We start from the raw sequence: 269218 nt of genomic DNA, 5'->3' as shown, positions 1-269218 counted from the left end.
TGCAATATAGCAGAAGTGATAGGATATATCTACAGGTGGTGCTAGTGCTAAAGAACACGCCTGCCCCAGCAGGAGACATAAGAGACAAGGGTTTGATATCTGGATCAGGAAGATCCCATGGAGAAGGGAATGGCAACCCCCTCCAGTATTCTTGCCTGAAAACTCCCATGGACAGAGAAGCCTGTTGGGCTACAGTCCAGGAGGCTCACAAAGAGTGGGACATGACGGAGCAACTGAGCACACACGTGCAATACATAAACAGTATCTCCCATGTTGATACAAGAGACATAAACCACCTTGAGCACACAGAGGATAATAAAATATGGCAGAATATGAAGAAGTGATGGATTTTCATTACGTATTGCCTTTGTTCTTCATTGTTGTTCAGTCACTCATGTCCAACTCCTTGTGACCCCATGGACCGCAGCACACCAGGCTTCCCTTCTCCTTCAATATCTCCCGGAGTTTGCTCAAACTCATGTCCATTGAGTCAGTGATGCCATCCAGCCATCTTATTCTCTGTTGTCCCCTTCTCCTCCTGCCCTCAATCTTTCCCAGCATCAGGGTCTTTTCCAATGAGCCAGCTCTTTGCATGGGTGGCCAAAATATTAGAGCTTCAGCTTCAACATCAGTCCTTCCAATGAATATTCAGGGTTGATTTCCTTTAGGATTGACTGGTTTGATCTCCTTGAAGTCCAAGGGACTCTCAAGAGTCTTCTCCAACACCACAATTCGAAAGCATCAGTTCTTCGGTGCTCAGCTTTCTTTATGGTCCAACTCTCACATCCACACATGACTACTGGAACAACCATAGATTTGATTATAGAGACCTTTGTTGGCAAAGCAACATCTCTGCTGCTTAGTATGCTGTCTACGTTGGTCATAGTTTTTCTTCCAAGAAGCAAGCATCTTTTGATTTTATGGCTGCAGTCACCATCTGCAGTGATCTTGGAGCCCAAGCAAAGTATGTCACTGTTTCCATTGTTTCCCCATCTATTTTCTGTGAAGGGATGGGACCAGACGCCATGACCTAATTTTTTTGAATGTTGAGTTTTAAGCCAGCTTTTTCACTGTCCTCTTTCACCTTCATCAAGAAGCTCTTTAGTAGTTCCTCTTCACTTTCTGCCATAAGGGTAGTGTCATCTGCATATCTAAGGTTACTGATATTTCTCCCAACAATCTTGATTCCAGCTTGTGCTTTATCCAGCCTGGCATTTCACATGATGTACTCTGCATGTAAGTTAAATAAGCACAGTGACAATATACAGCTTTGAAGTACTCCTTTCCCAATTTGGAACCAGTCCATTGTTCCATGTCCAGTTCTAACTGTTGCTTCTTGACCTGCATACAGATTTCTCAGGAGGCAGGTAAGGTGGTCTCATATTCCCATCACGTTAAGAATTTTCCACAGTTTGTTATGGTCCACACAGTCAAAAGGCTTTAGCATAATCAATGAAGTTGAAGTAGATGTTTTTCTGGAGTTTCCTTGTTTTTTCTATGATCCCACTGATATTGGCAATTTGATCTCTAGTTCCTTTGCCTTTTCTAAAGCCAGCTTGTACATCTGTAAGTTTTTCATATAATTTATTTAATTGTAAGTTTACATAATTTATTTTTTAATAAATAATGACTGTATTTAACAAGTGAGTCATAAGATTCCTTCAGGTTTACCATCACCTCTTGCAGGTGTCAACCAAGAAACCCAGGAGTTGCAAATAAGTAAAGCGTTATCTGGAGGTGGAGGTCCTAGAAAATGCAATACTGGAGACACAGATTCAGGTAAAACCAAGAGTTCAAAGGAAGAGAAGGAGTCAGGGGTGTATAAAGGCAAAAGCCACAAGGTTGTTAAAGTTTTCTGGCAAAAATCATGATGGACTTCGATGCAAGAAGGAGATATTTTTCCTTAAAGGATAGGATGTCTGCATCATTTAGGGTAAGGGTCCAATAAGCATCTTGAGTTTCTGGGACATTGGGCAGATGCTCTGGATGCTCAAGTTAAGACAGTAAGTGGTTAAAATGTCAGATTCCATCCACAATCACTTCCTTGGTGGCCTTGAGGCTTTGTTTCAGAGCACCTCTAGCAGTGCCTACTGTGTTTGATTTTCCTTCCACATAGGATGGCTCCACTCTTCCCTCTCCAGCCCCAGTCCTCACTCAACAGGACCCCTTTCAGCCTGGCCCTCCTCTGGGGTTCCCCATAAAGGCAAGGTTGTATTGAACTTCAAGGTTCATGAACTTTCCACATCAGAATCACCTGGTGAGCATGGCCACATTCTGGACCAGTTGAATACAGTTTTCTGGGGCTGGTGCTTAGAAGTCTGCACTTGAGCAAGCTCACCCCACCCCCATCCTCTCAGGGGAACTTTGGTGCATAATAGGATTAGAGGAATACTGTCCGGTTAAGGAGACTAGTGCTGAGGTTTGACAGACAGCATTCTAATCCCAGGTCTGCTTATTCCTAGAAGCTGCTCCATGACTTCACCCTAAAATAAGGGACACAGCATTCCCTGAACTCATAATAATGCAAGCAGAGGGAAGCAGAGTCAAAGAGATAAGATGCTATGCTGCTGGCTTGGAAGATGGAGGAAAAGGCCACCAAACCAAGGAATGCTGGCAGGCACTAGAAGATGGAAAAGGAACTAAGCCTTTTTCTCCCCCAGCTTCCATGATGAATAAATAAGAATTTATCTCCATGTAAACTCACTTCATTTTCTGTAAAAGATCTCAACAACCACACTGTTCTCTTTCTGACACAGAATGCACTTGGATGCCCCATGGGTGGGCATGAATCAGGAGGGCAGCAGGTTTCAGGTCCCCACACTCATCCTCATGCAGCTCAACAGCGCCCAGACCAGACAGTGCCTCAGGGAAGGGCCTCTGGGCCAGCAGAGACTGCAGTGAGCTCAGCTTCTCATCCACAGAGCTGAGCTCCATGTTTATAGCCATCCTCCATAGCTCAGAGGTTAAAGCATCTGCCTGCAATGCAGGAGAGCTGGGTTTGATCCCTGGGTTGGGAAGATCCCCTGGAGAAGGAAATGGAAACCCACTCCATTATTCTTGCCTGGAAAGTCACATGGACAGAGGAGCCTGGAGGGCTATACTCCAGGAGTACAAAGAGTCAGACACAACTGAGTAACTTCACTTCACTCCCCTGCCTCCCAGCTGGTGGGTACAAGAGGAGTGCTCAGTAAAGAAGCCTTCTGAGCTCCTTCCCTCCCTGCTAGGACAGCCTCCAGTCATGGTCAGTGGCCAGTACTCTCACTGGCCTGGCAGCACCATTCAGTCATCGTGCTTCAGAATCCTTGCTCCTTCCTGTGAACTCCCAACACACTGCAGGGCTTTCCTGGCAAGCCCTGGAGAAATTCTCTGATCAAATGCTGCTTGACTTTCTCTTCATCCACACCATGAAGCCTGTGTCCCTGACTTGACCAGGGCTGCAGCTGGTCTCATGGGTCTCCCATTTTTCCCATTTCTCATTTCTTTCATTATTGGGTTGTGTGCAAACCAAGCATCAGTCACCAAAATATTCATGCCACTTTTACTTGTCACTGTGTAATTAATAAAATAAAACAAAACTGAGTAAACTGATAAATACAAGAGTAGAAAAAAGTTGAATGCCTTGGAAGCACTTGAATTTTAAAAATGGAATTAGGTATGAATAAGAAAACAGTGAAGAACTGAGGAAAAGATAAAAAATATCAAAAGATACTGCTTTTAGATTTGTTCAAAAATCTGACACTAAAACTATAATGGTAGAAAACACATTATGGGAAGGAGTTCTCATCCCAACAACCAAAACCAACAGGTGAATAACTGGACACTTATGTTTTAAGCTCAAATAAGTTAAAGTGTGCTTTCTTTTTTTTTAAATGACTCTCCTCTTTAACTGATTCTTTCATTAAATACCCACTGCATATTCCAGTTGTATCACCTTAGTGGGTGGATGTACTATGCAGACAGGTAACAGCCAGGGCACTCTGAACCCACCACGTGAATCAGCAAGATAAAACTCCTGTTAACAGATATCACAGCCTAAAACCTAATAACCAGCTCAAATTAAATATAATCCAAAGGGTTTATCAGTGTTGTTGTACAGATCTATGCACAGGCACTAAGTTGCTTCAGTCCTGTCTGACTCTTGGAGATCTTATGGACTGTAGCCTGCCAGGCTCCTCTATCCATGGAATTCTCCAGGCAAGAATACTGGAGTGGGTTGCCATGCCCTTCTCCAGGGGATCTTCCAGACCAGAGATCAAGCTCTTGTCTCTTGCATCTCCTGCTTTGGCAGATACCACCTGGGAAGCGTTCTACAGCTCTAGTGCTCAGTCGCTTCAGTCGTGTCAGACTCTTTACAGCCCCATGCACTGCAGCCCATCTGGCTCCTCTGTCCATAGGATTCTCCAGGCAAGAATGCTGGAGTGAGTTGCCATGTCTTTCTCCAGGGGATCTTCCTGACTCAGGGATCGAACCTGCATCTCATATGTCTCCTGCATTGGCAGGTGGATTCTTTACAACTGACCCACCGGGGAAGCCCCTTCTACAGCTCTACCTATACCAGTTTCTCTGTATCCCAGTGGCCACCCCAGTATTTTTTATTTTCCAGCAGCACAACTCAACACAAACATATTATGAGTCATATATGTAATTTTGAACTTGTTAGTAGCCATATTTCTTAAAAAGGAAAGAGGGGAAATTAATTTTAATAATAATTTTAACCCAACATATTCCAAATACTATCATTTCAACTTGAAAATAGCATAAATTATTAATGAATTTTTTTATTCTAAGTCTTCAAAATCGCTTGTGTAATTCACATTATAGCACCTCAGCACAATTTAGACTACCCATATTTCCTGAGCTCACAGCTCACAAGTGGCTGGTGACAGCTATGTTGGACAGGTGAGCTATCCTGCTGCTCTTATATTCCTATCTTCTAAAATTATTCCTTCTGCTTTATCTTCCCAGATAATGCCTTAGCACAGGCTCTGGTTATTCCTTGCCTGGACTATGGCAACATCCTCCCCTGAAGATTATTCCTCTCATCAGCTATTAACCTCAGTTTCTAATCTTGCTGCCAAAACCACCCTTTTTCCTCACTCACCTGGATTATGCCATCCACCATCCTGTCCTGTCCATCACCCAGTGGATCAATGCCAAAGCTGTGATCCTCTTCCTCAGAGAATTTCCTTAGGAGCTCACTTTTTGAGCCTCCTCCTGCTTCTTTCACTAGCACATTTTCTCTCTCAAATTCCTGCACCATCACCCTTCAAACCACAACACATTTATGTCTACTCTCCTTTCCCCTGTGCTGTCCCTTTCTCCTCCCTAGTCCAGCCTCAATCCACTAACCTACGCCTGCCCTCACTTCCCCACCAAGCACTCTTCCTCTCTCCTGAAATTGTAGCTGTCTGCTATCCTTGCAAAGAGAGAGCAACTCTCTTCTCTCATCTAGAAAGCACTGAAATTCTCACTTTTTACATTCCCCATTAGTTATCATCCAAACACCTCAACTTTCTCACAGCGCATCCTCTCTCCCACGTGAATTCTCCTCTGTGGGTTCTGCCCCTCACCCAGACTGAACATACCCTGGCCTTGCCTGGGCTTCCTCAGGCCCGCACTTGGGAGCACTGTCCTGCTCCCTCTTCACATGCTCCATCTGGGTGACCTTATCCTTGCTCATGGTATCAATTATCACCTTTCCGTTTGTCACTCCTAAGGTTGAGTCCTTTACCCATTCCCTCCCACTGAGAGATAGAGACTGGCCTGGCTTGTGCATTTGCCTCCATAGCCCAGCACAGAGAGAGCCATGGCCAATGGGACAAAACACGGTTGCAGGCAGTGGATAAACTGCTAACTTGCTTCCAGCTGCCTTCTATTTTTGGCACTGAGACTAATACCTGGGTTTTTAATGCTCTGATTGCTCAGTGAATTCCTGGGCTCTTTCATTCTTCTACAGGTTCCCTTCTTTGGTTTGACACAACCAGTTTCCTCTTCACTCATCAACCACATGCACGAAGTTGCTTGCATGTAACAAGACATTTGCCAGTGATCTCATTTCATCTGTCTAATTCTTCAATGTAGTTCCTATCTCCACCAACATTGTTGTTGTTCATGTGGTCAGTTTAAGTCAACCGCATCACACATATAATATGCAGAAGAGAAAGGTGGATTTTTCTATGATGTTCTTACCTTTGGAAACCAAATTACTGAAATTAAAATCAAATTGTCATTTTCCATCATGTAAACTTCTCAAAGAATGATTGGTTTTCCCTTCAACTGCTGGAAGCCAATCAACATGAATAATTCATGACAACTTCATACACAAGACACCAACTTTATGGAGTTCAGGAATATTAAACATTATGTAGATCATGAAACTGAAACTCCTCATTACAAACAATAAACATGCCTTATCTACTACATAATATTTCTTGTACCTTTTTAAATCTCAAATGTCCAAGAAAGAAAGTTGTTCACCTCTTAGTTTTACCACCCCATGGACTGTAGCCCACAAGACTCATCTGTTCATGGAATTTTCCAGGCAAGAATACAGGAGTGGGCAGCCATTCCCTTCTCCAGGGGATCTTCCTGACACAGGGATCGAATCTGGATCTCCTGCATCACAGGTGGAGTCTTTACCTTCTGAACCACAAGGGAAACACCTTTATAGAACATACGAAATGTCAAAGTGAAACAGTCTCTTCTATGTGGAAGCTTCCCATTTTCCTGTAAACTCAAAATTATTAATATAAGTAAATATATGTTGCACTCACACATATAAGTTAAGGTGTCTTCTGCCTTGGCCAACATTTGGAAGCTTCTGCTTCTAGAGGGACTGACCAAGGTGCTAATGAGATTGAAATTGAGGCTGACTGATGACTCTGGTACAGAGAGGAAAACAAGAAAGTCACCAAGCAAATTTCTCACTTGTTACCAGGACTGTACCTTTAATTTCAAAGAAGCTTTGCGGATGACAACAAACCCACTGAAGGAATGACTTACATCATCCTGTGGGTGGGTGAGCAGTCAGTCACATCATTATTTGTGAAAGAAAAAAGCATAGCACATTCATCAAGTGGATGCTCAAACACTATTCATAGACATCTATGACTTTAACATGGTACAGTTGCAGTCATTGTTATTGTGCACCTCAGTGTGGATTGATTAGTCTATGAAGTTAAGTCAGACTTCTCCTACACCCCATACATAGGACTTGGGTTGGCCTTTTTGTTGAAAAGTAACTCATAGGTTGAGTCTTGCTCCAAGTTAAAGAAGAAAACGGTTTGGCTTGTTCCTCTCTCAGTTGCATGATTTACTCCACGACTCTGCATCCAGAGAGGAAGAGGGCAGATTAATACACTAGGAGATGAGAGGTCAGGAAGTCTGGAGTAGTGGCTGCCCAGAAGGCTCTGCTGGCCAATCATGCCTTCTTATGAGTGCCTTAGTAGACTGTCCCCTTTAGGGGAAATCCCATGGAGAAAGGAAATGAGTGTAGCTGAGAACCTAGGTGGGATCTGTGTAAGAGAGAAAGATTGGGGTGGGAGGAGAGAAACAGTGAGAGAGAGAGGAGGGCAAGGGGGAGAATGAAAAAATAAGAGGAAGAGGGGACAAAAACAAGAAACAGTAAGGCAGTTGAAAATCTGGTAATTTCTCTATTCAAGGGTCTTAGAAGTTTAATAAACTTTATCTACTTTGTGATAAATGTGGGAAATTTAGAAGATTAATCCTAAATCAAACTGAAGAATCTCTTCATATATCTTATTTGAGATACACAGTTGCAAAACAACAACAACAAATAAAATCTGTAACATTTACAAAGTGTTTCCCCTGCATTTTCTAACTTGCTAATTCTCACAATGACCTCATTTCATTATCAACATTTTAGCGAACAGTCACCTAAATTTATGGAGGATAAATTCCAAAGCAAGGGGACACTGGGTCAAACAGAATTATTATAACTCAAAGATATATTTTACAGTTACTCCTTCATTTATTCTTTTGGATCTGAATTATTATATTTTAGAAAAACATACTATAAATCTAGAGGCTTAATATGTTACTGGAGCTAAGAATGAATTTTCTTTCTGCCTACTCCTTTCCATCCATGAAGAAATTGTTCCTCAGTCTTTGTCAATGATAAATTGTGATATGTCTTTAATAACTATAAAATGTGGTAATGGTGTTCACTACCACCACCTTTAACTTAAAATGATATACTCTGCTATTTTAAACAGCATTCCAAAAATACACTAAAAAAGATAACAAAAACATAAAATATTATGCTAGACTCTAGTAGCTAGAGGAATGCTTTGCTCTATAGGTCTTAATTTTTCCGCTAATTTTTTACATCCATTAAGTTTGAGAATGACGTTACTAAAAAAAAAAAGATCAAATGCCACATTCTCATCAGACAAGTATCATAAAAGATGACTGGTTTTCTCTTTAGCTATGAGAAGTTGACCATATTCAGTTCAGTCTCTCACTCATGTCCGGCTCTTTGCAGCCCCATGGATTGCAGCATGCCAGGCCTCCCAGTCCATCACCAACTCCTGGAGTTTACTCACATTCATGTCCATTGAGTTGGTGATGCCATCCAGCATCTCATCCTCTGTCATCCCCTTCTCTTGCCTTCAATCTTTCCAAGCATCAGGGTCTTTTCAAGTAAGTCAGTTCTTCGCATGTGGTGGCCAAACTACTGGAGTTTCAGCTTCAGCATCAGTCCTTCCAATGAATATTCAGGACTGATTTCCTTTAGGATGGACTGGTTGGATCTCCTTGCAGTCCAAGGGACTCTCAAGAGTCTTCTCCAACATTACAGTTAAGAAGCATCTCTGCACAACAAAGGAAAATATAAGCAAGGTGAAAAGACAGCCTTCTGAATGGGAGAAAATAATAGCAAATGAAGCAACTGACAAACAACTAATCTCAAAAATATACAAGCAACTTATGCAGCTCAATTCCAGAAAAATAAACGACCCAATCAAAAAATGGGCCAAAGAACTAAATAGACATTTCTCCAAAGAAGACATATGGATGGCTAACAAACACATGAAAAGATGCTCAACATTACTCATTATTAGAGAAATGCAAATCAAAACCATAATGAGGTATCACCTCACACCAGTCAGAATGTCTGCAACCCAAAAATCTGCAAGCAATAAATGCTGGAGAGGGTGTGGAGAAAAGGGAACCCTCCTACACTGTTGGTGGGAATGCAAACTAGTACAGCCAATTTGGAGAACAGTGTGGAGATTCCTTAAAAAATTGCAAATAGAACTACCTTATGACCCAGCAATCCCACTGCTGGGCATACACACCGAGGAAACCAGAATTGAAAGAGACACATGTACCCCAGTGTTCATTGCAGCACCGTTTATAATAGCCAGGACATGGAAACAACCTAGATGTCCATCAGAAAATGAATGGATAAGAAAGCTGTGGTACATATACACAATGGAGTATTACTCAGCCATTAAAAAGAATACATTTGAATCAGTTCTGATGATATGGATGAAATTGGAGCCATTTATACAGAGAGAAGTAAGCCAGAAAGAAAAACACCAATACAGTATACTAACACATATATATGGAATTTAGAAAGATGGCAATGACGACCCTGTATGCAAGACAGCAAAAAAGACACAGATGTGCATAACGGACTTTTGGACTCAGAGGGAGAGGGAGAGGGAGAGGGTGGGATGATTTGGGAGAATGGCATTGTAACATGTATACTATCATGTAAGAATCGAATCACCAGTCTATGTCCGATGCAGGATACAGCATGCTTGGGGCGGGTCACGGTGATGACCCAGAGAGATGTTGTGGGCAGGGAGGTGGGAGGGGGGTTCATGTTTGGGAACGCATGTACACCCGTGGTGGATTCATGTCAATGTATGGCAAAACCAATACAGTATTGTAAAGTAAAATAAAGTAAAAATTAAAATTAAAAAAAATAAAATAAAACAAAATAAAATAAAAAGAAGCATCAATTCTTTGGTGCTCAGCTTTCTTTATAGTCCAACTCTCACATCCATACATGACTACTGGAAAAACCATAGATTGACTAAACAAACTTTTGTTGGCAAAGTAATGTCTCTGCTTTTGAATATGCTGTCTAGGTTAGTAATAACTTTTCTTCTAAGGAGTAAGCACCCTTTAATTTCATGGCTGCAGTCACCATCTGCAGTGATTTTGGAGCCCCCAAAAAATAAAGTTTGACACTGTTTCCACTGTTTCCCCATCTACTTCCCATGAAGTGATGGGACCAGAAGCCATGATCTTTGTTTTCTCAATGTTGAGTTTTAAGTCAGCTTTTTCACTCTCCTCTTTCACTTTCATCAAGAGGCTTTTTAGTTCCTCTTCACTTTCTGCCATAAGGGTGGTGTCCTCTGCATATCTGAGGTTACTGATGTTTCTCCCAGCAGTCTTGATTCCATCTTGTGCTTCATCCAACCCAGTGTTTCTCATGATGTACTCTGCATATAGGTTAAATAAGCAGAGTGACAATATACAGCCTTGACATACTCCTTTCCCAATTTGGAACCATTCCATCATTCCATATCCAGTTCTAACTGTTGCTTCTTGACCTGCATACAGATTTCTCAAGAGGCAGGTCAGGAGGTCTGGTATTTCCATCTCTTTAAGAGTTTTCCAGAGTTTGTTGTGATCCACATCGCCAAAGGCCTTGGCATAGTCAGTAAAGCAGAAATAGATGTTTTCCTGGAACTCTCTTGCTTTTTCAATGATCCAATGGATGCTGGCAATTTGATCTCTGGTTCCTCTGCCTTTTTAAAATCTAGCTTGAATATCTGGAAGTTCTTGGTTCACATATTGCTGAAGCCTGGCTTGGAGAATTTTGAGCATTACTTTGCAAGCATGTGAGATGGGTGCAATTGTGTGGTAGTTTGACCATTCCTTGGCATTGCCTTTCTTTGGGATGGAATGAAAACTGAACTTTTCCAGTCCTGTGGCCACTGCTGAGTTTTCCAAACTTGCTGGCATATTGAGTGCAGCACTTATAAGTTGGCCATCTTATAAATTTTTGAATATTTTAAATTAATCAGTCTTGTAAATAAATAAGATCTTTATGGTGTGAGCTAAGTTGCTCAGAAATCAAAAATGCACAGATGTGGACAGCACATCCCTCCTGTGTCTTCACTCCCCCATCACCTCTCCCTCCCCTCTCTCCTTTCCTTCCCCTATCTTCTCCCTACCGTCTCCTCTCCTAGATCTTCCAGGCACCCCTATTACCACTTGTCAGGCTTTGGGCTCATTTCTCCTTTCACACTCAGCAAAAGTTGATGTTTTTTTACTTGAGTTGTTTCTTTGCCCTTGAGAAGGTGAGTGTCTTGATGGCAGGCTAAAATCTAATCCATAAAGAAGATGATAAATATTTACTGAAAAGTGAGACATATCCTAACATTTTAAATTAATTCCACAAAAACTTTATGTCTTTTAGATTTTAAAGATTTCAGGGAAATAACCAATTTACCTGTAAAAGAAGAATATCATTTCTAGTAGTCTCAATATATAAAATCTTTGAACTAAACACTGAACTAATTGTTGGCTTTAATCTTTCATCATTTTATTGCATTTTACAAATAAGAAGACTAAGGTTTGCTGCTGACAAGTGCTCAGTCGTGTCCGACTCTTTGTGACTCAGGGACTGTAGCCCACCAGGCTCCTTTGTCCATGGAATTTTCCAGGCAAGAATACTGGAGTGGGTTGCCATTTCCTTCTCCAAAGGTGTAGAGAGCATAAATAATTAGTACAAGTTTTTATGTATAGGAAGTGATAAAAGCAAGATGGTAAAGAAACATGGCTTTATTTCCATGCAGTACTGTAGGGCTTTAAATTCATTTATTCACTGGACAAAATTTTATTTAGAACCATGTGCTTGGTAGTTACTTGGTGGAATGTGGTCAGTGAAGAATACAAAACTGATTAACACAGAGCTCGTAGGAGCTATTTTTTATCTCCTTCTGTTGTTCAGGCTGCCTCCCAGTCTCTGCTATTTAGTTAACTATTTAACGTCTACCCCTGGATGTCTATGACTGGCCCAGGCTCAGCTGGGCAGCCAATGGGCTCTGGGCAACCTTGGTGGAATGTGGTCAGTGAAGAATACAAAACTGATTAACACAGAGCTCATAGAAGCTATTTTTTATCTCCTTATGTTGTTCAGGCTGCCTCCCAGTCTCTGCTATTTAGTTAACCATTTAACATCTACCCCTGGATGTCTATGACTGGCCCAGGCTCAGCTGGGCAGCCAATGGGCTCTGGGCAACAGCACCAAATAAATGGTACCTTGAACTGATGGGATTACATAGGAGAGGAAAGAGGGAATCAGTGACGGTAACAGGTGCTCTGATGAAACATGACTGCACATCCCTTGATTATCTTTCCACTCAACTGACTTCTAGTTACTGGCTTCAGGGACGGGCAAGCTCCTTTGCCTAAAACACCTCCCAAGCACAAACGAGGTTTTTCTCTCTGACCTTCACCTACTGCTTCCATCCTTCTCACACTGGATGGCAGTGTAATCCACAGTCTCACCACCAGATCTTAGCACAAGGCCTCCTGATTTGGATGACTCATCCCCTCCTGCCCTGCCTCCCCCCTCTTCCTGGGTAACTTGCCATCATTCATTCAGGCCTCAGGCAAACATTACTTTCTATGGAAACCTTCTCTAACAGCCTTCATCAGGCAAGAAAGATCCTGCTACTCTGTGTCCCCAATGTTCCCTGTGCCTCTCTTCCTTTTCAGAGCTCTTTCATAATTATTAAAACGTGTTTAATCAACCTTAATCTTCCTTTTACTATACATTTTATGAAGACAGGAATCACTCTCTCATGTCTCCTAGAGTATCCTAGTGCCTAGCAGAGTTTGATATATAATTAAAACTAAGTAAAAATTTCCTGAAAGAATATATAAATTCTTAAACATCAAGCTCTGTGTCTTAGTTGATTACAGATACCACCAGTGAAGTTAAGCCTTATCAATTCAAAATCAACTTGCTCAAAATCTATGTTCACTAAGCTGTAACACATTACCACAGGAAGCAGCTCATGGTTATAAATGTATGCAGATCCAAGAGGAATAGTGTTCTGAGCTTGAGAAAGGATCCCTTTCTCACTATTACCTCAGTCAGTCTGTGTAGAAATACACCTGAAACCAAAGGGAATCTGGAATGTAGTCCACTGACTAGAAGGTCCTGAGTAGGTGAACTGATCAGTTCCCCCTTTGTTGCAACTTAAATACACTGAATTAAAAGCAGCAAAAGTAAATAGAAAGGAAGGGAAAGAAGAAAGGAGGGAGGGAGGGAAGGTAAAAATAAAGTGGAATAGAATGAACACAATTTAAGAAGACTATTCACTTTTGTCAGCGTAATCATCTGGGGGAATAGCCACCTAGACCATTTAGTTCCAGACTTATTTTATGCCTTCAATTCAGCATAGAAGGAACATCACTTTCATTTTTGCAGTGTTATAAGAGATCCTGAAAAATAAAACATGATTTCTTTGGACTAAAATAAGAAAAACTGACAAAATGGCTGAAAAACATTATTGCAACATAAAATTTCCAATCAAATTGAAGAAATATCAGGAATTTCTTGGAAGTTCAGTGGTTAGATATCCTTGCTTCCATTGCAGGGGACTCAGGTTCAATCCCTGGTCAGAGAACAAAGATCTCATGTGCTGCACAGCAAGAACAAAGCAGTGGGAAAAGGAAGTAAAAAAGAGTTGAAGACAAATTTTTCAGGGTTTTATTTTTAATAAATCTGCTTAGTTATAGTATTGTGAACTAATAATTATTTTTACTTTAAATGTGCACTTTATACTTACATCTATTTAATTTAGTGAGTATATCTACCCACCACTTTACAGAAAAAAAAAAAAAAAAAAGCTCAGTTGGTGTGTCTATGGGAAAACAGAACTTGCAATGAAAAGGATAAGTATTGGTTCCAAACTTTTCATTTCCTTGATGATGCATTTGAGAAACATTGGTCAGTTAATTTAGAAAATCAAATCTCAGTTGCTTTGTTTAATTTGCAACTTTTTGTTGGTCTTGTTTCTGTTTCGTATTGGGTACTTTGCTATTTTAAAAAAGCTTTTTTTTTTTTTTTTTTTTTAGCTAACTGTGCAAGGTAGAACCATTCAACTTCAGCTTCTTCAGCATTACTGGTTGGGGCATAGACTTGGATTACCGTGATATTGAATGGTTTGCCTTGGAAATGAACAGAGATCATTCTGTTGTTTATGATATTGCATCCAAGCACTGCATTTTGGACTCTTTTGTTGACCATAATGGCTACTCCATTTCGTCTAAGGGATCTCTGCCCGCAGTAGTAGATATAATGGTCATCTGAGTTAAATTCACCCATTCCAGTCCATTTTAGTATGCTGATTCCTAGAATGTCGATGTTCATTCTTGCCATCTCTTGCCATCTGAATGCAGAGTTCCAAAGAATAGCAAGAAGAGATAAGAAAGCCTTCTTCAGTGATCAATGCAAAGAAATAGAGGAAAACAACAGAATAGGAAGGACTAGAGATCTCTTCAACACAATTAGAGATACCAAGGGAACATTTCATGCAAAGATGGGCTTGATAAAGGACAGAAATGGTATGGACCTAACAGAAGCAGAAGATATTAAGAAGAGGTGGCAAGAATACACAGAAGAACTGTAAAAAAAAGATCTTAGCGACCCAGAAAATCACAATGATGTGATCACTCATCTAAAGCCAGACATCTTGGAATGTGAAGTCAAGTGGACCTTAGAAAGCATCACTACGAACAAAGCTAGTGGAGGTGATGGAATTCCAGTTGAGCTATTTCGAATCCTGAAAGATGATGCTGTGAAAGTGCTGCACTCAATATGCCAGCAAATGTGGAAAACTCAGCATGGCCACAGGACTGGAAAAGTCAGTTTTCATTCCAATCCTAAAGAAAGACAATGCCAATGAATGCTCAAACTACCACACGATTGCACTCATCTCACACGCTAGTAAAGTGATGCTCAAAATTCTCCAAGCCAGGCTTCAGCAATATGGAAACTGTGAACTTCCTGATGTTCAAGCTGGTTTTAGAAAAGGCAGAGGAACCAGAGATCAAATTGCCAACATCTGCTGGATCATGGAAAAAGCAAGAGAGTTCCAGAAAAACATCGATTTCTGCTTTATTGACTATGCCAAAGCCTTTGACTGTGTGGATCACAATAAACTATGGAAAATTCTGAAAGAGATGGGAATACCAGACCATCTGACCTGCCTCTTGAGAAATCTGTATGCAGACCAGGAAGCAACAGCTAGAACTGGACATGGAATAACAGACTGGTTCCAAATAGAAAAAGGAGTATGTCAAGGCTGTGTATTGTCACCCTGCTTATTTAACTTATATGCAAAGTACATCATGAGAAATGCTGGACTGGAAGAAACACAGGCTGGAATCAAGATTGCTGGGAGAAATAGCAATCACCTCAGATATGCAGATGACACCATTCTTATGGCAGAAAGTGAAGAGGAGCTAAAAAGCCTCTTGATGAAAGTGAAAGAGGAGAGCGAAAAAGTTGGCTTAAAGCTCAACATTCAGAAAACGAAGATCATAGCATCCGGTCCCATCACTTCAGGGGAAATAGATGGAGAAACAATAGAAACAGTGTCAGACTTTATTTTGGGGGGCTCCAAAATCACTGCAGATGGTGACTGCAGCCATAAATTAAAAGACACTTACTCCTTGTAAGAAAAGTTATGACCAACCTAGATAGCATATTCAAAAGCAGAGACATTACTTTGCCGACTAAGGTCCGTCTAGTCAAGGCTATCGTTTTTCCAGTGGTCATGTATGGATGTGAGAGTTGGACTGTGAAGAAGGCTGAGCACTGAAGAATTGATGCTTTTGAACTGTGGTGTTGGAGAAGACCCTTGAGAGTCCCTTGGACTGCAAGGAGATCCATCCAGTCCATTCTGAAGGAGATCAACCCTGGGATTTCTTTGGAAGGAACGATGCTAAAGCTGAAGCTCCAGTACTTTGGCCACCTCATGCGAAGAGTTGACTCATTAGAAAAGACTCTGATGCTGGGAGGGATTGGGGGCAGGAGGAGAAGGGGACGACAGAGGATGAGATGGCTGTATAGCATCACTGACTCGATGGACGTGAGTCTGAGTGAACTCTGGGAGATGGTGTAGGACAGGGAGGCCTGGCATGCTGCAATTCATGGGGTCACAAAGAGTCGAACACGACTGAGTGACTGAACTGAACTGAATAGTGTGTAAATTAGATAGCTTGTGAGAAGTTCCTGTATAGTACAGGAAGCCGAGATTGGCACTCTGTGATGATCTAGAGGGGTATAATATGGGGAGGGGAAGGAGGCTCACGAGGAAGAGGGTATATGTATAATTATGGCTGACTTGTTTTCTTGTATGCAGAAACCAACACAACATTGTAAAACAATTTTCCTCCAATTAAAAACAATAAAGGAAGAGATATTTAATTTTTTTCATCGAATTTTCCAACCAGAAGATTGCAGACTTTAATATAGCCCTTTTTGTTAAATATTTCATTATTGACCTGTTACAGTATCTTTTCCTATACAAATGGAGATTATCATAGTGCCAACTTTAAATATGTTAGCACATAACTTCTAATTCTCATAGAGAATAGTGTGTCAGAACTTAGACCTTTGATTATTCTTTTAAGGAGACAACATAGTACATATGACTTCTGTCATATAACACTGCAACCAAGTGCGATATTTCTGCAAAGCCTATAGTATTTACCTTAAGTGGGATGGGATCAACCCTGGAATTTCTTTGGAAAGAATGATGCTAAAGCTGAAACTCCAGTACCTTGGCCACCTCATGAAAAGAGTTGACTCATTGGAAAAGACTTAGATGCTGGGAGGGATTGGAGACAGGAGGAGAAGGGGACGACAGAGGCTGAGATGGCTGGATGGCATCATGGACTCGATGGACATGAGTCTGAGTGAACTCTGGGAGTTGGTGAATGACAGGGAGGCCTGGGGTGCTGCGATCCATGGGGTCGCAAAGAGTCAGACAGGACTGAGTGACTGAACTGAACTGAACTGTGCAAGGTAAGCAATAATAGTCTCATTTTATACACAAAGAAACAAAGACTCAGTTAAGCAACCACCCAAGGTCACACAGACAGACCGCACAATAAACTGGCTCCAAACCAGGGAACACTGCAGTTCTTATGCCCTTTCCTCAGACTGCAGGGCTTCAAGCAAAATACTGTCACCAGTTGGAAAGGGAGCTACTTGAATTGCTCTTGGAATCGGATGGTCCCAGTTCCAAGCCCTGTTTCATGTCTATCATTACATAAAGGAAATTCAAGTCTAGAAAAGGTGACTAAATTAAATTACTTTTAAGGTCACTGAAGGACACCGAAACATTCTGAAATTTCATCTGGAAAAGTTCTGCTTCTTCTAAGTAAGTATTCAAGCTAACAGGAGGTTAAAAAGGAGAATATCTTCTCTCTGTGTTACAGTCTTAAAGTCTTAAAAGGAGAATTCAGTGAGTTTTTTTTTAGAAGGAAACAAGATTCTTACCTCTTGGCCTCTATTTAGAAGAAATAGAAAAAGAAAGAAAATAATAATGTCTTAGTTGTTTCTTACTGCATTGTAATGTTCCCCCCCCCACAAAAGAATTTGGAGTTCTAACCACCAGGATCTGTGAATGTGACCTTAGTCGGAAATAGGGTATTTGAAGAAGATCAGGTTAAGATGAGGTTATTAGGGTAAGGCTCTAGTCCAGTGGCTTCCCTGGTGGCTCAGATGGTAAAGAATCTGTCTGCAATGCAGGAGACCTGGATTTGATTCCTAGGAAGATCCTCTGGAAAAGGGAATGGTTACTCACTCCAGTACTCTTGCCTGGAGAATTCCATGGACAGAGGAGCCTGGTGGGCTACAGTCCATGGGGTCCCAAGCAGTTAGACAGAACTGAGCCACACTATCACTTTCACTTTTGCTTTCACTTTCCTAATCCAATAGGATTAGTATCCTTATAAGAAGGGGAAATTTAGACAAAAAGATAGATGTGAACACACACACAGAACACTGTGTGAATGTGAAAGCATAGATCTGAGGATGCATCTATCAATATACATCACAGAACACCAGAGACTGGAATACCCCCACAACCTGGGAGACAGGAGTGAAACAGTCTTTCCCTCAGAATGTTGCTCATGGAACAGACTTCAGAAGAAATCAACTTTGGCAATACCTTATCTCAGCTTCTAGCCTCTTGAACTGTGCAACACAGCTTAGGAATGTGTATCTATCTGACAGTGTTGTCTACGTCTTTCAGTGGGAAAACTAAAGATTCTGTGATTGTCATATGACTGATTCACTGTTTAAATTGTTAGCAGTTCTCTTGGCCTAACTGCTATTTTTGTCATATATGTCTGTATCTTTTCAATCATAATTCTTTTTTTAAATTTAAATTTATTTATTTTAATTGGAGGCTAATTATTATACAATATTGTATTGGATTTGGGAGAATTGCAATCATTCATTCTTGCGCTATACTTTTGTGGCTTGAGGGATCCCCCTGGGAGACTAAAGCCTTTCTCTGCAAACAAGAAACAGGGAACAAAGAAGGGCTTTTGTACATGGGAGGGCCCCTCAGGGTCCTGGTTGATTTCATTAGTGCATAGAAAGATAATTTATTTCTGTATATTTTTCTTGTACTCTGCATCCTAGATAAACCCATTTTATTATTATTAAAGGGTTTCGCTGATGGCTTAGATGGTAAAGAAGCGGTGTGCAATGCAGGAGACCCATTTTTGATCCCTGGGTTAAGAAGATCCCCTGGAGAAGGGAGTGGTTACCCACTCTAGTATTCTTGCCTGGAGAATTCCATGGATAGAGGATCCTGGCAGACTACAGTCCATGGGATCATTATTCTGATTACTTTCATTATTCTGATTGACTAATAGTTATAATTATTAGTTATAATTAATTAGTTATCCTAACTAGTTTTAGTTGAGGACTTTTTAAAGTAAAAGATTATGCCATCTGCAAATGATGGTATATTTACATCTTCTTTTCCAATCTAGATAACTTTTTTTTTTTCTTTCTCAATTAGCCTATCCAGAGCCTCCATTACTATGACAAATAGAAATGACAAGAGCAGACATCCTTGTTCTGTTTCTGATCTTACAGGGAAAGCCATCAGTATTTCATTATTAATACGCTAGCTGTGGTAGATGTTTGGTAGGGTTTGTGTTGATGCCCTTTATCAGGTTGAGGTATTTCTCTTCTAGTGCCAGTTTGTTGAGTGTTTTCATCATGATACTGCTTGATTTTTGTAGAATAACTTTTCCTCCACCCATTGAGATGGTTTTTATTCTTTTATTCTATTAACATGATGTTTATTGGCTTGGGAGTGTTAAACTAACCTTTATATTTCTGGGATGTGCCAAGTGGCTGTCTGAGAAGGCCTTACAAGTAGCTGAGAAAAGAGAAGCTAAAGGCAAAAGATAAAAGTAAAGATATACCCATCTGAATGCAGAGTTCCAAAGAATAGCAAGAAGAGATAAGAAAGCCTTCCTCAGGGATCAGTGCAAAGAAATTATGGAAAACAATAGAATGGGAAAGACTAGAGATCTCTTCAAGAAATCAGAGATACCAAGTGAACATTTCATGCAAAGATGGGCTCAATAAAGGACAGAAATGGTATGGACCTAACAGAGGTAGAAGATATTAAGAAAAGGTGGCAAGAATACACAGAAGAACTATACAAAAAAAAAAAAAGATCTTCACAATCCAGATAACCATGATGGTGTGATCACTCACCTAGAGCCAGACATCCTGGAGTCTGAAGTCAAGTGGGCCTTAGGAAATATCACTACAAACAAAGCTAATGGAGGTGATGAAACTCCAGCTGAGCTATTTCAAATCCTAAAATATGATGCTGTTAAAGTGTTGCAGTCAATATGCCAGCAAGTTTGGAAAACTCAGCAGTGGCCATAGGACTAGAATAGGTCAGTTTTCAGTCCAAGCCCAAAGAAAAGCAATGCCAAAGAATGCTCAAACTACTGCACAATTGCACTCATCTCACACTCTAGCAAAGTAATGCTCAAAATTCTTCAGGCCAGGCTTCAACAGAATGTGAACCAAGAACTTCCACATGTTCAAGCTGTATTTAGAAAAGGCAGAGAAACCAGAGATCAAATTACCAATATCCATTGGATCATGGAAAAAGCAAGAGAGTTCCAGAAAAACATCTAATTCTGCTTTATTGACTACACCAAACCCTTTGACAGTTGTGGAGCAACTGTGGAAAAATCTGAAAGAGATGGGAATACCAGACCACCTGACCTGCCTCTTGTGAAATCTGTATGCAGGTCAAGAAGCAACAGTTAGAACCAGATGTAGAACAACAGACTGGTTCCAAACTGGGAAAGCAAGATGCCAAGACTGTATATTGTCACCCTGCTTATTCAACTTATCTGTAGAGTACATCATGTGAAATGCTGGGCTGGATGAAACACAAGCTGGAATCAAGATTGCTGGGAGGAAAATCAATAACCTCAGATATGCAGATGACATAACCCTTATGGTAGAAACCAAAGTGGAACTGAAGACCCTCTTGATGAAAGTGAAAGAGGAGAGTGAAAAAGCTAGCTTAAAACTCAATATTCAAAAAAAAAAAAAAAAAGATCATGGCATCTGGTCTCATCACTTCATGGTAAATAGATGGGGAAACAATGGAGACATTGAGAGACTTTATTTTGGGGGGCTCCAAAATCACTGCAGATGGTGACTGCAGCCATAAAATCAAAAGATGCTTGCTCCTTGAAAGAAAAGCTATGACCAACCCAGATACCATATTAAAAAGCAGAGACATTACTTTGCCAACAGAGGTCCATCTCATCAAATTTATGGTTTTTCCAGTAGTCATGTTTGGATGTGAGAGTTGGAACATAAAGAAAGCTGAGCACCAAATAATTGATGCTTTCGAACTGTGGTGTTGGAGAAGACACTTGAGAGGCCCTTGGACTGCCAGAATATCCAACCAGTCCATCCTAAAGGAAATCAATCCTGAATATTCATTGGAAGGACTGATGCTGAAGCTGAAACTTCAATACTTTGGCCACTTGATGTGAAGAACTGAGTCACTGGAAAAGATTGAAGGTGGGAAGAGAGGGGACGACAGAGGATAAGATTGTTGGATGGAATTACCGACTTGATGGACATGAGTTTGAGCAAGCTCCTGAAGTTGGTGATGAACAAGGAAGCCTAACATGCTGTAGTCTTTGGTGTCACAAAGAGTTCGACATGACTGAGAGACTGAACTGAACTGAACTGGTATTTCTGGGAGAAATCCTCTTCAGTTCAGTTCAGTTGCTCAGTTGTGTCCAACTCTTTGTGACACCATGGACTGCAGCACACCAGGCCTCCCTGTCCATCACCAACTCCTAGAGTTTACTCAAACTCATATCCTTTGAGTCGGTGATGCCTTCTAACCACCTCATCCTTTGTCGTCCCCTTCTCCTCCTGCCCTCAATCTTTCCCAGCATCAGGGTCTTTTCCAATAAGTCAGTTCTTTACATCAGGTGGCCAAAGTATTGGAGTTACAGCTTCAACATCAGTCCTTCCAATGAACACCCAGGACTGATTTCCTTTAGGATGGACTGGTTGAATCTCCTTGCAGTCCAAGGGATTCTCAAGAGTCTTCTCCAACACCACAGTTCAAAAGCATCAATTCTTTGGCACTCAGCTTTCTTTATAGTCCAACTCTCACATCCATACATGACTACTGGAAAAGCCATAGCCTTGACTGGAGAGACATTTGTTGGCAAAGTAATGTCTCTGCTTTTGAATATGCTGTCTAGGTTGGTCCTCACTTTTCTTCCAAGGAGTAAGCGTCTTTTAATTTCATGGCTGCAGTCACCATCTGCAGTGATTTTGGAGCCCCCAAAAATAAAGTCAGCCACTGTTTCCACTGTTTCCCCATCTACTTCCCATGAAGTGATGGGACCCAATGCCATGATTTTAGTTTTCTGAATGTTGAGCTTTAAGCCAACTTTTTCACTCTCCTCTTTCACTTTCATCAAAAGGTTCTTTAGTTCTTCTTCACTTTCTGCCATAAGGGTGGTGTCATTTTGTTCAACAATGACTAAATATTCATCCACTTAATATTTACATTGAAATCAGTTTTCTTCTAAGCACTTTTGTCAATCTATTCTGGTTTCAGTGAAAATAGTCATATTTTCATTTTATTTCGCTTTCCTAGTACCCCCAGACACTGTGTAGGAACTGAGAAGGCTATTGTGAGTAAAATAACCACTACAACAGTCACTGAGGGAAACTTTACCGACAAGCAAATTGGCCTTTGCAATGCAATATGCTTAGTGGCATGGTAGGGAAAGAACAGTGTCGAGTACATCAGAAAAGTACCCATATCAGACTTGGAAAGAAGAGATCAGAAAATGATCATCAGAAATGCCTGATCTGAGACAGAATGCATGGGAATTAGACAGGTGAAGAGGACCAAAGTTCTGGGATATGAAAGACTGTTCTAGGCATCAAGAAGAGAAAATGAAAGTGCCAAGAGGCAAGAGAGCATAAGGTTCTTTGCAGGGCTGAGCAGCTTGGTATGGGCCTGATTGGAATGGTACAAGTAGGATCAATTGAGATTAAACCCTGTAACCATATAAAAATGATTATAACAATAAGTTAAAATATATCCATTAGAATCATGGGCAGAGCTGGAAGTATCATTGGAAACAACCCTGTTCAAATTTTCCCTCATCTCAGGAATTTCTTCTGTGAAATACTGATTAATGATCCTATAGCTGCTGCCTTGGAGAAGGAAATGACAACCCACTGCAGTATTCTTGCCTGGAGAATCCCATGGACAGAGGAACCTGGTGGGCTGCTGTCCATAGGATTGCACAGAGTCGGACACAACTGAAGTGACTTAGCATGCATGCATGATTGGAGAAGGAAATGGCAACCCACTCCAGTGTTCTTGCCTGGAGAATCCCAGGGATGGAGGAGCCTGGTGGGCTACTGTCTATGGGGTAACACAGAGTCGAACACAACTGAAGTGACTTAGCAGCAGCAGCAGCTGCTGCCTAAACTGTCAAGGAAGAAGCAAGCAACAAACTCTGATGGCTATAAAGTACTTTCAAAGTTTGAGCTATTAAAAAAGAATTCAATAACTTTATTTCTTAGTAAAGTTCTTCTCTCTGAAGCAATAAAGAATGCCTCAGCCTCTTCTACAGAGAAATTTGTATTTAGTCCTTTTGTAATCAATCAGTGCTTTCTAAAAGAACTTCTGTAATGATGAACATATTCTATAATTTATGCTGTCAACTGCATCAGTAGCTATATGTAGCCGGTCACTTTCATACTTGATAAAGCAGCTCTAGACTAGGTCTCTACATTCACTCACACTATTTTGGTGTCATTATTGCTGGGTCTTAAGCCCTTCCTGGTTATCATTTTGAATCAAAATGTACCATAGTAATCATCCAGGTGCTGTCAACCAAGCAGTCAATGAGATGACTGATTATTCTCTCTGAAGTTTGGGCTGGCCAATAATTCAGTTTCAGATTTTCTTAACATTGGAGTAGGTTAGTGCTTGTACTCTACTAAAACTCTGTAAGTTCTTCAGATATATATTGCTATTTATCTAAGTCTGTAACTCTAAGCTTCCATTTGAACAGCTGAACTTAAAAGCAAAAAAATTATTGGTTCTTGAGTCTGTCATGTAAAACAAAGTGTTAGCTTTCCTTTTTGCCTTTGTCTTGATCAATAATTTGATAAGTTTGCCTTCAATGGTATTATCCAAATGAACGATATATGAGTTTAACAGGAAAAGACCACTGCAAAGTTTCCTGTCACAGCACAGAAACTTTCACTAATCAAGATAATTTGTATTTTGTTGTTAAACCAGGTAAAAATCTAACTACGTGTGCATGCTAAGTCGCTTCAGTTGTGTCCAACTCTTTGCAACCCTATGGACTGTAGCCTGTCAGGCTCCTCTGTCCACAAGATTCTCCAGGCAAAAACATTGTAGTGGGTTACCATGCCCTTCTCCAGGGGATATTCTGGACCCAGGGATCAAACCTGCATCTCCTGTGGCTCCTGCATTGCAGGCAGATTGTTTATTGCTGAGCTACCAGGGAAGCCCATAAGAATCTAACTATATTCCTGGTCAAAAGTGATAATGAGCTAGTTAGGTTCTTGATCTGGGTAGTGACTGCATGAATGTGATCACTTATCAAGCTGTGGGTTTTTGTTTGCATGATGTATTTCAGTTAAAACCCTCTAACACAGTATTGAAAAATAGTGACAACAGCATTGCAATCTCTGTTCACAACAGAACTCTGTTCACAAAGGCTTTATGTCACAGGCTTCTTCCCCTAGCTCCCCACAGACATCCCTCAAAGGGAGCAGATTATTCTCTGGAGAAATTGAATAGAAATTGAACTGGAGAGGCCTCATGTGAGGTGGGCATACAGCTGAGAACAGAGGCATTTTGCTGAACTCAGGGATTCTAAGTCCCTTTTCCATAGCTGATCCTCAGAAGGATGACATTGGGGCATATTCTTCCCAATGCAGAGATTAGGAGACTCTTCTGTGGAGAAACTGAATTCAACCTAAAGAAAGAGACAAAGTCTGAAAAAACAGAGTGCTGCCTGATCATCTAAAGTGGTTTTAGAATCATGTTTGCAAATCCTTCCCCTTTTCAGAAATGTAACTCATTTGAAGCTGGTAATTTCATAGTTCATTTAAAGCTATTACACACTTGATGAAATATCTCCTCATCTATATTGGGATTCAATTCCCTTTCAGCAGGGCTATTTGATTCATTTCCCACCTTGTACATGGATTTACCTTGATGAAGAAGGGCAAGCATTGAGTGGTTCTGAAGCCCCCTAGGTATTAATGGTGTTCCACCTATTCCTCAGGAGTAGCCCCTGCCTTATTCTCATGGCTTCCTCTTTACCTTTTTCTATTACTAGCAGATGAGTTATTTTCTAGCAAGAGAAAGCTCAGAGACTCTTCATGGAATACAAGAAGTCTTGCTCAAATCTGCCGAAAGATGAAACAAAGTTTTATATTTTTCTTTTTTTTAAGTTATTTTAATTGGAGGCTAATTTTTACAGTATTGTGGTGGTTTTTGCCACACATTGACAGAATCAGCCATGGGTGCACATGTGTACCCCCAACCTGAACCCCCCCTCACCTTCTTCCCCACCCCATCCCAAGTGCCCTGCTTCATGCATTGAATTTGCACTGATCATCTATTTTACATATGGTTATATACATGTTTCAATGCTATTCTCTCAAATCATCCAACCCTCACCTTCTCTCACATAGTGAGAGAAAGTCTATTCTTTACCTCTGTGTCTCTTTCCTGTTTCACGTTGTTATTGTCTTTCTAAATTCCATATATATGCATTAGTATACTATACTGGTGTTTCTCTTTCTGACTTACTTCACTTTGTGTAATAGGCTCCAGTTTCATTGACCTCATTAGAACTGACTCAAATGCATTCTTTCTTAAGCTGAGTAATATTCCATTGTGTATATGTACCATAACTTGCTTATCCATTCGTCTGCTGACAGACATCTAGGTTGCTTTTATGTCCTAGCTATTATAAGCAGTGCTGCAATGAATATTGGGGTATATATATCTCTTTCAATTTTGGTTTCCTTGGTGTGTATGGCCTGCAGTGGGATTGCTAGGTTGTATGGCAGTTCTATTTCCAATTTTTAAAGGAATTTCCACACTGTTCTCCATAGTGGCTGAACTAGTTTGCATTCCAACCAACAGTGGAAGAGGGTTCCCTATTCTCCACATCCTCTCCAGTATCTATTGTTTATAGACTTTTTAAAAATAATTTATTATTTTATTGAAGAATATTTGCTTTACAGAATTTTGCTGTTTTCTGTCAAACCTCAGCATGAATCAGCCATAAGTATACATATATACCCTCCCTTTTGAACCTCCCTCCCATCTCCCTCCCCATCCCATCCCCCTAGGTTGATACAGAGCCCCTGTTTGAGTTTCCTGAGCCATACAGCAAATTCCTGTTGGCTATCTATTTTACATATGGTAATGTAAGTTCCCATGTTACTCTTTCCTTACATCTCAACCTCTCTTCCCTTCTCCCCATGTCCATAAGTCTATTCTCTATGTCTGTTTCTCCGTTGCTGCCCTGTACATAAATTCTTTAGTATCATTTTTCTAGATTCCGTATATGTGTGTTAGAATACGGTATCTATCTTTCTCTTTGTGACTCACTTCACTCTGTATGATAGGTTTTAGTATTGTTTGTAGACTTTTTGATGGCATCTATTCTGACCTGTGTGAGATGGTGCTTCATTGCATTTCTCTGAAAATGAGTGATGCTGAGCATCTTTTCATGTATTTGTTAGCCATCTGTATGTCTTCTTTGGAGAAATGTCTGTTTAGTTCTTTAGCCCACTTTTTTATTGGGTCATTTATTTTTCTGGTATTGAGCTGCATGAGCTGCTTGTATGTTTTGGAGATTAATTATTTCTCAGTTGTTTCATTTGCTATTATTTTCTCCCATTCTGAAGGCTGCCTTTTCACCTGGCTTATAGTTTCCTTTGTTGTGCAAAAGCTTTTAAGTTTAATTAGGTCCCATTTGTTTATTTTTGTTTTTATTTCCATTACTCTGAGAGATGGGTCATAGAGGATCTTGCTGTGATTTATCTCAGAGAGTGCTCTGTTTCCCTCTAAGAGTTTTAGAGCTTCTGGTCTTATACTTAGATCTTTAATCCACTTTAAGTTTAATCCATTCTTGTGTATGGTGTTAGTGTTCTAGTTTCATTTTTTTACACATGGTTGATCAGTTTTCCCAGCAACACTTGTTAAAGAGGTTGTCTTTTCTCCCTTGTGTATTTTTGCCTCCTTTGTCAAAGATGAGGTGTCCATAGGTGCATGGATTTATCTCTGGGCTTTCTATTTTGTTCCATTGATTTATATTTCTGTCCTTGTGCCAGTTCCATACTGTCTTGATGACTGTAGCTTTGTAGTATAGTCTGAAGTCAGCAAAGTTGATTCTTACAGTTCCATTCTTCTTTCTCACAATTGTTTTGGCTATTCGAGGTTTTTTGTCTTTCACATATAAATTGTGAAATTATTTGTTTCAGTTCTGTGGAAAATACCATTGATAGCTTGATAGGGATTGCATTGAATCTATCGATTGCTTTGGGTAGTATACTAATTTTCACTATATCGATTCTCCCAACCCACAAACATGGCATATTTCTCCATCTATTTGTGTCATATCTGATTATTTCACCAGTGTTGTATAGTTTTCATCTTTTGTTTCTTTAGATAAATCTTATTCCTAAGTATTTTATTCTTTTCATTGCAATGGTGAATGGGATTGTTTCCTTAATATGTTTTTTTTTTTATTGCTAGTGTATAGGAATGCAAGGGACTTTTGTATATTAATTTTATATCCTGCAACTTTACTATATCCATCAATTAGCTCTAGTAATTTTCTGGTGGGGTCTTTAGGGTTTTCTATGCAGAGGATCATGTCATCTGCAAACAGTGAGAGTTTACTTCTTCTTTTCCAATTTGGGTTCCTTTTATGTATTTTTCTTCTCTGACTGTTGTGGCCAAAACTTCCAAAACTATGTTGAAGAGTAGTGGTGAGAGTGGGCATCCTTGCCTTATTCCTGACTTTAGGGGAAATTCTTTCAATTTTTTGCCTTTGAGGATAATGTATGCTGTGGGTATGTCATATATGGCTTTTGTTACATTGAGGTATGTTACTTCTTTGCCTGCTTTCTGGAACTTTTATCACAAATGGGTGTTGGATTTTGTCAAAGACTTTCTGCATCTATTGAGATAAACATATGCTTTTTAGCTTTCAATTTTTTAATATGGTGTATCACATTGATTGATTTGTGAATAATGAAGAATCCTTCAAACCCTGGAATAAAGCCCTCTTGGTAATGATGAATGATCTTTTTAATGTTGTTGGACTCTGTTTGCTAGAATTTTGTTGAGGATCTATGCATCAATGTTCATTAGTGATATTGGCCTGTAATTTTCTTTTTTTGTGGCATCTCTGTTTGATGGACATGAGTTTGAGTGAACTCCGATGAGTTGGTGATGGACAGGGAGGCCTGGCATGCTGCAATTCATGGGGTCACAAAGAGTCAGACACGACTGATCGACTGAACTGAAATGAACTGAACCGAACTGTTTGATTTTGGTAATAAGGTGATGGTGGCCACTTAGAATGAGTTTGAGAGTTGACCATCCTCTGCAATTTTCAGGAAGAGCTTGAGTAGGATAGGTGTTAGCTCCTCTCTAAATTTTTGGTAGAATTCACCTATGAAGCCATCTGGTCCCAGGCTTTTGTTTCTTGAAATATTTTTTATTACAGCTTCAATTTCTGTGCTTGTGATGGGTCTGTTAGGATTTTATGTTGCTTCCTGGTTCAATATTGGAAAGTTATACTTTTCTATGAATTTGTCCATTTCTTCCAAGTTGTCCATTTTATTGGCATATAATTGCTCACAGTAGTCTCTTATGATCTTTTGTATTACTGTGTTGACTGTTGTGATTTACCATTTTCATTACTAATTTTATTGATGTTATTCTTCTCACTTTTTTTCTTGATGAGTCTGGCTAATGGTTTGTCTATTTTAGATATCTTCTCAGAGAACCAGCTTTTAGTTTTGTTGATCTTTGCTATAGTCTCCTCCATTTCTTTTTCACTTGTTTCTGCTCTGATTTTTATGGTTTCTTTCCTTCTACTAACTTTGGGGTTCTTCTGTTATTATTTTTCTAGTTGCTTTAATGTAAAGTTGGGTTGTTTATTTGATGTTTCTCGAGGTAGGCTCATATTGCTATGAACCTCTCTCATAGCACTGCTTTTATTGAATCCCATACATTTTGGGTTGTTGTTGCTTTAATTTTCATTTGTTTCTATGCATATTTTGATTTCCTTTTTAATTTCTTCCATGATCTGTTGGTTATCCAGAAGTTTGTTGTTTAGCTTCCATATGTTTATATTTTTAATAGTTTTTTCTCCTGTTCAGTTCAGCCGCTCAGTTGTGTACAACGTCTTGTGACCTCATGGACTGCAGCACGCCAGGCCTCCCTGTCCAACTCCAGGAACTTGCTCAAACTCATGGCCATCGAGTCAGTGATGCCATCCAATTATCTCATCCTCTGTCGTCCCCTTCTCTTCCTGCCTTCAATCTTTTCCAGTGAGTCAGTTCCTCACATCAGGTGGCCAAAGTATTGGAGTTTCAACTTCAACATCAGTCCTTCCAATGAATATCAGGACTGCTTTCCTTTAGGATGGACTGGTTGGATCTCCTTGCAGTCCAAGGGACTCTCAAGAGTCTTCTCCAACACCACAGTTCAAAAGCATCAATTCTTCAGTGCTCAGCTTTCTTGACGGTCCAACCCTCACATCCATACATGACTACTTAAAAAACCATAGATTTGACTAGATGGACCTTTGTTGGCAAAGTAATGTTTCTGCTTTTTAATACGCTGTCTAGGTTGGTTATAGCTTTTCTTCCAAGGAGCAAGCATCTTTTAATTTAATGGCTGCAGTGATTTTGGACATCTAATCTTACCATATTTTGATCAAAAAGATGCTTGAAATAATTTCAATTTTTAGAAATTTACCAAGGCTAGGTATGGCCCAGGATGTGATCTGTCCTAGAAAATGCTCTGTGTGCACTTGAGAAAAAAGGTGAAATCTACTGTTTTGGGGTGAGATGTGCATAGATATCAATCAACTCTAACTGGTCCATTGTATCATTTAAAGCTTGTGTTTCCTCACTAATTTTCTGTTTGGTTGAGCTATCGGTGGGAGTAGGGTATTAAAGTCCCTCACTATTGCATTACTATTAGTTTCCCCTTTGATACTTGTTAGCATTTGCCTTCCATATTGCAGTGCTCCTATGCTGGGTGCATATATATATTTATAAATGTTATATCTTCTTCTTGGATTGATACCCTGGGCATTATGTAGTGTCCTTATCATGGTCTTTATTTCTAAGTCTATTTTATCTGATATGAGTATTGCTACTCCTGCTTTTGTTTGGTCTCCATTTTCATGAAATATCTTTTTCCAGCCCCTCACTTTCAGTCTATACGTGTCCCTAGGTTCGAGGTAGTCTCTTGTAGACAGCATATATAGGGGTCTTGTTTTTGTATCCATTTGGCCAGTCTTTGTCTTTTGGTTGGAGCCTTTAATCCATTTACATTTAAGGTAACTATTGATAAGTATGATCCTGTTACCATTTACTTTGTTGTTTGGGGTTCATTTTTATAAACCTTTTCTGTGTTTCTGTGTATAGAGAAGATCCTTTAGCATTTGCTGAAGAGCTGGTTTGGTGGTGCTGAGTTCTCTCAGCTTTTGCTTATCTGTAAAGCTTTTGATTTCTCCTCCATATCTAAATGAGATCCTTGCTGGGCAGAGTAATCTTGGTTTTAATTTTTCTCTTTCATCACTTTAAGTATATCCTGCCATTCCCTTCTGGCCTGAACAATATCTATTGAAAGATCAGCTGTTATCTTTATGGGGATCCCCTTGTGTGTTATTTGTTGCTTTTCCCTTGCTGCTTTTAATATTTGCTCTTTGTGTTTGATCTTTGTTAGTTTGATTAATATGTGTCTTGGGGTGTTTCACCTTGGGTTTCTCCTGTTTGAGACTCTCTGGGTTTCTTGGACTTGGGTGGCTATTTCCTTCCCCATTTTAGGGAAGCTTTTTACTATTATCTCTTCAAGTATTTTCTCGTGCCCTTTCTTATTGTTTTCTTTTACTGGGACTCCTATGATTCAAATGTTGGGGCATTTCACATTGTCCCTGAGGTCTCTGAGGTTGTCCTCATTTCTTCTAATTCTTTTTTTCTTTTATCCTCTCTGCTTCATTTATTTCCACCATTCTATCTTCCACCTCACTTATCCTCTTTTCTGCCTCAGTTATTCTACTGTTGGTTCCTTCCAGAGTGCTTTTAATCTCAGTTAATGCATTGTTCATTATTGATTGACTCTTCTTTATTTCTTCTAGGTCCTTGTTAAACATGTCTGGCATCTTCTGAATCTTTGTCTCTAGTCTGTTTATCTGTAACTCCATTTTGTTTTCAAGATTTTGGATCATCTTTACCCATCATTGTTCTGAATACTTTTTCAGGTAGACTCCCTATCTGCTCCTCTTTTGTTTGGTTTGGTGGGTTTTATCACATTCCTTCACATGCTGAATATTTCTCAGCCTTTTCTTAGATTGCTGTGTTTGGGGTTCCCTTTCTGCAGGCTGGAACTTCGTGGTTCCTCTTAATTGTGGAGTCTGCTCCCTGTGGGTGGGGTTGGACCAGTGGCTTGTCACAGATTCTTGGTTGTGGGAACTTGTGTCTGTGTTCTGCTGGGTGGAGCTGGATCTTGTCTCTCTGGAGTGCAATGAAGCATCCAGTAGCAAGTTTTGGGGGGATCCATGTGTTTGGCATAGCTTTGGGCAGTCCATCTTTTAATGTTCATGATTGTGTTCCTGTTTTGCTGGATAATTAGTTTGGTGTGTTTTTCATGGGGACTTGTTGGCTCCTGTTTGGAGCTTGATTTCAGTGTAGGTATGGAGACTTTTGGGTGAGCTCTTGTCTATTAATGTTCCCTGGAGTCAGGAGTTCTCTGATGTTCTAAAGTTCTGGAGTTAAGCCTCCTGCCTCTGGCTCAGTCCTTCTCTTACAGTAGACTCAAGACTTTTCCATCCATACAGCACAGAATATAAGACCACTATGTTAATGGTGAAACAATTCTCCACAGCCAGTAACACACAGAGATATTTACAGAATTATATAGAGAAGAGGGAGGAAGGAGATAGAGGTGACCAGGAGGAAAAAAGGGGGAATCAAAAGAGGGGAGAGCAATCTAGCCAGTGATCAAATCCTTAAGGGCTCTCCACAGCCTGGAACACTCAGAGAAATTCATAGAGTTATACAGAGAAGAGAAGAGGGAGGAAGGAGATAGAGGTGACCTGGAGGAGAAAGGGGTGAGTCAAAAGGGGAGATAGCAATCAAGACAGTAATCAAATCCCTAAGTGAAAATAGATACTGAAGATTAGGTTCTTAAGGTACAAAATTGATAACAAATCTCAAAAAGCAAAGATTAAAAACCTAGACTAGAGGTTAGACTCTCAAAAATACAATATAAAAATACAAAACAAAATCAATCACAAAAATTTAAAAAAATATATGGAATTTGTTTTAAAAAACAGGGTTTTTTTTTGAAAGGTAATAGTAGGTTATAAGAATGAAAGTTAGAGGAGTAATAAAGAACTAAAATTTTTTTAAAAACTAAAAAGTGATAATAGTAAAAATATATCTAGGAATTTCTCTGGAGCTGTGGTGGGCAGTGTGGGGTTGGTTCAGTGCCAGACAGTCCTTTGTTCTGGCTTGTACTTGTTCTCAAGTTCTATAGGTGTCCATCAAATGCACAGTCTCAGCATTAACTGCAGGGTTTTAGTCTGTTGCATCTGTCACTTCCAGAGTGGTTCCCCCTTCTTTGCTTATCTTGGCTTCCTCTGTTTGCAAGTCTCTTCAGTGTCTAATTTCTTCCCCGATACGAGGGAGCAAGCATGGCCACTTATTTAGGTTCAGTTGTTCAGTTGTGTTGTGGGGAGGGAGGGACACTGCAGACAAATACTGCTGGCACCTGTGGGGAGTGCTCACAGTGGATGGACCACACTGGGTTTGCCACAGCCCAAGGCAGCATGTACTTCCCAGGTCCACACTGCTCAGGCTCCAGCCTGCTCTGCAAGGGCACTGTCCCAAGTGGACTCTGTGTCTTGTGCACTTACCAGCTCTAAGCTGCTCAGGTTCTCAGGTGCTCTGCAAGGGCACAGACCCCGATGGGCTGTGCATTTTGTGCTCTTCCAAGGTGCAAGCAACTCAGCGACTGGGTGGTTGTTGAGCAAGTGGTTTGTGCATCATATACACCTCCCCGTCCCAGCTGCTCAGTTCCCAGATGCACCACGAGAGCACAGTCCCAGGTGTGCCGTGTGTCTCCTCTGGGGAGCTGATCTCATACTGTGACACTCCTGGCAGATGTGAACCGACTAGCATCCAGGAAGATGTGGTTAGCAACTGGCAGCCTGCTCAGAGTTTGGTGGAAGATGCAGTCTCTGGTGCCAAGATTGCAGTAGCCTCTTGCTTTCTGGCTCGGGCTGTCACACGCCTGCCTTTCTGCCTCCGGGGAGGGAGGACCCTCCCTCTATGGCAGCCAGCTTGCTCTCTTTGGGTATTTGCTCACTCCTTTGTTCTGTGAATGTGCCAGGGGTCACTGTGCAGCATGACAGCCTTTCTCACAAAGGTCTTTTTTTTTCTGTCTCTGTGGCGATCCCACAGTTTGGGTTGCTATCTCACATTAGCTTCCTCAGATAGTCCTCAGGGCATTCAGGCCCAGTCCTTAAGCTAAGGACCAATGATGCTACCTGTGCCTCCCTGCCCAGCCCCCACTTGCTGGTGGTGGATGCGAGCATCTGTGTCACTTCTCTGACTTCACTAGTGGTTATGGTTAGGTGCATATTCTGTGGGTTTTTGTTTTTTTTTTTTTCCCCTCCCAGTTATGTTGCCCTCTGAGATTTCCAAACTCCCCACAGATACGCCTGTAAGAGGATTTCCTACTGTGTGAAAACTTCTCCTCCTTCACAGCTCCCTTCCCTGGATGGGTGTCCATCCTTAAATCTTTTGTCTCCGTTTTCATCTTTTATATTTTGTCCCACCTCCTTTTGAAGAGATTGGGCTGTCTTTCTGGGTACCTGGTGTCCTCTGCCAGTGTTCAGAAGTCATTTTGTGGAAGTTGCTCAACATTCAACTCATCTTTTGATAAATTTGTGGGGGAGAAAGTGGTCTCCCCATCCTATTCCTCTGCCATCTTGGGACCACCCCCCTACATTTTTCTTGTTCAGTTCAGTCACTCAGTCGTGTCCGACTCTTTGCGACCCCATAAATTGCAGCATGCCAGGCCTCCCTGTCCATCATCAACTTCTGGAGTTCACTCAAACTCATGTCCATCAAGTTGGTGATGCCATTCAGACATCTCATCCTCTGTCGTCCCCTTCTCCTCCTGCCCACAATCCCTCCCAGCATCAGAGTCTTTTCCAGTGTGTCAACTCTTTGCATGAGTTGGCCAAAGTACTGGAGTTTCAGCTTTAGCATCATTCCTTCCAAAGAACACCCAGGGCTGATCTCCTTTAGAATGGACTTGGATCTCCTTGCAGTCCAAGGGACTCTCAAGAGTCTTCTCCAACACCACAGTTCAAAAGCATCAATTCTTTGGCACTCAGCTTTCTTCACAGTCCAACTCTCATCCATACACGACTATTGGAAACAGCATAGCCTTGACATTTGTTGGCAAAGTAATGTCTCTGCTTTTGAATATGCTATCTAGGTTGGTCATAACTTTTCTTCCAAGGAGTAAGTGTCTTTTAATTCCATGGCTGCAATCACCATCTGCAGTGATTTTGGAGCCCCCCACCAAATAAAGTCTGACACTGTTTCCACTGTTTCCCCTGTTTCCCCTCTATTCCTATGAAGTGATAGGACCAGATACCATGATCTTAGTTAGGTAGGGTTTTTTGTCAAGTTAAATACACACACATATGCCCTCTAATCTGTAACTTGTTCCCTAAAAGAGCACATCAAACTGCATACTCCATGAGAATTTGTACCAGTGATATCAAACTTTAGGATCCTGAAGAATTAGCACAAAGACTTCAGCTGGCCCAAGCAGTCCCACACCTAGCTCTGGTTTTGTTATGCACTTCAAACATCCCTCACTCCCCTCCTGCACCCCCACTACTGGCTCTTATTACTTAAAACACTCTGAATTGTTTAAATGGCAATATAATTGGCAAATCCTATATTAAGTTCCTATTACAATAGTCTCCCCCTTTTTTAATTAATAAAACATTTCTTGATCTCCTATCATGTACAAGGTGTCATGCCAGGTGTATAGAGGATATGGGAGGAAAGATGGAGAATAGCAAGGTTCCAGCTCTGCAGTCACTCATGACCTGCATGACTTTGACCTTATTAATAACCCTCACTGAACCTCTTAAAGGCTCAGAAAGAGATTAGCAGGAACAATGTTACAGGAGAATGAAAGTACACAGAAATCTTTGGATTAAAAGAGGTAGCAACCCAAGGCAGAATGTGCTGAGGCATGAGAGACAGAGGTTAGAGATCCAGAATGGGGAGGCGGGAGAAGGGTGGGAGGCTGCCATTCTCTGAAGCAGCACAAGACCTCAGTGAGGGAGTCAGGGCTGGTGGGAGGGGGCTGGAGCTGGTTCAACTAGAAAACGTGGCGGGAACTTATAACACAATAGCTAACATTTATTGCACACAGCAACATGTACTTCACATGAAACATTTTAATCAATTCTCACAAACTGCCTATGAAACGTTATCATCCTCATTTCAGGATGAGGAAATTGATGTAGAGTAGCAGGAGAGGGAAGGTTTTCCAGGAAGTGGACCAGTTACTTGGAGCAAAGGGACAAGGCCACGGCTCAGTCCTGCCTGGTGCTGGGTTCATTCTCCTGTGAGCAAGTCTACTGGGAAGATAGCCTAGGCTCTGAGCCTCTAATTGCACAGTGAGCTCCACCCTTCCCGAGGTTTATTTTTTCAATAGTTTGAAAGTAGCATTTTGTATAGTGGGTTCTACCCTCTTACATCCTCTTCCTTTCAACATGTGGAGCACAACAGTACTCAGTGTGTCCTAAGACGTTTTACCACAGTCCTCTGGTGATTTTATGGGAGAACGTCAGCATTTGACAATCACTTGCCACAGCATCTATTTGACCAAAGGCACAGCTCACTCTTCTGATAATTAGCTGGAAGATTTTGATCTTTTCAAATAATAGATTGGGATTAAATCCTCAGAGACAAATATACAGCCTTCTGTGCATTCATGCATGAAGACTTTGAACAGAGTCTTTCTCCAACTTGGGAAATTTAAAAGCCCTAGGCTTTATGTGAGAGTTTAGTTAGAAGTTGAGATAGGAATTTAAGTATTGCAGATCCAAGCTTTTCCAAAGGTTAAAATGTCTTTAGCCAGATTATATAGAAAAGAGTAAAATACTAATTGCATGCATGCTCAGTCACTTCAGTGTTGTCTGACTCTTTGCAACCCTATGGACTGTAGCCCACCAGGCTCCTCTGCCCATGGGATTCTCCAGGCAAGAATACTGGAGTGGGTTGCCCTGTACTCCTCCAGGGGATCTTCCCTACCCAGGAATTAAACCTGGGTTTCCTATGTTGGAGGCAGACTCTTTATTACTGACCTAGCAGGGAAGCTCAAAATATTAATTAATTATAACATTAGAGATATTAACTCTAAGCATATCCTACACCCTCATTTTAATTATATTAATTTTAAGCTTTCAAATTACTACTTCAGCAAAATTAAAAATAGATAATCTAAGAAACAAAGAATCCCTTGTTTTCTAGAGATCTATATATTGTTTTTGAACTCTAGTCTTCATATTCGGAGAAGGCAATGGCACCCACTCCAGGACTCTTGCCTGGAAAATCCCATGGATGGAGAAGCCTGGTGGGCTGCAGTCCATGGGATAGCTAAGGGTTGGACATGACTGAACGACTTCACTTTCACTTTTCACTTTCATGCATTGGAGAAGGAAATGGCAACCCACTCCAGTGTTCTTGCCTGGAGAATCCCAGGGACGGGGGAGCCTGGTGGGCTGCCGTCTATGGGGTCGCACAGAGTCGGACACGACTGAAGTGACTTGGCAGTCTTCATATTTATTTGTTTCTATCCCACTGTCAAGTGCTAAAAAAATATAGCTTAATTCAGGTAATCTTAAAAGAAGTCTGGTCAGTAAATCATATAAAAATTCATTTGTACTGAAGTGCCTATTAATGAGTCTTTGTTTCTGGATGGCTACTGGCTTAGAACTTTTTCTTTCCTTTCAAAGCATCTGTCTTCTCAAAAAAATTGTGCATAAGGGGGAAATTCTGAGAAGCATTTTCTGAGATTTTCTAGAAGATGCAAGTCTGCAGTGTGGGCATATGGTGGCCACAATCATGGTTTCTAAAGTCGAAAGTCTGGCCCCATACATCCGGATTAACTTCACCTCTGAGACAATTCGTTCACATATAAATAGAAAAAAAAAAAGGCATCTACATTCCAGAGCAATAAGTGAGATCAACCACAATTCACAGTAAAAGTTATCTAGTATAAAAAGAGAATTAGAACATAACAAGTTGTTCAAAAGTATTTAGCACCATTTTCAACAGTAGGTGTCACTCTACTCTTAGTTCAGACCCCTGTGTTCCAAGAGTACTAGGGAATGAAAGTAGATGATAAAAGAATTCCCTTAGATACCTTACAACTAAACAGCATAGTTTGAGGTACAGCCTCAAAATTGTTGTTTGAGAGTTAAGAACAAACTTATTAAACACACACACACACACACGTTGGGGGAGGGTTGGAAAGTGACCCCCCAGGTCTGTAGGCATCCACCATGCTACTGAGGAGGAGTGGATAAATAGCTCCAGAAAGCATGAAGAGGCTGAGCCAAAGCAGAAAAGATGCCCTGTCTGGTGGTGAAAGTAAAGTCTGATGAAAACAAAAAGTAAAGTCCAATGCTGTAAAAAAAGATTATTCCATAGGAACCTGGAATGTTAGGGCCATGATTGAAGGTAAACTGGACGTGATCAAGCAGATGACAAGAGTGAACATCGACATTTTAGGAATCAGTGAACTAAAATGGATGGGAATGGGCTAATTTAATTCAGATGAACATTATATTTACTACTGTTGGCAAGAATCCCTTAAAAGGGATGAAGTAGCTCTCATAGTTAAAAAAAGTCTGAAATGCATTACTTGGGTACAGTCTCAAAAACGACAGCATGATCTTGGTTCATTTCCAAGGCAAACCATTCAAATATCATAGTAATCCAAGTCTATGCCCCAACAACTAATGCCAAAGAAGCTGAAGTCAAACAGTTCTATGAAGACCTACAAGGCCTTCTAGTACTAACACCAAAAGATGTTCTTTTCATCATAGGCAATTGAAATGCAAAAGTAGAGTCAAGGGATACCTGGAGTAACAGGCAAGTTTGGCCTTGGAGTACAAAATGAAGCAGGGCAAAGACTAACAGGAGTTTTGCCCAGAGAACACACAGGTCATAGAAACACCCTCTTCAAACAACACAAGAGATGACTCTACACATGGGCATCACCAGACGGGCCAATATTGAAATCAGATTGATTATATTCTTTGCAGCTGAAGATGGAAATGTTCTATACAGTGGGCAAAAACAAGACCTGTTGCTGACTGTGGCTCAGATCACAAACTCTTTATTGCAAAATTCAGACTTAAAGAACATATGGAAATCCACTAGGCCATTCAGGTATGACCTACATCAAATCCTATGATTATACAGTGGAAGTGACAAAAAGATTCAAGGGATTAGATCTGAGACTGCCTGAAGAACTATGCATGGAGGTTAGTAATACTGTACAGGAGGTGGTGACCAGAACCATCCCAAGAAAGAGAAATGCAAGAAAACAAAATGGTTGTCTGAGTAAGCATTACAAATAGCTGGGAAAAGATGTGAAAGGCAAAGGAGAAAGGGAAAGATAGACCCAACTGAATGCAGAGTTCCAGAGAATACCAAGAAGAGATAAGAAAGCCTTCTTAAGTGAACAAAGAAACAGAAGAAAACAATAGAATGGGAAAGATGAGAGATCTCAAGAAAATTTGAGATACCAAGGGAATATTTCATGCAAAGATGGGCATGATAAAGGCAGAAATGCTAAGGACCTAACAGAAGCAGAAGAGATTAAGAAGAGGTGGCAAGAATACACCAAAGTGTACAAAAAAGGTCTTAATGATCCAGATAACTGCTATTGTGTGGTTACAAATCTAGAGCTGGACATCCTGGAATGTGAAGTCAAGTGGGCATTACTACCAACAAAGCTAGTGTGGGTGACTGAATTCCAGCTGAGCTATTTCAAATCCTAAGATGTTGCTCTTAAAGTGTTGCACTCAATATGTCAGTAAATCTGGAAAACTCAGCAGTGGCCACAGGACTGGAAAACGTCAGTTTTCATTACAGTCTCAAAGGGCAATGCCAAAGATTGTTCAAACTACCATACAATTGTACTCATTTCACATTCAAGGAAGATAAAGCTCAAAATCCTTCAAGCTAGGCTTCAACAGCACATGGAACAAAAACTTCCAGATGTACAAACTGGCTTTAGAAAAGGTGGAAGAACCAGAGATCAAATTGTCAACAACTGTTGGATCATAGAAAAAGCAAGAGAATTCCAGAAAAACGTCTACTTCCGTTTCATTGACTATGCCAAAGCCTTTCTGTGGATCACAACAAACCATGGAAAATTCTTCAAGATATGGGAATACCAGACCACCTGACCTGCCTCCTGAGAAATCTGTAGGCATGTCAAGAAGCAACAGAACTGGACATGGAACAACCAACTGGTTCAAAGTTGGGAAAGGAGTACATTAGGTTGTATATTGCTACTCTACTTATTGTTTAACTTACACGCAGAGTACATCATGTGCAATGCCAGGCTGGATGAATCACAAGCTAGCATCAAGATTTCTGGGAGAAATATCAACAACCTCAGATATGTAGATAATACCAATTCAATGGCAGAAAGTGAAGAGAAACTAAAGAGCCTCCTTATGAAGATGAAAGAGCTGAGTGAAAAGGCTGGCTTAAAACTCAACATTCAAAAAACTAAGAGTACGACATCGAGTCCCACAACTTCACGGTAAATACAAAGGGAAACAATGGAAACAGTGACACTTTTATTTTCCTGGGTTTCAAAGTCACTTTGGACAGTGACTGTAGTCATGAAATTAAAAGACGCTTGTTCTTTGGTAGAAAAGTTATGATACACCAAGACAGCATATTAGAAAGCAGAGACATTACTTTGTGGGCAAAGGTCCATCTAGTCAAGGCTATGGTGTTTCCAGTAGTTATGTATGGGTGTGAGTTGAACCATAAAGAAGGCTGAGTGCTAAAGAAATGATGCTTTCGAACTGTGGTGTTGAAGACTCTTGTGAGTCTCTTGAACAGCAAGGGGGTCAAACTAGTCAACCCTAAAAGAAACCAACCCTGAATATTCATCAGAAGGACTGATGCTGAAGCTCCAATACTTTGGCCACCTGATGTGAAGAGCCGACTCATTGGAAAAGACCTTGATGCTGGAAAAGACTGAAGGCGGGAGAAAGGAACAACAGAGGATGAGATGGTTGGATGGCATCATTTATTCAATGGACATGATTTGAGCAAACTCCATGAGATAATGAAGGGCAGGGAAGCCTGGCATGCTGCAGTCCATGGTGTTAGAGTGGGACACGACGTAGCAACCAAACAACAGCCAGAGTCTCAGCTGCAACTTTCTCAGCCCTTATTTAAACCTCTTTAACTGTATATAAAACCAAAAAAACGGTGCATGTGTGCTCAGTCATGTGACTCTTTGCGACCCCACGGACTGTAACCCATCTCACTATTCTGTCCATGGGATTTCCCAGGCAAGAGTACTGGAATGCGCTGCCATTTCCTTTTCCTGGGGATGTCTCCAACCCAGGGATTGAACCCATGTCTCCTGCACTGGCAGGTGGATTTTTTTTCCACTGGGCTACCTACTTGAAATTAAGTCTGCCCTATAAAGTTTGTCTCTATTCTTCCATCTGTATTTTTTCTAAGTGGAGTAAAGAGCTGATTCAATATCCACCATTTTATTAGGTCAACAGAATTCCCCACAATAGCCTGATAAATACATGTTGAAACTGTCAAAAAGTTTAAGAAATGAAGCATTTAAAAAGATAAAACTATTCCTTTTGTTACGAAACAATAACTTAGTGATTTTTATACTTTTCCTGATAAGAATAAATAAAAGGTGACAAACGATGTTTTAAATTGGAAATGGAATAATCAAACAAAATCACATTTATTTCAATAGCTCCAAGTGCAAATACAGCAAGCCAGTACACAGTTTCAGGACACTGCTTTAAGTACAAAGAAAACTTGATATACAAAAATGAAAGGGTAAATAGCAGAAATAAAGCTCAATTTTTTAAAAACGTTCAAGTAACTTGAAAACCTTTAGACTAAAATAGTCTTACATCAATTCATAAATGCCTTAATTTATAGATAACAGTGGTACATTGTAATCAAAAAGGACTTCCCAAAGAGTCACTTCAAACTGGTCAGCTCCAGATAAGAAGAAATTCCTGGCACTGGCTATTCTGGATTCGGCACTCACTCATACTGTACAGACTGGTATAGTCCAATCCATGGCATTTGATTTTTATGCAAATTCCAAAAAGGTATTTAAAGTTCAACAGGAGGCCAACACCACTACCAAGAGTTCCTGAAATGGCCACTATATATTTAAAAGGTTTAAAGACCAATTTTGGCTTCACGCCTATGGTACAATGTTGGGGGAAGACTTCAATTAATACTCCTTCCATTACTTAAATCCTTTTTGTAAGTTAGCAAAATGGCCCTTAAAACTTTCTCAGGAAAACTATTTAAATATATGAAAGCTCCCACTAGGAAATTAATTAAAAGTTGTTACTATTCTTTAAAATCACTTAGTGGCCAAGTCATATGTATATTTCTGCTCCCCAGAAGCAATGTTAGCTACTAGCTTCAATTCAGGAAATGCATATTTTCCGGAAGGTTTATATGAGATGCTTATTCAGTCTTTTTCTCAACTTTCTTCATCTTTTCATTGTAGGCATTAAATTGAGAGTCTGTTCCAAAAATTCTGTCCCACCATGTAAATGTTGAAGCATAGTTTCCAATGAAGTTCATGTGGTGGAAATCGTGATGCCGAGAACCAGCATAAAAAGGAATGAGATTCAAAGGGTTGAGAGGAATGTCATAACCACTGAAATGAAAATGATAAAGATTATTAAGGAAGTAAATACACCATCAATAATCAACTTGTTCATTGACCATAATATGCTTGTTAACCATTCAAATAACATTCCACTGTACTTAAGTCACTTATTTCTGACATGTTTATAAAAGTTCACAGCAAATGGTACATACTCTAGAAACCACTTTCAGTAATTAAAGAAAAACTTATTATAGAATTTAATATTAATATTACAATCAGGAGATGAAGGAAGGATTATAGTAATGAATTCTTAGACACAGATTTTCATGAATTTTTTCTGTTTTAGAGGAATTTGCCTACCAAAGTTTGTAACACCCATAATACTACGTATGTCTTTTAGGAAAAGTTATACAAAATTAGTACCAAGCATTACAAAGGTTAAATCTGAGGATTACTGTTTTGCAACTTCTTTATTTCTAACTACAAGTCTAAAATCTGGTATCTACAATTATACCAGTCTGAACCACCCCAATCCTTCCCTCCCTTGAGCAGGCTGAGAAGGAAGGAAATAGAAAGGAGCAATGGAAAGAAAGAAAGAAGGATACATCATCTACCACTTCTCTGCCTAAGATTAGAAGCATTAACTTTGCTATTTTAATGATTCAGAAATAATTTCTAGAATTTCATATTCTGCTTTCACAGATGAAATAAAAGCTCCCCCCAAAATTAAAAAAATATATAATCATGTTTAAATAATCAATTAGGGAATTGTATTAGGCATTTGAAAAGGAATTAGATAGAAATAATTTACCAAAAAATGCCTTCTAATCAATACAAAGGAAGCATGTGAAACATGCACATAATATTTGTCAGTGGTGGGCAGAAATGTACAGAAGTGTTCTATTTGATGAAGGCTGGATGTTTCAGTTTTTTTTTCAAGTAAAGGTTAGCTTTAGGGTCATTACAGAAGAATAAAATAATTGCTGGCCTGAATTATACTATTTAACCAATTTTTTTATTAAAACCACAAATATATTTCTTTCAACAGTGTTTCAGGAACATTAAACTTGCTTTTCAAGCAAGGCATGAAATCCAAAAGCCAGAAAAAAAATAAAACTGATAGATTTTACTATATAAAAATTTAAAACTTCAGTACTGCAAAAGAACCATCAAGAATTAAAACTGAAATGACAGATGGGAGAGAAAATATTTACAACATATATAACAAAGTTACCGACTTTGTAATTTCATGTAACAACCATGAAATTAAATGATGCTTGCTCCTTGGAAGAAAAGCTATGACAAACCTAGACAGCATATTAAAAAGCAGAGACATTACTCTGCCAACTAAGGTCCACCTAGTCAAAGCTATGATTTTTCCAGTAATCATGTATGGATATGAGTGTTGGACCGTAAAGAAAGCTGAGCGCTGAAGAACTGATGCTTTTGAACTGAGGTGTTAGAGAAGACTCTTGAGAATCCCTTAGACTACAAGGAGATCAAACCAGTCAATCCTAAAAGAAATCAGTCCTGAATATTCAATGGAAGGACTGATGCTGAAGCTCCAATACTTTGGCCACCTGATTCAAGAACCGACTCCATAGAAAAGACCCTGATGCTGGGAAAGATTGAAGGTAGGAGGAGAAGGGGATGACAGAGGATGAGATGGTTAGATGGCATGATGGACATGAGTTTGAGCAAGCTCCGGGAGTTGGTGATGGACAGGGAAGCCTGGCGTGCTGCAGTCCATGGGGTTGCAAAGAGTCAGACATGACTGAGAGACCAAACTGAACTGAACTGAACAAAGCTTACACATGAACCAAAATGTTATAAGTCTCCGTGGTGGCTCAGGCAGTAAAGAATCTGCCTGCAATGCAGGAGAGACCTGGGTTAAATCTCTGTGTTGAGAAGATTCCCTGGAAAAGGGAATGGCTACCCACTCCATCCCTCAGTATTCTTGCCTGGAGAATTTCATGGACCAAGGAGACTGATGGGCTACACAGCATGGGGTCACAAAGACTAGGACACAACAGAGTTACTAACACGTTCACTTTTTCATAATAGGTTATAAAACACATAACCTAACAAAAAGTAGGCAACTGATATAAAATGCTAATTCAAAGAAAAAAATAACTGTTGTCAACAAGCATACAGGCGTGCACCCTCACCAGTCCCTGGGGAATGCAGATCACAACCCTGAAGGTTCTCTGCTCTCCTAATAATCAAGATTAATGAAATTGTCATGTCCAGGCTGGAAAAGGTATCAGAAGCAGGGAAAGCATTCTTGCCGGCTCCTGCCGGGCATGTAAAGAGGGGCCCTTGGGAGGGCAGTTTTGCAGCACTTCCAAAATTTCGTTTCGTTTTTCCAAATAATACATGAATATATTCTCATCATAAAAATGACAACAGTTATAGACAAGAATGCAAAAAATAAGTCTAATATTTGAACTTTTCCCTAAGGATTATATTCTCCTGTTTTCTTAAAAACAGTAACATTAACAAGGTTTAACTTATCCTACTATTAGTCTACTTAGAAAAGATAATCTATGACAATGACTATGAGTGTGTAAAATGGGTGAAAGTGGTCAAAGGTATGAACTTCCAATTGTAAGATGACTAAGCCTTGGGCATGTAATGAATAGCATAGAGGCTGAAGTCAACAGTCCTGTGAATTTGAAAGTTGCAAAGAGAGTAAATCTTAAAAGTTCTCATTACACAGACAAAAAAAATTGTAACAATGTATAAAGATGGATCAGCTATATATCAAACCATTACACTGTATACCTAAAACACAATATGTCAATTACATCTCAATTTAAAAAAATACGAAAGATAATCTATGACCATGAAGAAAGGATATTTTATGATACCTTCTACCTGAATAGAAACCAAACCTTACCTATGGACATCAATAGTCTCTATCAAACGAACAGTCACCCAGGCCCAAAGAAGAATAACATGATCACATAAAAGCATGATTCCAATGAAAAATCCAGTTCCAAGAATTATGGTTTCCAGAGGATGTGCATATTCAGCTTCCATTCCAAATGGAGCCTAAAATAAATAAGAATTGCTTAATATATTGTGATGGTTAATTTTATGTATGAACTTATCTAGGCCATGGTGTCCAGTTGCTTGGTCAACCAGTCCAGATTTGGTGTGAAGGTCTATTTTAGATGTAATCAATATTTGATATTTAAATCGGTAAAGAGGATCTTCTATAATGCAGGTGGGCTTCATTCAATCAGCTAAGGGCTTTAAAAGCAAAGACTGAGGCTTCCCAAGGAAAGAAGGAACAATCAAGACTACAGTACAGAAAACCTGTGTGCTTTCCAGCCTGTTGCCCATAGGAATTCAGATTCAGGCCTGCAACATCAAGTTTCTCCTGCATTTCCAGTAAGATGCCCTATAGATTTCAGGTTTGCCAGCCCCCCACAACTGCATGAGCCAGTTCCTTAAAATAAATCTGTGTGTATGTATCTCCTACTGATTCTTGGAAGAACCCTGACTAATATATACATGAATTTTATTTATTTTCTTTAATATTCTTTTTTTTCCCATTTCTTACATGATAGTATACATTCTCCCAAATCATCCCACCCTCTCCCTTTCCCACAGAGTCCAAAAGTCTGTTCTTTACATCTGTGTCTCTTTTGCTGTCTGGCATACAGGGTTATCATTACCATCTTTCTAAATTTATTTGTGCATGTCATTTTATAAAACTATATCCCTTCTATATGTTATAATAGTCATCCCTCAGTATTCTAAAGGGATTCAAGGACCCCCATGGACACCAAACTTTAATAAAAAGGCAGTATTTGGCAGTATTTGCACATAACCTATGCACATCCTCCCATATACATCATCTACAGATTACTTACAAGACCTAATACAATATAAATGCTATGTAATTGTGTAATTGTTGTGAACACAATTTAAATGTTATATAAATAGTTGCTCATTCAAGGCAAATTCAAGTTTTGCCTTTAGGAACTTTCTGAAACTTTTTCCCCAAATATTTTCAATGAGGGTGTCCAGAGGATGTGCATATTCATTCAGTTGGTTGAATTCATGGATTCAGAACCCATGGATATTACGGGTGAACTGTATATCTAGTCATACCTATATAAACATTAACAGTAATTCTCAATAAAGATATCTCTCTGTTTTTACCAAATATTAAAAGGCTTAGGGATGTCCTTAATATGATCTATTTTAATGGTCTGAGATAAAGGCATCAAAACAACTGGCTTGAATTCTACATGTGATTTAGGCACCTGAATTTGTTCTGCCAAGAAAGGGATATTTGATTTATCATATCAGGTAATCAGGATCAATGCAGAACATACTAATGACACAAATCTGACAAAGCTAACTACAAAGCACTTCTGATAAAAAAAAAAAAAAAATCCCTGTTTTGTGGGAAGAAGTTAGCAATCAGGTGGAAAAGCATTAAAGCTAAGTTGAAAAGTGTTTTAAAAACTTAATGATTCAAAGTTTGTTGTTTTGGGGTCTCACTTAAATGATCATAACAGCATTAGAGCCTCCTTCGAACTGCCAGGTACCCAGCTGTGTGAATACAGTGCTCTGAATCAAAATACAAAAATGGATATTTTTCTTTCAGGCCTCAATTTACCACGAAATTAGGATACTAGAAAAAATCTGTAGAACTAGCTTTGTGTTCATGTTTATGTGTGTGTGTATTCTAAACAATTATGCCAAAGGAAAATGAAATAAAGACATCACTGAATTTTTTTTAAGTTCAGATTCTTTAAAAAAATAACATTTTTGCCTCAAAGAGTAAAAAATATATTAAAGATAATAATTCTAACATACCTGAAACTCATGATGAATTTTATGAATATATTTATATATTTTTTTGTGATGTAAAAGCCTATGTAAGAAATAGTGCCAAGTATCCTCGATCACTGCACAGCCAAAACATCTTGCCAAAAGCATGTACCTTTAAGATGAAAATACCGTAATGAGGATAAAATAACTTACTAAAACAATCTAGACTTTTACCTAGGATCACTGCTGGACACTGCATAAAATCAAATACTATCTTGATTTAACTGGTTATATTGATCAAAAAATTATCAAAACAATACATACAGATACAAGCTAGATATATGATACCACCTGAAGAAGGGTTAAAGAGGCTGACCACCATACCAATTCTAATTAAATTAAAAAAATAATAAGTTATAAAATCAGAGCTAAGAAACAAAACTCAAAATTTCTAGGCAAAGAGCAACACTGATAAAGGACTTACTACTCTTAACAGTAAAATCACTTTCTTCTGCCAAAGAGAAGCATGTAAGTGCAATGGGCAAAAATATTTTATTTATATAGGAACAAATACACAAATTCTCTTATATGTTGCATATACAGTAATAGGATAAGCACATATCTATATATTGTACATCTATTCAGGTTTACTCAGAACAAAAAGCTAGAATACAAAAATTATTTGAACATAAATACTTATGCTCAGATTATATATATATATATATGTGTGTGTCTATATGGACAACATTTTTATAAACTTTACACTCATTTTTTTCATTTTAGACTTAAAATATATTTTTTCTTGGTATAAGCCTCTGTACCCTATACATAATCGTATAACTTCTGTTATAAGAAACTTCTAATGTAAGAAACTCACTCTCCAATAAAGATATTAAAATATAGAAACACATAAAAATGGGAACATTTTAAGTTTCTACTATAGTTTTCTATATTTTATTTACTTCCAAGTTAAGAACATTAACCAAATGAAGAAAGAACGTAATACTAAAGATATTTTAATTGAATGATAAACCATAATTGAGTATAAAAATCAAATCTTTATCTACATACCATCTTGGCATTGTTTCCCAATCATAGGGAATACTGAAATACTCTGTAAAATAATAAGTTCCACAAATCAACGGAAGCTGGATACAAAAGTGATTAAAGAGAAGCACTTTAAAACATTTCCATTGGTTTTCCCATGTTTCTGGTTTATCCTATGGAGAAAAAAATTAAAACATTTAGTATTAGCCTCTGCTATCAGAAGTTTCACCTGAAAACTAAAAGTAAATTTTTAGCTTTTTCTCTAATGTCTATATGGAACCTGAAATTTGTTATTTAATTAATCCTATGTTATGTAGATTCTGTATTATAATTGCTAAGTTACAGTAACTAAGGCCCAGGAACTGTAACACTCACCTCCAACATTCTAAATTCTTGACAACTATTATCACTACTATAAACAGATGAAGAAATTGTCAAAACTCAGGTTCAGGCATAATGGTCCAAATGATCTTTAAGCAACACTACAGAGCAAACCAAAGCAACACTACAGAATAAGTAAGTCCTGTTTTTGCTGCCCACGGATCATTTACTTTTATCAGGAATTCCAGAGATGAAGACATGTGTCATGCTACAATCACAGCTGAGTTCTCCCGATTGCTGAGGGAGCTATACACACAGCACTGAAAGCCTTACTATACAGGCAGGCAACACCATTCAGTGGTTTTCACTCCCAGAAATCAGTGCATTTTTCTTCATACACATTGACAGAATTAGAAACTCTGAGCTGAAAGAACTCCAGAAACAAATAAATGTGTCCCATGGTTCCCAAAGAATGGAGAGCTACTGGCCACAGATGAAGTTCACAGATTAAAATCAAATGAGCAAATGATCAATGCGGAGAAATGTTCACAAAACCCCATCAGGATTATCAACTTGCTCAGCAAGCCATAAAGAAAAGTGAATATGTATTCAATTCAAAGGGCTGTACTTAGTTAAGAAGTGCTTTTGGTTTTACAAAAAAATAGTAAATAATAAATAGTTTTTGCTCTTTTAAATGCCCTTACCCCTAAATTCAGAAATCTGCAATGGAAACCACTGACCTCAGCAGAGGCCCAGAGGTCAACCATCTTGCCCAGGAACACATAGGCAGTTATTAGCAGAACTTGGGACTAACTAAAATAAAATCTAGGGTTCCAGTATTGTTCCTGAAATTCTTTAGAAGAGCTTCCTTCCCTGACAAAAAAGGAAGAGTTCAACTGGTAATCAGTCAGAGTTGGTTCTAACCTCAGGGTCTCTGTGAAGCTCACATCTCAGTCTCAACAATAAAATGAAGGAATTAGGCAAGATCACTTTATAATTGTCTATTTCTGCTCTGAGCATGATCTGACCTTGCTCCTCTGAACTTCCAGTCTGTGACTGGAGACAAAATAAATGAAAGATTCTGGCTTGGGTGGGAAAAGCCACTCTTTTCTCCAAAGAACTATGTTTAACTAACTAGTGATATCTTGGCTAGAATCTAACACTGATGTAGCTGTAGAAATTAACAGAAAAAGAAATCAGTTATAACTTAAAAAAAAATCACGATTTACTATTTATGAGGGTCACAGATTTCAGAAAGAATGTTTTTAATGTATAAATCTTTGAGGAAAATTCCTAGAGAATTATTAAGATGTATGACATAAAGAAAAAAAAAAAAAATCCTGCAAGGTCTATTTCTTTACTTTCACAGAAGTGAGTATCACCCTTCCCCCTAGCAAGCATGTACATTAACTGTCTATTCTATTTCAAAGCAGAATTTTTGGTGTTGCTCCATCAGTGTCAGTGTTTCAGGGTATCTGCCTTCAAAATGCACAAATCTGTAATTAACTTATACTGACTTATTGGCTTGTTTTTAAATCCCTTTATATTGTGAAAACTTGTATTGATTAATCTTCAGTTAATTTTATTATCAAAAAATCTCAAAGCAGGGACTTTAATGGTTGTGAAACTCAAGAAACACATGCTAAGCACAGACTTGAAGGCTTTCGATCTCTGTTTATAAGTAGCTAGTTGTAAACTAGATTATTGCTTGTCCTTTCTTTTGTCACATTTTTCTCTGGAGTCTTCATAAAATCTTAACTGAAACAGGCTTTTCACTCTGAAAAAGTTACCACCTCTGACCAGTGAGTCAACTGTAGAGGGCAGAAGGCAGAGAGGGATAGTTTGGCCTGGACAGTCATACAACCAACCAATCAGCCCCATAAATAATGCAGTGGGTGACCCACTGCACTCAGAATTCCAAACATACATGAGAACTTAAGACACTCAAACACAATTCTGCCTTTCAAAGCAGGCCTTTTTATAAAAAGCATTTTGGAAATATTGTGTCCTTTATTTACAGTAACAGGATACTCTCCTTTAGGCCACAGCCCTTTTAATTCCTTCTCCCTTTACTCTTTGTTCTTCCCTCCTTTGACCTGGAGTCCACAAGCAGCTGGCCCCATGCAGTATCCCCAAAAATGATCAATGTTAATAGTTGCTTAAAGTGAGACTCACCAGGAGAGGCTACAAAGTGAAGAGACTGATTACAGAGGATGTGTGCTGACTGCCACCAGACATGAACTCAATGAGTGCAACCTTTAGATGAACATTCCCAAAAGGCCTACTTTACATCAAGACTGTGTGCCCGAGTCTGAGTTTGGCATGACTTTTTGAAAAAAGCTAATAGTAAGCATTAGAAACTATTATAGGTTTACTAAGTGTTGATAAATTCTTTCTTTCTTTAACAATATGGTACAGACTCCTTCCTGAGAACTGTGTCAAACTCTTTAGTTACAAGAGTTCATTATTTTCCCTATGATTAAACCTGAGAAGATGTACCATGTACGCAAGCTCTCAAGAAACACTTAGTGTACTGAAGCAAATACTGAGAAGTTAGGAACATCATCATTTTTTGGAAGATGACATGAATGCTGCAGAAAAACCATGCTATATTTAGAATAAAAACAAAATTTTAACACTCTTGATCAAAGTCTTAGCATATTAACAACACTGAAGAGTTGAGACATTAAGGATTGTAGTAAATTGCAAAATAATATTCATGAAGGAATAAGATTCCCTTCTAGCTAATTCAAAAATTACAATTTATATATGATAAAACTTCTCCATAAAGTGAGTACAAAGGGAGCATATCTCAACATAATAAAGGCCACAGATGATAAGTCCACAGCTAACACAGTCAACGGTGAGAACCTGAAAACATTTCCTCTAAGATCAGGAATAAGATAAGGATGCCCACTTTTATTCAACATAGTATTGGAAGTCTTAGACACAACAATAGGACAAGAAAAAGAAACAAAAGGAATCCAAATTGGAAAGGAAGAAGTAAAACTGTCACTGTCTGCAGATGACATGAAAAATCCTAAAAACACCACCAGAAAACTACTAGAGTTTACCAATGAATTTGGTAAAGTTGTTGGATACAAAATTAATATATAAAGCTCGATCAATAGATTTTTATACACTAACAATGAAATTAAGGAAACAATCCCATTTACCATTTCAGCAAAAAGAATACCATACCTAGTAATAAACCTACCTAAAGAGATAAATGATCTGTACTCAAAAAACTCTTAAGACACAGATGAAAGAAACACAAATGGATAACACAAACGGAAAGATACATCATGTTCTTAGATTGGAAGAACTGTTCTATTGAATTGAATTATTATTAAAATGACCACACTACCCAAGGTAATCTGTAGAGTCAATACAATCCCTATCAAAATACCACTGGCATTTTTTTTAGAACTGGAACAAATAATTTTAGTATTTGTATGGGAACACCATAAAACTCATAGAAGACAACACATCACAATAATACCTTTTTAGATCTGTCTCCTAGAGCAAAGGAAACAAAAGCAAAAACGAGCAAATGGGACCTAAACTTTAAAGTATGTTTCTCATAGCAAAGGAAACTCCTGACACCACAGGCAACTACTGAACAGGACAAAATATTTGCAAGTTATTTAATTTGCAAGACTGATTAGGGATTAATATCTAAAACATATGATTAGGGCTCATATAATTTGATATAAAAATGAGCATAAGACTTGAACAGACATTTTCCCAAAGACATACAGATGGTCAATACACACATGAAAAAATACTCAACATCACAAATCATTAAGGAAATGCAAATAAAAATCCCAATGAGATATCACCTCACACCTGTCAGAATGGCTATTATCAAAAAAGACTACAAATACAAATGTTGGTGAGGATGTGAAGAAAAGGGAACCTCGGTACACAGTTGGCACAAATGTAAACTGGTGCAGACACTGTGGAGAGTATGGAGGTTCCTCAAAAGACTAAAAATAGAATTATCTTATGACCCATTAATTCCACTCCTGGGTATATAACTGAAAAAAAACAAAAAAAACTAATTAGAAAAGATACAAGCACACCATACATTCACACCAGCATTCTTTACAATGGCCAAGATATGGAAGCAATCTAAGTGTCCATCAACAGATGAATGGTGGAAGAAGACGGGGTATATACACACAATAGACTACTCAGCCATTACAAAGAAGGAAATTTTGCCAGGGCAACAACGTGGATAGACCTGGAAGGTATTATACTAAGTGAAATAAGTCAGAGAAAGACAAATATGTATGTTATCACTTAGATGTGAGAAAAAAACCCGAACGAATGAATAAAACAAGACATAGATTCAGATATAGAGAACAAACTAGAGGTTATTACAACCAGCAGGGAGTAAGACGGAAGCAGTGAGATAGAGGTAGGAGATTAAAAAAAAAAGAAGTACAAACTACTACATATAAAATAGTTAAGTAACAAGGCTCTTACTTCCTTGTTACTTCCCTGTTACTTGTTATTTCCCTTGTTAGCTTCCCCAGTGGCTCAGATGGTAAAGGATCCACCTGTAATATGGAAGACCTGGGTTTGATCCCTGGGTTGGGAGGATCCCCTGAAAGAGGGCATGGCAACCCATCCCAGTATTCTTGCCTGGAGAATACTCATGGACAGAGGAGCCTCAAAGGCTACAGTCCATGGGGTTGCAAAGAGTTGTACACGAGTGAGTGACTAAGCACAGCAAAACAAGGATAGCATAGGGAATATAGCCAGTATTTCCTAATAATGTAAGGTGGAGCATAATGTACAAAAATTCCGAATCACAGTGCTGTGATTCAGCATTGAAACTAACATCTGAAACTAATTTATTGTATATCAACTATCACTCAATAAAAAATTTTTTTAATTAAAACTTATAAACTCAAATTAGATAAACATCACATCTATTGAAGGCACAATTCAACAAATTCTTTCTGAAACCTTATCAGTAATGATCTAGGGTTGTGCTGTGTAATATGGTAGCAACTAGAAATGTGGCTACTGAACATTTTAAATACACTTAGTCTTAACTAAGATGAGCTGAAATTAGTGTAAAATATACGCTAAACTTTGAACACTTATTGTAAGAATAAGAACACAATATATCCCATTAAATACTTTTTAATTTTGATTACCTACTGAAATATAATTGAGATTTACTGGATTAAACTAAATACATTGTGAACATTATTCCCCCCCTTTTGTTATTTTTAATATATTCTAGTAGGAAATTATGTATGTGGCTTCATTACATGTCTGTTGGACAGCCCTGATGTACAGTCTATTTTCAGTTACAAATTATATTTCCTTTAAAAATATTCAACAAGACTAATGATAATACTCCAGTGCAAGTCCATTATACTCACCTTTTGAATTTTGTACTTTTTCATGTAAGGTATAAATTGAAACAAAAATCCAGGTAAACAGAACAAGAAATAAAGGACCTCATGAACGATGAGAGATCCCCACGTTGCAATCTGGAACTTTGTATAATTATTCAACATATAGTTCCAAGCATTTTTAAATGGTTCCTGCAGAGGATTCTCAGGCAAAAGTGAATCTACATATTCCACAGCCAAGGATGCTGAACTAAAGATGCTGATACTTTCATTTGTTGCCATTTTTCAAATCTTTGCAGACAGCCTTATTATTCTGTAAATATAAATAAATAAGTAAATAAGCTAGCTAAACAACAAAATTATGAGATAACAGGTTTTAAAATGCTTCTGATTAATTTTTAAATTGCTAAAGGAGTGCCAGTCTCTCAGGTCCTAAACCCATGATTAAAAACACCAGTCTACAGGATGTCATCACCACCTCCATTTGTAGATAGGATTTAAAAGCCACATGTTAACGTTCAAAAGAAACATCTAAAAAATAGTGGATAAGAAATTTCAAGCCATCTTTAAGGAGACTTATCAGTGTGGTCTCCCAGGAAAAACTTGTAATTTCAAAGAGCAATAGCTGGGTTTAAAAGTATCACTTAAGAACCTATTTAGAAAAAGTCTGCCAAATATGACTACATAAATACTAAATATTTATAATTGGGAATAAAAAGACAACAATAAAGTCAAAGATCAAACAACAAACTGGAAAAAATATTTCCAAGAATTATGACAAAGGGCTACAATGAGTGCTTTAGAAAAAGCCTAAAAACCCAATAGAAAAATGACAGACTATTCACAGAAAAATAAATACAAATACTAAGCAAATAAACAGCTCAGTTTGACTCAAATAGGAAATGCATCCTAAAACAAAAACTTAGTTTCACAGAGCGCCTAACAGTAACACTTTGGGGAAACCGGCATCACTGTACATTGTTGATGGGAGGATTAGTTCATTCTTTAAGGAAAAAAACCACAGTATTTATTACAATTCAAAACGAATACACCTTTTGAGCCAGCAATTTTCTCACTTAAGTACACAAAGATGAGCACATTAAGACTGAAGGAAGCATTGCTCACAATAGCAAAAACAAAGAAAAATACAGCAAGATGTTAGGGCCATCAACAAGAAATGAATTAAATAAATTCTATCAGGTCCTTCCAAAGACTGAGGAGGAAGATCTACATATTCTACATAGAAAGACATCTAAGTGAAATAGCAAGTTGCAGAATGTATAGGAAGAGCCTTACCTATGTTTTTGTGAAAAGGTTATGTCTTTATCTATGCACTTTACACATATATACATAGGAGAAACACACAAATAGAAAATGCCTATGCATACATGGTAAGGAGGGGTTATGAAGAGGAGAAAAAATTTACTTTCCATTTTATACCTCTTATAATTTTAATTTTTTCATGAGTATGTTCACTTATAAATAAGCTTAATAGGTCACCAAATCAAAAAACAGAAACTTATAAAGAATGTCACTTTCCTAAAAATGTTCACTGATGTCCCTCATTTATAAATTATGATGGGCCACTCTAAAAAAAAATATTAAACCTCAAAAGCATTCTTAATATTGTTTAAAATGCTCCTTTGTCTTAGAGCACCACCCCATAACCCACTCAACTATGGCCAACCCTTCAATAACACAGCTTTGAACTGTGCAGGCAGGTCCACTTAGACTTAGTTTTTTTTCAAAGAACAAATTGGAAAAACTTGGGGAGATTTGTGACAATTTGAAAAAACTCACAGATGAACTGCATAGCCTAGAAATATAAAAAAATAAAATAAAGTTAGGTATGTCTTGAATGCATAATACATGAAACTGTGAAAGCGTTAGTCTCTCAGTCGTGTCTGACTCTTTGTGACCCCATGGACTGTAGCGTGCCAGGCTCCTCTGTCCATGGAATTCTCTAAGCAAGAACCCTGGAGTGGGCAATTATTCCCTTCTCTAGGGGATCTTCCCAACCCAGGGATCAAACCTGGGTCTCCTCCATTGCGGGCAGATTCCAAATCTAATAATGTTGAATCAACACCACTTTACTAGCTGTGCGACCTTGAGCAAGTTAAGTAACTTCTCTAAGCCTCAGTTTTATTATTTGCAAAATATAAATAATAACAATAACTAGATGATGAGAATCTTTTCATGATGTACATGTATATCAAACCACAATGTACATTTTGCTAACAGAACCTCAATAAAGCTGAAAAAATAAGGAATAACAATATAGTTCTTCTAAAGAGTCCAAGAAATGATACATGTGAAGTACTTATGTTGAGGTGACACATAAGCTAAAAGAAGCTAACAATTATTAAGCGCTTTATATACACCAGTAACTTCTAACAGTGTCACATGCTCTCTCTATATTATAGACTTTACTCCTTACCATAGCTTCAAGGTAGGCACTTTTATTATTTTCATTTTACAGATAAAAACTGAGGTTTAGAAAGATTAATTTTCCCAAATTACAAAAACACTAAGTGGAGGAGTCTGTGCTCTCATCCATTATATCATACTGTGATCCTAAATAATAAAGCACACAATAAATGGTATAGTAAGAGGAATAATTCTCAAAGTTCACCCAAGCCTCCTGAAAGAGTATTCCATATAGGCTGTCTTCATTTTCAGATTTCACATCCATTCTCTAGCAATTAAAATCAGTTTTGTATTCTAATCAATGCACTAAATTTACTCTTAATAAAATCACTGTTTCCCAGCTGCCAGATCCAACAAAAATATTTCGGAGTTTATTTTATCTGGCCCTTATGGAAAATTTGATACTTCTCACCTTGATATACCCGCCTTTCTCGCTTCTTGGGATTCACACGTATTCACTCTGATTTAACATGTGGTACTATTTGCAGCCACTGTGCTTCCTGCTGTTCTCACCCTTGATAAATAAATATGATTTATTCAAATCACAAAATCTAGGGAGGAATACAAAGAAGTAACAACACTGTCACAACATCTGTGATAAGAACAATAAAAGGTTGGAAATATAAAACACAGAGGCCCAGGGAACAGATACTAGCAAAAGAAGCATGTAAACTCAAACCTGGAGTGTGGAGGGGAGGCAGTTAAATCTAATTTAACTAGATTAAAAGAGAGTAAAGTGGCCGGGATGGGGTCGATGGGTGGTTTTGAGCAGAAGAAATAACAGTTCTAGAGACTCAACCAGGAGCTAAGAAAGGATACGGCATTTTCCCATTTCGTATGTCTGTGGTACAGCTTTTGAGAAAGGCTCAAGAATTGAGGCTGAACAGTGTCCCAGAGATGCTTGATTTACTCCTTCCAACTATTCTACAGTGTCAGGAGTGATCATATCTGTTCCCTGTTGTGAGAATATCCTGATATCTTCTCTCTCTCTCTAAAACCCCAGGTTCTGATTATCCAAAGTATACTGGCCATCTCCAATTTAGGCAGTCTGGAGGCGTGGCAAAGTCAACATGTCCCCAAATTCGGCCACTACTCCTTGCAACCCTTCCCACATACTCCCTCCCTACCTACTTAACTTGGTGAACTGATGCCACTATCTACTTAGTCATCTAGGACAGAATTTTCCAGATCTCTATCTCTGCTGCCTGGATTAAGTCTTCAAACACTTCCCAATTTAGAAACAACTGGTTTAATTAACATTCAGGAGTTTACTCTCTAGATTTAAGGGAGGGAAAAGGATACACTACTGCCAACTGAACAAAAGCAAAAAATAGGTATTAAGGAAGAGAGGAGAGGGGAAATAACGAGTGAATTTTCTCTTTTTCATCCTTGCACAATTGGATTGACTTGAGGTCTGCTACAGACTCAGAAAAAAAAGAAATGTAGTTGTCTGTGGATCCCCCCCTAGAAACTTTGAAGTTTCCCTGTCTCTGAGACCTGCCAGCAGTGCCTGTTGGCCTTTGCCCGGCCCGGACGCCGGGCACCTCCAAGTGTGCCCTTCGTAAACCCTCCCTCTAAAACACGACGCCAGCATTCATGCAAACAGCAGACAGAGTTCAGCCCTTCTGCAGACCTTTAAAGTTTCAGGGAGCGCCTCCCCACAGATGAAACACCTGGGCCTCTGCTCTCCTATACTCTCAGCTTTTCGCCCCCACACTCCGTACTGATACACCAAGGTCTCTGACTGTCCTCCGCTTCGGGCCTCTCTGGCCACGAAACAGCATCTCTTGCCGGTATAGCCCTCTGCCCAGTTGCTATTCACCCTTTAGAACCCTTCCAGGACGCCCTTCCCACCCGCGCGCCCCGCCGCGCATACAAACAGATCTTGCTTCTTCCTTTTGTAGAACTCTGGTCACTCTGTCACTCTGTGCTGTGACCACTGCCTGGTTCCGACATTAAGAGATTTCACTCGTTTTCACCAATACCTGCCGCCAGGCCGTCCGTCCCGGCCTCTGTACGCGGGAGCCAACCGAGGACCCTCCACCCCAGTCCCTCACCTTGCGCGCCACCCAGTCTGCAGCCGCCGCCTCCAGAGGTGCGCTAGGCGCTACCACTCGAGAGTCGACGGGCTCCTCCGGCGTTATTGGCTTGCGTGGGCTCCGCCCCGCCTTCTGAGAGCCGTGATTGGCCTACGGAGCTGCCGGCATCGTGTGACTCGAGCGAACGCGGCACTGGAAGCGCGGCCATTGGCTGCTCAGATGGAGTGAGGATCGTGAGAGCTAGGCGTCAGGCCAGTAGCTGGTCCGCCAGCCAGCCTAGGCTGACGCGAGGCCTTGAGACGTCGCCTAGCAACCTCAGCCCCGCCCAGCACCCGAGCCCCATCCAAGAGCATGCGCACTCGGGGAGTTTGCAGGCGCGCCGGCCCTGAAATCTTTACTATGCGCTGTATTCACTGGCGCCGCTTTAACTCTGTTGCGCCTGAAGTTTAGACCTCTTTCTCGTCCCAGCCCCAGCGTCTTTTGATAACAGCTGTATGTACGCGGGAAATGGGGAACTCCAAATGCAGCGCGATTCCTGTTTGAGGACGGGAAGCCAAGAGTCGGAGGTTTAGAAGAGACGAGGCACAGCAGTTGGTTTTGCTGCCAGGGTCGGCCGCCTCCCGCCCCTACGGGGATGCAGAGGTGTGCACGGATGGGGGTAATCCACGAAATTAAGCTTTCGCTTAAGAGAGCCTTTTAAAATTTGCACAAGGGCACTACTCGCTCTCGTTGAAGGCACTTTCTATGCAGGACTGTGCTAAGGGGACGCTGTCGCTTCTCATGGCTGTGATCAGACTGATTCTCGTGCCTAACAGGCCAGGTGCCATCTGCTTTAGGAAATCCCTCAACCCATTCATCTAACTATCCCATGTATTTGACACCCACGTCCTTTGTAAAGTATCATGACAGAAAAGTCATATCAAATGGATAGAAATGGGATCTGTCCCTTGAGTGCTCAGAGCTCTGTCTTCAGGAGGCCTGTTGTATCCTGGGGTAGATGCTGTGTTGCACAGCCTAGGTCTCTTCAGGACTGAAACAGGCCGTCAGTAACCAAGAATGGGTAAAGCCATTTTCCCATGAAGCGTTTTTCTTCCCAGGCAGGGGAAGTATAACGGCCCAGACTCGCAACCCAATTTAGGATTTCTTTGATTGGCCCGCTTAGCTCCAGACCCCCACCACCCGCTGTCCCATTGACTGAGGTTGTGGGTGTGACTGGGATGCTGCCTACTTTTCCCTCTGCCTAAACATGCTGCACTCTGTTAAGGGAGGATTAAGAGCATATGCCATGGGGTCAGACCTACCAAGCTTTGCCACTCATTAGCAGTGTGCTCTTAGATAATTTACTTCTCAAAATTTTAACCAGTACTTATTAAAGTGGGTATTATAATAGTTTTTTATGACAATACATGTGACTTGTATGTAAGCCCTTTGCACAGTATCTGGAATACAGGAAGTGCTCAGTAATACTAAGTCAGTTATTATCCCTGACTTAGAGTCCTGCTTACTAAAGATATATTATTTTTAATATTAGAGAAGATGCAATTATGTGAAAGGGTCAAATGATTATTTTAAATCTTGGAGATTTAGAACTGAAAGGAAACAGATAAAACTCCAAAAAACAAAACAGAACAGAAATATGCTCATCTCAGTTCCTTCCAGTGAAGAAATGGGTGGCTTCTTCAAACAGGAGGTTAGCTCAAACAGGGGCTCTGTATCAACCTAGAGGGGTGAGATGAGGAGGGAGATGGGAGGGAGGTCCAAAAGGGAGGGGATATATGTATAACTATGGCTGATTGATGTTAAGGTTTGAAAGAAAGCAACAAAATTCTGTAAGGCAATTATCCTTCAGTGAAAAAATAAATTAAAAAAAAAAAGAAATGGGTGGTTTAGAGAACTTCAACAACAGTGGTAATTTATTGAAACACATCCCTTTGCTGACAAAGTTCCATATAGTCAAAGCTTTGGTTTTCCCAGCAGTCATGTACAGATGTCAGACATGGACCATAAAGAAGGTTGAGTGTGGAAGAATTGATGCTTTCGAATTGTGGTGTTGGGGAAGACTCTTGAGAGTCCCTTGGACTGTAAGGAGATCAAACCAATCAATCCTAAAGGAAACTGCCAGGGTCCAGCCCCTGCAGTATCCAGGGGAACCTGAAGGAAAAAAGGCATCGGCGGATGATTTAGAGAGAAATAAGGAAAGAATATTGTAGATAAGAAAATAGAGGAGAGAAAGAGGCTGATAGTTCTTGGTTTACATAGAAAGCCGATAAAACTTTGAGACAGGAAGTTCACCCTGTTCACGGAGGCCACAGGTGCCTTCCCGGTCTCCCGAGGGAGTGAAGACACAGAACATCTTCCGGTTCAGGTCTTAGAAACCCAGGCAGATAAGTGAACGTAGGGAGCCTTTATGCTTCAAGGGATCAGCCTGAAAAAGAAAGTAAGAGAGAAAAAAAGAGAAAAAGGAAAAACACGGGGTGACCAAGCTTCTTCAAGCGAGGCCCAATAGCTTTATTATTAACAGGTACTTTTATACCTTGTCTTATACATAGAGGGAAATGAAAGATGCAAAGTCATATAGAGTCAGCCCAAACATTACATCTGTTTTGTCTTTATGGAAACCAGGATTTTTCTGCAAACCTTTCCCATAAACAATATTGTGTACATTTTCTTCTGGCCTTGGAGGCCTGTGAACATTTTATGACCCTCTTTTGATAAAGGCTGCTCAACCAGAAAACTTATTTTCCCTTGAAATGTTTTTTTCTTATATTTCTAATCTATGTCAACCTCAAAAAGTATTAAACAAAGTTACATTCTCACGAAGCAAAGGTGCAGTGAGTTACAAGAAAGAACCAATTAGCTCAAAAGTCTGATGTGGTTAATTTCAAGGCAACACTTGTTTTTTTCACTTTTCAACTATCTTAACTAATGCACTCCCAGGTGCACAGTGGATAAGAGATATGGGAACTTAGCAACAAGCATTGGCCCAATAATGAAATCCTACATTAGCACTAGTCTAATAACTTTTAACTCTTTAAAAGGCTCTATGTTTTAGGCTTTCCATGCCTCTCACAGTTGGGAGGATGTAAATAATCACATGCGTAGCTGCAAGAGTCTGGATATACCTGCCAAGCAAGTTAAAATCCTAACAGAGGGGGTTTGATTTGAAATATTTCTCTCATGTCCAGGAGCTTATTAGCTATAGCCCTAAGTTGATTTTCTCCAGAGAAAGGTGGTCAGGAACAGACCCCTGTTAATGTCAGAGGAGTTGGTGAAAGTCATGAAATAGTAAAACAGACAGATTCTGATTTTGGGGTAGATGCTCGAGAAAGCCTAGGGAGCCCGTTGAGTTCTGAAGCCTTGCTTAACAGTTCTCTTCCACATGACATTGTCATGGGTGGGATCTCCCGTGGTGGCTCCTGGCAGGAAAGCAACCCTGAATATTCATTGGAAGGGCTGATGCTGAAGCTCAACTTTGGCCACTTGATGTGAAGAGCTGACTCATTGGAAAAGACTGATGCTGGGAAAGATTGAAAGCAGAAGGGGACGACAAAGGATGAGATGGTTGGATGGCATCACTGACTCAATGGACATGCTGCTGCTGCTGCTATGTCGCTTCAGTCATGTCTGACTCTGTGCGACCCGAGACGGTAGCCCACCAGGCTCCCCTATCCCTGGGATTCTCCAGGTAAGAACACTGGAGTGGATGAGTTTGAGCTAATTCCAAGAGATAGTGGTGGAGGAGTGCTGATACAGAAAAGCCTGGTGTGCTGCAGTCCAGGGGTCTCAAAGAGTCAGATACAATTTAACTACTAAACAACAACATTGAGGGTCTTTGGTATTTCAAGCACACTATACATCATTTCTTTCAAACTCCACAATAACCTTGTAAGTGATACACTTTCGTTGTTTTTTGTTGTTGTTGTTATTATTAAGTTGTGTCCACTTCTTTGGATCACGGAGAAAGCAAGGGAATTCCAGAAAAACATCTGCTTCACTGTCTACACTAAAACTTTTGACTGTGTGGATCACAATAAACTGGAAAATTCTTAAAAGAGATAGGAGTACCAGTCCACCTTACCCGTCTCCTGAGAAACCTATATGCGGATTAAGAGGCAATAGTTAGAACCGGACATGGAACAGACTGGTTCAAAACTGGGAAAGGAGTACAACATGGTTGTATATTATCACTCTGCTTATTTAACTTATATGCAGAATCCACCATGCGAAATGCCAAGTTGGATGAATCACAATCTGGAATCAAGACTGCTGGAAGAAATATCAACCACCTCAAGATATGCAGATGATACCACTCTTATGGCAGAAAGTGAAGAAGAACTACAGAGCCTCTTGAGGGTGAAAGAGGACAGTGAAGAAGCTGGTCTGAAACTCAACATTAAAAAAAAAAAAAAACGAAGATACAGATACTTATGTTGCCATTTTAGAGAACACAAACTAAGAGTCAGAGGTTAAGAAATGTGTTTAAACTTACAATTAGCAACTGACAGAAAAGTTAATTGCTCAGCTGTTGGGACTCTTTTGTGACCCCACAGACTGCAGCCCGCCAGGCTCCTCTGTCCATGGAATTTTCCAGGTAAGAACACTGGAGTGGGTTGCCATTCCTTCTGTAGGGGATCTTCCCCACCCAGGGACTGAATCCAGGTCTCCTGCATTGCAGGCAGTTTCTTTACTGCTTGAGCCACCAGAAGAACCAGTAACTGAGAGAAGGGGATGCAAACTCAGAGCCATCTGGTTCCTATGCCCGTAAGCCCTGCAACACTTACACTGCTTTTTTTCCCTTTAGAATTGTGAAGCCAGAATTCGAATGCCAGAAACTTGATTCAGAGTGTGATTCCACAGTCCCATCTACCCTTCTCTCCGAAATCAGACACAGTCAGCCATATAAGCCAGTAGGAGGGAATCTGTTCAACAAACTGAAACAAGAGGCAGGCTAATCCATTATATCACTATGTACTACGCTAACTCATCAACAGCTGAGACGATAAATACATGGGTCCTCATGCTATCTATAGGGATGGTAATAAAAACAAGGAATCATATAGCAGAGTTAATGGGAAGGGAAGTGAAAGTATACACATCATTTACCTAAACCCAAATCATCACTGCTTTTAGTCACGAAGGTGCAGAGTCAAGTGGAGCAAGGAGCAGAGTTGCTTTAAAATATATTTTCATGGAACTAGCCTTGAACTCTGCTCGTACGTCGTGGTTCCTCTGGCAGGATAAGACTTCTGACCTCTTTTCTGGACAAAATCGAACAAGCCAGGAACACATTTATAAGCTTGAAGAGAAGAAAACAAGATGTTTCAAACTGGAGAGATAAAGACTGGCATGGAGGGGAGGGGAATAAATTCAAATCCTTTGAAATCAAGAGTTATGAATCTAGTTACTGAACCTTGGCAAAATGTTTTATGGTATAGTGGCGGCCGGGAGGAGCTACCCAGCATCCAAGGCCAGTGGCGGCCGGGAGGAGACACCGGACGTCCGAGGTCAGGGGCTGCCTGAGGTCAGGGGCTGCCTGAGGTCAGGGGCTGCCGAGAGAAGCCACCTCACCCCCAAGGCCGGGGCAGTGACCCTGAGGAGCCACCGCGAGCCTGAGGCCAGGGGCGGCAGCTGGGAGGAGCCACCCACGCCCGAGGCCAGGGCCGGTGGCCAGGAGGAGCAACCAGAGGAACAGTGGCTGAGCAGGCACAGGAGGGCCTAGAGGAGCTATCCCATGTTGAAGATCAGGAACGGCGGTGGTAAGGAGATACCCCTCATACAAGGTAAGGAGCAGCGGCTATGCTTTGCTGGAGCAGCCATGGAGAGATACACCACACCCAAGGTAAGAGAAACCCAAGTAAGATGGTAGGTGTTGCAAGAGGGCATCAGAGGGCAGACACACTGAAACCATACTCACAGAAAACTAGTCAATCTAATCACACTAGGACCACAGCCTTGTCTAACTCAATGAAACCAAGCTATGCCTGCGGGGCAACTCAAGACGGGTGGGTCATGGTGGAGAGGTCTGACAGAATGTGGTCCACTAGAGAAGGGAATGGCAAGCCACTTCAGTATTCTTGCCTTGAGAACCCCATGAACAGTATGAAAAGATAAAATGATAGGATACCGAAAGAGGAACCCCCCAGGTCATTAGGTGCCCATTATGCTACTGGAGATAAGTGGAGAAATAACTCCAGAAAGAATGAAGGGATGGAGCCAAAGCAAAAACAATACCCAGTTGTGGATGTGGCTGGTGATAGAAGCAAGATCCAATGCTGTTGAAAGGTCAGGGCAAGGCCAGGACGAAAGGTCAGGGCAAGGTCAGGATGAAAGGTCAGGGAAAGGTCAGGCGTGCTGAGGCATGCCCGGGCATGTTGGGACATGCCCTGGCAGAGGGCGCTGCAGACACACCCCAGAGACAGGCCGGCAACCAGGCCGACCAATCAGGAGCCGACACGAAGCCCTTGAACACCAATCACTGCTGAGCCTGCGTTTTCTTCCTTATATAGGAGCCCCGGCCTGGGCTATAAAACCCCTTCCCCACCCCTCACACCTCGCAGACTCCACAGACTCCCTTTACCCCGCTAACTCCCTTTGCTTCGCAGACCGCCCCCTCGCTTCCCTGCTTACCCGCCCCCGGGAGTTCTGCCTGAGAGCGACCGCCCAATAAAAGGCCCTGTTCAACGGTCCATAGGGGTGGTTCTTTCTTCCCTCGGCGTTTCTTACAGCTGTAAAGGGCAATATTACATAGGAACCTGGAATGTCAGCTCCATGAATCAAGGCAAATTGGAAGTGGTCAAACAAGAGATGGCAAGAGTGAATGTCGACATTCCAGGAATCAGCAAACTAAAATGGACTGGAATGGGTGAATTTAACTCAGATGACCATTATATCTACTACTGCGGGCAGGAATCCTTCAAAAGAAATGGAGTAGCCATCATAGTCAACAAAAGAGTCCGAAATGCAGTACTTGGATGCAATCTCAGAAACGACAGAATGATCTCTGTTCGTTTCCAAGGCAAAACATTCAATATCACAGTTATTCAAGTCTATGCCCCAACCAGTAACGCTGAAGAAGCTGAGGTTGAACGGTTTTATGAAGACCTACAAGACCTTTTAGAACAGACACCCTAAAAAGATGTACTTTTCCTTATAGGGGAATGGAATGCAAAAGTAGGAAGTCAAGAAACACCTGGAGTAACAGGCAAATTTGGCCTTGGAATGCAGAATGAAGCAGGGCAAAGACTAATAGAGTTTCGCCAAGAAAATGCACTGGTCATAGCAAACACTCTCTTCCAACAACACAAGAGAAGACTCTACACATGGACATCACCAGCTGGTCAACACTGAAAGCAGATTGATTATATTCTTTGCAGCCAAAGATGGAGAAGCCCTATACAGTCAACAAAAACAAGACCAGGAGCTGACTGTGGCTCAGATCACGAACTCCTTATTACCAAATTCAGACTCAAATTGAAGAAAATAGGGAAAACCTCTAGACCATTCAGGTATGACCTAAATCAAATCCCTTATGATTATACAGTGGAACTGAGAAATAGATTTAAGGGACTAGATCTGATAGATAGAGTGCCTGATGAACTATGGAATGAGGTTCATGACATTGTACAGGAGACAGGGATCAAGACCATCCCCATGGAAAAGAAATGCAAAAAAGCAAAATGGCTGTCTGGGGAGGCCTTACAAATAGCTGTGAAAAGAGAGGCAAAAGGCAAAGGAGAAAAGGAAAGATATAAGCATCTGAATGCAGAGTTCCAGAGAATAGCAAGAAAAGACAAGAAAGTCTTCTTCAGTGATCAATGCAAAGAAATAGAGGAAAACAACAGAATGGGAAAGACTAGAGATCTCTTTAAGAAAAATAGAGATACCAAAGGAACATTTCATGAAAAGATGGGCTCAATAAAGGACAAAAATGGTCTGGATCTAACAGAAGCAGAAGATATTAAGAAAAGGTGGCAAGAATACACAGAACTGTACAAAAAAGATCTTCACGACCCAGATAATCATGATCATGTGATCACTAATCTAGAGCCAGACATCTTGGAATGTGAAGTCAAGTGGGCCTTAGAAAGCATCACTATGAACAAAGCTAGTGGAGGTGATGGAATTCCAGTTGAGCTGTTTCAAATCCTGAAAGATGATGCTGTGAAAGTGCTGCACTCAATATGCCAGCAAGTTTGGAAAACTCAGCAGTGGCCACAGGACTGGAAAAGGTCAGTTTTCATTCCAATTCCAAAGAAAGGCAATGCAAAAGAATGCTCAAACTACTGCACAATTGCACTCATCTCACATGCTAGTACAGTAATGCTCAAAATTCTCCAAGCCAGGCTTCAGCAATACGTGAACCGTGGACTCCCTGATGTTCAAGCTGGGTTTAGAAAAGGCAGAGGAACCAGAGATCAAATTGCCAACATCTGCTGGATCATGGAAAAAGCAAGAGAGTTCCAGAAAAACATCTATTTCTGCTTTATTGACTATGCCAAAGCCTTTGACTGTGTGGATCACAATAAACTGTGGAAAATTCTGAAAGAGATGGGAATACCAGGCCACCTGACCTCCCTCTTGAGAAATCTGTATGCAGGCCAGGAAGCAAGTTAGAACTGGACATGGAACAACAGACTGGTTCCAAATAGAAAAAGGAGTATGTCAAGGCTGTATATTGTCACCCTGCTTATTTAACTTATATGCAGAGTACATCATGAGAAACGCTGGACTGGAAGAAACACAAGCTGGAATCAAGATTGCCGGGAGAAATAGCAATAACCTCAGATATGCAGATGACACCATCCTTATGGCAGAAAGTGAAGAGGAGCTAAAAAGCCTCTTGATGAAAGTCAAAGAGGAGAGCGAAATAGTTGACTTAAAGCTCAACATTCAGAAAACGAAGATCATGGCATCTGGTCCCATCACTTCATGGAAAATAGATGGGGAAACAGTAGAAACAGTGTCAGACTTTATTTTGGGGGGCTCCAAAATCACTGCAGATGGTGACTGCAGCCATGAAATTAGAAGACGCTTACTCCTTGGAAGAAAAGTTATGACCAACCTAGATAGCATATTCAAAAGCAGAGACATTACTTTGCCGACTAGGGTCCGTCTAGTCAAGGCTATGGTTTTTCCCGTGGTCATGTATGGATGTGAGAGTTGGACTGTGAAGAAGGCTGAGCGCTGAAGAATTGATGCTTTTGAACTGTGGTGTTGGAGAAGACTCTTGAGAGTCCCTTGGAATGCAAGGAGATCCAACCAATCCATTCTGAAGGAGATCAACCCTGGGATTTCTTTGCAAGGAATGATGCTAAAGCTGAAGCTCCAGTACTTTGGCCACCTCATGCGAAGAGTTGACTTATTGGAAGTTTCTGATGCTGGGAGGGATTGAGGGCAGGAGGAGAAGGGGACGACCGAGGATGAGATGGCTGGATGGCGTCACGGACTCGATGGATGTGAGTCTGAGTGAACTCCGGGAGATGCTGATGGACAGGGAGGCCTGGTGTGCTGCGATTCATGGGGTCACAAAGAGTCGGACACGACTGAGCAACTGAACTGAACTGAACTGAACTGACTGAACTGTAGAGCTTATTAAATCTTTAGAGGAGAAAAGATAAAGAGATATCTGACATGCTAAGTATTTAGAACTTTGTCACTTAGTAGATTATATTTTAATAAAAGCTTTAAAAATTTTTAGATAAATCGTTAATTGACTAATTCATGGAATATTAGTGTTTGGAAGTGATCAGGAGAGATAATGACTCTTTTTTGGTGCCACTTTCTGAAATCGTTAACAGTGTTCCAAGTTCATTAGATCCTCAACATGTTTGTTGACTATGGACGTGCTTGGAGCAACACTAATGCATAAATTTATTTTCATAAGGTGAGCACAGGCTTTTGCTTTTCCTAATTATTTAAATTTCACTTACAATGGAAAATTCAACTAAGCTGGTAATAAAGGTGGTTCTATGTTTAAATGTGACTCTATTAACTAAACAGAACTTTCATCACAGGTATAGTTCTCTCCTCTTATTGACTATTCTGGCAAAAGCTCAGGCTTACTACCTTCTAAATCCCTGAGGAACAGCCATCATATCCCATGACCCCATCCCATCTCTTCCTCCTGTGTTCAGCCCCTCAGGTATCCACCCCACTTCCCTATGTCCATTTCCTCAATCCCTTCTATTCGGTATCAAAACCACAATTTATTTCTCAGTTGTGTCAGAGTAGATATTTTTTCTTTGACTTCCTTTTGATTCAATGCTATTTCTTTTACTTTTATCTTGTGTCCTGCCCATATTCGGGAGAGAACACTATGAATGTTTAAGTTTTCCCAATTCTTGGGAGATGTTTTCCTTGATAATTGAGGTAGCTTTTTCTTGGAGAACAGTTTTCAGTGACTTAACTGACTTGCCTTGTATGTTTCTTTGACAACAAATTTTAAATACTGATTTATGAAGTAGAAAATGCAAATTTTATAGAAGAATACAAACAGTGAACAGGCAACTTTTTAAATAACAAACTAGATAAAAATCAAGGACAACGTGAAAGAAATAACATACAAACTTTTATTCAAAGTTAATTCAATAAAGACATATTTTGGTCATTTTTAAGGTGAGATTAATTGACGATCTCAGAAAAACTATCTGATCAATGTATATGGCTACTCACAGAAAGTTCTCTCTTCTGTTAATAGCAGCTAAATTTATACACACAGAAAAAATTCTTAAGAGCATGCAAATTCAGTTGAATTCCATACATTCATTATATTCATCAAAAACCTGCAATAATGTTCATGCCAAATTGTTAAGAAAAAAAATTTGAAATTCACGACAAAACATGACCAATATTAAACCAAACAAAATAATAAATAAGCATAATTTATATTTTATTTTAAAAAGTTTGGCATCACACAAGTATTCAAGTGTGTTACACCATGTTCATTCCTCAGAAGTGGCATTTTAAAGTGTTAAGCATCGTTAAATATCAAAAAATACAACTCTGTTTTACAATGTAGTACTGGCATAATTCAAAGTACTGTGCCAATTATAAATAGTATAATAAAGTTGCAAACATCTTTTCAAACATATTTAAAGGAAAGCATATAGACACACATTTATATGCATACAATTTATTATACTCATGTAATCAAACATATTTTATAAAAGCAAACGGTTTTATCCCTCAACTAGTTTATATACTTACACAGAGTTTAATACCTGTTCAAAGATTTTCAGTTCCTGTGCATACAGATTTTTCAGGAGAAGGAATAAAGATGAAATTTAATTTTACAAGAACACATTACTTTATCCCCCTTCACAAAATAATCCATAGTTATTCAAGGTTGATAACTACTGTTTGTGAAAGCAACTGTTGTCCAAAGACTACAGAATAATACTGCAATCCAAGTTTCTTATTAAAATTCAGTCAGCTGCTGCTCACTGCAGAAAAAGCCTACACGGTGCATCTACCAAAAATAATCTTCAGTATCTGAGGCCTAGAGAGGCAGATGATCTTATCCTCTGCAGAGACTTAACGTGCAGCTACAAGTGGAGAAGTGCTAGACTCTCAGTCACTTCAGAAGTACTTGTTGAAGTCTGCTTCTCATGTGTAAATGTGCTGAAAATGTCCTTTAGGCTCATAATGGTTTATCAATAACTGTGACCCCTGAACAAAGAAACAAAGAAATAAAACTGAAGTCACAGGAAGCATTCTGTGTCTCTGAGAAAATCTTGAATTTTTTTATATTATAACTTAAGTGACAAGGACTGAACAGATCATGATGTTTCAAAATCTCTAAGAAACTTTAATATTACTATCATTTTAATCTAAATGACAATGAAATCTTTGTTTAAAAATTATGTACCAAAACTATGTCAGACTATTTAATCCAGAAGTCATCTTTTGCTCTTCACAGTTATATAATGAAGGGAAAACAACTTTACTCAAGAAATACTAAGGTCCATCTAATACTAAAAAGGATACAAAGAAACTTGTGAGAGTGATGAATATTCATTATCTTGATTGTGGTGACAGTTTCATATATATGTAAAAACTAATAAAATTGTATACTTTAAATATAAGCTATTTATTCTCTGTCAGTTATATCTCACTAAAGCTGTTTTAAAAAATTTTACATAATTTTGACAAATGCTATCCTGGAAGCTTACTGTATATAGTTCTATTACATGTTGTTTTGGATGATACATAAATAACAGTGATGGTTAATTAGTATAAATTTCTTTTTTCTCCAGTAGTAAATCAATATTAGAATGTTACTGAAACATTCTAATATTTAAAGCAATATAAACATAGATATCAGAAAATTCATATGCTGCATTTTTAAAGACTCATATTATTAAAGAGTATTACCATTTTTCTTATGAAGAGAATGGACCAAAATGATTATTTTATAATTCAATCAGTGCTGTGCTTAAAAAAAATTACTCTGTAGCCTCACCATATTACCATCACATGGAGCCCTGCCAAGGAAGATTTCTTTTAGTATGCGTGAAGAGTTGCTCAGTCGCGTCTTGACCCTTTGAGACCCTTTGGACTATAGCCTATCAGGCTCCTCTGTCCATGGGATTTTTCAGACAATAATACTGAAGTGGCTTGCCATTTCCTCCTCCAGGGGGATTTTCCCAACCCAGGGATCGAAACTGTGTTTCCTGCATTGCAGACAGATTCTTTACTCAGTGAGCTATTGGGGAAGCCCCCATATCTTTAAGATATCTGAGTAATTGTATACAAATGACTACAGAATGACAAAAGAATACTAGGACCTTATTTTAGAACATACATATCTGACATTAATTATCTTGAGAATAAGAAGATATACTTTGAGAAAAGACTTTCTTCTTATATGAGAAAAACATTCTTAATGGAAAAGTCATAATGATTTTGTATTATAATAGAAGCCTGTAAGAAAACTGAACAATCATTACCTGCATAACTTCTCCCTGTGCTCATACAAGATGATACAACTGTCCATTTATCAGTTGTTGGGTTATAATATTCTACTGATGCCAAGTTACAGGAACCATCATCCCCTCCAACTACGTATAACAGACCATTAACTGCACAAACTCCTTTAAAAAAATTAAACAGAGAGAAAACAATTATTTTAAAAATTTGGATGACTATAAATGGCTCTGAACGTGTCTGGTCAAGTGATCCAGATACAATTACTTCTGTGTAAGAGGCAGGAAGAGAAGATGGGGAAAGCTGAAAAGAATTCCTTTATGTGAGGAATTTCTCTAATATCAACTGTCAGCTTCTACTCAAGTTACTTATACAGCAGTTGCTCTATATATGCATTATTTCATTTAATCTTCACAATAACCTTACTTTATATGCTAGAAACTATTTTATTTCCCACTTTATTAAAAACAGTAGAAAATTTAAAAGTCAAAGAAGTTTAGTAATTCTCCCAAAGTCAGCTTCTGAGGAAATCTTAAGGAAAAAGAGAAAATAATAAATATATATATTTGTAGAAGGTAAAAATGATTCTGAATTTTATTATACTGACTAGCTAATTATTTTATCTCCTTTAAAGGGAGAACAGTATTATTTATTTAATTATTATGAGAATACTATGTTTTTTTCTTTTTTAGAAAAATTCAAAACCATAGAAAAGTACAAAGAAGAAAAGACTACCACTAATCTTATACCACTTAGAATCCCAAGTACTGAAATTCTGGCTCTTTTCTATGCATATATTCTCAGACTCTTTTTTAACCCCAAAGTAGCTAATGCTGCATAAACTATTTTTTACACACTCACACCAAACAATATATACCTGGATATTTCTTCAAGTTAATAAATACAGATTTATATTATTTTTAATGGCTGCACAGTATTTCATGTATGATACTATCGTAATTCATTTGTCTTTTACTGATAGATTTTTAAAGTTATTTTCAGCTTTCTTGCTCTTGTTGCAAATAAATTTCCTAATCCAGAAGCACAAACACATATGCTTTTCTAACTTCACATGTGCTGGCGCCCAGATTTGTGGGGTTTTACTAGTTTTGGACTATCCATAGCTGAGAGAGCTTTAGTACTTCACCTAGTACAACTGATTGGATGAGGTACAAGGTCAAGTGAATTATATATTTTGTTCTGCTGAGTGAGTTCTTGGAGTCCCATATACTTATCTTCCTTAGTGATCCCATTTAAAGTAAAGAGAAATAGGAAGAGCATTTCTGGGGTGATGGAAGGTGCATCTTGCAACATCAATCAATGGTACACAGTTTCTGAGAATCATCAGGTTTATTTTGATTATAGGACCTGGCATGAAGACAATGCCATTTTTAAGAAGATGAGCATTTCCCCAAAAGACTATCTAGCTATTCTGAATCTATTGTCCATTTCTATTTCCCTTCCATGGATTTTCTTTTTAAGGTAGTACTTCCCTGGTCTTGAAGACCTCAGGTTTCTTAAAATTGCTGTTGTTGTTGTTTTAGCTTTTCCATTCTCTAGAAACCCTGAACTGTATTAAATTGTGGTTGCCTTCGTTAGGTTCCCCTCCAGATTCAGATAAACAACCAGCTTTTTAATCTGGTATAAGTATTTACTTAACTAGACTGAAGTCCCTGAAAACTGAACTCCAAAGTATGATATAGGCAGACATTCAAAAATGTCTGTGGTACAAAAGAATTAATCCAAGTAATACATAGAGTTCTTTTTCTAACTTAGTATTTATGGTCATCACCAAAAAGTCAGCTCTGATGGAAGGATGACATTAAACTGCATGCCCCACATCATGCTTGGCATTTACTGCCTCGGATCATTGTGAGTTTCTGCCTTTACAGGGCAAATCTATTAGGAACTCAGATCAGTAGAAGAACAACGGAAATACACAGTGATACCAGTAAAACTCTGAATACAATTCAATACAAACTTCATAATCTTAAATTAGCCAGATACCTGCATTTCTTCTGCACATGTTCATATCTGCTACCTGTCTCCATGTGTTGGTGGCAGGATCATACACTTCAACACTTTTTCGTACTAAAGGGCCATCATGACCCCCTACAGCATACAATAAGTTGTTTAACACACCAACACCTACAAAACATAAAAAAAAACCTATAGTAGAGTAAAAGGGACAGGAAATTTGTAACATTTTAGAGTTTATTCAAATGACTTCTAAATAAAACTTCTGAAATTATTCATATTAAAAATCAATATTAAAAGCATTCAACATAGAAAATGGAAATGAAAATAATTACAAATGAGAATCTTAGTAAGAACTATTGTTATTGTCAAATACAATAAAAATAATGTGTAGGTGAAAACAGAGAGGGAAGTCCTTTACAACATAACCCTTTTGAAAACAACTTTCATGATAAAAGGAAATCAGTATTAAGAGTATTAAATTTGTAAGAAATGGATATGAAGGGAGTTGATTATTAAGCAAGTTCTCCAATAAGCACCAAAAACAAAAACCTAAAAGTAATGCCAAACAATATGAATAATTAAGTAAAACAGAAGAAGCACGTGAGAAATTTTACAAAGTGAACTTAAGTGCATCTACCTACCACTCCACCTGTATAATGCAAAAGACATTTTAACAGTGTCACTAGAATTAGTATTTATTTTCTGATAATATAAAGAGATGTCATTATTTCACTTGTTTAATTCTTCTCCATCATTTTTGTGTTTCAATTGCTGAGTGAGGTTCCTATTCACCTGCTCCACTCCGCCTAGTGCTCATTTCCGCTATATAGGTCCACTCATTTGCTGTGGCACTGTAGCATTCTACTGTGCTGAGACACTGACGTGAAGCTCCATCATAACCCCCAACAGCATAGAGCAGACCTAAACATGGAATCACAAAGAAAGTCAAATTCATAAACAGCTATTTTTCCAAGTCACGAAATGTTGAATTTTCCTCCATGATAGCAGAGTTGACCTTTAAAGTATTACTGATTTTTATGAACTATTTAAAATCTTGCCTAATGGTGATAGGTGGAGTTACCAAATCACATTATAAAGATCTGTACAATATATATGATATTAATTTAACACTTTCATCAATAATCTGACAAAAAGAAAGTACATTTATTATATCTTTGGATAACACTAATTGCTAAGTGAACAATATCCTAAAAAACCAAATTAAATAGCAAAGTTATCTTGTATGTGTGTGTGTGTGCTCAGTTGTGTCCGACTCTTACAACCTCATGGACTGTAGCCCGCCAAGCTCCTCTGTCCATAGGATTTCCCAGGCAAGAATACTGGAGTGGGTTGCCATTTTAAAAAAGTAATATTAAGAGTCAGTACAGTATACAATGAAATATTATTTGCTAATAAAAAGAAATGCTGCTGCTGCTGCTAAGTCACTTCAGTCGTGTCCGACTCTGTGTGACCCCACAGACGGCAGCCCACTGGGCTCCCCCATCCTTGGGATTCTCCAGGCAAGAATACTGGAGTGGGTTGCCATGTCCTTCTCCAATGCATGAAAGTGAAAAGTGAAAGTGAAGTCGCTCAGTCGTGTCCGACTCTTACTGACCCCATGGACTGCAGCCCACCAGGCTCCTCCATCCATGGGATTTCCCAGGCCAGAGTACTGGAGTGGGGTGCCATTGCCTTGGTAAATGTTACAGCACAAATGAACCTTGAACATTATGCCAAGTCAAAGAAGCCAGCTGCAAAAGGACAACATACTCTATAATTTCATTAATATGAAAATGTGCATAAGTAGAAAATTTATACAGAGACAGGAATGTAGGGTAGTGTTTGCCAAGGGCTGGCAGGAAGTGGGTAATAACCAAGGGCAATAGGGTTGCTTTGGGGGTAATAAAAATGTTCTAAAATTAACTGTTATGACAGGTGCACACCAAATTGTACACTTTAATGAGTAAAATGTATTGTATGTGAATTAAAATACAATAAATCTGGTTAAAAAAAAAAGTCAGTGCAGAGAATTATACCCACCATGGAGAGGTAGGTGGGAAGCCACAAATCTGCACAATGAATAAAAAAATTCATACTTACTGTGTTAATTCTTTGGGGGAACAAAGTATCATGTACACAAATAACTGTGGCAACCCATCACTTAAAAGTTAAACAGTCCTTCTCTAGATGTAAAACTTCATATTCATGCCATCTGGTTTGCTTCCCAAATGATTATACTAAGATCAGTTAATAATTTTATATACGTTATACAAAGAGATGAGAAAAAGAGGGAGGGAGGACAGAGAGAGGCCAGGGGGCAGGCAAAAAAGGACGACTAACATTTGATAATAACCACTGTATGTTTCCCTTTTAAAATCATTTGCTTGCTCATTTAGAAAACTGGGGTTTGGGTTACTGGAAGAAACACTCTTAACCACCAGAAGATTGCCCGCACCTCCAACAACACCGACACCCACACTGCTCCTCCTCGTGTTCATGGGAGCCACGTGGAACCACTCATTAGACTTGATGTTGTATGCTTCCACAGAGGACAGCCCTGTAATGAACAAAGCACAATGTGCTTCATCTCCTCCTCAGGTTCCTTATATATACATTAGGGAAATACTTCAGTTGTTTATATTTAAAATGAGCTAACATCCAATTATATGATGAAGAGAAATAATTTCTTTTCTAAAGAACATCTATACAAGCTACCGACATTCACTGGCTCTTTAAACTTGAGAAGATGACTGATACTGAAGCATGAGAAAAACATATACTCAGCACTCTTAACATCATTTAAAGGCATTCTGGATGGAAATTTTAAACTTACATTTATAATACCTAGTAAAACACTCAACTGACTCCTAATTATGCCAGGCCTTGTTCCATAAATATGATTGCTATGTTAATTTCTAACAGTAATTTAGAAAAGATGAAAGAAAATTGCCTGTACTCCCGTCAAAGCCTCCCACCGCATATAACAGTCCATTCAACACAGCAGCCCCCAGAGTGCTTCTCCGGTCTCGCATGTTAGCAACGCTGGTCCACTGATCTTTCACAGGGTCATAAGAATCCACAGTGCGGACCCTCAAGGAACCATTAAAGCCACCAACAGCAAAAACGAGTCCAGCCATGTAAACCATCCCTGCAAAAGAAATACAGCAGTTAATAGTGAGTGTGCAACCCAACTGCTGCTGCCGCCGCCAAGTCACTTCAGTCGTGTCTGACTCTGTGCGACCCCATGGATGGCAGCCCACCAAGCTCCCCCATCCCTGGGATTCTCCAGGCAAGAACACTGCCACCACCTAAAGACTGCATTCCAAACAGTCTAAAACTGTTGTCAGGTTTTAAGTTCCCCTAAGGAGAAGCTTGGCTGAATAGGTCCTAAGAAACACTGTTCGTTAGTGAGAATACAGAACAACTAGATTGTGCTCCTTTCTGCTATGAAAAAATGCAATGGCATGGGTTGAGGTATTACTTTGACTCCTGACTTTTTCAAAGATATACACAGACTTAAACAACGAGCAAGAATTTTTCAACTACCTGAACATGTTTATATTTAATGTGCATAATGTGCTTCTAGTTTATCATGTTAGTGGGCTAAATCTGGGGTTAGCAAATTATAGCCAGCAGGCTATTTCAGTAGAAGCTCACTGAGCTGAGAATGATTTTTACACTTTTAAATGGTTGAAAAGCAGTCAAGAAGAAAAGAATATTTCATGATACATGAAAAGTTACATAAAATTAAAATTTCAGTATCCATAAATAAAGTTTTATTGGAATATAGCTCCAGATATTCATCATGCTGCTTTCAACTATGGTGGCACCTGATTAGTTGTGACAAAGATTATATACCCCACAAAGCCACAAATAACTACTCTCTGGTCCTTTAAGAAAAAGTTTGCTAGCCCCTGGGCTAGTGAGATGCTAGGGGTTCCCTAGGGGGAGAAACTAAATTGCAGACTCCGGATTTCACCACTTCTTCACCTACCCACACTTTTTCGTGCTGCTGTCCTGTTCTGAGAAGCTCCTCTTCAAGTTGGAAAACCCAATGAAAGTTCCATATTTTCTATGAGGCCTTCCCCAGACCACTAATCCTGAAGGGATTATGACTAACTCCCGAACCACTAGAGTAAATAACATCTATTTCAAGGTTAATAAATCTTACACACTTTGCAGTATCATTGTAAAACATTCTTCAAAATATCTGATCAAGTGCTCTTCAAAAGAATCAAGGGCATGAAAATATAGACTATGGAACTGTCACAAGTCTGAAGAGATTAAGAAAACATGACAACTAAATGCAATACTACAAGGATCAAAATGGCAGAGCAGGAGGAAATGGAGCTCATCTCACCCACAAATGCATCAAACATGCATCTACATGTGGAACAACTCTCACAGAAAACTGACTGGAAACTGGCAAGAGATCTCTTTTACAACCAAAGCTGCAAGGAAAATTTCCATGTAACCAAGGAGGATGGGGGAAAAAAGGCAGGACAGGCCTAGCACACCTGAGAGGGAGCTGTAAAGAAGGAAAGGTTCACATGGGCAGGACCTTGTCTTGGGGAGGCCCCCTTGCTTGCTGCAAGGTCTGATAGGACAGATAGAGGGGCTGAAGGTGTTACAGATGTAGGCTCCTGGACTCTCTAAGAAATAGCAATTGATAAGAGGCCAGATCAGGAATTCAGGCAGGCCTTTACTGGGATATGTGCTTAGCAAAAGGGGGCAAAAACAAGTAACAGGTTCCCTTGCTCACTCCCTGAAGAGATGAGAGCTGATTTCTTAAATGGTGTGAAGGTGAGAGAGGATCGGTGGGGTGCACAGGGCATGTAACTTAGATGGTCTGCCCACCCCTTGGTAGTGTTGTGTGCAGGACCCTGCTTTTGCTCCCAGCATGTCAGAAGTGGCAGTTGTGTTTTAGCCTTGTTCATAAGTGCCCTGACTATGCATGTGTGAAGTGGGCTTCCCTCATAGCTCAGTCAGTAAAGAATCTGCCTGCAATGCAGGAGACCTGGGTTCTATTCCTGGGTCAGGAACATCCCCTGGAGAAGAAAATGGCAACCCACTTCAATATTCTTTCCTGGAGAATCCTATGGACAGAGGAGCCTGTCAGGCTTCAGTCCATGGGGTCGCAAGAGTTGGACGTGACTTAGCAACTAAACTACCATCAGAGTTTCTTTATATTCTGCTGCTAAAGGTGTTTCCAGATACAAGCACTACAGTAAAGGATGCCATATTCCAGGTCCCAGCCTGTCTCAAAGGGGCCTGGTCTTTGCTCTTGAGGAGTGTACGAGTGCTGGTTTACTAGCAATCAGAGCAGAGACACCCTGGAGCTGATCGCCGCAACCTCACCATGCTTCCCTGTCTAAATTAAAATGCACAATGGGTGGGGATGCTAGTACGCACAGCAGCTAGATGCTGAATCTCGGGCAAATGGGCCCAGGTTGAGGACTCAGTCTATCTGCACAGAGACAGCTTGGACGGCCTTGTGTATGGTCTTATCGAATCTCAGAGCCCACTGTCAGCACTCACACCATGAGGGCAGCAGACAGTCTTGGTGTATACACTGGGTGACACCACGGAAACATGTGACACACAAACACCGAAACAGCCCCTGGGTAATACCCAGGGGTTCCTTTTCTGGATGGAGCACTCTGGTTCTGCTCATCTGACACTGAAGCTTGGAGCCAGATCTAATGCAGATAGATCCTGGGAGAGGCCTGTCACAGAGGCAGCCCAAGTATCAGCAGCAGCACAATCATCTTGATTCCTGCAGGTACAGCACCCTGGCCCCTAGCACCAGCCCACTCCACACCACACACCATAGCTTAGCAATAGATCTGGGATGAACACCATGGAGAAAGGGACATGACCATGGGCTGTTTCTAGGCAGAACCACAAATGACTGCACAGGGGTTCACACTGTGACCATATGGTCCTCACTTGCTTCTAGAGCTCACTTCTTTTGGGACAGAGCAAGGGCAATGGCACCATATTGAGCCTGAGACTCAGTGCTTCTACTCAAACAACTGGGGGCAGATCCTGCCCCTGACAAGGCTGTGACAGCCAAGAAGAAAAGAGGAGGCCCCACTCAACATCTAGAGCAGGTTCTGGACACAACAACTCCAATCACATCCCCTTATCAAGGGTTAACAGCCAGCACATTCTGAGGAGAGATGTGGCTGGCATACAGACCAGAAACAGCCCTCACACCAAAAATATTGGACTTACATAGTCTACACAGGGATTTGACAGCTCTCTGTGTACGTGCTTCATTGCATTCAACTCTTAGTGACTCCACAGATTATAGCCCACCAGGCTCCTTTGTCCGTGGGATTTTCCCAGCAAGAATCCTGGAATGGATTGCCATTTCCTCTTTTAGGGGATATTCTCAAGCCAGGGATTGAACCTGTCTCCTGCATTGCAGGCAGATTCTTTACTGCTGAGCCACTGGGGAAGTCCTAATAAGTACATACCTATCAATAATTATTTCAAATGTCAGTGGACTAATCAAAAGACATATAGACTGGCAGAATGAACAACAATGAAAAATATGACAAGAAATTACACTGTGTTGTCTACAAAGAGACTCACTTCAGTGTGAGAGACATAGACATTTAAAGTGAAAAGATGAAAAAAGATACTTCATGCAAATGTAAATGATGAGAATGGAGAGGTTGCAATACTCATATAAGACAAAATAGAGTTTAAAAGTCCTAACGAAAGACACAGAAGGACATTATTTAATAATAAAGGGATCAATACTGAAAGGGAATACATGTTCAGTTCAGTTCAGTTCAGTCACTCAGTCGTGTCCGACTCTTTGTGACCCCATGAATAATCGCAGCACACCAGGCCTCCCTGTCCATCACCATCTCCTGGAGTTCACTCAGACTCATGTCCATCAAGTCCGTGATGCCATCCAGCCATCTCATCCTCGGTCGTCCCCTTCTCCTCCTGCCCCCAATCCCTCCTAGCATCAGAGTCTTTTCCAATGAGTCATCTCTTCGCATGAGGTGGCCAAAGTACTGGAGCTTCAGCTTTAGCATCATTCCTTCCAAAGAAATCCCAGGGTTGATCTCCTTCAGAATGGACTGGTTGGATCTCCTTGCAGTCCAAGGGACTCTCAAGAGTTTTCTCCAACACCACAGTTCAAAACCAGCAATTCTTTGGCGCTCAGCCTTCTTCACAGTCTAACTCTCACATCCACACATGACCACAGGAAAAACCATAGCCTTGACTAGATGGACCCTAGTCGGCAAAGTAATGTCTCTGCTTTTGAATATACTATCTAGATTGGTCATAACTTTCCTTCCAAGGAGTAAGTGTCTTTTAATTTCATGGCTGCAGTCACCATCTGCAGTGATTCTGGAGCCCCAAAAAATAAAGTCTGACACTGTTTCCACTGTTTCCCCATCTATTTCCCATGAAGTGATGGGACCAGATGCCATGATCTTCGTTTTCTGAATGTTGAGCTTTAAGCCAACTTTTTTGCTCTCCTCTTTCAGTTTCATCAAGAGGCTCTTTAGTTCCTCTTCACTTTCTGCCATAAGGGTGGTGTCATCTGCATATCTGAGGTTATTGCTATTTCTCCCGGCAATCTTGATTCCAGCTTGTGTTTCTTCCAGTCCAGCGTTTCTCATGATGTACTCTGCATATAAGTTAAATAAGCAAGGTGACAATATACAGCCTTGACATACTCCTTTTTCTATTTGGAACCAGTCTGTTGTTCCATGTCCAGTTCTAACTGTTGCTTCCTGACCTGCATACAGATTTCTCAAGAGGGAGGTTAGGTGGTCGGGTATCCCCATCTCTTTCAGAATTTTCCACAGTTTATTGTGATCCACACAGTCAAAGATGTTTCCAGAAAAACATCTATTTCTGCTTTATTGACTATGCCAAAGCCTTTGACTGTGTGGATCACAATAAACTGTGGAAAAATTCTGAGGATACATGTACCCAATATAAAATAAATAAAATTAAAAAAAAAATACTAACAGGCATAAAGGAAGAAATTGACAGGAACATAATAATAGTAGGAAAATTTAATACCCCATTGCTATCAATGGACAGACATTCCAGACAAAAAAAATCAATAAGGAAAGAGGGATCATAAATGATACAACATATTGGTTGGATTTAACTGATATCTATAGGACACTACATCCAAAAATACCCAAGACATACATTACATTTTTTTGAAGTATGCACAGACCATTCTCTAGGATACACCACACACTAGGTCACAAAACCAGTCTCAACAAATTTAAGAGGGCAGAAATTATTTCATGTATCTTTTCTGACTGCAATAGTGTAAAACTAGGAATCAACTACAGAAAGAAAACAGAGGAAAAAATGAACATATGGAGATGAAACAACATACTACTAAAAAACCAATGGGTCAATGACAGACTCAAATAAGATATCAGAAAACGCCTTGACTCAAAGGACAATGAAAACACAACCTTACATCCTATGGGATGAAGTAAAAGCAGTTCCTCAAGGAAAAATTCAAACAACCTAACCTACCAACTATAATAATTAGGACAAGAAGAATAAACAAAACTCAAGGTTAGTAGAAAGAAAAATAACAAAGATTAGAGAGGAAATAAAGAAAATGAAGGTTAAAAAGAAAAACAACAGAAAAGATCAATAAAGCCAAGAGCTGATTTTTAGAAAAGATAAGCAAAAATCAACAAATCTCTAGTTAGGTTCAACAAGAAGAGAGCAAATCCAAATAAACAAACAAACAAAGAAGTAAAAGAAGAGAAATAACAACCACAGAAATACAAAAAAATAAAATCATTAGAATACTGTGAACACTTACATAATGACAAACTGGACAGCCTAGAAGAAATGAAAAAGTTTCAAGAAACACGTTGCTGTTTAGTCGGTAAGTCATGTCCAACTCTGGTGATCCCATGGACTATATGTAGCCCACCAGGTTCCTCTGTCCATGAAATATCCCAAGCAAGAATACTGGAGTGGGCTGTCATCTCCTTCTCTAGGGGATCTTCCCAATACAAGGACTGAACCCACGTCTCCTGCATTACAGGCAGATTCTTTACCATTGAGCCACCTGAAAAGCTCAGCCAAAACTGAAGAAACAGATAATAATAGAATCTGTAATAAAAACAACTCCCTGCAAGCAAAAGTCCAGGACCATACAGCTTATCTATGTTCCTCAAACTATTCCAAAGAGAGGAATACTTCCAAAGTTATCCTATAGGGCACCATCATCCTGATACCAAAACCAGACAAAGATACTACAAAAAAGAGAAAATTACAGGCCAGTATCTCTGAAGAATATCGATACAAAATTATTCAACAGAATATTAGCAAACCAAATCCAGCAATACAGAGAAAGGATCATATTGATGTTGCATTCATTCCAGGTTAAAAAGGATGGTTTAAGGTAAGTAAATCAATCAATATGATACACCATTTAACAAAAGGAACAACAAAAAAATAGATGATCATATCAATAGACACAGAGAAAGTATTTAATAAAATTCAACATCTACTCATGACAAAAAATCTCATTAACGTGGGTATAAAGGGAACATATCTCAACATAATAAAAGTCCTTTCTGACAAATCCATAGCAAACATAATACTCAACAGTGAAAAGCTGGAAAACTTCCTGCTAAATTCATTAAGAAGACAAGGATGCCCACTTTTACCGCTTCTGCTCAATACTGTATTGGAAGTCCTAGTCATATCAGTCTGACAAGAAATAAAATGTATCCAAATAGGAAGAGAAGAGGTAAGAACTGTCATTATTTGCACATGATGTGACATTCTCTATAGAGAACCCTTAAGATTCCACAAACAACTATTAGAACTATTAAATAAACTCAACAACATGGCAGGATACAAGATTAATACACAGAAATCTGTTGCATTCCTTTACATAAACAATGAAATATCAGAAAAACAAAGTTTAAAAGATAAGTCCCATTTGAAATTCCAACAACCTAGGAATAAGTGTAACCAAGGAGGCAGAAGATCTATATGCTGAAAACTATAAAACAACAATGAAGGAAACTGGAGATGATTCAGAATTGGAAAGAAATCTCTTGCTCTTACAAAAATAATATTGCTAAAATGACCATACAATTTACACATTAAATGCAATCTGTAATACTCGGTACAGTTTTCAGAGAACTAGAACAAACAATACTAAAACTTATATGGAACCATAAATGACCCAGAAATGCCAAAGAAATACTGAGGGAAAAGAATAAAGCTGGAGGTATAACTCTTCTAGACATCACACAAAACTACAAAGCTACAGTAAACAAAACACTATGGTAATGATACAAAAACAGACATATATATCAATGGAAGAGAATAGAGAGCCCAGAAATAAAGCCACATACCTATGGTCAATTAATCCAACAAAGGAGACAACACTAAGCAATAGAAAAGAGAGAGTCTCTTCAACAAGTAGTGTTGGGAAAGCTTAACAGCTGCATGTAAATCAATGAAATTAGAATACTCCCTCATACCACCTACAAAAATAAACACAAATGGTTTAAAAACCAAAATGTAAGGCATGCTATGCCTGGAAGAAAAACCAGGCAAAACATTCTTGGAAATAAATCACAGCAATATTTTCTTAGAGCAGTCTCCCAAGGCAAAAGAAGTAAGAGCAAATATCAACAACAGGACCTCAGTTTGGTTCAGTTCAGTCACTCAGTCATGTCCGACTCTTTGCGACCCCATGAACTGCAGCATGCCAGGCCTCCCTGTCCATCACCAACTCCCGGAGTTCACTCAACCTCATGTCCATCGAGTCAGTGATGGCATCCAGCCATCTCATTCTCTGTCGTCCCCTTCTGCTCCTGCCCCCAGTCCCTCCCAGTATCAGGGTCTTTTCCAATGAGTCAACTCTTTGCATGAGGTGGCCAAAACTTAAAAATTTTGATTTTTAAGGAATCAAAGGAAACCATCACAAACACAATCACAGCAAAGAAAACCATCAACAAAATGAAAAGGCAACCTATGGAATGGGAGAAAACATTTCCAAATGGTGCAACTGACAAGGGGTTAATATCCCAAATATACAAACCACTCATACAAGTCAATACAAAAAGAAAAAAAATCAACCCAATCAGAAAATGGGCAGAAGACCTAAATAGACATTTCTCCAAAGAAGATAAATAGATGTCCAAACAGGCACATGAAAAGATGTTCAACATCTGAGATTATGAGATGTGCAAATCAAAACCACAGTGAAGTATTATGTCACAGTGGTCAGATGCCTTCATCAAAAAATCTACAAATGATAAATGCTGAAAAGGATGTGAAGAAAAGGGAACCTTCCTACACTATTGGTGGGAATGTAAACTGGTGTAGCCATTGTGGAAAATGGTATGGAGTTTTCTTTAAAAAGCTAAAAATGCAAACTACAATATGATCCAGCAATCCCCCTCCTGGGCATATATCTGGAAAAGATGAAAATTGTGATTTGTAAAGATACATGCACCTCAATGTTCAGAGTAGCACTATTTACAATAGCAAAGACATGGAAACAAACCAAGTGTCCACCAATAGATGATTGGTTTAATATGTGTCACATATACAGAGGAATACTACTCCGTCATAACAAAAAATGAAATACTACCATTTGCAGCAATATGGATGAACCTAGAGAATATCATACAGAAGTAAGTCATAAGACAAATACTATATGACATCACATATGTGGAGTCTAAAAATGATACAAACAAATCTACATACAAAACACACTCACAGACACAGAAAACAAACTTATGGCTACCAAAGGGGAAATGGAGAAAAGAATAAATTAGAAGTGTGGGATTAACACATACATACTACTACACATAAGGTAGATAAGCAACAAGGATTTACTGTATAGCACAGAGAACTATATTCAATATCTTGCAATAATGTATAATGGAAAATAGTCTTAAGATAAATGTAAGTGAATCATTTTGCTGTATACCTGAAACTAACACAATATTGTAAATCAACTATATTTACTTCAATTATAAATACATGCATGCATGCAATGTGAGGTCTTGAAACAGAATACAAACATTAACAGAAAAAACTAAAATACAGTAAGCCTGTAGCTTAGGTAATAGTAATATACCAATACTGATTTCTTAAGTTTTGAGAACTATCACAGCTATATAAGATATTAATACTATGAATTATACACACAAATAATTTTTGAATTAGGCTTTTCTATATAGGAAAGAAATCCATAAGTACAAGGACAAAATTCTGATGGTACAGGAACATATAGAAAGTAATAGTGTTACATGGCAAAAATAACACAAAAATAATGCAAATAAAGTCAAAAGATTAATACAAATACATATTCACACCACAACTGACAGGGAAAAAGGGCTATTTTCCTTAACATATCAAATCAATAATAAAACAATGGCACAAATCATGAAACCATGAACTGACCATTTAGAAAGATGTTTAACTTTCCTCAAAATAGAAGTGCAGACTAGATGTGAAAGAATTTTTCACCTACCAGCTTGCAAAACTCAAACATTTAATTATAAGGTATTATAGGGGCTCCCCTGATAGCTCAGTTAGTAAAGAATCCACCTGCAGTGCAGGAGACCCCATTTTGATTTGTGGGTTGGGAAGATCCCTTGGAGAAGGGATAGGCTACCCACTCTAGAATTCTTGGCTTCCCTTGTGGCTCAGCTGGTAAAGAATCTGCCTGCAATGTGGGAGACCTGGGTTCAAGCCCTGGGTTGGGAAGCCTGGAGAATTCCATGGACTATATAGTCCATGGGGTTGCAAAGAGCTGGACAGGACTGAGGACTTTCACTTTCATTGGGTATGTAGGGAAATTAGTACCTTCATATTTACTGTTAGTGGAAATAATAATTAGTCTATCTTAAGAGACCCTTTTAATAATTATTCCATTTCTAGAGTTTTATCCAACTAAAATCTATTAGCACACATACATAATGATATATGTATAAGGAATTGCAGCACTATTCATAAAGAAAGATTAAAAACAATTTTAATGTTCAATTAAAAACTAGTAAAAATTATACTACATCCAGAACCCCCTCTCCAACATACTAGACAGATATAAAGGAATGAGTTAAATCTATGTTCTTATATAACGAGCTCCAGGATGTACTGTGAAAGGACTACCACAATAGAAATGTTCTGTTACGCTTACAACTCATTTTGCACTGGGAGACATGAATTTACAGATCCAGGTTTGAGTCTCAGAAAGAATTCTTAGAAATTGCAAACGTCTTTTTCTGATTGCAGTTTTGGCTAAATTAAGGTCCATTTCAACAAATGCTTGAAAAGCAGAAGCTTGGAAGAAAGCAACTGTGGATTATAGCCAAGTTAGGAATTTCTTAGCAATAAGTGTCCCAAGCTAAAGAATTGCTTCTCAATACTTCAACAAAGGTAACTAGGAAAATATCCAGCAAATTGCTAATACTCCACCTTACATTAGAATCAGAAAAATATGTAAATTAAAGAAAGAAGCTGCTAACTCCACCAATGTCTTGTGAGTTGTATGAGGCTCCTGAATCACTGTTTAATCACATAGCTATTTTAATCAAAGTTTTTCCAATAGATTCTTCTAGTTAGTAAGATAAGACCTGAGAGGAAACTCCCAATGACCCAGCAACAGGGAAATGATCACAATGCATCATGCTTACCTGCTCTACATCTCCTAGAAGGCAATTCTGCTACTTGGTGCCATCGCTCTTCTTTGAAGTCATAGCATTCCACACTTCGAATAGCCTTTGGTGCTTGGCCCCCAACCACCACCATTAACTGGAAGGGCAGAAGTATAAGCACTTGAACAAACAACTACTGCATACTCAGGGATTTAAAATGTCTTACCGATACAAAGACAATGACATGGAGAGTATTAGGATGAAGATGGTAGGGTGAGCTGAGGGAAAACAACCACCTAATAAACATTTAATAAACATCACCAAGGGGGCACACATATGTTAGAACTACAATTCTATTTTCTAGCACATTTAGTCAAAAATAAGGATATCAGAAACTAAAATAAGTTTCTGATCCTTCAAGCAGAAGCAGTATTTAAGCCAAAAACAGCAGGCAATCAGCACTGGCAAGGCTGCAGTATGTCATAGGGCTTGCTATAAACTAGATCCCAGCTTTGTAATGACCAGGGATTAGATCTCCACAACCTAGGAGAGCAGACAAAATGAAATTTATGTTAGTGGGTAAATGAGGTGAAGAGGACAGTATGGTATTAAAAGAAAGATGGAAGAAGAAAAAAAAACACTACTGAAAAAGGAGCACTAATTAAATTTAAGTTCACGAGAGAGTACAGATTCCTAGATATCAAGTAAAGAGATCTCCATGGATGTCCCACAGATAAAACAAACAAGAGGCCAGATAATGGAGATACTAGAAATCATAACAAATGAATGAGCAGAGAATAAGTGAGGTCAACTCAATTCACCAACTATTTATTAAGTGTCTATCATCTGTGTTTAATCAGAACTGTGCTAAGGTGTTCTATATAAGAAATATAAGACATGGTCTCTATCCCTAAGAGCTTATAGATTTCACTAGGGAGACAAGATTCTAAAGTAGTTCAAGAATAATATACAATTATATATGATTATAGACATTAACTGCTATTCCTGACCAGAAAATGAAATGTAGCTGTAATTTAGTGAAAACTTCCTGGAGCGGGGAGAACCTTTAGATAGATGGGATTTAGCAATCAATGTGTTTGTCTTTTAATGAATATAAATGAGCACACTTTGGATACCTGTCAATTCAGAAGAATGTAAAAGTTAATGATGTCACAAGTAGAACACTGTAAAGAACGGCAGGGACTTTTCAAGCAAAAAGTTAGATAACCACAGGAAAAAGAATGTTCAAAAGAAACAAAAACTCAAACAGAAGATGGAATGATTCATAGACACAAAAAGGGGAAGTTTGCACCTTGACTGAACAATGACCTACTTGTACTTAAAACTATAGAAAGATGGGTACATAGAAATCAAAGTAAGTCCTATTTCCAAAAAGAAGCTTGTTCTAGTAATTTAGAGGAAAGGAGAAAGAATTTTAAAGGTCTTAAAAAGATCAGATACAGCACAATTATATAAGTTTTTTTAGACCTGTCATTCCCCTAGTGTTGAATGCAAATAAATAAAAGGCAGAATTAACAAAGAAAATCTGCATTACCCTTCCTTACTATTCCTAAAGGAAAAAAAGGGAGGGGGAAAAGTTGTGAAATCACAGAGGTGCAACAGACAGTAAGATCAATCCTGTATCTAGGGATCTATACAAGATCTATCTGTGCTTAAATTTTTAAACTCTGCCCAGCAGTTACACAATAGCTAGAAGAGGCTTGGTTACAGTTAAAAAAAAAATCTCTAAAGGGAATACTTTTCAAAAAATCCTTGAGAAACAAAATAGTTGAATAGATTTCATGATTCGCAACTATGAATCTTATGATTTCCATGCAACAGTTCACTTCTTGTAGATCAAAAATGGGAAGGGAAAATGTGCTACTGATTACAGAGAAAGGTAGTAATATCTGGCCTTTACTCACCCAAGAGAAGTAAAATGGGTTGAGGATTTGGAACTCTGAAAATCAGAGATAGCCAGGAAAGGAAGAATGTATAATGGGAAGACGAGAGCAGGGATATTTGTATGAGATCAAGAGACAGTGTTACTACCATCAAAAGTGTGTCATGATTCTGACATCCCAACTGTTGGTAAAAGACAGCTGGTTTCACATGAGAAACACCATACTTATTATGCTAATATAAAGGAATAGAAAACTACAAAGACATGTGTATGGAAAAGTTAAATATGACATATTTAAGGAAGGTACAAAGTAGGGAGTTAGTTACACAAAATCAAGTGAGCATCTTGAAATGTAGATCAATTAAACTTTGTTTTTTCATTTTCTTTACCTATTAAATATTAGTTTAAATTGCCTCCTGAAATATCAAATTTAGATATCCTGGGTAAAATAAAGAAAAACAGACAGAAATAATATGATAGCATTTACAAAAATACAGGTTCCAAATAAAAAAAGAAGCTAACAATAACATGCGGTGTTACTGTTAACTCTGGTGGTCCAATGGTTATTGTTAACCCTGGTGGTTCAGTGGTTAAGAATCTTCATTGCAATCCAGGGGATGTGGGTTTGATCTCTGGTCAGGGAACTAAAGTCCCACATGCTGAGAAGCAACTAAGCCCGCACAATACAACTATTGACAAACAGTGGAAACAGTGACAGACTTATTTTGGGGGGCTCCAAAATTATTGCAGATACTGTCCACAGCCATGAAATTAAAAGACGCTTGCTCCTTGGAAGAAAAGTTATGACCAACCTCAACAGCATATTAAGAAGCAGAGACATTACTTTGCCAACAAAGGTCCGTCTTGTAAAGGCTATGGTTTTTCCAGTGGTCATATATGGATGTGAGAGTTGGACTATAAAGACACCTGATGCTTTTGAAATGTGGTGTTGGACAAAACTCTTGAGAATCCCTTGGACTGCAAGGAGATCCAACCAGTCCATCCTAAAGGAAATCAGTCCTGAATATTCACTGGAAGGACTGATGCTGAAGCTGAAACTCCAATACTTTGGCCACCTGATGCGAAGAACTGACTTATTTGAAAAGACCCTGATGCTGGGAAAGATTGAAGGCAGGAGGAGAAGGGGACGACAGAGGATGAGATGGTTAGATGGCATCACCGACTCAATGGACATGAGCTTGAGTAAACTCTGGTAGTTGGTGATGGACAGGGAGGCCTGGCATGCTGCAGTCCATGGAGTAACAAAGAATCGGACACAACTGAGAGACTGAACTAAACAATAACATATAGTAGCAAAACATACACAGTTTTTCATTATACTGTCCAAATCCAAGAGTGCCTTACACATTCCCAAGACGGTTTACTGAAGATATAAAACTAATGTCTGAGCTATAAAAAGATTTATCTTATGCAAATAAGTATGAGTCCACAGAATCAGAGACTAATAAGTCACTGTCATGGTAGACATATTATCTATTATTCCAGGACTGCCACCACATTTTGTCTGATGTGTCTTATTGTGATTATAATAAAATGCATCATTACTGTTAATCATGTTGCCTCATTCTTAACTATCTAGTTAGAATTAATCTTGAATATAGCCCCTCTAAAATGACAAACAGTGCTATTGTAAAAGCATCCAGTAGAAGCACTTTTCAAAAATATGTGCAGATAAATAAACTTTCAGGAGAGACTATGCAAATACAAAACTAGCAGCAGTATATCTCCCTGCTACCTGTTAGGTGTGCCGCCCTACTCTCCAGTCACCCTGAGAGAGCAGAATAGAACCTTCATGGATCAGCATACCCACCATGAAATCAAAGCTAAAGAACTGAGAAATCCGAAGTTTAATACAGTTGGGAGGGCCATCCAAACCCCTTGGCAGAGAAGAGCCTAGAGACAGTGTCAACTGAATAGATGATCACAAAAGAGAAAATAATTGACAGGATTTCACCAAGAACTCTTTAGAATGTTTTTAAAGGTAGCATGCTTATTACAGATATTAGAAGAGAATTAGTTTTCACTCTAAAGGTTAAGGCATAGCTAAAGACAGCAAAGCTAAAGATGCCAGCTAAGGAAATATACAGGTTAAGAAGAGACCTTTTAAAAAAATGAAATCTTTAAAAAGTATTAAAGATAAGACAAACCTTTTAGAAGGAAGTTAAAAAGACCAGCATAGAAGAAATAATAATTCAAATGGGCTAAGGCCATAGATGGCTTTTATAAATCTGTATTTTTTGGTAAGAACAAAAACTGACACCAAACAATATGGACAGATATGAAGTAATGAAGACTTAATAGAGATGACTTCTTATAAAAGGAGGTAAAAGGTATTTGGAAAATGTAAACACTTATAAAATCAGCAGACCCAGATGGCATGCATACTAAGGTATTAAGGGAACTAGCTAATGTACTTACTGAGCCACTTACAATTATTTTTGAAAAATCTTGGAGAACTGAGGAGAGATCAGAAAATTTAAAAACGGCAAATACCAATTTTCAAAATAGGGCAGGAAGTGAGTGCCTTGCAAATATCTTTTAAGTGACAATAATTTTTACTAAAACTTTAGAATATTTTGAGAAAAGCATTCAAATTTCTCGGAGCCTATGAAATGATGAGTAACACACAGAGGGACATTAAAAAAAAAAAATCATGCTAAATTTGAATCTATATGATCCTAGATCTCATCAGATGCTATTTGCCAAATTACTTGTTTTTGGTTTAGATAATAAATACAATAATGTGGACTGACACTTCCTATAAATGGACTATATTGGTAAGTAGGTATTTCTAACGAGGAATCACCAGGAAGTCCATTTTAAATTAAAATATTTACTAATAATTTAGAAAAAAAGGAGGGAGTAGCACACTGGCAAAATATAATCAGTTCTAAATTGAGAACTCTTAACACTGGGCAAAACAGAAAAACACTACTAATATGGATTTGAAGCAACTAAAATGTAGACTCAAAAAAAAAAAACTTTGAAAAAATACTAAATAAAATTATTAAAGTGAAAGAATATAAAAGATATAATTTAATGGAAATATAAAAATAACTAAAGATGATGTAAGAAAACAATAGATAACAGATTAATTCTTATTTCTTAATCCATCATTGCCCCCAAACACATGAGAGCTAGAAATCAATACATAAATAAAAGTATTATATTATGTATGGATCATTTTGATCAGACCATACACAAAATGGTGCTTAAAGTGCTGGCCTCCTAGTACTATAAAGATGCACGCAGAGCAGAAGAAACTGCAAACAGAAAGATAGAAATGAGGGGTTATCTGTAAAGAAAATTTAATCAGTAAGAAATGAATGGCTTCAACTAAAAAGATAAAGATAGAATACAAACTTTCACATAGGAAATTTAGGAACACTGGAGATCTGGGAAGACATCTGGGAAATCTACACTGAAATGGCTATGTATGATGTGTGAGTGAACCATCAAACTGTGTACTATTTGTACACAACAGACAATAGGAGGCAACAAAAGGAACAAGCTAGCATCCTTAGTTGTAAGCAATTCTGTGAAACTACTCAGTTTTCACTTATCACACAAACATGTAGCTTACAAAGAAACCTTTAGATCTACATATTCTGATTATCCTCTCTGCTGTTAGCTAGAGCTGAAGAAACTCAGAAGGGATAAATACCAGTTGCCTCTATTTCAGAAGAGCAATATCATGTGGTTTATAAAGATTAAATGAGTCAAAAAATGCCCACCCTCCACAGACAAAATCAAAAAAGAAGTGAATTACATATACTACAATGAATTCCTGGGTACATGGAAATTCAGATGAGTAAAATAAATTAAGAGCCTCATTATGGGCCTTTCAGATGAGGTAGTAACAGGTATGAACAGCAGATCCTACTTTGGGAAGGTTCATGGGTGTCCTCAGTCGGGTCCGGACACTCTTCATTAATATACGCTGCTCTGTTGGTAGCAGATGGTACTTCATAGCTTCAATGAGGTAATCTTTGCAAGCACTGCTGTTCTTCACCAGTGCTTCTTCCTCAACCCTCTGAAAGAAGAAATCAGACTCACCCTATGAGGGGATAGCTAATTCATGTGAAAATGACAAACAAGTAAAGAAGAAGAAAAAAGAATAACTATCTTCTGGTTCAATCTAAAAGTTACAGAGGCAAGTTTAAAAAAAGATGCTTGACTATCTGGTCTGCAGAGAAAAACATATAAATAATAAAGAACTGCAATGAAAATCATATACTTCAATGTCAGTTACAGAATAATCTTTAGTAGTACTATATTCATCTATTTGTTATCTTTAAGCCAAATTAAGAAATAGTTTAAGCCACACAGTAAGAAAAATTAGAAAATTGAGATAATGAGTCCTTTAAGCAGGGGAGGTAATGTTATAAAGACAATCTCTTAAACCTTGAAATACAATATCCAGTAAAGGGATTCAAAATACTTTATAACAATGTGCCTATACCACAAATAAATCTTGTTCCTCCTATCCCTATCCTTAAATGCAGGATAGGTTTCTTTTTTTCCTGTTCATTTTCTTAAAGGTGGAGTACAAGTGATATACGACAACAAGTAAACAAGCTTCAAACAATTCTAAAATGTTCAGATCTAATGCGAATAAAGAAATGTTTCTTCATATTGATAAACAGCAGAAACCAACACAACACTGTAAAGCAATTATCCTCCAGTTAAAAACAAATAATTAAAAAAAAAAGTTTCACTGGATGGCTTCAATTATAAATTAAAATGTTCTAATGAGGTGGATGAAACTGGAGCCGATTATACAGAGTGACGTAAGCCAGAAAGAAAAACACCAATACAGTATACTAACACATATATATGGAATTTAGAAAGATGATAATGATAACCCTGTATGTGAGACAGCAAAAGAGACACAGATGTACAGAACAGACTTTTGGACTCTGTGGGAGAGGGAGAGGGTGGGATGATTTGGGAGAATGGCATTGAAACATGCATACTATCATGTAAGAAATGAATCACCAGTCTAGGTTCGATACTGGATACAGCATGCTTGGGGCTGGTGCATTGGGATGACCCAGAGAGATGATACGGGTAGGGTGGTGGGAGGGAGGTTCAGGATTGGGAACTCATGTACACCCGTGGCGGATTCATGTCAACGTATGGCAAAACCAATACAGTATTGTAAAGTAAAAATAAAAATAAAGAGAAAAAAAAAAGTAGCTTAATAACTGAGAAAAAAATAAAAAAAATTAAAATGTTGAAATGATCCTAGTATAAAGGAATGCTAATAATAAAACAGTAAATTTAAAATTGTTCAGAGACTACTAAAAATCCATTTATTGCTATTTGTTTCAAATAACCCGGTTTTCTTCAGCTTAGAATTCCATTCTATTCCATTCCATTCACTAATTAGAGGAGGCTAACAGAAGGAAGGCAAAAGAGATGCAGAAATGACACAGAACTACAGATGTCGTTTCTGCATGTACTTACATCACCACAAACAATGCTTTCACAAGCTCCAGTACTTGCTTATGCAAATCAGACACTGGGGAGAAGCAAACTTTAAGACTGGGAAGTAGCCCAAGAGGTAGCAGTTGCCGAGGACATGAGGTATATTTACTGCCCTATGCCTGGTTACCACTCTGTAACGAGAATCCACACACTGTTGCCCCAATGACATGGTGCTAGCGCATACTTATGTGTTCTGCAAATACTTTTACCTGAACTAAATACTCCCGAGGAAGCAAAGGTAACCGTACATGTTCCATCAGCCGAGCCATAAATTCTTGCCTCACATCCTTGTCATGATTCACCCAAGCTATTACTGCTTCAAATACCTTGCAGAGAATATGAGGGAAAGAAAAGTAATGAGTTATATACCAAGGTATCTGAAAAAAATACAAGGAGATTACATTTTATATAACACTCATGCTAAGACACCCAAGTTTTATCCACGGCTGAAGTTTTTCAAATCATGACTATGCTGTTGTTTTTCAGTTACTCAGTTGTGTCCAACTCTTCGTGAACCCATGGACTGCAGCACGTCCTTCGCCATCTCCCCAAGTGTAAGCTGCAGGGGCCAGTCTAGAGGAAGAAGTTCAGTGTGGAACCTGTTAAACTTTGCTCAAACTCATGTCCATTGAGTCGGTGATGCCATCCAACCATCTCATTCTCTGTCATCCTCTTCTCCTGCCTTCAATCTTTCCCAGTATCAGGATCTTTTCCAGTGAGCTGGCTCTTCACATCAGGTGGATGGCCAAAATACTGGTGCTTCAGCATCAGTCCTTCCAATGGAATATTCAGGGTTGATTTCCTTTAGGATTGAATGGTTTGATCTCCTTGCGCTCCAAGGGACTCTCAAATCTTCTCCAACACCACAATTAGAAAGTATCACTTCCTTGGTGCTCAGCTTACCTTATGGTCCAACTCTCACATCCATACATGACTGCTGAAAAAACCATAGCCTTGTCTAGATGGACCTTTGTCCACAAAGTAATGTCTCTGCTTTTTAATATGCTGTCTAGGTTTATCATAGCTTTCCTTCCAAGGAGCAAGCATCTTTTAATTTCATGTTTGCAGTCACTGTCTGCAGTGATTTTGGAGCCCAAGAAAATGAAATGTCACTGTTTTCTCTTCTTCCCCATCTGTTTCCCATGAAATGATAGGAATGGATGCCATGATTTTAGTTTTATGAATGCTGAGTTTTAAGCCAGCTTTTTGACTCTAGCACCACTCTATCCACGCAGCCACTGATGGACATTCAAGTTGTTTCCACGTCTTGGTTATAGTAAAAAATGCTACAGGCAAAGGGGAATGTAGATATTCCAAGACTGTTTTCATTTCCTTTGGATATACACTCAGAAGTGGGACAGCTGGATCATATGGTAGATCTACTTTTAATTAAATATGTACTTTAATAAGTATGTTTAGTACTTTTATATATTTAGTGAGTACTTTTCGCTGGGTATTTACTATGTATTTCACCAAGTACATTATCTAATCTTCTTGAACTTCAGTGACAGAGGTGAAAATTTGAAGATATATGATCCAATTCATTGTTGATAACCTTTCCAAACTGAACTTGGTTCTACTAGATTAAAATCTAAAGTCCCTTTTGAATAAAGCACCCAAAATAATAAAGCAAAGTGATACCTGGAATAACAATCATCTACGCTTAGCATTTTTGGCTTTTACTCTGGGTTTGCAAAATGCTGGACCACATACTTCCAAATAATCTGCAGAACAGATTAACTTTCTTTCATCATAATACTAGAATGTATTAAATGTGATATTTAAAATCTTAAAAATCTAAATAATAAGGACATTAAACATATACCTATGAGAAAGTTAATGAGCTATTAAGAAGATGGTATTTAACCACGTAATTTCCTTCCAGATTGATGAGAATATAACCCAATAATCTTTAAAGGGTTATAGAAAATGTTTGATGATATGTAAATGAATAACTCAGAGAAGGCAATGGCACCCCACTCCAGTACTCTTGCCTGGAAAATCCCATGGACAGAGGAGCCTGGTAGGCTGCAGTCCATGGGGTCGCTAGGAGTCGGACACGACTGAGCGACTTCACTTTTATTTTTCACTTTCATGCACTGGAGAAGGAAATGTCAATCCACTCCAGTGTTCTTGCCTGGAGAATCCCAGGGATGGGAAAGCCTGGTGGGCTGCCGTCTAAGGGGTTGTACAGAGTCGGACACGACTGAGGCGACTTAGCAGCAGCAGCAGCAGCAAATTAATAACTGGGGAGCAAAAATTAGGTTATTGTACTGCAAGTACAGAGCAAGACACTAAAAATAATCTACACTACAATTAACATGCCTCTTCAATTCATTCAGTCCACAAGTACCTTTATGTGCCAGATGCTAGAGATTAAGAGGGTCCTGCCAATTTTATCTGCTATTTCTTGGTTCTGCTCTCTCTTGGTTCTGCTCTCTCTTCTCCACCTTTCTTTCTACAACCCTACACCAACCAGATCTTACTGCACACTGGTAACTTCAGCATCCTCCCATCTGATCCTCACCCAACTTCTGATCTATTATGCATATCACCATTTTAGAGCTAGTCTCTAAAAATGGTCCCTAGTAAAACCATTTCTCTAGTATCCACACCTTATATAGTAACCTCACACACAGGAATCTAAGTTGGCCCTGAGAAACCAACAGGGAAGGTTGTGGAAGCAGTATTATGGAGTCATATTTGTTCTGGTGTCTTGAAATGCTCCTGTTAAGGGGAAGCCAGATGCTGGTGGTGAGATGCCATAAGAAACCCAAGCCAGTTACAAAGAATAAGTGGGTGGGATAAAACCAGCCAACAATTGGCCCAAGAGCCAGACAAGTGAGTGAAGGAACTATCCTGGGTGTTCCAGACACACAAGATGCCATGTGCAAAGGGACTGAAGCCTCAGGTATGTGGCTCCAGTTAGAACCATGCCACCTGTCAAGCCAATCCAGCTGAAGCCCCAGGCCCTGAAGAGCACAGACAAACTGTCCCCATGTGCCCTGGATGAATTCTGTTCGCAGATCGTGAGCCTAAGAAAATGGTTGGTGAGGTTGTTATGTAGTAGTAGAAAACCAGAATAGTATCCATGACATGTCTGCTGCTAAGCTGCTTCAGTCGTGTCCGACTCTGTGCGACCCCATAGACAGCAGCCCACCAGGCTCCCCCGTCCCTGGGATTCTCCAGGCAAGAACACTGGAGTGGGTTGCCATTTCCTTCTCCAATGTATGAAAGTGAAAAGTCAAAGTGAAGTCGCTCAGTCGTGTCTGACTCTTTGCAACCCCATGGAGTGCAACCTACCAGGCTCCTCCGCCTATGGGATTTTCCAGGTGAGAGTACTGGAGTGGGCTGCCATCGCCTTCTCCGATGACCTGTCTCCAGGGTAGGTATTATGGTATTCTCCTACTGCTAAGAACTCTTCAGATGTTCTTTATCACCAGGATAAAGTCTATTTTTTTAACAAGTCTCAGGAAGTATTTTATGTCGTTTCCCATCTTGTCTCCAGCCACTGTGCTACACACACACACTCTGTGCCTACACACACACACACACACACACACTTTCTGTGCCCACACACACACACTCTCTGTGCCTACACACACACACACACACTTTCTGTGCCTACACACACACTCTATGCTGACACACACACACAAAATCTGTGCCCACACACACATACAAACTCTGTGCCCACACACATACTCTCCGTCTACACATACACACTCTCTGTGCCCACACACACACTCTGTGCCTACACATACACACACTGTCTGTGCCTACACACACTGTCTGTGCTACACACACACACACACTCTGTGCAAACACACACATACAAACTCTGTGCCCACACACACTCTCTGTGCCTACACACACACACACACTCTGTGCCCACAGGCACACACTGTGCCTACACACAAACACACTCTCTGTGCCTACACACACACTCTCTGTGCCTACACATACTCTGTGCCCACACACACACTCTGTCTACACATACACACTCTGTGCCTATACACACACACACACACACACACAGTCTGTGTGCCTACACACACACTCTCTGTGCCTACACACACACACTCTCTGTGCCTATACACACACACACACTCTCTGTGCCTACACACACACACTCTGTGCCTACACATACTCTCTATGCCTATACACACACTCTCTGTGCCTACACACACACACACTCTCTGTGCCTACACACATACAAACTCTGTGCCCACACACACACTCTCTGTGCCTACATACATACAAACTCTGTGCCCACACACACTCTCTCTGTGCCTACACACACACTCTGTGTCTACACACACACACTCTGTATTGCATGTGCACTATGCTGCTGATGCTGCTAAGTTGCTTCAGTCGTGTCTGACCCTGTGCGACCCCAGAGATGGCAGCCCACAGGCTCCCCAGTCCCTGGGATTCTCCAGGCAAGAACACTGGAGTGGGTTGCCATTTCCTTCTCCAATGCATGAAAGTGAAAAGTGAAAGTGAAGTCGCTCAGTCGTGTCCGACTCTTTGCAGCCCACCAGGCTCCTCCATCCATGGGATTTCCCAGGCAAGAGTACTGGAGTGGGGTGCCATCGCCTTCTCCAGTATAGGCACTACAGTATAAACTATAAAGATATACGATAAACTCTAGTCTTAAAAACCAACCAAATGCAATCATTCTTTCACATCTCTTTATATTTACATATTCTGTTCCCTCTACCTGGGCTGCCCTTTTCACTCCTACCCATCCTGTTTCCCTGGAAAACTCATACTCACTTTAAAAAAAACTTGGATCATACACTGGAGTCATGCTAAATGCCAATCTCTATCCAAGGAATGATTACATGCTCCTATTGGATCCTCTACAGCGTTCTGTGATCATTTATTACCTCACTGGCTGTTCTGCTGGTCATAACTAAAAATTTTATGTTGTCAACCTTCTTATATCCAGAATTCCATAGCAATATCTGGTACAGAGGAGAACCTCAACACACATCTATTAAACATGAATAGTAGTGTCTTCCTCTATACTTCTGGGATGTTAAAAGATTATACATTTCATGACATTCACGTATTTTTTCATTTGGTAACTATTATGAGAAATGTGTCTTGCCCCCAAACAGGATGAATATCCTTGAGGAAGAGAACTAAAGTTTATACAACAAAGCATAAAAAAGAAAAACTAAAGTTTCACTTCTTCCAAACACAGCCTGTGCATAAACTTTTGTGCCCTGATTTGCACAAAGTATAAAGTCTATCCAAAGAATCAAAGCCACTGAGAAGCTTCTCTCTCCACTGATATGAAAGGTGCAGATGGCTGACAGAGGCAACTTCAAATTTGGAGAGACAGGCTATACACAGACAAAGGAACTGCACATGGCTCTGGAAGTGGAGGAGGAAAACACAGGGAGAATATTGTGTAAACTGCAGGGCCCAGTCTAAAGGAAGAAGCTCAGTGTGGAACCAGTTAAGCTTTGCCATCTGGGTATCTTCCAACTCACAAGATGATGAAATCAGTTTGGTTTAAGAATATTATGTTTTAGATCACTATTCTTCCAGGTATCTACCTAAGCTGTGAGAAGAAATCAAGTTCCCAAAAGGTCCTTTGTTTCAGACAGTTTAATGTGTGCAAGCTCTTACTGTTGTGTCCAGTATAAAACTTCAGTGTCTAAATAGTTAGGGAAGCTCCTATAGAATGAGAAGACAGTCATTTACACAACCAACAAGTCAATTAACTGAGTTTCTTAACTTCTGATCAAAGATAACTGGCTGTCACAAAGCAAAATAATAATAATAATAAAAGGAAAAACAGTATGTCACTGTACACCAGAAAAAGAAAAATACACCTACCTTCTCTTCTGAAGAAATGGTAAGTTTGTCACTTGAGATTAGGCTGCACACTTGTTCAATGCCAAGGTTGAGAAATTCTTCACTGAGGACGACATCTGCAAAATGTTGTTCTGTTTGGAGGTTACAAAGAGAATCGATTCTATTATCGTAGTTTCAAACTACTTAGAAAAGAAGAGGGTTTTCTTAATCTAACCTATGAATGAGAAAACCAAGTATATTTCGTAAGTGAGGACTAGTAATTAGTAACGACTCAAACAAACTCAGTGGCAGCCCAGGCAGGAAGTCTACCTGACTGTACACTCAGATGGACTACTTTTATTTTATTAGGGGGTATTTTAGAGTTAAACATCTATTCCTTATGTGTTAATAAGACTATCAGTATTGAATTTATAAAACCTTTAGTAAAATCAGATAAACAGCATGATGTATTACACATTTGAATGTATTATGTAAAATATCAGAGGGCTTCAGAACATAAGGATGTAAGGAGAGGAAGCTGCTTTATTTAAAAACTGAAGACTAAACTAAACAAACATATCTTAAAAGCTGATCAGTCTGAATATATGAGCATTATTTAAAAAAAACAGAACTGGTTTATGATATAGATAGCTCTGGGCTATCCTGGTGACTCAGATAGTGAAGAGTCTGACTGCAATGCAAGGGACCCAGGTTAGATTCCTGGGTTGGGAAGATCCCCTGGAGAAGGGCATGGCAAGCCATTCCAGTATTCTTGCCTAGAGAATCCCATGGACAGAGGAGCCTGGCAGGCTACAGTCTATGGGGTTGAAAGAGTCAGATAAAACAGAGTGACTAGTTTCCTTTGTTGTACAGAAGTTTTTAATTTTAATTAGATCCCATTTGTTTATTTTTGCTTTTATTTCCAGTATTCTGGGAGATGGGTCATAGAGGATCCTGCTGTGATTTATGTCATAGAGTGTTTTGCCTATGTTCTCCTCTAGGAGTTTTATAGTTTCTGGTCTTACATTTAGATCTTTAATCCATTTTGAGTTTATTTTTGTGTATGGTGTTAAAAAGTGTTCTAGTTTCATTCTTTTACAAGTGGTTGACCAGTTTTCCCAGCACCACTTGTTAAAGAGATTGTCTTTAATCCATTGTATATTCTTGCCTCCTTTGTCAAAGATAAGGTGTCCATAGGTGTGTGGATGTATCTCTGGGCTTTCTATTTTGTTCCATTGATCCATACTTCTGTCTTTGTGCCAGTACCATACTGTCTCGATGACTGTGGCTTTGTAGTAGAGCCTGAAGTCAGGCAGGTTGATTCCTCCAGTTCCATTCTTCTTTCTCAAGATTGCTTTGGCTATTCGAGGTTTTTTGTATTTCCATACAAATTGTGAAATTATTTGTTCTAGCTCTGTGAAAAATACCGCTGGTAGCTTGATAGGGATTGCATTGAATCTGTAGATTGCTTTGGGTAGTATACTCATTTTCACTATATTGATTCTTCTGACCCATGAACACGATATATTTCTCCATCTATTAGTGTCCTCTTTGATTTCTTTCACCAGTGTTTTATAGTTTTCTATATATAGGTCTTTAGTTTCTTTAGGTAGATATATTCCTAAGTAGTATTCTTTTTTGTTGCAATGGTGAATGGAATTGTTTCCTTAATTTCTTTTTCTACTTTCTCATTATTAGTGTATAGGAATGCAAGGGATTTCTGTGTGTTGATTTTATATCCTGCAACTTTACTATATTCATTGCTTAGCTCTAGTAATTTTCTGGTGAAGTCTTCAGGGTTTTCTATGTAGAGGATCATGTCATCTGCAAACAGTGAGAGTTTTACTTCTTTTCCAATTTGGATTCCTTTTATTTCTTTTTCTGCTCTGATTGCTATGGAAAAGACTTCCAGAACTATGTTGAATAGTAGTGGTGAAAGTGGGCACCCTTGTCTTGTTCCTGACTTTAGGGGAAATGCTTTCAATTTTTCACCATTGAGGATAATGTTTGCTGTGGGTTTGTCATATATAGCTTTTATTATGTTGAGGTATGTTCCTTCTATTCCTGCTTTCTAGAGAGTTTTTAATCATAAATAGACGTTGAATTTTGTCAAAGGCCTTCTCTGCATCTATTGAGATAATCAGATGGCTTTTACTTTTTCAGTTTGTTAATGTGGTGAATTACATTGACTGATTTGCAGATATTGAAGAATCCTTGCATCCCTGGGATAAAGCCCACTTGGTGATGGTGTATGATCTTGTTAATGTGCTGTTGGATTCTGATTGCTGGAATTTTGTTAAGGATTTTTGCATCTATGTTCATCAGTGATATTGGCCTGACCCAGCAATCCCATTGCTGGGCATACACACTAAGGAAACCAGAATTGAAAGAGACACGTGTACCCCAATGTTCATCACAGCATTGTTTATAATAGCCAGGACATAGAAGCAATCTAGATGTCCATCAGCAGATGAATGGATAAGAAAGCTGTGGTACATATACACAATGGAGTATTACTCAGCCATTAAAAAGAATACATTTGAATCAGTTCTAATGAGGTGGATGAAACTGGAGCTGATTATACAGAGTGAAGTAAGCCAGAAAGAAAAACACCAATACAGTATACTAACACATATATATGAAACTTGGAAAGATCATAATGATAACCCTGTATGCGAGACAGCAAGAGAGACACAGATATAGAGAATAGACTTTTGGACTCTGTGGGAGAGGGAGAGGGTGGGATGATTTGGGAGAATGGCATTGAAACATGCATACTATCATGTAAGAAACGAATCGCCAGTCTAGGTTCGATACAGGATACAGCATGCTTGGGGCTGGTGCATTGGGATGACCCAGAGAGATGATATGGGGAGGGTAGTGGGAGGGGGGGGTTCAGGATTGGGAACTCATGTACACCTGTGGCGGATTCATGTCAATGTATGGCAAAACCAATACAGTATTGTAAAGTAAAATTAAAAAAAAAAACAAAAAAACAACCAGCTATTTACAATAAGCAAAAAAAACCCAAAAAAACAGAGTGACTAACACTTTCTCTTTTACTTTCATAGATAGCTCTGAATACTATGTAAGCAACTTATTTGGGGATCAAGTTATATACTATTTTATACCCTCAACTCCCTTCCAGAAACCTGTGAGATTAACAATTCTTTAAAAATCTAACAAACAAACAAACAAAAAACAAACCCAAACAAAAAAACACCTTTCTTTGATTTCACAAATATACTCATTCCTCCAAAGGGGAAGAGAGGACTATTAACACAATCACTAACTTAAAAACTTAAAAGTAAATAAATAAATGAATAATCATTTACAAAGTATCCTTTCCTCCATACCCAGCTCTCATTTTAAAGTGTGAACTCACAAGGAAATGTGGTTTTCAAATCCCAGCTCTGCCATGTGCTAGCTTGTAAAACCCTGGGCATGTATTTCTCTAAATCTTGGCTTCCTCAACTGTAAAATGGGGATAATAAAAAATACCTTACATAAGAAAGACTCCTGTGAGAATTAAATACCTTAATAGCTTATAAATAAGCATCTATAAAAGAAATGGCAACCCACTCCAGTATTCTTGCCTGGACAATTCCATGGACAGAGGAGCCTGGCTGGGCTACACACAGTCAAAGGGATTGCAAAGCGTCAGATAACAACTGAGTATGCACACATGCACATGGTAAATGGTAAAGATTCAATTATACTATATTGTGATACCTATGTTCTACAGTAAAAATCTGCCAGGAATTGTAGGTATTTTCTAGGTCTTTACAATTAATTGTATTCTACTAGCAATTTATTTCAAAGGTTTTTTTTTTTTTTTTTTTTAAAAAGATTCAAGTACATGTTTTAACATACCATAAAAATGAATAGTTGGCTCCCTTGAAGAAAACACAAGGCAAACCATGTCCCCAAGACTGAAGACATCAAAAGGAGAATACAGGGAAATGCAGTTGATTGGAGCAGAGACTCACAAGTGGAAACCGTATGGGAACTGGTGCAAGTGTAGGAAAATCTCAGTGTGGAGATTTAAGTGTTAAAAACTCCATGGGGACCCAGTCACAGTGGTATTCTACAATCCTGGGAGATTTCCTCCAGAAGCTCAAACATGTTTCCACAGTAAATATGAGACAAGAACCCCCTGTAGCTTCCGTAGGGCGAGGAGAAATGGAACAATTTTGAAATACCCAAATATACTGATGCTGGGAGGGATTGGGGGCAGGAGGAGAAGGGGACGACAGAGGATGAGATGGCTGGATGGTATCACTGACTCGATGGACATGAGTCTGAGTGAACTCCGGGAGTTGGTGATGGACAGGGAGGCCTGGTGTGCTGCGATTCATGGGGTCGCAAAGTTGGAGACGACTGAGCGACTGAACTGAACTGTGTTCTTAATGTTACCGAATCGCCAAGTCTGTGTGTCTGATGCACAGAGAGACCTATCAATAATAAAACATTAAGAGTCTGGAACTAAGAAAGGTTTATTACAGATTCATACAGGGAGATGGGTGGCTCACACCCTAAGAACCACAAAGTTATTGAAAGCTTTTAGCAAGCCTCTTTAAAAGCAAGAATTGAGGGATAGGAAGTTAGTTGTTGCAAACTTCCTGGTGTCAGATCCTTTGCTCTTGAGGTCAGGTCATGGTCCGGTAACGATTTTCCTGTAAATCTCTACCAAACGAATGTTATTTGTTTATTGTTAACAGAATAATGTTACTCTGTCCTGACAAGAAAGGGCAAAGTCCCAAGGCACAACTTTCACCCTCCGAGGTCCCAGTCCTGGCTAAGAGGAGGCAGACAGAGCTCAGCTATAGCTCCTCAGGGCCAGGTTCCCCACACTCTGCCCACCTGTCACCCCTGAGGGAGCCGGGCATCCAACACAACTGGCCCTCAGTCTCCTCAGGCTGCCCAAGTAGGGGAGACCAGGTCTCACAGACTGTGACCCAGACAAACGGGCACTGCTATTAGGTCACAGACAGGTTCACTGCTGCCTCAAGGCCTGGGCCTCGGCATGGAGGGCTTGAGTGAGGGCTCTGGAGCCCTGCAAGACAGAGTGTCCAACCTGCTCCCTGGGCCCGCCAGCTCACCAGTTGGCCCAAGGCTGGGTTAGCTGGAGGGCCTCCAGGAGAAGGCCTGAATCTGCCTTTTACCTCACTCTCCACCTGATGACCACCACACCATTGACCCTGGCTGAATCGCTTCCCTAATGGTCCCTCACTGACAGTTCCTTGTGGGCAGGGCCCACTGTGGTACTGACCAATAGCTTGGCAGGACAGTTGGTTGCTTGGGGTGGGGAGGGGGCAGTGAGGCGGCACCAACCAATGGCTGAGTAAGACTTGTTGCCTAGTAACAGGGTGGGGAATAATGATGCACAGTAATGGCTGCCTGCTAAGGCCTGTGCTCATTCTGATGTGTTACATTAACAAGATCTGTCCTCAGGAGTATCTAGTTAACCAGAGCCTAATTGACTGAAGTTAGAGAAACACCCAACTCCAGCCTACTCTGTCCAACCAGTTCCACCTAGGAGGGAGAAAGAAACCAGAAAAACATTTGTGAAGCTCAGTCCAGAGCCATAAGCTCACTAACAAACCCTTCTAGTCATATATAGAAGGGTTCTTTCCCCACATCTCACTGCCAGATCTCTAAAGGCCTGTTTATAGCAGTTCACTGAGTGTTATCACATATGGCTATCAAGAAAAGAATTATGAGGCATTCCAAAAGGCAAAAGACACAACTTGAAGAGACAGACCAAGCATCAGAACCAGATATGGCAGGGATGCTGCATTTATCAAACTGGGAACTTAAAACACAATTTAACAACTATGATAAATTCAGGGTTTCCCTGGTGGCTCAGATGGTAAAGAGTCTGCCTGCAATGCAAGAGACCTGGGTTCAATCCCTGGGTTGGGAAGATCACCTGGAGAAGGAAATGGCAACCCACTCTAGTATTCTTGCCTGGACAATTCAATGGACAGAGGAGCCTGGCGAGCTACAGTCCATGGAGTCTCAAGAGCTGGACACGACTGAGTGACTAACACTTTAACTTTCACTATCATGATAAATATGCTCAGGGCTCTACTGGATAAAGTAGACAGCATGAAAGAACAGATATGTAATGTAAACAGAGAGATGGAAATGTCTAAGAAAAAAAATCAAAAAGAAATGCTAGAAAACAAAAACACTACAAGAAAAATGAAGAATGTCCTTGATGAGCTTATTAGTAGACTAGACAGGGCTGAGAAAAGAACCTCTGCCTTAAGGATAATGGTGGATACCTGTCATTATACATTGTCAAAACCCACAGAATATACAACACAAAGAGCAAACCATAATAAATACTATGGTCTTCAGTTAATAATAATGTATTAATACTGGCTCAAAATCTATAACAAATATACCACACTAATGTAAGATGTTGAAAACAGCAGAGGCTGTAAGAAGAGAGAGGACACAGGAAGAACTCTGCTTTGCCCCTCTCTTCGTCTATAAACCTACAACTGCTCTAACAAATTTTACTGAAAAAAGAGTGTACTAATAAAGAAAAACAGAAATGAATACTTTGTAACTGTATCTGTAATAAATCAAAAGTCAATGGAAGAAAAGTAAAATTGGTATTTGAAAGACTACAAACTACAGATTAAACTTAACCAATTTTAAGAGATACCTAGTCTCTATAGCATATTACTTCACAACAGTACTTCAAAACCTAGCATGAAATATTTAATAGGATTATAGATTTTAATAAACCATCATGATTAATTACAAAGATCATTTCTACACCTAAAATAAAATCCTAATTTTCATGATCTCGAAATAAGCTGACACAAAAAAATTATTTCAGAAGTTTTTATACTTTCCTTATAAAGAAATAAGGAAAACCGTTTTTCAGTGGCTGGATCTGTGTTTCAAAGGAACATAAAAAAAGCACAAAGAGATCCTTTGTATTTAAAGTTTCCAAATAAATTCATTTTAGCAAAAATCTGGCAAACAGCATATAAACTTTAAAATGCTTGTGATAACAAATTGGAAGTTCGAAGATAAATGTATAACAGCTACTGAATAAAAGGCAAGTGGATATAAACCTCTTTACTTCCTAATCATAAAATATTTCACTTCCAAATATAGGTCTGCAGTGATTTTACACCAAGTTCCTTTTATAATTTAAAAATCCGAATCAAAAAAAGAGGTTACCTCTACATACTTTTCACATGGGAAAAAATCCCTAATAGTAACAAATATATTACTTTTCCAAATCATGACTGTACGGGTTACTCTAGCCTCTGCCTCATCAATCAAAACAATGGACTTGCTAAAAAATAAACCAGGTGACTTTTTAAAAATAAATAACTATTCATTAATAAATTTTGAAGCAAGGGCATTAGTAACCTACCCAAAGTCAAGTTTGGGCTCTAAACTCATCATGTACTCTTCATTAGTAGTACCCACAAGGGTCTGGTCATAGTGAAGAGTTCTGACAAAATGTGGTCCACTGGAGAAGGAAACGGCAGCCCAGCCTAACATTCTTACACTGAGAACCCCATGGACACTATGAAAAGGCAAAAAGATATTTCATTGCAATATGAGTCTCCCCACCCCAGTTGGAAGGTGTCCAATATGCCACTGGAAGGCAATTACTAACAGCTCAAGTAAGCATGAAATGGCTGGGCCAAAGCAGAAACAACAGTCAGTTGTGGATGTATCTGCTGGTGAAAGTAAAGTCTGATGTCATAAAAAACAAAACTACATAAGAACCTAGAATGTTAGGTCCATGAATCACGGTAAATTGGCTGTGGTCAAGCAGGAGATGAATGAACATCAACATCTTAGGAATCAGTGAACTAAGGACAGGAATGGGCAACTTTTATAATAATTCAGATGACCATTATATCTATTATTGTGGGTAAGAATCTCTTAGAAGAAATGGAGTAGCCCTCATAGTCAACAAGAATCAGAAATGCAGTATTCGGCTGCAACCCCCGTTCGCAAGGCAAACCATTCAACACAGTGTGTATTAAGCCACTTCAGTCATGTCTTTTTGACGCTATAAACTATACCCTGCCAGGCTCCTCTGTCCATAGAATTCTCTAGGCAAGAATACTGAAATGGGTCTATGTCCTAACCACTGATGCCAGAGAAGCTGAACCTGACCAGTTTTATGAAGACGTACAACACATGCTAGAACACCAAAAAAGATTCATCAAAAGATTCCTACAAAAGTAGGAAATTAAGAGATACCCACAACATGCAAGTTTGGCCTCGGAGTACAAAATTAAGCAGGGCAAAGGCTAACGAGTTCTGTCAAGAGAACACACTGGTCACAGTAAACAACCTTTTTGAACAACCAAAGAGATGACTCTACACATGGATATCACCAGATGGTCAATAGTGAAATCAGACTGATCATGTTCTTTGCTGCCAAAGATGGAGAAGCTCAGCAAAAAGAGCTGACTGGGGGTCAGATCATGACCTCCTTATTGGAAAATTCAGGCCTAAATTGAAGAAAGTAGGGAAAACCATCAGGGCATTCAGGTAGGAGCTAAGTCAGATCCCCTATGATTATACAGTGGAGGTGACAAACAGATTCAAGGGACTAGATCTGACAGACAGAGTGCCTGAAGAAGTATGCATAGAGGTTCATGACACTGTACAGGAGGCGGTGACCAAAGAAAAGGAAATGCAAGAAGGCTGAGTGGATGTCTGAGGAGGCTCTACAAATAGCTGAGAAAAGAAAAGAAGTGAAAGGCAAGGGAGAAGGGGAAACAAAAGAAGTGAAAAGCAAAGGAGAAGGGGAAAGATATACCCAACTGAACGCAGAGTTCCAGAGAATAGCAAGAAGGGATAAGAAGGCCTTTTTAAATAAACAGGGCAAAAAATAGAGGGAAACAATAGAATGAGAAGACTAGAGATCTCTTCAAGAAAACTGGAGATATCAAGGGAACATTTCATGCAAGGATGTGCACAATAAAGGATAGAAATGGAAAGGACATTAACAGAAGCAGAAGAGGTGGCAAGAATACACAGATGAACTATACAAGAAATGTCTTAATGAGCTGGATAACCACAATGCTGTGGTCACTCACCTAGAGCTGGAGATCTTGGAATGTGAAGTCATGGGCCTCAGAAAGCTTTACTAGGAAGGAACAAAGCTAGTGGAGGTGATGGAATTCTAGCTGAGCTATTAAAAATCCTAAAAGAAGATGTAGTTAAAGGGCTGAACTCAATATTCTAGCAAATTTGGAAAATGCAGCAGTGGCTACAGGACTAGAAAAGGTCAATTTTCATTCCAATCCTAAAGAAGGCCAATGCCAAAGAATGTGCCATACTGTATGCCAACTGCCATACAATTGTGTTCATTTCAGATGCTAGCAAGATTATGCTCAAAATCCTTCAAGCTAGGCTTCAGCAGTATGCAAACTGAGAACTTCCAGATGTACAAGCAGGGTTTGGAAGAAACAGGGACGGTCAAATTGACAACATTCATTCGGTCATGGAGAAAGTAAGAGAATTCCAGAAAAAACATCTACCTCTGCTTCACTGAGTACACTAAAGCCTTTGACCGTGTGGATCACAACAAACTGTGGAAAATTCTTAAAGAGATGGGAATACCAGACCACCTGACCTGTCTCCTGAGAAACCTGTATGTGAGTCAAGAAGCAACAGTTAGGACTGGATATGGAACAGTGGATTTGTTCAAAATTGGGAAAGGAGAATGACAAGGCTGTGTATCATCACCTTGCTTATTAACTTATATGCAGAGTACATCATGAAAAGCCACAGGTTGGATGAATCACAAACTGGAATCAAGACTGCCAGGAGAAATATCAAAAACTTCAACATGCAGATGATATCAATCTAATGACAAAAGATGAAGAGGAACTAAAGAGCTTCTTGATGAGAGTAAAAGAGGAGAGTGAAAAGCTGGCTTCAAATTCAACATTCAAAAAATGAAGATCATGGCATTGGTCCCATCACTTCATGGCAAGAGAATGGAAAAGAGTGGAAACAGGGACAGATTTTATTTTCTTGGACTCCACAATCACTGTGAACAGTGACTACAGCCAAGAAATTAAAAGATGCTTGCCCCTTAGAAGGAAAGCTATGACAAACCTAGGAGTGTATTAAAAGGCAGAAACATTACCAACAAAAGTCTGTATAGTCAAAGCTATGGTTTTTCCAGTAGTCATGTACAGATGTGAGTTGGACCATAAAGGATGAGCACCAAAGAACTGATGCTTTTGAACTGTGGTTTTGGAGAAGATTCTTGAGAGTCCCTTGGACTGCAAGGAGGTCAAACCAGTCAATCCTAAAGGAAATCAACCCTGAATATTCATTGGAAGGACTGATGCTAAAGCTGAAGCTCCAATACTCTGGCCACCAGATGCAAAGAGTTGACTCACTGGAAAAGATTCTGATGCTGAGAAAGATCAAAGGCAAGAGGATTAGATGGTTAGACAGCATCATGGACTCAATGGACACGAATTTGAGCAAGTTTTGAATTGTGGTGTTGGAGAAGACTCTTGAGAGTCCCCTGGACTGCCAGGAGATCCAATTAGTCCATCCTAAAGGAAATCAGTTCTGGGTGTTCATTGGAGGGACTGATGTTGAAGCTGAAACTCCAATGCTTTGGCCACCTGATGTGGACAGCTGACTCATTTGAAGAGACCCTGATACTGGGAAAGATTGAGGGCAGGAGGAGAAGGGGACGACAGACGATGAGATGGTTGGATGCCATCACCGACACAATGGACGTGGGTTTGGGTGGACTCCGGGAGTTGGTGATGGACAGGGAGGCCTGGCATGCTGTGGTTCATGGGGTTGCAAAGAGCTGGACATGACTGAGCGACTGAATTGAACTCTATTGAACAGTATCAATCTTCAAATGTTCTGCTGTATTAATTGACAGGCAGCATGACAGAACTCTTTCTGTAATACACATGTGCCCAGAAACACTAGAATTCTGGCTTAGTCACTGAAAGGCACTCTGGGACACTTTAAATGTCTTTGATTAGAAAAGTTTGTCCTGTGAAAAATATTTTTAATTTAATGTCACCTAACGTGAGCATACACCCATTCCAGTCCATTTTAGTTCGCTGATTCCTAGAATGTCGACATTCACTCTTGCCATCTCTTGTTTGACTACTTCCAATTTGCCTTGATTCATGGACCTGACATTCCAGGTTCCTATGCAATATTGCTCTTTACAGCATCGGACCTTGCTTCTATCACCAGTCACATCCACAGCTGGGTATTGTTTTGGCTTTGGCTCCATCCCTTCATTCGTTCTGGAGTTATTTCTCCACTGATCTCCAGTAGCATATTGGGCACCTACTGACCTGGGGAGTTCCTCTTTCAGTATCCTATCATTTTGCCTTTTCATACTGTTCACAGAAGGAATGATGCTAAAGCTGAAACTCCAGTACTTTGGCCACCTCATGTGAAGAGTTGACTCATTGGAAAAGACTCTGATGCTGGGAGGGATGGGGGGCAGGAGGAGAAGAGGACGACAGAGGATGAGATGGCTGGATGGCATCACTGACTCGATGGACGTGAGTCTCAGTGAACTCCAGGAGTTGGTGATGGACAGGGAGGCCTGGTGTGCTGCGATTCATGGGGTCACAAAGAGTCAGACACGACTGAGCGACTGAACTGAATTGAACTGAACGTGAGCATTTACTGATCTTTCCCACTAAACCTGAAGATTCCACTTACCTACCCACAGCAATTTACACAATTTGTCTGGCCTGATCATCCCACAGGCCAACAGGACTTGGGGATATCCTAGGGCCACTATCCCTGACACAATCTTCACTAAACTGTTTCCAAAACAGCTTATACTTGACATTGCCAACAATCTGCTACTTTATATATTCTTAAGCCTTGGTCTCCAGTTCCTATTGGGATTTTTTGTTGTTCCTCATTTGTGCTTTAAAGTTTTTTTTTTTTTTTTAATATTTGCTTATTTTTGGCTGTGTTGGGTGTTTGTTTCTGTGAAGGCTTTTCTCTAGTTGCAAGGAGTGGGGGCCGCTCTCTAGTTGCAGTGCACAGACTTCTCATGGTTGGGCTCTAGGGTGTGTGGGGTTCAGTAGGTATGGCTCCTGTGCTCTAGAGCACAGACTCAATAGCTGTGACACACAGGCTTAGATCTCTGAAGCATAGGATCTTCCTGGACTAGGGATTGAACCTGTGTCTCCTGCACTGACAGGCGGATTCTTTATTACTGAGGTGCCAGGGAATCCTCATATTGTTTCTTATCAGCCTGTGTTTGCTCTGGATGATCCTACCAACCTTAAAGTTTAACCAATTTATTCAGTATCAAGCTAAAAACGTTGAAAGCATCCATTCTTTATGATGTGATGGTATTAATAAGGACTTCAGCTGAACGTGAAACTCCAATACATCGGCCATCTGATGTGAAGAACCGATTCATTGGAAAAGACCCTAATCCTGGGAAAGATTGAAGGCAGGGGGAAAAGGGGACGACAGAGGATGAGATAGTTGGATGGTATCACCAACTCAAAGGATATGAGTTTGAGCAAGCTTCAGGAGATGGTGAGGGACAGGGAAACCTCGTGTGCTGTAGTCCATGGGGTCGCAGAGTCAGACATGACTGAACAACTACAAATGCACTATTGGAGTTGGTTGGGTAGTATTTTGCTGAGGATTTTTACATCTGTGCTCATCAGTGATTCTGGTCTGTAATTCTTTTGTGTGTGTGATATCTTTGTCTGGTTTTGGTTTCAGGTGCCCTCACAGGATGACTTTAGAAGTGTTCCTTCCTCTGCAATTTTTTGGAAGAGCTTGAGATGGACAGGTGTTAACTCTTCTCTAACAGAATTCACCTATAAAGCCATATGGTCCTGGACTTTTGTTTTCTAGAAGTTTTAAAAATTCAGTGTCATTACTTGTAATTGATCTGTTCATATCTTCTATTTTTCCCTTGTTCAGTCCTGAGAGATTATACTTTTCTAAGAATCTCCACATTTCTCCTAGATTGTCCATTGTACTGTCATATAGTTCCTTGCGGTAGCCTCATAATGATTTTTTTGCATTTCTGTGGTGCTGGTTGTAATTTCTCCTTTTTCATGTCTGATTTTATTGATCTGGGTCCTTTCTCTTTTTCTCTTGATGAGTCTGGCTAAAGATTTATCAGTTTTGCTTGCTTTTTCAAAGAACCAGCTTTAGTTTCATTGATCTTTTCTATTTTTTTCCTTTAGCTTCTATTTTATTTATTTCTGCTCTACCCTTTATGATTTCTTTCTTTCTACTAACTTTGGATTTTGTCTTTTTCTAGTTCCTTTAGGTGTAAGATTGGATTGCTTATTTGAAACTTTTATTGTTTCCTAGGTAAGCTTGTATTGCTATAAACTTTCCTTCAGAATTGCTTTTTCTGTTTCCCACAGGTCCTGGATCACTGTGTGTTCATTTTCATTTATCTTCAGATATATATATTTTTTATTTCATCTTTGATTTCTTCACTGATCCATTGATTGTTTAGCAGCTTACCATTTAGCCTCCATATGTCTGCATTTCTTACAGTTTTTTCCCTTGTAGTTAACATCTAATATCAGAGTATTGAGGTCAGAAAAGATAAGGAGATAAAAGATCTGTACTTGGAAAACTATAAGACACAGATGAAATAAATGAAAGGCAACACAAACAGATGGAAGATACACCATGATCATGAATTGGAAGAATAGTGCTAAAATGACCATACTACCCAAGGCAGTCCACAGATTTTGCCCTATCAAAGCAAAAGGGCATTTTTCACAGAACTAGAATAAATAATTTTAAAATTTCTATAGAAACACAAAAGACCCCCAAATAGCCAAAACCATCTTGAGAAAAAAGAACAGAGCTGGAAGAATAATGTTCCCTGGCTTCAGACTACACCACAAAGCTATAGCAATCAAAATGGTATGCTATGGCACAACAACACATAGAGATCAATGGAACAGAAGAGAGAGCATAGAAACCCACACATTGATGGTCAATTAATCTATGACAGAGGCAGGAATAAATAATGGAGAAAACGTCTCTTCAATAAGTGGTTCTGGGAAAATTAGACAGCTACGTGTAAAAGAATAAAATTAACACTCTCTAACACCGCATACAAAAATAAACTCAAAATAGATTAAAGATCTAAATGTAAGAAATGACACTATAAAACTACTTAAACAAAATAGGCAGATTACTCTTTGACATAAATGGCAGCAATATTTCTTTTTTGATCTATCTCCTAAAGCAAAGGAAGCAAAAGCTAAAACAAAAGGGATGTAATTAAACTTGAAAGCTTTTGGACAGCAAATGAGACCATCAACAAACTAAAAACAACCTTCTGAGTAGGAGAAAACATTTGCAAATAATATGATCAATAAGGGGTTAATATCCAACCTATATAAACAGTTGGTACAAGTCAACATCAAAAAGACAAATCCAATTAAAAATGGGCATAAAAACTGAACTTTGTTCCAAAAAAGACATACAGATGGCCAATAAACACATTAAAAATACCCAACACTGCTAATCATTAGGAAATGCAAATCAAAACCACAGTGAAGTATCAGCTCACACTAGTCAGGAAGAGTATCATTAAAAAAGAACACAAATAACAAATGTTGGCAAAGGTGTAGAGATAAAGGAATCCTTGCTCACTGCTGGTGGAATGTAAATTGTATATTGGTGCAGCCACTGTGAAAAACAGTATGGAGGTTTTGCAAAAAATTAAAAACAGAACTACCATATGACCTAGCAATTCTGCTCCTGGGTAAATATCCAAAAACAAACAAACAAACAAACCTCAAGAACACTCATTTGAAAAGATCTATGCACCCCAATGTTCAAGAGTGCTTTATTTACAATTGCCAAGGTATGGAAGTGACCTAAGTGTCCATCAGCAGAGGAGTGGATGAAGATGTGGGGTGTGTATATATATATCTATATATTTGTATGTATACACACACACACACAATGGAATTTACTCAGTTATAAAAAAGAACAAAAATTTTCCATTTGCAGAAAAATGAATAGACCTGAAAGGCATTATGCTTAGTAAAGTAAGTCAAAGGAAGATAAATCTTGTATGGTATCACTTATATGTGGAATCTAAAACATACAATGAACTAGTGAATAAAACAAAAAAGAACAGACTCACCGATTTAGAGAACTAGTGGTTATCAGAGGGGAGAGAGAACGGGGGAAGGGTAGGGAGAAAAAGGTTATTATATAAAAACATTTGTGGGAAACTTTTTGAATGTGTGTGTAAATGTGCACATGTGTGTTACTTACAGTTTTAGGATAGAGATTAACATCAGCCAAAGGAAAAAACATATAGGGAAGAGTCCAGAAAGCTAAAAATTCAGAGTTTCCAATTGTCTTTTTCATAGAATCAAGACAGCATGATTCTCCTGGTAATGATGTGTGAAAAAAGCATGAACTGTTGCCAAACAGGAAACCCAACCAAGCCTTGGTGTCAATAGCGTTAAATATCTTGCATGCACAGTTACCTGCCCATCAGGGCTGATTTGACCATCTCAGCTTCCAATCCTGAGGAAATCAAGCTGCAGGACTGAAAGCCCACACCCTTCATTAAGTTGTGGGTGTGGCTCTGAGGCCCCAGGCAAAATCACAAAATTACTATCTGACTATCTAATTACATAATTACTATCACAAGGCCCTGGAGTAAACAAAGACACTCCTATCAGCATAACATTCCAAGGGGCTAGAGATTACCTCCTAGAAACTGAGGCAAAGAAGAGACATTTCTCTGTCTGAGATCCAAATCTTTACTACACAAGCTGTACCTGGCCTTTACCCAAGGCTCTTTCAGAGCAAAATATATTTGTCTGGAAATCTACTTTCAGTATAGCATTTATATGACATATAACAACAGTAAAAAAACAAGCCCATCTTATAAAGCCATTACACACATTTTTGTATTTTTATACCAACTTCTTTGATCTACCTCTATTTGTACTTAATAAACTTAGCTGATGGTTAACTGAATCAGTTTTCCCTCTAACGACTCATTTGCCATCACTTTAGGATATCTCTTGGCTCATTGTTGAACATTATGGATTGTTCCTGTGATATGAACTCTGTCCCCCCCTCAAATTTGGAGATATATCCTTCAAGGAGGTAATTAAATTTAAATGAGGTAACAAGGGAGCCTTAAATGAATAGGACTGGTGTTGCTATAAAAAGAGGGACATGCACAGGGAAAATGCTATGTGGGGACACAGTGAGAAGGCGACTATCTATAAGCTGGGATGAGAGGTCTCACCAGAAACCAACCCTACTGGAAGCTTGATCTTTGACTCCTAGTCTACAGAACTATGAGGAAGAAAATTTCTATTGCTTAAGTCACCCAGTCTACGGTATTTTGTTATGGAAGGGAAACTTCTGAAAACTATAAAGCATGACAGAATTTAAAGAATCTTTCTTTTTTTGTGTGTGTGTGTTTATATTTTTATTTTATTTTTTCACTTTCTTTTTTTTTTTTTTTAATTTTAAAAATGGCATTCTATCATGTATACTGTCATGTAGGAATTGAATTACCGGTCTATGTCTGACGTAGGATGCAGCATGCTTGGGGTTGGTGCATGGGGATGACTCACTGAGATGTTATGGGGAGGGGGGTGGGAGGGGGGTTCATGTTTGGGAACACATGTAAGAATTAAAGATTTTAAAATTAAAGAATCTTTCATTCAATTAAAAATAAATAATTTTAAAATTTGTATGGAAACACAAATGACACCAAATAGCCAAAGTAACCTTGAGAAAGAAAACTAAAGCTGGAGGAATTAGGCTCCCCACACAAGCTCTACACAAACAAGATGAAAAGACAATCCTCAGAATGGGAGAAAATATTTGCAAAGAAAGCAACAAATAAAGGATTAATCTTTAAAATATACAAATAGCCCATGGAGCTCAATATCAAGAAAATAATCATCTCAGTCAAAGAATGGGCAGAAGACCTAAATAGACATCTCTCCAAAGAAGACTTACAGATGACCAACAAACATATGAAAAGATGCTCAACATCAAAAATTATAAGAGAAATGCAAATCAAAACTACAATGAGGTATCACCTCACATGGATCAGAATGGCCATCATCAAAAAGTCTACAAACAATAAATGGTGTAGAGGGTGTGGAGAAAAGGGAATGCTCTTACACCACTGATGAGAAGGCAAACTGATACAGCTACTGTGAACAGTATGGAGGTTCCTTAAAAAACTGAACACAGAACTACCCTATGACCCAGCAATCCAACTAATGGGTATATACCCCAAGAAAATAATAATTCAAAAGGACACATGTACCCCAATCACTGCAGCACTATTTACAATAGCCAAGAAATGGAAGTTACCTAAGTGTCCAATGACAGAAGAATGGATAAAGACACTGTGGTACATAAACACAATGGACTATTACTCAGCCACCAAAGGAAAGAAATAGGGTCATTTGTAGAGACATAAATGGACCTAGAGTCTGTCATACAGAGTGAAGTAAGCCAGAAAAAGAAAAACAAATATCATATATTAATGGATATATATTCCTTGGTGGCTCAGACAGTAAAGAATCTGCCTGCAATGTGGAAGACCCAGGTTCAATCCCTGGGTGAGGAAGATCTCCTGGAGAAGGGAATCGCAATCCACTCTAGTATTCTTGACTAGAGAATTCCATGGACAGAGGAGCCTGGTGGGCTAAGCCCATGGGGCCACAGTCAGACATAACTGAGCACCTAACATTTTCACATATAATCTAGAAAAATGGTATAGATGAACCTATTTCCAAGGCAGGAATAGAGACAAAGACCTAGAGAAATGACATGTGGTTAGGGGAGGGAGGGTAGAGTAGGACAAATTGGGAGGCTGGGATTGACATATACACATCACCATATGTAAACAACAGATTGGGAAAGACTAGAGATCTCTTCAAGAAAATTAGAGATACCAAGGGAACATTTCATGCAAAGATGGGCTCAATAAAGGACAGAAACGGTATGGATCTAACAGAAGCAGAAGATATTAAGAAGAGGTGGCAAAAATACACAGAAGAACCATACAAAAAAGATCTTAACAACCCAGATAGTCATGATGATGTGATCACTAATCTAGAACCAGACATCTTGGAATGTTAAGTCAAGTGGGCCTTAGAAAGCATCACTACGAACAAACCTAGTGGAGGTGACGGAATTCCAATTGAGCTGTTCCAAATTCTGAAAGATGATGCTGTGAAAGTGCTGCACTCAATAATAAAAAATTATTGAAATACAATTCCTTCATACTGTTGTGTTAGTTTCTTCTTTACAATGAAGTAAATAAGCTGTATGTTTACATTTATATCTTTCCTCTTGAACCTCCCACTCCCCCACTCACCCCTCGCAGGTCCTTGTAGAGCACCCAGGTGGAGCTTTCTGTGCTTTATAGCAGCTTCCCACTCACTGTTTACATATCAGTTCAGTTCAGTCGCTCAGTCATGTCCGACTCTTTGTGACCCCATGAATCGCAGCATGCCAGGCCTCCCTGTCCATCACCAACTCCCAGAGATCACTCAGACTCACAGCCATGGAGTCCGTGATGCCATCCAGCCATCTCATCCTCTGTCGTCCCCTTCTCCTCCTGCCCTCAATACCTCCCAGCATCAGAGTTTTTTCCAATGAGTCAACTCTTCGCATGAGGTGGCTAAAATACTGGAGTTTCAGCTTTAGCATCATTCCTTCCAAAGAAATTCCAGGGCTAATCTCCTTCAGAATGGACTGGTTGGATCTCCCTGCAGTCCAGGGGACTCTCAAGAGTCTTCTCCAACACCACAGTTCAAAAGCAGCAATTCTTTGGCGCTCAGTTTTCTTCACGGTCCAACTCTCACATACTGGAAAAACCATAGCTTGACTAGACGGACCTTTGTTGGCAAAGTAATGCCTCTGCTCTTCAACATGCTATCTAGGTTGGTCATAACTTTTCTTCCAAGGAGTAAGCGTCTTTTAATTTCATGGCTGCAGTCACCATCTGCAGTGGTTTTGGAGCCCAAAAAGTAAAGTCTGACACTGTTTCCACTGCTTCCCCATCTATTTCCCATGAAGTGATGGGACCGGATGCCATGATCTTCGTTTTCTGAATGCTGATCTTTAAGCCAACTTTTTCACTCTCCACTTTCACTTTCATCAAGAGGCTTTTTAGTTCCTCTTCACTTTCTGCCATAAGGGTGGTGTCATCTGCATATCTGAGGTTATTGCTATTTCTCCCGGCAATCTTGATTTCAGCTTGTGTTTCTTCCAGCTCAGCGCTTCTCATGGTGTACTCTGCATATAAGTTAAATAAGCAGGGTGACAATATACAGCCTTGACGTACTCCTTTTCCTATCTGGAACCAGTCTGTTGTTCCATGTCCAGTTCTAACTGTTGCTTCCTGACCTGCATATAGGTTTCTCAAGAGGCAGCCACTGCAGTAATGGACACCAGTTTTGGCCAACATGGCATAGTACTGTATTTCAGATTTCCTCAAGTCTGGGCAGTTGTTGGCCCAAGGATGACCAGTTTTGCTTTACCTTGTCTGAACATTTTCAGAGTCGGCTTGTACCCAACTATATACATTCCACTTTTCATAACCAACTGGAGCATAGCACTGATTGACTCCAGTGACTTTTATATCTTCTTTGTGGCCTCCACCTTTCTACCTTAGGAGCAGGAAGCCCCCAACCAAGAGCAGCCACAAAGATGGCTAGGGAGCAAGAAAGGTGTGTGCTGTATTGTTATACAAACCATGTACATAGATTATCTAACTTCCCTCATCTCCACAAAACAGAACATAAAATTCAAAAACTAATACTAGTAATTACCTCTACAAGGGGATGGGGGTGAAGGTGATGACAGACAAGGGTGACAGCAGTGGGATTGCTAGATCATATGGTAGTTCTATTTTTACTTTTTTAAGGAACCTCCATAGTGTACTCTTTAATGTATACCTTTCAATACCCTTGTGTATACTGCCAAATGATCTTTGATAAGGATACCAAGACCACTGAAAGAAGAAACAACAGTTTCTTCAAAAATAGTGCTGGGAAAAACTGGATACTCACATGCAAAAGAAAGAGAGTGGGCTCTAATCTTATAACATACCCCAAAATTAATTGAAAATGGATTAAGTTCCTAAACCTAAAGACCCAAAACTATAAAACTCTAAAACAGAACACAGGTGAAAACCTTATGATGTTTAATTTAGCAATTTTTTCTTAGATATGACAACAAAAGAACAGGAAACTAAAACAAAACTAGACAAATGGGACTATACTGAACATAAAAATGTTGTGCATCAAGACACAATAATCAGCGTGCAAAAGCAACCTACTGGAATGGGGAAAAATACTTGCAGATCATATATCTGATTAGGTGTAATATATTAAGAATATAAAAATAACTCCTACAACTGAACAGCAAAAAAAAAACAAAAATCTGATTAAAAAATAGGCAGAGGATCTGCACAGATGTTTCTGCAAAGAAGATATACAAAAGGCGAACAAGCAAAGGAAAAAGATGTTCAACATCATTAATCATCAGAAAATGTAAATCAAAACCACAATGAGATATCACTTGACAACTGTTAGAATGACTACTATCAAAAAGACAAGTACTGGTGAAGATGTGGAGAAAAGGGAACCCTCCTGCACTGCTGATGGAAATGGTAAACTGGTACAGCCACTGTGGAAAACACTATGGAGGTTCCTTAAAACATTAAAAACAGAACTACCATATGATCTAGCAAACCCACTGCTGGTATATATTTGAAGGAAATGAAATCACTACTTGAAGAGATATCTATATTATCATGTTCACTGCGGTGTTATTCACAACAGCGAACATACTGTTGTTGCTCAGTCGTGTCCAACCCTTTGCAACACCATGGACTGCAGTAGGCCAAGCTTCCCTGACCTATCCTGTCTCCCAGTTTGCTCAAACTCATGTCCATCAAGTCGGTGATGCCACCCAACCAGTTCATTCTCTGTTGTCCCCTTCTCCTACCCTCAATCTTTCCTAGTAGCAGGATCTTTTCCAATGAGTTGGCTCATCGCATCAGGTAGCCAAAGTACTGGAGCTTCAGCTTCAGCATCAGTCTTCCAATGAATATGGAAACAACTGAAGAGTCCATTAGCAAATGAATGAAAAAGGATGTGATAAACACACACACACACACACACACACACACACACACACACAACTTATGAAGAAAGAAGAAAACTGTGCCATTTGTAACAACTTGGATGGACCTTGTGGGCATCATGCTAAGTGAAATAAGTCTCATGAAGACAAATATCACTTATATGTGCAAGCTAAGACAGTCAAAGCAATATAAACACAGTAGATTGGAGCAGTTAACAGGGCTTGAAGGGGTTAGGTCAAAGGGGACAACCTTCTAGCTATAAGGTGAATAAGTTCTGGGGATCTAACATATAGAATGGTGATTACCATTAACAACAAGACATTACACAGTTGAAAACTGTTAACAGAATAAATCTCATGTACTCAAAAGGCAACAGTAATTATGTTTTGTTACTGGATTGTATGAGATCATCATATATTTTAGATATCAATCCCTTACAGATACATGATTTGCAAATACTTCCTCCTACTTTGTAGGTTGCTTTTTCATTTTGTTAATTGTTTCTGTTGTTGTGCAGAAGCTTTTTGGTTTTTATAAAGTCCTATGTAGTAATTTTTTCTTTTTTTTTGCCATATCTGAAAACTCACTATTAACACCAATGTGTTTCACAAAAACTCTCTGTTTTCATCTAGGAGCTTTACAGTTTCAGGTCTTATGTATAAGTCTATAACCTATTTAACTTAATTTCCTGAAGTAATGTAAGATAGGGGTCCAATTTCATTAAGTATCCAATTCTTCCAACACCATTTACTGAAGACATGTTACATCCCTCACTGAATATTCTCACCTTCCTTGCCAAATACTGGTTGGCTATATATGAGGGAGTTATTGCCAAGTGCTCGATTCTGTTCCATTGGTTCACGTGTCTATATTTATGCCACTATCATCCTGTTAAGAGTGCTGCACTCAATATGCCAGCAAATTTGGAAAACTCAGCAGTGGCCACAGGACAGGAAAAGGTCAGTTTTCATTCCAATCCCAAAGAAAGGCAATGCCAAAGAATGTTCAAACAACTGCACAATTGCACTCATTTCATGTGCCAGCAAAGAAATGCTCAAAATTATCCAAGCTAGGCTTCAAGAGTACCTGAACTGAGAACTTCCAGATTTTCAAGCTGGTTTTAGAAAAGGCAGAGGAACCAGAGATCAAATTGCCAAGATCCAATGGATCATGGAAAAAGCATGAGAATTCCATAAAAACAACTACTTCTGCTTTATTGACTACGCTAAAGCCTTTGACTGTGTGGATCACAATGAACTGTGGAAAATTCTTAAAAGAGATGGGAATTAGGCACCTTACCTGCTGCCTAAGAAACCTGAATGCAGATCAAGAAAAAACAGTTAGAAATGGACACAGAACAATGGACTGGTTTCAAATTGGGAAAGGAGTATGTCAAGGCTGTATATTGTCACCCTGCAGAGTACATGATGAGAAATGCCGGGCTGGATGAAGCACAAGCTAGATTCAAGACTGCCGGGAGAAATATTAATAACCTCAGATAAGCAGATGACACCACCCTTATGGCAAAGTCAAGAGGAACTAAAGAGCCTCTTGATGAAAGTGAAAGAACAGTGAAAAAGCTGGCTTAAAACTTAAGATTCAAAAACCTAATATGGCATCCAGTACCATCAGTTCAGTTCAGTCACTCAGTCGTGTCTGACTCTTTGTAACCCCATGAATCACAGCATGTCAGGCCTCCCTGCCCTGTCCATCACCAACTCCCAGAGTTCACTCAAACTCTTGCCCATCGAGTCAGTGATGCCATCCAGCCATCTCATCCTCTGTCGTCCCCTTCTCCTCCTGTCTCCAATCCCTCCCAGCATCAGGGTCTTTTCCAATGAGTCAACTCTTTGCATGAGGTGGCCAAAGTATTGGAATTTCAGCTTCAACATCACTCTTTCCAATGAACACCCAGGACTGATCTCCTTTAGGATGGACTGGTTGGATCTCCTTGCAGTCCAAAGGACTCTCAACTGTCTTCTCCAACACCACAGTTCAAAAGCATCAATTCTTCAGTGCTCTGCTTTCTTCACAGTCCAACTCTCACATCCATATATGACCACTGGAAAAACCATATCCTTCATGGCAAATTGATAGGGAAACAATGGAAACAGTAAAAGACTTTATTTTCTTGGGCTCCAAAATCACTACGGATAGTGACTGCAGCCATGAAATTAAAAGATGCTTGCTCCTTGGGAGAAATGCTATGACAAGCCTAGACAGCATACTAAAAAGTAAAGATATTACTTTGCCTGCAAAGGTCCATCTAGTCAAAGTTATGGTTTTTCCAGTAGTCATGTATGGATGTAAGAACTGGGCTGTAAAGAAAGCTGAGAGCCAAAGAACTGAGGCTGCTGAATTGGTGTTAGAGAAGAGTCTTGAGAGTTCCTTAGACTACAAGGAAATCAAACCAGTCAATCATAAAAGAAACCAGTCCTGAATATTCATTGGAAGGACTGATATTGAAGCTGAAGCTCTAATACTTCAGCCACCTGATGCAAAGAACTGACTCATTGGAAAAGACCCTGATGCTGGGAAAAGACTGAAGGTGGGCAAAGGGGTCGACAGAGAAAAAGATGGCTAGATGGCATCACTGACTCAATGGACATAAGTTTGAGCAAGGTCCAGGAGTTGGTGATGGACAGGGAATCCTGGTGAGCTGCAGTCCATGGGGTCACAATGAGTTGGACAACTAAGCCACTGAACTGAAATGACAGTTTGGTATGGCACATTTTCATTTTTGCTTGCTTCAAGATATTTTTCAATTTTCTTTTTGATTTCTCCTTCTTTAGCTGTTTTCTTTAAATTTCCTTTTTTTGATCTACTGGTTGTTCAGGACTGTGTTGTTTAATTTCCACATATTTGTGAATTTTTCAATTTCCTTCTGTTACTGATTTCTAGTATTATACCACTATGGTCAAAAAGAATACTTGTATGATTTTAATTTTCTTAAATCTGTTAAGACTCACTTTATGATCTAGCCTATGGTCCATCCTGGAGAACATTCTGTGTGTGCTTGAGAAGAATATATCTTTTAGGTCCATTTGGTTTAAAGCTTGGTTGAAGTCTAGTTTCCTTGTTGATAATCTAGATATTACCCATTGTTGAAGGCGGATTAATGATGTCCCTTAAGATTATTTTATTGTTGTCTGTTTCTTTCCAGACCTTTTAGCATTTAATACATTTCAGTGCTCAAAAGTTGGGTATACATTTATTTATGACTGTTATATCTTCTCAATGAATTGAACCCTTTATCATTATATAATGACCTTTTCTGTCTCTAATTACCATTTTTGGCTTAACATCTATTTTATCTGACATCAGTATAGGTACCCCTGTACTCTTTTGGCTTTCACTTGTATGAAGTATCTTTTTCATCTCTTCACTTTGAGCCCATGTGTGTGTCCTCAAAGCTGAAGTAAGTCTCTGGTAAGTACCATATATTACTTTTTGTTTGTTTAATTTTTTAAATCCATCCCACCACTCTATGCCATTTGACTGGAGAATTCAATCCATTTATATTTAGCAAAATTATTGATAGATAAGATATTACAAATTCCATCTTACAGTTTTCTGGCTGTTTTTACAGTTGCTTTGTTCTCTCACTGTCTTCCTTAGTAAACTGATGGTTTTCTGTAGTGGTGCATCTTTTGTGTATCTACTTTAGGTTTTTGTTTTGCTTTGTGGTTTCCAGGCTTACATAGAACACCTTATTGATGTAACGATCTACTTTATGCTAATGACAAATTTAATCAGATACCAAAACTATCCTTTTACTCCCATCTACCTTTAATGTATTTTGATGTATGGTTTACCTGTTTTTATATTTTATATTCATTAACAAATTATTGTAGCTACAGTTAATTTTAATACACTTGTTCTTTAATCTTATACTATCATTTTAAAGAACTAGAGTATTTTTAATTTGATTATATACTTACCTTTACCAGTGTGTTGTATTTATACTTTTATATATTTTCATGTTATTTCATTTTATGTTAGTTGTATGTATATTTTCATGCATTTTCATTTTATTAATTAGCATCCTCTTACTTCAGCTACAAGAACTCCTTTCAACACTTCTTTTATGGCAGAACCAGTGGTGATGAACTCCCTCAGCCTCTGTGTCTGAGAAAATCTTTATCTCTCCTTCATTTGTGAATCATGGACTAAAGAAGGAAGGTTTCTCCTGGCACTAAGCTGTGCTGCCACATCAGTGAGAGGACACAGGTGAAGTCAAACTGCCTTTTTCAGCCTCTTCAGTATGTCCAAACATGTGTTGATACTGTTTTTGCTCCATTGGAATGCTAAATTGTCTCCTCTGGAAACCTAGGCTTCCACAGAAGCTCCCTCATCTGTGGGGAACAGTCTAGGTCAGTGTTCTCTGGGTGCTCCCAGACTGCAGTCAAGAGGGGCTAAAACTGATTCACAGATCACTTGAAACCACAGCCAGGACCAAGGTCTGCCTTCCTACTGCCTAATGCACAGTGGGAAAGGCTCCTTCTGGGTCCCTTAATGTATGGTGATGGATCCCACAGCTGCCACAAAAACATTTTCATTTGTGAATGGATACAGGATATTTGGTGCATAGAGAGGGAAGACAAGAATGAGGGATGTGTTATGTTCATGACTAAAAAATGTTTTTAACCATGTGAAAATATTTTTGATTGAAATTTTAAAAACAAAAGGAAAAAAAAGTCACCAAAGTAAGCCTAACTACTTTCTGTGCCCAGTGAGAAAGAAAAGTGTTGGTACAGGGAATTAATGCATTTTATTGTGTTCACTTCAGTGAACAAACATCTCCTATCCTCCCCTACTTGGGCCACTGTCCTACCTTACTGGCCTTCACACCAAAATTCTTTAAGGCAGACCTTAGTACTGACGCCTCTATAAAGATGCATGCACACCTTTGTCTGTGGTAATACGACCTCTGGCCCCCTTTCCCATCCAATTGTTCTTTGGAAGTTCTTTTATAGAGATTAGTATAATCTGTCTCAACCCCTGTGCAGTGTTTCACCCTAAGAACTCTCTCTCCTAGCCTGGATTTTATAACGCTTTCTAACTACTCAGTCTGTCTCTAACAGTTCCCTAAAACTAGATGTTACCTATGGTCCTGCCTGCCCTGACATCCCTTTTCATTCTCTGTTCAATCTCCTTTAATCATTCCATCCACATTTGTGTGTGTCCCAGTTATTGTCAACTGTCATCCCAGTATGGTTGTTCACAGACTCAACCTCTCTCCCAAACCCCAATACATGAATTTCCAGCTATCTTTAGTCTCTATATGATCTGTCTAACTGTCATGGCTCTTTAAAACAAATAGATCCACCCCTATACCATGCACCTGCAACATATAAAAGCAGTTTTGTAAGATTCACATTATTCACTGCCTTAGATCACTTATTTTCATCTGTTTTGAGTTCTGTGGTGTTTTTTAATCATTATGCATCTTTCCATTGATGGCACTGCTTCACTTCTTGGCTTGAAGCTCAACAAAGATGCTCTGGCTGAGTCTACTGATTTGTCTCCCTCAAAACAAATCAAGGTCTTCTGCTGGCCAAGCTGTCTTTGGCTACTGCTAATAATCTTGCCAAGGGTGAGAACCCCTAAATTGATAACACATTTCACTGCAGGTTGGCCCTTGAGCAATCAAGACTAAAACCCATCTACACCTTCCTCCAGACACCTGCCTGACCTCTCGTGTTTCTTTCGGGTAGCAATGGCTCTGTTACCCACACTGACTCCAAGGCTAAATAGTCTCAGTCACAGTTGATTCCTCACTAGTTCCTCCTCTTTATATTGTAGTGAAAACATAAGATAATTTACCACCTTAACCATTTTTCAGTTCAGTCCAGTCCAGTCGCTCAGTTGTGTCTCACTCTTTGCAACCCCATGAACTGCTACCTAGGTTGGTCATAACTTTCCTTCCAAGGAGTAAGCGTCTTTTAATTTCATGGCTGCAATCACCATCTGCAGTGATTTTGGAGCCCCCCAAAATAAAGTCTGACACTGTTTCCCCATCTATTTTCCATGAAGTGATGGTACTGCATGCCATGATCTTTGTTTTCTGAAAGTTGAGCTTTAAGCCAACTTTTATCAAGAGGCTCTTTAGTTTTTCTTCACTTTCTGCCATAAGAGTGGTATCATCTGCATATTGAGGTTATTGATATTTCTCCTGGCAATCTTGATTCCAGCTTGTGCTTCATCCAGTCCAGCGTCTCATGATATACCCTGCATATAAGTTAAATAAGCAGGGTGACAATATACAGCCTTGACGTACTCCTTCTCCTATTTGGAACCAGTCTGTTGTTCCGTGTCCAGTTCTAACTGTTGCTTCCTGTCCTATATACAGGTTTCTCAAGAGGTAGGTCAGGTGGTCGGGTATTTCCATCTCTTTCAGAATTTTTCAGTTTGTTGTGATCCACACAGTCAAAGGCTTTGGCATAGTCAATAAACTCTCTTGCTTTTTTGATGATCCAGCAGATGTTGGCAATTTGATCTCTGGTTCCTCTGCCTTTTCTAAAACCAGGTTGAACATCAGGGAGTTCACAGCTCATGTACTGTTGAAGCCTGGCTTGGAGAATTTTGAGCATTACTTTACTAGCATGTGAGGAGTACAATTGTGTGGTAGTTTGATCATTCTTTTGCATTGCCTTTCTTTGGGATTGGAATAAAAACTGACCTTTTCCAATCTCGTGGCCATTGCTGAGTTTTCCAAATTTGCTGGCATATTGAGTGCAGCACTTTCACAGCATTATCTTTTAGAATTTGAAACAGCTCAACTGGAATGCCATCACCTCCACTAGCTTCATTCGTAGTAATGCTTCCTAAGGCCCACTTGACTTCACATTCCAGGATGTCTGGCTCTAGGTGAGTGATCACACCATCGTGATTATCTGGGTCATGAAGATCTTCTTTGTACAGTTCTTCTCTGTATTCTTGCCACCTCTTCTTAATGTCTTCTGCTTCTGTTAGGCCCATACCATTTCTGTCCTTTATCGAGCCCATCTTTGCATGAAATGTTCCCTTGGTATCTCTGATTTTCTTGAAGAGATCTCTAGTCTTTCCCATTCTGTTGTTTTCCTCAATTTCTTTGCATTGATCTCTGAGGAAGGCTTTCTTGTCTCTCCTTGCTATTCTGTGGAACTCTGAATTCAAATGGGTATATCTTTCCTTTTGCCCTTTGCCTTTCACTTCTCTTCTTTTGACAGCTACTTGTAAGGCCTCCTCAGACAGCCATTTTGCTTTTTTGCATTTCTTTTTCTTGGGGATCCCTGTTTCCTGTACAATGTCACGAACCTCCGTCCATAGTTCATTAGGCACTCTGTCTATCAGATCTAGTCCTTAAATCTAGTTCTCACTTCCATTTTATAATTATAAGGGATTTGATTTAGGTCATACCTGAATGGTCTAGTGGTTTTCCCCACTTTTTTCAATTTAAGTCTGAATTTGCCAATAAGGTGTTCATGATTTGAGCCACAGTCAGCTCCTGGACTTGTTTTTGCTGGCTGTATAGTCATACTTACCCATGTTTAAGTATGTATATAGTTCAGCAGTGTTATGTATGCTCACACTGTAAAATCTAAAACTGTGTACCCAATATTCTCTTCCTCTTCCTCCATCCCTTCCTCTCTATAACCTCTAAAATAAATTGCTTCTCAAATCCTGGGAATCCTCAATAGTGACTCTGGAAAGTCATGCCTTAAGATTTAGTGACACAAGGGACCTGACCACAACTTCCGTATGAAAGAGTGATCTCTGAAAGGTTCACATTCAATGGCTATCTGGCTATCGTTTGCAGACATCAGCAGAGAGCAAAGCAGCCACATCACCCTTGAGCACTCATTACAAGCTTCTTTATGTTGCACTAAAATCTTTCTCCTTAATTTTTAACACTGATTCTACTTATACTTACCACAGAACAAGGTTAAGTTCTTTCTCTCATGAAATTCCCTCAAACTTTTACAGAGAACATTATATTCTCCAGAATTTTACGAATTCTTTTGACTACTCCTTGTAAAACATAATTTCAGGTCTTCAACATCATCCTGGCTCTGAATTCAGTGCTTCAGTTCATCACTCTCTCTTAACACATGCAATTGAAAATGAGCTCAATTTCATAGATATGATCTGACCTGGTTGGAAGAGAATGAGATAATCACCTTACATCTTTATAGATACAATTACATTACTATTGCTATTGCTATTGTGATTGCTATTGAATCCACGATCAATGAAAACCCTAATATCTTTGGATTGGTTTGGGCAATACAAGCCAAATACTTTTCAAAAGGGCTTCCCTGGTGGCTTAGATTGTAGAGTCTGCCTGCAAACTCTTTACTATGAAATCTACAAACCCAGAGACCCACATTTGATCCCTGGTCAGGAAGTTCCCCTGGAGAAGGAAATGGCAACCGACTCCAGTATTCTTGCCTGGAGAATTTTATGGATGGAGGAGCTTTGCTGACTACAGTCCATGAGGTCACAAAGAGTTAGACACAACTGAGCAACTTCACTTCCTTCCTTACTTGTCATAAAGCTGAAGTCAGAGATTCTTCTTTCTCACTAAATGAACTGTTATTCAGATTTCTGTATCTCAGTAAGGTATAGTAAAATTGAGCAGCTACTGCACATTGGCAATACATATGCACACACTGAAATGTATCTACAAAGCTTTACCTAAAATGTAAAGCTGAGAGGCAGAACATTTCAGAGTCTAGTCTATTTCCTGTACTCATATCCAGGGTCAGTTCCAAGATCCACAATCTTCTCTCTATCTTCACTACCCTAATTCTGTTACCAACCTCACTGACTCTTTCCAGTCCTCCCACCCATATGTTAACAGATTATTCTGTTTATAGCACAGAGCTTTTATTGTGGTATTAGTGATTTGCCTCTACTAGTTTCCTCTGCTACTGAGTAAAGCCAACCAGTAACCACACTGCCATTTGATGATCAGTTCCTTCTCTCTCAAATGAGCATGATTCCCAGCAGTATTAACTATGCTATAGCCATACAATATATATTAAACATATATATTATACATATCTAATGTACACAAGCATTCTTCCTTATATATAAGAAATCTCTTCACTCTATAGAGCAACTGAACTTTCCTGTTTGATTCCCTCCTACAAATAAAATAAGTTTGTCAGAAATGAGAGAAGATAGTCACCAGGATTTATCACACCAGGTCTAAAAGGCTCAAGTCACTCATCCCAAATTAAGCTGATGAAGTCTACAATACAAGCCCAAAGTACTTTTTGTTTTGCACCCTCTGATAAGAAACAAAGTAGTCTTCATACCTGATTTCTACACAACAAGAACCTTTTGATCAAAATTAAATGCCATGAGGGGTTCATATGCTGCTGCTGCTAAGTTGCTTCAGTCGTGTCCGACTCTGTGCGACCCCATAGAAGGCAGCCCACCAGGCTTCCCCGTCCCTGGGATTCTCCAGGCAAGAACACTGGAGTGGGTTGCCATTTCCTTCTCCAATGCATGAAAGTGAAAAGTGAAAGTGAAGTCGCTCAGTCGGGATTTTCCAGGCAAGAGTACTGGAGTGGGGTGCCATTGCCTTCTCCGAGGGGTTCGTATAATTCCTCTATATTCCATCCAGGGCAGAATCCTATCTGAAAAATGAGGTTAAGTGCCTGGATAACAACAGTATTTTAAGTCCACATACAGCTTACCTCTGAGAAAGTGTTCTGGGGAAAATAAAGATATCTCTAGTCTTCATTTTCTATATTAATACAATTAAAGTGTTAGACTAGATAACTGCTAAGTTCCCAACTAGTGCTAGCGCTCCATGAGTCTTACATTCTGAATACTATTAGTTTCTAGGTGGAAAAAAGTCCATATATGTATCTCCAGCAGTTCCCATTAACACACAATTTGGTGAAACCTGAGAACAACTAACTCATCTCAGCTAGAAAAACTGTCAACAAAGCAAAACAGACTGCATGCAGTTAACTAGGCCATAAATGAGGACTATAATGAATTTAAGAATATAAAAATGATTAATTCTTTTAAGAGCTGTCATTTAAGTCAGCAAACAATCAAGCAGTGGTGCACATCAAATGCTTTCATTATCTTCCAAAGGAAGAATTTTCTTTCAGTTCAGTTCAGTCGCTCAGTCGTGTCCGACTCTTTGCGACCCCATGAATTGCAGCACGCCAGGCCTCCCTGTCCATCACCAACTCCCGGAGTTCACTCAGACTCACGTCCATCGAGTCAGTTATGCCATCCAGCCATCTCATCCTCTGTCGTCCCCTTCTCCTCCTGCCCCCAATCCCTCCCAGCATCCGAGTCTTTTCCAATGAGTCAACTCTTCTCATGAGGTGGCCAAAGTACTGGAGCTTCACCTTTAGCATCATTCCTTCCAAAGAAATCCCAGGGTTGATCTCCTTCAGAATGGACTGGTTGGATCTCCTTGCAGTCCAAGGGACTCTCAAGAGTTTTCTCCAACACCACAGTTCAAATGCATCAATTCTTATGCGCTCAGCCTTCTTCACAGTCCAACTTTCACATCCATACATGACTACTGGAAAAACCATAGCCTTGACTAGATGGACCTTAGTCGGTAAAGTAATATCTCTGTTTTTGAATATGCTATCCAGGTTGGTCATAACTTTTCTTCCAAGGAGTACTTTAACATAGCAATAGACTCTCAATAATCTCCATCTACTCTTTATTATGCATATCACAAAGTCAAGGCTGGTGACACTATTATTAGAACCACTCTCTCAAGTTTATTTCAAGAGGGCTGTTTCCAAAATCATGAGTTTATTTTGACCGATGTTTACCCCAAGTAGTGATTCCTAGGCTAAATTATAGAAATGGAAAAATGACTAATGGAAACTGACAGCAGAAGAAAATGTCACGGGACCAGCTCTCACAGAGAATACAGCATAATCTAGATATACTAAAGTTGGGTGTGAGCTATTACTGGCCAATAAACTCCTTGGAATCAGAGGGTAAATCACACTGAACCTGTTATCATCCACAGCAGTTCAGACAATACCAGGCACACAGACGGTAGTTTTGAAAGGACTGACTACTGGGTCTAAGCTCAGCAGCCAAGAGATGACTGGAAGAATTGGGCCCAGAGAACACAGATTTATAAAGAAATGCAAGAGCATGAGGGCAGGAAATGGTCAGCATCGGTCAGAGTTTATGGTCACCACAAAGGCTGATACCCTGGAGCTCCAAATGGGAACAAGGTTCAAAATGCCCTAGAGTTGTGTGGCAAATGGGTTTATGGAAGAAAGACAGTATTCACAAGGAGGTAGGAAGAGGGAGTCTCAGTAGAGATAATAGTACAGAGTTTGAAGTTGCTGGCGGCAAGAGAAATGAAGTGCAGAGGGAAGAAACAATGGAGGCCTGAAGGCATAGAGAGAAAACAGGCTGCAGAGAGAGTGCTGCAGACTGACAGCAAGCCAGTGCAGAACTGAGGATGGTGACAGTGAGAGAGGAATAGTCTGGAAGTCTACCCTCCTACCCACTTTCCTGGTGAGTCACTCTCTTTAAGGGGAAGTGCCACTTAAAGAAGTCTGCCCCCAACATACAGGTATGGGAAAAAGCAAAGCTTCATTTAAGATAACGGGAGAGAGGGCACACATGAAAACAGCTGGCATATAAAAATGTTTGATCATCGCACAAGCACAGTGGGAAGGCTAAAGTAAGGCAGTATGGGGTTCATGGACAGGCCTAGGATATACAAACAGACAATAGGGTTAAGTGCAAGGAGAATGAGAAATAAACTGAAAGCATGTCAGAGACAGGAGAAAGGGACTTCTTCACAGACAGCTTTGTTACAGAGGAATGCCAGGTTCCTCAGAGTTTCAGCTGGTTTGAAAATGATAGTAAATACTTCCCCAAAGGTCAGTTAGAATATATATTGAGCAGCTTCTCAGATTTTTAGTGTGGTGAGTGTTGAGATGTTGGAATGACTAAGAATCTGGAATTTATTGCTTCCCTTAAATTTGTTAGAAATTCTCACAATTCAACCACTGGTAACTTTTGTTTATCAGCAATAAAGGCTGAATAAAATCTGTATTTCAAATTAAAATCTAACTTCCAAAACCATCTTTTACTGAGACTATTAAAATGCACCTGAAGTTGTAAGTTCAGTTTTTGTCTCCTCTATATTTTCAGTCCAGCAAAAAAAGCTCAAAGTCTTAATGATTTGGGGAATGAATTAAATATAGACATCACTCAAAACACATCAGAAACAAGAGTCCACAAACCAGCATTCTCCAAACAAGTCCACACTCTTGAAGAAGATGTGAAAGTTTTCACTGTTAGGTATACTGCAAAAATAATTTCATACAGCTTTTTAGCTAAGAAAACAACCACTCAAGAACATAACAAAGGTTGATTACAGTCCAGAACACCAGGCTTCAATATGCAGGTCATTTTGCCTGGCTGGTCTGGTGACCCTTGATTGTTCATGGTTTGAGGCTGTTCACAACCCTAGAAAATAGCGTGGGCCAGGGCGTGGGGCTGGGACTGAAACCAAGGGAGGGGGGTGGGTACCTGGCTGGGCAGAGCAGACTCTCCTGCACTGCTCAGACCTCCTACCTTCTCTACCTGGTTTTCTACATTTTTCCTTTTTCTAAAGATGCTGATACTAAGAAAAACAAGCACCATTCACAGAGATTCCCATAGAATATCTTCACTCTTCTATTATACCTGCACAATTTAACTATAATGAATACAACAGAGCTCATTCCCAATCTCCAAGAGAAAGGAATGATGCAGATCTTGTGCCCAGAGCCCTGGTGAATTTTCAGAGGATAAGGATACTTCAGTCTCAACACACAGTGATACCTTGGATCAGAAAGTAGCCTGAGGTCATGCAACTTTCCTCTCTTTCCCACCCTCTCTCTCAACCTTCTTTTTGCCCCCTCCTTCTTTCCATGTGTGTATGGACTTCTATATGCATTAACTTGCTATTGCTCTTTATTTCTTCCTTTCCTTCTTTCTTGCCTGTATGTCTCAGACCCTACTTAAAAGCCTAGAAGAGGGGGAAAAAAGTTAACTTTTTAACTTCCATCTATTACCACTGTTATGGAAATACCTTCACTCTCCTAGATCTACTCACATGTTCTAATTTGAACCTGAAAGCAATTTAGGTGTCTGGGTAGGCCTTCTGGACACGTAAGTACTTGAATTGTAAAAATAAATGACGAAGGGATTGAAAAACAATTACTATGGCAGAAAAAGAGAACTCTAGGCATTTTCCTGTGTTAACTCTTTACCTTCTGTTTGCTTAAGATAAAAACAACATTCAGATTTTTCACTATGAAGAACAACTACTTCAGTTTAGTATTATACTGGATTATTTATTTTAGAAAGAGCATCCCGGGTGGCTCAGTGAGTAAAGAATTCTGCCTGCAATGCAGAAGACATAGATTCGATCTTTGGGTTGGAAAGATGCCCTGGAGAAAGGCATGGCAACCCATTCCAGTATTCTTTCCTGGAGAATCCCATGGACAGAGGAACCTGATGGACTATAGTCCACAGGGTTGCAAAGAGTTGGCCATGACAGAAGTGACTGAGTACGCATGCACATTTATTTCAGAAAGTTTCCTGCAGCTAGTTATCAAAACACCAAAATTATGGAAACAGCCTGACTATATGAAATTGGTCAGTTCAGTTCCGTCGCTCAGTCGTGTCCAACTCTTTGCACCCCATGAATCGCAGCACGCCAGGCCTCCCTGTCCATCACCATCTCCTGGAGTTCACTCAGACTCAGGTCCATAGAGTCCGTGATGCCATCCAGCCATCTCATCCTCGGTCGTCCCCTTCTCCTCCTGCCCCCAGTCCCTCCCAGCCTCAGAGTCTTTTCCAATGAGTCAACTCTTCACATGAGGTGGCCAAAGTACTGGAGTTTCAGGTTTAGCATCATTCCTTCCAAAGAAATCCCAGGGTTGATCTCCTTCAGAATGGACTGGTTGGATCTCCTTGCAGTCCAAGGGACTCTCAAGAGTCTTCTCCAATACCACAGTTCGGCGGTCAGCCTTCTTCATAGTCCAACTCTCACATCCATACATGACTACTGGAAAAACCATAGCCTTGACTAAACGGACCTTAGTCAGCAAAGTAATGTCCCTGCTTTTGAATATGCTATCTAGGTTGGTCATAACTTTTCTTCCACAGAGTAAGCGTCTTTTAATTTCATGGCTGCAGTCACCATCTGCAGTGATTTTGGAGCCCCCCAAAATAAAGTCTGACACTGTTTCCACTGTTTCCCCATCTATTTCCCATGAAGTAATGGGACCGGATGCCATGATCTCCGTTTTCTGAATGTTGAGCTTTAAGCCAACTTTTTCACTCTCCACTTTCACTTTCATCAAGAGGCTTTTTAGCTCCTCTTCACTTTCTGCCATAAGGGTGATGTCATCTGCATATCTGAGGTTATTGCTATTTCTCCCGGCAATCTTGATTCCAGCTTGTGTTTCTTCCAGTCCAGCGTTTCTCATGATGTACTCTGCATATAAGTTAAATAAGCAGGGTGACAATATACAGCCTTGACGTACAACTTTTCCTATCTGGAACCAGTCTGTTGTTCCATATCCAGTTCTAACTGTTGCTTCCTGACCTGCATACAGATTTCCCAAGAGACAGGTTAGGTGGTCTGGTATCCCCATCTCTTTCAGAATTTTCCACAGTTTCTTGTGATCCACACAGTCAAAGGCTTTGGCATAGTCAATAAAGCAGAAATAGATGTTTTTCTGGAACTCTCTTGCTTTTTCCATGATCAGCGCATGTTGGCAATTTGATCTCTGGTTCCTCTGCCTTATGAAATTGGTCACTGCAATTTTATTTCTTTAAAAGTATAAGAAATATGTAGATGAAATAATATGACTGAATTGCTCCCAAATAATACAAGGATTCAAAAATTCATTAAGCTGTAGATGTCTAATTTGCATACTTTACATGTTTACTTGTCTGCACTAAAAAGTTTACATAAAAAATAAGAACATAGGAGAGAGAAGTCAAGAAGCGTGTAGTTAAAATAAAATTATTCATGAATTGACAACTCTGTGTTGGGTAGTGAGTACTATTCTATTTTTGCATGGTTGCAACTTTTCATAATAAAAGATGCTGTAAAATGTTACTTAGAAACTTGCGCAATTTTAAGATTCAGATGCATGGTATGAAAATCAGTTCATCTTTTAAAATAAGAGTTTGATTAAAATTATAGTGTGTAAATATGATAAATCAAATTTTATTTGTAATTTTGTTGAAAGTGATAACTTTTTCATAAAAAATTCTTGGCATAATTATGTAGAAAGAGTCTGTATACTAAGATGTAGAGGTGTTGTAATTCTAATAGAAAATTGTTGACATTCTGTCATAAATTACATACAATCAATTTAAAACTGTAAAGAAGACAAAAGAAATAATAAAATATTATCGTCTTCTAAAACAGTTAAGTGAGTTGGTTCTGATGTGAGTAAAACTAAGAGTTCTACCACAGCATGAGAACTATGTACGGAAATTTTTTGCATTAATCTTACTTTATTCCTTCTCTTTCTATCTCTTAAAACTCAGTAACATTTATCAACTATGAAGGCAACTAGCAGTCCAAGAAAGATATTAACTAGAGATTGCTTTATGTAGAAAAAACTATCCAAAAAAAATGCACAAAGCCTCCTTGGCTTTCATAATATAAATCACTTAGAACAGGTGTATTATGTCTAGCAATTAACGGGTCTAATGGATTTGTATTTAGCTGAAGAACAGAATTGGCTGCACTGGAGAACACATCAATAAATACAAATTTGTGTTTGATTTTCTTAAAATACCTCATCCCACTTAAAATAACTATATGAATATTGCTACATGTTATATGTATTCTCCAACTTACAGAATTTATATTCTAAAAGTTTATCTGTAATTAAGGATTCCAGGACTCAGATCACATTTTCCCACTGAAACAATTTTACAAAGGGTAATTAAGCCAATCAGGCCACACCAGAGAACTCTATAAATTTCAAAATTACTGGACCTGGTATGGTTTACTGCAGAATTTTTTTTTTCCCCAACTAACCACTCTGTACTACTATTTCTTTGATAAATGCAATAGGGATTCTAAAAATAAAGCTCCTGTCAGATATTCTGCTTTGCCTGTGTCTATGTTCCTTAGTTATCAGAGTAGGCAGAGTGGAGTAGAGTTTAGATGAGGGGCTTTTGCATTTGAAGGGTACAGGAAGTTGGGGCCCTACAATTTACTAAGGGGCAGCAGTCTTGGAAGGTTCTTTAGTAACTTGCTCCTACTGTGTCTCACAGATACAGGGTGGAGATGTGGACTGTATCTTTCACCAGGTTTATCATCTAAAAATGTTTTTCTTTTTTTTAATTAGAAACTTAATAATCATTTTTAATATGAATTTTTTAAATGTTTATAAACTCAGAGCTAAATAAATTATAGGTTACTTCTATGTACTTTAGCTACACCCAAAGCTGTGGCAATAATCTGCTCTGTGACTGGACAGCCACAGGCCTCCGCCCACTATAGGGAGAGGATGCCACCAGGAGGTCCTGAAAACCAGCGTTTAATCTAAGCAGAGGGCTGCCTCTAGTTGGAGTCAGCATTTCTCCTCTACTCACAGTCAAGTAGATTTCATTGCTTTGAAAATGTTTAAGCCAAAATCACTGCAGATGGTGATTGCGGCCATGAAGTTAAAAGACGCTTACTCCTTGGAGGGAAAGTTATGACAAACCTAGATAGCATATTCAAAAGCAGAGACATTATTTTGCCAACAAAGGTCCGTCTAGTCAAGGCTATGGGTTTTCCAATAGTCGTGTATGGATGAGAGTTGGACTGTGAAGAAAGCTGAGCGCCGAAGAATTGATGCGTTTGAACTGTGGTGTTGGAGAAGACTCTTGAGAGTCCCTTGGACTGCAAGGAGATCCAACCAGTCCATTCTGAAGGAGATCAGGCCTGGGTGTTCTTTGGAAGGAATGATGCTAAAGCTGAAACTCCAATACTTTGGCCACCTTATGTGAAGAGTTGACTCACTGGAAAAGACTCTGATGCTGGGAGGGATTGGGAGCAGGAGGAGAAGGGGATGACAGAGGATGACATGGCTGGATGGCATCACCGACTCGATGGATGTGAGTTTAGGTGAACTCCGGGTGTTGGTGATGGACAGGGAGGCCTGGCATGCTGTGATTCATGGGGCTGCAAAGAGTCAGACATGACTGAGCAACTGAACTGAACTGAACTAAAGCCACAAGTTGTTTTCCTGGATACAAGAAAAGCCACAAGTTGTTTTCTTGGATCCTTTGCAAAAAGCAGGGATAAAATGGGAATTAAATGACTTAATTTCATATGTAAATACTTTTTTATAACCCTATTAATTTGACACTGTGAAAGAAAAACATAGGGATTCAATATTTGCATTAAATTATCTACTCTATCATTTAGGCCTAATATCATGTACAGTTTATGTTTTTCTTTAAAATTCAGAACTCTATGAATATGCTTCAATTATGCAGTGCTATAATACCAGTAAAAGATTTTAAATGTATTTTTTTGATGTGCAGATACAAAAACATGACACAAATTTCCAGAAATCACTATAGAATCATATTAGAAATCAAGAGTTTCAGATTCTTCCTGTCTCAAATTCAGTCAAGATTTATTCCACTTGCCTGCATAGGTGTTGGCCTTGTTTAGGAGGTCTGTGCATGCGTGCATATCAGCGAAAGCCCGGATTCCTAAGCAGTTGACAGGGTGAAGCTGAGATTCCAAAAATTCACAGCAAGTCTTCTTCACATCCTGTAACTGTAACAGACCAGCTGCTGGGAGAAGTACCTGTAACACAAGTGAGCATGCTTAGCTGACTGGCTAGAAGTTTACTCTTCATTGTGTCTACAGAGAGCTCAGGGATTCAGCCACAGCTCAATATGTGCACCCAGACCCCAGCATCCCATAGACAAGTAATGTAACCATTATTTGCAAAAAGGATGATGCCTCCTTCCAATCCCCATAATTTCTATGGAATCTTTCAAGGTCTCTTCTTGGTCACAAGAATATAAAAGACATCATATTATATTAGATTAACAATTCTTTTCGTAGATCTAAACAAATGTTCCTTTGAATTTTAAAAACATAAATTATTAGGCTGCTAGGGGATGCTATGGAGAAGGCAATGGCACCCACTCCAGTACTCTTGCCTGGAAAATCCCATGGATGGAGGAGCCTGGTAGGCTGCAGTCCATGGGGTCGCTAAGAGTCGGACACGACTGAGCGACTTCACTTTCACTTTTCACTTTCATGCATTGGAGAAGAAAATGGCAACCCACTCTAGTGTTCTTGCTTGGAGAATCCCAGGGACGGTGGAGCCTGGTGGGCTGCCGTCTATGGGGTCGCACAGAGTCGGACACGACTGAAGCGACTTAGCAGCAGGGGGTGCTATGGTTCCATGAAAATGATTTTCTTCCCTTAGCGTAGTCATGAGATTCAGTGATTTGTGAAGGGGTGAGCACAGCGTAATAATACTGGAGTGGCTTGCCATGTCCTCCTCCAGGGGGTCTTCCTAAACCAGGGATTGAACCCAGATCTCCCACATTGCAGGCAGATTCTTTACTGTCTGAGCCACAAGGAAAGCCCACACCAAAGCTTCATCTTTTTGTTATTCCACTAAGTAACACCACAAACTACTTTCCTTAGTGGGGTAGAACAATTTAAAACTCAACAGGCTAAATGTAAGCAACTTCTCTGAAATATATGTGTTAAAAAAAAAAACAAAAGGAGTCATTATCTAATAACTTTTTAATTAATATTTTTATTTCAGTATCTCCATAAGACTGTATTAATTAGGTTATTCTTTGGGATTTAGCCAGTGTCTTCACTATAAATATGATATCCAACACAATTACTTTTCAAATAGGCCAATAATGGAAATATTTTTACTTGTACATAAATTAGTACAATGCTATGTAAAGGACCATACTGGAAAGTCAAATTGGAAAACTTTATAAAAAAGAAGCTGGCAAATCCTTCTATAAAAGCCAAAAAGGTCGGGGGCGGGGGGCACTATTAGAACAACAGTCAATTTCAGAAAAGGTAACCTGGGCATATTAGCATAAAAATTAAGTAAGTTCTAAGTTCCTTCAGGAACTGATTTTCACATATTCCAAGCTGCAGCCCAAAAAGAAAATGAGAAAAGAGAGTAGTTTTAAATATCCTTCAAAATTTTCCTAAATGTATGCAGTAAGTCCTAAATGTAGAAGAGAAAAAGTGCATCCCTGTCTTTCTGTAATACAAACTGCTTTATTTTCTTAAAGGAATCATAGCAGCTTTAACTCTCCGAGCTAAAAACTGTGTGTGTGTCCACAAATACAGTCAAATAGTCATGAATTAAGGATGAAGAGGATGACTTTTTGTGTTTTTCAATTCAACTCCACCAACTAAATAACTTTTCTCTGAAAATTATGAGAACAGTATCTGGTGATAATGCCTTTTCTTTCTGAATAGGAGAAATAAAGTACAAAAACTCTGTTTATACTCAAATCTTTCCCATAATATGGATAGTGTGCTTCATTATGTTATGGGAATAAATCTCCATGGAAGGCTGACAATTTGCAAACTGGAGTTTTTCTACACTGGTATAATTATGCTCTGAAGCAACGTAAAGTACATTACATGATGCTTAACTGCACAGCCATTTAATTCAGCAAATACATATATTAAGAAAGTGGTCTTCTGTGTAAAATTCAATCTCTGTGAAACTTGTAAAAATGGTAATGATCACCCATCTAATCAGCATTTTCTCAGAGACAACATAGTGTAATATAGTATAATGCAAACTGCTTTGTAATACAGAAGACAGGAATCCTTGAGGGGGAGAGAAGGCAAGCAGAAGCAAGTTCACCCACACATTATTGGTGAGTGTGTACACTGGTTCAATTTCCATGAAGAGCAATCTGTATATTTAATCAAAATTACAAATGCACATATCCTGCAATATAGCAATTTAACCTACAGATACACTGAAGAAAGAAAGTGAAGTTGCTCAGTCGTGTCCGACTCTTTGTGACCCCGTGGACTATAGCCCACCAGGCTCCTCTGTCCATGGAATTTTCCAGGCAAGAGTACTGGATTGGGTTGTCATTTCCTTCTCCAGGGATCTTCCTGACCCAGGGATCGAACCCGGGTCTCCCACATTGCAGACAGACGCTTTACCATCTGAGCCACCAGGGAAGCACAGATACACTAACCACTAATATAAGCACAAAAGCTCACACATACACAGAACATTCATACAGTATTATTATGGGTAATAGCAGAAGTTATAAAAAAGCCTAAATACCCACCATAAGGAGATTGGTTAAACACTGGTATTCATCCATTCGATGGAACACTCTGTATACAATCATCAGAAAGCTATATGAATAGGACAATTTCTAAGATATATTCTTACATGAAAAAAAATCAGCAACTGGTGGATATTATGCTAACATACATGTTTCCCAGGTGGCTCAGTGGTAAAGAATCCAGCTGCCAATGCAGGAGATGCAGGTTGGATCCCTGGGTTGGGAAGATCCCTTGGAAGAGGAAATGGCAATCCACTCCAGTATTCTTGCTGGGAAAATTCCATGCTGAGAGGAGCCTGGCAGGCTATAGTTCATGGATTTGCAAAGAGTCAGATGCAATTGAACACACAAACATACACGGTAACCTATACATATTCACTCACATTTATACATATATCTATATAAAAAAAGCAGCTATAGTAGACTTTTAAAAACTTATTTTGCTTCCCTAATTTCAACTTCATGACTACCAAGTCTAGACCTATCCAACAGGAGACTGAAACTCATAAAACTGTTGAATTCCAGATCTGGAAAGGATATAATAAGTAATGTAGGCCAGGGATATAAAAGTTACCTTAATTGTTGCCCACATGGCTAGAAATTCACTTGGAGTTATTATGGTGGCAATACACACCATAAATGTTAGTAAAATGTAGAAAATAAATTTATGTATTTTCCTTTTATCAATAAATCCTTCAAACTGCCTCAGTTTTATGATACAATTTTACTAGGACTAAACTTCAATAGAGAAGCAAAAATCAAAGCAGAAAAGGAAAGATATAGCCATCTGAATGCAGAGTTTCAAAGAATAGCAAGAAGAGATAAGAAAGCCTTCCTCATTGATCAATGCAAAGAAATTGAGGAAAACTACAGAATGGGAAAGACTAGAGATCTCTTCAACACAATTAGAGATACCAAGGGAACATTTCATGCAAAGATGGGCTCGATAAAGGACAGAAATGGTGTGGACCTAACAGAAGCAGAAGATATTAAGAAGAGGTGGCAAGAATATACAGAAGAACTGTACAAGAAAGATCTTCACCACCAAGATAATTACGATGGTATGATCACTCACCTAGAGCCAGACATCCTGGAATGTGAAGTCAGGTGGGCCTTAGGAAGCATCACTACGAATAAAGCTAGTGGAGGTGATGGCATTCCAGTTGAGCTATTTCAAACCCTAAAAGATGATGCTGTCAAAGTATCACTTAATATATGCACTCAATATGCCAGCAAATTTGGAAAACTCAGCAGTGGCTATAGGACTGGAAAAGGTCAGTTTTCATTCCAACTCCAAAGAAAGGCAATGCCAAAGAATGCTCAAACTACTGCACAATTGTACTCATCTCACATGCTAGTAAAGTAATGCTCAAGATTCTCCAAGCCAGGCTTCAACAGTACATGAACCGTGAACTTCCAGATGTTCAAGCTGGTTTTAGAAAAGGCAGGAACCAGAGACCAAATTGCCAACATCTGCTGGATCATCAAAAAAGCATGAGAGTTCCAGAAAAATATTTACTTCTGCTTTATTGACTATGCCAAAACTTGACGTGTGGATCACAAAAAAACTGTGGAAAATTCTGAGAGAGATGGGAATACCAGACCACCTGACCTGCCTCTTGAGAAAGCTGTATGCAGGACAGAAAGCAACAGTTAGAACTGGACATGGAACAACAGACTGGTTCCAAATAAGAAAAGGAGTATGTCAAGGCTATATACTGTCACCCTGCTTATTTAACTTCTATGCAGAGTACATCATGAGAAACACTGGGCTGGATGAAGCACAAGCTGGAATCAAGATTGCCGGGAGAAATATCAATAACCTCAGATATGCAGATGATACCACCGTTATGGCAAAAGTGAAGAACTAAAGAGCCTCTTGATGAAAGAGGAGAATGAACAAGTTGGCTTAAAGCTCAACATTCAGAAAACTAAGATCATGGCATTTGGTTCCATCACTTCATGGCAAATAGATGGGGAAACAGTGGAAACAGTGACAGGACTTTATTTTGGGGGGGCTCCAAATCACTGCAGATGGTGACTGCAGCCATGAAATTAAAAGACGCTTACTCCTTGGAAGGAAAGTTATGACAAACTTAGACAGCATATTAAAAAGCAGGGACATTACTTTGCCAACAAAGGTCCATCTAGTCAAGGCCATGGTTTTTCCAGTAGTCATGTTTGGATGTGAGAGTTGGACTATAAAGAAAGCTGAGTGCTGATGAATTGATGCTTTTGAATATGGTTTTGAAGAAGACTCTTGAGAGTCCGCTGGACAGCAAAGAGATCCAACCAGTTCATCCTAAAGGTAATCAGTCATGAATATTCGTGGGAAGGACTGATGCTGAACTTGAAACTCCAATACTTTCTGCATCCGATGCGAAGAGCCGACTCTTTCGAAAAGACCCTGATTCTGGGAAAGACTGAAGGCGGGAAGGGAAGGGGACGACAGAGGATAAGATGGTTGCATGGCATCACCGACTCAATGGACATGAGTTTGAGCGAACTCTGGGAGTTGGTGATGGACAGGGAGGCCTGGGGTGCATGGGGTCGCAAAGAGTTGGACAACTAAAACTTCAATAGCTCATAATTATTAATCATATACAGCTTCAAAAACAATTATTAATAACAATTGGCTCAGGTTTACTAACATGATCCCTGGTGACCATCAGTCACTTATGATGAAAACAGGAAAAGTGACCAGCTAAAAAACCAACCAAACAACACACACTCAACTTACAGATGCCATAACCCACAATGGGAATCAAACAGCTGACTGTCTCTGAGCTGGATGCTTTGGGATCAAGTCAAATCAACCCTGCTAATTTGTCTGATGAAGAATCTTAATCCTAGAGAGGCCAAAAGATCTGACCAAGTTCCACACCCTGTCAGAAGACAGCTAGTGCGTGCTGTAATTGCTTAGTCGCCAAATCATGTCTCTTTGTAATCCCATGGACTGTAGCCAGCCAGTCTTCTTTGTCAATGGGATTTTCCAGGCAAGAATACTGGAGTGAGTTGCCATTTCCTCCTACAGGGGATCTTCCCACCTCAGGAATCGAACTTGCATCTCCTGCATTGGCAGACAGGGTCTCTACCTCTGCGCCATCTGGGAATAGGGATATATTCAAATTCACTAACTCTCTGGTCTAGTGTTCTTTCCACTACCTTCATACCCATCTGTAAGTATGAAGTGCTTGTCTAATTCCTAAATCTGCAATACTGCACTTTTTTGTAAAATAAAGACTAAGGGCTTCCCTGGTAGCTCAGTGGTAAAGAATCTGCCTGCCAATGCAGGGGACATGGGTTTGATCCTTGGACTGGGAAAATCCCCTGGAGAAGGAAATGGCAACGTATTCTATTATTCTTGCCTGGGAAATCCCATGGACAGGGAAGCCTGGCAGACTATAGTCCATAGTGCTGCAAAAGTATAGGACACAACCACAACAATAATAAAGATGACAATCACTTCAATTGCATTCTTGCAGTTGCTTCCATTTACTGAGTAATTACTATGTCAGGCACTTGAAAGGCCAACAACATCTCACTGAAATGCTATGTGAGTAGCTGCCAGCAGAAAGCTTCTTAGAACTTCCTGAAATTGGTTTTGTTGTGTTTTTTCAAATTTTTAACTTGTGGTTGGTTGAATCAGCAGATGTGGAACCTGAAGATATGGAGGGCCCACTGAATTAAAAGAGATGAATAGCTAATGACTAGGACATTTGTTCCTAATATATTTAGTGTAAAAAAATCTAATTTTTAAACAGTCCCCTTTTTGTAAGCACACATATACATGATCACAAAGACAGTACTAGAGGAATAGTCCACAACTGTTATTTGGGATTACCTCTGGTTAACAGTAGTATGGAGGCTTTTCTATTTTCTTCTTTTGATTTCTATTTTCTAAAATTTCAATAGTAAATCTGTACCACTTAAACAGTCACATTCTAATGAAAGTCAGGGAGAAGCAAGTAAAGAAATGCCTTTCTGGGAACTTTCCTGGTGGTCCAGTGGTTAAGAATCCACCTTCCAATGCAGAGGGTATGGGTTCAATCCCAGGTCTGGGAACTAAGGTCCCACATGCCACGTAGCAACAACTGAGCCTGCGAGTTACAACTACAGAAATGCCTGCGTGTTGCAACTAGAGAATCCTGTACACAGCAATGAAGATCCTACCTGCCACAACTAAGACCCAATGCAGCCAAAGAAAGAAATGCCTTCCTGGATCTCTAGAATTCTAGCCAATCTCACAATTGTAAGGGGAGCTGTTTATTTAGTGACTACCACACTCACTAGGGACTACCACAGTTTGGCCTGTCCTCTGAGTACTGTGAGGTTAAAAGACCTTTAGTCTTTCTCAAGCTAGTGTTTTGTAGAGCCTTAAGAGGTTCTACACGTTCCTCTTCTTGTTCATATGAATAGCATCTCTATAAGTGCTCAGAGGAACATGATAGCTGATTAAATAAACTTAACTTCATATGTTATCATTTTGTTAAGCAGAAAAAAAATTTTCCATCTAGATATATTGATTTCCAATATATGGAGACACATAAAGCCTAAACATCTTATACTGTGGAGATGTTTCCTGTAATGAACAAAAGTAGGGGGAAAGCTACCACTGATTCCTGAAGACAAGTGGAACATCAGACATGAAACACACTCAAGCCAAACAGTTAGCACCCATATGACATCTTATACCAGCTGCACATTTTAAAGTAAGAAGCTTCCATCCTACTTCACATTATCTGACAAGTCAAATTACATATAAGACATCTTGCTTAGACAAGTACACGCCTTCTGCTTGGCTATTAGGATATGCAGTTTATTTTTGGCTTGGGTACCTACTCTATAGAGTGAAATAATTTATGTAGTAAATCTTTTAAATCCTGAGCCTTTAAGGGATGATTTTTAGAAGACACTACCACAGGGTCTGATTATTCCATAGACGTAAGATTTCCAGATGTCTGAGAATGATGCTTATACGATGCTCACAGCTCAGTCAGTGTTAACATTACAGTTAGTGCACTGCCAAAAAGCAAATTTTTATAAATTTTGGAACCATCTTATAACCATATCAGATGAACCTGTTTGTTTAAAGTGCCAGGGCCTTGTATGCCAGGAATAATGTGAAAACAAGGAAAACAGCTATCCAAAGGGCATGAGCAGAGGGTAGAAATTATCCCCAAAGTTAAAGAAGCTGTATGTTGTTAGACTAAAAAAGCCTCATTAAGAAAGATAACCTATAACTTTCATTAGCATACCTCTTCTAAAATCTGGGATTTCCCTGGTTGTCCAGTAGTTAAGGTAGTGGTTAAGGTAGTTCCCCTGGAGGCTCAGAAGGTAAAGCGTCTGTCTGCCTGCAATGCGGGAGACCCGGGTTTGATCGCTGGGTCGGGAAGATCCCCTGAAGAAGGAAATGGCAACCCACTCCAGTACTCTTGCCTGGAAAATTCCATGGACCAAAAAGCCTAGTTGGCTACAGTCCATGGGGTCACAAAGAGTTGGACACAACTGAGCAACTTCACTTTTACTTTCTTTCCAGTGGTTAAGAGTCTGCTTGCCAATACCATAGACATGGGTCCCATCCCCGGTCTGGGGAGATTCCACATGCAGCACCGCAACTACTGATTCTGTGCTCTAGAGTCCAGGAGGTACAACTACTGAAGCCCACGCACCCGAGAGCCCTTGAGCCCATGCTCGGCAACAAGAGAAGCCACCACAATGAGAAGCCTGTGCATTGTAACAAAGTAAACCCCACTGGCTGCAATAAGAGAAAGCCCATGTGCAGAAATGAAGACTCAGCACAGCTGAAAAATTAATATTAGAATTTAAAAAAAAAAAATAAAAATTAAAACCTCCCTTTAGTACCCAATTACAAGTCATATGCCACAACTTTATTTTTGTAATTGGCTATGTGACACACCTTGCACATTTATTCATAGAAACAGTATTAAAAACAGTTACAAACCACAATAGCAATGAACATTACTTCTTGATGCCTATGACCTCAGGGGGCAGTAGGTGCAATGAAGGAAGAAGAAAGTTTCCTTCCTCTTTGTGGGATGTAGGCCTGGCTGGGGACAGTTTTGAAACAGGAAATGTTTGTCTCTGGCATCCTGCCACCTCATTCGCACTGTGCTGTGTGTGTGTTCAGTAACTCAGTCGTGTCCAGCTCTTTGCGACCCCCTGGACAGAAACCCACCAGGCTCCTTTGTCCATGAGATTCTCTAGGCAAGAATACTGGAGTGGGTTGCCATGTCCTTCTCCAGGGGTTCTTCCCCACTCAGCGATCGAACACACGTCTCCTACGTCTCCTACATGGGCAGGTGGATTCTTTACCACTGAGCCACCAGGGCTTCCCCTCATATGCACTGCTATGTCTCAAAGCCCTAAAGCTGGGTCACAGGCAGCCAGCTTTCTGCTCTGTGCACCCAGCTAAGATTTTACACCCCAATCTGTCTTTCCTGCTAAGTGTTTCATTTCATTCTCTAAATACACCTACCTCACCTCCCAGTACATCCCATACCCAAGCTTCATCCCTTGGGAGAGCTACTGCCAGCAGGGTCAAAAGAAAAAACATCTTATTATTAATTCCTACTTAGAATTAATAGCATATCACCTTCCAGGAAAAATTTCTTCCAGAGGTAAAAGTTTTACAAGCAGCTGACTCTTATGCAGAAGATATCTGTAACTGATGTCATTTCCAATGATATTATAAATGAGGGGGAAAGGCAAAGGGAGCACACACACACACAAAATGTGGGAGCAAGACAGCTTTCAGACAGAATGAAAGTCCCTCTTATACTACCCTTTTCATGGCTGCTGGCTCAAATTTACAATGAAGATAGCATCTGCCTGCAGAGTTATTGAAAAAATTTAAAAAATTGGTCAACCATTCAACACTGCCTGACACGACCGGAGCAGCACATTAGCGCTGATTCAAGGCTTCTGTTCTTTGAACATTCAGTCCCATTACAACGAAATGCTACAATTGATTCTCCCTCACAAGATGACATTCTTTGCCAGATCATTCACAACAGACATAAAATTGCTTTCTTTTCATATCAAATATTCTAAAAGTAAAAGATATAACCAGGGACAATTTGGAGAAAAGCAACACAATATATAAAAATAGGAAATATATTTGATACCTCACTAGCCACCAAATAAATATAAATTAAAATGAAAGTATTTCATGACTATTGATTAAAAACGATTAACATCAAACATTCAAGTCAAGGTATAGTAAGCCTTGGCCCTTAGCTCATTTCTGCTGTCACTGTAAACTAGTCAGTTCTTTAAGAAAGGAAATAGGGAACAGTTATCAAGAGTTACCAAAAAAATAAAAGTTTAAAGTCTTTGGCCCTGAAAGTATGTTCTGGGATTCTACCTTGAGAAAACAGTTCAAAAAAAGAAATAGGCTCTATATCCATGAATTCTACTTTAGCATTGTTTATTAGAGTATGGGGGGAAAAACTAAAGGTTTAATAGTACGGCAATTTGCTAAATTAGGCTACACTCACATAATGAAATATTATAATCAATGACAATGAAGACTAATAATGGTTGAACACACTAATATTTCTAAAATATTTGCAATAAGATACAATCATATTATGGGCTTCCCTGGTGGCTCAGAGGTTAAAGCGTCTGCCTGCAATGCGGGAGACCTGGGTTCGATCTCTGGGTCCAGGGGAAGATCCCCTGGAGAAAGAAATGGCAACCCACTCCAGTATTCTTGCCTGGAGAATCCCATGGACGGAGGAGCCTGGTGGGCTACAGTCCATGGGGTCGCAAAGAGTCAGACACGACTGAGCGACTTCACTTTCACAATCTTATTATAAAAGTAAATGAATCTACAGCTTTAACCTACAGTCACATTAGAAAGAGTTTAATGGACATCAATTACATTTGCTTTGATCTCAAGGGAACATAAGACAGTGTTGAACAAACAAAACACTGAACATTCCCACATGATTCATTTTTCCTGACACACAGTGGAATAAATAAAGAGGGCCTTCCAATGCCAGCTTGCCTTCCTGCCCTTGCATCCATCACTTGCAAAATTGGCAGCTTTGGATCTGAATCTAAGCACAGAGAAAGTCTTAGCTCTAATTAAGCAGCTCAATCCACTGGACATTTATTTCTGCCCACACTGATGTGGCCCTGGACACTGATGCTCCGCTGTCCAGACCCAGTTCTAGTTCACGTGATGCCTAGATGCCTCTATCTAGGGCTGTTATCCCAGTGGACCCTACAATACGATGCACTGACTACTTCTCCAAGAAACTAAAATCGTGCTCAGAAGATACAGAATGGTTGTTCCTAGGTACCTTCCTCCTGTCCTGCCAGGACTTCTTGCTTGTCTCAGCCTCTATTTATCACACAGGGCCAGCCTATCTTACAGGCGTTCCCTCATTATTCATCTGATGATTGTTTATCAAGTTTCTAATTAATACCAATCACTAGTCTAAGTTCCAGGGATTGGGAAGTGATCAGCCACCCTAGAACCTGGATTCTAAAAGGGAGTGCTTACATTTAGAAGGGGCATGTGGAGTTTCCATCACTCAAGTTCTTCTCCCCTTCACAGTGGTCTCTGGATCTCGAGTCTAAAGTTCACAGGTATGACAGCATTTAGGAGCCATAGATATTAATCCCCAATCTGTTACTGAGTTCCTGTACAGCTTCAGGAGCAGAATGGAGTTATATGAAAAGAATGGAGAATGGAAACTACTCACAAGCTCCAGAGTCAGAGAACTCTGGCCTTGAAGGGTGTATGAGCAACATACTCACTGTGTCACCTTAGAAAGTCAAACCAAAGTTGCAATTATTTGATGTGTAAAAAAAGAAAAAAACAACCCTCTGTCCAGGATGTTACAAAAACTAAATGAGGTCAGCATTTCAGCATTTAGCAAAGTAACTGGAACACAGAAGGCAGGTAACCCCCTCTTCCAAAATGGATATTTCATTCCAGTTTTCCTATCATTACTCAGAATTAATCCACTTTAATCTCCTCCCCTTTAGTCTCTCCTCTCTAAAACCAACACAAACAAAAAAACATGACTGCTGATCTCTCGAAAAACTGAACGTATGTTTTACTCCTATAGGTCAAAATTCTCTTCTGTATCTCCATCAGATCCTCCAAGATTCTTCCTTTCAACAACCTCAGAATTTTACAAATAATTACCTTCAAAACCAGAACTTAAGCTGGTTAAATCATGGCTGTGAGGTTGAGGCCTCAAGTCACTATCTAAACAAGAAAACAGGAATTGACAAGTGCCACCAGTGGGCCTCAAAAAAAATTTTTTTGTAATTAAATAGAAACAAGTTTAAAAGGCCAAGATTGTTCTAGACAAGGCAGTTGAGGAGGAGGGAGCGATTTGAAGTGGGGGTTGACTTGGCGTGCACTTCGCCCCTCGGGAACGTTATTGCGCGTGGAACGGCTGCTTTTGGAAGGCTATTGCCCAGAAGAAAAGATGTTTGGTTTTCACAAGCCAAAGATGTACCGAAGTATAGAGGGCTGCTGTATTTGCAGAGCTAAATCCTCCAGTTCTCGATTCACTGACAGTAAACGCTATGAAAAGGATTTCCAGAGCTGTTTTGGGTTACATGAGACTCGTTCAGGAGATATCTGTAATGCCTGTGTCCTGCTTGTGAAAAGATGGAAGAAATTGCCAGCAGGATCAAAAAAAAACTGGAATCATGTGGTAGATGCAAGGGCAGGACCCAGTCTAAAGACTACACTGAAACCAAAGAAAGTGAAAACTCTATCTGGAAACAGGATAAAAAGTAACCAGATCAGTAAACTGCAGAAGGAATTTAAACGCCACAATTCTGATGCTCACAGTACAACCTCAAGTGCCTCTCCAGCTCAGTCTCCCTGTTACAGTAACCAGTCAGATGATGGCTCAGATACAGAGATGGCTTCTGGCTCCAACAGAACGCCAGTGTTTTCCTTTTTAGATCTCACATACTGGAAAAGACAGAAAATATGCTGTGGCATTATCTATAAGGGCCGTTTTGGGGAAGTCCTCATCGACACACATCTATTCAAGCCTTGCTGCAGCAATAAGAAAGCAGCTGCTGAGAAGCCGGAGGAGCAGGGGCCAGAGCCTCTGCCTATCTCCACTCAGGAGTGGTGACTAAGCTTTATGTAGAAGGGGAGCAAAAACGATTTAAATTTTGGAAAACAAAGCAACAAAATGACCCTCCTATTTTTAATTTGGATACCTGCTATTCTGCCAAAAGATGGATTTGTAGAATAGTTTTGAATGGGTTATTTTTCCTCCAGTTCCACAAACTCTGAAGCCAGTGAAGCTTACTAAGAGATAAAAAAGAAGTGTACATAATATTTAAGATGCTGAGTATTTCATAGGAAAGCTGAATGCTGCTGTAAAGTGCTCTTTAAGTCTTTTTTAAAAATCCCCTTCTAATGAATGAAATTAGGGGAATTTTCAGGGGACAGAGATGGGATTTGTTGTATGATAAACGTATGTAGTTTTAGTCTTTCTATTTTGAGAAGCAGTGGTTGGGGCATTTTTTAAGATGGCTGGCTACACTTGTTTTCCTTCATTATAATAAATTTGTCATAACTTAGTAAACATGGACTTGCCCCTAGAGGTAGTTGTTAATAACTGAAATATTAAGGTCTTGCCGAGGTTCTGGTGATTCAAACCTGTACTACTGAATATTAAGCAGGACAGACAGCTCTCTGGTGCGAATATCTTGAAGGAGTAATTTCTAAAGATGCAGAGGTAACTTGACTGTATATGTTGCATCCTGTGTCACCTCCCTCCATATTGATATTTGATGCAGATTTTAATTTATATGAAACTTAAAAAGCAGAATCAAAACTTAAAGCAGAATTAAAGTTCCTCTTGGGGAAATGTCAAGTCTTTAGGATAAGCAATCCTATATGAATAGTACCAAAGCATTACCACTTGGTAGAGAACATTCTCTATTAAAAATGTTAGATTATCTGAAAAATAACAATGTGCAAGTCTTTAGGATGGCACACGAGAAAAACAAAGGTTAATGCTTCTTGGGGCACATTTCTTAGAGGGCTTGCAAGTGTGTAAATAATTTGTTTATGTTACGTGACTGGTGACTTCACTGAAAATCTGCACAATTCAGTTTTAGCTCTGGATTTCTTCAGTTGACCTTTGTGAAGGTTTTATCTGTGTAGAATGGTTGTTTGACTTGTTTTAACCTGTTAGGGTTTTGGGATTTTTTTTTTTTCATTCTATATTAAAGTAAAATTCTACTAAAAGAAAAAAAAAAAATAAATAAAAGGCCAAGATTATCAGTTAACTCAAAGAACAGACTATCTCTTAACATCGGGGACTAAGGAAAATTCTGAATTTTCAAAGGTGCTGCATATATTTACAACTATGAATGATAATCACCAAATTAACTACCAAATGTAACTGTCAAAACGGTTTATATTCATGGTCTCTTTTGTGTGTCAGTCATCTGGCCTACAAACAAACAATCATCCAAAGCATTATAAATACAGGATTGGGTTAAACTTTCACTCAAATGTGCTTGAAAATCGGGAAATTTTAAGTGAAAAATGAAAATCTCAATATGATCCATTTGAGAAGTCCTTTACCAAGGGTTCATTATTTTTCCACCAACAAATATTTCCTCCTTGTTCCAAAATCTGTAATGTTGATTAAAATGGGAAAGTATTTTATCCAACCATTACTGTTCAGTAGGTTCCACAAAATAGTTAATGGGGAACAATTTCACATGTGTAATAAAATAAGTAAGGCCTTAAGCAAGATCTCTGTCTTAAAAGAAAAACAACGGGGTCATGTGATGGCACAGCATGACTCACTTATAGACTACACCCTCCTCTTCCTCTCCTTCTTGCTCCTTTTGTCTGTGCCTATTATTTTTCCATCATCTTTCTAAATTGTTTTATATTATTCAGAAGATCCAAAAATTACCAAATTTATTTCAATGGGATTTTTTTTCAACGCTGAAGAGATTGCTAATTAAAGATTTTTTTTTTTTTTTGCTAAATATAATGCTAAATCAAAACTCTCTCTCACATAATACACTCTTAATCCTTAAATAAATAATTCTTTTCAGGTACATGTTATTTTTCATCAGAAATTATTCTATACTCTCTCTTCTCAACTCTGTCTGCAATCAATATTCATACATCATATCTCAACTTTGTTTCTCAAAGCCTAGACATAAGAAGAGATTCTAAAATAAAATTAAATCACTGTTGGAGAAGGAAAAGGGAGAAAATACATGGTAAGAAAGCACATGTGAAGCAAACCAAAGGGGAAAAAAAAAACATATTTAATAGGCAATTAAGCAACACCATCCATCTTAATCATAGCTTCTACCTGACCCCAAATAGCACTTAAATTGTAGCATTATTGTTAATGTTCCTTATCAGAATGCTTTAAGTTTTCTTCATAACAGCCAAAAAACTTTAAACATATGTTCATCAACATGGTGAAAGTGAAAGTGTTAGTTGCACAGTCATGTTCAACTCTTTGGAACCCCATGGACTGTAGCTCACCAGGCTCCTCAGTCCATGGAATTCTCCAGGCAAGAACACTAGACTGGGTAGCCATTGTCTTCTGCAGGGGATCTTCCTGACCAAGGGATGGAACCCAGGTCTCCTGCACTGCAAGTGGATTCTTCATCTGAACCACCAGGGAAGCCCTTACCTGTATACATGGAAAACTGTGATAAATACACACAACAGAATACTCGGCATATTTATAAAGAGAAACAAACTACTGGAATGTGTGCTAATTAAGTGACTGTCACAAATGTTATGTTCTGCCAAAAATGTCACCCTCAAAAGAGTACATTCTGTGTGACTCTATTTATATGAAGTTCAATAGGCAAAACTAATGTTATAATAGAAATCATATCACCCTAGATTTGGGGTGAGGGATTTACAGGGAAGAGGCTTGAAATTATAAATGCTCAATATCTTGATCTGGGTGTGGCATATGCATTTGTTAAAACTTAGCAAACTGAAAAGTTAAAATCCATGGAATGTAAGCTATAGCCCACGAAGTGGTGGAAAATGATTGCTTAAAGCAAATGCTGAGATTAACCAAAGGTCAATGGAAGGTTTTTATAAATTATAAAACACATTTTTTAATGGAAAATAATAATCCTATCTGATAGAACCTAAAATAAGAATGTAACCCCTCTCCAAAAATCAAACATATTTACATGACCAAATTTCTACACTAGTTATTATAAAGTTAATTTAAAACAGCAGCTTATAAATACATGTTAGTGACACAAAGTAAAATAACTGTAACTTATACATCCTAGGGGAAGGCACAAGTACACTTAAACTAGAGGAGCACGTTAATTTTACTAACAAGGTTCAAAAGGTAAAAATTTTATGTAAATAATGCTAGGGTTTATAAAACCTTTGGCTTATCTCAAATCAAATACGCCAGAAACACAGATAAATTAACAACTCCAGACTAAGCACCTAAACTGGTTTGGTGAGACAGACCTTTCCCTCACACTTGCCACATGCCTGATGCAAACATGCTATCTCCCATGCAGGCTCCATACCTAAACAAGAGCCAAAGGTCAAGGGAAAAAAACCCACACGATAAGGATTTTGACTTATTTCTAATTTATCTCATCCCTGCTCAAATTATTCAATATTGTTTATAAGATGCTAAATCATAATCAGGGTAGACTTATTTTTTATTCATGAAGATATATACCTCATATATAAGACATGAAGCTTCTTGAAACATGAACTGCAAAATGATTCAACTGTTTTGACATCTTCAAAATGATTCAACTGTTTTGACAACCTTCAAAGATTATATATTTCAATGATATGAAGCTATAATAAATAACATAATTACTAATGCTTCTGGAGTAACTAGCTTTTCTCCAAACAAGAACTTAACAAACCACTTCAAGTGTGATGTCCCTGTAGTTCTATAGGATGTTCTTATAATAAAGCTTCTAGATTTTCTCAAGCTAGCTGACCCCAGCGATTTTTTCCATATTAAATTTTGAATAAGTTCTTTATCTGTTCTGTATCTTAACGTATATAGAGTAAAACATAATTTAGCTGGCATAACTAAAAACTGGATGTTCTCACTAGTCAAATATTTTGATTAAAATTATGAGGCTTATGGAGTTCTAACTAAAAACACAACAAAACTCAAGTTTCCCTGGTGACTCAGATGGTAAAGAGTCTGCCTGCAATGCAGAAGACCTGAGTTCGATCCCTGGGTTGGGAAGATCCCCTGGAGAAGGAATGGCAACCCGCTCCAGTATTCATGCCTGAAAACATCCCACGGATGGAGGAGGCTGGTGGGCTACAGTCCATGGGGATGCAAAGAGTTGGACGCAACTAATATATAAGCTCAAAACTCAACTGTAAGTAATTTAAAATTTTACAGTAATTTTTATTTTTATTTATTTATTTATTTTTTACTTTACAATACTGTATTGGTTTTGCCATACATTGACATGAATCCACCATGGATGTACATGAGTTCCCAATCCTGAACCCCGCTCCCACCACCTTCTCCATATCATCTCTCTGGGTCATCCCAGTGCACCAGCCTCAAGCATGCTGTATCCTGTATCGAACCTAGACTGGTGATTCATTTCTTATATGATAGTATACATGTTTCAATGCCATTCTCCCAAATCATCCCACCCTCTCCCTCTCCTACAGAGTCCAAAAGTCTGTTCTCTACATCTGTGTCTCTTTTGCTGTCTTGCATACAGGGTTATCGTTACCATCTTTCTAAATTCCATATATATGTGTTAGTATACTGTATTGGTGTTTTTCTTTCTGGCTTACTTCACTCTGTATAATCGGCTCCAGTTTCATCCACCTCATTAGAACTGATTCAAATGTATTCTTTTTAATGGCTGAGTAATACTCCATTGTGTATATGTACCACGGCTTTCTTAGCCATTCATCTGCTGATGGACATCTAGATTGCTTCTACGTCCTGGCTATTATAAACAGTGCTGCGATGAACACTGGAGTATACATGTCTCTTTCATTTCTGGTTTCCTCGGTGTGTATGCCCAGCAGAAGGAAACTATAAGCAAGGTGAAAAGATGGCCTTTGGAATGGGAGAAAATAGTAGCAAATGAAGCAACTGACAAACAACTAATCTCAAAAATATACAAGCAACTTATGCAGCTCAATTCCAGAAAAATAAATGACCCAATCAAAAAATGGCCAAAGAACTAAATAGACATTTCTCCAAAGAAGACATACAGATGGCTAACAAACACATGAAAAGATGCTCAACATCACTCATTATCAGAGAAATGCAAATCAAGACCACAATGAGGTACCATTTCACACCAGTCAGAATGGCTGCGATCCAAAAGTCTACAAGCAATAAATGCTGGAGAGGGTGTGGAGAAAAGGGAACCCTCTTACACTGTTGGTGGGAATGCAAACTAGTACAGCCACTATGGAGAACGGTGTGCAGATTCCTTACAGTAATTTTTAATGTTAAAGAAATTCACCATGTTTTGCCTCTATATAATAACAATAAACTAAAAGTATCACTATTCCAGTAAAGTGATAAAATACTAAGTTAACAGATTTCTAGGTATTAGAATGTCAGATAAATTCACTCCCATAAGACTTCCATTGCTATACCATAAACAACCACTAACCCTAAAGGTTTGATTCAACACATTTTTACTATTTTTTAAGTGTTAATCATGTTTTCCAAGCATATCATCTACCAAAAATCCTTTTAGACACAAGGCACTTACTCTCTATTTCCTAAGAGAAACAGAATTTGAATGGAAAAACAGCAAGCATTCCATAGATTCTGCTATAAGTAACTCCAGCCACCACAGTTAAACCAATGGAAAAGGCTGTTATAAACCAAAGATAGAAAACAGCACCGCAATCACCCCAGCGTGCTATCTCCACACTAATCCAAATATACAAGACTTGTTGGGTGGAGAAGAATCAATAGTAAATTATGAATCTTTATTCGAGGGGATCACAAATATACGCTGATTATAAAGAGTGAAAATGTAAAGAGTAAGGGAAAGATGACATGAGCACTTTTTATACAGTGATCCCAAACAATCTCAAATGAGTTTCTCCTCAAGCACTCAAGTCCTTTTACTGCTGTTGAATTTTCTGGCTAACATCCATTGTTGTTGTTTAGTCACTAAGTCTTATCTGACTCTTTTGAGACGTCAAGTATGTAGCCTGTCAGGCTCCTCTGTCCATGGGATTTCCCAGGCAAGAATACTGCAGTGGGTTGCCATTTACTTTAGCACGAGACCTTCCCAAACCATGTCTCCTACATTAACAAGCAGATTCTTTACCACTGAGCCACCTAGGAAGCCTAACATCATAGAGCATCTTAGTATTTTTAGAAGTGTTAGCGGTGACATTTTACAGCATGTCTATGAGGTAGTGAATCATTATTAGCCTCATTTAATAGCTGTACATCAGACCGAAAACGTAACGTCTTACTCAAAGCCATTATTGAAGTCGATAGTGAGTTCAAGATTTCAGCTTTGAATTCTAATAGGAAAACTATCAAGAGTCCATTGACCCATGAAGTTTCCAGCAGAGAGTCAATCTACAGGTTCCTTATTATCTTCTAAGCTGTTCAACGATATTTTAAATATGCAGTATTATATACTCACTAAACAATTTTATGCTAAAATGCCACTGTTAACATCTGGTAAACTATTCAGTAGATGTTTTTTCACCTTGGAGATGAGCTTTCCTTTACTAAACTCCTTTAGTATTTGGGCAACTTCCACATGTGGGGCTGAGAATGGAAAATGATCATTCAATCAAAATAACTAAGGGCAGATCTCAAATATGACTGTAACCAAGCTTACACCATGGTTATGAATATAGTTACAGTCTCTCTCAGAGCAAATTATTTTATAAATTATTTTGACATAAGGCATATCAACAGTATGAAAAGGCAAAAAGATAGGACACTGAAAGAGGAACTCCCCAGGTCGGTAGGCGCCCAATATACTGCTGGAGATCAGTGGAGAGATAACTCCAGAAAGAATGAAGAGATGGAGCCAAAACAAAAACAACACCCAGTTGTGGATATGACTGGTGATAGAAGTAAAGTCCAATGCTGTAAACAGCAATACTGCATAGGAACCTGGAATGTAAGGTCCTTGAATCAAGGCAAATTGGAAGTGGTCAAACAGGGAATGGCAAGAATGAACATCAACACTTTAGGATTCAGTGTACTAAAATGGACTGGAATGGGTGAATTTAACTCAGATGACCATTGTATCTACTACTGTGGGCAAAAATCCCTTAGAAGAAATTCAGTAGCCATCATAGACAACAAAAGAGTCTGAAATGCAGTACTTGGATGCAATCTCAAGAACGACAGAATGATCTCTGTTCATTTCCAAGACAAATCATTCAATATCACGGTAATCTAAGTCTATGCCCCAACCAGTAATGCTGAAGAAGCTGAAGTTGAATGGTTCTATGAAGACCTAGAAGACCTTCTAGAACTAACACCCAAAAAAGATGTTCTTTTAATTATAGGGGACTGGAATGCAAAACTAGGGAGTCAAGAAATACCTGGAGTAACAGGCAAATTTAGCCTTGCAGTAGAGAATGAGGGATCCCCTGGTGGTTCAGATGGTAAACTGTCTGCCTGCAATGCGGGAGACTCGGGTTTGATTCCTGGGTCAGGAAGATCCACGGGAGAAGGAAATGGCAATGCACTCCAGCACTCTTGCCTGGAAAATCCCATGGACAGAGGAGCCTGATAAGCTACAGTCCATGGGGTCGCAAAGAGTCAGACACGACTGAGCGACTGGACAACAACAACATCCTGTAGCAGGGCATAAGCTCGAGGGCGAGAGGGCTTTGGTAACTGCAGCAGGCAGGCTCAGCAGTTGCAGCTCACAGGCTCTGGACTGCAGGGTCAGTAGTTGCGGTACATGGGCTTAGTTGCCTCATGGTATGTGGAATCTTCTCGGGCCTGGGATGGAACCTGTGTCCCTGCATTGGCAGGCAGATTCTTAACCAGTGGTCCACCAGGGAAGCCCTCAAGTTTCCCAGTTCTTGCTGTACTTTAAGAACAAGCATGTGTCTCTCCAAGCAGCTGGCTGTACTTAATTTTACAACAAAATACTGGTATAATTTGCATAGTAACATGTTTGGGGTTAAATATTTAGGGTAAACAAGTGCTCTTTAATAATTTCTCCACTTCAACAGCCTTTTTTTGATTAAGTGCTCAACTGTATCAACAGGCATCCTACCTACTGTGGAAGCCCTTCCTGTAATTCCCTCCTTTCAGTAAAAGGCTGAAGTAAAAGGCTCCCTCCCTCAAGTAAAAGCCTCGATAATGACACACCATGGACACTTCTGATCTCAAACAGACATCCTAGTCTACACTACCAAGAAAATGGACACAATCATGTTCAATTTTCTATTGTACTGTGGCTGCTGCTTCTGCTGCTGCTAAGTTGCTTCAGTCGTGTCCGACTCTGTGTGACCCCATAGACATCAGCCCACCAGGAATTCCCGTCCCTGGGATTCTCTAGGCAAGAACACTGGAGTGGGTAGCCATTTCCTTCTCCAATGCATGAAAGGAAAAGTGAAAGTGAAGTTGTTCAGTCGTGTCCAACTCTTAGTGACCCCATGGATTGCAGCCTACCAGGCTCCTTCATCCATGGGATTTTCCAGGGGAGAATACTGGAGTAGGTTGACATTGCCTTCTCCCTCTATTGTACTGAGGTTGTGTTAAACATTCTTGAAAAACTCTTGCTTAAATTCTGTTCCTTTTGAAAAGGGATAAGCTTTTCTATCTCAAATAATTTCAGTTTATGCAATACACAAGTTTCATGAACTGTTTAAAACCAATCCATTCAAAATTATATCAGATACTTCTTAAATTCTGGTATGATAAAAGTCTTATTGTAGACAAAACATGCAGACAAACTCTCATAATATTAATTTGGGAACAAAATCATTTACTTACATTGGCACTGTCTATTAAGAGCCTTACCTTAGTTTTCACACTTAAATCAAGTGAAAAACTCTTATCTACCTTTAGCAAGTCAAAACAAATACCCAAAAGCTGAGAAGTAAAAATGCATGTAACAAAACCAAAAATTTAGCAATGAAGTGAATGCTTTTAAAAAGTCAGTATCCTTTAGGATTCTTCAACATGTTAATCAACACATCAAATGAAGAATACAAAACCTTCAATAATTTGGGGGATACAAAAAGGTTTTTTTCAGTTATAAATGTGCTTTTATTTTTGAATTCACAAACTTTTTTAAGTAACACTAGTCGTTAATGGCAACTTATAGGTGTTGTGTGATGCTGAACTAATTACTTATCCCTCCTGAGCTTCCTCATTTGACAAATGGAGTAGTAATATCTATCTACTATGCTGATGAATATCAACAAAGACATATGTAAAATGCCTAGCATACAACTGAAAATAAACCCATGTAAATACCCTTCATACACACACACACACACACACACACACACACACACACATATACAGAGTTAAGTATTTTCAGTGGAGGAGATAAGGGGAGACAAAGTACAAGAATTCTCTGAACATGTATGCAAAACTCTGTGCATGTATGCTTTAGTAAACTTTACTTGGGAAAAAGTTCACAGTTTTTCATCAGCTACTCAAAGATTCCATGACCCCAAAAATGTTTAAAAGCCTTTGGCTGCATTTTCTCTGTTCCCAGATTTATTAAGTTCATAAAATTTGATTGGATACTCTAGACACAAGTAATTTAAATTATTCAACAGCAACAACAGCAAATAAAAGTTCAACTAAAACTGTGGTCATGGTAAAATATTCTCCTTTTATTTCTCTTTAAAAAATTCACTTGACTTAAATTAGTAAAATAATCAAAAGCAACTACTCAAAGTCAAAATCAAAATTTGAAAACTTAAACAAAAAGCAACAGCAATACCAAAAAAAAAAAAATCAGGAAAACTTAAACAGTCAAAATTTAAAACCCTATTATTAATACTTATATAATAAAGTGACATTTATTCCTCACTTAGAATTAGTTTTTCAAACTACTTAATTTCCTCATTCCAACTCAAAGTTAACAACCTTCACTTCAAACTTTTTTTTTTATATTTTAAATTTGCATAATAAGGAGACTGTATGGTATTACAGGAGTGACCCTTAAGTAGGAATCAGGGAAACCAGGGTTATGGTCCTGCCCTGTCACCAGCAGACTCTATAGCTGTAAAGAGTCAGTTGCTCAGCATTCTATGGCACTAGGTATGATTCTATATGAAACATGCAATCCCAAAGTAGAATACTAAGATACCTTCTATCCTAAGACTATACTTTATTACTAAAAGAGAAATATACAAAAGGAAGTTTACCTACCTACCTGACAAAAGATATGATTCTAGGTCTCATGAGAAAATCTATCCACAACAGTAAACCTTTGAATTACAGAAAGTTCTATCCCCACTGCCAGCACTTTCAAGGCAGATATACTCAGAGCAGAGCTTCTACTTAGGACCATTGAAAACTCCAACTTCACATTAATAAGAACACCATATACCTCCCCAGAATTGTTTCTTTCCTTAAGGTGAAAAGCATTTAGAAGAAAGATCTCCAAAGTGCAGACAGACAAAAATACACAAAATAGAGGAAACAGCAGTTTAGCGTATCTCAACAGTTAAGCCCTTACTTTGTACTTTATTTTTAAAAATACTTGTTACGAAAAGGTAGCTTATTTTAACCAACTTTATTTCCAAACTGACTTTTCCAAAACAAGTATTTTTCAATGGAACGTAAAATAAGGCTTTATATACCAAGATACCCCTACATCCCTGTTCCAAAAAACAACAAAACAATACAACAAATACAACTCTTTGAATGTATTCCTTTAAGAGTCAGCAATACACACAAAGGCAAACTAGCAGGACAAGAGGTTTTCTGAGAGGTGTGATGACTAACACTTCAGGATTGGAACGTAACAGCTATTAAAAGAAACATGAAAGGTGTTCCCAGTTCCTCACACGCCAATGTCTTTACTGCAAGAATTACTACAAACAGCATTCAGGGCTGAATTCACACAGTCCAGTCTTCTAGGCCTAAACCATCTTTTGTGATTTTACCCAGGTGACACATTATGTGAATCAAAGAAACCAATCAGTAACTCATTTACTGAAGGCCAGATACAGGGCACAATGAGACTCCGCACTCAAACTAATAAAAGAAGGGACAAAAGAAACCCAAGATCAGGGTTCTTGTTGAAATAATGCCCCAGAATCCAGCAAACAGCATTACTGGTACAGAAAAGATCAGAATGAGATAACATGTACCCAACATTTCCTCCATGTTTAAAAAAATGTTGACAGAGCATCTGATTCACACCTTTATATATGACTTGAGGGTCAACCAAGGCTTTTCAAATGCTTTACCTTATGAATGGGACTTCCAAGCAGAGGTTTACTGAGGCTATCTAGGAAGGATTACCAGGAGGCCTTACCACTGCCAATATTTAAAATTTAATAACACCATGTCCTAACAAGTTAAAGTGCAAAGTTTTCAGTTTCCCAACTAAAATATTCTGTGGCATATTTCTTATGCCATAATTACATAGGGACATAATTACAAGGAACAAAAGATTTCCTATTTGTGCAAGTAGAATTTATAGAGATTATTTCTTAAGAAGTTAGCCCTAGTTCTTTTTGCTATCCTCAAAACACAGTCAATCTATTGGAAGAAGTATAAATAAATACAAACTTTTAGATGGCAGTCTGGCACATCAGAAATCAAAATATGCATGTACTTTTTGATCCAGCAATTATATGTTGAAGAATCTATCCCATGAAATTTAATGCAAATATTAAAATGCTCATTCACTGCAACATTTTTTGTAAAGGTGAAAAATCATGTATGCTAACTAACACATGGGACATCCCACAAAAGAAAGGAGCTGGACCCATATGTATTGACACAAAGAATTTCAAGACACTTTGCTCAGTGAAAGAGCAAGTTTCAGAACAGCAGGTATAGTAAAAATATACTTTTGTCAAGAAACCTATATATGCGTGTGTGTGTAACTGCACAGAAAACAGTCTTAAAGATTAACAGCAAACAGAGCCTAACCTTTAGGGAAAGAAAGTAAATCACAGAGCATGGGATGGCTAAGTACAAAGAGAAGTATAGTTTTAAACAGGGACTTTTACTTTCTACTCCACACACACCTGTATTAAACATTTGCATCATACATACAAAATATTCATTCTTTATAGAAAGTAAGAGAGATGCAATGTCAAATTTTAGCTGAATTCTAGCATCACTAACAGAGGATGCTGAAATTGTCAAAGAAGTAAGAAGGCTCTTGGGCATCAGAAACACCCTTTACAGACTTAACCTTCCAGGAAATGATGGAAAATGTGGGCAGCACTGACCAGTACTTATGAATGAACATGTCATGTTTTCATAAAAGAACAAGCGTCATTCAGTGAACTAAAGGCTTCGTGTCTTAGAACTTTAAGTAAAGATACTGAAATCAGAAACATTATTAAAAAGCTATATTCATTCTCTTAAAAATACAGTTATAACAACAAATTCTGTTACTTTGGTACTGCTGACTACAAAATATAGTCAGAACCTCAAAGTAGAGTTATTTTAGAGTTATTTTATTTGGTGGGAATATTTAGGACTTGGAATATAGGAGGCAGCGTCTCAGTAGCCCTGAGAGACTGCTCCAAGGAGGCAGGAGGGAGAGAGTCAGGCTATCTATAAGTTTGCCACAAAGGGGCAGGCAATCTGAACATCAAAGATTATTGGTAAGTAGGAAAAACCAGATATCAAGTTAAGGAATTTAGCATTCTTCTATGTAGGGAAGGTGCAAGAGTCTGGGATTATTGAAGTCTTGCCTTTCATATGCATCTCAGCTATCTGGGGCAGCATCCAGCATATTTACGGAGATCTTTTTCTCGCTCTCTTGAATTCCCTTGGGGCCTTCTGGTTCACCCAGGAGGGCTGTAGTTGCTGATGACTGACATCCTTAAATTCCTTGTGCAGGGAATGGGGCCGCTTATCAGGAATCTCAGGAATTCACGGCTGCTGCTTGCCAGAATCGCTTAGAAATTCACATTAGAGGGCCAGAATCTCAGATAGCTGTGGCACTTTGTTTACTGATATGGCAGGAGACATTCCACTTCACAATACAAAGTATCTATGTATAGGTATGCTCTTTTGCATTACAAAACTGGCCTGTGTAAAGAACCAAATGGTATGAGCTGTCACCCTTACCTGTACATTCTCTTCTGTCACCTGAATCTCTGCCGTGTAAACATAATCAATCAGCATCCTCAGGGTCCAGCCGTCCACCTCCTTGATGCGAACTCTCTTTGCTCGGCTCTCACTCATCTCACCTAAAACATAAGGAGCATTGTTGACACTGCACCAGACACCCAGCAGGAAGACCAAGGCCAGGCAGATGGCCAGCCACTCACTGTATTCAGTAGGCAAAATGGTCAGCCCCTTCAGCAAACCTACAACATTCCCTAACCTCCCGTAAAAGCTTACCTGAACAAACCATACAAGGTACCTCTGTTAACCACTTATACCTGAAAATTACATCATGGTGATGAACATGCCACGTGTCCAACTGCATGAACTCTTAACACCTGTGACATTATAGATTCACAGCCTGATCTGTCCATGCCATTTTTCGGTCCATGCTGTGGATAAAGAATGTCATCTGCCGTATCAGTCAACAACGGATGTTGCAGCCATCAGTCACTGCAGGCCACCCCAGACTGTACACGATGAGGGAATTCAGAATGAGGGGGAAAAAAAAAACAAACAGGCAAACTAATATATAATAAAGGAATTATTTCAATGAGCCCAGACTCGTGTATCTTCCCATACATAGAAAAGCACTAAATTGACTTGTCTGGTTTTTCATCTTTAGGTGTTCCAACTACCTGTTTCTTTTATTTTTTATTTTTGCAAAAACTCCTCCATATCCTGGCTCCTCTCTTATTTCTTCAGATCATTCCCTCAGAAAAATCTGAGAGGCTACTCCCTGGGCTCCAAAAGTCCTCCAAAAGTCCAATGAATAAAACATAATCTTCAACTTCTAATGTGTGCATTTTTTCAGTTGACAATGCTTTAAAGCAGTTTCTTTCCCTTTTGAATTTCGACTCATGACTGGAACACAGTGTTACCCCTTGAGGCTAACCGCCAGGTTCACAGCACTCACTCACAAGCACTCCAGGGCCTGCCCCTGCCCTCAGGAAGGACACACCTCTCAGGCAGGAAACAATCAGAACACAAATTATACAAAATGCCAAGGAAATGCAAGACAAAAGAGGGATTTTTAAAGAGGTGAGTCAACCAAGGCAACTGTCAAAGGGCATTCTAGCCCAAAATCCATTCCTGCTTGTCAAACGTAGCAACTTAATCCTGAGGTAATTTCCATACCACCTGGACTGTGTGGATCACAACTGTGGAAAATTCTTAAAGATACAGAATACCAGACCACCTTACCTGCCTCTTGAGAAACCTGTATGCAGGTCAAGAAATAATAGTTAAAACCAGACATGGAACAACAGACTGGTTCAAAATTGGGAAAGGAGTATGTCAAGGGTGTTATACTGTCACCCTGATGATTTAAAATCTATACAGAGTACATCATCTGAAATGCTGGGCTGGATGAAGCACAAGCTGGAATCAAGACTGACAGGAGAAATATCAATAACCTCAGATATGCACATGACATAACCCTCATGGCAGAAAGTGAACAGGAATTAAAGAGCCTCTTGATGAACGTGAAAGAGGAGTGAAAAAGCCGGCTTAAAGCTCAACATTCAGAAAACTAAGAGCATAGTACCCAGTCCCATCAGTTCATGGCAAATAGATGGGGAAACAATGGAAACAGTGACAGACTTTATTTTCTTGGGCTCCAAAATCACTGCAGATGGTAACTGCAGCCATGAAATTAAGACACTTGCTCCCTGGAAGAAACCTAGAAAACATAATAAAAAGCAGAGACATTACTGTGCCGACAAAAGTCTATCTAGTCAAGGCTATGGTTTTTCTAGTTGTCATGTAGGGATGTGATAGCTGGACCATAAAGAAGGCTGAGGACTGTAGAATTGATGCTTTTGAACTGTGGTGTTGGAGAAGACTCTTGAGAGTCCCTTGGACAGCAAGGAGGTCCAACCAGTCCATCCTAAAGGAGATCAGGCCTGAATATTCACCGGAAGTGAATTCACTGGATGCTCAAGCTGAGGCTCCAATACACTAGCCACCTGATGCAAAGAGCTGACTCATTGGAAAAGACCCTGATGCTGGGAAAGACTGAGGGCAGGAGAAGAGGACCACAGAGGACGAGGTGCTTGGATGGCATCGCCGAGTCGATGGACGTGAGTGTGAGCAGCTCCGGGAGATGGTGAAGGACGGGGAAGCCTGGCATGCTGCCATCCATGGGGTTATACAGAGTTGGACATGACTGAGGAACTGAACAACAACAATTTGTTACTAAAGCCAGATGCCTTCTACATCACTGCATTAAAGACTTAGTACAAGACCTCCTTCCTACTACCCACTGAACTAGCTAAGCATTTAGGGATCATAAATAAGATGCTCTCTTATGGAAAGAAATGGAGTAAGAGAAAAGAGAAGGGATTGCTTCTAAACCCAGGGGACTTATGAAGAACTAGAAGCAGGCTTGGGCTCACATGCATGGACATATAATGGCCCAAGAATAGGAAGACATAAGCAGTGGTGAAAGAAAACTCAGTCAAAAACGAGACAGCCTAAAAATAGTGTTGAGCGCTAGGGGACACCTTGGCAAAAACGTTTAGTTCTACATTCATCAGGTTTTGATACCGTGCAGGGTCCTGTGGGGCTCCTGGTCACAAGGCCTTTTTGTTCCCCATTTCTTTCATTATAGAAACAGCCTTTATACAGCCTCCATGACTTTCCCTGAGTTCCAATGGGCAGATTCAAGCAGTTGTTAATTATGTAAGGGAGGTCAAACAGTCAAGAGCAGCCTTGGGGCAAGGTCCTGTTTCCACATCAAAGGATACACACAACAATATTTTTGAGCTATTTTGCGGATACTGAAATTCCCTTCAGGTGGGAGAAGTAGATGATTAATGATGGTATGCCGCCCACAAGCATGTAGATCCCAGACCAGTTGAACCTGAAGTTTGATGATGCTGACTCCTACTAATCTCACTACCAACCCATCAGAATGTCCATGGACTGATAATGCCCTCTTTGAACAATTATTACAGAGTTTCTCTCTTTCCCAGGAAGCGACACGTGGTTTTGTGGGCATGAGGTCACTGTGTCATCCTTTGCTAGCAAAGCAATAAAGCAATTCTTCTCTGCTTCACCCAAAACTCTGATATTTGATTTGGCACCTCTGTACAGAGAAGCCAAGCTTTCAGCATCAAAGATAAAAGAAGTATGAAAACAGTGCCATCATCCCTTGCCTGTTAGAAAAACAACACAATGGTTTCCAGATTTCTTGAAAATTTGTTTCTTTTTCAGGTACAGTATACTGTACTATCTTTGCCTACATCTACTCAAAGCTATAGTTTTTCCAGTTCTCTCGTATGGATGTGAGAGTTGGACTGTAAAAAAAGCTGAGCGCCGAAGAATTGATGCTTTTGAACTGTGGTGTTAGAGAAGACTCTAAGAGTCCCTTGGACTGCAAGGAGATCCAACCAGTCCATCCTAAATGATAACAGTCCTGAATATTCATTGGAGGGACTGATGCTGAAGATGAAACTCCAATACTTGATGTGATGTGAAGAACTCACTCATTTGAAAAGACCTTGATGCTGGGAAAGATTGAAGGTAGGAGAAGAGGACAACAGAGGATGAGATGGTTGGATGGCATCACCGACTCAATGGACATGAGTCTGAGTAAACTCCGGGAGTTGGTGACGGACAGAAAAGCCTGGCGTGCTGCAGTCCATGGAGTCGCAAAGAGTCGGACACAACTGAGCAACTGAACTGAGCTTATGCTGTACCATAAACTATCATAAAAGCCTAGAGAAATCTGTAATTATACAAAATTCTTTTGCAGACTTAAAACACTGGAAAGAGACAGGTGGCTCAGTAGTAAAGAATCCACCTGCCAGTGCAGGAGACACAGGAGACCCAGGTTCCATTTGTGGGTCAGGAAGATCCTCTGGAGAAGGAAATGGCAACCCACTTCAAGTGTTGCTGTCTTGAAAATTTCATAGACAGAGACGCCTGGCGGACTACAGTTCATAGGGTCGCAAAATGTCAGACACAACTGAGCACAGTACACATATTTAACTACCTGCTTCATTGGAGATTATCTTTCACAAGATCTCAAAAAATAGCTATTCTCCTAAGAGCTAAAATATCTGAAAAATTACTATGCTACCTCCTGGGGTGAAACATCCAGTGGTATTATAAGGGAAGAGAGAAATTTAATGATATGCTTCTGTTACATGCTAAATGGCAGGAAGACAAGGTATTGGGCTATGTGTCTCTGCCTCAGCACTTCTTTTTCCTTTCCAGAAAAGGGGGAAAGCAAAGAATACGGAAACATAATTCTTCACTTACATATAAGGCACCTGCCTTTGTCCTACTCTCTCTGGACCTTGTAGCTAGACAGGATTTGTGTCATCTAAAAGTTCTGTTGTGACAAACATGAGAATACTTTCCTAATTCCTACCTGGACTTTAACAAAAGGCCACTCTTAATTCACCTCTATGGCCCCGGCGATGTGCAAAAGCCCACAAGGCCTGGAGTCACAGAAGCATAAAGCCGTGTACTTAGTCCTCAAGGAGTAAATTCATTTCTCAGGACTTGGGCACAATTGAGACAAAAGCCAATTTGACTTTAATTTATATGTATGATTAAAAAATTATCAGTTCTCTGCCAAGCTATTTTTCATGTTATAGTTTTTAAGGTGTTGCTGTAAGACGCACCCCACACCACTGACTGTGATGCTCAAAGCCTCCAGCTCCTCCCGTTTAAACCATGGAGACCCTGTCCACGTTCCACCCATGCCTCACCATCTAGTCTTCTCTCTGCCACTTCCAGTCTTAATTTATATATGAAGGAACTTTGTATAGTTCTCCACACACATCCAGCAACTTCCTACCTTACTGTCTTTGTCAAGCTTCATCATCCATTCCCCTATGCCCTCATTCCCCAGGCTAACTCCCACAGAGTCTTCAAGACTCAGCTGGAACCTCTCCAAGTAGGCTTATCCGCTGATGACCCAAGGGTAGGTTAGGCTCTTACCCTAGGCTACCTCCTACAAATCCACTGTCATACTAATATCTGCTTCTCCCCACCTGGATTCTTAAGCCTCTTGAGAGTACAGATAGTATCTTTCTTACCTCTGTATCCCACAATACCTGACCTATGGTAGATATCCAATAAATAATGGCTGGATAAATAAATGACTAGAAAAGTGAAAAGTAAAACAAGTGCCAATTTGAAATGTAGCACCTTTCAACACAATTAGCACTGGGTTGGCCTAGAAGTTTGTCCAGTTTTTTCAGTAAGCTGACTCTAGTAGCACTTAGTTGTCTTTAATTTCATTTGAAAAATTTTGTTAGCTTGTATTGTGTATTGTGACCCATTCCAGTATTCTTGCCTGGAGAATCCCATGGACAGAGGAGCCTGGCAGGCTACAGTCTACAGGGCTGCAAAAGTCAGACATGACTAAGCACATACAGTATAGTATAGTATTGTGTATTATATATGTGCTATCATATCAGCATGCATTTTTAAAAACATTAAAATTGGTGAATTATTGTATAGCCATTTTAATACTGAAAAAAGGAATACTTTCAGCATATTATTGCAACTGAAATTCAACTTAAAAAAAGGGAAGATTTCTGCAATGTATAGAGAAGGTGTTATGACTCAGCAAGTTTATCAAAAGTGATTCGTGAAGTTTTGTGCTGGAGATTGCTTGCTGGACTATGTCTCACAGTTGGGCAGACCAGTTGAAACTGATCGAGACATAAACTGAATATAATCAGTGTTACATCACATGGGAGATAATCAATATTCTCAAAAATATCCAACCTAAGCACTGAAAACCATTTGCACCAGCTTCATTATATTAATTTTTTGATGTCTGGGTCCCACATAGTTAAGTGGAAAAAAAAACCCTTCTTGGCAATATTTCCACTGCAATTCTCTTACTGAAATGTAACAAAAACGTTCCAATTTTAAAACAAATTGTGATGAGTGATGAAAAGTGGATACTGTACAAGAATGTGGAATGGAAGAGATCATAGGGCAAGAGAAATGAACCACTACTAACCACACCAAAGGCCAATGTTCATTCAAAGAAGGTGATGCTGTGTATACGGTAGGATAGAAAGAGAATCCTCTATTATGAGCTCCTTGGAGAAAACCAAATGATTAATTCCAACAAGTACTGTTTCCAACTAGATGGGAAAGTGAAAGCAACACTTGAAGAAAAGCATTTGGAATTAGTCAACAGAAAATGCATAATATCCCATTAGGATAATAATATATAAGCGTGTGTTTCTTTGATGACCAGGCAAAAACTGTTACAGCTTGGCTGAGAATTTCTGATTCATCTGCCATATTCATCAGATATTGCATCTTCACATGTCCATTTATTTTAGTCTTTACAAAATTCTCTTAATTAAAAAAATTTCAATTCCCTGGAAGACTGTAAAAGGCATCTGTAACAGTTCTTCACTCAAAAAGATAAAGTTTCCTGAAGATGGAATTATGAAATTGTCTGAGAAATGGCAGAGGATAATGGAACAAAGAGTGCCAGAGACTATCAAGGAGAGATAAGAAAGCCTTTTTAAGCAAAAAATGCAAAGACATAGATGAAAACGAAAGAATGGGAAAGACTAGAGCTATCTTTAAGAAAATTAGAAATACCAACCAAGAGAACATTTCATGAAAAGGTAAACACAATAAAGAACAAAAACAGTATCAACCTAACAGAAGCAGAAGATATTAAGAAGAGGTGGGAAGAATACACAGAAGAACTATACAAAAAAGATCTTGATGGCCCGGATAACCATGACGGTGTGAACACTCACTTAGAGCCAGACACCCTGGAATGCAAAGTCAAGTGGGCCATAGGAAGCATCAGTACGAACAAAGCTAGTGGAGGTAATGGAATTCCAGCTGAGCTATTTCAAATCCTAAAAGATGATGCTGTTAAAGTGTTGCACTCAATATGCCAGCAAATTTGGAAAACTCAGCAGTGAGCACAGGACTGGAAAAGTTCAGTTTTCATTCCAATCCCAAAGAAAGGTAATGCCAAAGAATGTTCAAACTGTTGCACAATTGCACTTATTTCATATGCTAGCAGAGTAATGTTCAAAATCTTTCAAAAGTATTTGAACCAAGAACTTCCAGATGTACACGGGGTTTACAAACGGCAGAGGAACCAGAGATTAAATTACAAATATCTACTGGATCATAGAAAAAGCAAGACAATTCTAGAAAAACATACTTCTACTTCATTGACTATGCTAAAGCCTTTGACTGTACAGACCAAAACAAACTGTGGAAAACTCTTAAAGAGATGGGAATACCAGACCACCTGACCTGTCTCCTGAGAAACTTGTATGCAGGTCAAGAAGCAACAGTTAGAACCAGACATGAACAGACTGGTTCAAAACTGGGAAAGGAGTATGTCAAGGCTATAACTGTCACCTTGCTTATTTAATTTATATGCAGAGTACATCATATGAAATGCCAGACTGAATGAAGCACAGCTGGAATCAAGATTGCCGGGAGAAATATCAATAACCTCAAATATACAGATGACACCACCCTCATGGCAGAAAGCAAGAGGAACTGAAGAGCTTCCTGATGAAAGTGAAAGAGAAGAGTGAGAAAAGCTGGCTTAAAACTCAACACTCAGAAAACTAAGATCATGGCATCAGGTCCCATCACTTCATGGCAAATAGATGGGGAAACAATGGAAACAGTGAAAGACTTTATTTTCTTGGGCTCCAAAATCACTGCAGATGGTGACCACAGCCTTGATATTAAAAGACGCTTGATCCTTTGAAAGAAAAGCAATGACAAACCTAGATAGCATATTCAAAAGCAGAGAAATTACTTTGCCTACAAAGGTCCATCTATTCAAAGTATGGTTTTTCCAGTAGTATTATATGGATATGCTGCTACTGCTAAGTCGCTTCACTCGTGTCCGACTCTATGCGACCCCACAGATGGCAGCCCACCAGGCTCCCCTGTCCCTGGGGTTCTCCAGGCAAGAACACTGGAGTGGGTTGCCATTTCCTTCTCCAATGCATGAACGTGAAAAGTGAAAGTGAAGTCACTCAGTCGTGTCTGACTCTTCATGACCCCATGGACTGCAGCCCACCAGGCTTCTCCGTCCATGGGATTTTCCAGGCAAGAGTACTGGAGTGGGGTGCCATTGCCTTCTCCGACATGGACATGAAAACCAGACAATAAAAAAGGCTGAGTGTCTTTGAACTGCGGTACTGGAGAAGAATCTTGAGAGTTCATTGAACTGCAAGATGAAACCAGTCAATCCTAAAGGAAATCAACTCTGAATATACACTGGAAGAACTGACGCTGAAGCTCCAATACTTTGGCCACCTGATGCGAACAGATGACTCATTAGAAACCACCCTGATGCTGGGAAAGATTGAAGGCAGAAGAAGGGGACAGCAGAGAATGAGATGGCTGGATGGCACCACCAACTCAACAGACACAAGTTTGAGCAAACTCCAGGAGATGCTAAAGGTCAGCAAAGCTCAGTGTGCTGCAGTCCACAGGGTTACAAAGAGTCGGACACAACTGAGCGACTGAACAACAGCAATGGAACAAAACAGTGATGACGTTGTTCATAAAGATCTTGGTAAAAATGAAAAATGTGCGTTTTATTGGGTTGGCCAGAAAGTTCATTCAGGCTTTTCCATAAAATCTTAACAGAAAAATCCAAACCAACTTTTTAGCCAATTCAGTATTTTTACTTAAAAACCAAAGGAAGTTTTTGGCCAACCCAGTAACACTAAAGTTACCGTGTTCTAGCTTTGAAGGATTTCAGGCATCAAATATTTACTGAAAAGTTACTATACAGGTTGAGCTAAGCACTTTCACTAGTGAACACTGTACTTTTCTTGAGAAAAGAAATGAAGGCCTCCAAATTGTAAACATTTATAGATATACGTATGGATGGAAACATTTCCATCTCAAGGACCTTAATCAGGACTCTTGAAGCCCAGAACAAACTGAGAAATGTGTTTACCCATTCTGAAGTTCTAAGAAATGAACAGATTTAAGAGGGCAAATCCTAGGATCAATAAAAAGTACATATGAGTCCAACATTAGTTACTGCTTAGCACACAAAAAATTGAGAAAATAGTAAAAGTATAATACAGACTTTATACTATGCTGAAACACTAAGACTCGAATGACAAATTACAGCCACATTTAATAAATAAAATCCATCACTCTTCAAGTTACATGTGTCAACCCCTCCAATCATTATTGCTCTTTCACTTTTAGGTTACAAAGACACTACCAACATATTGGTATCTTCCTTCCAGCAAGATGACCCGAATGCCCCTGCCAGGCACTGGCTATGGTGGTATGGTACAAAATTCCCCAACTCTACAACTAATCTAAGGCAAACATGGTACCTGCATTTCCCTGCCAATCTGGCTCTAGTTTGCTGGTCTCCTACTTCCTAAAAGAAAACAGGAAAGAGATAACCCTTTTCCTTCCTTGAGATATTAGGTCCACTCTGGTAGGCATCTTGTATTCATGGGGGAAGCAATTAAAGGATAAAATTTTTAGTGAGTACAGCTTGGTGATAAGACAGACAGAAGAGGATCCTTGGTGACCAGCTCACTTTCTAGTTATGAGAGAATGTATTTCCTTGCTATTTAAACCACCTTAAGGGGAGTTCTCTGTCATATGCAGACTAAAGTCATATGCACTTTATGTGCAATACCCTATTTAATGTTCTTCATAGCAGTCAGCAATATAAGAAACATTGTTTACTCTCTGTCTAACCCTTCTTCCTTTCCCCAAAGCCTAGGATAACACCCAGCACACAGAAGGTGCTCAATGAGTACTCCAAATAGCTGTGAAAAGAAGAGAAGCGAAAAGCAAAGGAGAAAAGGAAAGATATAAGCATCTGAATGCAGAGTTGCAAAGAACAGCAAGAAGAGATAAGAAAGCCTTCTTCAGCGATCAATGCAAAGAAATTGAGGAAAACAACAGAATGGGAAAGACTAGAGATCTCTTCAAAGAAAATTAGATACCAAGGGAACATTTCATTCAAACATGGGCTCGATAAAGGACAGAAATGGTCTGGACCTAACAGAAGCAGAAGATATTAAGAAGAGGTGGCAAGAATACATGGAAGAAACTGTACAAAAAAAATCTTCACGACCCAGATAATCACGATGGTGTGATCACTCATCTACAGCCAGACATCCTGGAATGTGAAGTCAAGTGGGCCTTAGAAAGCATCCCTACGAACAAAGCTAGTGGAGGTGATGGGAATTCCAGTAGAGCTATTTCAAATCCTGAAAGATGATGCTGTGAAAGTGCTGCACTCAATATGCCAGCAAATTTGGAAAACTCAGCAGCAGCCACAGGATTCAAAAAGGTCAGTTTTCATTCCAATCGCAAAGAAAGGCAATGCCAACGAATGCTCAAACTACCACACAGTTGCACTCATCTCACACGCTAGTAAAGTAATGCTCAAAATTCTCCAAGCCAGGCTTCAGCAATACGTGAACTGTGAACCCCCTGATGTTCAAGCTGGTTTTAGAAAAGGCAGAGGAACCAGAGATCAAACTGCCAACATCCTCTGGATCATGGAAAAAGCAAGAGAGTTCCAGAAAAACATCGATTTCTGCTTTCTTGACTATGCCAAAGCCTCTGACTGTGTGGATCACAATAAACTGGAAAATTCTGAGAGAGATGAGAATACCAGACCACCTGACCTGCCTCTTGAGAAATCTGTATGCAGGTCAGGAAGCAACAGTTAGAACTGGACATGGAACAACAGACTGGTTCCAAATAGGAAAAGGAGTACGTCAAGGCTGTATACTGTCACCCTGCTTATTCAACTTCTGTGCAGAGTACATCATGAGAAATACTGGGCTGGAAGAAGCACAACCTGGAATCAAGATTGCCAGGAGAAATATCAATAACCTCAGATAGGCAGATGACACCACCCTTATGGCAGAAAGTGAAGAGGAACTAAAGAGACTCCTGATGAAAGTGAAAGAGGAGAGTGAAAAAGTTGGCCTAAAGCTCAACATTCAGAAAACGAAGATCATGGCATCTGGTCCCATCACTTCATGGGAAATGGATGGGGAAACAGTGGAAGCAGTGTCAGACTTTATTTTGGGGGGCTCCAAATCACTGTAGATTATGATTGCAGCCATGAAATTAAAAGATGCTTACTCCTTGGAAGAAAAGTTATGACCAACCTAGATAGCATATTCAAAAGCAGAGATATGTTTTGCCGACTAAGGTCCCTCTAGTCAAGGCTATGGTTTTTGCAGTGGTCATGTACGGATGTGAGAGTTGGACTGTGAAGAAGGCTGAGCACTGAAGAATTGATGCTTTTGAACTGTGGTGTTGCAGAAGACTTTTGTGACTGCAAGGAGATCCAACCAGTCCATTCTGAAGATCAGCCCTGGGATTTCTTTGGAAGGAATGATGCTAAAGCTGAAATTCCAGTACTTTGGCCACCTCATGCGAAGAGATGACTCATTGGAAAATACTCTGATGCTGGGAGGGATTGGGGGCAGGAGGAGGAGGGGACGACAGAGGATGAGATGGCTGGATGGCATCACTGACTCGATGGACGTGAGTCTGAGTGAACTGTGGGAGATGGTGATGGACAGGAAGGCCTGGCGTGCTGCGATTCATGGGGCCACAAACAGTTGGACACGACTGAGCGACTGAACTGAACTGAACTGATGAAGGAAAGCACAAATTTTAAGACAAGTATAACATGCTTGCAACTTTTAAAAAAACTCACATCTTACACAAATGATAATCTCTCTTCCTATTCTAATTTACCTTACTAAATGATGTTCAATGTGACAAAAGAAATGATCAAAAAGCACTCCCCCATAAAGAAGAATGAAAATAATTTCCTATTTCCCACTAGATTTCAGATATTTTAGCCTGTGGCACAAAAGAAGCCTCAAATATATGTGTTAAGGAAAAGGGCACTCTAAATGCCACATCTGTACACAAGCTAGTAATTTTAAAACACAAGAACCCAGGATTTCCCTGGTGGTCTAGTGGTTAAGACTTCACTTTCACTACAGTGGGCATAGGTTCGATCCCTGGTCATGGAATAAAGATCCTGCATGCCACCATCAACCAAAACAAAACAAGCAAAAAAAGATACATAAATGAATAAAAACACAAGAAATCAATTTGATATATTCTTTTTCAAGTAACAATTAAACAACCTGGCCTTAATCTAAAATTCACCAGTGATACATCACAGAATTACTTTTCACTTCCCTTCTTCTACCAGAATACTTGGAACTATGAAGAGCAACAGAATTCTTTTTTAGGTGATATAATTTGAATGAAAATTTTACTGAGAGTTTAAGGGAGATGAAAAACAAGGCCAAAAAGAGTATCTGCAGAGTCCCCATTTCCAAACAGGCAAATCACAAGGAACAAGAGGAGTACAGGGTAGCCCTGTGCCACTGCAGACATGTCTGTGAATAGCGGATCACTCAGCCAGAGGAGTCAAACATCACAGCGCGTAACAGCATGGAAGCAGGCCAAGGTCTACTTGTGGGCCTCCTCATATTTTTTATGAAAGATAATATAAATACAGTAAGACTTCATATAGGAAAATAGACAAACAATGGGTTCATAAAGTCTAGCAAGTCTTAAATATATGTACACTAAACCCCTCAGACCAAATCTCCATGTCTTATTTTACCTAATCTCTGCCAAACTGCTATTTAGTGGATTCAAAAGAAGAAAATAAACAAAGATTGCCAGAAAGGTAAATAATATCCACTACCAAAGAACCATAAAATTCTAGCCTACCAAGTACATGAAAAGATGTTCAACATCATTAGTCATCAGGGAAGTGCAAATGAAACTATAAGAGATGCCACTTGACATCCATTAGAATGACCACAACTGGGGAAAAAAAGAAAAAAGAGTAACAAATGTTGGTAAGGAAGTGGAATAATGGAAACACTTATACATAATGTAGGAATGTAAAATGATGCAGTCACTTGGGGAAATAATACAGCAATTTTTAAAAAGTTAAATATAAATTTACCACATAACCAGCCATTCCACACATATGTATCTACCACCATGAGAAATAAAAATTTGTGTCCACCCAAAGAACTACATGTGAATGTTCATAGCAGCATGAGCCATAATTGCTAGAAACTGGAAACAATCTAAATGTCCACCAGCTGGTAAATATATAGTCAAAATGTGCTGTTTTCATACAATGGAATCTACTTAGCAATAAAAAGGAACAATCTGATGATATATATACTATGACATGGATGAGCCTCAAAAATATTAGGTAGGGACTAAAAAGCTATAAAGTTGATTTATGGTGATGGCAGTACTACTGAGTAAATTTATTAAAAATCACTGCAAATTACAATGTAAAATATGCCTCAATAAAATGGTAAAAGTCAGAATCAAGGTACTCAATTCATATTTTATATGTGCCAGAAATTAACACAGTATTCCCATTTTGCACCTTGGCATAGCAATCTAAGATTTGACCAAGTATTCTCAGGCAGAAACAGGCTGAACTGCAAGAAGTACCCAGCTACCAGTTAACTGAGACAGACATTAGGAATACTTATAGAATCAAAACATCTTCAGGGTCCCATCCTCATCATTAGGCAAAATTCAAAAATTACATGTCAACTAAAATATGAAGAGGTGAGAATCATTCGGTTAAAAAAAAAGGAAGGATGGAAGAAAGAAAGAAGTGAGGGAAGCTGAAATGTAGTTTAGATTAAAAACAGGGAAGAAAAACAGAGACATAATGAGATCTCCCATCATTAGCATCCATGTCTCTGGATGTCAAAAGGCTCAGGGAGTTTGGAGACTCTTAAATGTCATCTTTTGAAGGGAAAGGAAACTAACTAACTCTGATCTTGTAACTTTAAATTAATCATTACAAAAAATAAATAAATTAATTAATCATTACATTTTGTAACTGGAAAATAAAATATTTATTAAAAGACATCTACTTTAAGACATTTTCAATCTTTTACCCTTACAACAACCTTTAGGAATTGAGGGTAAAAAATAATAATGATAACCATGAAAATGCCAATCTTAATTGAACATTTTCTATGTGCCAAATAAAGGACAAACATACATGATCTCATATAATCTTTATAAGAATCCTAGGAAGTAATATTATTATCCTCATTTTCCAAAAGGGAAAATTGAGGCCAAAACTGAAGAAGAGACTAATGATCCCAGATTCAGTAATTCTAACAAGGACTTGAAGGAAGGCACTTTACTAGGGAACTCCTCAATTAGGCCAACACAGTGCAGATCAAATACTGCTTTTACAAACCTAGAAATTCTGTTTGGAAAAAGTCTCCAGGAGTAATAAATAAGATGGTCACTGAAGTGAAATTAGGACATAAAAATGTGACTAGTCCCTCTCTAACTTTTCTAATCAGCCTCAGTTAAAGGCACCATCCCCCAATCACTTGCCCAATATGGCTTACAACCCCTCTACTGTCTTTCCTACGTTTGTCTCTTTTATAATTAATTCATTTTATTCATTTATTTATTTTGGCTGAACTGGGTCTTTGTTGCGATGGCTCCTCTTGTTGCAGAGCACAGGCTCTAGGTGTGTGGGCTTCAGTAGTCACAGCGCATGGGCTCAGCCGCTGCCACACATGAGCCCTAGAGTGTGGGCTCGGGAGCTGTGGTGCTAAGGCACCACTGCAGCATACAGAATCTTTCCAGACCAGGGATCAAACCCGTGTTCCCTGAACTGGCAGGCAGATCTTAACCACCGGGCCACCAGGGAAGTCCCCTTTCTTACATTCTTGATTATTTAACTCAGTTCAGGAACAACAAAATCTAACAGGCTGAAAAGTGAGGTGGTCTCCAGAGTCCTCACTACTCTCAAAACACCAAGCCTATTCTCTCCACATTGCCTCTGCACTTTTTTAAATTCATATAAACCCTTTGTACTCATTACATTTCAGGAAATGTCAGATCCCCATCTCTCAATGCTGTTCATCACAGTCCTCACTATCTATTATTACTGCTCTGAACAGATCTTCCACAAACTATTATGTATTTAAAGTGTGCACATCTGTTAATACATGTCATGCTGTTAGTCTGCTTGGATTGTTCAACACTTGCACCTTGACCATTCTAATAAACCACCCTTTGACAAAAAGCAAAAAAACATAAAAATAAAGTGTGTACAACTTATTTCTCCAATGATATTAATAAATTACCAGTACAAAAAGTGTGCTAATTTTGTTTATTACCCCTTGAAGTATCTAGCAAAATGTTAGGCATAGGAAATATTTAAGTTTCTAAAGTATGAATAGATTTACATTTGTGCTTTTTTGTGTAACTATGTATTTATAAGCATTTCTTTGTTCTATTAATAATCTAAGATTATAAGCTAATTGTTGGAAAAGATAATAACTTCATTTTCTTGAACAATACTATACTGGATGTTTAGCTTTTCTTTTCTTAAGAATGAAGTTAAGGGAGGATGTGGCCAGGTGGCAGAGTAGGAAGACCTGGAGCTCACCAGCTCCTACAGACACACCAAATTACAACTACTCACAGAGCAGCTATAAATGACAATGACCTGAAGACTAGCAGGTATCTCCCACATAAAGACATAGAGAAGGAACCACAATGAGAAGGGTAGAAGGGACAATGACAAGACCTAGTCAAGATCTAACTCACCTGAATAATCAACCCACAAACAAGAGTATAATCACAATTACAGAGGTTTTCCCCAAAGAGCAAGGGTTCCAAGCCCCATATCAGGGTCCCCAGCTCAGGAATCCTACACCAAGAAGACAAGCCACTACAACATCCTGTTTTGAAGGCCAGAAGGGCCTTAATGCAGGAGAGCAAGAAGGCTATAGGAAACAGGCTCAGCTGCTTCAGGGATGTGGAGAATCTCATACACTCAGAGACCCAGGACAGACGCAGTAGTTTGAAAGAAGCCTGGGCTAGACCTATATACTGATCTTAGAGAGGCTCCCAAGAGGCAAGAGATCACCCTGAGGGCACCAATGCTGGTGGCAACCATTCTGGGGATGTCATTCTACCACAAGGACACTGGTACTGGCAATGCCATTTTGGGATTCACCCTATAGACTATTTGCTCCAGGGGCTTATCTGCACACGAGCAAGCTGGCAGCAGCCCTGTGGCCCAACCAGGGTCATGCAGACAGCCTCATGGGAAGCCGATCCCAACCTCCAGCTTGACTACAGCCACTATGCAGGGCACAGTCTTGCAGCCAACCAGGCCAGGAACCAGGAATTTGCCTACCAGACTGCCCACAGTACTCTTCCCACCACAAAAGGAGGAGTCACATGGTCCATATAGGGGGCACCCTAAGAACATACAGCTCTGAAATAGGAGGGGAGCAAGCTACTGGGCCCTATAGGATGTCAATTATATAAGGCCACTTCTCCAAGATCCAGAAATATAACCAACTTACCTGATAAATACAAAAAATTGGGCAAAATGAGGAGAGACCAAAATATGCTCTACACAAAGGAGTAAGAAAAAACTTCAGAAAAAGAACTAAAAGAAATGGAGGCAGGCAACCTACCTGATAAAGAGTTCTCATTAATGATCATTAAGATGCTCCATGAATGTGGGAGAATAATTAGATGAACACAGTGAGAATTTTAAGAGAGTTAGAAAATATAAAAATAAACGAAACAGACGTGAAGATAAAATACCCATAAAAAAGAAACTGGAAGGAAAAGTATTTTAGACGATACAGAGAAGTATAATAGTAACATGGAAGACAGAGTAGTGGAAATCATCCAAGGTGAACAGGAAAAAAAAAAAGAATTTGAAAAAAATGAGAGTAGTTTAAGAGACTTCTGGGACAACATCAAGCATACTAACATTCGTATTATGGGATAACGGAAAGACAGAAAAGGGCAGAGAAGTTACTTGAAGAAATAACAGGTGAAACTTACTTAACCTAGGGAAGGAGAGGAAGCAAAGAATCCCAAACAAGAGGAACTTAAAAAGGTCCACACCACAACACATTGTAATTAAAATGGCAAAAATTAAAGAGAAAGAGAAAATCTTAAAAAGCAGCAAGAGAACACCCCAGACTGTCAGCTGACTCTTCAGCAGGAACTTTAGCAGGCCAGGAGTGCCATGATATTCCAACTAATGAAACAGTAAAATCTATACCACAAATGTTCTACCTGCAAGGCTCTCATTCGGATTTGAAGGGGAAGAGAAGTATTCCAAATGAGCAAAAGCTAAGAGAGCTCAGTACCACCAAACCAACTTTATAAGAAATGAATTCAAGGAATTTCTCTAAGTGAAAAAGAAAGACTCCAAACAGAAACACGAAAATTCTCAATGTAAAGGCAAACAAATAGTAAAAGTAGTAGATAATCAACTTAAAAGCTAGAAGGAAGGTAAAAAGGCAAAAATAGTAAAATAATTTATAGCTACAATAAATAGTTAAGGGATATACAAACAAAAAGATGTAAAATATGACCTAAAAAACATTAAATAAAGGGAGGTAGAAATAAAAATGCAGGGCAGTTGCAATGCATTAGAACTGCAGAGATCTTCAATTTAAAATAATCACATATATACATGCACAGGTTGTTATATATGAACCTTATGGTAATAACAAAAGAGAATCATCAGGGATTTCCTGGTGGCTTAGTGGCGAAGAGCCTGCCTGCCAATGAAGGACACATGGGTTTGATCTCTGGGCCAGGAAGAGACCTCATATGCTGTAAAACCACCCCACATGAGCCACAACTGCTAAGCCCACTTGCCACAACACCTGAATCCTTCATGCCCTAAAGCCCGTGCCCTGCAACAAGAGAAACCAAGAAGACCTCTCACAGTAATTAAGAGCAGACCTCACTCGCTGCAACAAGAGAAAAGTACACACAGCAGAAAAGACCAACCACAGCCAAAACAAAGAAACAAACAAATAAATAAAATTTTAAAATTAATTAGATATTTTTAATAGGAATATTAAAGAAAAAGGAACAAAAGAGAACCATAAAAATGACCAGAAAACAATTAACAAAATGGCAAGAACTACATATACATCAATAGTTTAAATGAAAATAAACAAACTGCTCCAATCAAAAGACAGAATGGCTGAATAGATTAAAAAAATAAAACCTATCTGTATGTTTCCCAGGTGATGCTAGTGGTAAAGAACCTGCCTGCCAATGCAGGAAACATGAGATGCGGGTCCAATCCCTGGGTCAGGAAGATTCCCCGGGAGAGGACATGGCAACCCACTCCAGTATTCTGGCCTGGAGAATCCCCATGGACAGAGGAGCCAAGAAGTCTGCAGTCCACAGGGTCATACAGAGTCAGACACAACTAAAGCAACTTACCACACACATATGCTACCTACAAGAGACTTAATTCAGATCTAAAGATACACCCAGACTAACAGTGAAGAGATGGAAAAAATATTCCACATAAATGCAAATGAAAAGAAAGCTGGGGTGGCAGATGTATATCAGACAGGACAGACTTTAAAACAAAGATGTTATCAAGACACAAAGACAGGCATTACCTAACGATCAAGGGATCAATCCCAAGAAGATATAGTAACTGTAAATGTATACACACCCAACATGCGTGCCTGCATGCTAAGTCACTTCAGTTGTGTTTGACTCAGTGCAAGCTTATGCACTGTAGCCCACCAGGCTCCTTTGTTCATGAGATTCTCCAGGTAAGAATACTGGAGTGGGTTGCCACGCCCTTCTCCAGGGGATCTTCCCAACCCAGGGATTGAACGTGCATCTCTAATGTCTCCTGCACTGGTTTCTTTACCACTAGTGCCACCTGGGAAACCCAACACAGGAGTACCTAAATAAGTTAAGCCAACAGGGTTACAATAATAGTAGGGGACTTTTAACACCCCATTTATATCTACGGACAGATCATCCAGAAAAAATATCAGTAAGGAAACACTAGCCTTAAATAAAACATTTGACTAGATAAATTTTCTATGTATATACAGAATATGGGCTTCCCTGGTAGCTCAGATGGTGAAGAATCTGCCTGTAACACAGGAGACCTGGGCTCAATCAGAACATAAGCAAAAAGCAGCAGAATACTCATTCAAGTGCACAAAGAACATTCTTCAGGATATGTTGCCACAAAACAAATCTGAATAAATTTGAGATGACAGAAATCACATCAGTATTATGAAAAGAAAAATCAATATGAAAAAAAATGAAAAAGCACAAATACATGCAGCCTAAACAATATGCCACTGAACAACCAACAGGACACTGAAGAAATCAAAAGGAAATAAAAATCTGGAGACAAATTAAAATGCAACACAATCCAAACATGACACAATAATCCAAAGTCTATGGAACACAGCAAAAGCAGTTCTAAGAGGAAAGTTTGCAGTCATACAAGCCTACTTCAGGAAATAAGAAAAATCTTTGTCAAAGCAATCTAACCTTATACCCAAAGGAATTGGAAAAATTAAAATAAACAAAACCTAAAGTTAGTAGAAGGAAAGAAATAATTAATATCAGAGCAAAAATAAATAAAGACTAAAAACCAGAAAAGATCAATGGAAGAGCTAGTTCTTCGAAAAGATACACAAAATTAATAACTCTTTAGCCAGACTCATAAGACAGGGCCCAAATAGACAACTGAGAAATTACAGGTGAAACCACAAAAATACAAAAGATCATTAGATATTACTGTGAACCAACAAAATGGGCAATTTAAAATAGATGTATTCCAAGCAATATACAATCTCCAAAGACAATCAGGAAGACACATAAAATATGAAGACTGGTTACCAGTAATGAAACTGAACCAATAATTGTGAAAATTACCAACAAAAAATCCAGGACCAATAGGTGATATTCTATCAAACACTTAAAGAGTTAATACCACCTCAAACTATGCCAAAAAACTGAAGACAAAGGAATACTTTGGAATGCATTCTGTAAGATCAGCATCACCCTACCAAAACAGGCAAAAACACCACCCCAAAAATAAAATTACAGCCCAGTACCACTGATGAACACAGGTGCAAAAACTCTCAAAATATTAGTAAACCGAAATCAACAATGCACCAAAAGAATCATACACTGTATCAAGTGGACTTTATCCTAGAGACATATGATTAGAGATGATTTAATACTCCACAAACCAATCAATGAGATATACCACTTAAATACACTGAATAAAAATGATATGATCATATCAACAGATGCACAAAAAGCTATTGATAAAATTCAATATCCATTTATGATTAAAAAAAAAACTCTCTAGAAAGTGAGCACAATATATATGTTGTGAACCTACCTCAATATAATAAGGCCATATATGACAAGCCCACAGTTATCATACTCAATGGTGAAAAGCTGAGAGCATTTCTTCTAAAATCAGGAACAAGACAATGATGTCCACTCTTGCCACTTTTATCCAACATAGTTTTGGAAGTTCTACCCACAGCAAACAGAGAAGAAAAATAAATAAAAGGAATCTAAATTGGAAAAGAAGAAGTAAAACTGTCAATGTTTGCAGAGGACATGACCATATATAGAAAATCCTAATAATGCTACCCAAAACTATCAGAATTAATTTAATACATAAACTCTGTAAAGATCTAGAATAAAAATGTAACATTCAGAAACATGCTGTGTTTCTATACACTAATAACAAACTATCAGAAAGAGAAACTGATCACATTTACAATTTCATCCAAAAGAATAAAATACCTTGGAATAAATACAACCAAAGAGGCAAAAAACTTGTACTTTGAAGCTATAAGACATGGATGAAAGAAACTAAAGACAACAAAAGCAAACGGAAAGAATACTATGCTCATGGGTTTGAAGAATTAATATGGTTAAAATTATCATAAATCCTAAAGTAATCTATAGATTCAATGCAATCCCTATCAAAATATCCATGATACTTTTCACAGAACGAGAACAAAAACAAATAATTCTAAAATTTGTCTGGAAACACCCCAAATAGCCAAAACAATCTTAAGAAAGGAGAACAAAGAGGGAGGTATCATGTTCCCTGACTTTAAATTATATTACAAAGCTACAGTAATCAAAATAGTCTGGTATTAGTACAAAAAAAGGAAAAATACATGGGTCAATGTAACTAAATAGAGAGTACAGAAATAAATCAAAACTTAAATGGTCAGTTAATCTCCAACAAAGAAGGCAATGGGGAGTAGACAGTCTGTTCAACAAATGATGCTGGGAAAAGTGGACAGCTACATACAAAAGAACCCAACTGGATTGCTTTCTAATATCATGCACAAAAATAAACTCAAAATGGATTAAAGACTTAATGTAAGACCTGAAACCATAAAATTCCTAGAGGAAAGAAGATAGTATGATCAAAGCAATATTTATTGGATTTCTCTCCTCAGGGAAGGGCAACAAAAGCAAAGATTAACACATGGGACTACACAAAACTAAGAAGCTTTTGCACAGCGAAAACTATCAACAACTAGGAAGGCAGCCTACCAAGTGAAAGAAAGTATTTCCAAATGAACCATCCAATAAGGAGTTTCCATCCAAAATAAACAAAAAGGTCATACAACTGAACATCAAAAATAAAAATAAAAATGGGCAGAGTACTTGTATAGCCATGGCTCCAAAGACGACATACAGATGGCCAACAGACATATGAAAAGGTAGTCAGCATCACTAATAACCAGGGAAATGCAAATCAAAATCAGAGTAAGATCTATATCATACCTGTCAGAATGGCTATTTTGAAGAAGTTAACAAATAAGAAATATTGGTGAAGATGTAAAGAAAAACCTTTGTGCACTGTTTGCAGGATTGTAAACTAGTACAACCACTATGGAAAACAGTATGGAGGTGCCTCAAAAAATTAAAAATACAACTACCATATGATTCACCAATTCCATCTTCTTCACACCTGAAGAAAACAAAAACAGTAACTGGAAAAATATGTCCACCTCTACATTCATTGCAGCACTGCTTACGATAGCCACCATATAAAAGCAACCTTTGTCCACTGATAGATAAAAGGATAAAGAATATATGGTATACATACAATGAAATACGAATAGGCATAAAAAAGAATGAAATCTTACCATTTGCAACAACATGGATATACCTAGGGGATATCATGTAAGTGAAGTAAGTCAAACAGAGACTACAAATACTACATGATTTCATGTGAAATCAAAGATAACAAAACAAACAAAATAAAGTGAAAACAGAATCAACAAACACAGAGAACAAACGGGAGACTGACACAGGTGAGTACGGTGGAAAGGGGGAGAATTAGGTGAATAGTTAAGTGATATAAACCTATAATTATGAAAAGAATAAAGTCATGGGGATGTAATACACAACATAAAGACAGTGATACTATAGTGATTCTGTGTGGGGATATGTGGCTAAAAGGTTCATATAGTGATCATCTGACCATTTCATAAAGCATGCAAATGCCAATTCATTAAACAGTGCTCTTAAAACAAAATATTGTACATCAACTGTATTTTTTTAAAGGGTTTGAAGACAGAAAAATGAATTTAACAGCTTCGAGTGTGGCATGAGTAAACTACTTTTTTTTGTCCGAAATACTAAAATTATTCTATGTATTTTTGTAACTAAGTATCCACTCTATTTTCTTATATTGCTGAATCAAAAGGCATTTACTAAACATTTATTTGTTCACTATAAACAGTGGTGACGCAAATGTGAAAATCCTTTGAAGAAATGCAGAACAGTAAAAGCAATTTACTTTTGTCAAAATAGGAAAGTGCTAAAAGCTCTTATAAACTGCAAGGAGGCAAACTTAGCCAATATATGCAAATATAAATGCAAAAGGGGGAGGCTGAGCATAAAATTGTACTTGTATCTAATGCACACACGTATGTACACAACATGATAATAATGTAAAACAAAGATGAAGAGTAATTTAAAACAAAACAATACCATTTTCTTCTACTACAATGATTAATTTCATAACAATAAAATGTTAATAAGAAAATAAAATCTGGGACTTCCCTGGTGGCACAGTGGTAAGAATCTGCCTGTCGATGCAGAGGACAAGGGTTTGATCCCTGGTGCGGGAAGATGCCACATGTTATGGAGCAGCTAAGTTCATGTGCCACAACTAGAGCCTATGCTCTAGAGCCTGCGAGCTGCACCCACTGAGCCTGTGTGCCGCGACTACCGAAGCCCGGGTGCCTAGAGCCTGTGCTTTGCAACCAGAGAAGCCATCACAATGAGTCGCCCGTCACTGCAATGAGAGCAGCCCCTTCTCACCACAACCAGAGAAAGCCCTCGTGAAGCAAGGAAGACTGCATGCAGCCAAAAATAAGTGAAAAAAGAAAATGTGGAAAGAAAAGCCCAAATCTGTATACATTTTATAAACGTCCATAACCAAAACATTTCATACCTGTAAACATGGCGTGAAAGTAAGGACTACAGGCAGCCAGCACCACTCTATGAGCAGAAATTTCCATGTCTTCGGCCACAATTGTGACATCACACAGCAAATTCTGACTGTTTACAAGAGAGAGAAAAAAAATTTAAATGATAACAACAGTAAATGTATTGAACATCCTATGCAAAACTTTTACAGTGAAAGCCCAATTTTCTGAAGACTTAACTAAAAACTGCCATCCTTAAAAAGGAGTTCCCAAACATGAAGCACAAATAAAACAGCCATGACACAGGCCAACATGCCTTTGCCCTCATTCAGAATTTTGCTTTTGTTATCTCAACCTAATGAAAGTTACTGGCAGCAAATTATCAATGGAGTATGAAGGGAAAGTTGTTTATATTAAGAACTGCATCAACAGAAGTGGCAGATGGTGGTATGACACTAAGACAAGACAAAATAAAACACACATAGAAACTAAATTGGGTCAAAATACCAAAACTATACAGAAACAGGAAATGTCCTGGATCATGAAGCAAAGGTAAAGTTATATTCAACTACTTGCTGCATCAAAGCCATTTGAGCATTCGAAGGTTAACTTAATCAGAACATTTTCCAGTACAAAACATCTCATTCTTCAAAGTCAGAAAATATTACCACACATAAAATTAAAAAGCATTTTGTTACCTTAAAAGTTATTCAGTACATATAATTACACTTCCAGTTCTAAAACATCCATTTTAATGGATGTGCATTCTAATGCATTCAAAAACATGCAGTAAACACTTTTCACAAGCTATATAAGCTGCTAGATGAAATGCTCCAGCTAAATAAGAATATCACAGAATATCTTTTTGAGAAAAATCATTGATTTCAGAAAAAAGAAGAGGACTCCACCAACCTTACTGGCAATCACGTTGTTGACGACTGAAACAAGGTGTGATGAGCCCAAAGTCCTTTCTGCACCTCAAATATCCTGACACTGAATTCATGAGTATAGTGTACCTAGGTGACACTGGGCTTCCTGCTCAATTATCCCCATTCATTCCCCACAAGGGTACCTACCAGCTTCTGCAATTTCTGAAGCTTACAAGAAACATTTTCACAGGAGCTTAACCCAGTCTTTGAGTGATCCATTTCCACACCACTTTCAAACTTCTTTCTGTGCTGTGCTGTGTGAGCTCAGTTGATTCAGTCGTTTTCAACTCTTTGCAACCCTATGGACTGCAGCCTACCAGGCTCCTCTGTCCATGGGATTATCTCAGCAAGAACAGTGGAGTGGGTTGCCATTTCCTCCTCCAGGGGATCTTTTTAATCCAGGGATCTAACCTGCATCTCCTGCGGTTCCTGAATTGGCAGGTGGGTTCTTTACCACTGAGACACCTGGGAAGCCCTATTTCTGTCGAGTTCACACCAAAACTTCTGAAGATCCTACCGGTACTCACATTCCCTCCAAGTACAGAAGAAACTGTAAGAAAAGGGGCCAACCCAGCCCCAGTGAGGACAGCATCCCAGTGATAAGCTCACTGTGCCCTGTAAACTGAAGCATGGGTTATAATGAGACACAAGGCAAGTTGCCTGTTAGGCTCCAGAGGTGGCACATCACTCTCTGAAATTCCTCCAGATCAATGCGGAAAACTGACAAAGTCCACAGTACACTCTGAGCAGTTGAAACCACTCTGCAAGTCTATGTATTCCATGGGTTCTCAAGTAAGCAGGAGGAAGTCAGTGGTTTTTCAGGAAGATGTTATGCAGGAGCTCCATCCACATGTATAGTTTCACTTAGACCCTATCAATATCTTATGCTGCTGCTGCTGCTAAGTTGCGTCCAACTCTTAGCAACCCCATGGACTGCAGCCTACCAGGCTCCTCTGTCCATGGGGTTTTCCAGGCAAGAGTACTGGAGCAGGCTGCCATTGCCTTCTCCGATCAATGTCTTATGAGGTCCATGTTATTGTAATTTCTACCCTTAAAATGTATAGCTGGGGAAACCAAGGTAAAGATGAATAAGCAGTCTAAAGTCACCACTAGTGGCAATGCCAGGATTCAAATCTAAGGAGTCTGGTTTACAAAATCATCTAAAGCTATGTGATTTTAAGACTTGTTAAAGCTTGAATAAAACAAGGAATAGAAAGTATAAACAACAGCCATTTTTTATTAGACATACTGTACACCAGATACGATGCAGAATTCAATATATAGTTTACAAAAGGCCCAGTTTTAGTAGGTTTTTAGCACTACCACTACAAAAATAGTTAGAAATCAAATTCAACGAAGCACTGCAAGATCTTCTCTGCCCTTAAGGAGACTAGCAGAAAGGTCTGACAATGCAAGGATTACAGAACAAAGTAGAAAGTGCCAGAGTGAAGACACTAGAACAGGGGAGTCATCTAAATCAGACTTGGGGTTAGAAAAGGCACCCTGCAGCTACTGCACTTAGCTGAGTTCTAATCACAGATAAGTGTTACCTAGATGGAGAGAAGAAAGAGAATCTCACACAGAGAGAAGAGCAGATGCTACTGGACGGAGACCTGAAGTAGCAAAGTACCACGGGGAGTGTGGCACAAAAAGAGCTTTTGAGAAGAAGAGTGATGCTGGGGTGAGCAGAGCCATCCAGGTTTCCCACCATGACCATCTGCACACAGCTCAAACGTGAGCCAACTTCATCTTTATGTCGCTTTTCCTTTTGTCAATAATCCTTCCTAGTGCTCTAGTTTCAAGATGGAACTTAAATGGAATTATACTGAACACCTCAAAATCACATAATTACATTCAGCTTCAATTATAATTATTCATTGATCCAAACCTTTTATCATATAATTATCTTGGCCTTACCAGCTATTGGTAAAGTAATTAATATCAGTTAGTTGCTCAGTTGTGTCCAACTTTTCAACCCAACGGAGTATAGCCCACCAGGATCCCCTGTCCATGGAATTCTTCAGGAAAAAATACTGCAGTGGATAGCCATTCCCTTTTCCAGGGGATCTTCCTGACCCAGGGATCAAACCGAGTCTCCTGCATGGCAGGCAGATACATTACCATCAGAGCCACCAAGGTATAATAGTAGCTTATTAGCTGATGTTAATTAACTAATAAGATAAAAACAAAGGCAAACCAGTATGAAGTCACACGCTGGGATAGGTCACATGAAGTGTAATGCCACATTATAGATCAAAGACACGCTTAGTTTTAGTATTCAATTCCAGCAATAACATATTTTTAAAACATTACTTGCAGACAAGAGAGATTTGACCAATCTTCCTATCATTCAGCCAATCTGTGTCTACTGAACGTGGCCCTTACCTTTTCCTTTCAAGTGTGCATGCTCACAAGAAGTTGAATGACTTTGGATGAGGAGAAGAGAACTACAAATAAAATCCAGCAATAAAAATAACAGAAATTTGTTTTAGCCGTCCATACCCAAAGCATACATGGTGAGTTTATATTTCTACTATGTGAAATCTAATGAGGCAATTGACTATAAAAATTAAAGTCTTTCAGAATGAAGGTATAAAGTCGCTATTAGTAAAATCTGCATTTATTCACTCATTCATTAAATATCTAAAGTGCATACAGAAAAAAAATAAATAAATAAAGTGCATACAGGGGACCAAGGACAATGTCAGTTAATTAACTAATAAGATAAAAACAAAGGCAAACCATTATGAAGTCACAACCTGGGATAGGTCACATGCAGTGTAATGCCACATTATAGATCAAAGACATGCTTAGTTTTAGTATTCAATTCCAGCAATAACATATTTACCACACGTTTACCACAATAAATAAGACAATGCCCATGATAGTAAGGAATCTATCCTGGAGGATGGGAAAGAGACAAGCCAACAGACACTTACAAAATGAATTGACAGCTATTAGGGCAAGTGTCAGAGGTTGGAGTACACAGCACACAAGCCAAGCCCTAACACAAGCCAAGCCCAGGAAAGCTTTGGAAAGAGAATAACTTCTAAGCTCAAGTCTGGAGAAGAACAGGGGTTACACAGGCCTCATATAAAACTCAAATGACACAGAAAAAAGATAGATACTCATCTCCCAAGTGAAACATCGTAACAAATGGTCCTTCTCAGGAAAAAAATTCATTTGAAAAAAAATCATACCCAAATATATCAACACACTCTTTGGTTTTCAGGTATCAAAGGAGTGAATTCCTAAGACTAGAAAATCCTATTATTTCTGTATATACAGAAGCCTTCCCTAACCATCGGGAAGGCATTCCAAGACCTCCAATGGATCCCTAAAACCACAGATAGCACTGAAACCTGTATGTACTGTTATTTCTCATACATACATACCCATGATAAAGTTTAATTGACAAATTAAGCATAGTAAGAGATTAACAAGTGATAATAAAACAATAACTATACTGTGATAACAGTTATGTGAATGTACTCTAGCTCTCTCAAAATACCTTACTATACAAAGTTAGTGTGTTTTCCATCTTAACTGAACAATTATCATGCCCTGTGGCTATAACTTTCACAGTTTGAGGTGTGACAGCAAAATTAGCACAAATTTCTTTTTCATTTTTCACAATTTCACAGATGGAAGGTTCATTCTTACCACAGATCTTAGCAACCTTAGCATATGATGTTTTTTTCTTCTCTTAAGTCAAGAACATTTACACTTTTCACTTAAAGGAAGTACTTTACAGCTTATATTTGACATTTCTGAATTGCCAGCATCACTTCTCCTGCACTTGGGGCTATTATGAAGTAAAATAAGGGTCACTTGAACACAAGCACTGCAACAGTCAACCTAACGACCAAGAGAGCTGCTGAGTGACGAATGGCTGAGACACACTGGGCAGAGGGGTGAGTCTCATCTCAAGCTGGAGCAGGCAGGACAATACCATCACACTACCAGAACAGTTTGACCACGGTAACCGAAACCTTGGATAAGAGTGGACTAATGTGTATCTTACTCCTTGGAAGAAAAGTTATGACCAACCTAGAAAGCATATTGAAAAGCAGAGACGTTATTTTGCTGACTAAGGTCCGTCTAGTCAAGGCTATGGTTTTTCCAGTGGTCATGTATGGATGTGAGAGTTGGACTGTGAAGAAAGCTGAGCACCAAAGAATTGATGCTTTTGAACTGTGATGCTGGAGAAGACTCTTAAGAGCCCCTTGGACCGCAAGGAGATCCAACCAGTTCATTCTGAAGGAGATCAGCCCTGGGATTTCTTTGGAAGGAATGATGCTAAAGCTGAAACTCCAGTACTTTGGCCACCTTATGCGAAGAGTTGACTCATTGGAAAAGACTTAGATGCTGGGAGGGATTGGGGGCAGGAGGAGAAGGGGACGACAGAGGATGAGATGGCTGGATGGCAACACTGACTCGATGGATGTGAGTCTGAGTGAACTCTGGGAGTTGGTGATGGACAGGGAGGCCTGGCGTGCTGCGATTCATGGGGTCGCAAAGAGTCGGACGCAACTGAGCGACTGAACTGAACTGAACTGAATGTGTATCTTCTTAAAAGTTAGAATGTGCCATTAGGCTCTGAGATATCTAAAATAATTGGTAGTTTCAGGAAACAAGAATTTACTTTCTACTGGAGGTGGGGATGGTGGAGAGATTACATAGCATCTGTCCACCTTTCTGTCTCAGGTGCACAGGATGAGCCAGACTCAGAGCTGGTCAGCTGCTTCATCAAATGCTGGCTGCTCAGCATGAGGGGAGGTGAGATAGAAAAACAAGCTGTTTTAATTAAATTAGTCATGTTTAACCAAACCTCCTATAACTGATAATGTGGTTCAACAGACAAGTGAGATGCAACCTAGCGAAAATGTCAATAATCTTACAGAGCAACACAACTCCGTAACAAGTGGTACCACCATCAACTTTTTCTCCTTAAAACAACGATGGTTAGAATGGGAATTTCTGTAGCAATGATGCACAAGGAAAACCTAGCTTCTGGTTCACCACCACATTCAGAGGCCTGAAAAACAGCAGAGATTGTACCTGCTGAGATTTCAAAGCAAAATAAGAAAGGGTGATGGCCAACTACGGTCAGTGATTTAGAAAGTGCCTTAAACATGAAAAGGATCCCAGAATAGAGAGTTTCACAGAGAAACATGAGAGCAGAATGACAGGGAAAAGAGATAAAACAGAGTCACAAGAAGATGTGGCAAGAAGCATATTACTGAGTACTTGTAGAAAAGGGAAGGTAAAGAATCCAGATTTAAGGACTTCTAAGAATACTTGGTCACAGTTAAGAGTGGAGAAAAAAAAAACACCAATAATTGGAAATAAAGTGAAAGAAGATATGAGCAACAGGAAAAAGATAATAGGGATGAAGCAAAGTGGAAACATGAGGATTTTACAGAGACGAAACAGTAATGGTAGAAGTGAGTTCTGAACATGTGTGATGAAAAAACTACGTGCAGAAAAAGGAAAATATGTACAAGGAAAACATCTTCATTAAAAATTATTTTAAAAATCTGATGAAATAAAATATGAGCTAGACATTCCTGCTGTTACTGTTGCTGCTATGCAGTCACTAAGCTGTACCCAACTCTTGGCAACCCCATAGACTGTAGCACTCCAGGCTCCTCTATCCTCCATTATCTCTGGGACTTTGCTCAAATTCCTGTTCACTGAGTCAGTGATGCTATCTAAGCTTCTCATTCTCTGCTGCCCCTTTCCTTTTGCCTTCAACATTCCCCAGCATCAGGGTCTTTTCCAATGAGTACACCTCATTGGAAAATGAGGAGTGAAGAGCAATTAGTAATAGCTCCAGAAAAGGGGGAGCGAAGAACAATTAGTAATAGCTCCAGAAAAGATGAAGCAGCTGGGCCAAAGCAGAAATAACGTTCAGCTGCGGATGGGCCTGGTGGTGAAAGGAAAGTTGATGCTATAAAGAGCAATACTATGTAAGAACCTGGAATGTTAGGTCCATGAATCAAGGTCCATAAATTGGACATGGTCAAACAGGAAATGGCAAGAGTGAACATTGACATCTTAGAAATCAGTGAACTGAAATGGATGGGAAAAGGCAAATTTAATTCAGATGACCATTGTATCTACTACTGGGAGCAAGAAATGGAGTAGCCCTTGGAGTCAACAGGAGAGTATGAAATGCAGTACTTGAGTGCACTCTCAAAAATGACAGAATTACCTTGGTTCATTTCCAAGGCAATCATTCAGCATCATAGTAATACAAGTCTGTGTCCCAACCACTGATGCCAAAGAAGCTGAAGTTGACTGGTTCTATGAAGATCTACAATGCCTTCTAGAACTCACACCAAAAAATATGTGCTTTTCATCTTAAGGGATTGGTATACAAAAGTAGGAAGTCAAGAGATAACCAGAACAGGCAAGTTTGACCTCAGAGTACAAAATGAAGCAAAGCAAAAGCTAACACAGTTTTGTTAAGAGAGCATGTTGGTCATAGAAAATACCTTCTTCCAACAACTCAAGAGATGACTACACATGGAAATCACCAGATGCTTAATACTGAAATCAGACCGACTCTACTCTTTGCAGCTGAAGATGGAGAACCTCTATACAGTCTGCAAAAAGAAGACCTGGGGCTGACTGTGGCTCAGATCGTGAGCTCCTTATTGCAAAATTCAGATTTAAGTTGAAGTTAGGAAAACCACTTGGGTATTCAAATATGACCTAAATCAAATCCCTTGTGATTATACAGTAGAGTTAATGAATAGATTCAAGGGATTAGATCTGGTAGACAGAGTGCCTGAAGAAGTGTGGACAGAGGTTCATAACTGTACAGGAGGCAGTGTCCAAAACCATCCCAAAGAAAAAGAAATTCAAGAAGGCAGAGTGGTTGTCTGAGAAGTCTTTACACATAGCTGAGAAAAAAAAAAAAGAAAGTCAAGGAGAAAGGGAAGGATATTCCTAACTGAATGCAGAATTCTATAGAAAAGCAAGGAAAAATAAAAAGACCTTAGCAAACAATGCAAAGAAACAGAGGAAAACAACAGAGTGCGGAAGACAACAGATCTCTTAAAGAAAACTGGAAATATCAAGGGAACATTCATATAAGAATAGGCACAATAAAGGATAGAAACAGTAAGGGAACTATCAAGCAGAAAAGAATAAGAAGTGGTGATGAATACACAGAAGAACTATACAAAAAATGTCTTAATGACATGGGTAACCACTATGGTGTGGTCACTCACCTAGAGCTGGACATCCTGGAGTGTGAAGTCAAGTTGGGCCTTAGGAAGCATTACTATAAAGCTAGTGGAGGTGACAGAATTCCAGCTGAGGTATTTAAAATCCCAAGTTGATACTGCTAAAGTGCTGTACTCAGTATAGCAGCAGGTTTGGAAAGCTCAGCAGTGGCCTCAGGACTGAAAAAGTTCAGTTTTCATTTCAATCACAAAGAAGGACAATGGCAAAGAATATTCCAACTACTGTATAACTGTGCTCATTTCACATGCTAGCAAGGTTATGTTCAAAATCTTTCAAGCTAAGCTTCAACAGTACTTGAAATGAGAAATTCCAGATGAACAAGCTGGGTTTAGAAAAGGCAGAGGAACTAGAGATTAAACTGCCAACAACTGTTGAATCATGGAGAAATCAAGGGAATTCCAGAAAAACATCTGCTTCTGCTTTATTAACTATGCCAAAGCCTTTGACTGTGTGGATCACAACAAACTGTGTGACATTCTTAAAGAGATGGGAGTACCAGACCAAATTACCTGTGTCCCGAGAAACCTCTAGTAGGACAAAAAATAACAGCTGGAACTAGACATGGAACCACTGACTGATTTAAAATCGGGAAAGGAGTATGAGAAGACTGTATATTGTCACCCTGCTTATTTAACTTATATGCAGAATGCATTACATGAAATCCCAGACTGGAAGAAGCATAAGCTGGAGTCAAGTTTGCCAGGAGAAAATATCAACAATCTCAGATAGGCAGATGATACCACTCTAAAAGGAGAAAGTGAAGTGAAACTAAAGAACCTCTTGATGAAGGACAAAAAGGAGAGTGAAAAAGCTGGCTTGAAGCTCAGCATTCAAAAAACTAAGATCATCATATCCGGGCCCATCATTTCATGGCATTTCCTTCCTCCTCATACCACACACCTTCTGACCTGGGGAGGCTCATCTTTCACTATCTATCTTTTTGTCTTTTCATACTGTTCATGGGATTCTCCTGGTAAGAATACAAGAGTGTTTTGCTACTACCTCCTCCAGTGGACCATGATTTGTCAGAACTCTTCACTGTGACCCGTTCATCTTAGGGAGCCTGGCACCCCACTCCAGTACTCTTGCCTGGAAAATCCCATGGATGGAGGAGCCTGGTGGGCTGCAGTCCATGGGGTCGCTACAAGTCGGACATGACTGAGCAACTTTACTTTCACTTTTCACTTTCATGCATTGGAGAAGGGAATGGCAACCCACTCCAGTGTTCTTGCCAGGAGAATCCCAGGGATGGGGGAGCCTGGTGGGCTGCCGTCTATGGGGTCGCAAAGAGTCAGACATGACTGAGCGGCTTCATTTTCACTTTTCACTTTCATGCATTGGAGAAGGAAACGGCAACCCACTCCAGTGTTCTTGCCTGGAGAATCCCAGAGACGTGGGAGCCTGGTAGGCTGCCACCTATGGGGTTGCACAGAGTTGGACACGACTGAAGCGACTTAGCAGCAGCAGCAGCAGAAGACAGTCATTTTTGCTTTCTTTATTTTAAATGCAAAACATTAAATCCAAGAGTTCTCTTCTGGTTACCTCAAAAAGCTCACAGTGTAATGTCCTCAAGTAAAGGTATACTGGGGATACAGCTTGTTTCTCTGTCTACTCTGTAGGCCCAATACACTCTGCTGCATATGTTAAGCACTCTGTAAAGGTTTACTGCTTTGCTTTTGAAAATGTTAGTGTGTCAGTGCTTTGAAAAACTCCTCCCATTGCCAAGCCACGTCCTGGAAATGTACAGAGCTGACTTCCCCACCAGAGAAGTGTTACTGTACCAGACTCATCTTTCACTACACTGAGAGGCTGTTCCTCTGACATCACTAGCTTTACAATGCTACACCCTTTCTCAGAAACCTTCACTGATACCCACTGCCCTTGGAATCAAGTCCCAATAAATCACCATTTAAGCCTGCCATAATTTTGACCTTTTCTATAGACTCCCCAGCATGAACTCTTTTTGATGCATTTTACCAAAAAAGATACATTTGGCCCGACCCTAGTTTGTGCAATTATCTAGACCAGGAACTGCCTTTCCTCTCCAGTACTTGTTATGAATCCTACTGCACCCCTATCAGGCCCAGCCAAAATCACTTCTGCGAATTTCTCTTGTGAGAACCCTCTTCAGAACCCACATTTTGCACACAATCTTCCACCACCTCATTCTCTTCTCTGTATCTCCTGCACAAAGGGCATGGGCAATGTCAGACACTGGCTCTTCTGGCTCCCACAAAGCCTTCCAGGCATGCTAGCTGACTTCAAAGGAGAACTAGATATCTGTAAGTACTTATTGAATACACTGTTTAGAAGTGACCACAGGGTTTTTAAACGAAATAATTTTGAGTTATTCAAGCTCATATTGAGATAGGACATAAGGCTCTATCTGGGCCTCTGAAGTAAAAGAAATGAAAAACTAGTTTAAAGAAAAGGTAACAGTTCACTTTTATAAGCTTAAATTATAATTCTTAACTTAAACTTCAATTAAAATTCTATAACTTACTCCTGGTCCTCCTATTTCTACAACCATACCTTACACCAAGTATAACTGGAAGAATAGTGAGGTGAGTTTTACTTCTAAAACTTCACTTTCATCAGTCAAATGTTCATAGAAACACCCCAGTGTACAGCTGATATTCTACCTATTAGAAGTGACAGCCCAAAAGCAGAATGGTGAGAACAAGAAGCTCTCCCTTCCCAGAAGTCAGGAAACTACTCTCAGCTACCCATTTCTGGCAGCAGGAAGTTGATGCAAGAATAGGAAAGATTTTCAGCTGTACGAGCAATAGACCTCTTGAATTTTTAAAGAATTATATAAAATTGGCAATAAGGGGTAAAAGAAAAGGGAAAGACATTAAAAAAAAAAATTTCTAATGAGCCACAAAGAGAGTTCATTTTTTAAAACACTAGTGGTCAGTGATTTCATCTGAACAATCCTTGTTGTGGACCTGGCAGTCAAATTCAGCTATTCAAAACTTATCTTTCTTTCTGAAAACCAGTACCAATTATTACCCTACTTATATGCTAGCTACTGAAATGGTACAACACAAAGAACACAAGCATACTGTCCACAGCCACACAGTTCACTGCCAAAGTGGGACAAACAACTGCATGAAGGGTAAAGCTAAACAATCCTTGAACAAGACAAGGGCACCATACAACCTGCAGGGAAACAGGAGAAAAACCTCACAGGGTAAGAAAATGTCAGGGAAGCAATGAAACTGAGACTACATTCCACCCACTCCCCTCATATAGTTATGGCTCAAAGAGGTAAAACAACTGGCAAGGCCAAAGACTGTCCCAAAACTTGGGTCATCTTCCTCAGGGGAAGGTGAGCTAGGTGTGGCCTTCCCTGTAGTTAAGTGAGTCAGACCTTTGTCAACAGGGGCCTACACACACGTAAGTGAAAAACCAGGCTACCAATTCCGTAGGAGCTGGGGGAAAGGTAAGAGGAATAGGCCTATTAAAAGTCAACCTTTATAGACTTTTCAAAGAAAAAAATGTCTCAACATAACCACACTATTTTTCTTACTTTTATTTCAATGTCACTTAATAACTACCACATTTTACATCCCAATAACTATTTTCCCAACCAGACTGACTGAAACAGCAGGGCCAGACCTGCTGGATTATTCCAACTATGTTTTCACCCTAAAACTAAATGAAAACTTACTGATTGAAACTGACGTCAGAGCAGCACTAGGAAACAAATCAAATATACAATAACTTTCCCTCATCTTTCTCTCTCCAATCCACTCTCCACCTAGCAGCCAGTGTGTTTTGTTCAAAATACAAATCTGATCATGCCACATCCCTGCTTAAAACTCTACAATGGCTCTTCCCATGGCAACTCCTGATAAAGACAGAAATGCAGAAAGCTCTAAGAATGCTGGCCTTCACGAACCCACCCAGCCTCCTCTCGTGCCATGATACCCCACCTATTTGACTCCAGCTACCCATTAGCCCCACAGGAGCCTGGCTCTCTCCCACCACAAGACTTGGATATTGCCATTCCCTATGCCTAACTTCCTGAGAAGGTAATGGCACCCCACTACAGTACTCTTGCCTGGAAAATCCCATGGACAGAGGAGCCTGGTGGGCTGCAGTCCATGGGGTTGCGAAGTGTCGGACACGACTAAGCGACTTCACTTTCACTTTTCACTTTCATGCAATGGAGAAGGAAATGGCAACCCACTCCAGTGTTCTTGCCTGGAGAATCCCAGGGATGGGGGGAGCCTGTTGGGCTGCCGTCTATGGGGTCGCAGAGTCAGACACAACTGAAATGACTTAGCATGCCTAACTTCATTTCCTTATTTCTCTTTTCCTTCTGATCACAGCACAATTATTCTTATCCTCTCAGGGAATATTTCCCTGACCACTGTTATCTATCTTCACAGCCCTCACTGTAGCAGTAACTGCCATTAAAATTTGCAGTAAATTATATGTATGATTGTTTCATTAATGCCTGCTGCTTATAATCAATCATAAGCCCCATGAAGGCAGCAGCCATGTCTGTTTTGGCTCACCATTGTTATCTCCAACACCCAGTAGATGAATATTCATTGAATCATGAACTTAATTAAAGAAGAAGCAAACAAATGATGGAACAAAAGAAAGGATTGCCTTTCAAAACACAGCACATAGATTAAAGGAAAGTTTAAGTCACTCCCTTCTTAGCCCAAGCTTTCAAATATAGGTGCTTTCACAAAGGAAATGATGGGAAAATATATACCTTTCACAAAATGCTAGGAAAATAATACCAAGATGGTTCATTCATACTTCAGTCTTCTAATTAAAAAAGCTACTCATTTTTCATTCAACACTTAAAGTCACTCTTTTCATTGTAGCAACTCAAGTATTTGAAAATACTTTAGCAATGGGCAGGTCACTACTGCCTAAAATCACTAACACTACCACGACCATCATTAACGAGAGAGTTATATTTCTGTCTAAAAACTCTTCCATATTCCATCCAATGGAAACAAGTAAGCAGGGGTAGAAAGACTGATATCAGACAAAACAGACTTCAGAACAAAGTCTATAATAAAAGACAAAGGATGGCATTATATAATAATAAAGAGATCATTATAAGAAAAGGATGTAATACTCACTAACATATATGCACCTAATACAGGAGCACTTAAATATATAAAGCAAATATTAACAGACACAAAGACAGATATGATAATATACAGTAACACCCAATTGACATCAGTGGACAGATCATCCAGACCAAAAAATCAATAAGGGAACAGCAGTCTTAAATACCACATTGGACGTGATCGGTATCTGAAAGACATCCCATCCAAAACACCAAACTGCACATTCTTCTTAGTGCATTCAGAATGTTCTCTAGGATAGATCACATGCTAGGCCACAAAACAAGTCTTAAAACTCTGACAAGATACAAACCCAACCAAGCAATTTTTCTGACCAGAATAGTGAGACACAAGAAATCAAATACATGGGGAAGGAGGTAGGAGGTATATTCAAGTGGGAGGGGACATGGGTAAATCTATGGCTGATTCATGTTGATGTTTGGCAGAAACCAACACAACACAACTCCCCAAAATCGATCAGTTCAGTTCAGTTCAGTCGCTCAGTCGTGTCCGACTCTTTGCGACCCCATGATTCGCAGCACGCCAGGCCCAAAATCTATAGAAGGCAGTAAAAGCAGTTTTAAGAAGTTTATAGTGATACAGGCCTTACTCAAGAAAACAACCTAATCTACACAGAAAGGAATTAAAAAAAGAATTACAAAGCCCAAAGTCATAAGGAAAGAAATAGTAAAGATCAGAGAAAATATCAAGTAAAACAGAGACAAACACACACACACAAACAAACCAAGGAAACCAAAAGCTGGTTTTGGGGTTTTTTGTTTTGTTTTTTTTTTTTTTGGTTAAAGGAAAATAAAATTGATAAACTTCCAGCCAGGCTCACTACCAAGAGAGAATCCAAATAAAAAATTAAAGAGGAGAAATAACAATCCGTAACACAGAGATACCAGAAGATCTTAAGAGAATACTAAAAGTAGTTATATACTAACAAATTAGATAACCCAGTAGAATGGACAAATTTCTAGAAACATACAACCTTCAAAGACTGAATTAAGAAAAATCAGACAACTTCAACAGTGAAACTGAATCTGTAAAAAAAAAAAAAGAATTTCAGCAAAAAAAAATCCAAGACATGATGGCTTCACAGATTCTACCAAATATAGCAAGAAGAGCTAACACCTATCCTTCTCAAATTATTCCAAAAAAGTGAAAAGAATGGAACACTCCCAAATTGAATCTATGAGGACAACATTACCCTGATAACAAAACCAGAAAGAGACACTACAAAAAAAGAAAATTATAAGCTAATATCTCTGATGAATATAGACACAAAATATCCTCACAAAGTATTAGCAAATCAAATTCAACAATAAAAATAGGATCACACACCATGATTAAGTGGAATTTATTCCAGGGATGCAAGGATGGTTTAATATCCATAAGTCAATGTGATATACTACATTAACAAAAGGAAGGATAAAATTCACATGATCACCTCAATAGATGCAAAAAAAATGTATTTGACAAAATGCAACATCCATTCAATATTAAAAAAACTCAGCAAAGTGGGTAAAAAAACATATCTCGACATAATTAAGGCCATTTATGATAAATCTTTAGCCAATGATTAAAGCTGAAAGCTTCTCTAAAATTAGTGACAAGAATGTTCACTCTTGCTACTTCTATTTAACATAGTACTGTAAATCCTAGTCACAGCAATTAGAAAAGAAAGAGAAATAAAAGGACTCTAAATTGGAAGGAAAGAGGTAAAACTGTTACTACTTGCAGGTGACATGATACTATACATAGAAAACCCTAACATCTCAATACCAATAAAACATTAGAACTAATAAATGAATTCAGTCAAGTTGCAGGAAAGAAGATATCTCTACTGCTTTTCTATACACTAATAATGAACTATCAGACAGAGAAAGTAAGAAAATAAACTCATTTAAAATCACACCAGTCTCCATTTAATAAGGACACCAGTTATACTGAATGACTGGTCCTTCCTACCCCAGTATCTCAGCAACAGTCCTGTTTCTAAACAAACACATTCTGAAGTACTGGGCATTAAGATGTTAATATATGCATGTGTGTGTGTGTGTGGTGGGGGGCACCTGAACACAAGACAGTGCCGTACCTCCAGTCCAAATACAGTTGAGGGGGTACTTTCAAGATGGCAGAAGAGTAAGATGAGACCACCTTCCTCCAGACAAACACATCAAAAATACATCTGCATATGAACAACTCCTTCAAAACACATTCTGAACTCTGGCAGAAGAACACAGACTTCACAGCTCATCTTCACAGAATGAGGCAGAGTAAAAGATAAAAGCAGGGAAGGCAATGGCCCCCCACCCCAGTACTCTTGCCTGGAAAATCCAATGGACGGAGGAGCCTGGTGGGCTGCAGTCCATGGCGTCGCTAAGAGTCGGACACGACTGAGCGACTTCACTTTCGCTTTTATGCACTGGAGAAGGAAATGGCAACCCACTCCAGTATTCTTGCCTGGAGAGTCCCAGCGATGGGGGAGCCTGGTGGGCTGCCGTCTCTGGGGTTGCACAGAGTTGGACATGACTGAAGCAACTTAGCAGCAGCAGCAGCAGCAAAAGATAAAAGAAAAAGAGACAAAGGAATTTGGGACGAGGACCTGGGCCTTGGGGAGGGAGCATAAAGAAGGAAATGTTTCCACACACATGGAAACCCCCTCTCAAGTACAAACTAGGAGAACACTGGCGCCTCAGAGGGCAGTGCAACAGCAGGTGCTTAAAAGGCAAAACAGAATTCAGCACAGACATCAGTGCTGACCAGCACTTTCCAGCCTGAAACATATGTCTACATGGCCACTAGTGAGAGGAGGCTGGGTACTGAGGGTTAGGCTTCAGGGGTCAGGTTCCAGGAAGAGGACTGGAGCTGACTGCTGTGAAGATACTCTGAAGAGGGTAGTACAGCAAAGCTGAGAATCCAGGGAAAAGCCTGAACCTGCTGGAGAAGCAAGGGATCATTGTCACAGGGACACGATAGCTCTGCCAGCACAAAGACAGGAGGACTTGGTCTTGGCAAGTGTCATAGATGGGAGAAGCCATGGCTATGAACTGCAACCCCAGAGGTAGAAATGTTGACTAGCTGCCACCAAAGAAGGGAACGAGCACCAGAGGCAGGACTAGCCATGACTTCAATTTGTAATCCCAGAGGAGGAATGCAGGCCACTTGGCCACCACCAAGAGTACCAGGGCCAATGGAAAAGACACCACTGCAGTCCCAAACCACCAAGCTATGAGCAGGCACAGGTCATTATCCACACATTCCTGGGAGCCTATGCAGATATGCTCTGCCAAGGGACCCACGACACAGGGCCAATTGCCCTGAGGGAGCGCATGACCTGCCTCAGACTGCCAAATTCCCTCGGGAATCAGCGACAGCAGGCACACCCCACAAACCCCAAATGTGTGTCTTGCACCCCTCCATCTCCTCAGCCCAAGTAAGCAACTGAACCCTAGTAAGTAGCAACTTTCAGCCCTTCTCATATGTGCAGGAAACAGAGGAGGGCAGCCTACAAGCAGAGGCGGGTGCAAAATCAAAGCTGAGCACCAGGGGCTGTGTGATCTAAGAGGAAAGGAATTCCTTCCTGAAGCCACAGGTACAGCAGATTAAATCCCCACGATTAGTTTGAGCCTGTGGACTTTGGGGCCAACTGCAGACTTTGGAAGCAACTACAAGCTGCCATAAGACCAGATCTGAGTCTGAGGTCACCCCACAGCACCTACAGCAGGTCCAGAGAACTTCCTAGAAACACTGGAGACTTCCTGAGTCGGCAGATTGGAGGGAACTCACTGTGTGATGAGGACAACGGAGGACATTTTTCTTACTACCACTCTCTCTCTGTATACATAAATAATTTTTCTTCTTCATACTGTTCCATTGTTACTTCTTTTTCATTATTCCTTTAATTTTGGTTTTACTTATTCCTCTTTTAAATGTGTCTATTTTAAAATAATTTTATTTCTATTTTTACAGCACTCTCATGATATTGCATTTTTACCCATGTTTTTGGTTTGGTATTTTTGCTAGTCTAATTTTAAGTATTTGTTTTCACTTACGGATTTATTGACTTAACTGTTCTCTTTCATTTTTTGGTTCCTGTTTCCATTCTTTTTTCTCTCTCTCCCCTGTTCTCCTTATAAGTGTGTGTTTATGAGTGTGTGAGTTTATTTAGCTATTTCTTTGACCATTTCTCACAGAGTTTTGTTTGTCTGTTCCTTGTATGATTGTTGACTTCCTTTTGTTTTCTTTTTCTTCTTTTTTTTCTTTTTTTAAGTCCCTTTCTTTCTTCTTCTCTTCTGTGCTGTGCAGCTTGCAGAGTCTTGGTGCTATAGTAAGGCGTTGGGTCTGGACGTTGAAAGTGAGAGACCTAAATCCAGGATGTTGGACCACCAGAGAACTCCCAACCCTGTGGAATATTAATTGGCAAGAGCTCTCCCAAAGGTTTCCATCTCAACACTAAGACCATGGCCCACCCAACAGCCAGCAAGCTCCAAAGCCAGGTGCCTCACATCAATTACCAAAACAGGAACACAACCCTGCCCATTAGCAGACAGGCTTCCCAGACATACCAAGCCCACAGATACCCCAAAACACAACAATGGAAACAGCACTGCCCTTCAGAGAGACAGTATCCAGCTCAAAGCACTAGATCACAGGAACTAGTTCACTCAACCAGGAAACCTTCACAAAAGCAGAATAAGTGAGGAAGAAGAATGAATAAGTGAATGAATGAGTAGGTGATCTGGGAGACAGAATAGTGTAAATAACGGAAGCATAGCAGAATAAAGAAAACCAAATGAAAAGAAAGGAGGACAGTCTCAGAAACCTCTAGGACAACATTACATGCACCAACATGTGAACTAGAGGGACACCAGAAGAAGAGAAAAAGAAAGAGAATGAAAAAATATATCTGAGGAGATAATAGTCTAAAAGTTCCCTAACATGGGAAAGGAAAATAGCCACCCAAGTCCAAGAAGCTCAGAGTTCCATACAGGATAAACCCAAAGAGAAACACGCCAAGATATATATTAATCAAACTCACAAAAACTAAACACAAAGAAAAAATATTAAAGCAGAAAAGTAAAAGCAATAAATAACATATAAGGATATCCCCATAAGTCAGCAGATATTTCAACCAAACTCTGCAGGCCAAAATGGAGTGATAGGATATACTTAAAGTGATGAGGGAAAAAAAATCTACAGCCAAGATTTCTGTACCCAACAATGATCTCATGAAGATTAGATGAACAAATCAGAAGTTTTACAGATAACCAAAAGTTAAGAAAATTCAGCACCACCACACCAGCTTTAAAGCAAATGCTAAAGGAACTTCTCTAGAGAGGAAACACGAGAAAAAAAAAGAATACGAAAACCAACCCAAAACAATAGTGAAAGGTAAAAGGATCATATATATCATTACCTTAAATTTAAACAGATTAAATGTTCCAACGAAATGACAGACTGGCTGAATGGAAACAGAAACAAGAACTATATGCTGTCTACAAGAGACCCACTTCAGAGCTGGCGGGGTCACATACAGACTGAAAGTGAGGGACTGAAAAGACTCCATGCAAAAGGAAAACAAAAGACAATGTAGCATCAATACGTGCATCAGAAAAAATAGGTAAACAAAGATCATGACAAGAGACAAGGAAGGACACTACATAATCATCAAGCAATCAAGCAAAGAAGAAATAGGAGCACCACAATACATTAAGGCAAATGCTAACAACTGTAAAAGGGGAAGTAAGACAGTAACACAGTAATACTAGGGGACTTTAACGCCCCACTCACACCAATGGAGATTATCCAGACAGGAAATTAATAAGGGAACACGAACATTAAATGACACATTGGACCAGTTAGACCAAATTGACATCTACAAGAATTTCATCTGAGAATAATAGAATTCACTTTATTCTCAAGTGCACATGGAACATTCTCCAGAACAGATTACATCTTGGATCACAAATCAAGTCTGGCTAAATTAAAAAAACCTGAAATTATATCCAGCATTTTTTCTGACTACAATGCTATAGGGTTAAATATCAGCTAGAGTAAATAAACTGTAAAACACAAACACATGGAGGCTAAACAATACACTTCTGAATAACCAAGAGATCGCTGAAGACATCAGAGGAAATCAAAGAGTACCTGGAAACAAATGACTGTGAAACCGTAACAACTGAAAACATGTGAATCAAGGCAGTGCTGAGAGGGACATTCACAGCAATATAGGCCTACTTCAAGAAACAAGAGAAATGTCAAATAGACAACCTAGCCTCGCACCTACAGGAACAAGAAAAATAAAAAACTCCCTTTTAATAGAAGGGGAAAAATCATGAACATCAGAGCAGAAATAAATGAAAAAGAAATGAAAGAGATAATACCAAAGGTCACTAAAACTAAAATGTGATTCTTTCAGGAGATAAACAAAACTGACAGTCTATTATCCAGACTCATTAAAATAAAAAGGGAGAAGACTCAAATCAATAAAATTAAAAATTAGAAAGAAGTTACAACAGACAACACAGAAATACAAAAGATCATAAGAGACTACTACAAGCAATAAAATGGACGACATGGAAGAAATGGACATATTATCAGAAAAGTATATTCCTCCAAGACTGAATCAGGTGGTCGTGGTGGTTTAGCAGCTAAGTCATGTCCGACTCTTGCAACCCCATGGACAGTAGCCTGCCAGGTTCCTCTTTCCATGGGATTCTCCAGGCAAGAATAATGGAGTGGGTTGCCATTTCCTTCTCCAGACTGAATCAGGAAGAAATAGAAAATATGAAAAGATGAATCACAAGCATTGAAATTGAATCTATGATCAAAAATCTTCCAACAAACAAAAGCCCAGGGCGAGACGGCTTCACAGGTGAATTCCATCAAATATTTAGAAAACAACTAACATGTACCCTGCTCAAACTGTCCCAGAAAATAACAGAGGAAGGAAAACTCCCAAATTCATTCTATGAGGCCACCATCATCCTGATGACCAAAACCAGACAAAGATACCATAAATATATTATAGGCTAGCATCACTGATGAACATAGGTGCAAAAACCCTCAACAAAATTCCTCCAAACAGAATCCAACAACATGTTAAAAGGATCATACAACATGATCAAGTGGAGTTTATCCCATGCATCCAAGGATTTGTCAATATACACAAATCAATCAATGTGATACACCATATGAACAAACTGAAAGATAAAAAACACATGATCATCTCAATACATGTCGGAAAAGCTTTTGACAAAATTCAACCAGCATTTATGATAAAAAAAAAAATCTTCAGAAAATTGGCACAGAAGGAACCTACCTCAATATAATAAAGACCATATAAAGCAAATCCACAAAAACATTATTCTCACTGGTGAAAAACTGAAAGCATTTCCTCTAAGATTAGAAACAAGACAAGGGTGCCCACTCTCACCAGTGTTATTCAATATAGTTTTGTAAAGTCCTAGAGACAGCAATCAGAGAGGAAAAAGAAATAAAGGGAATCTGTATTGGAAAAGAAGTAAAACTCTCATTGTCTGTATGTGACATGACACTACACATAGAAAAACCCCAGGTTTGCAAACAGAAAACTACCAGAGCTAATCAATGAATACAGTAAAGTCTCAGGATATAAAACTAATACAGCAAAATCCCTTGCATTTCTGTACACTAACAATGAAAAATCAGAAAGAGAAATTAAGGAAACAATTCCATTCACCACTGCAACAAAAGAGCAAACTATCTAGGAATAAACCTACCTAAAGAGACAAAAGATCCGTATACAGAAAACTGTAAGACACTGATGAAATAAATCAAAGATAATACAAACAGATGGAGAGATATATCATGTTGTTGGACTGGAAGAATCAATATTATGAAAATGACTGTACTTCTTGAAGCAATCCAGATTCACTGCAATCTCTATGAAGATGCCAATGGTATTTTTCACAGAACTAAAGCAAAAAATTTCACAACTTACATGGAACACAGAAGACCCCAAATTGCCAGAGCAATCTTGCCAAAGAAAAATGGAGCTGGAGGAATCAAGCTTCCTGACTTCAGCCTATACTACAAAGATACAGCCATTAAGACAGTATGGTACTGGCACAAAAACAGAAATACAAACTAATGGAACAAGATAGTAAGCCCAGAGATAAAGCTACACACCTATGGGCACCTAATCTTTGATAAAAATGGCATTAATACAACAATGAATTAAAAGTTTCTTCAATAAGTGGTGCTGAGAAAACTGAACAGCTACATATAAAATTAGAACACTTCCTAATACCATATACAAAAATAAACTCAAACTGGATTAAAGACTTAAATGTAAGGTCAAAAACTATACAGTTCTTAGAGGAAAACATAGGCAGTGCATGCTTTGACATAAATTATAGCAAGATCTTCTTTGACCCACCTCCTAGGGTAATGGAAATAAAAACAAAAATAAACAAATGGGACCTAATTAAACTTAAAACCTTTTGCACAGCCAAGGAAACAATAAATAAGATTAAAATCAACCCTCAGAATGGGAGAGAATAATTACAAATGAAGCAACTAACAAAAGATTAATCTCTAAAATATATAAGCAGCTCATATAGCTCATTATCAGAAAAACAAACGGCCCAATCAAAAAGTGGGCAGAAGGCCTAAACAGACATTTCTCCAAAGAAGACATCAGTCAGTTCAGTTCAGTTGCTCAGTCGTGTCTGACTCTTTGCAAGCCCATGAATCCCAGCACGCCAGGCCTCCCTGTCCATCACCAACTCCTGGAGTTCACTCAGACTCGCATCCATTGAGTCAGTGATGTCATCCAGCCATCTCACAAAGAAGACATATATATGGCCAATAAACACTTGAAAAGATGCTCAACATCAGTCATTATTAGAAAAATGCAAATCAAAACTACAATGAGGTTACATTACCTTACACCAATCTGAATGACCATCATCAAAAAAAACTAGAAACAATAAATGCCGCAGAGGATGTGGAGAAAAGGGAAGTCTCTTGAACTGTTGGTGGGAATGTAAATCGACACAGCCACTATGGAGACCAATATGAAGATTCCTGTAAAACTAGGAATAAAACTACCATATGACCCATCAATACCACTACTGGGCATATACCCTGAGAAAATCATAATTCAAAAAGACACATGTGCCCCAGTGTTCACTGCAGCACCATCTACAGTAGCCAGGACATGGAAGCAACCTAGATAAAACATGGTACATTTATTTAATGGAACAGTATTCAGCCATAAAAAAAAACAAATTTGAGTCAGCCATAGTGAGATGGATGAACCTAGAGCCTGTTATACAGAGTGAATTACATCAGAAAGAAAAAAACAAAAATATCATATATCAACACATATATATGGAATCTAGAAAAACAGTACTGATGAAGAACCTATTTACAGAGAAGAAAAGGAGATGCAGATGTAGAGAACAGACTGGTGGACACAGTGGGAGAAGGAGAGAGGGCAAATTGGCAAAGCAGCACTGACATATATACAGTATTACGCATAAAATAGACAACTAGTGGGAAGCTGCTGTATTAAAGAGACAGCCCAGCCTGGTTGGTGCTCTATGACAATCTAGAAGGCTGGACTGAAGGTTTGAGAGAGGCTCAAGAGGGAGGGTACACATATATGTGTGTGTGTGTGTGTGTGTGTGTGTGTGTGTGTGTGTGTGTGTGTGTGTGTGTGTGTGTGTGTGTGTGTGTGTGTGTGTGTGTGTGTGTGTGTGTGTGTGTGTGTGTGTGTGTGTGTGTGTATACATGACTAAATATATACATATATACATATATACATGACTATATATATACATATATGACTAAATCTTGTTGATGTACCACAACCACCTCAAGACTGTAAAGCAATTATCTTTATTTTTAAAGGTAAAAATAAACTAATTAAATAAAATCACACCAAAAATATAAAATGCCTAAGAATAAACTTAACTAAGGAGGTGAAAAGGTTATACTCTGAAAATTATAAAATACTGACAAAACAAAAAGAAATAGATGATACAAAGAAATAAAAGATATCCCATGTACATAAGTTTTGAAGAATTAATATTATTAAAATGTTCACGTCATCAAAAGCAATCTATAAGTTTAATTCAATCCCTATCAAAATACTCATGACATTTTTCATAGAACTAGAGCATATAATCCTAAAATTTACATGGAACCGCAAAAGACCCTGAACAGCCAAAGCACTTTTGAGGAAAAAAAAAAGAACAAAACAGGAAGTGTCACACTCCCTGACTAAAAGCCTATCATCATCAAAACAGCATGGTACTGGCACAAAATCAGACACATAGATCAATGGAACAGAATAAAGAGTCCAGAAATAAAGTTGTGCATCTGTGGTCAATCTACAACAAAGGAGGGAGGAATACACAAAGTATAAAAACCAGTCTTTTCCACAAGTGGTGCTGGGAAAACTGAACAGTTAACATGTAACAGAATGAGATTAGAACAGTTTCTCACACTTCACACTAAAATAAACTAAAAAATAGAGACCCCAAACCATAAAACTCCTAGGAAAAAACATAGGCTCTGACACAAATTGTAGAAATATTTTTTGGATCTGTTTTCTAAGGAAAGGAAACAAAAGCAAAAATAAACAAACGGGATCTAATTTTACTTAAAAACTTCTGCACAGCAAAAGAAATCACTGACATAATGATAAGACAACCTGCTGAATGGGAGAACATATTTGCAAATGATACATCTGATAAGCCATTATCATTTACATAAATACATAAACAGCTCATACAATATCAAAAACCTGATTGAAAAATGAGCGGAAAGTCTGAATAGACATTTTCCAAAGACAATATACAGATGGTCAAAAGACACATGAAAAGATGCTAAACATCTGTAATTTTCATAGAAAAGCAAAGCAAAACCACAGTGAGATATCATTTCACACCTGTAAAAATGGTTACCACCAAAAAGTCTACAAATAACAACTGTTGGCAAAGATGTGGAAAAAAGGAAACATTCCTACACTGTTGGTAGGAATATAACTTGATACAGTCACTATACGAAACAATATGGAGGTTTCTCAAAAACTTGAAAATAGAACTACCAGCAAGTCCCCTCCTGGGTACACATCTGAAGAAAATGAAAACACTAATTTGAAAATGCATGCATTTGAATGTTCACAGCAGTATTACTCATAATAACCAAGACACAGAAGCAACTAAAGTGTCCGTAACAGTTGAGTGAATAAAGAAGATGTGTTTTATCTATACAATGGAATATTGGATGGTGGTGATATATATGTCTGTGCTCAGTCACATTCAACTCTTTGCAACCCTCTTTGTAGCCCACCAGGCTCCTCCGTCCATGGGATTTTCCCAGCACGAATCCTGGAGAGGGTTGCCATTTCCTCCTCCAGGGATCTTCCCAACCCAGGGATCAAACCATGTCTTTTGCATTGCAGGCGGAATCTTTACTACTGAGCCGCCAGGGAAGACCCCACAATGGAATACTACTCAGTCATACAAAACAATGAGATTCTGCCATTGACAACAACATGGATGGACCTAGAGGGTATTATATAAGCTAAGGGAAGCAAGTCAGACAAAGAAAAATATTCTACATGGTTGGAAAAAGACTCTGATGCTGGGAGGGATTGGGGGCAGGAGGAGAAGGGGATGACAGAGGATGAGATGGCTGGATGGCATCACTGACTCGATGGACGTGAGTTTGAGTGAACTCCGGAGTTGGTGATGGACAGGGAGGCCTGGCGTGCTGCGATTCATGAGGTCGCAAAGAGTTGGACACGACTGAGCGACTGAACTGAACTGAACTTATATGTGGAATCTAAAAAAGAAAACAAACTAGTGAATATAGCAAAACAAAAACAGACTCAGGTATAGAGAACAGACTGGTGGTTACCAGTGGGGAAAAGGAGGGGAGAGAAGGGATTGAGGTAGGGGATGAGAAATACAAACTAGTATGTATAAAATGGCTAGCCTACATATTGTACAGCAGAGGGAAATATAGTCATTACTCTGTAGACTTTAAATGGAGTATAAACTATAAACTGTTGAGTCTCTATGTTGTACACCTGAAACTAATAACATATTATAAATTAACCATTCAATTTAAAAATTTTTAATTAAAGTTTTCTTTTCATATGCTTTGCAATGATTAGTTAGAAACCCTAGACTAGCCAGTCCAACAGAAATGTAATACAAGTCAGAATTTTCTAGTAATCCCATTTAAAAATAAACAACTGAAATTAATTTAATAGAATTAAGTAGAATTCTATTTAACCCAAAATATCCAATATTATAGAATAATAAAAATCATTTCTAAATGTAATATTTTTAAAACTTATATTTAACATTTTTTTGGTAATAAGTCTTGAAAATCCATTATGTATTTTCCATTTACAGAGCATCTCAAACAGACTAGCCAAATATGACTAGTGGCTACCATATTGGACAGAGCAGCCTTATACCATTCACAATTCTGATAAATTACTTGCTCTTTTCCTTCCTGTAAAAACTTGCAGAAAAAGCTTTAAATGTTCTCTGTAGAAAACAAAGCAATAATGAGGGGCAGGGAATATATTCACCATGTGCTATATGCTAAGTTGCTTCAGTCAGTCTGATTCTGTGCAATCCTATGAACTACAGACTGCCAGGCTCATCTGTCCATGGGATTCTCCAGACGAGAATACTGGAGTGGGTTGCCATTTCCTTACTCAGGGGATCTTCCTGACCCAGTAACTGAACCCACATCTCTTAAGTCTCCTGCAATGGCAGGCAAGTTCTTTACTACTAACACCACCTGGGTACCCCTATACACAACTGAAAAATAAAAATATGTTAAAGTAATAGTACCTTCTTAGTTCATTCATGACTTTAAAAGCTTTCTTCATATGCCAAGGATTCACTGTCACCGGGCAGTGTTTTTCAGTATTATCATCTTTTGAATCGAGAGGCTTCTGATGACCCTGATTTGTGCATCTGTACATAAAAGAAAATAACAAAACACAGAAAAAGATCTTATTAAAGACAGTTTAGTTCAGACTTATCAGGTTACAAGAGATACAATGAACACACCTCTCCCCCACTTACTTAGAGGATGTCTCACAGTATATTCCAACATAGGACTAAACGACAATTCAGAACACTTTCTGATGGTCACTGTGATTTTAACCAAAAAAGTAGGTAATTACCTCCCTCGTGTCAAAACTCTCTCAAAGATGAGCACAGAAAATTCAGTAAAATGGTTCATCTAAGCTAAGTCGCTTCAGTCGTGTCCAACTCTGTGTGACCCCATAGACGGCAGCCCACCAGGCTCCCCCATCCTTGAGATTTTCTAGGCAAGAATACTGGAGTGGGTTCCCATTTCCTTCTCCAATGCATGAAAGTGAAAAGTGAAAGTGAAGTCGCTCAGTCATGTCTGACTCTTAGCGACCTCATGGACTGCAGCCTACCAGGCTCCTCTGTCCATGGGATTTTCCAGGCAAGAGTACCGGAGTGGGGTGCCATTGCCTTCTCCAGATACCTTCAAAAGAAATGCTGAGAAATGATCTTCCCTGTTGGAAATTAACCTGCTTTTTACATTCTGCAGTAGGCCTATTTACAAACCAAGACAGGAACTGGTTCATATTTTGTACATACTTCAGAAGCTTAGAATCTGAACTGAACTTTGTTCTCTATTGCAAGGTTATTTACAACATATATTTCAGACCTATTTTAATTCTTTACTGAGTATTAACTTATAGGCAGCCTCTGTACTATATTTTTTTTCATTGTTTCTTTAATCCTCATAACTCTGTAAGCTAATTACTATCACCAAAAAACATAAAGAGACTGAGGCAGAAAATAATCTGGGCAACTTGATAAATGGTAGAGCTGGATAACAGTGTGGCCAGTTTGACTCTCAAGTCCATTCTTTTCACTAATGTTAGATACCATTTCCTGCATTAAGCAGTGGATAGTTAATTCCATAGTTATATGGAATTTGTTAAGAGTAGAAAGCTATTAGTATGGCTGTGTAAATTATTATTTCAAGATCTGGGAACCAAAAAATTAACAAATCAAATCAGGATGTCACTGTGGGAAGGGTTAACCACATATGGGTAGACACAAGGAACTCTTTGAGATGGCTGCACAGTTCTAGAAATTTACTGACAATTATAATGGCTGAATTTTATGGTATGCAAATTATACCTTAATAAAGCTATTAAATAAAAATATTAGGATACTAAATTAAGCCCCCCAAAATGCATTCTTTTATATACATCACACACAGAACAAAAGGCAAACATCATTAGTATTGCACCATTTCTCTTCATGCCACTTCCTTTCCTAATGATAATTCATTCTTTAAATATTATTTTATAACTTCAGCATCTAATTTTTGGCACTATGTACCAAGCACTATTTTAGGCACTAGGCCCTAGGAACATTTCAATAAACAGAACAAAAATTCCAGGCTTCATGGAATTTGTAGTTGGGGGCGGGGTGGGGGTGGGGGTGGGGGGTGGTAATGATATACACAACAGACCAGTAAACAGCATGCTAGAAAATAAGAACTATGGAAAAAAGAAAATGTGTCGGGTAAAGAGTCAGGAATATGGGCGTGATGGAACTTATAGTATTAAACAGGGTGATCAGGGCAGGCTGAATTGAGAACTGAGATTAGAACAAGGACCAGGAGGTGGAAAATGGCCAAGATGGAAGAAATAACTAGAGCAAAAAGGCCACTATGCACCTCACATGTTCCAGGATGTGAGAGCAGGGCTGGAGAATGGAGCGGTGATTGCATGTCTACTCCAAGGCCTCGTATATGTGTGTGTGTGTCTACTCCAAGGCCTCATATATGTGTATGTGTGTGTGTGTCTACTCTGAGGCCTCATGTATGTGCGTGAACACACAGAAGGATGAGTTACACCTGGCCTAAGAGAAAGAGCTAGGAAGTCTAGAAGCCAAGAGAGAAAGAATATCTAGATCTGACAGAGGAAAGTGGGGACACTCCTAATAGTATGAGACATATTCTCATAATGCCATTTCTACCACTACTTTATTAAGAAAACAGTAGGAAAAGGGAAAATTATGTAGATACATCCAACCTACACAAACTTTCTTACCCTGTAACACTGAATACCCACATATGTAGCAAGTTGACGATATTTATATATGCTTCAAATTTAATTACTTAAGCTTACAACAGAGGGAAAATACAATATTGAGGACTGGCAAAACTATCACCTAAGGCCTTTCAATGCTCACAATGGAAACAAAAGCAACTCTGCCCTATAAAGAATATCACTAAGAGTCATGAGTATTTATATTTGCTAAGAAATTGGAATTAAAACTTACTGCATTTAAGAATTCACTTTAAGACAGATACCATTCAACAACCAATGTCTATATTGCTGCTTTCTTAAAGCTATTTTTAGCTCTTGCTTTTCTAATGTACTCCAGAAACTCTGCAAAGAAAAGATTCTATTCAAAAGCTTAAAGGAATAACTAAGGAATAACACTGCTTCTTTTAAGTGTTGTCTGTATTGAAAGTCCCTTTCAAATGCAGAACCCTGCCAGAGGTCTACATTTCTGACACTAAACTCCTGTCCACAATTTTCTAATTCCTATTCGATTTTGTGTCACATGGTCTCTGGTTCAGAAGCAGAACTGAGTAACAGAAAACAACACAACATGTCTAAAACTACAAATATAGAAGAAGAACACCCACTAGGAAGCAGTAAAATAGGAGGGAAATTTCTACCTTTTAAGTTACATTATAAGTGCAGTTGGAGTAGGAAATAGCAACCTACTCCAGTAATCTTGCCTGGAAAATTTCCATGGACAGAGGAGCCTGGCAGGCTACAGTCAGTTCAGTTCAGTCACCCAGTCGTGTCCGACTCTTTGCCACCCCACGAATCGCAGCATGCCAGGGCTCCCTGTCCATCACCAACACCTGGAGTTCACTCAAACTCACGTCCATCGAGCCGGTGATGCCATCCAGCCATCTCATCCTCTGTCGTCCCCTTCTCCTCCTGCCCCCAATCCCTCCCAGCATCAGTCTTTTCCAATGAGCCAACTCTTCACATGAGGTGGCCAAAGTACTGGAGTTTCAGCTTTAGCATCATTCCTTCCAAAGAAATCCCAGGGCTGATCTTTAGAATGGACTGGTTGGATCTCCTTGCAGTCCAAGGGACTCTCCAGAGTCTTTTCCAACACCACAATTCAAAAGCATCAATTTTTCGGCGCTCAGCTTTCTTCACAGTCCAACTCTCACATCCATACATGACCACAGGAAAAACCATAGCCTTGACTAGACAGACCTTTGTTGGCAAAGTAATGTCTCTGCTTTTGAATATGCTATCTAGGTTGGTCATAACTTTTCTTCCAAGGAGTCAGCGTCTTTTAATTTCATGGCTGCAGTCACCATCTGCAGTGATTTTGGAGCCCAACAAAATAAAGTCAATGGGATTACAAAGAATCGGACACAACTGAGCACACACACACAGAAGTGCAGTTACACCTTCTCCCTGCTTCCCTTGAGAAGCAAAGTGCTAACCTTTTCCAGAAAAGCTCCTCACTATGAAAACCTTTAAAGTATCTAAAGGAGATACTTTTTCAAAGTTCTTTCACTTTTAAGACTTTCCCCAAAATCTACATCCCATAACCAGGGTTAAAATTACCCAGCAGCCTGTTGTTACAATACATACTCTACAACTGTTGAGTTCTCAAGGGTTTGGATCCCAGAACACTTCTAACAGACAATCCTGAAGCCTTCCTTCCACGACTAACTCTTCTACAAACTCCCAGTTGTAGGCAAGCTTGGCTTCTCAGACCACCTTTCTAACTCTGCTTAAAAACATACTACTGCCAATAACTGATTCTCAGAGAGGAGGCCAATAAAGACTTTTATATGGGTTGTCTCCTTCAAACAGTCAGGATTCCACAATCAAGCAAAGGTTTAAGTCTACTGCAAAAATTTTGAGGAAATCTGTGAAATAACATAGTTTCCTTAGATGCATTTTATTTGTTCTGGAATAGCACTTTCCAGGGAGAAGGAAATGGCAACCCACTCCACTATTTTTGCCTGGAGAATCCCATGGACAGATGAGCCTGGTGGGCTCTTGTCCATAGGGTCACAGAGAATCGGACATGACTGAAGCAACTTAGTGGCAGCAGCAGCATTTTCCAATGGAGGATGGAGGGGATAGAAGGACTACATGACCCAAGCAATTTTTCTAAACTACACATAATCATCCTTCTTCCTGTGAAGATTCAGGCAAGTCCCTTTTACAGGTCTAAGTATACCAGAATGACAGCATCTCCAGGAATAGGGGTGAAAGGCAGTTATGTATAATTAAAAAAAAGTGGGGGGGAGTGATGTAATATGCTCCACCACCCACTTACCTCCCACCACAGGTCAATCATCTCAGATTGAGAACAAACACATTAGGAAACAGTGGTTGTTTACGCTTTCAAGGTTTTTTTGGTGGAAATAATGCTGTAAGTCATGTGAGTGATGCAGCTGAAACATTTACCAGTGGACCAAACATTTTCACATTCAAGACAAACACTCAGCTCCTAGGTGGCCACTATCTTAGCTCTTTTCTTTGCCTGTTCGCCTCAAAAGCTGCAAGATTCCCCTGCCTGCAATGTCACCCACCATTACTCACAAATTTCTGCCAAGTTCACTTCAGAAGCTGTTTTCAAAGTCACCATCCATGCTGTACTGCTATGAAGTTTGTCCGTTACTTTATAGCTCTTCTATTTTCTCTGTCTTCTAAGCACACTTGCATTCAGAAGCTGATTACCGTAAGAACATTACTCCCATAACAAGTCCAGGATATGAGAAGTAGAGACGCAACCGTAACTCTCATTTTAACATTCGTTATGCCACCTATAGTTTCCCAACAAAATACCCTCACATCCTTCACCTCACCCAAATAACCACCATGTTACTTAGAGGCTGTAAAAGTGGAAGAAGGCTTTCTCCACCGGAAACATTTTGGTTTGTGGTAGAGTTGTGCTTTCAGTTTTTGCAATTAGGTACAGGCAAAAACACATACTCTGCAAATTTCCTTCAAGTGCTTAGAATTTAAACTTTTATTAGGTACACACTCAGCAGACTATCCGTAATCTATGAACATATCCTCACATTACCAAATAATGTTACCATCTGCCCTACAGACATCTAAGAACTTAAGACAGACCTTCAGGACGGAGACCTTTAGAACTGATTATGAAGCATCATGCGATTAAAAAACACCTCCCATGCAGTCACAGAACACCTTACAGATATCATAACAAAGGCACTGAATACATTAGCATAGTAGATACATTGCTAAGTTATGTTTCCAATTTCCCAGACCAAGAGAGAAAAAGTCCAGAAAAGTTGACAATGCCCAATTTTACTAAAACGGCTTACCACTTAAAGCAAAGTGCTGACCCTCCTGGAGGACAGAATGGAGGCTTACATACTGCCCTATACTCCCCCAGGATATGGTGTGCAAAACACCCACAGGATGTGAATCGGACTCTTAGGTGGAGAGGTGAATGAAGCTCTCAGAAAAAAAACGACAATAAGAGCTGTAAAATGCTCTGCTTCAGTCAGTTCAACCTTGCTCCCTCTCCCACTTTCTGTTACCTACATGACAAACAAAAGAACAAGCAAGCACTTTCTGTCCCTGACGATGACTACTATCAGAAAAGTGACCAGGGTAAAAACCCCTGCCTTCTGCAAGATCAGTCTTATTTTAAATAATGTTTTAAAAACAACTAACAAAGTTACTGTCAGAGTGGGATATATGTGAGATACTAAAATTGGGAGGAGTTTGATGATCCATTTCAAATATTTCCATGTCTTTTATCACTCATATTTCTGACCTATCTTTTGCAATTTTTCCCATTACCATCACTTGGTTGGTAAGAGGGCAGCAATATGACTTGGCAATTCAGTTGACTGGGCTACATTTTCCAACATTTGACTGAAAAGGCACTAGAAGAGGTGCAACATCAGCTAGAAAACATGAACCACAGTCCTGGCCTGTGCCAGATACTAACCAAGTGACCTTGGATTAGTCACTTAGCCTCTCCGGGCTTTAGACTGTGTACTTAAAAAATAAGGTTTTGATATTCTACAAATCTGTCTAATAAACATTATATGGAAGTCGAAGATAATACCTCACCTACAAGCCTCAGGGAGCCTTATAAACACTAAATACTATGTGAAAATATACACATAGTTACAAAAAATGTTGGGGTTAGAAGCTAAACTAAGCATGAGATATATTTTTAAGAATTTTCTTGGCCTTCCTCGTTCTTAATTGTAACACTAAATTAAAACTTACTGACAATACTCCAAACCACACCACCACTGTTAATAAATCGAGTAGGGAAGCACTGCTTAGACACCCACTAATGCCCTATACTAGGCAGAGTGAGGAATACAAAAGATGCCAAACACAGATGCCTTCTCCAGGAGGCACTTCAGAAACCACCAGGGAACAACACGATGTCAGTACACAAGTGCAAGATTCAGTTCAGTTCAGTCGCTCAGTCGTGTCCGACTCTGCCACCCCATGAATCGCAGCACGCCAGGCCTCCCTGTCCATCACCAACACCCGGAGTTCACTCAGACTCACATCCATCAAGTCAGTGATGCCATCCAGCCATCTCATCTTCTGTCGTCCCCTTCTCCTCCTGCCCCCAATCCCTCCCAGCATCAGAGTCTTTTCCAATGAGTCAACTCTTTGCATGAGGTGGCCAAAGTACTGGAGTTTCAGCTTCAGCATCATTCCCTCCAAAGAACACCCAGGCCTGATCTCCTTTAGAATGGACTGGTTGGATCTCCTTGCAGTCCAAGGGACTCAAGTGTCTTCTCCAACACCACAGTTCAAAACCATCAATTCTTCGGCGCTCAGCTTTCTTCACAGTCCAACTCTCACATCCATACATGACCACAGGAAAAACCATAGCCTTGACTAGACGGACCTTTGTTGGCAAAGCAACGTCTCTGCTTTTGAATATGCTATCTAGGTTGGTCATAACTTTTCTTCCAAGGAATAAGCGTCTTTTAATTTCATGACTGCAGTCACCATCTCCAGTGATTTTGGAGCCCAAAAACATAGGGGCTACCAATTATAAACAGTATAGGAATTGCAAAGAGGAGCTACAGTGAGCTGGAGTAAACATGGAAGACTTGTGAACAGGACAGGACTCCATCTGGGCCTTCAGTTCAGTCGCTCAGTCGTGTCCGACTCTTTGGGACCCCGTGAATCACAGCATGCCAGGCCTCCCTGTCCATCATCAACTACCGGAGTTCACCCAACTTAGAGGATTTCTAAGTTGCTTTTCTAAGGAAAATGCTGCAAACTTCTGGCCTATGATAAGGCAGAGTTTACTCTAGGAGGTTAAGGCACAAAATGATTTTGAATATATAAGATAAGCCAAAATGTTGGAGGGCTGAGACTTCCCGGCCTCAGTCTTTACAATACCTCAAGTCTTTACAATACCTGGTTTTGTAAAGTCTTTGACTTGACTCTAGATGTTAGGCAGTCAAAACAGTAGGTGAACTCAAAGGAGATGAGAGACAATCCAGGTATCAAGGGATGAAATCCTGAGTATCATCAGAGTATAAGCAATCAGAATGGACACTTGAAACCAATAATGTTCAGTTCCTGGGAGGTGATAAAATGTGGAGGATAATTAAAGAAAGAGAAATCAAAGACCGTTTCAAGGCTTTGGGTATCCAGGACCAAAAGAATGCTTATTCCATTGAGTAAGTGGAGATGTTATAAAGGGAAATCAATTTGAGAAAAAGATTATGAAAACTCAGTTTTAGACGTGCTGAATCTGATGTATGTGCTAAGGATAAGTGTACAGTAAGAAGCTCAAAATTCAAAACTGAGGCACAGATCTATAGATCAGGCTTAAGACACAGAAAGAGCCACAACTTAGTGATAAATAGTTGATTGAAAAGAACTGGCCAAGGTCTGTATCTGTGAGAAACAGTTACTGCCAATGAACAGAAGCCTTGTAAGCCAAAAAAGTGATGAGAGAGAAATTAAGAGTCACAGTCTCTCCTCTATTTGATAAGCTTAGGAATGTAATTTAACCCCTGAAAAGTAACGAGATCTACTTAGTAAAAAATCCTCCTGCAACATGGGAGACCTGGGTTCATCCCCTGGATTGGGAAGATCCTCTGGAGAAGGGAAAGGCTACCCACTCCAGTACTCTATCCTGTAGAATTCCATGGGCTGTATAGTCCATGGGGTCACAAAGAGTTGGACACAACCGAGCACCTTTCACTTCCACTTCACTTCCACACTTAATAAGGTAGGCTACTGTCAAGATTAAATGAAATAAAGTAATAAAATTAAGTAAATCTCATTTAACAACCTAAAAACAAGAGCAGGAAACCAAGAAAAAGTAGTGTCAGAGGGAGCAAGGGCCTGTTTTTCAAGACAGGATCAGTGGTCAAAACAATACTGTAGCAAATGCCCACAGCCTGCAATGTGAGAGAGAAAAGCACATAACACAAAGTACTCAGACACCCCCTCTGGAGCACCTGTATCATATATTTGTTTACTGTCAGTTTCAACCATGAGGAAAAAGACTGTTTTGTTTTCTGAGATATTTCTTTGGGAATATTCACTGGGTGCTTGGTCACCAAAGGCATCCAATAAATATGGAAAAAAAAAAAAAAAAGCCCTCCCTCAAGTTGTTGTAGTTTAGCTGCTAAGTCATGTTTGACTTTGCAACCCAATGGATGGTAGCCCACCAGGCTCCTCTGCCCATGGGATTTCCCAGGCAAGAATGCTGGAGGAGGTTGACATTTCCTTCTCCAGAGGATCTTCCCGACCCAAGGATCAAACCTCCATTGGCAGGTGGATTCTTTACCGCTGAGCCACCAGGGAAGCGTCATAAAACTACATGTATTCAATTTAAGAGGTATCCTTTAGTCTGAGATTATGCCCTTCTTTATCTTTGGGGAGAGGTGCTAAAACGTCCTTTCTTTTACAAAAAGATGATAGTTGATAATTATAACTTTTTTTTTAACTTGACAAACCAAAAAACTTAGCAATTCTATGTCGGACTCCAATTTTTTTAAAAAAATTTCTCAGTCAGTTCAGTTGCTCGGTCATGTCTGACTCTTTCTTTATGACCCCATGGACTGCAGCACACCAGACCTCCCTGTCTATCACCAACTCCCGGAGTTTACTCAAACTCACGTCCATTGAGCTGGTGATGCCATCCAACCATCTCATCCTCTGTCGTCCCCTTCTCCTCCCACTCTCAATGTTTCCCAGCATCAGGGTCTTTTTCAACTAGCCAGGTCTTCGCATCAGGTGGCCAAAGTACTGGAGTTTCAGCTTCAGCATCAGCCCTTCCAGTGAATATTCAGGAGCGATTTCCTTTAGGATGGACTGGTTAGATCTCCTTGCAGTCCAAGGGACTCTCAAGAGTCTTCTCCAACACCACAGTTCAAAAGCATCATCTTTCTTTATAGTCCAACTGTCACATACATACATGACTACTGGAAAAACAATAACTTTGATTGATGGACCTTTATTGGCAAAGTAACATCTATGCTTTTTAATATGCTGTCTAGGTTGGTCATAACTTTTCTTCCAAGGAACATTTTATGGCTGCAGTAACCATCTGCAGTGACTTTTGAGCCCCCAAAATTAAACTCTGTCACTGTTTCGCCATCTATTTGCCATGATGTGAAGCGATGGGATCAGATGCCATGATCTTAGTTTTCTGAATGTTGAGTTTTAAGCCAATTTTTTCACTCTCCTTCTTCACTTTCATCAAGAGCCTCTTTGTTCTTCTTCACTCTCTGCCACAGAGGTGGTGTCATCTGCATATGTGAGGTTATTGATATTTCTCCCAGCAATCTTGATTTTGGCTTTTGCTTCATCCAGCGCAGTATTTCTCATGATGTACTCCGCATAGAAGTTAAATAAGCAGGGTGACAATATACAGCCTTGACATACTCCTTTCCCAATTTGGAATCAGTCTGTTGTTCCATGTCCAGTTCTAACTGTTGCTTCCTGACCTGTATAAAGATTTCTCAGGAGGTAGGTAAGGTGGTCTGGTACTCCCATCTCTTTAAGAATGTTCCACAGTCTGTTGTGATCCACACAAAGGTTTTGGCATAGTCAATAGCAGTAGTAGATGTTTTTCTGGAACTCTCTTGTTTTTCAATGATCCAACTGATGTTGGCAATTTGATGTCTGGTTCCTCTGCCTTTTCTAAATCCAGCTTGAACAACTGGAAGTTCATGGTTCACGTACTGTAGAAACCTGGCTTAGAGAATTTTGAGCATTACTTTACTAGCGTGTGAGACAAGTGCAATTGTGCAGTAGTTTGAGCATTCTTTGACATTGCCTTTCTTTGGGACTGGAATGAAAACTGACTTTTTCCAGTCCTGTGGCCACTGTTGCGTTTTCCAAATTTGCTGGCATACTGAATGCAGCACTTTCACATCATCTGCTTTTAGGATCTGAGAAATTTCAGTCAGTGAAGTCCAAAAATATGAGAACCTCTGCTCTAATTCAACTGATTTTCTGGCTTCCCAAATCCCTCATAATACAGTCAACAAGATGTTAGTCTGCCTATGCTGAACATCTCTAATGTTCAAGAGCTTTCAGTGATGTGGGATCAACTGAAAAAAGGTACAGTTGTATATCTGAGGCATGTTTACTTAGCTTCATGAAGAAAAAGCAAAAAACACAAAGCCTGTAGGGAAAAAGCCAACTTGTGAAAGAGGGTCAGTAGAGAAAGGAAGGCCAAGAAAACTTTTCAGTTAGTTCAAAGGGATGCACTCTGTGCTATACTCATAGTCTTCCCTCAACTTAGTGATTATAAAAATCTTCACAAAAATAACTATAAAGGCTAGAAATGTATAAAACACTCATGAGGTCAGGGGTGATCAGCTTACACTTCCTTTCACACATCTCAGTACTGCTTAAGACGACTCATTTGCTAACCTATATAAATTTCAGTTGAACACTTTTCAGGTTCAATCAGAGGCAAATATCCCATGGTTTTAATATTGCCCAGACCCAAAAATATAACAGAATCTAAAAGACACATATACTCAAGGATGCAAAAAACAACAAACAGAGATATAAAGTCCATGACAATCAACATGAGAATCAAAAAGTATGAGAAGAGCTTGAAGGCAAGGAGTAGAGAGAGGAGAAGAAAAAAAAAAAAAAAAAAACCTAAATTTCAACAAGCCCATCTAAAGGAACCAGAGACCTGGACACAGTCGCCTCCAACCTTCCAAGACGTAACAGACTGAAAAGGAGCAAGGTGGGATTTGAAAATGATGCAAAACTGGTTGTTAAAAAAAATCACAAGCAAAAGTATAATACTCAGTACCAGGTAGAGACAGGCATTTCAAATATTTGGAGAAACAAATATTTGCACAAATAAAAAGACAGTCATACAAAGAGGATGTGAGTCCCCGCTTCCAACCACATCATCCAAAGCACGTAGGTCCCCATCAACCAACTTTCTTTGCATTTAAGCTCAGGCTAAAAATCTAACCTTATGAAAAGCTGAGCCCTCTCAATAACCGACACTGGCCTCCTAGCCCAGTTCTAGCACAGCGAGGCCCAGCAAAGTTCCTTCCCTAAGAACTGTCATTTCTCAAATCCAGCACCCATGAGTCAGTGCCGAAGGAAAAAACAAAGTTATTGGGAGCGGAGGCAAAGAGGCCAAGGGGTGGGAAGAAAAACTATTTTTGATGTACAGAAAGGTAAAAAACACTCCAGTTCTGGAATTATAGTATTCCTAGATAGACCAAATGAAAATAAAACCTATTTCTATTTATCATTAAATGAACAGAAATAAAAGTCTACCAACTTAAGCCACCAATGACTGAAAGGAGTTTTTTGGTTTTAACTTTTTTTCACCCCTGGTTTTCCATTACATCTCAGCCTCTCATTGTTGCAGCTCTACTGATGAAGCCTTAATAGCAAAGAACTATGCTGGACACCAAAATTCTGCTTAGTTGATCTGTATTAGATTCAGTTTATCAGTATTTGCACGCACACATTTATTTCATTTTTCATTACTTATATTTAAATGATGTGTAATGTTCTTTTCCTCCCTTCAGAGCCTGCTTTCCCAAACCTTTTTCTCGTCTGCATTCTAAGGTACCCTTTTTCTTTCCTTCAGTTCACTTTGCTACCAAAGCAAAACAGGGTCTGCAGGGAACTGATATAAACGGGGCAGGTTTATGGCAAATAATACCCTACTTAAGATATCCTTTATACCATGTGTTGTCTACAGTCAGGTAGCAATTCCTTTTATGCCTCTGAGCCTGAGCAGAACCCATGTGCTGACGCTATGCTCACATTGTTGATGCTAACCACCACCATCATGTTTCCTAGAGGTTCAGGAGTGTTCCCAAACCTGCTGAACAACATGAACATATCACAAAGTCCTCAAAGCCATACCATCATCAAGCAACTGAGCTCTTGTTCCTACCAGTCCAGGAATTCAAGAGTCTCAGGTACTCCTTAATCCCCATGACCTGGTTCTACTCAAGCTAAAAATTCTGTAAAGCATTTTTAGAAACTGTAGTTTCAGAATTCTATTAGCTCTCCTAAAAGGACTCAACATCAAACAAACTTTCAGCCCAAAACAAATTTAGCTGGCATTCTGCCAAATAGCTATAAAAGGCTGCTGTTGTACAACTGCCCTGAAATGAAGCTGGCCAAATCTAAATGAAAAATGATAAAGCTCCAAGAATAAGCGGTCATAAAAAGATACATGGTTCCTCAGAAGAAATTTGCTGGCGGTTTGAAACCTCAGATTCAAAGGGCTCTTGTCCCTTTATAAAGATTAAACTAAATAAAGTAAATCAAACTTGAAATGTTCAAAATTCCTGGGGATTAATAGTCCACTTTTAACAAAATGCTAAAAGAAAAATCTTGTATTGAATAATGCAGTTTCTTCAATGTCTCCCAAGTAACTGTTCAGCTTATTTTGGAAGCAATTTTGTTGCAGGTCTTGAATGTACTTGGGTACCAAGGAAAAGACACCTGTGCCTGGCAGGTCGTACATTACTAATTCGCCCAAGGTGCCAGAGAAACAGAAAATGCTGTGATTTCTGGACACGATTTTCTGCTGTGCCAGGTAAAAGAGGTCACATGCCCTGTACAGCCACGGTTCAGCTTTTTCCGAGCGATGTGCAAGCTCCTCGGACAGAATTTTGCTAGGAATTCGGAGAAACAGGCAAGCTGAGAGGAATTCCTCTCGGCACCGGTGTCTGTACTTTGCAGCTTCCTTTTCCGACGGCCTCGCGCGCATCCTGTGTCTCCATCCCGCCGATGCTCGGCCCTCACTGGGCTCCAGCTAGCCAGCGGAAGACCCTCACTACAGCCCCGCGCGGCGACGCCCCGCCCGCGGGTCAGCTGGGTGCCGCCTGCCGCCCGGCCCGGCCGCTACGGCCCCGCCCGCTGCCCTTCCGCTCACTCACGCGGGAGGCCGCGGCGGCGTCTCCATGGCGGCTCCTCTCGGGCTTCAGCTCTACGGCGCCCGCCGCCGCCAGCACCATTCCAGCTGCGGACGCCTGCCCCGCCCGCCCGTCGCGCCGCGTCCCATCCGCCCGGGCGCCAGCCCACCGCCGCCCCGCACCCGCGCCTGCACCGGCACCCGCTCCAGAAGCGGCCCCGCTTGCCGGCCCAGCTCTGCAGCCGCACTTCGCGGGCGCTCTCCGCCTGCCGGCGATGCTGGGGGCGGAGCGGCAGGAGGGCACTTCCGGGTGTGACGCGCCCTCAAGACCCCGCCCCGCCTCTTCCTGCCGCTGCCGAGTGGGCTCCCAGGGTGGGTTCTCCTGCCCGAACCCTTGAGCGGGAGACGTGAGGGCGGGGTCCGGCCGAAAAGCGCGTGGTCCCGGCGTTTGGCGTTCCCTGACTGCTCCACTCCACAGGCGCGTTTGTTTTGTCCTCTCGCAGTTTGCCGCCAGGTAGGCGGGAGGAGTGGGCGTAGCCGATCCTTCCTTTACAGATAGTGAAACTGAGGCAAGAAGAAATGGCTCGCCTGTCCAGAGTCCCAAGCAGGAACTGGAGCCTCACTTCTCAGGCTGTGATCCCCTCGTTGCACTTACTGGGAGAGATCTACAGCACTGTAATGGGATGCAGAGAAAAATTAGGTATCCGTGCCCGCGCACCTGCCTGCCATGAAAATACCGAATAGTCAGGTGAGACCGGAAGCTAAATGGTGGTCAAGGAGTGAAGTCGCTCAGTCGTGTCCGACTCTTCGTGATCCCATGGACTGTAGTCCTACCAAGCTTCTGTGTCCATGGGATTTTCCAGGCAAGAGTACTGGAGTGGGTTGCCATTTCCTTCTCCAGGGGATCATTCCTGACCCAGGGATCGAACCCAGGTCTCCTGCATTGCAGGCAGACGCTTTACCTTCTGAGCCACTAGGGAAAGGCCTCTCAAAATATGTCATATAGAAGAGATGGAAGAAAGCGAATCTTGAGTAAATCAGAGTGCTCAGGGAAGAGGGAAGAGCAGTGCAAAGACTCCTGGACCTTGAAGAAATGAAAGAGTACAGTGCAGCTGATGGTCCCCCAAGTATGCCGCTGGGCAGTGGTAGGATCTGGGAACTTGTTAGAAAGGCAAATTCTCGAGGCCCATTTCAGATCTGAATCAGAAGTTCTGAGAATGAAACCCAGCAGCCTGTGCTGTGACAAGCCTTCCAGAGGATACTAAGGTTTAAGGACCTCTCTGGCATCTGAGCAGTCAGGACAGGAGACAGTGGAAGGAGATGGTGTCCCGCGTGTAGTCCCCCTGGTAGGTCTTTGAAAAGATTTCAGCTTTTATTGGAAAGAGAAACAAATGCTGTGAGCAAGGTGATCGGATCACTAAAAGGATGACTTTGCTGGGATTTGTTTTAAAATCCTCCACCAAAAAAGGGAGGGTAGGGAATGCAAGAAAGAAGATGGCAAAAATGTTAATTTTTGTTGCTGAGTGATAAGTGCACAGGGTTAGTCATTTATGTGTAAGCTGATTCTTCTGTTGCTATATGAGCCACAGATCCAAGAAAGCAAACAAAAAATTACCTGCTGGGATGATCAAAGTGATAGAAGTTTATAGATTCTGTTTTTTCAGAAAATATAAAGCAGGTCAGAATTACTGATAGATTAAACATGAGTATAAGAGACCAGAGTGAAAGATGATCTCAAGTTTTGTTCTGGGCTCTTAGGAGAGTGGAGTTGACATTTACTGAGATTGAGAAAATAAAGAAGAAACAGATTTTATGTGGAGAGGGGAGTATTTGTCAGTTCTGATTTAAACATAGTTAAATCTGAGGTGTCCATTAAGTATCCATGTGTGGATAGGTGTAGACATTTAGATATCTGGAGTGAACTAAGCCAGAAAGAAAAACACCAGTACAGTATACTAACGCATATATATGGAATTTAGAAAGATGGTAACGATAACCCTGTATGTGAGACAGCAAAAGAGACACAGATGTATAGAACAGTCTTTTGGACTCTGTGGGAGAGAGGGTGGGATTATTTGGGAGAATGGCATTGAAACATGTATAATATAAGAAACAAATGGCCAGTCTAGGTTCAATACAGGATACTTGGGGCTGGTGCACTGGGATGACCCAGAGAGATGGTATGGGGAGGGAGGTGGGAGAGGGGTTCAGGATTGGGGACACATGTACACCCATGGCAGATTCATGTTGATGTATGGCAAAATCAATACAATACTGTAAAGTTAAAAAAAAAAAACGACAACAAAATAAACTTCCTGCTTTATAAGGTCATTGTAAGAATTAAAATAATCTATTATAAGTATATGGCACTGTGTATAATGGAATCATTTCATAAATCTTCATTGATATCATTCAGTTCAGTTCAGTTGCTCAGTCCTGTCTGACTCTTTGGGAGCCCATGTATTGCAGCACGCCAGGCTTCCCTGTCTGTCACCAACTCCCAGAGCTTGCTCAAACTCATGTCCATTGAGTTGGTGATGCCATCCAACCATCTCATCCTCTGTCGTCCCCTTCTCCTCCGACCTTCAGTCTTTCCCAGCATCACGGTCTTTTCTAAGGAGTCAGTTCTTCACATCAGGTGGCCAAATCATTGGCGCTTCAGCTTTAGCACCAGTCGTTCCTGTGAATATTCAGGACTGATTTAGGATGGACTGGTTGGATCTCCTTGCAGTCCAAGGGACTCTCAAGAGTCTTTTCCAACACCACAGTTCAAAAGCATCAGTTTTTCATTATTCAGCTTTCTTTATGGTCCAACTCTCACATCCATACATGACTACTGGAAAAACCATAGCCTTGACTAGACGAACCTATGTCAGCAAAGTAATGTCTCTGCTATTAAATACGCTGTCTAGGTTTGTCATAGCTTTTCTTTCAAAGAGCAAGCATCATTTAATTTCAAGGCTGCAGTCACCATCTGCAGTGATTTTGGACCCCAAGAAAATAATGTCTGTCACTGTTTCCATTGTTTCCCCATCTGTTTGCCATGAAGTGATGGGACCAGATGCCATGATCTTAGTTTTTTGAATATTGAGTTTTAAGCCAGCTTTTTCACTTTCCTCTTTCACTTTCATCAAGAGGCTTTTTAGTTTCTCTTCACTCTCTACCATAAGGGTGGTGTCATCTGCATATCTGAAGTTATTGATATTTCTCCCGGAAATCTTGATTCCAGCTTGTGCTTCATCCAGCCAGCATTTCACATGACATACTCTGCATGTAAGTTAAATAAGCAGGGTGACAATATACTGCCTTGAAGTACTCCTTTCCCAATTTGGAACCAGTCTGTTGTTCCATGTCCAGTTCTAACTGTTGCTTCCTGACCTGCATACAGATTTCTCAAGAGGCAGGTCAGGTGGTCTGGTATCCCCATCTCTTTAAGAATGTTCCACAGTTTGTTGTGATCCACACAGTCAAAGGCTTTGGCCTAATCAATAAAGCAGAAGTAGATGTTTTTCTGAAATTCTCTTGCTTTTTCTATGATCCAGTAAATGTTGACAATTTGATGTCTGGTTCCTCTGCCTTTTCCAAATCCAGCTTGAACATCTGGAATTTCTCAGTTCATGTACTGTTGAAGCCTATCTTGGAGAATTTTCAGCATTACTTTGCTGGTGTGTGAGATGAGTGCAGCTGTGTATTAGTTTGAACATTCTTTGGCTATCATTGCTATCATTATTTCTACACATTTACATTACTATCAGTTATACTTGATTCAGTTGGGAACTGAGGTTAAGTGCTAGACCCAAGAGATACATACTAACTTAGATTTGATCAAACCTTTAGTCTGACTTTCTTCTTCTACATGCAAGCAGAGTGAACAAGACTGTTTAATCAGCCATTTTAGGAGCTCTCTCAGGACAAAACAAAAACATAAAATTCTTCTAATGCTTGTGTGTCTTCCCACCAAAATAATGTTATAGGTACAAGTAAATACTGAAAAGTGAGGCTATATCTATCTGACAAGTGAGCACACAACTCCAAACCATAGCCAGTTTCACATCCTCCCCTGAATTATGTCTGGTACAATTCTGTTTTTTCCAGTACAATTTTCTGCTTCTTAAGGATTCAGTTCAGCTAGCATGTGAAATGTCTACTCAAACCTTTTCTCTTTCACACCCATCCCTAAATTCATAGGCCTGAGAAAGAGTATTTTCTTTTTATTCTTAAGCTTGCTAAGAGTTAAATATCAGCCCACATGCTCTAGTATTCCTAGTGTGATGGTCATTGTGCATTTGAAGATGATCCATTTTCCTAATTCAGTTCTCTGCCCTGACTCCACTCCCTGCAGAGAAGAGCAAGAACCAGGTCCACAGCTCAATATCTCATCTGTGAGTCTTGAAGCAATTTGAAAATTTGTTAGTTTATACCGAACCTTTGTTGTTTTCTGAAAAGACAAAAGTGATAGGACCTTTGACTTTCAGACATAAGCATACATGTTTAAGAGAAGTAGCAATTTATGAGCCCAGTTTCCATTTTCATCTTTGTATGGGACAAATAACTGCACAAAACTGGTCCTTGGACAGATACAGTCTCAACAGTTAACCTCATCTCACCAAACACAAGAAAAACAAACAAACCTTGGCAAAATGGGCACAAATCCATCTGTTGCTGGTTGGGGGGAGACTTTTATTATGTTTTCCGTTATATGTCAGTTTCACCATTTTCTGAAGTAAAAGATTATGAGGCCACCAAAGACTTCCAAATGCTTTGGAAGAAACTATAAAACTCTTAGAGGAAAACATAGGCAGAATACTTGATGACATAAATCAAAGCAAGATCCTCTATGATCAACTTCCTAGAGTAATGGAAATAAAAACAAAAGTAAACAAGTGGGACCTAATTAAACATAAAACTTTTGTGCAGCAAAGGAAACTATAAACAAGGTGAAAAAACAACCCTCAGAATGGGAGAAAATAATAGCAAATGAAACAATTGACAAAGGATTAATTTCTAAAATATACAACCAGCTCATATAACTCAATATCAGAAAAACAACCCAATCAAAAAGTGGGGAAAAGACCTAAATAGTCATTTCTCCAAAGAAGACATACAGATGGCTAACAAACACATAAATAGATGCTCAACATTGCTCATTATTAGAGAAATGCAAATAAAAACTACAATGAGATATCATCTCACACCAGTGAGAATGGCCACCCCCCAAAAGTTTACAAATGATAAATGCTGGAGAGGGTGTGGAGGAAAGGGAAACTTCTTGCACTGTTGGTGGGAATGTAAGCTGACACAGCCACTACGGAAGACAGTACGGATATTCCTTAGAAAACTAGAAATAAAACCACCATATGACCCAGCAATTCCGCTCCTAGGCATATACCTTGAGGAAACCAGAATTGAAAGAGACACTTGCACCCCAATGTTCATTTCAGGACTAGTTACAATAGCTAGAACATGGAAGCAACCTAGATGTCTATCGACAGATGAGTGGATAAGGAAGTTGTGGTACGTATACACAATGGAATATTACTCATCCATAAAAGGGAGTCAGTACTAATGAGGTGGATGAACCTACAGCCTATTATACAGAGTGAAGTAAGTCAGAAAGAGAAAGATAAATATCATATAGTAACACATATATAGAATCTAGAAAGATGGTACCGAAGAATTATTTTTAGGGCAGCAATGGAGAAACAGACATAGAGAATAGACTTATGGACATGGGGAGAGGGGAGGAGAGGGTGAGATGTATGGAAAGAGTAACATGGAAACCTATATTACCATAAGTAAAATAGATAGCCAACGGGAATTTGCTGCATGTCTCAGCGAACTCAAACAGGGGCTCTGTATCAACCTAGAGGGCCGGCATAGGGAGGGAGATGGGAGTGAGGCTCAAAAGGGAGGGGACATGTATACCTATGGCTGATTCATATTGAGATTTGACAGAAAACAAAATTGTAAACCAATTATGCTTCAATAAAAACATAAAATTTATTTTTTTAAAAAAGGCCAAGACCACCAAAGACTTCCTATCCCCATTTTCATTGGCATGAAGTGTTTGACTCCCTTCTCAGGTTATTAGCTCCAACCACCTACCAGTTTTTATTTAGATGAGCTCTTGACTCCCCCACAGAGGGATGAGATCTTATCAATATAGAAGTCTATTCACTTATTATACTGTTGAAATAGAACAGGTGCTATATTAGTAACCATTACCTAAAGTGAATGGAAGTAATTAGAATATACCACTGGTAAATATGCCAAGAAATTTGGAAAACTCAGCAGTGGCCACAGGACTGGAAGAGGTCAGTTTTCATTCCAATCCCAAAGAAAGGCAATGCCAAAGAATGCTCAAACTACTGCACAATTGCACTCATCTCACACACTAGTGAAGTAATGTTCAAAATTCTCCAAGCCAGGCTTCAGCAGTACGTGAACTTCCAGATGTTCAAGCTGGCTTTAGAAAAGGCAGAGGAACCAGAGATCAAATTCCCAACATCCGCTGGATCATGGAAAAAGCAAGAAACTTACAGAAAAACATCTATTTCTGCTTTATTGACTATGCCAAAGCCTTTGACTGTGTGGATCACAAAAAACTGTGGAAAATTCTAAAAGAGATGGGAATACCAGACCACCTGACCTGTCTCCTGAGAAATCTGTATGCAGGTCAGGAAGCAATAGTTAGAACTGGACATGGAACAACAGACTGTTCCAAATAGGGAAAGAAGTGTGTCAAAGCTGTATATTGCCACCCTGCTTATTTAACTTATATGCAGAGTACATCATGAGAAACACTGGGCTGGATGAAGCACAGGCTGGAATCAAGATTGCGGGCAGAACTATCAATAACCTCAGATATGCAGATGACACCACCCTTATGGCAGAAAAGGAAGAAGAACTAAAGAGCCTCATCATGAAAATGAAAGAGGAGAGTGAAAAGTTGGCTTAAATCTCAGCATTCAGAAAACTAAGATCATGGCATCTGGTCCCATCACTTCATGGGAAATAGATAGGGAAACAGTGGAAACAGTGTCAGACTTTATTTTGGGGGCTCCAAAATCACTGCAGATGGTGACTGCAGCCATGAAATTAAAAGACGCTTACTGCTTGGAAGGAAAGTTATGACCAACCTAGATAGCATATTCAAAAACAGAGACATTACTTTGTCAACAAAGGTCCATCTAGTCAAGGCTATGGTTTTTCCAATAGTCGTGTATGGATGTGAGAGTTGGACTGTGAAGAAAGCTGAGAGCCAAAGAATTGATGGTTTTCAACTGTGGTGTTGGAGAAGACTCTTGAGATTCCCTTGGACTGCAAGGAGATCCAACCAGTCCATTCTAAAGGAGATCAGGCCTGGTGTTCTTTGGAAGGAATGATGCTAAAGCTGAAACTCCAGTACGTTGGCCACCTCATGCGAAGAGTTGACTCATTGGAAAAAATCCTGATGCTGGGAGGGATTGGGGGCAGGAGGAGAAGGGGACAACAGAGGATAAGATGGCTGGATGGCATCACCGACTGGATGGACATGAGTTTGAGTGAACTTTGGGAGTTGGTGATGGACAGGGAAGCCTGGCGTGCTGCGATTCATGGTGTGGCAAAGAGTCGGACAAGACTGAGTGACTGAACTGAACTAAACTGAAAGTGAAAGTGAAAAAGTTGCTTAGTCATGTGTGACTCTGTGACCCCATAGGCTGGCTGTATAATCCATGGAATTCTCCAGGTCAGAATACTGGAGTGGGTAGCCTTTCCCTTCTCCAGGGGATCTTTCCAGCCCAGAGGTCGAACCCAGGTCTCCTGCACTGCAGGCGGATTCTTTACCAGCTGAGCCACAGATGCAACCATGCAGAGGAACAAGTCTGCGACAGTAGCTGCTAAGTCAAATCAGACGGTCCAGCGGAACTAATGACATGATCTGGCAAGCACAGACGTCACATGGCAAGAATCTGGAAGCGGAATCTGGAAGCGAAGAATTGCTCCTGTAAAGACTTAATTTCACCAAAGAATATAAAACAGTAAGAGTCCTTGTAGGAATACCAGTGTAAAGGCAGCAAAATGAGAAGCATCACTCATTCAAAACTGATATTAGGAGATTCTTTGGTGATCCAGTGGTTAGGAATGGGTTTAGTCCCTGGTCAGGGAATCAAGATCCCCCAAGCCACATGGACAGAAACAAACAAACAAAAGGCATATTAAAGAAGATGGAGATGTTCTAAGAAGTCTTATTTTTTATCTGAAAGGATTAGTCTAAAATGCATTACTTGAGTTGCTTTTCTAATTTTAAATCAGGGTTTTGCTTTTATTCTTTTGATTTGGAAGCAGCTTAGTGTACAGAATATATTATGAGGCATTTCAAATTATTCTTGTGAGACTTTGCTATTTTTCCAATGGATTTTTGAATACATGAAGGTATTTATTACAGGCTTTGTGGTGTTAAATGGGGTAATGTTAGTCTGCTCGAGACCAGTAGGAAATCTTTAATTGAAGGAATCTTTCATTGCTATGAGTCCAGTTTATTCTACAAATGTTACTTCCTTGTTTTTGTAATCTATAAGATACAAATCTTACTTCCAGCACAACACACCTGCCCATTATCCTGTATCAGACATTCCTGGAAAAATGAAAGCAAATTGTTTGCTGTAAAGTTCAATTGGAAATCTGTTAGAACTGGTACAGCAAATATCCCCAAATAGACTTCACACTAATGTATATCAGGTAAGAAATTTCTCTGCACTTTTTTAAGAACAGGAAATTTGCTTAATCTATTTTTACTTGTATATAGTTATATGGTATCTATTTATGTATTCTGGTGATGTAATACCTCATTATATAATCACCCAGGACTAAACATCATAAAGGTCCATCTAGTCAAAACTATGGTTTTTCCAGTAGTCATGTATGGTTGTGAAGTTGAACCATAAATAAAGCTGAGCACCGAAGAATTGATGCTTTTGAACTGTGGTGTTGGAGAAGACTTGCAAGTCCCTTGGACAGCAAGGAGATCAAACCTGATCTTAAAAGAAATCAGTCCTGAATATTCATTGAAAGGACTGATGCTGAAGTTGAAGCTCCAATACTTTGGTCACCTGATGCGAAGAACTGACTCATTGGAAAAGATCCTGATGCTGGGAAAGATTGAAGGCAGGAGGAGAAGAGGACAACAGAGGATGAGATGATTGGAAGGGTTCTCTGACTCGATGGATAAGAGTTTGAGAAAGCTCCAGGAGTTGGTGATGGACAGGGAAGCCTGGCATGCTGCAGTCCATGGTGTTGCAAAGAGTCGGACACAACTGATCAACTGAACTGAACTGAAACATCACAAACATCTTTCTACACAGTCAACAATGCTGGAAGAAGAAAAGGCAAGTAAAAGCGCTTGACAAATTATGCAAAGCATTATGAGCTTGGTGTCATTCATCTCAAGTTATACACACACACATACTATTCTACCCACAGTTTCTGTTTGTCCATCACTTACAACTGTTAATAGCATGGACCCTAAGCTAAATTGTGAAATAAGGGGTATTTTTGCCATTCTCATTTTCTCCAGTGTTCCCTTTTTTTTTTTCCTTTTGGCATCCATATATCTATCACCTGTGACCCTCACCATCTGCAGGACTCTCTTCATCCCTAACCAAACTTCGAAGTTATCTAGTATCACTTAGAATGATTAGTGGATTACACTATAACACAAAGGGGGTAATATTGGCATTGTTTCATATCATATTGCTATTATTTTAGCCAAATAATATGTTTATACCCTATCTCCTAATCTTATTCTTCCTAGAATGCTTTCCAGTGCATTTTACATTATTTCAATAACAACATTTTAGACAATAAAGTGTATGTCCTTTTCATTAATAGAGGTATTTCTGTATAACATTATCAAAGGAATGGTTTAATAAAGGACCACTCTGAGAGAGAGGAAAAATATTCTTCTTAAACTCTAGACCTTTTGAAACCAAATCTCTAAGAGCTTGTATTTTTTTTTGTTGTTGTTCAATTTGTTCATATGGTAATGTGAAAAGAAAAGTCTTGAGTTTCCACATAAATCCTAAAATTTGAGCTTAGCCCAAGTCTTGGAATTATTTTTGCAAGTAAAGATCCTTTGCCAAGAAATCCTTTCTCATTCTTAATCTGGTACTAGTCAGCTTCTGGATGCAGAGAAGCATGTTTAATGCAGGATCTAAGTGGTTAGTCAATTCTTGAGGCATCCGTATTTCTTCATTTTTCTTCTTAAGATTTTGGTAAGGATCCAACCCAAGGAATAGAATTGAATCCATACTGCATGTGTATGAGAACTATTCTTCATTGAACTAAAAATGAACCTAAGGTGCAGTTTGAAGTCTTTGTTAAAAGCCAACTAAAATTAAGTCAAGAAAAAAATATTCCTAGTCATATTTTCTGAGGCAAAATGATTCAGGCAATTTTATGTATTATATCAACTTATTTTCTATGCAAGTCAGGGGAAATACTGATGACATGTTTTAAACTTCAGCTACCTCTGCACAGTACTCCCTATATTCCTTTCTTGTTTCATGTTTCCCCAAAACTGTTACTGCCACTGGACAAACTATGTGTTCTACTTATTTTTTCATTTATTGCCTAACTTCTCCCTTGGAATGTAATATCTATGAAAGTATGGATTTTGTCTTCTTAGTCATTGCTAAACCCACAGGGCCTAGAAGAGTACTGCAAATAGTATGCCCACAGCAATACTGTTGGATGGACAAACTGGCATGGTTGTGTATACCAACCAAAAAGTTTACCTCCAAAAATATACATTTTAACTCAAGTTAATGCAATGTGCATTTTAACAGCTATAAACTACATGTATGTGTTAGTTTTCTTTTTACTTTTGGAAGCATAAAATCAGTTCTCCCTGGAAATAAGGAAAGTGAAAGTGAGAACTATTCTCACTCAGTCATGTCTCTACATAGGTTGGCATCCCAGTGTTGCTTTCTTAATTTTTAAGTTTTAAAGTTGTGCAAATAATACATGATTACATTCTTATGGTTAAAATTCACACCATAAAGTGAAAGTATCCATCTACCTCTCCTCAAATCCTCTGTGTAAACAGAGATTACACATATTAACAATTTTATATATATTTTCAAACACTTTTCAACACAGTTACATATGTGTGTGGTACATATAAAAATACATGGGTTTGTATTTGTTTGGTTCACATAGATGGAATCATGCTGTGTGGTAACATTTAGCCTGTTAGCACCTGCTAAGGAAGCCTTACTGCCAATTTGCTGTAGCTTTAGGACCCAGGCAGGGGGAGCTGAGCTGCCAGCTGCCCGTGCATCCAGGATTTTAACTGATGCTAATTTCAAGCATCAGTGAATAGGAAGATTGTGAACATCAGAAGTTTGGCTGATGAATCAAATAGTACCCTGCCAGATAAACACTCCATTGCATCTTAGTACCACAGATAATTTTCTCGTCTTCTCTCACCAAAGCAAACATACTCTTTTGGAAATCTTATTTTTACTTTAATCCTGAGGGAGCAAGATTCAAAATCACTACTTCCCCAGTAAAAATTAGTTTTTTAAAATTAGATTTACATTTCCAGAAATCTTTAGTGTTTCTAGATTCACTATTTCTTTTTTCACATCTTTTGTTTCAATCTGTAATTTTTCTCTCCATATTTTTTCATCCCAGTTACATCATCTAAAAAGAAGGCTTTTGCTTTCAAATTCGGGATGTGAGGAAGGTCTTGAAGAGATGAATTTGGTGAATATCTGTTCATTTTATGTTGGTCAAGAGCCACTGAAATTTTATTCTTTTGTGTTTTGGTTCCTGATTAAACTTCCCTAAAACTCTAGTAATAGCATGCCTATTTATAATGTTTACTTTAAAGCATATTTAAATGTTGCAGTAACTTGCATTTTTTTAGCACAATCTACTTTTAAAATTCTAACTGTAAGAAGCTATATATGTTCATAATTGCAGTTTATTTGAATGTGTAGTATTTTTGGAACAGTGAAGTACCATACTTTGGGGAGGTGGAATCAAAATAATCTATGTATTTTTAAATGAACTAAAGTTTTTTTAATGTTCACTGTCTAGAGTAATTTAAAATTCATTATTTCTATTTTATATCATAATCTGTGAATTAAAACATCTTTGTACAATAGAATCTCACTAATGTGGTTTTCAAAATCCATGTCATATGGCCACCACTAACTACTTTGTAATTGTGGTGATTAAATCATCACTGAGAGATTTCTCTTATACTGAATTTAATGCCAATTAACTTTTGCAAATAAGTGAAAGTGTCCTTCAAATGACTAGCTAAAAATTATTTATATTTCCTGAAAAACTTGTTATAGTCATGTTATTAGGAAAAGATAGCTGAAGCCATTTTGAAAACTCACCAGATTTATTCATCCAATTTCATATGGGAGTATGATCAAATTGAATGGCATTCAGGCAATATTTCAGAATTTTCTCCAATAACTTATTCTATACTTTTATAGTCCTTTTAAAGATTCAGCACATAGCTCTGTTTGTTTTGGGGGTATATTCAAAAAATAACCTGTCTGGGAATAACTTACCCACCCTGAGGAAATGAGGTATGCATACCTTAAATTATAGGGGAATATGATTCATGAGTGAGAAGATAATTTGGGGGTGAAATTATCCCAGAATCACTTTCTGGAAGATGTATAACTTGATCTGGGTTTGGGGAGACATGTAGGATTTGTATTAGTGGAGAAGAAAGGAAGCAATTTCCAAATGTGCTGTGTCACTTCAGTCGTGTTTGACTCTATAGACTGTAGCCTGCCAGGCTCCTCTGTCCATGGGATTGTTTAGACAGGAATATTGGAGTGGGGTGCCATTTCCTACTTCAGGGGATCTTTCAACTCAGTGATCAAACCCATCTCTCTTCCATCTCCTGCATTGGCAGATGGGTCCTTTACCACTAGCACCACCTGGGAAGCCTGGTTTCCTCATACAGGGAAAGAAAAAACAGTTGGTGGATCTGGCAGAAATAACAGATCTGCCCTAACTGGAATTGAATCTAGATAGCATATTAAATGGAGAAGTCAATGGCATTCCACTCCAGTACTCTTGCCTGGAAAACCCCATGGACGGAGGAGCCTGGTAGGCTGCAGTCCATGGGGTCACTAAGAGTTGGACAGGACTGAGTGACTTCACTTTCACTTTTCAGTTTCATACATTGAGAAGGAAATGGCAACCCACTCCAGTGTTCTTGCCTGGAGAATCCCAGGGACGGGGGAGCCTGGTGGGCTGCCGTCTATGGGGTTGCATAGAGTCAAACACTACTGAAGCGACTTAGCAGCAGCAGCAGCACATTAAAAAGCAGAGACATTAGTTTGCCAACAAAGGTCCGTCTAGTCAAGGCTATGGTTTTTTCTGTGGTCATGTATGGATGTGAGAGTTGGACTGTGAAGAAAGCTGAGCGCTGAAGAATTGATGGTTTTGAACTGTGGTGTTGGAGAAGACTCTTGAGAGTCCCTTGAACTGCAAGGAGATCCAACCAGTCCATGCTAAAGGAAATCAGTCCTGGGTGTTCATTGGAAGGAATGATGCTAAAGCTGAAACTCCAGTACTTTGGCCACCTCGTGTGAAGAGTTGAGTCATTGGAAAAGGTTCTGATGCTGGGGCAGAAGGAGAAGGGTACGACAGAGGATGAGATGGCTGGATGGCACCACCGACTCGATGGACATGAGTTTGGGTGAACTCCGGGAGTTGGTGATGGACAGGGAGGCCTGGCATGCTGCGATTAATGGGGTCACAAAGAATTGGACACGACTGAGCGACTGAACTGAACTGAGATGAGGTTGGACAGGCAAGGCAAGGTGTTTTCCCAAATCCTGAGTTGGGTTGTTTTTAAAATTGATCGAATAAGCTAAAAGACACTGAGGCTGTTTAACAAGGAATTAAACATGCAAGCATTACTTTAGTGAGTTTTTTTTCAGCTGAAGTGGAAAGACTTGTTGGGAGATTTTAGAAGGAAGGGCTTTGTCGAATATATATTACACATGTATCAAAAATATTTTAAAAATAGATGTGTCTTGTGATGGCAGTTCTACTCTTAAGTTATCACAGATGCACATAATAAGTCATCTGTCAGAATATTAAATCAGTATTTCATACAATAATAAATTGGAAATTTAAATTGACCAAAGGGTGACTGGCCAAATACTATAATACCACCATAGTATATAGGACTATTAAAATTGTTACAAGATAAGACTATTTAATGTTGTAGAAAGCAACACTGTTGGAAGGAAAAAGGAAGTTACAAAATATTCTGTATAGAATGATTCTAGGCATGTGCAAGGAGAAAAATGTGCACATGTGTGTTGTGTTGTGCATGCATCTCTGTGCATAATGAGTAAGTTGAAAAAATATGACGCACTTTAATTATATGGAAAATGCAATTTTTGTCCTTTTCAATATGTTTTCATTGATATTATCTTTTCTTGCCAGAACATGAAGCATTAAATAGGCCCATCACTCTTAGAAAATAAAAAATCCTTCAGTCAATCATAGTGCTAGTAAGCCACAGCTCACTCTTAAGTAATATTCAAAATTCCAATTTTAACTTTGTGTTAATCCTTCTTCCTTCCCCAACCTTCAACGACTTCAGTCTGAAGTGTTGTAGGGAGGAAAGTTGAGGAGGGGGTGAGATACCTTTGTAAAATGCCTCAGATGACTCAGTAGAAAATTTAAATTTTAGAACCATCTCTAAAGCCCAGACTAGTAAATCAACCTCTCCAATGTTTCATTACATCTTGTGAAAAATGGAACTAACAATACTTGGCCTACCTATATCTGAGATTTGTTATGAATATCAAATTATATCTTAGAAGCAGAATTATTTTGAAGGTTAAAGAGTGTTTAATAGTGTATAATCAAATGCCAAATTTAGACTTAAACTGAAGAAAGAAGGGAAAACCACTAGGCCATTCAGGTATGACCTGAATCAAATCCCTTACAATTATACAATGGAAGTGAGAAATAGATTCAAGGGATTAGATCTGATACATGAAGTGCCTGAAGAACTATGGACGGACGCTCATGACATCATACAGGAGGCAGGGATCAAGACCATCCCCAAGAAAAAGAAATACAAAAAGGCAAAATGGCTGTCTGAGAGGCCTTACAAATAGCTGTGAATAGAAGAGAGTGAAAGGCAAAGGAGAAAAGGAAAGATATACCCATTTGAATGCAGACTTCCAAAGAATAGCAAGGAGAGATAAGAAAGCCTTCCTCAATGATCAATGCAAAGAAATAGAGGAAAACAACAGAATGGGAAAGACTAGAGATCTCTTCAAGAAAACTAGAAATACCAAGGAAACTTTTCATGCAAAGATGGGCACAATAAAGGACAGAAATGGTATGGACCTAACAGAAGCAGAAGATATTAAGAGGTGGCCAGAATATACACAAGAACTATACAAAAAAGATCTTCACGACTCAGATAATCATGATGGTGTGACCACCAACCTAGAGCCAAACATCCTGGAATGCAAAGTCAAGTGGGGTTTAGGAAGCATCACTATGAACAAAGCTAGTGGAAGTGATGGAATTCCAGTTGAGCTATTTCAAACCTTCAAAGATGATGCTGTGAAAGTGTTCAATATGCCAGCAAATTTGGAAAACTCAGCAGTGGCCACAGGACCGGAAAAGGTCAGTTTTCATTCCAATTCCAAAGAAAGGCAATGCCAAATAATGCTCAAATTACCGCATGATTTCATTCATCTCACACGCTAGTAAAGTAATGCTCAAAACTCTCCAAGCGAGGCTTCAACAGCACATGAACCATGAACTTGCAGATGTTCAGGCAAGATTTAGAAAAGGCAAAGGAACCAGACATCAAATTGCCAACATCCGTTGGATCATTGGAAAAGCAAGAAACTTCCAGAAAAAACATCTACTTTTGCTTTACTGACTATGCCAAAGCCTTTGGCTGTGTGCATCACAACAAACTGTGGAAAATTCTGAAAGAGATGGGAATACCAGACCACCTGACCTGCCTCCTGAGAAATCTGTATGCAGGTCAGAAAGCAACAGTTAGAACTGGACATGAAACAACAGACTGTTCCAAATAGGGAAAGAAGTGTGTCAAGGCTGTATATTGTCACTCTGCTTATTTAACTTATATGCAGAGTACATCATGAGAAACACTGGGCTGGATGAAGCACAGGCTGGAATCAAGGTTGCGGGCAGAACTATCAATAACCTCAGATATGCAGATGACACCACCCCAATGGCAGAAAATGAAGAAGAACTAAAGAGCCTCTTAATGAAAGTGAAAGAGAAGAAAGAAAAAGTTGGCTTAAAACTCAGAATTCAGAAAACTAAGATCATGGCATCTGGTCCCATCAATTCATGGCAAATAGATGGAAACAATGACAGACTTTATTTTTTGGGCTCCAAAATCACTGCAGATGGTGACTTCAGCCATGAATTAAAAGATGCTTGCTCCTTGGAAGAAAAGTTATGACCAACCTAGACAGCATATTGAAAGCAGAGAGGTTACTTTGCCAACAAAGGTCCGTCTAGTCAAAGCTATGGTTTTTCCAGTAGTCAAGTATGTATGTGAGAGTTGGACTATAAAGAAAGCTGAGCACCAAAGAACTGATGCTTTTGAACTGTGGTATTGGAGAAGACTCCTGAGAGTCCATTGGACAGCAAGGAGATCCAACCAATCCATCCTAAAGGTAATCAGTCCTCAATATTCACTGGAAGGACTGATGTTGAAGCTGAAACTCCAATACAGTGGCCACCTGATGCAAAGAACTGACTTATTGGAAAAGACCCTGATTCTGGGAAAGATTGAGGGTGGGAGGAGAAGGGGAAAACAGGATGAGATGGTTGGATGACATCACTGACTCAATGACTATGAGTTTGAGCAAACTCCAGGAGTTGGTGATGGACAAGGAGGCCTGGTGTGCTGTAGTCTATGGGGTCGCAAAGAGTCAGACACGACTGAGTGACTGAACTGAACTGAATCAAATGCAACCCACTGGTCTAGCAATCTAAAACACAAATTCCCACAGGCAGCCAGAAAGTTAACCTAAATGACCAGATCAGGCCAAGAGTAAGATGATAGGACCTGGCATCTGCCCTTGGTGTAGAATAACAATGGTAGGAAAGATGGAGAACTAAAGATGGAGCACTCAAGGAGTTCCTCCTTGGATCTGAGCAGCTATTGCCAATGTTTCTATATCCTCTCATATTTCAAAGGAAGTCCCAAATTCTTATTTTTATGTGAGATCCTCTAATTTTCCAATGTTAGTAACTAATTTAAATATCAAATACCACATAGACCAACAATGTGTAAGTTGAACTAATAATGAATAAGGGCTAGATTCAGTCTCTAGGATATTGCTTCATCATTCTGAACAAGTCTGTAAACAACTTGAAGGCAGATACCTTGACTTATCCCTCTGTGGTCTCAATATTTTATACAATGTCTGATATATTTGGTGCTTAATAAGTGCTGGTAAAACTATGGGTGCATGCTGCTAACTATTTCTGCAGGTGAAAGTGTCTAACAACTCAACACTGCCTTTGGCTTTGTGCATAGGGTTCTTTAGTTTTTCCTAAATTATTTATTCATTTATTTATTTTCGGTTGCCCTGAATCTTCATTGCTGCATGTGGACTTTCTCTACTTGCAGTGCATGGGCTTCTCATTGCAGTGGCTTCTCTTATTTCAGAGCACAGGCTCTAGGAACATGGGCTTCAGCAGTTGCAGCATACTAGTTCAGTAGTTGAGGCGCTCAGGCTTACTTGCTCCACAGCATGTGGAATCTTCCCTGGCCAGGACTGAACCTATGTCCCCTGCATTAGCAGGTGAATTCTTAACCACTGTACCACCAGGGTGGAGAAGGCAATGGCAACCCACTCCAGTACTCTTGTCTGGAAAATCCCATGGACGGAGGAGCCTGGTAGGCACCAGTCCATGGGGTCGCTAAGAGTCGGACACGACTGAGCGACTTCACTTTCACTTTTCACTTTCCTGCATTGGAGAAGGAAATGGCAACCCACTCCAGTGTTCTTGCCTGGAGAATCCCAGGGGCGGCGGAGCCTGATGGGTTGCTGTCTATGGGGTCGCACAGAGTTAGACATGACTAAAGTGACTTAGCAACAGCATCAGCAGTACCACCAGGGAAGTCCAAGGGATTCTTTATGTACGTACATTTAACTGTAACAATCCTTCTTTGTATTTTTTCCCAGTTTGTCAAAGCAGAGTAGGGAAAGGAAGTAGAAGAAAGCTAAAGGGATAGATAGAAAATAAGAAACCAATGTGAGCAAAGAAAGAAGTTAAATAAATAAAACCATAAGATATTTAGTTATTTCTGGTGCTCTATCTTATATGGAGGTTAGACTGGTCTGATTGAAGTGAATGGATTTAACTAACTTTAGATCAATGAGAAGAAAAACCACACCTTATTTAGGGGATGTGAGTGTCTCTGGAGGGATGGACAGCAGGTAGTCAGAGAAGACTTCCTAAGGGTGTGATGTTATTTCATTGAATGAATACCTTTTTGAATATTTACTGTGGAATACATCAGCAAGCAAAACAAAGGCCTCTCACCTTCATGGAATTTATTTTTAGTAGAGAAGACAGACAATTGACATAAAAATTAGAAAATTATATACGGTGTTAGAAGGTGTGCTTGTCAATATTATGGGACAGTTGGCTAGGGTATAGTCCTTAGTTATATGGTTTCCTAGATAATCTGGGTAGGGCTGATTCAATTAGCTGAAAGACCATGAGAGCAGAACAGAGGTGTTCCTAAGAACATGAAATTCCCCTAATGGATTGCAGTTTTGGCTCATGTGGACAAGTTTTAGCCTGCCCTTCCTGACACCCTGCCCTGTGGATTCCAGACTTGCCTAGCCAGCACCCACAGTGGCAGAAGCCAGCTCCTTAGATATATTTCTCCTTCTGGTTCTGCCCCACTAGTGGATCACTGACTGATACGAAAGGTGGTAGGGTACAGGGGTGAGTGGGAGTGTAACCTGATACGTAGGAGCAAGTTGCAGTATTAAGAGATTCAGCTTAGGTTACATTGAGAAAGTAAGATTTGAGCAGACTTGGTAGAGGCAAGCATAGTTCCTTTGCGACATTGATTCCAGGAAGAAAGAGCTGCTAAAACAAAGTCCCTAATGTAGGCAGCTTTGAAGAAGGCATCCAGTGTAGCATAGCAGGCAGATGAAAGGATGTCAGGACGTAAGGATCGAGAGCAGAGGGCTTAGACATTTTAATGATCTTACATGTTACTTGGAGAGACCCAAGAACCATTGCCCAGTTTTGAGAGAGGGGTACATAATCTGACTTATCTTTTTAAAGGATCATTTACATTTTAAAAGATGACTCTGTTGAGAACAAACTACTGGATGGGGAACATGACAGCAGAAACAGGGGAATCTGATGAAGTGCTCTAGTAACTCAGGCAGCAGGATGTTTGAACTGAGATTCAAAGACAGTCTTGACATTCAAGTGGTTCACATTTGATTGCTTGCTACCTATACCATACCAATTCTTAAACATTTTTAATATCCCTCTGCTCAAGGGACAAGGAGGAAGTAGGCAGTCAATGAATGCAGACATGAAAGTTTTAGTCATGTGCAAAGGCACAGGAATATAAGAAGGCTAAGCACATTCACAAGTCTCCAAGATCACCATTATGGCTAGCTACTAACATAAGCACAAACCTTGTCCCACACACTTCTCTAAATACCTTTTATATACCATAGAAAAACTCATTTATCTTTGTATCAGCTAACTATTACTACATAAGAAATTGCTCCAAAACTGAATAACTCAATCATCACTTAATTGCTAAAGATTCTGTGGGTTGGCAATTTGGATTTAGTCGGTAAAATTCATCTCTGCTCCATATAGGGTCACCTGGAAGCATTCATGTGTTTACAATCACTTGGCAAGTTAGCCAGACTGACTAGTTCCAAGTAGCCTCATTCACATGTCTAGTAGTTGACCAAGGGAAGGTGGGATGGGGGTGGGTTAGCTGAACAGTTGTCTCTCATCAACCAGCAAGTCTACCCAGGCTTCTCCAAGCAGTGGCTGAGTTCAAAAAAGCAGGAAACGAGAGAGTGTAAAAACACAATGTACACACACTGATCAAGCCTCTGCTTCTGTCTTTGGCCAAAGAGGCCACGTGGTGAAACCAAATCAATATCATAGGGGATCTCACAAAGGCATGAGATCAGGGAGGCATGACTCACTAGGTTTGGCAGTACCAGCACCAAGAATCGATGCTTTTGAACTGCGGTGTTGGAGAAGACTCTTGAGAGTCCCTTGGACTGCAAGGAGATCCAACCAGTCCATTCTAAAGGAAATCAGTCCTGGGTGTTCATTGGAAGGACTGATGCTGAAGCTGGTACTCCAATACTTTGGCCACCTGATGCAAAGAGCTGACTCGTTGGAAAAGACCTTCATGCTGGGAAAGATTGAGGGCAGGAGGAAGGAGGGGACGGCAGAGGATGAGATGGTTGGTTGGCATTACCGACTCAATGGACATGAGTTTGGGTGGACTCTGGGAGTTGGTGATGGACAGGTAGGCCTGGCATGCTGTGATTCATGGGGTCACAAAGAGTCGGACACGACTGAGCAACTGAACTGAACTGAACTGAACTGAACAGTGATCTGCCAGTCTTTATTAAAAACTCCAAGAGATATGTCTTGTTAATATATCCATTTTTCAAACGAGGAAACTGAAGCCAACACGTGTTGTATACCCCATACAGAAAGCAAGGCCAAAGTCTGGACCCAGTCTAGCTCCAGAGATTGAGGAGAAACCAGGCAGTGGTTCCAGGGGGTGATGGGCCTGGAACACTCTCCAGGTCAGTGTGACTGTGATGGAGGTCTGGGCTGCAATGACCAGAGGCCTTGCAAGTGGGATACCTGAGAAAAAGGAGAGAATAAAGCTTTAGCCAAAAAATGGAAGCAGGGTTACAGACTGAGAGAAGAACAAACCTCAAACCCAACTGTAGAGGCAGGTGGAGGCATAAATGGAAGCCAGCACCAAGGAAGGTGAAGGGAATAGAGTGAGAGCCGAATGTTCTTTATGTGTCTCATCGTTCTACAGACAAAAGGGGTACATTTAAAAGTGATGTCTGTTTGTTAATTTTATATCCTGCAACTTTGGGGAGGGACGTGGAGGGGGGTTCAGGATGGGGAACACATGTACACCCATGGCTGATTCATGTGAATGTATGGCAAAAACCACTACAATATTGTAAAGTAATTAGCCTCCACTTAAAATAAATTAATTAATTTTTAAAAAATAAAATAAAAGTGACATCTGGTTTTGTAGCAATTTATCTGGAGTCATGGCCATCACAGTAAAAATAAAATCCTGCTTTACTCCTTTTTATGAGGGTGTGGGTATATGTAAAAACTGGGAATAGTGAATGTGCTGAAATACCAGTGAGCAGCTCCGAGCAGCTCTGAGTGTATTTATAGATGTCAAACACACGAAACACGCCCACACCACACACCCGCTTCCAGGGATCCAGAAGGTGGGGAGATTAATACCAAGTGTACATGGGTGGGCTGTGCCCCACATGGCTGTGCAGGGCATCATCACTTAAAGATCCTCTAGAGTACTCAGTGAGGGTTGGCATAGCTGTAAGATGAATGATTGGAAGGCTTAAAAACAAAATTATTTTGAATGCAAGGTTTTTCTTCCTTCAAACACAGGCCCTGTCATAATCTGCTAAATATCTCAAGACGTGTTCTTTGTGACCTCAGGTGAATGGATAGATAACAGGATGAGAAAATTCTCTATCATCACTATTAACAATAAAATATGTTGATTTTCTGATCATGGATACCTTATTTTTAAAAAAGCAATAGGCTCTCTAGACAGAGCTGCCTGGCTCTACTGGTGTGAAAGGCAGAGGTCCATAACAGGAACAGGAGGAATAAGCATTCGGATCAGAGGGTTCTTCCTGACTTCCGATGCTCCAAGGTTTGAGAATAAAAACCCTTAAACTTGAGAATCACTTCTAACCAATAGTAGTCTAACCAATGGTAGTTAGACTATTTACCAACTAAATAATTGGTAAATAGGCAATTTACCAACTAAATCCAAATTGTCAACCCAATAGTAGGCCTGAAAAACAGGGGCCTTGCTGACCTTTTGATTTGTCATCATTAGTGGCAATGAAGACATTGCTTGCCAGAGAAGTTGTCACTTTTTCACTGCAGAAAAAGAAGGGAAATAAATTACTGTGAGACCCAGGCTTAGAATAGATAGTACAAAAGACTGAGGGCATCTGCTTTTCTGTGAAGTGCCCAGAACAGAAAAGATTGGCAGAGACTCAGAAATGCTCGCTATGGGAGAGAACACAGGCATGTCCTAGCCTTTCCTAGACCAAGTGTGCCTCAAAGATTCTGATGCATTAGACATCTACTGAGTGCCTCCTCTCTGCTGCCTAGCAAACAAGAAATTCACCAGTGAATAGAACACAGCTTCTTCCTCAAGGAAGTGATAATCCAACTTTGCTTTCCAGGGCTTTGCAGCAACTGAAGCCCTATTTCTTGGAATCAGATCTGCTCATTTGTTTTATTTTCATTTTTCTCTGTCACTTTTCTTGAAGGAAAGTTACACAGCTCAAAATAGCCTGGAGTTAAAACTCCCCTTGGGGTCCTCCCCACCATTCAATGCAAAACAAAGAACTTTCTCACTTGAAGGAAAAAAGGGACATTAAGGTTGATTATGCCCAGCTCCCAGCCGGTCCCAGCCTGTGGCCGATCTCCAGAATTCCTTGCCCCAGCCGTTCAAGAGATAACTAATTCAAACAACCTTGGAGAAGAACAGGCCCCCTTAAGACAGTAGATTTCCATATATATACTTCCTCTTTTCTTGGGTTAGTGTAGCAGCTCACTAATCTGACTGCTGCCTCTTCTCCCCTCATTAAAGGTGATCTGTTCCTGTAAAGTGCTGGTCTTGGACTCGTTCTTTCTCCGAACCTCACTTTCTCTAATTTCTTTAGCCTACACTTCTGCCACTAGTTTCTTCAGAAATTTAATAGGTGGTGGACTTGAGTTTTTATTTCTAGTCTCTCATGTCTAATTTCTTGGGAGAAGAGGCAGATTAACAATGTCACCTCTTAGGACTTTTCAGTGACTCACTTATCAAGGTTTCTAAATTCACAAAGGCTCAGTGACAAGAGAAGACATCTCGTTTTTTGAGCTGTTAATTCCTCCTTTAGGTATAAGCCATCTTCTATTTAAACATGATTTCATAATGAGTTCTTTTTAGCATAATAATAATAGGAAAAAAATTATAGATGCTCCTTTATTACCTTTAAATTCCCTGTCAGTCACTACACATGACTGCTGTGGCCCTGTGACACAAGCAGTCATGACATGTCTGCGACTGCCTGTCACTCAAAGGGGAAACCAGAGAAGCGCTGAATGCATCTGGCTTCTGGTCTCCCGTACATCCCGGGATTTCATTTTATTTTTTTCCTTTTTTTTGATCCTCTGAGGGAAAACCTTAAGCTTCCGGCCAACTTCATAGGAATAGGGAGACATTTCTGAAGGTCATTTACTGAAAAGAAGGAAAAAGGGATGGGGCCATGACACATTTCATTATTTTTCTGGAGCAAGACAGCTCTCTATGTAGAACAGCCTTCCTGTCTGCACAAACATTAGTAGTGTCCTGAAGGAGATGTAAGGTTTTCTCCTCCAGCACCAGCGGGCCTCAGGGGAGAAGAGCCCAGAACAAGGAAAAAAACAACAGGACTCCAGGACAAGCAACACAAAACTGTTGCTCTTCTAGAGTCAGAGTTCAGTGATCTGTGGAGATTCAGAGGTGAAAGAGAAAGGAGGAAGGGATGGTTTTTGAATTGAGCCTTGAAGGATGGATGGGGTTTCCACTCAGTTGATGAATGGTGAGAGATAAAGATCTCCTGCTGTGGTGTGAGCTTGTGACTCTTGTCTCCCCAAGATCCAGCATATGACTCTTAAAAATGAGGACTGGCACTTCCCTGGTGGCCGACTGGTAAAGAAAAATCCACTTTTCAGCTTTCCTCCGCTGGTGCTAAGATCTTCAGTCCTTCCAAGGAAGCTTCCATCATTTGGGGGTGAGGTCCTCACATCAACTGGCGACTAGCACTGCACCTGGCAGCCCACACCTAGCCCTCACTCGCACCATGGTCCAGGTCTTGGAGCTTGCCTGCATCCACTTGGCCCTCATTCTGCACAACAATGAGGTGATGGTCATGGAGAATAAGATCAATACCCTCATTAAAGCAGCTGTTGTAAACGCTGAGCTTTTCTGCCAGGCTTGTTTGCAAGAGCTTTGGCCTATGTCAACATCAGAAGCCTCATCTGCATTGTGGGGGCTGATGGACCTATCCTATCCACCACTGCTGCCCCAGCTGAGGAGAAAAATGTGGAAGCAAAGAAAGAAGAATCTGAAGAGTCTGATGATGACATGGCCTTTGGTCTTTTTGACTAAAGCTCTTTAGTAACACATTCAATAAAAAGCTCTTAAAAAAAAAAAAAACAAAAAAGGAATCTGGCTTCCAGCGCAGGGACATGGTTCGATCCCTGGTCAGCGAACGAATACCCCACATGCCGCAGAGGCAACTAATCTCCGTGGAACACAACAAACGAACTCAGTGCTCTGTAACCAGCAGGACACAACTAGAGAGCCTGCACATTGCAACTAAGACCCGACAACAGTCAAGTAAATAAATAAATGTTTAAAAATAATGATAAGTAAGTAAATAAAATAAAAATGAGGAGTGGAGAGTATGGAAGGTTTCCCTCAGCTCAGCTTTTGTTCCAGTGTGCCATTCAGATTACAGCTGCGGCTGTTGCCGCTGCTGCTGCTAAGCCGCTTCAGTCGTGTCTGACTATGTGCGACCCCACAGGGCAGCCCACCAGGTCTCCCGTCCCTGGGATTTCCCAGGCAAGAACACTGGAGTGGGTTGCCATTTCCTTCTCCAATGCATGAAACTGAAAAGTGAAAGTGAAGACGCTCAGTCGTGTCCGACTCTTAGCGACCCCATGGACTGCAGCCTCCGTCCGTGGGATTTTGCAGGCAAGAGTGCTGACTGGGTTGCCATCGCCTTTTCCTCAGATTACAGCTAACCATGCTTTTTCCCACCTGCCTTCCATTTTATGCCACATTTTGTCTTCCTCCGTTTGCTCCCATTTATCCTCTTTACGTTAATAATGAAATGATTACAGCTTAGTAAATGTATGTGGGGGGAGTTGCTCAGGCTTGGGCTTTGCTGGGTGGTTCCTGTTCCCCCTCCAGCCTTACTGAGCTCTACTTTGTTCTCATCACTTCCAAAGAACGTTTTGGATTCTTACCTTTGTCTACACCATCTCCCAATACAGTGCTTATGTGGAGAAAGAATCAGATAAATATTCATTAAGACTTCCCCTGTGGCTCAGGTGATAAAGAATCTGCCTGCAATGTGGGAGACCTGGGTTCAATCCCTGGGTTGGGAGATCCCCTGAAGAAGGGCAAATATACATTAGCAAAATAAACCCACAAAGTTTTCCCAAATCTTGTTTAATGTTTCAATGAATATTCTAGAAATAGCTAATCAAATTGTAAGGAACTGCCATTTGGACTGCTTTCCACCAGGTTTGTAGACATGACACAACTACCATTCTTGTGTGATTAAGGTAATAAAGAGGATACCAGTAATATCTCCTTAAAGAAATCTAGTGTTTAAGAAGATGAAAGTACAGCCATTATGGAGAACAGCATGGAGATTCCTTAAAAAATTGCAAATAGAACTGCCTTATGACCCAGCAATCCCACTGCTGGGCATACACACCGAGGAAACCAGAATTGAAAGAGACACATGTACCTCAGTGTTAATCACAGCACTGTTTATAATAGCCAGGACATGGAAACAACCTAGATGTCCATCAGCAGATGAATGGATAAGAAAGCTGTGGTACATATACACATATACTCAGCCATTAAAAAGAATACATTTGAATCAGTTCTAATGAGATGGATGAAACTGGAGCCGATTATACAGAGTGAAGTAAGCCAGAAAGAAAAACACCAGTACAGTATACTAACACATATATATGGAATTTAGAAAGATGGTAATGATAACCCTGTATGTGAGACAGTAAAAGAGACACAGATGTGTAGAGTGGACTTTTGGACTCTGTAGGAGAGGGAGAGGGTGGGATGATTTGGGAGAATGGCATTGAAACATGTATACTATCATGTAAGAAACGAATTGCCAGTCTATGTCTGATGCAGGATACAGGATGCTTGGGGCTGGTGCGCGGGGATGACTCAGAGAGATGTTATGGGGAGGGAGGTGGGAGGGGGGTTCATGTTTGGGAACGCATGTACACCCGTGGTGGATTCAAGTCAATGTATGGCAAAACCAATACAGTATTGTAAAGTAAAATAAAGTAAAAATAAAAATTAAAAAAAAATATATTAAAGTAAAAAAAAAAGAAGATGAAATAATTCGATGATGGCAAGGTCACAACCTTTTTACTTTTTCTGAAGAAAGTGTGTGCTAAGTAAATTATTAATGAAAAGAATTCCGGAGGGCACTATTAGCCTTCTTTCAGAAGATGCAGCACCCTTGATATTGTGTGGCAGCACTTATTTGCATGTTCAGTTCAGTTTGTTCAGTCACTTGGTCATGTCTGACTCTTTGCGACCCTATGAATCACAGCATGCCAGGCCTCCCTGTCCATCAACAACTCCCGGAGTTCACTCAAACTCATCTGCATCAAGTCGGTGATGCCATCCAGCCATCTCATCCTCTGTTGTCCCCTTTTCCTCCTGCCCCTAATCCCTCCCAGCATCAGGGTCTTTTCCAATGAGTCAACTCTTCGCATAAAATGGTCAAGGTATTGGAGTTTCCGCTTTAGCATCAGCTATTTGTATATAAATGATAGCAAAGTACAAATGACTTTTATCTATGTGTTAAAAAAAATTCCCAAGAATACCTTCCTTGGAAGTATTGTGGAAATTAGCATATGTTCCAGGGGACCTTTAAAATACAAACTTGTAGATCTGAAAAATAACTTTGTAAATCAGACTTTGATTCACCTGAGTCTTCCAGATGACATTTCTGAATAACTAAGAAGAGGTGGCAGGAATACACAGAAGAACTGTACAAAAAAGATCTTCATGACCCAGATAATCATGATGGTGTGATCATTCATCTAGAGCCAGACATCCTGGAATGTGAAGTCAAGTGGGCCTTAGAAAGCATCAGTATGAACAAAGCTAGTGGAGGTGATGGAATTCCAGTTGAGCTGTTTCAAATCCTGAAAGATGATGCTGTGAAAGTGCTGCACTCAATATGCCAGCAAATTTGGAAATCTCAGCAGTGGCCACAGGACTTGAAAAGGTCAGTTTTCATTCCAATCCCAAAGAAAGGCAATGCCAAAGAATGCTCAAACTACCTCACAATTGCAACCATCTCACACACTATTACAGTAATGCTCAAAATTCTCTAAGCCAGGCTTCAGCAATACGTGAACCGTGAACTTCCTGATGTTCAAGCTGGTTTTAGAAAAGGCAAAGGAACCAGAGATCAAACTGCCAACATCCAATGGATCATGGAAAAAGCAAGAGAGTTTCAGAAAAACATCTATTTCTGCTTTATTGACTATGCCAAAGCCTTTGACTGTGTGGATCAAAATAAATTGTGGAAAATTCTGAAAGAGATGGGAATACCAGACCACCTGACCTGCCTCTTGAGAAATCTGTATGCAGGTTAGGAAACAACAATTAGAACTGGACATGGAACAACAGACTGGTTCCAAATAGGAAAAGGAGTACGTCAAGGCTGTATATTGTCACTCTGCTTATTTAACTTCTATGCAGAGTACATCATGAGAAACACTGGACTGGAAGAAACACAAGCTGGAATCAAGATTGCCGGGAGAAATAGCAATAACCTCAGATATGCAGATGACACCACCCTTATGGCAGAAAGTGAAGAGGAGCTAAAAAGCCTCTTGATGAAAGTGAAAGAGGAGAGTGAAAAAGTTGGCTTAAAACTCAACATTCAGAAAACGAAGATCATGGCATCTGGTCCCATCATTTCATGGGAAATAGATAGGGAAACAGTGGAAACAGTGTCAGACTTTATTTTTGAGGGCTCCAAAATCACTGCAGATGGTGATTGCAGCCATGAAATTAAAAGACACTTACTCCTTGGAAGAAAAGTTATGGCATATTCAAAAGCAGAGACGCTACTTTGTCTACTAAGGTCTGTCTAATCAAGGCTATGGTTTTTCCTGTGGTCATGTATGGATATGAGAGTTGAACTGTGAAGAAGGCTGAGCACCAAAGAATTGATGGTTTTGAACAGTGGTATTGGAGAAGACTCTTGAGAGTCTCTTGGACTGCAGTGAGATCCAACCAATCCATTCTGAAGGAGATCAGCCCCTGGATTTCTTTGGAAGGAATGATGCTAAAACTGAAACTCTGTAATTTGGCCACTTCATGCGAAGAGTTGACTCATCGGAAAAGACTTTGATGCTGGGAGGGATTGGGGGCAGGAGGAGAAGGGGACGACAGAGGATGAGATGGCTGGATGGCATCACTGATTCTATGGACGTGAGTCTGAGTGAACTCCGGAGGTTGGTGATGGACAGGGAAGCCTGGCGTGCTGCAATTCATGGGGTCGCAAAGGGTCGGACACGACTGACCGACTGAACTGAACTGATAGTAAGTAACTTTACCCACCTATGGGTGATTTTTAATGGAGCATATTTTAACCTAAATAAGTCATCCCCAACAGGCATCACTGTACAGTGACCTAGCTATACCACATAGCCTGCAAAGAAAAGTCATGAGAATCCCAAAAGATATGAGAGTTTTCTTTTTAGAAGTGACTCTTAGAGTGTGTTCCTCCATGGTGTATATGCATAGAGTCCCTGTTTGTTCTCCAAAGACTGTATTTCTCTAGCAGTTCAGAGAAATTGCTGTGGTTAGAGCGTGAAAATGTGTGTGTGCCTGCTCTGCTGCTTGTCTCCAAATAATACACGCTTTTGAACACTGTTTGTAATTCTAGTCTCTGGCAGCTGTAGACTTGTTACCTTAAAGTGCTAAAGTTCTTTGCATTATAGTGAACAGTATTTTTTATTGATTACTATACACTTAATTGTATGATGATCTATTGTTAGAGATTCTGTTTCTTCATAAATGTAAAATTCAATACAAATTTTTAATTTTCTCTCCCTCTCTTCTAGAGCTTAATTGTTCTCTTGCACACAGCTCTCCCCATTCCCACCTCTTCTCTCTCTGCATCTCTTTGTTTCTCTTTCTCTGTCTGTCCCTCCCTCCCTCTCTCCTTATTTTGTCATCTTTACTTTCACAGTCACCTTTAGGCACATTTAAAACCCTCAAACTTTTGGAAGCACCACTTGGCAAGGGTTATGTTTCTGTGTTTCGGTTTTGAAGCACAGTGCCATGATTTCAACTGAACTTGGCCTTGATTGAAGCTAATCAAGTTGCAGTTCTGCCTTCCAAATTCACAGCTTGCTGTGAGCAGACAGGCGTGGGAGGGGAGGAAACTGGAACGCCGGGTACTGGAGATTTCCCCATTGCTCTGTCACCTCTGCTAACAAGAAAGTTTTGTTAAGATTCTGGCTAAATGACCAGTTCTTTTAAAACCTTCTTTCTTTAACAATAATGTTCACTGTTGGAACTTCGGTAGTGGTTCAACGAAACTGCCTACAAATGTGCACATAGGTTTGATCCCTGGTCTGGGAAGATTCCATGTGCTGTGGGGCAACTATGCCCCTGCACCACAACTACTGAGCCCGCATGTTGCAACTACTGAAACTCACAGGCTCACAGGCTCTAGAGCCTAGGCTCTGTAAGAAGAGAAGTCACCACAATAAGCCCTCAAACCATAGCTAGAGAGTAGCATCTGCTCACCACAACTAGAGAAAGCCCTCATGAGAAAGCCCACAACGAAGACCCTGCACAGTCAAAAATATAAATAAATAAATGATATTCAGTATTTGTTAATGCTTCTCAAACTTCTAAAATCTATACATCTAGTTTTTCCAGAGTCTTACCTTCTCTAGTCTTATTTAAAAAGTAGAAGTATTTTCCCCAAATATAAAATTATAATTGAATTTTCCCCCCACTTAGATACACCTAAACCTTCTCAGCCAGCTCTGAGTGAAGAATGTGGGGGTTGACTGTCTACCCTCCCACATGGCCCTCTTTGAGAATCACTTGCTGCCGCTCTGCTGCTCCCTGGAGCTTGATTAGTAAATCTGCCGAAACTGAAAAGAAATTCTAAGGAGTAAATTGTTGTAGATACCTCAAACTGCATTGAACCAAGAGTTGGGGCAATAAACTAGGAACTTAGATGGTCCCTGGGGAAAATGTTCAGATTTCTTAGATGCTCTGCAGTTGGTACTAGAACCTTGCAGTAATGACTTTCAATTTTGTAACTAATAAAAAGTAGCAACTCACAATAATCCTTGTGTTTCCAGTAGAGCAAAATGGAATTTAGAGAGCTCTTTGGTTAGTCTAAATGAGTTTTCTATTTTCAATCCCTTTTTCAAAATATGTGGTTCTGCATTTCAGTTTTTATAGTAAACTGCTTATACACATTTCTAAAAAAGTGAGACCCAGAAGTTAGTGACTAATGGATAAGACTGAGCAATATTGAAAAAAAGTGGTAAGGTTGCCTTCCTAGCATTCATGTGACCTTGGGAACATTGGTGTTTCTAAAGCTGAGGTGTTATTATTATTATTTTTTTCTTTTCTCACCTTCCTTGGTAAAGCATATAAATTGAATTTGTCTATGAATTCAAAACATTGAAAGTATTAAAGTTTACACAGGCTTTTTGTTTATGGGCCTATATTTTTCCTTTTAGTTATCAATATGCAATAAGCACATACATAGCACTTTCCTCCTTTCCACTAAAAATGATTAACAGTTATGTCATTAACCCTTACTGCCCCCCTGTGGAGAAAGAAAATGCACTGGTCATAGCAAACACTCTTCCAACAACACAAGAGAAGACTCTACACATGGATATCACCAGATGGTCAACACCGAAATCAGATTGATTATATTCTTTGCAGCCAAAGATGGAGAAGCTCTACTCAGTCAACAAAAACGAGACCAGGAGCTGACTGTGGCTCAGATCATGAACTCCTTATTGACAAATTCAGACTTAAATTGAAGAAAGTAGGGAAAACCACTAGACCATTCATGTATGACCTAAATCAAATCCCTTATGATTATACAGTGGAAGTGAGAAATAGATTTAAGGGACTAGATCTGATAGAGTGAGTGCATGATGAACTATACGGAGGTTCGTGACATTGTACCGGAGACAAGGATCAAGACCATCCTCATGGAAAAGAAATGCAAAAAAGCAAAATGGCTGTCTGGGGAGACCTTACAAATAGTTGTGAAAAGAAGAGAAATGAAAAGCAAAGGAGAAAAGGAAAGATATAAGCATCTGAATGCAGAGTTGCAAAGAATAGCAAGAAGAGATAAGAAAGCCTTCTTCAGCAATCAGTGCAAAGAAATCGAGGAAAACAACAGAATGGGAAAGAGTAGAGATCTCTTCAAAGAAAATTAGAGATACCAAGGGAACATTTCATGCAAAGATGGGCTCAATAAAAGGACAGAAATGGTATGGACATAACAGAAGCAGAAGATATTAAGAAGAGGTGGCAAGAATACATGGAAGAACTGTACAAAAAAGATCTTCACGACCCAGATAATCATGATGGTGTGATCATTCATCTAGAGCCAGACATCCTGGAATGTGAAGTCAAGTGGGCCTTAGAAAGCATCCCTACGAACAAAGCTAGTGGAGGTGATGGAATTCCAGTTGAGCTGTTTCAAATCCTGAAAGATGATGCTGTGAAAGTGCTGCACTCAATATGCCAGCAAATCTGGGAATCTCAGCAGTGGCCACAGGACTGGAAAAGGTCAGTTTTCATTGCAATCCCAAGGAAAGGCAATCAAAGAATGCTCAAACTACCACACAATTGCACTCATCTCACATGCTAGTAAAGTAATGCTCAAAATTCTCCAAGCCAGATTTCAGCAGTATGTGAACCATGAACTTTCTGATGTTCAAGCTGGTTTTAGAAAAGGCAGAGGAACCAGAGATCAAACTGCCAACATCCAATGGATCATGGAAAAAGCAAGAGAGTTTCAGAAAAACATCTATTTCTGCTTTATTGACTATGCCAAAGCCTTTGACTGTGTGGATCAAAATAAATTGTGGAAAATTCTAAGAGATGGGAATACCAGACCACCTGACTTGCCTCTTGAGAAATTTGTATGCAGGTCAGGAAGCAACAGTTAGAACTGGACATGGAACAACAAACTAGTTCCAAATAGGAAAAAGTACATCATGAGAAACGCTGGGCTGGAAGAAGCACAACCTGGAATCAAGATTGCCAGGAGAAATATCAATAACCTCAGATATGCAGATGACACCACCCCTATGGCAGAAAGTGAAGAGGAACTAAAAAGCCTCTTGATGAAAGTGAAAGAGGAGAGTGAAAAAGTTGGCTTAAAGCTCCACATTCAGGAAACGAAGATCATGGCATCTGGTCCCATCACTTCATGGAAAATAGATGGGGAAACAGTGGAAACAGTGTCAGACTTTATTTTTTGGGGCTCCAAAATCACTGCAGATGGTGACTGCAGCCATGAAATTAAAAGATGCTTACTCCTTGGAAGGAAAGTTATGACCAAACTAGATAGCATGTTGAAGAGTAGAGACATTACTTTGCCAACAAAGGTCCCGCTAGTCAAGGCTATGGTTTTTCCTGTGGTCATGTATGGATGTGAGAGTTGGACTGTGAAGAAGGCTGAGCGCCGAAGAATTGATGCTTTTGAAGTGTGGTGTTGGAGAAGACTCTTGAGAATCCCTTGGACTGCAAGGAGATCCAACCAGTCCATTCTCAAGGAGATCAGCCCTGGGATTTCTTTGGAAGGAATGATGCTAAAGCTGAAGCTCCAGTACTTTGGCCACCTCATATGAAGAGTTGACTCATTGGAAAATACTCTGATGCTGGGAGGGATTGGGGGCAGGAGGAGAAGGGGATGACTGAGGATGAAATGGCTGGATGGCATCACTGACTCGATGGATGTGAGTCTGAGTGAACTCCGGGAGTTGGTGATGGACAGGGAGGCCTGGTGTGCTGCAATTCATGGGGTCACAAAGAGTCGGACACGACTGAGCGACTGAACTGAACTGAACTGTGGAGTAAGGCAATTCTCTTGCTTTCTCTTTTATTTTTTAATTGGACTGACCAAGTTCTAGAAATAAGAGTATATCCAAACTAATCAGTGAAATAGTGCTGAAACTGGAGTAGAAATCAAAACAGCAAGAACCTAGAACTTCTCAAGACTGTAATAGAAAGTAAAATTTGACTCAGTCTAAATAGTGTCAAGGATGCTTAACACAACATTTTCTTAGAGGATGCCTGTTGGCATCATTACATGAAAAAAATTCCCAAATAAATATGTGTGAACCATAAAGCATAAATCATTTATTGTTTCCAATAGTATGGAGAACTTACCTAATAGCTTTTAGTGCTCAGAAATGCTTCAGGTCAGCAAAGGGAAACCCAAATCTACTTCTAAATCTATTCTATTTCCTCTGGAACATAATGCCCTCTTGAAATATATTTGATACTTCCATTACCAAATCTTGTTTCTAGCAATGTTGTGCTATGTATTTGACCTCACCCAATACTATTTCCTGATTCTGTTTCCTTGTTCTCTGATACCTTTGTCCTCTGACTGCAAATTTAAGTTTCCTTCATGAGAGGCAGTGATGCTTTTCCTGACCTTGTTTTTAGATATTCCATCACAGAAATATGTACCAATTCAAGAGATTTAATTTGAACAGTGAATGTCACTTTTGAGAATAAGTGTGATATTTTGGTGATAGACTGTTTTAAAGGGATACACAGATGCTAGGTGAACTCTCTGAAGCCATGCTGTTGAATACAGAGTTGGACTTGGTACAAACCACTCTGTACTAAATCCCTCCCAATATCTCTTCTACCTTGTGAGCTTTTTCATACTTTTCTTTAGACTAAGGGTGTTTTTTAAAATTTATTCTTATTTGGGAGAAAATTGCTTTACAATGTTGTGTTGATTACTGCTATACAACAATGCAATTTGGCCATAATTATACCTATATCACCTCCCTGCTGAGCCTCCCACCCCTACCCCCTCACCCCTCTAGGTCATCACAGAGCACTAGGCTGGGTCCCTTGTGTTATACAGCAACTTCTCAGCAGCTATCTATTTTACACACGGTAGTGTGTATGTTAGACTAAGAGTGTTTTAAAAGAGAAATGTCTTGGATATAATCACTTTCTATACCTGTGAAGACTTAAATGGTCAGTATATGAAACATTAGCTTACATTTTTAAAAATATGATACATGTTCATTATGAACAAAATTCAAACATGATAGAGATGTACAAAAAAAAATTTTTAATATACAGAAAAAATTAAAATGTACAGAAATTCCCAGAGAAAACATGTGACATCAAGGGACATGCAAGGTTTAGATCTGATAGAAAGAGTGCCTGAAGAACTATGAATGGAGGTTTGTATCACCATACATGAGGCGGTGATCAAAACTATCCCCAAGAAAAAGAAATGAAAAAAGGCAATGTCCTTGTCTGAGGAGGCCTTACAAACAGCTGAGAAAAGAAGAGAAATGAAAGGCAAAGGAGAAAAGGAAAGATATACCCATCTGAATGCAGAGTTACAAAGAATAGCAAGGAGAGATAAGAGAACCTTCCTAAGTAATCTTGATGACAGTGAAAGACAGAGTGAAAAAGCTGGCTTAAAACTCAACATTCAAAAAACTAAGATCATGTCATCCAGTCCCATCACTTCATGGCAAATAGATGGGAAAACAATGGAAACAGTGACAGACTTTATTTTCTTGGGCTCCAAAATCACTGCAGATGGTGACTGCAGGCTTGAAATTAAAAGATACTTGCTCCTTGGAGGAAAAGCTCTGACAAACCTCAGTTCAGTTCAGTCACTCAATGGTGTCTGACTCTTTGCAACCCCATGGACTTCAGTTTATCTATGACAAACCTAGACAGCATATTAAAAAGCAGAGACGTTACTTTGCTGACAAAGATCCATCTAGTCAATTCTATGGTTTTTCCAGTAGTCGTATATGGATGTGAGAGTTGGACCATAAAGAAAGCTGAGCACTAAAGAAATGATGCTTTTGAACTCTGATGTTGGAGAAGACTCTTGAGAGTCTCTTGGACTACAATGAGTTCAAACCAATTCATCCTAAAGGAAATCAGTCCTGAAAATTCATTGGAAGAACTGATGCTGAAGCTGAAGCTCCAATGCTTTGGCCACCTGATGCAAAGAGCTGACTCATTTGAAAAGATCCTGATGCTGGGAAAGACTGAAGGCAGGAGGAGAAGGGGACGACAGAGGGTGAGATGTTTGGATGGCATCACCGACTCGATGGACATGAGTTTGAGCAAGCTCCAGGAGTGGTGATGGACAGGGAAGCCTGGTGTTCTGTAGTCCATGGAGTTGCAAAGAGTTGGACACAACTGAGTTACTGAACTGAACTGAAGTGACAAAGCAAAGAAATAGAGGAAAACAATAGAATGGGAAAGACTAGAGATCTCTTCAAGAAAATTAGTGATACCAAGGGAACATTTCATGCAAAATGGGCACAATAAAGGACAGGAATGGAATAGACTTAACAGAAGCAGAAGATATCAATAAGAGGTGACAACAATACACAGAAGACCTATACAAAAGAGATCTTAATGACCCAGATAACCACAATTGTGTGATCAGTCACCTAGAGCCAGAGATTCTGGAGTGCAAAGTCAAGTGGGGCTCAGGAAACATCACAACAAACAAAACCAGTGGAGGTGATGGAATTCCAGTTGAACTATTTCAAATCTTAAAAGATGATACTGTTAAAGTGCTGCACTCAATATGTCAGCAAATTTGGAAAACTCAGCAGTAACCACAGGACTGGAAAAGGTCAGTTTTCATTCCAATCCCAAAGAAAGACAATGACAAGGAATGTTCAAACTACCACACAATTGCACTCATCTCACACGCTAGCAAAATAGTGCTCAAAATTCTCCAAGCAAGGCTTCAACAGTAAGTTAACTGAGAACTTCCAGATGGACCTTCCTCATAGCTCAGTAGGTAAAGAATCTGCCTGCAATGCAGGAGATCCAGGTTCCATTCCTGGGTTGGGAAGAACCCTTGGAGAAGGAAATGTCAACCCACTTCAGTATTCTTACCTGGAGAATCCCATGGATAGAGGAGACTGGCAGGCTACAGTCCATAGGATCACAATAATCAGGCGCGACTGAGAGACTAACACTTTTACTTCTTTCAAGCTGGATTTAGAAAAGGCAGAGGAACCTGAGATCAAATTGCCAACATCCGTTGGATCATAGGAAAAACAAGAGAATTCCAGAAAAACGTCTACTTCTGCTTCATTGACTATGCTAAAACCTTTGACCGTGTGGATCACAATAAACTGGAAAATTCTTAAAGAGATTGGACTACTAGACCACTTTGCTTGTCTCCTGAGAAACCTGTATGCAGGTCAAGAAGCAGCAGTCAGAACTGGACATGGAACAACAGACTGGTTCCAAATTGGGAAAGGAATACATCAAGGCTGTTTATTGTCACCTTGCTTATTTAACTTCTATGCAGAGTGAAAAGTGAAAGTTTGTGTCTGACTCTGCGACCCCAGGGACTACAGTCCATGGAACTCTTCAGGCCAAAATACTGGTGTGGGTAAACTTACCCTTCTCCAGGGGATCTTCCCAACCCAGGGATTGAATCCAGGTCTCCTGCATTGCAGGCAGATTCTTCACCAACTGAGCTATCAAGGAAGCCCATGCAACTTGCATGGAGAGTACATCATGTGAAATGCCAGACTGGATGAATTACAAGCTTGAATCAAGATTGCTGGGAGAAATATAAAAAACTTCAAATATGCAGATGATACCATTCTAATGGAATACAGCAAAGAGGAATTAAAGAGCCTTCTGATGAAGGTGAAAGAGGAGAGTGAAAAAGCTGGTTTAAAACTCAACATTTAAAAAACTAAGATCATGGTATCTAGTCCCACCACTTCATAGCAAATAGATGGGGAAAAAGTGGAAACTGTGGCAGATTTTATTTTCTTGGGCTCCAAAATCACTGTGGACAGTGGCTGCAGTCATGAAATTAAAAGACACTTGTTCCTTGGAACAAAAGGTATGACAAACATAGACAGCATATTAAAAAACAGAGACATGACTTTGCCACCAAAGGTCTGTTTAGTCAAAGCTATGTTTTTTCCAGTAGTCATGTATGGATGTAAGAGTTGGACCATAAAGAAGGCTGAGTGACTTAGAATTGATGCTTTCAAATTGTGGTGCTGTAGGAGACTCCTGAGAGTTTCTCAGACAGCAAGGAGATCAAACCAGCCAATCCTAAAGAAAATAAACCCTGAATATTCATTGGAAGGACTGATGCTGAAATTCCAATATTTTGACCACCTCAGGCAAAGAGCTGACTCACTGGAAAAGACCCTGTTGCTGGGGAGGATTGAGAATTGGCTTATAAAGGATGGGATGGTTGGACAGGATCACTGACTCAATGGACATAAGTTTGAGCAAACTCGGGGAGATTGTGAAGGACAGGGAAACCTGGCATGCTGCAGTCCACATGGGTCACAAAGAGTCAGATATGACTGAGCAACTGAACAATACTCATATACTACATTCAAAGTCAATTTGTTTAAAATAATGTTGTTGTTCAGTCACTCTGTACAGTTCATGGAATTCTCCAGGCCAGAATACTGGAGTGGGCAGCCTTGCCCTTCTTTCTCTTCCCAAACCAGGGATTGAACCCAAGGCTCCTGCATTGCAGGCAGATTCTTTACCAGCTGAGCCAAAAGGGAAGCCCAAGAATACTGGAGTGAGTAACCTATCCCTTCACCGGTGGATCTTCCTGACCCATGAGTCGAACTGGGGTCCCCTGCATTGCAGGTGGATTCTTTACCAACTGAGGTATCAGAGAAGACTACATCTCAATAAAGTTGTTAGTTAAAAAAGGAACCGTAGAATGATGCTAAAGCTGAAACTCCAGTACTTTGGCCACCTCATGCGAAGACTTGACTCACTGGAAAAGACTTTGATGCTGGGAGGGATTGGGGGCAGGAGGAGAAGGGCACGACCCAGGATGAGATGGCTGGATGGCATCACTGACTCAATGGACATGAGTCTGAGTGAACTCCGGGAATTGGTGATGGACAGGGAGGCCTGGCATGCTGCGATTCATGGGGTCGCAAAGAGTTGGACACTACTGAGCGACTGAACTGAACTGAACTGAACTGAACTGAATGAGGGAAAGGTATTGAAGTGAAACCGGAAGTAGGAAGCAATTATTTACTCCCTTTTCCCCTCTTTTCCAAAAGCTAGCCTAGGAATTTTGAAGGCCCCTTTTCAAAACTGAAGCTTTGGAGCAAGAGGCGCAAAGAACCCTCTAAATGTCTTGACTAAGGCACACTGAAACTTGTATGAGGTTTCCAGCTCCCAACCGCAGACCTGCACAGTAGTTTAATTTTCCTGATCTTTAAAATTTTGATAACAAAGGCTTTATATTTTAGAAGATAAAAGCTGAAAACATATTTTCATAAATCCAGCTGCTTTTTGTGTCTTACTGCTATTACAACAAAAGTAAGGACAAATCTTCTGGGAGTGGGTTGGCAGGGGGAGGGGTGGGAAGGATCTGCAGAGGTTAAAATGAAGGGGAGAAGTGAGAGAGTTAGACGTGTGTCAGAGAATGGTGCTCTAATTCATGAACATTTCCTTCAGGCTCTGTCCTTTCTTGGGAAGGCTACTGTCCCTGTCGCCAGACCTCAAAATGGTCCTGAGGCACCAGGTCCTCCCCACCATCCCTGGAAGGGCATGTCAACTCATGAGCATCACTCATCAGTGAAGACCCAAGTCACTCTTCTGCTGTTGTCTGAAATGTCCTGCTGTTTTACATAGTCACTTACAGTCTGGTCTAGGGAACTTTTAGGAAAATGTAATCAAGTTTGTGTTTAATACTGAATTCTGAATTTAGGAGGGTATAATGAACACTGACTAATCTGGAAATTATAGTACTATAGGGAGCAGTTACACTGATTTTAATTCTCACAAATTAAAAATTCTACCTGTGTTTGCCCACACCTGCAATCAATGTAGATTCAGCAGTATATCTTTGAGAAACTTGGATTTAGCTTTTGAAATATCATTTTAAAGGGTTATATTACCCAATATTTGTTAGGGAAGGGTACCTTCCTTAAAGATCTGCTTCGAGAAATAAAAAACATGTGGAAAGTACTTGTTTTTTATAAACAGTAGGTGATATACTACTAATACTTACCACTACCAGTAGTAGCTTAATATGCCAGGAGAAATATCAATCACCTCAGATATGCAGATGACACCACCCTTATGGCAGAAATTGAAGAGGAACTAAAAAGCCTCCTCATGAAAGTGAAAGTGGAGAGTGAAAAAGTTGGCTTAAAGCTCAACATTCAGAAAACTAAGATCATGGCATCTGGTCCCATCACTTCATGGGAAATAGATGGGGAAACAGTGGAAACAGCGTCAGACTTTATTTTGCTGGGCTCTCAAAGCACCGCAGATGGTGACTGCAGCCATGAAATTAAAAGACGCTTACTCCTTGGAAGGAAAGTTATGACCAACCTAGACAGCATATTGAAAAGCAGAGACATTACTTTGCCAGCAAAGGTCCATCTAGTCAAGGCTATGGTTTCCCAGTGGTCATGTATGGATGTGAGAGTTGGGCTGTGAAGAGAGCTGAGCACCAAAGAATTGATGCTTTTGAACTATGGTGTTGGAGAAGACTCTTGCAAGTTCCTTGGACTGCGAGGAGATCCAACCAGTCCATTCTGAAGGAGATCAACCCTGGGATTTCTTTGGAAGGAATGATGCTAAAGCTGAAGCTCCAGTACTTTGGCCACCTCATGTGAAGAGTTGACTCATTGGAGAAGGCTCTGATGCTGGGAGGGATTGGGGGCAGGAGGAGAAGGGGACGACAGAGGATGAGATGGCTGGATGGCATCACCGAGGTGATGGACGTGAGTTTGAGTGAACTTCGGGAGTTGGTGATGGACAGGGAGGCCTGGCGTGCTGCGATTCATGGGGTCGCAAAGAGTTGGACACAACTGAGTGACTGAACTGAACTGAGGGCTCTTTATGTCCTAGTCCAATATACCTGGAGTCTATCATTTAAACAAAAAGAGAGAATTTCTGATAATCAATCTAACAAGGAGTTGCTGTTGTTGTTTAGTCCTCTGTCATGTCCAACTTTTTTGCAACCCCATGGACTGTAGCCCACCAGTCTCCTCCATCCATGGGATTTCTCAGGCAAGAATACTGGAGTGGGTTGCCATTTCCTTCTTCATGGAATCTTCCTGACTCAGGGATTCAAACTCATGTCTCCTACATTTCAGGTTGATTTTTTTTTTTTTTTTACCACTAAGCCACCAGAGAATTCAATAAGAAATAGCTAGAGCATTTATTATGATAATAAGTGTCCCAGAAGGGAAAATGTTACAAAATATGTCTTCAAGGATGACCCATTACCAAGATTTTCTCATAAGAGCAACACTTGACAGATGTGGCAGCTGAAATATCATTTCTTATTAGTCAGAAGTGGATCCCATGGACACCCTAAATGGAGGAGGCTGGCTAGGAAGGTCAAGGCTAGGGTTCAGCCTGGGTTGGTCAACAGCATTAGCTCCATCATCCTTGTCCTCACTCCTTCATAACCCCACTAAACTCAGTGAAGTTTAGTGATGGGGGAGAAGCACAGAGATGTTTGGAGGCTCATAGAAAGGAAAGAATATCTGTTTCAAAAATTACCTAAAAATTAGTTTTTACTTATAAAAGCTTAATGGTTTGAGAACAAAGCTAAGGATTTACACTATGTAATTTCAAAACATTATAATGCTACAGTAATCAAGAGAGAATCGGAGAAGGCAATGGCACCCCACTCCAGTACTCTTGCCTGGAAAATCCCATGGACAGAGGAGCCTGGTAGGGTGCGGTCCATGGGGTCGTGAAGAGTCGGACACGACTGAGTGACTTCCCTTTCACTTTTCATTTTCATGCATTGGAGAAGGAAATGGCAACCCACTCCAGTGTTCTTGCCTGGAGAATTCCAGGGACGGGGGAATCCTGGTGGGCTGCCGTCTATGGGGTCACACAGAGTCAGACATGACTGAAGTGACTTAGCAGCAATCAAGAGAGAATGATATTGAAATAAGGTGAGATGTAGATAAATGAAATAGGATAGAATGTCTAAAAATAGACCCATGCAAAATATGATCAAGTGATTACCAACAAAGAGGTTGAAGCCAGTTGATTGAAAAATAATTTTCTTTTCAACAAACATTAGTGTCACAATTGGACTTTTGCATGGAGAAAAAATTAGCCATGTACACATAAACAAATATTAACTTGAATTAATGTAAAAGCTAAAACTGCCAGAAGAAAGCAGGAGAAAATCTTTGTGATCCTGAGGTTGGCAAAGTCAAAATACAAACCATAAAAAATTTGA

General features: G+C 39.6%; 4 protein-coding genes across 10 annotated transcripts; 2 read left to right on the top strand and 2 right to left on the bottom strand.

Moving 5' to 3' along the window:
- Positions 1-40817: 40817 nt before the first annotated feature.
- Positions 40818-57961, bottom strand: LOC138072336 (methylsterol monooxygenase 1). 7 transcript variants are annotated; one of them, XM_068963438.1, is made up of 7 exons: positions 57901-57961; positions 56256-56394; positions 53444-53729; positions 47745-47893; positions 46719-46845; positions 44782-44936; positions 40818-41930 (listed from the first exon to the last, which is right to left on the bottom strand). In XM_068963438.1, the coding sequence occupies exons 3-7, from the start codon at positions 53696-53698 to the stop codon at positions 41735-41737; spliced, it is 882 nt and encodes a 293-aa protein (XP_068819539.1). In that variant the 5' UTR covers positions 53699-53729; positions 56256-56394; positions 57901-57961; the 3' UTR covers positions 40818-41734. The 7 variants fall into 7 exon arrangements, with proteins under 7 accessions (XP_068819539.1, XP_068819543.1, XP_068819540.1 ...); XM_068963442.1 differs by having other exon boundaries at positions 56256-56357; positions 57901-57916; XM_068963439.1 differs by lacking the exon at positions 57901-57961 and adding an exon at positions 57829-57894.
- A 10554-nt stretch (positions 57962-68515) lies between these two features.
- On the bottom strand, positions 68516-227726 carry LOC138072335 (kelch-like protein 2). The gene is made up of 15 exons (XM_068963435.1): positions 227596-227726; positions 213966-214091; positions 187829-187935; positions 164443-164564; positions 138497-138659; positions 99703-99812; positions 94059-94175; positions 92243-92392; positions 86475-86592; positions 75737-75934; positions 75242-75343; positions 73579-73707; positions 72814-72954; positions 70830-70973; positions 68516-69549 (listed from the first exon to the last, which is right to left on the bottom strand). Exons 1-15 carry the CDS (start codon positions 227619-227621, stop codon positions 69521-69523), a joined length of 1782 nt encoding a protein of 593 aa, XP_068819536.1. The 5' UTR covers positions 227622-227726; the 3' UTR covers positions 68516-69520.
- On the top strand, positions 150550-151340 carry LOC138072338 (SIN3-HDAC complex-associated factor). Its single transcript, XM_068963446.1, has one exon. It carries the CDS (start codon positions 150637-150639, stop codon positions 151300-151302), a length of 666 nt encoding a protein of 221 aa, XP_068819547.1. The 5' UTR covers positions 150550-150636; the 3' UTR covers positions 151303-151340.
- A 24032-nt stretch (positions 227727-251758) lies between the features above and the next one.
- Positions 251759-252066, top strand: LOC138072327 (large ribosomal subunit protein P1-like). The gene is made up of 3 exons (XM_068963432.1): positions 251759-251824; positions 251862-251866; positions 251904-252066. Exons 1-3 carry the CDS (start codon positions 251759-251761, stop codon positions 252064-252066), a joined length of 234 nt encoding a protein of 77 aa, XP_068819533.1.
- The last annotated feature ends 17152 nt before the right edge of the window (positions 252067-269218 follow it).

The sequence above is a fragment of the Capricornis sumatraensis genome, unplaced genomic scaffold (genome assembly GCF_032405125.1).
Source record: "Capricornis sumatraensis isolate serow.1 unplaced genomic scaffold, serow.2 scaffold3, whole genome shotgun sequence".
In the NCBI taxonomy this organism is placed as follows: domain Eukaryota; kingdom Metazoa; phylum Chordata; class Mammalia; order Artiodactyla; family Bovidae; genus Capricornis; species Capricornis sumatraensis.
This window is presented reverse-complemented; position numbering and strand designations above follow the sequence as displayed.

What these genes read in the sequence shown, in the direction of transcription:
- LOC138072338 (XM_068963446.1), top strand. Translation starts at nt 150,637, where the DNA reads ATGTTTGGTTTTCACAAGCCAAAGATGTACCGAAGTATAGAGGGCTGC.
- LOC138072336 (XM_068963438.1), bottom strand. Translation starts at nt 53,698, where the DNA reads ATGGCAACAAATGAAAGTATCAGCATCTTTAGTTCAGCATCCTTGGCT. An exon ending in AAAAGTACAAAATTCAAAAG is followed by an intron (nt 47,894 to 53,443) that starts GTGAGTATAATG and finishes TTTTCTCCATAG; the next exon opens with GATAAACCAGAAACATGGGA. An exon ending in TGGGAAACAATGCCAAGATG is followed by an intron (nt 46,846 to 47,744) that starts GTATGTAGATAA and finishes TTCATCTTAAAG; the next exon opens with GTACATGCTTTTGGCAAGAT.
- LOC138072327 (XM_068963432.1), top strand. Translation starts at nt 251,759, where the DNA reads ATGGTCCAGGTCTTGGAGCTTGCCTGCATCCACTTGGCCCTCATTCTG.
- LOC138072335 (XM_068963435.1), bottom strand. Translation starts at nt 227,621, where the DNA reads ATGGAGACGCCGCCGCGGCCTCCCGC. An exon ending in CATGTGCAGAAGAAATGCAG is followed by an intron (nt 70,974 to 72,813) that starts GTATCTGGCTAA and finishes ATTTTTTTAAAG; the next exon opens with GAGTTTGTGCAGTTAATGGT. An exon ending in CACAGGGAGAAGTTATGCAG is followed by an intron (nt 69,550 to 70,829) that starts GTAATGATTGTT and finishes TTCTTTGTTCAG; the next exon opens with GGGTCACAGTTATTGATAAA.